The following is a 288,358-nucleotide window of genomic DNA, read 5'->3' as shown; positions in this document are numbered from 1 at the left end:
ACAATCTGCTGGGGATTAGAAGTACAGCCACCTGTAGGAAGTCGCAGTCGAATCGGTTTATGGGGTTTCCCCACAGAATTGAGTTTCCTGGCCAGCATCGGGCCCGGCTTATTAGCACAGGAATAAAATTTGTGTTTGGTCCAGCGCAGGGCCCGTTCTGCCTCCGAAGAGGCAAGTAAGTCCAACTCTGCCGCCAGAGCGTCCCGAGCGCGTTTATGGGCCGCGGATGGAGATGACCTCCAACGCGCATCCGCAGAGGCCAGGAGAGAATGAAGCTCCAAAAGTCGGCGCTCCCGCTCCCGCTTCCGGACCGCCGCCAGCTGTATAACATGACCCCGCACCGTGGCCTTATGCGCCTCCCATAGGGGCACTGCAGAGGAGACCGATCCCGCGTTTTCCGTAAAGTATGTTCGTAAAAAAAATTCTATTTGTTGGCAGGTAGCCTGAGTGGTCAATAAAGAATCATTGATGCGCCAATGAAAAGGGCGCCGTTCTGACCCAGAGAGGGCAAGGAGAAGTACCAAGGGATCGTGATCCGACCAAGGCGAGGAGGGAATAGTTATCCGCCTGACCAAGGGAAGCTGCTGAACCTGCATAAATATATGATCAATTCTACAAAAACTATCATGAGGACTGGAATAGAATGTAAAGTCCCGTTCCGTTGGGTGAAGCTCCCTCCAGACGTCCGCCAGCCCCGCTGTCCGCAGGAGAGAGCGCATACGTTCCTCCAGCGCCAAGTCATGAGAAGGAGCCGCCCCCCGTGCGCAGCGCCTATCCATTGCGGAATCCAAAGTAACATTCGAATCCCCCAAAACAACAAGGAGACCCTTAGAGTGTCGGGAAACAATGGTGCAAAGATGTGAAAAGAATTTATCCTGAAAACGATTAGGCGCGTAGTAAGAGACAAAAGTAACCTCCTGGTCCCAGAGGGTGCCTTGCAGAAGCAGATACCTGCCCGTGGGGTCCGCTATATTCCTAGCACAGACAAAGGGGAGATTGCGTTTAAAAGCGATCAGGACACCCCGACGCTTCTCAGGAGCCGAGGCCGTGTAAAAAGTGGGATAGTGAGGTGAAAGATAACGTGGGGCGCAGGACTGAGAAAACCTGTTCTCTTGTAAACATACCACGTCAATTTGTTGCGATTTGAGGTGATGAAAAACTTTAGCCCGCTTCTGAGGCGAATTGAAGCCTTGAACATTTTGCGAATGAATTTTCAAAAGGGGTGAGGCCATGGCGGCATCAGAGCAACACGCTCAGCAGAACAAACCATAAAGCAGCTAGCAATTTCCGCTCCCAATGGCGATCGGACCGTGGCATCCCGGAACCCTGCAGAAAACAAAAACAAAAAAAAACCAAAGAAGAAAAAAAAACAAAGAAAGAAAGAAGGAAAAGGACACACAAAAAATATACAATAGTGCAATCGTGTCACGCCAATGGTGACGTGCATCCTACAAATGAAGGATACCAGTTAGGGGTGGCTCTACCACCGGACACATGGCTGCAAATGGAAACATCAGAAACATAAGTCCCCAGGGGGCAAAAGGGCAATAAGGCAATAAACACAATAGAACGGGGTACCAAAGCAATAAAACTAAAGGTCCCAGGAGCTAGGCAACCGTGATGACCTCCCCATAGCAACCCAGAGAACCATGGGGCCAACCCCCTCCCACCCAGCCGGGCCTACCAGATCAACCTCCCACCCCGAAACCAGAGGGAGCCCTCACTCCGTGCTACCAACAAAAACTGGAATACCATCTCCCAGGCCCAAAATAGGCTGCAACAGCAGAAAGTCATAATTCTTGAGTCCATGAGGAGACCCCCCCCAACCAGGGAAGGAACCCAAGGGGGCACACTATATCAGTCCCAACCCGTAATGCTGACAAACTGGGGGAGCCCTAAGGGCCAAACTCACGGTCCCGTCAAGGAAGTCCATCGGTGAGATGATACATGGGAAGTCCAAGACACATCTTCAGCCCGGAGAAGAACAGGAAGGACTTGATCGTGAAGGGGTCTGAGGGAGGGCCCTCTTCCTATTGGACGACCGCTCCCAGATGCGGCTCGGAAGAAGCGGCCTTGCCGGGGATCCTGATGAATGTGCCAGGCTCCGATCCGCAGCCTCAGGCGAAAGAAGGTGTAAGGATTCCAGGAGAGAATGGGCCTCCTCCGGCGTAGCCACAGAATGACTGCGGCCCTGGTAGGTGAAGGTGAGGCGAAACGGGAAGCCCCAAGCGTATTTGATACTGTGGTTCACTAGGACCGAAGTGAAGGGCTTCAATTGGCGTCGTTTCTGAAGAGTGGTCTGAGAGAGGTCCGCAAAGAGCTGGTAGCGATGCCCCTGGAAGCTGAGGTCAAGGTTGTTTCTGGCCGCCAAGAGAATAGTTTCCTTAGTGCGGTAATACGTAAATTTGATGATAATGTCCCTCGGGGGCCCATCCGGTCGTCTGGGGCCCAACGCACGATGGATGCGGTCAAATTCAAGCCGGTCAATGGGAATAGCTGGTGTCAGCTCCTGAAACAGAGCTGTAGCAGTGGAAGTAAGATCCGCGACCGTTTCCGGGATACCCCTTAACCGCAGATTGCCACGGCGGGAACGATTCTCGAAATCCTCAAGCCGTAGCAGCGCGTCCGCCAATTCTTTCTTGAGGTCGCACAAATCCTGCTCGTGATTCTCTATGACCGTGACCGCAGCGTCCATCTGATCTTCGAGGTCGTTCGTCCGGTTGCCCAACTCGCGAATCTCCTGCGAAAGACGGTCGGCCAGCTTGGAGGTAGCGGAGGACAACTCCGACTGCAGCATACATTTGAATCGGCGCAGGAGCTCAGCATCCCGCAGAGATGGGATGGGAGACTGCAGGGATGGCTCTGGTGCCAGGTCCTCCACACTGCCAGGGTCCGACCCACCTATGGATGGTGACAGCGGGGGACCCAAAATCGCGGCTGGGGCTCCATCTGAGGTCCCGGGGGAGAGCCGCGAACCCGCGGCCGGGGTCCTGGAAGTCCGCGGCGGCCGGCCCAAAATCGAGGCCCCGGCTTCAGCCGCGATCGCCGGCGGGTAGGCCGCAAACTCCGGAGCAGCCTGCCGGGAGCTGAAGGCACGGGCGGCCAGCGTTTTTTTGCCCATCAGGGCACCGTAGAGACAGGGGGCCAGGGAGGAAATAGAGGGACCCCCCTGAGGAGTGAAAATCGGCCGATGTGTCCGGCGGCCGAGGAGTTAATTTAGGAAGCAACCATCCTGGTTGCTGCTCACGAGCGCCCCCCCTTTGCTTTGTTTTCATGTTGCATCAAATAAATTCTGATCTGACTCTAATGGCAGGAATACATGGCAAGAAAAACGACCGATCGGTCATCTGACGACCGATCGGCATTCGTTCGTTGGTCTAAATCGTGGCCCACATTAATCAATTGAAAAAAAATCCTTTGAGCAATACGTAGTGTTGACGTCTTCCATACAAGTGGAAGTGATGCAGTGTGCATGTGACCTTGTAGCCACGCCCTACCGCCCAGAAGGAGCATTATTCTCTGTGACCGGCATTAGAACATATTAATAGATACTTTGCAGGCTGCGAAGTGGAAGCATCTTCATAAGCCCCTTGTTTCTTCATGAACGTCTGGGTCATCATCTGTTTCCACTCATGCGTGATAGCGTTTGATACATTTTTTTCAGACGACCGTCATACCACTGCATAGAAAATCGGTCATTCGCATGCGTAACGACAACATTTTTCAGTTGTTAAACCAGATTTTTTCCTTCCCAATATAGTTATCGGTTATAATCTATTGCTCATCAATGAAAAGCAAATCTGTCGATCATTTGGTCAACAAAATGTTTTCGTCCAATTTTCTTACCTTGTATACGTGCCAATAGGGCTTTGTACAGCTTCGGAGTGTTGACTTCTATAGGGAAGTCTGTTCATGGAATTGGCGTTCGGTCTGACAGTTGGAAGACTGATGGAAGCAACCAACCATTCTTCAATGTTTCTATTGCTTCCCTGACATTCTCTACATAAAATCAATTTTTTTTTTCTTTTTTTTTTTTCTTTTCAGATAGTTCTAAGAAAAAGGTGTCGGTTGATTCGAAGAATTACTGGGCAGTCTCGAGCCCTCTACACATGGCCCAAATATCAGCCGGTATTGGCCAGTGCAATAGAAACCAGCCGACATTTGGCCTGTGTACACCCGCCTGTCAGACAGACCCCCCCCGTCAGAGTTTGGACCTGTTTGAGCTATCCTGATGGTAAACTATTGGAATGGACAGCCAATCATGTGGCAGGGACATTTTCCACTTCACAGCCATACTGTATGTATACGTGCCCCTTGCATACGTGTAGCTGCAGGGTGGGGGGATGCCTCTGCTGCCTATGATTGGCTTTCCACTTTAACAGCTTTCTGTTGGGATAGCTCAGGTGGGTTTGGACTCTTGATAGCTCATCCCTAATTCGGAGCAGAATGGGACAGGTGACACTTTGTCACATATGTGCTTGTCCAATGTATTTTCAATTTTTGACAGCTGACCTTTTCAGACCCCATGTTCGGTCTATGGGCAGCTGGATGAAAATGGACTTGCATCAGTTTAAATCAGGCTTCCCCAGTAACATAAGGTTTTCGTCCTGAAATATGGAAAAGGATGCAGTTTGTTCGTTTTTTGTTTTTTTTTCTGTGCATAAATACTCGGAGGCAAGCGGATGTAAGTCTATAGATTTACACTGAACTACCGATCAGATAATCTGTAACACTAAAGCTGACCATAGATGAATCAAGTCTCATCAGGTTCATTAGTGACCGTGCGAGATTCCATCCATCTTTGGACGGTCTGGTTGTACTGAAGTCTATCCATCCAACTACTTTAGTACCTGCACTGATAATTTGTGTTCTATCGGCAGGGAAGGCTCCCAACACTCCCTGATGGCAGAAGACCATACTGCTGTGGGAGGGATTCTCCCATCAACATTGACTGTGTTGATGTGGGAATAGAGTGATTTTCTTTCCTTTCATCCGTGATGGAGGAAAAGAAAGTTGTATAATCTATGGCTTGTGTAAGAGTAACTAAAACAGGACAAGAATGCATAGAGACTTATGACTTAGACCTCACATCATGACATGTTTACATTGTGTGCTATTTTACCCAAAATGAAGATTTCATAATACTTGGGATAAGTAGGCATTCTGCTATTGTAAATTTTCTTTTCCGTGTCCAGATGGAAGCAATAATCTCTCCAAGCAACATGGGAAGCAATGATCTCTCCAAGCAACATGGGAAGCCATGATCTCTCCAAGCAACATGGGAAGCCATGATCTCTCCAAGCAACATGGGAAGCCATGATCTCTCCAAGCAACATGGGAAGCCATGATCTCTCCAAGCAACATGGGAAGCCATGATCTCTCCAAGCAACATGGGAAGCCATGATCTCTCCAAGCAACATGGGAAGCCATGATCTCTCCAAGCAACATGGGAAGCCATGATCTCTCCAAGCAACATGGGAAGCCATGATCTCTCCAAGCAACATGGGAAGCCATGATCTCTCCAAGCAACATGGGAAGCTATGATCTCTCCAAGCAACATGGGAAGCCATGAATACACCAATCAAGAAGGAAACCCTTTTCTGCTCCTTTAGTGGATGGTAGGTACCTAATTATAAAACTCTCAGAATGATAGTCCATTACTTGCAAAAAGGTATCGCCAGAGTTATGAGCTTTTATTATAACTCATTGCATGGGTTAGCCACACACTTTTGTGGACCCAAAAATGAATTTACTTGAATGCATTCCTAAGCTGAGTTATGAATGATAGTCTAAAGCTTGCTAAATATCAACAGATTGAGTTATGAGCTTTTATCATAACTCATTACTTGAGTGGCCAAGCCCCGTTGGGTGGGGTAAAACACATCGGAGGGCGTGGCCAGAACAGAGGCTGAGGCCATTCCTCAACGCTGGACTACTGGAGTCTGTGGAGCAGCGTCCATCCCTTTAACTTGTATTGACTGACACTGGAATCGCTCAGACTCAAGCTCCCCTCTTCTCGCTTGCCGTCGGAACAATCCCTTTCCTTCCATCCGTAGCTTGAAACTAGAAGTTCTCTTTCTGCAGAATACAGAGATGAAAGGCTAAACAAGGATTTCCCTCTGATCCCTCTTGGGAAAGTCTACGGATGATAGTCTATTGCTTGCAAAAGGTATTGCCAGAGTTATGAGCTTTTATTATAACTCATGGCATGGGTTAGCCACACACTTTTGTGGACCCAAAAATGAATTTACTTGAATGCATTCCTAAGCTGAGTTATGAATGATAGTCTATAGCTTGCTGAATATCACCAGATTGAGTTATGAGCTTTTATCAAAACTCATGACTTGGGTTAGCCACAAAGTTCTGTGGACCCAAAATTAAATTTACTAAATGTATTGCCAAATAAGTAAAGTCTGTAGCTTGCTGAATATCACCAGAGGTATGAAATGTTATCATAACTCCTGGGATTGGAGAGTCTTTCTGGTTCAGTCTGAAGTCTCTAGCTGAGAAGGAGCTCCTGGGTTGTAGGTTGTCTTTCGTGAGCTTTGGTGGATCAGAGCAACGCAATACTGCTTCATCAGGTGTCCGTTCGTCTCTTCGTTCGTCTCTTTAGCCCACAACTCGTGCTTACCCTGCAGGTTACCGGTTTCAAGGAGTTCTCTTTCAGCAGAATACAGGGATGAAAGGCTAAACAAGGATTTCCCTCTGATCCCTCTTGGGAAAGTCTACGGAGAGTGCCCCCACTCTCTGGAAGTAAAGGGTCTACTGTTGTAAGACATTCTTAACTTTCTGTTGTGAGCTATGGTTGAGCATCTGGACCAATTGCAAAGCTGCTATGTAGCAGCGGGCTTGGAGACTGAGTCAATCTCAGACTTTGCTGGATTGGGAAGGAGTGCCCACTTCTCTGAGAAGGCCGGGGCTGGATATGATTCAGTCTCCTTCCCCACTGCCTCACTGCAGCCTCACAGTTGGTCCAAACGCTCAATTATGGCTTATGATGGAAATGGGAGGATTGTCTTAGAACTGTACATCCTTTCTTCCTGGGAATACAGAGAGTTGATTTTGGAATGGTTCTGAGTTTTTCTTGATTCTAGTATGAGGGCACCATACTAGAGTCAACAAACACTTCGGCCAAGCCAAAATCAACAATCTCTATTCCTGGGTCAGACTTTTGGTACTACGTCAGAATCCTTATCCCCTTGGGGAAAAGGTCAGGCATGTGCCGCTCCCACTTCAAAAAAATAAGTCGTCACACCCCCCCCTCCTCCCCCCCCCCCCCCCCCCCCGTGTTCGTCACAAGACTTTTTTTGTGGTCCCAACAGAGCAGCCGCTCTCAGACACAATACACACAGCCATCTGTTGCTGCTCATTTGGTAGAGCAGAATTTAGTTAAGACCCCCCCCCCCCCCCCCCAAGAACACTATAGCACTATTAGTTTATTTGTCTACAATGCCATTAATTGCCCTTCACTGCTCATTTCTGCCCACCTTGGAGCAGTGTAGAATGCATTGCAAATGATTTCCCGTTGGTTGCAGGCTCTTTGTGGTCCCAACAGAGCAGCATTCAGATGCAATGCACATAGCCATCCCTTGCTGCTCATTTGCTGGAGCAGCATTTAGATAGGACCCCCCAAGCCCACTGTAGCATTGTTTGTATACAATGCTGGTAATTCCCCATTGGCTGCTCATTTCTGCCCACCTTGGAGCAGTGTAGAATGCGATTGCAAATGATTTCCCATTGATTGCAGGCTCTTTGTGGTCCCAACAGAGCAGCGTTCATATGCATCGCACATAGCCATTGTCTCCTTGACTGGAGCAATGATCTGAAATGCTGATGATGTGTTGTGAATTGATGTCCACTTTAGCATTGTCTGTATACAATGCCAGTAATTCCCCTCCACTGCTCATTTATGCCCACCCTGGAGCAGTGTAGAATGCATTGCAAATGATTTCCCTTTGCGCATATGCTCTTTGTGATCCCAACAGAGCACTGTTCATACGCAATGCCCATAGTAATTCACTCATTGACTTGAGTGGGGTTTTCTATCAAATGGAAATGCTGAAATGTTGCGCAAACAAGCCCACTGTAGCATTGTTTGTCTACAATGCCAGTAATTCCCCTTCACTGCTCATTTCTGCCCACCTTGGAGCAGTGTAGAATGCATTGCAAATGATTTCCCGTTGGTTGCAGGCTCTTTGTGGTCCCAACAGAGCAGCATTCAGATGCAATGCACATAGCCATCCCTTGCTGCTCATTTGCTGGAGCAGCATTTAGATAGGACCCCCCAAGCCCACTGTAGCATTGTTTGTATACAATGCTGGTAATTCCCCATTGGCTGCTCATTTCTGCCCACCTTGGAGCAGTGTAGAATGCGATTGCAAATGATTTCCCATTGATTGCAGGCTCTTTGTGGTCCCAACAGAGCAGCGTTCATATGCATCGCACATAGCCATTGTCTCCTTGACTGGAGCAATGATCTGAAATGCTGATGATGTGTTGTGAATTGATGTCCACTTTAGCATTGTCTGTATACAATGCCAGTAATTCCCCTCCACTGCTCATTTATGCCCACCCTGGAGCAGTGTAGAATGCATTGCAAATGATTTCCCTTTGCGCATATGCTCTTTGTGATCCCAACAGAGCACTGTTCATACGCAATGCCCATAGTGATTTACTCATTGACTTGAGTGGGTTTTCTATAAAATGGAAATGATGAAATGTTGCGCAATCAAGCCCACTGTAGCATTGTTTGTCTACAATGCCATTAATTGCCCTTCACTGCTCATTTCTGCCCACCTTGGAGCAGTGTAGAATGCATTGCAAATGATTTCCCGTTGGTTTCAGGCTCTTTGTGGTCCCAACAGAGCAGCATTCAGATGCAATGCACATAGCCATCCCTTGCTGCTCATTTCCTGGAGCAGCATTTAGATAGGACCTCCCAAGCCCACTGTAGCATTGTTTGTATACAATGCTGGTAATTCCCCATTGGCTGCTCATTTCTGCCCACCTTGGAGCAGTGTAGAATGCATTGCAAATGATTTCCCTTTGCGCATATGCTCTTTGTGATCCCAACAGAGCACTGTTCATACGCAATGCCCATAGTGATTCACTCATTGACTTGAGTGGGGTTTTCTCTAAAATGGAAATGATGAAATGTTGCGCAATCAAGCCCACTGTAGCATTGTTTGTCTACAATGCCAGTAATTGCCCTTCACTGCTCATTTCTACCCACCCTGGAGCAGTGTAGAATGCATTGCAAATGATTTCCCTTTGCGCATATGCTCTTTGTATTCCCAACAGAGCACTGTTCATACGCAATGCCCATAGTGATTCACTCATTGACTTGAGTGGGGTTTTCTATAAAATGGAAATGATGAAATGTTGCGCAATCAAGCCCACTGTAGCATTGTTTGTCTACAATGCCAGTAATTGCCCTTCACTGCTCATTTCTGCCCACCTTGGAGCAGTGTAGAATGCATTGCAAATGATTTCCCGTTGGTTGCAGGCTCTTTGTGGTCCCAACAGAGCAGCATTCATATGCATCGCACATAGCCATCCCTTGCTGCTCATTTGCTGGAGCAGCATTTAGATAGGACCCCCCAAGCCCACTGTAGCATTGTTTGTATACAATGCTGGTAATTCCCCATTGGCTGCTGGTAATTCCCCATTGGCTGCTCATTTCTGCCCACCCTGGAGCAGTGTAGAATGCGATTGCAAATGATTTCCCATTGATTGCAGGCTCTTTGTGGTCCCAACAGAGCAGCGTTCATATGCATCGCACATAGCCAATGTCTCCTTGACTGGAGCAATGATCTGAAATGATGATGATGTGTTGTGAATTGATGTCCACTTTAGCATTGTCTGTATACAATGCCAGTAATTCCCCTCCACTGCTCATTTATGCCCACCCTGGAGCAGTGTAGAATGCATTGCAAATGATTTCCCTTTGCGCATATGCTCTTTGTATTCCCAACAGAGCACTGTTCATACGCAATGCCCATAGTGATTCACTCATTGACTTGAGTGGGGTTTTCTCTAAAATGGAAATGATGAAATGTTGCGCAATCAAGCCCACTGTAGCATTGTTTGTCTACAATGCCAGTAATTGCCCTTCACTGCTCATTTCTACCCACCCTGGAGCAGTGTAGAATGCATTGCAAATGATTTCCCGTTGGTTGCAGGCTCTTTGTGGTCCCAACAGAGCAGCATTCAGATGCAATGCACATAGCCATCCCTTGCTGCTCATTTGCTGGAGCAGCATTTAGATAGGACCTCCCAAGCCCACTGTAGCATTGTTTGTATACAATGCTGGTAATTCCCCATTGGCTGCTCATTTCTGCCCACCTTGGAGCAGTGTAGAATGCGATTGCAAATGATTTCCCATTGATTGCAGGCTCTTTGTGGTCCCAACAGAGCAGCGTTCATATGCATCGCACATAGCCATTGTCTCCTTGACTGGAGCAATGATCTGAAATGCCGATGATGTGTTGTGAATTGAAGTCCACTTTAGCATTGTCTGTATACAATGCCAGTAATTCCCCTCCACTGCTCATTTATGCCCACCCTGGAGCAGTGTAGAATGCATTGCAAATGATTTCCCTTTGCGCATATGCTCTGTGTTCCCAACAGAGCACTCTTCATACACAATGCCCATAGTGATTCACTCATTGACCTGAGTGGGGTTTTCTATAAAATGCAAATGATGAAATGTTGCGCAATCAAGCCCACTGTAGCATTGTCTGTATACAATGCTGGTAATTCCCCTTCACTGCTCATTTCTGCGCACCTTGGAGCAGTGTAGAATGCATTGCAAATGATTTCCCATTGATTGCAGGCTCTTTGTGGTCCCAGCAGAGCAGTATTCATGTGCAATGCTCATAATCTGAATGGTTGAGTCTTCTAAAGTAATGTTGTATAAGCTTGGAAAGTATTTTAGGTTATAATATCAACTAAACATTAATAGAAAATTCTGATATTTTATAATTTGTTTTAAAATTTGATAAATTATTGGGACTTAATGCCCCTTGTCATCCTCTTGGGTTTTTTATTTAGTGGAACCTCTATCTTCTTTCAGATAAGTGGATGAGCAGCATGGCCGGGTTCTGGCAAGACACTGCGATTTGATTTAAAACATGGGAAATAGGCAAGTATCTAAATGAAACCTTTTTATTATTGAGATTTCCAGGGATAATGGGATATCATTGATTGGTTCATTACCTTTAATATGTATTTTGACATTTCTGCCTATAAGCTTAAGAAGATGGGCTCTTTTGGTTTAATGTGTAAAGGCTCAAGGGGTTTTATCTTCATGCATCAAGGTAAAAAAACCTTTTCTGTGCAGGATTCCCCCCAATCCAGTGATGCTAACTGGAGTCTATGCTATCCTGGGACTCCCTCTACTCATTGGCTGAGACAGCAGCAGGATCCTTTGGCTCCCACTGCAGTCAATCACAGCCAGTGTGCAAATGAGAAGAGAGGGGGGGGGCAGAGTCCTCCATGTGTGAATGGACACATGGAGAAATGGCTGGGGAGTGCACATGCTCAGGTGCCTCTATAGCAAGCTTCTTTGCTGTGGGGGCACGCAACAGGAGGGAGGGACTAAGCGGGTGTCTTGATTCAAAGGTTAAAAAACATTGGTCTAGAAGCATGAAGCCAATATTCCCTCCATACACTTTGCTTTGTTTTCTATTTCAATGGTTTTTATTAAATTTTTTAAACAGTATAAACAGAGGCAGTAAAACACGCCCACGCAGGGGCTATCAATTGCACAGATAAACAAAATGCCAAATAAAAAAAAAGGGGAAAAACAATGCTCTAATGCCAACAGGGCAAAAGGTACGCCCACGCAGGGGCTATCAAAGGCACATAAGTTACAAAACATTAATGTAACTGATTATAACAACTAAATGCAGCTGTCCTAGTCACACCAAAAACAGAGAGAGAGAGAAAAAGGAAAAGAAAAAAAAAAAAAAAAAAAAAGGGGGGGGGGGCAAAGAGCAGGGATTCAAGAGCGCCAACACCGAACGCCATTACATCCCCAGACTAGCCGGGGAGAGTGAGGGAAGGGCATATTGCAACCACGGCTCCCATATTTTCAAAAATTTACGTTGGGAGTCATTGCGGATACTCGACATCTGTTCATTGAGCATCATAGTGGTCATACGATCCCGCACCCCCTGAAGAGGGACAAACGGACTCCTCCAGGCCTGAGCAATTGTTCTAGTGGCGGATAAAAACAGATAGGAAGCCAACTTCTGCTGGTGAGCCAAGAGGCCCGGTATGGGGCAATGAAGCAAAGCATACCGAACATCCCGGCGTATGGAGAGATGGAACAAAGTGAAAAGGAGGCCAAATACACGAGACCAAAAACGAAACAGTCTCGGGCATGACCACCAGATATGCAATACATCACCACGATGACCACAACCCCGAAAACATCGATCACTACAGGCAGGGTTAGCCCGGGCCAACCGAGCCGGAACCCAGTACCAACGAAACAAAACCTTATAGGCTGCCTCCAGTGTGGTCGTATTAAATGAGCATTTAGCTATGAGTGACCAGGCCTTATTCCAGTCCTCCGGATCCACAGCCACTCCCAGGTCGCGCTCCCACTGAACAACATATGAAAGAGAAGTATGCGATGAGCGTCTGTTCAGAGCTGCATAAAGAAGGGATATAAGGCCCGGACGCTGTTGGCAAAGCTGTTCAAAGGCAGATTTCTGGTACGGGAACGCAGAAGTACCCCGCAGCGAGAGCAGCCAGTGTCGCAATTGAAGATATCGAAAAAATTCCGCTGGGGGGATATTCCGGGATTCCCGAAGGGAGTCCCAGGTGGGAAAGGACCGAAAAATCAAAAAGTGTCGCACCTGCGAAAAACCATTAGTCACCCACCAAGAAAACGCCCCTGGGTGATCCAAACCCGGCGGGAAAAGAGGGTTGTTAATAATAGGTAGCAAAGGCAGAAAAGGTGACATCAGACCACCAGAATAACGTACCGAGTCCCAAACTTGTAGGCCATGAAGTAACATCGGACTCAGTGCCATAGGGCGCAGGGCAGGGGGAAGCCATAGAAGCGTCGACAGTGCGATAGGGGCACAATTAGGTAGTTCCAACAGGACCCAGAGGGGGACGTCGGAAGAGGCGTGCAACATAAACAGCGGGGCAATCTGGCTCGCTTGATAATACTTAGTCACATTAGGCACCCCAAGACCACCCTGAAGTCTATGGGCAAAAAGTGTACTTTTGGATACTCTGGGGTGCTTATCGGCCCAGATAAAACGCATTAACTTCGCCTGAAGCAACCTAAGAAAATGAGGGGGAACCCGCACCGGGAGTGTGCGAACATAATACAACAATTTCGGCAAGATGGTCATTTTCACCGAATTAACCCGTCCTATCCAAGACAGGTGCGGAAATTGCCAAGAATGCATAAGAGAGGATAGAGAGCTAAGCAATGGATAATAATTTGCAGCAAACAAGGAGTCTTAAGTTGGGGTCAAGCGAACGCCTAAGTATTCAAGAGAAGAGGAAGCCCATTTGTAAGGGAAGTGGGATTGTAGGCGCGAAACCAAATCCGAAGCCAAAGTAATATTGAGGGCTATAGTCTTATCCAAGTTGATACGGAGACCCGAAATCAAGGAGAAGCGCTCAAGAACCTGTTGCAAATTAGGAAGCGTCGTCAGGGGGTTAGTAAGAGTCAGGAGGGCATCATCCGCAAAAAGATTCAGTTTGAATTCCTGTCCCGCGTAAGGAACCCCCGATACATTGCAATCGGTCCGAAGCGCTAAAGCCAGCGGCTCAAGCGCCAGGACAAAGAGCGCTGGGGACAGGGGACAACCCTGTCTTGTCCCTCGCCCAATAGGAAAGGGATCTGAAAAATACCCAGCGTATTTGACGGAGGCCGAAGGAGAAGAATACAAGGCCTGGATCCAAGAAAGAATAGAATCCCCAAAACCCCAACGAGACAGCACAAACCGCAGATATTCCCAGGATAGAGAATCAAAAGCTTTATAGATGTCTAAAGACAGTAAGAATCCTGGGATTTTCCGTTGTTGCAGAAAATGTATAAGATGGACCACCTTACGGACGTTATCACCCGCCTGCCTCCCGGGGACGAACCCCACCTGGTCCCTGTGGACCAGGCTACGCAAATATTTATTGATGCGAAAACTAAGGATCATGCCCAGTATCTTCAGGTCTTCATTAAGAAGAGAAATAGGCCGGAAGGCTTGCGGTTCCTGTACATCATCAGTCGTCTTAGGAATCATGGCGATATGCGCTCTAAGCGCATCTGGAGAGGGCGAGGAGCCCTGTCGTAACGCATTAAAATACTCAGCCAAAAAGGGCGCCAACAAGGCTGAGAATTTCTTATAATAAAGACCGGAAAAGCCGTCGGGACCTGGGGCCGCGGTGGACCGTAAAGATTTGATAGCTTGGAGCACTTCTGGTACAGTGACACCGGCGTTGAGTGCCACCTGTGCCGCCTCGGATAACCCAGGAAGTCGGAGATCTTGAAAGAATGCCTCTGCCTGAGCCACGGGGAAGGGATCTGGTTTAGCGTAGAGGCGTGAAAGGAAGTCTGAGAAACGGGAAACAATCTGCTGGGGATTAGAAGTACAGCCACCTGTAGGAAGTCGCAGTCGAATCGGTTTATGGGGTTTCCCCACAGAATTGAGTTTCCTGGCCAGCATCGGGCCCGGCTTATTAGCACAGGAATAAAATTTGTGTTTGGTCCAGCGCAGGGCCCGTTCTGCCTCCGAAGAGGCAAGTAAGTCCAACTCTGCCGCCAGAGCGTCCCGAGCGCGTTTATGGGCCGCGGATGGAGATGACTTCCAACGCGCATCCGCAGAGGCCAGGAGAGAATGAAGCTCCAAAAGTCAGCGCTCCTGCTTCCGGACCGCCGCCAGCTGTATAACATGACCCCGCACCGTGGCCTTATGCGCCTCCCATAGGGGCACTGCAGAGGAGACCGATCCCGCGTTTTCCGTAAAGTATGTTCGTAAAAAAAATTCTATTTGTTGGCAGGTAGCCTGAGTGGTCAATAAAGAATCATTGATGCGCCAATGAAAAGGGCGCCGTTCTGACCCAGAGAGGGCAAGGAGAAGTACCAAGGGATCGTGATCCGACCAAGGCGAGGAGGGAATAGTTATCCGCCTGACCAAGGGAAGCTGCTGAACCTGCATAAATATATGATCAATTCTACAAAAACTATCATGAGGACTGGAATAGAATGTAAAGTCCCGTTCCGTTGGGTGAAGCTCCCTCCAGACGTCCGCCAGCCCCGCTGTCCGCAGGAGAGAGCGCATACGTTCCTCCAGCGCCAAGTCATGAGAAGGAGCCGCCCCCCGTGCGCAGCGCCTATCCATTGCGGAATCCAAAGTAACATTCGAATCCCCCAAAACAACAAGGAGACCCTTAGAGTGTCGGGAAACAATGGTGCAAAGATGTGAAAAGAATTTATCCTGAAAACGATTAGGCGCGTAGTAAGAGACAAAAGTAACCTCCTGGTCCCAGAGGGTGCCTTGCAGAAGCAGATACCTGCCCGTGGGGTCCGCTATATTCCTAGCACAGACAAAGGGGAGATTGCGTTTAAAAGCGATCAGGACACCCCGACGCTTCTCAGGAGCCGAGGCCGTGTAAAAAGTGGGATAGTGAGGTGAAAGATAACGTGGGGCGGAGGACTGAGAAAACCTGTTCTCTTGTAAACATACCACGTCAATTTGTTGCGATTTGAGGTGATGAAAAACTTTAGCCCGCTTCTGAGGCGAATTGAAGCCTTGAACATTTTGCGAATGAATTTTCAAAAGGGGTGAGGCCATGGCGGCATCAGAGCAACACGCTCAGCAGAACAAACCATAAAGCAGCTAGCAATTTCCGCTCCCAATGGCGATCGGACCGTGGCATCCCGGAACCCTGCAGAAAACAAAAACAAAAAAAACCAAAGAAGAAAAAAAAACAAAGAAAGAAAGAAGGAAAAGGACACAAAAAGAATATACAATAGTGCAATCGTGTCACGCCAATGGTGACGTGCATCCTACAAATGAAGGATACCAGTTAGGGGTGGCTCTACCACCGGACACATGGCTGCAAATGGAAACATCAGAAACATAAGTCCCCAGGGGGCAAAAGGGCAATAAGGCAATAAACACAATAGAACGGGGTACCAAAGCAATAAAACTAAAGGTCCCAGGAGCTAGGCAACCGTGATGACCTCCCCATAGCAACCCAGAGAACCATGGGGCCAACCCCCTCCCACCCAGCTGGGCCTACCAGATCAACCTCCCACCCCGAAACCAGAGGGAGCCCTCACTCCGTGCTACCAACAAAAACTGGAATACCATCTCCCAGGCCCAAAATAGGCTGCAACAGCAGAAAGTCATAAATCTTGAGTCCATGAGGAGACCCCCCCCCAACCAGGGAAGGAACCCAAGGGGGCACACTATATCAGTCCCAACCCGTAATGCTGACAAACTGGGGGAGCCCTAAGGGCCAAACTCACGGTCCCGTCAAGGAAGTCCATCGGTGAGATGATACATGGGAAGTCCAAGACACATCTTCAGCCCGGAGAAGAACAGGAAGGACTTGATCGTGAAGGGGTCTGAGGGAGGGCCCTCTTCCTATTGGACGACCGCTCCCAGATGCGGCTCGGAAGAAGCGGCCTTGCCGGGGATCCTGATGAATGTGCCAGGCTCCGATCCGCAGCCTCAGGCGAAAGAAGGTGTAAGGATTCCAGGAGAGAATGGGCCTCCTCCGGCGTAGCCACAGAATGACTGCGGCCCTGGTAGGTGAAGGTGAGGCGAAACGGGAAGCCCCAAGCGTATTTGATACTGTGGTTCACTAGGACCGAAGTGAAGGGCTTCAATTGGCGTCGTTTCTGAAGAGTGGTCTGAGAGAGGTCCGCAAAGAGCTGGTAGCGATGCCCCTGGAAGCTGAGGTCAAGGTTGTTTCTGGCCGCCAAGAGAATAGTTTCCTTAGTGCGGTAATACGTAAATTTGATGATAATGTCCCTCGGGGGCCCATCCGGTCGTCTGGGGCCCAACGCACGATGGATGCGGTCAAATTCAAGCCGGTCAATGGGAATAGCTGGTGTCAGCTCCTGAAACAGAGCTGTAGCAGTGGAAGTAAGATCCGCGACCGTTTCCGGGATACCCCTTAACCGCAGATTGCCACGGCGGGAACGATTCTCGAAATCCTCAAGCCGTAGCAGCGCGTCCGCCAATTCTTTCTTGAGGTCGCACAAATCCTGCTCGTGATTCTCTATGACCGTGACCGCAGCGTCCATCTGATCTTCGAGGTCGTTCGTCCGGTTGCCCAACTCGCGAATCTCCTGCGAAAGACGGTCGGCCAGCTTGGAGGTAGCGGAGGACAACTCCGACTGCAGCATACATTTGAATCGGCGCAGGAGCTCAGCATCCCGCAGAGATGGGATGGGAGACTGCAGGGATGGCTCTGGTGCCAGGTCCTCCACACTGCCAGGGTCCGACCCACCTATGGATGGTGACAGCGGGGGACCCAAAATCGCGGCTGGGGCTCCATCTGAGGTCCCGGGGGAGAGCCGCGAACCCGCGGCCGGGGTCCTGGAAGTCCGCGGCGGCCGGCCCAAAATCGAGGCCCCGGCTTCAGCCGCGATCGCCGGCGGGTAGGCCGCAAACTCCGGAGCAGCCTGCCGGGAGCTGAAGGCACGGGAGGCCAGCGTTTTTTTGCCCATCAGGGCACCGGAGAGACAGGGGGCCAGGGAGGAAATAGAGGGACCCCCCTGAGGAGTGAAAATCGGCCGATGTGTCCGGCGGCCGAGGAGTTAATTTAGGAAGCAACCATCCTGGTTGCTGCTCACGAGCGCCCCCCCTTTGCTTTGTTTTCATGTTGCATCAAATAAATTCTGGTCTGACTCTAATGGCAGGAATACATGGCAAGAAAAACGACCGATCGGTCATCTGACGACCGATCGGCATTCGTTCGTTGGTCTAAATCGTGGCCCACATTAATCAATTGAAAAAAATCCTTTGAGCAATACGTAGTGTTGACGTCTTCCATACAAGTGGAAGTGATGCAGTGTGCGTGTGACCTTGTAGCCACGCCCTCCCGCCCAGAAGGAGCATTATTCTCTGTGACCGGCATTAGAACATATTAATAGATACTTTGCAGGCTGCGAAGTGGAAGCATCTTCATAAGCCCCTTGTTTCTTCATGAACGTCTGGGTCATCATCTGTTTCCACTCATGCGTGATAGCGTTTGATACATTTTTTTCAGACGACCGTCATACCACTGCATAGAAAATCAGTCATTCGCATGCGTAACGACAACATTTTTCAGTTGTTAAACCAGATTTTTTCCTTCCCAATATAGTTATCGGTTATAATCTATTGCTCATCAATGAAAAGCAAATCTGTCGATCATTTGGTCAACAAAATGTTTTCGTCCAATTTTCTTACCTTGTATACGTGCCAATAGGGCTTTGTACAGCTTCGGAGTGTTGACTTCTATAGGGAAGTCTGTTCATGGAATTGGCGTTCGGTCTGACAGTTGGAAGACTGATGGAAGCAACCAACCATTCTTCAATGTTTCTATTGCTTCCCTGACATTCTCTACATGAAATCAATTTTTTTTTTCTTTTCAGATAATTCTAAAAAAAAGAAAAAGGTGTCAAGGTTGATTCTAAGAATTACTGGGCATTCTCGAGCCCTGTACACATGGCCCAAATATCAGCCGCTATTGGCCAGTGCAATAGAAACCAGCCGACATTTGGCCCGTGTACACCCGCCTGTCAGACAGACCCCCCCGTCAGAGTTTGGACCTGTTTGAGCTATCCTGATGGTAAACTATTGGAATGGACAGCCAATCATGTGGCAGGGACATTTTCCACTCCACAGCCATACTGTATGTAGGTGGGTGGGGGGATGCCTCTGCTGCCTATGATTGGCTTTCCACTTTAACTGCTTTCTGTTGGGATAGGTCAGGTGGGTTTGGACTCTTGATAGCTCATCCCTAATTCGGAGCAGAATGGGACAGGTGACACTTTGTCACATATGTGCTTGTCCAATGTATTTTCAATTTTTGACAGCTGACCTTTTCAGACCCCATGTTCGGTCTATGGGCAGCTGGATGAAAATGGACTTGCATCAGTTTAAATCGGGCTTCCCCAGTAACATAAGGTTTTCGTCCTGAAATATGGAAAAGGATGCAGTTTGTTCGTTTTTTGTTTTTTTTTCTGTACATAAATACTCGGAGGCAAGCGGATGTAAGTCTATAGATTTACACTGAACTACCGATCAGATAATCTGTAACACTAAAGCTGACCATAGATGAATCAAGTCTCATCAGGTTCATTAGTGACCGTGCGAGATTCCATCCATCTTTGGACGGTCTGGTTGTACTGAAGTCTATCCATCCAACTACTTTAGTACGTGCTCTGATCATTTGTGTTCTATCGGCAGGGAAGGCTCCCAACACTCCCTGATGGCAGAAGACCATACTGCTGTGGGAGGGATTCTCCCATCAACATTGACTGTGTTGATGTGGGAATGGAGTGATTTTCTTTCCTTTCATCCGTGATGGAGGAAAAGAAAGTTGTATAATCTATGGCTTGTGTAAGAGTAACTAAAACAGGACAAGAATGCATAGAGCCTTATGACTTAGACCTCACATCATGACATGTTTACATTGTGTGCTATTTAACCCAAAATGAAGATTTCATAATACTTGGGATAAGTAGGCATTCTGCTATTGTAAATTTTCTTTTCCGTGTCCAGATGGAAGCAATAATCTCTCCAAGCAACATGGGAAGCAATGATCTCTCCAAGCAACATGGGAAGCAATGATCTCTCCAAGCAACATGGGAAGCCATGATCTCTCCAAGCAACGTGGGAAGCCATGATCTCTCCAAGCAACATGGGAAGCTATGATCTCTCCAAGCAACATGGGAAGCCATGATCTCTCCAAGCAACATGGGAAGCCATGATCTCTCCAAGCAACATGGGAAGCTATGATCTCTCCAAGCAACATGGGAAGCCATGAATACACCAATTAAGAAGGAAACCCTTTTCTGCTCCTGCAGCTTTAGTGGATGGTAGGTACCTAATTATAAAACTCTCAGAATGATAGTCCATTACTTGCAAAAAGGTATCGCCAGAGTTATGAGCTTTTATTATAACTCATTGCATGGGTTAGCCACACACTTTTGTGGACCCAAAAATGAATTTACTTGAATGCATTCCTAAGTTGAGTTATGAATGATAGTCTAAAGCTTGCTAAATATCAACAGATTGAGTTATGAGCTTTTATCATAACTCATTACTTGAGTGGCCAAGCCCCGTTGGGTGGGGTAAAACACATCGGAGGGCGTGGCCAGAACAGAGGCTGAGGCCATTCCTCAACGCTGGACTACTGGAGTCTGTGGAGCAGCGTCCATCCCTTTAACTTGTATTGACTGACACTGGAATCGCTCAGACTCAAGCTCCCCTCTTCTCGCTTGCCGTCGGAACAATCCCTTTCCTTCCATCCATAGCTTGAAACTAGAAGTTCTCTTTCTGCAGAATACAGAGATGAAAGGCTAAACAAGGATTTCCCTCTGATCCCTCTTGGGAAAGTCTACGGATGATCGTCTATTGCTTGCAAAAGGTATTGCCAGAGTTATGAGCTTTTATTATAACTCATGGCATGGGTTAGCCACACACTTTTGTGAACCCAAAAATGAATTTACTTGAATGCATTCCTAAGCTGAGTTATGAATGATAGTCTATAGCTTGCTGAATATCACCAGATTGAGTTATGAGCTTTTATCAAAACTCATGACTTGGGTTAGCCACAAAGTTCTGTGGACCCAAAATTAAATTTACTAAATGTATTGCCAAATAAGTAAAGTCTGTAGCTTGCTGAATATCACCAGAGGTATGAAATGTTATCATAACTCCTGGGATTGGAGAGTCTTTCTGGTTCAGTCTGAAGTCTCTAGCTGAGAAGGAGCTCCTGGGTTGTAGGTTGTCTTTCGTGAGCTTTGATGGATCAGAGCAATGCAATACTGCTTCATCAGGCGCTCCATTCGTCTCTTCGTTCGTCTCTTTAGCCCACAACTCGTGCTTACCCTGCAGGTTACCGGTTTCAAGGAGTTCTCTTTCAGCAGAATACAGAGATGAAAGGCTAAACAAGGATTTCCCTCTGATCCCTCTTGGGAAAGTCTACGGAGAGTGCCCCCACTCTCTGGAAGTAAAGGGTCTACTGTTGTAAGACATTCTTAACTTTCTGTTGTGAGCTATGGTTGAGCATCTGGACCAATTGCAAAGCTGCTATGTAGCAGCGGGCTTGGAGACTGAGTCAATCTCAGACTTTGCTGGATTGGGGAAGGAGTGCCCACTTCTCTGAGAAGGCCGGGGCTGGATATGATTCAGTCTCCTTCCCCACTGCCTCACTGCAGCCTCACAGTTGGTCCAAACGCTCAATTATGGCTTATGATGGAAATGGGAGGATTGTCTTAGAACTGTACATCCTTTCTTCCTGGGAATACAGAGAGTTGATTTTGGAATGGTTCTGAGTTTTTCTTGATTCTAGTATGAGGGCACCATACTAGAGTCAACAAACGCTTCGGCCAAGCCAAAATCAACAATCTCTATTCCTGGGTCAGACTTTTGGTACTACGTCAGAATCCTTATCCCCTTGGGGAAAAGGTCAGGCATGTGCCGCTCCCACTTCAAAAAAATAAGTCGTCACACCCCCCCCTCCTCCCCCGCCCGTGTTCGTCACAAGACTTTTTTTGTGGTCCCAACAGAGCAGCCGCTCTCAGACACAATACACACAGCCATCTGTTACTGCTCATTTGCTAGAGCAGAATTTAGTTAAGCCCCCCCCCCCCCCCAAGAACACTATAGCACTATTAGTTTATTTGTCTACAATGCCAGTAATTGCCCTTCACTGCTCATTTCTGCCCACCTTGGAGCAGTGTAGAATGCATTGCAAATGATTTCCCGTTGGTTGCAGATTCTTAGTGGTCCCAACAGAGCAGCATTCAGATGCAATGCACATAGCCATCCCTTGCTGCTCATTTGCTGGAGCAGCATTTAGATAGGACCTCCCAAGCCCACTGTAGCATTGTTTGTATACAATGCTGGTAATTCCCCATTGGCTGCTCATTTCTGCCCACCTTGGAGCAGTGTAGAATGCGATTGCAAATGATTTCCCATTGATTGCAGGCTCTTTGTGGTCCCAACAGAGCAGCGTTCATATGCATCGCACATAGCCATTGTCTCCTTGACTGGAGCAATGATCTGAAATGCTGATGATGTGTTGTGAATTGATGTCCACTTTAGCATTGTCTGTATACAATGCCAGTAATTCCCCTCCACTGCTCATTTATGCCCACCCTGGAGCAGTGTAGAATGCATTGCAAATGATTTCCCTTTGCGCATATGCTCTTTGTGTTCCCAACAGAGCACTGTTCATACGCAATGCCCATAGTGATTCACTCATTGACTTGAGTGGGGTTTTCTATAAAATGGAAATGATGAAATGTTGCGCAATCAAGCCCACTGTAGCATTGTTTGTCTACAATGCCATTAATTGCCCTTCACTGCTCATTTATACCCACCTTGGAGCAGTGTAGAATGCATTGCAAATGATTTCCCGTTGGTTGCAGGCTCTTTGTGGTCCCAACAGAGCAGCATTCAGATGCAATGCACATAGCCATCCCTTGCTGCTCATTTGCTGGAGCAGCATTTAGATAGGACCTCCCAAGCCCACTGTAACATTGTTTGTATACAATGCTGGTAATTCCCCATTGGCTGCTCATTTCTACCCACCTTGGAGCAGTGTAGAATGCGATTGCAAATGATTTCCCATTGATTGCAGGCTCTTTGTGGTCCCAACAGAGCAGCGTTCATATGCATCGCACATAGCCATTGTCTCCTTGACTGGAGCAATGATCTGAAATGCTGATGATGTGTTGTGAATTGAAGTCCACTTTAGCATTGTCTGTATACAATGCCAGTAATTCCCCTCCACTGCTCATTTATGCCCACCCTGGAGCAGTGTAGAATGCATTGCAAATGATTTCCCTTTGCGCATATGCTCTTTGTGATCCCAACAGAGCACTGTTCATACGCAATGCCCATAGTAATTCACTCATTGACTTGAGTGGGGTTTTCTATCAAATGGAAATGCTGAAATGTTGCGCAAACAAGCCCACTGTAGCATTGTTTGTCTACAATGCCAGTAATTCCCCTTCACTGCTCATTTCTACCCACCTTGGAGCAGTGTAGAATGCGATTGCAAATGATTTCCCATTGATTGCAGGCTCTTTGTGGTCCCAACAGAGCAGCGTTCATATGCATCGCACATAGCCATTGTCTCCTTGACTGGAGCAATGATCTGAAATGCTGATGATGTGTTGTGAATTGATGTCCACTTTAGCATTGTCTGTATACAATGCCAGTAATTCCCCTCCACTGCTCATTTATGCCCACCCTGGAGCAGTGTAGAATTCATTGCAAATGATTTCCCTTTGCGCATATGCTCTTTGTATTCCCAACAGAGCACTGTTCATACGCAATGCCCATAGTGATTCACTCATTGACGTGAGTGGGGTTTTCTATAAAATGGAAATGATGAAATGTTGCGCAATCAAGCCCACTGTAGCATTGTTTGTCTACAATGCCAGTAATTGCCCTTCACTGCTCATTTATACCCACCTTGGAGCAGTGTAGAATGCATTGCAAATGATTTCCCGTTGGTTGCAGGCTCTTTGTGGTCCCAACAGAGCAGCATTCAGATGCAATGCACATAGCCATCCCTTGCTGCTCATTTGCTGGAGCAGCATTTAGATAGGACCCCCCAAGCCCACTGTAGCATTGTTTGTATACAATGCTGGTAATTCCCCATTGGCTGCTCATTTCTGCCCACCTTGGAGCAGTGTAGAATGCGATTGCAAATGATTTCCCATTGATTGCAGGCTCTTTGTGGTCCCAACAGAGCAGCGTTCATATGCATCGCACATAGCCATTGTCTCCTTGACTGGAGCAATGATCTGAAATGATGATGATGTGTTGTGAATTGATGTCCACTTTAGCATTGTCTGTATACAATGCCAGTAATTCCCCTCCACTGCTCATTTATGCCCACCCTGGAGCAGTGTAGAATGCATTGCAAATGATTTCCCTTTGCGCATATGCTCTTTGTGATCCCAACAGAGCACTGTTCATACGCAATGCCCATAGTGATTCACTCATTGACGTGAGTGGGGTTTTCTATAAAATGGAAATGATGAAATGTTGCGCAATCAAGCCCACTGTAGCATTGTTTGTCTACAATGCCATTAATTGCCCTTCACTGCTCATTTCTGCCCACCTTGGAGCAGTGTAGAATGCATTGCAAATGATTTCCCGTTGGTTGCAGGCTCTTTGTGGTCCCAACAGAGCAGCATTCAGATGCAATGCACATAGCCATCCCTTGCTGCTCATTTGCTGGAGCAGCATTTAGATAGGACCTCCCAAGCCCACTGTAGCATTGTTTGTATACAATGCTGGTAATTCCCCATTGGCTGCTCATTTCTGCCCACCTTGGAGCAGTGTAGAATGCGATTGCAAATGATTTCCCATTGATTGCAGGCTCTTTGTGGTCCCAACAGAGCAGCATTCATATGCATCGCACATAGCCATTGTCTCCTTGACTGGAGCAATGATCTGAAATGCTGATGATGTGTTGTGAATTGAAGTCCACTTTAGCATTGTCTGTATACAATGCCAGTAATTCCCCTCCACTGCTCATTTATGCCCACCCTGGAGCAGTGTAGAATGCATTGCAAATGATTTCCCTTTGCGCATATGCTCTTTGTGTTCCCAACAGAGCACTGTTCATACGCAATGCCCATAGTGATTCACTCATTGACTTGAGTGGGGTTTTCTATAAAATGCAAATGATGACATTTTGCGCAATCAAGCCCACTGTAGCATTGTTTGTCTACAATGCCAGTAATTGCCCTTCACTGCTCATTTATACCCACCTTGGAGCAGTGTAGAATGCATTGCACATGATTTCCCATTGATTGCAGGCTCTTTGTGGTCCCAGCAGAGCAGTATTCATGTGCAATGCTCATAATCTGAATGGTTGAGTCTTCTAAAGTAATGTTGTATAAGCTTGGAAAGTATTTTAGGTTATAATATCAACTAAACATTAATAGAAAATTCTGATATTTTATAATTTGTTTTAAAATTTGATAACTTATTGGGGCTTAATGCCCCTTGTCATCCTCTTGGGTTTTTTATTTAGTGGAACCTCTATCTTCTTTCAGATAAGTGGATGAGCAGCATGGCCGGGTTCTGGCAAGACACTGCGATTTGATTTAAAACATGGGAAATAGGCAAGTATCTAAATGAAACCTTTTTATTATTGAGATTTCCAGGGATAATGGGATATCATTGATTGGTTCATTACCTTTAATATGTATTTTGACATTTCTGCCTATAAGCTTAAGAAGATGGGCTCTTTTGGTTTAATGTGTAAAGGCTCAAGGGGTTTTATCTTCATGCATCAAGGTAAAAAAACCTTTTCTGTGCAGGATTCCCCCCAATCCAGTGATGCTAACTGGAGTCTATGCTATCCTGGGACTCCCTCTACTCATTGGCTGAGACAGCAGCAGGATCCTTTGGCTCCCACTGCAGTCAATCACAGCCAGTGTGCAAATGAGAAGAGAGAGGGTGGCAGAGTCCTTCTCCATGTGTGAATGGACACATGGAGAAATGGCTGGGGAGTGCACATGCTCGGGTGTCTCCATAGCAAGCTTCTTTGCTGTGAGGGCACATGACAGGAGGGAGGGACTTGGCGCCGGCAGGGGACCCAAGAAGAGGAGGATCTTGGCTGCTCTGTGCAAAATCCGCACACAGCAGGTGAGTATCACATGTTTTTTATTTTAAGAAAAAATTATGCCTTAGAATAACTTTACCCCCTTCCTGTCCAGGGCAATTTTCAGCTTTCAGCGCTATCACACTTTGAATGACAATTGTGCGGTCATGCAACACTGTACCCATATGAATTTTTTACCATTTTTTATCAGACAGATAAAGCTTTATTTTGTTGGTATTTTGTTGGTATTTATTCACCGCTGGGTTTTTATTTTTTTGCTATCTAAATGAAAGTTCAAAAATTTTGAAAAGTGATTTTCTTATAAAACTTTGCAAATAAATAATTTTTCATCATAAATCTTGGCCGAAATGTATACCGTTACCTTTTTAGTAAAAAAAAAAAAAAAAAAAAAAAAAGCCAACTTAGTTTATAACCAAAAATTATAATTTTTAAACTTTTTTTTTACATTTTTATTTTTTTATATTTATTTTTTTTACATACGGTCACCCTAGCAGTACAGTGTCACCATGGTGACACTATACTACTTGTTGGGGGTGATGAAGATTATTTTCTTTTTTTTTTTACAGTAATTGCTTTTACACCCATATAGGATGTAAAAGCAATCATTTCTCTTTCTCTCTGTGTGCATTCTTGCAGCCATTGAGAAATAATGTGTGAGCTGTGATTGGTCACAGCTTGTCACATGGAACAAGGTTGTTGTGAATAACCTTGTACCATGTGACCTCTGTGATCATTCACAGATTTCACACGTAGTAAGCAATGATGTCACAAGTGACATCTTGCTTACTACTTTGCATGTGATCACTGATTGGCCAATCAGTAATCACATGATCGGGATCTCGTACAGAGGTCCCGTCCGACGAACGGTGTTTCACTGTGAGGACACAGCAGGCACCGGATCGCGGTGCTGCGTGCTCCCCAGGGAGCGCGCACAGCTAGAAATGGCGGGTGCCCTTTGTGAACGGCAAACCGCCCCTGGAGTGCCACCATCCCTGCCGTTTATAAACAGCAGGCGGACGGCAAGTAGTTACAGCATGCAATGCAGTACCTGTGTGTGTTTTTTTTTTTCCCCTTTTTTTTCTTTTTTTTTTCTTCAAATTTGTTTTTAATAAATAAACCTCTTTAAAGCTTTAAGTCCAATAATGGACACTCTGTCTGGAGTTTGCATTGTCTAGAACAGTCTTTCAACCAGAATTCCTTGGCCTTTTTGTTTCACAAGCCTTAGGTTTTCATTTTGTAGTATTACAGCCTTGGACACCTTGAGGGCCAGCTGCTTGCATTCTAACAACCAAGGATGTCATTGGCTGAGAAGGAGGACATCGCACTTCATCCTTGTTTGTGTCTCTCCTTCAGCTCTAGAGTCATGTTTGAGTGATGGAGAGAAACACAGGAATACTAGTCGGTATCAGTGTGCAAAGGTATATCTTTGTAAGAATAAATCTCCTCCACTGTTGGGTGTCCTACGTGTATGGATGTTGCTGCATTAAGAAAAACTATTTGTTTCATTCTTTAAAATTTGGCACATCTTGAGGCAACCTAATCCAAATGTAAAGGGTTTCTTGATTCAAGGGTTAAACATTGGTCTAGAAGCATTCAGCCAATATTCCCACTGTATGCTTTGCTTTGTTTTCATGTTGCATCAAATAAATTCTGGTCTGACTAATGGCAAGAATACACGGTAAGAAAATCGACCGATCGGTCATCAGACGACCGATTGGTGTTTGTTCGTTGGTCGAAATCGTGGCCCACATTAATCAATCGAAAAAATTGTCATGCAATATGTAGTGTTGACTTCTTCCATACAAGTGGAAGTGATGCAGTGTGCATGTGACCTTGTAGCCACGCCCTACCGCCCAGAATGAGCATTAAGTGATGCAGTGTGCATGTGACCTTGTAGCCACGCCCTACCGCCCAGAATGAGCATTAAGTGATGCAGTGTGCATGTGACCTTGTAGCCACGCCCTACCGTCCAGAATGAGCATTAAGTGATGCAGTGTGCATGTGACCTTGTAGCCACGCCCTACCGTCCAGAATGAGCATTAAGTGATGCAGTGTGCATGTGACCTTGTAGCCACGCCCTTCCGCCCAGAATGAGCATTATTCTCTGTGACCGGCATTAGAACATATTATTCATGAATACTTTGCTGGCTCCGTAGTGGAAGCATCTTCGTACGCCCGTTTCTTCATGAACGTCCAGGTCATCTTCTGTTTCTGCTCATGCGTGATGGTGCTTGATTAGATTTTTTTTTCCATACCACCGCATAGAAAATCAGTCCTTCGCATGCGAAATGGCATTTTTCAGTTCAACCGGATTTTATAGTTCACAATATCATTACCAGTTGTAATATCCTACTCATCAACTAAGAGAAAATGGATTGATTATTTGTTCAACAAATTTTTTGTACGATTTTCTTACCGTGTATTCCTGCCATTAGGGCTTTGTAGAGCTTCGGAGTGTTGCCTTTGTAGGAAATCTGTTCATAGAATTAGCATTTGGTCTGACAGTTGAAGAATGGTTGGTTGCTTCCATCAGTCTTCCAACCTTTTTCTATTGCTTCCCTGACATTCTCTGTATGAGTACTTAAAACAATTTCTGCCTTCTTGGATATTTCTAAGAAAAAGGGGTCATGGTTGATTCTACAAATTACTGGACAGTCTCAAGTCCTGTACACATGACCCGAATATCAGCCGGTATTGGCCAGTTCAATAGAAACCGGCTGACGTTTGGTCCATGTGTACACCCGCCTATAAGAATCCAACCAAACAGGCGTGCCAGAGAACTCGGCATCCAATCAGTGCTGGCAGCCAATGGCCAGTGTGTTGTGGCGGGGGGACAGCAGTCCCCCTGTTGGAACACAATGGCTCAGTAGAAGAGCAGCTAATTAGTACAGCAAGCTCCTCCTGAGCGCTTCAGGTTTGTTCAGCAGCTGGGTTGAATGACAGACTGGTGTGTGCCCAGCATCACATAACTCCAGTCCACTTCTAAACATCACAAAAGCAGGGAGAGCATCTAAACATTTCATTATAAAGCACCTGAAAAGGTTTTTCAATTTTTAAATCTGTATTTTAAGTTCTGCTATGTTGATGGGAACATGTAAGGAATAAGAAGTAGGTGTTGTCCCAATTTGGCTGCAAAAGTTGAAATTCACTTTCCGTACTATGCCTGCAAATGTGTCTTCTCTAATCCTATACCGCTTCTCTTTTTAGCTGCTGGACTGGACTTGCAGTGTTGAAGTGTGAGCAAGGTCAAGGTGAACTGCAATCATCCCAAAGACATTCTGCATCAATTTGCCTGATTTCCTTCACAATTTTGTTCTGTGATAAGCATCAAGCCGAAGCCACTTTGTGATCACTTCATGACTGTCCTCTACCATTGTCTGGAATATGAAATACAAATTATTGTACAATAAAATGTTGACATTAATTTTTTTAACTGAAGTAATGTCTTGCCATCTTTTCTTTAATATGTTTTTAAACTAGAGGTAGTGGTCAGTTTGCTTGCATTTGGATGAAATGGTCTCTGAATTCAAGTAGAATAATATAAATAGAGCCTATAGAGATGACTTGGGCTTGTCTGTATGGACTGATGGGCCTACTATTTGACTTGGATTCCGAGGGCCTTCCATGCTACTTATTACACTTATGCCAGAGGGGTATTCATCCTGGTTAGCAAATCCCTGCCCTGTGTGCTTGAGACCATTCATACTGACCCACAAGGGAAATATTTTTGACCCCATAGCGTAAAAACCATCAAAACATATGTGGTCGCTTCGATATATATCCCTCCGCCCTTTTCCTCCACAATGCTATGTACACTTCTGGAGAGGTTTACCCTGCACTGCTAAATTGCTACTCATGGAGCACTTTAATGCCATCTTGGCTCCCGACCTGGATAAACCTACCCCCCCCAAAATATTTTTCTGCTGATCTGGTTAACTGGGCATGGGTTGGAAGAAGTTTGGAGATGGATACATCCTACCACTTGATCTTATTTCTGTTTTCTCCACATCCTATAAAACGTCCTCTCCTATTGACCTGGATTTTGCTAACCCCGCATTTTTGGCGGATGTTCTAACTGCTTCCTACCTACCTAGCGGATTGTCGGACCATTGTCCATTGGCCCTGACGCTCCGCTCTCCCTCTTCTCGTAACGCCTCCCTCTGGCGATTGGGACCCCACTGGATCTCCCACCCAACTGTTGCAAATGCTATTCCACCATTGCTAAGTGAGTTTTGGGATGATAATAATGCTGGGTCATCCTCTCCAGATGTTACATGGGATGCCTTTTAAGGCAAACACAAGAGGACAATACATTTCCTCTATTGCTGCAGTCCGCAAAGCACACACCACTACCACCCACACCTTACAGTAGTCAGTGGAGGAATGTACTACCAAATATACAGCAGATCCCTCTGAACCTAACTTTGACCTCCTCTCCATGGCCAAAAGAGAATTGCACCTTCGCTTAGTTGAAATTACCGGATTGGATCTTCTCAATAGCAAACAATGATTTTTCGAACAAGGTGACCGTAATGGGTGGCTATTAGCAATGCTGGCTCAACACGGTCAGCAACTCACCTTAATTTCCCAGCTTCAGACCTCCTCGGGGGGAATGGTTTCCTCACTGTCAGATATTATAGAAAACTTCTGGCAATTTTACAATACCCTGTACACCTCTAAATTACCCCGCAGATTTCCTGACTCATGACCTGTCAGCTTCACTGGATCAGTTAGTACTGGGATGGCTCTCAGATGCAGAGGGTGAGGCCCATTACTCCAGAGGAGGTCTCTGCTGCTATTCACTCCTTTCCTTATGGGAAAGCCCCTGTCCCTGACGGCCTCCCCATCGAATTCTACAAGACTCCTAGTGATATACTGTACTCACCCTGTTTTTAGCCTCCTGTACACACTAAATTTATCTTTGGGTAAGCTGCCTTCCTCTATGAATCATGCCCATTTGGTGCTAATCTATAAACCCCCAAAGGGCCCCGCCTCCTATAGGCCTATCGCTTTTATCAACACCAATTTATTTATTTATTTTTTTAATTTATAACCAAGCTTCTTACTCTGAGGCTGCAACCGATACTACCTACCATTATTGACCTGGACCAAATGGGGCTCATGGCACATAGAGCCACAGACATATACGCAGACTGTACACAAACATTCATGCTACACATGCCAATGTGGATTCTAAGGGTGGTGGCCTCCCTAGATCTTGAGAAGGCCTTTGATACAATCGAGTAGCCATTTCTCTGGGAGGTACTTCGTGGAATGGGCTTGCCTCTAGTTTTTATTGCATGGCTCAAGGCACTTTATGCCAATCCAACCACTGCAGTCCAATTGGGTGGTGGCCTGTTGGTCCTGTTCTCTGTCCAGAGGCACTCTGCAGGGTTGCCCTCTCTCTGCCTCTTTTTGCCATACCTGTGGAGCCCATAGCTGAGGCCCTACATACCTCCCCTAACATCAGGGGCCTATGCATCAGCTGGCTGAAGGAGAGGGCGGCCCTGTACACTGATGACCTTTTGTTTCTAAATTATGCTGGACTGTCGCTTGCCGGGGCCCCTCCAAATCCTGCACTCATTTGCTCCTGTTACGGGTCTCGGGGTCAAATGGATGAAATCCCTACTGTTCCCCATTGACCCCCGCACTCCTAGCACGGCCCTCCCTTCTGCTCAGCTACAGTGGGTGGAGAGTTTTAGGTATCTGGGAGTCCTGATCTCTCTGTGGGCCTCTGATTTTCTTCCCTTAAATCTTACTCCATGGTGCAAGATCTTCAGCTTAAACTGAAGGCATGGGAGTCCCTACCTTTTATCTGTTCGGTGCATCAAACTTATTAAAATGAAAGTTCTCCCGAAACTCACCTACCTATTCTGACACTCTCCGCAATGGATCCCTAAATCCTTTTTCACTCAACTTGACCGACTATTCTCCTTCATTTGGGGCCCCAACACCCCTAGGCTTAGCTTTTCCTGATTGTTACAAATACTTCTTAGCCACCAGGCGGCTGTAACCAATTGAGTGGCCAAGTCCTGATCCCAACAACTCCTCAACTGATCTGGAAGCTGCGTTTGTTGCGCTCCATGGAGGATCTGAGGTTCCTTTTGTATAGAAGATCCTGGGCTCACTACCCATTGATGCCCTCCATGCTCACCACCCCGCGGGCCTGCTGTGCAGGTTTAATATGCAAACGCTATCCCAAGCTAGCCGTCTCTCTGAATGCCCCATTATGGCTTAATCCCACCTTGCCCCATAGTTTCATGATACCCTCAGGTCTGGACAAAATGTAATCTCCCGAATTGTCACCGATTCTACATTGTCCCCTTTGGCTGCCCTTTCTTCTATGTATAACGTTCCTGCATCCCATCTATTTCAATACTTACAGCTCTCCCATGCTCAATTCCCTCAATCTTCACTATGGCTCATCCAACCAGTTCTGGAAGTGCTGAGGTCTGATTGCACTGTGAAGCCTACCTCCCATCTATATTCCCACTTATTGAGAGTTTCTCTACCTGCTCTGGAGGGCTTGCGCATGCGATGGTCGCGAGGTGTGCCGCAATTAGTGATAACTGGGATGACATTTGGGACCTTCCCTGGTTTCTCTAAGGGACCATCTAGTTCCATTTAAAATGGCACATAGGGCCTATTATACTCCTTATAGACTTCATAAAATGAACCCAACACACTCTCCCAAGTGCTGGCACTGTGGGTGCACTCTGGGGGATTTTACCCATGTGTTTTGGCATTACCCAGCGTTATCGGATTTCTGGAGAGAGGTGATATCCCTATGTAATAAACTGACCTCAGTTCCCCTACAACCTACCATAGCAGTATGTTTATTAGGATTGGTTAGTAATCTCCTACTGTGGCTGAGTGCACCATGGTTAGCCTACTTTTGTTCTATGCTAGAAAAGCTATTGCATTGGAAAAAAAAATCTGCTCCTCCATCTCTTATAAACTGGCAAATTATCATTAATAATCTGCTTCCAGAATGTAAGGACACATATCCACAGAGTATGGTCCAAATGGTTAGCCGAACCTTCCACTGCCTCTGACATTCCGACAACCTGAGTAGCTTATTGTACCTCTAAGACGTCCCCGTATACTCTCCAGTCCCAAGGACGATGTACATTACACAACTTATATTACAACTGGACATTCAGGTAATAGCAGTGACCATCCAGGCATCTATGATCGGTTTATAGATTTTGTATGTTACCTTTTCATTTGCATGTTTTGCTGGATGTGAACTTCTACATTACTCCGCCCCTGCGAGGGTATAATGCATGTCAACCACTGTGGTTGTTTTGTTCCTTTTTATTTTTGTTCATTGTGTGTAAGTCATGTAATATGCTAAGTTTTCAATAAAAAGATTTGGGCTGAATGATGATGGTGTCACTTCTCTGTGCTTGAATGACTGGACACCTCTCGTGTCTACAGGTTCCCACAAGGGCTTGTCACACGGAGCAGCATTTTGTTATGCAAAATCTGGTGCAACTCTGCATAGAAACCAATCGGCTTCCAGGTTTTATTGCCAAAGCTTCATTGAACAGGCTGAAGTTAGAAGCCGATTGACTACCATGCACAGCTGCGCCATATTGGGAGCGTTCCAGTTACAGTATAATAAATGTTATTGGTTCTAGTAATGGAGGCAGATTGATTTTCATTGTATGCTTGTTGTGATTCCATCCCCTGGGGTTGATACATATTGGTTTCAATTCACATCATTTTTAATTTTGGTAAACCTCAAAATGCTTACAAGAACACTAACATCGCTGAAAATGTCCGATACAATGTTCTTGGGCCCCCGGCTGTGCTGCTGTTAACTAGTTGCCGACCTCAGATAGCCAAATGATGGCTGCACTGCGGCCGGCCAGTTCTGAGTGGATGTCATATGACGTCCTCCCAGAACGCGCTCTCCTGCGCGCCCCAGGGGGCGCGCACCCAGCGATCTCCGTGATCGCTGTGTCCTACGGACACAGCTGATCACGTCATGTGGTAAAAGGCCAATCACAGCGGCCTTTTACCATGTGATCAGCGGTGTCCAATGACACGCTGATCAGAGGGAAATGCAAGTGCCGGTTCTCGGCTGCACTTTCCTCACGCTGTCAGATCGTGAGGAAAGTACTGCCGAGAACCGGCAGTTGTCAGAGCGGGGATCGGCACCGATCATCAGGGCACTGATGATCGGTGCCCAGCAGTGCCACCCGCAAGTTCCGCCCCGCTGTGCCCAGCAGTGCGCCCACTAGCTCCGCCCACCTGTGCCCAGCAGATCACTCACCTGTGCCCAGCAGTGCACCCACCTGTGCCCAGCAGATCACTCACCTGTGCCCAGCAGTGCACCCACCTGTGCCCAGCAGTGCACCCACCTGTACCACTCTGCAGTGCCCAGAAGTGCCACCTACCTGTGCCCAGCAGTGCCACCCACCTGTGCCCACCCACCAGTGCTGCCCACCAGTGCCACCCACCAGTGCAGCCCAGCAGTGCTGCCAGTCAGTGCCACCAGTCAGTGCCCAGGGGTTGTGCCAGTCAGTGCTGCCAGTCAGTGCCGTCTATCAGTACCCATCATCAGTGTCACCTATCAGTGCTGCCTATCCGTGCCACCTCATTAGTACTGCCTATCAGTGCCCTTTAGTGCTGCCTATCAGTGCCCATCAGTGCTGCCTCATCAACGCACATCAGTGAAGGAGAAAAAATACCTGTTTGAAAAATTTTATAATAGAAACAAAGAAACTTTTTTTTTTTCTTCAAATTTTTTGCACGTTTTTTTATTTATAGCGCAAAAAGTAAAGCGCCCAGTGGCGATTAAATACCATCAAAAGAAAGCTCTTTGTGAGAAAAAAATTATCAAAATTTCATATGGGTACAATGTTGCATGACCGCGCAATTGTCAAAGTGCGGCAGCGCTGAAAGCTGAAAATTGGCCTGGTAAATAAGGGGGTATAAGTGCCCGGTAGGCAAGTGGTTAATGCAAACCAATGAAAATGGTTTAGAAGAAAGACTGGAGAGGCAACAGGGTGGATTTACTAATGGAAAATACAGTTACTTTGTAAATGTGGTGAAGCTTCACTTTGAAAATATTACCCAATCAGGTGCAGAGAAAATTAAAAAAAAAAAAAATTTTTCTTTTTGCTTGCACATGATTGGATAATAGAAATCCGCAAAGCTTTATGACATTTACTTAATTCTGGGGAAAATTAGTGCAACTGCACTTGAGTGCTGAGTCTATTTGCCTTTTAGTAAATCCACCCCAACATGCTACATGAAATTTCTAGAGATCTCCTCCATTAGAGCCCCTTTATAAATCAATGCTTCCACATTTGTGCTCCCTACAGTCATTTGAAAAAAAATCTTGTGCAAACTCTGTATTAATCTCAGTATAATAAAATATAATCTAATGCAGAGGTAGGAGAGCTACCGGAACAAAACATGAAAGATCAAAGGTAACCGGGTTCAGGGCCTTTTTTTTTTTTTTAAAGAAATGAACTAGCAATACCTAATTAAATAGGAAACTGTAGATAAATATAACAAAACAAATGTCACTGTAAAAGTACAAACTTAGCCTACCTTAAAAGTGGCCGGTGTCGGCTGTTTTTTTACTTTTTACAAATTTGTTTAGGAGCCCTGTTGAAAGGGGTGCACACGGGGGGCTGGACAAAAAAAAGAGCAAGGACAGGAGGGTCAGCGGGAGGTATGTACTAGAACAGACCCCCCAGATCTTCCTCCTGCAGCAGCTGTACATTGGTGTCAGGGAGGAGGAGGAGATGCTGGCTTTCAGCTGATGCAGAAGGAAAATGAAAATGGGTTCATAGGAAGACGGGTATTTTAACCACTTGCTTACTGGGCACTTTTACCCCCCTTCCTGTCCAGGTCAATGTTCAGCGTTCAGCTCTGTGGCACTGAGTACAGTGTTACATGACCGCACAATTGTCATTCAAACAAAATTATTATTATTATTTTTTTTTTTTTAGACCTATAGGTGGGATTTACTCACCACTGGGTTTTTTTTTATTTTTTGCTAAACAAATGAAAATAGACCATAAATTTTGAAAAAAAAAAAAATTCTCGTTTTCTGTTATAACATTTTGTAAATAAGTAGTTTTTTTTTTTTTTTTTTCCTCCTTCACTAATGTGCACTGAAGAGGCTGCATTGATGGTCAGTACCCTGATTATCAGTGTAGTTGTCCCCCTTTGAGGATTGCTGCGCTGTCCGCATGAGGAGAGGACTGCCGATAACCAGCATTCCCTGTTTACACATGACCAGCTGTGATTGGACACTGTTGATCACATGGTAAAGAGCCTACACCATCTGCTGTATTCCATGATCTGTGATCCGCTGTCTCTGAGGGATACAGAGCACCACCGATCGCCAGGGGTTCTGCTGCCTGTAACATGGTTCAGCATGACCATTCTGGTGGTGGGTCAGTGATGGTCTGGGGAGGCATATCCATGGAGGGACGCACAGACCTCTACAGGCTAGACAATGGCACCCTGACTGCCATTAGGTATCGGGATGAAATCCTTGGACCCATTGTCAGACCCTACGCTGGTGCAGTGGGTCCTGGGTTCCTCCTGGTGCAGTGGGTCCTGGGTTCCTCCTGGTGCCTTGGGTCCTGGGTTCCTCCTGGTGCAGTGGGTCCTGGGTTCCTCCTGGTGCAGTGGGTCCTGGGTTCCTCCTGGTCCAGGACAATGCCCGGCCTCATGTGGGGAGAGTATGCAGGCAGTTCCTGGAGGATGAAGGAATTGATACCATTGACTGGCCCCCACACTCAGCTGACCTAAATCCAATAGAACACCTCTGGGATGTCATGTTTCAGTCCAACCGACACCACCAGGTTGCATCTCAGACTGTCCAGGAGCTTAGTGATGGCCTGGTTCAGATCTGGGAGGAAATCCCCCAGGACACCATCCGTGGTCTCATTAGGAGCCTCCCCCGACGTTGTCAGGCATGCATACAAGCACATGGGGGCCATACTGTCAGGGCTCCCGGGTATGACCAGAGGTATGTGAACTGACGCAGGGAAACGCAGGCTTCAGATATGTTATAAACAATATAATTTATTAATACTAACAATACAAACGCAGTGCAATACTAAAACATAACACAGTGCAAACGAACCAAACCAACCCACCCACAGATAACAATACATACAATGCAAGCGTCGTCAGGCAGGCCGGGTCAATAACAATCCGGCAGGTAGGAACAGGAGGAGCAGGCAGAGAGTAGTCAGGTCATGAGCCGGGTACAGCAACTAACGGGCAGGTAGTTACAGGGGATCAGGCAGAGAATGGTCGGGGTCACAAGCCAGGGATCAAACAGGAGAAGTCAGCAAAGGTCCGGATCAGGCAGGGTCGGCAACGAATCAGTCAGACAGGGACAGGGATGCAGGTAAAAGAGACAGGGGCCCATAGAAAAACACACACCAAGGCCCAGACTGCAGGTCTGGCCATCCCTTAAATACACCTGCATAATCAGCTTCAGGTGTTTGGCTGGCTGCAGGGTTGAGTCTCTGATTGCTGGGAGCACCCGCTGGCCAGCCCCGGTACTGCAGCCCACAAGGCAGGTGAGTCCCACCATTACTGGCAAGTCCATTCCTGACACATACAAACTACTGAGGACCATTCTGAGTTGCTGCAATGAAATTTCAGCAAAATGGACTCGCCTGCTGCATCATTTTTTCACTTTGATTTTCCGGGTGTCTTTGATGGAAATTAAAATTATCAACCTACAGAGAACTGAAAGGAACATAGGGACTCCCCATCGTTTGCAAAACACATTACCCAGTCCACATCAGTAGAGATATCCAGCATGAGATTTTTCCCAGTGAGATCTGATGTTTTCAAAGTGTTCCCTTATTTTACTTTTTTTTTTTGGTGGTGGGTCCTGGTAATGACAAGAAATATACAGGTATACATTTTTAAAATTTATTTTACTTTTTTCCCCCTTGTTTTTCTTTGGAAATATTAATGAATATCTCCTGTTTTTTATGATCAATTTTTTTTTTAAATAAAAAGGTATAGTTCAGCGGCATAAAATGACACTAAGTTGTTGCAATGAAATGGTAAAGTTGCTAAACTGTTCAAGCATTAAGGCTTGTTTTTACCTTTCATCATGAAGGCGTTAAAGCAGCTTTTCTCAACTGGCTTTCGGTTGTGGCATCCTTTAAAAGTATGGAAAATCTTGAGGCACCACCCCAGTCTAAATGTAAAGGTTACTTATCAATTCACGTTCAGATACGTACTTACAAACAGCCCCAGATTTGCCAGGACAATCCCACTTTTAACTTTGTTATCCCGCACTAAGTGCGTCCCAAGAAGACAACGTGAGGTGTAAAGCCAGCCATAGATGGTTTGAATCTCGGCTGGTTCAACAGGGACCAGCCGAAATTTGAACCATATATGGGCAGACTGAACGTGCCCAAGATGATCAATCAACTTTGGTACAATCAGCCTGCCGGATTTTACATGCAATTACTGCTGATGGCTATAATAGCAGCTAGCAATAGTCACTGGGTTCTCTTCAGTGGGAGGAATCCTTGCTAACAATGATGGGGCACTATACCTTGCACTGACACCAACAATGCAGCACCATTCCTCCCACTGATACCAATGATGGGGCACTATTCCTCCCACTGATACCAATGATGGGGCACTATTCCTCCCACTGATACCAATGATGGGGCACTATTCCTCCCACTGATACCAATGATGGGACACTATTCCTCCCACTGATACCAATGATGGGGCACTATTCCTCCCACTGATACCAATGATGGGGCACTATTCCTCCCACTGATACCAATGATGGGACACTATTCCTCCCACTGATACCAATGATGGGACACTATTCCTCCCACTGATACCAATGATGGGACACTATTCCTCCCACTGATACCAATGATGGGACACTATTCCTCCCAGTGACGCCAATGATGGGGCACTATTCCTCCCACTGACACCAATGATGGGGCACTATTCCTCCCACTGATACCAATGATGGGACACTATTCCTCCCACTGATACCAATGATGGGGCACTATTCCTCCCACTGACACCAATGATGGGGCACTATTCCTCCCACTGATACCAATGATGGGGCACTATTCCTCCCACTGACACCAATGATGGGGCACTATTCCTCCCACTGATACCAATGATGGGGCACTATTCCTCCCACTGATACCAATGATGGGGCACTATTCCTCCCACTGACACCAATGATGGGGCACTATTCCTCCCACTGATACCAATGATGGGGCACTATTCCTCCCACTGATACCAATGATGGGGCACTATTCCTCTTACTGACACCAATGATGGGGCACTATTCCTCCCACTGACACCAATGATGGGGCACTATTCCTCCCACTGATACCAATGAGGGAGCACTATTCCTCCCACTGATACCAATGATGGGGCACTATTCCTCCCACTGATACCAATGATGGGGCACTATTCCTCCCACTGATACCAATGATGGGGCACTATTCCTCCCACTGACACCAATGATGGGGCACTATTTCTCCCACTGACACCAATGATGGGGCACTATTCCTCCCACTGATACCAATGATGGGGCACTATTCCTCCCACTGACACCAATGATGGGGCACTATTCCTCCCACTGATACCAATGATGGGGCACTATTCCTCCCACTGATACCAATGATGGGGCACTATTCCTCCCACTGACACCAATGATGGGGCACTATTCCTCCCACTGATACCAATGATGGGGCACTATTCCTCCCACTGATACCAATGATGGGGCACTATTCCTCTTACTGACACCAATGATGGGGCACTATTCCTCCCACTGACACCAATGATGGGGCACTATTCCTCCCACTGATACCAATGAGGGAGCACTATTCCTCCCACTGATACCAATGATGGGGCACTATTCCTCCCACTGATACCAATGATGGGGCACTATTCCTCCCACTGATACCAATGATGGGGCACTATTCCTCCCACTGACACCAATGATGGGGCACTATTCCTCCCACTGATACCAATGATGGGGCACTATTCCTCTTACTGATACCAATGATGGGGCACTATTCCTCCCACTGACACCAATGATGGGGCATTATTTCTCCCACTGATACCAATGATGGGGCACTATTCCTCCCACTGATACCAATGATGGGGCACTATTCCTCCCACTGATACCAATGATGGGGCACTATTCCTCCCACTGACACCAATGATGGGGCACTATTCCTCCCACTGATACCAATGATGGGGCACTATTCCTCTTACTGATACCAATGATGGGGTACTATTCCTCCCACTGACACCAATGATGGGGCATTATTTCTCCCACTGATACCAATGATGGGGCACTATTCCTCGCCACTGATACCAATGATGGGGCACTATTCCTCCCACTGACACCAATGATGGGGCATTATTCCTCCCACTGACACCAATGATGGGGCACTATGTGGTGGTTTATGTAAGGATTTCTTCCACTTATAAAGGGCGTGTCCCTTTCCCTTAGATGAACTATTACAGTGCCTCCAGCCGTTAAAATACGGCAAATATTTAGTAAACCAATAATTTGGACACCTTGATAATTTGATCACCACTTATTATTATACCTTGAATTCTTTTAGCCAGTATGATTTCGTACCATACACACAAAATTTGCCTTATAATAGATAAATATAAAAATTTATTTATGTACAAAAATTATATATATATTAACACAAAACGCAAAAGACTGGTGATAAATGAATATTGATACACACAATCAAAGATATACCCTACCAATGTAATACACAATAATAAGGTTTCTAACTAATTACATCAATATAACAATTTTTAAATGATCTGATTAAAATTAAATTTATTAATAACTAATAATTTCGAGTATCTCAAAGGTTATATTCTCACAAACCGTGGCCATAGGATTGAAAGAAGATATTCTCTGATAAAATATACTCTAATTATTAATATTTAATAAATTATGAAATATGAAAAAAATATAATATGGCACCAAACAATTTTTAACAGTAAAACAGGATCTCTCTACATATATATAACTACCCAATATAGTTGTAATACGCTAAGGTAATTCTATGACTCTACACAACAGAGGAAATAGGCAATGCAAAATTAAATTAATAGTCTCACCACACCCGGAATTCAGACTATGAAACTCTCCCGTGGATCAGCTGGCAATGGAACGCCTTTAGAAATGATATTATAGGGCAAGTGATAGAGATTTAGTATGGGAGAATGTAGGAAGTTAGGAGTACAGAGGTTTAGCAATTTAGTAAAGTTTGAAAGGATGGAAGAGGGGTTATAGAGAGGTCTCTTCAGATGTCTTCCGATTTTCTTCCAATGAGGTCTTTCTTCAGTCAGGTTTTTTTTCTTTTGATGAGTTTTTTTTCTTCTTAAAGGTACATGGGCTTTTATATCAACTAATCCATTGTTCTAAGATACCTTCCCACCAGGCTTCTTGATTGGCTAGTTGAGAAATGTGTGTACATAAGCTATTTCTCACCTGCCCGCCAGATGGCAGTCATGTATCATAGAACAATTTGAGTATTTGTGATGACTCATACCTCGGGTGGAATTTTAAGGTAATTTCAGGAATTAAATATACGTCTTTTTCCAGATATATAAGTGATCATACCTATAATATTCTAAATAGGGACCATAGAATATATATGTATATTCAGTTATTCCTTCTTGAAATACCCTCTTGTCTGTTTCCTGATAAGACATACAGCTGAGGCTAACTTACAATATATCTTACTTTTCATCATCTCAATACTCAAGTTAGTGATATATAATTCCCATTGCTGAATATTTGGTGGTGTGTGAAACCTATTCTTTATAACATCTCTAGATACTATGCTTTTGTAGTAATATCTTTGTGGTTAGATACATTCAATTTTTAGTCTTAAATGTCCTGAATTTAACTTCTGTTTCAGAATCAAACATTCCCATAGGTGGGAAAGGCCCTCTGTTTACCTGGCTATTGTGTTGGAGTCAGGGTAAACAGACATGTATACTTTCAACCTTGGTGGACAATAGCATATTGTGATAGTTCGACAGGTTTGTTAGTTTCATTACACTTTGCAAAGTTCCATGTGAGCTCTCAGACAATCAGTTTGGTTCCTCTATTGTCATGTCCAGACCTTGTATATGTTTACCTGCCATCGAAGTCTAAATAATGGTGTTTGACCACCTGTAGAAATTCGAATAGTATATTGTCTCTAGGAGGAAAAAAAAAATCCCTTCACCCATCGTTTACATTTCTCTAGCTGGATGGTCATTCGACTTCTCAACCAAGACAAATTAACCCTTAACGTCCGGCTATGCTGACTTTATGTTATATAGGATTATGTCTTGATAAAATCATGTTTCTGAGGCATAATTTCAAAAGCCCACAACAAATCCCCCTTTTTTTGGGTACAGGCACGTAAAGATGGGTGTCTGTGTCGCAAAACAGGAGTGGGACTTTTGGCTAGGGTGATCGTTCGTCTTCTCCGGTGAAGTGAATGAAATACAAAAAAAAAATTTTTTTAATAATAAAATGGCAGCGGTGATGCTGGTTTGGTCCTCAACTTGACTCGGCGTCTTTAGATGGACACTTCTGATGACGATCCTGGTCTTGTGATGAGGCCGGCCTGGCCTGGCACCTCCACCTTGGGGTCCATGGGTCCTCCGCACGACAGGTCTCTTAGACGGGTCTTTTCCTCTGGACTGGCCCTTGGTGGCCTGGGACATCAGGTTATCGTCTCCGGATCGATCTCTGGCATCTGGTCTTTCCCACAGGACATTATAGCTTCCTTCTAGGGTCTGGTCATTGACGCCTCCGATCGCCGGTCTGGTCATTGTCTGGGCCTTCCTTTCTGAATTATTAAAATGAAGAGTTTAAGTATTGGATATACATAAAATTATATTACTGGATCCTGTAAAGCAAAAGATGAATAATATGTTCAAAGGAAATTTAATAATGATCTCAATATCTCCAGATAGGAACTGGTGGGTTAATCTTCCAACAACTGCAATTGAGACTTCGGATGGCAAGCACGTAACTGGTTGATGTGCACCCATCTATCACTGATTTCACCATACCGGGTAACCTGCAATTTATATGCGACCGGAGAGATTTTATCAATGATAGAGAACGGACCTTTCCAAGATGGAAGGAATTTCCGTTCCTTGATCTGGTCTCTTGCAAAGTTGTATAGATAGACCTTGTCACCAATCTCATATTCCTTCTTGGAGGTTTTGAGATCATAGTATGTCTTCGCACTAGTTGCAGTTCTTTCCAAATTTCGCTGGGCAAAGGCAAAAGCATATTGCAGATGTTTACGTAAATCCTCTATGTACTGGTGTGTGGTAGTGGCATTGATCAAATTTTGATCTGTAGTGCGATACAATAAGTGCTGGGGCAGTACCATCCGTCTACCTGTCATCAGTTCAAAAGATGACATTTTTGTAACTGTATTCGGAGTAGCCCTCAACGCCATCAGGACCAGCGGGAGTTTGACATCCCAATCTTTGCCTGTTTCCTTAACAAATTTTTTAAGGACATTAACGATGGTCTGATTGTATCGTTCTACACCACCACTAGAGGCTGGCCGATAGGCGATATGCAATTTCCTTTTAACCCCCAAAATTTTCCACAATTTTGCCATCACTTCGCTAGTGAAGTGCGATCCTCTATCAGATTCTATCCTCTGTGGGAGACCAAAACGTGAAAATACATGATTTATTAGCAAGGCAGCACATGTCTCGGAGCTATTATTTGGTGCTGGTATACACTCGACATACTTGGTGAATAAACATGTAACTGTTAACATATACCGATTTCCTCGTGAAGATTTTGTTACGGGCCCAATAAAATCCATTTGAAGGTCTGACCAAGGCATACATATCCCCCTTTTCTGGAGAGGTGCTCTGTGAGTTGGCTTGGTAGGTTGAAATTGGGGACATATTAGGCAACCTTGGCAGTACTCCTTCACATCACGTAACATATGAGGCCAGTAGGCATAATCCCGCAGGATCTCATACGTGATCTTCTCTCCGCGATGACCGGAAGTAGGAGCATCATGGGCATGCTGTAGCATCAAACCTCTAAATTTAATTGGGACGACCCATTGTTGTACGCCACCCTTTGAGGTTCGTATCAACAATCCCTGGTATAAAGAGAATTGGGATTTGGATTTCATTAAGATACGTAAATCCTCCTTCCCACTACATACTTCCTTATTTATGGGATTTTGGTTGGGATCTTCTATATGACTATAAAACAAGCCAATTATTGGGTCTTCTTTTTGGGCAGTAATTAAATCCTCACTAGGAGAATCGTGACTCCACTGTATTGCATTTGGATCACCAGCTGTTCTGGCCTGTTGCCTGGTGACAGCTTCAACCTGTACGGTACCTAAAAATTGATCAATGTCTAACAGTTCACTGGTGATTGCCCCTTCCTTGGCTAGAGAATCGGCCAGATCGTTCCCTTCTTTCTCGGCACCGAGAACCTTGGAGTGGCCTTTGGTCTTCTTGAAGTGCAGGGTGAGATCATTGGACCTTACCAGTTCATCGATGTGACAAAAGAGCTTACCATGTTTCACGGGTTTGTGATTACTCTTGTTCATGTTGTTTCGCTTCCACCTAGGGAAATACTCCACAAAACTATTCCTGACATAATTGGAATCGGTTATGATGGCGCACTCTTTAATGTTGAACTCTATAGCCATCTCAACTGCTCTAAGGATTGCAGTAAGTTCAGCAACCTGACTGCTTTTTGGTCCAAGTTTGTATCCCACAGAAATTGGGGTGACACCTTGGGTCCAAACGATTCCAATACCTGCCACTAGTTGGAGCTGTTCCTCATCCTTGTGATGAAAAGCACAACCATCCACATATACACACGGCAGCTGTTTACAGTATTCTTCATCATAAACCTTGTAGGGAGAGAACAGTTGTTCTTCCAGAAAGTCAGTGTCCGGGGCCTCCATAGCAGGCGTAGTTGCGGAACAATCATGGAGCTCGGCTAGGCCCTGGGCGACTGGACTTTCCTTGTTCTGTTTGTACCGAATTTCAAGAGGCCACCCTTGCAAAGACAAAGTCCAAGCAGTGATGCGGCTATTAGACACATTTCCTCCCTTGATACGTTCACTCTTTAAATACTGTAAAGGCTGGTGTGCCGTTTCAACAATGATTCTCTCTCCCTGAATGTAACTGCGAAAATTCTGTAATGCCCACACGGTGGACAATAGAGCTTTTTCACAGTCACTGAACTTTACTTCAACCGGGGACAAAGTTTTACTGGCATAGGCAATCACCTTACTGACATCATCACGTTTCTGGTAAAGAACGGAACTCATACTTACCTGCGTAAACCCTGTCTCTAGATAGAAATTTTTACCCCCTTCGGGATATCCGAGACACGGTGCTTGTGTAAGACGTTCCTTTAACTCCTTCATGGCGTCTTCCTGTTTCTTACCCCACGACCATTCGACATCCTTCTTCAGTAGGTGAAGCAGTGGCTTGCTTATCTCGGCGTAATTATCAATAAACTTACGCGAGTAGTTTACCATACCTAGGAATGATCTCAATTCTTTAAGGTTAGTAGGGACTTTACAGTTCAGAACCGCCTCAACCTTCTTCTTTTGTGGGTTCAAACCTTCAGCAGTACCTTCATGGCCTAGGAAGTTTACCTTCGTGCGACACCACTGGGCTTTTTGTAAGGACAGTTTTACTCCTGCTGCTTTTAATTGGCCCAGAACATGCCGAAGTTCTGTAATGTGTTTGGCCATATCAGTACTTTTGATCAGGATATCGTCCACATATGCCAACGTCCCCCTTTCGAAAGCGTCTGGCATGGCCTTGTGCATGAACACAGCAAATTCATGTCCGGAATTTATGAATCCGAAAGGCATTCTCACCCAACAATATTGTCGATTCCCAAAACTGAAAGCCAGTTTGTATTGGTCTTCCTCACTCACCTTTATGATCCAATACCCCTGTGCACAATCCAAGGCTGTAAAAACTTGGGATCCTTGGAGCTGGGCTAGACATTGGTCTATGTATGGGACAGGCCATCCTGACATGTACACACGTTTGTTCAGCTGACGGAGATCAGCGCACAAACGCCATTGTCCATTGGGTTTTAAAATACCCAGGATCGGGTGGTTATAGGAGCTGTGGATGGGCCTAATTATACCCCTTTCATGTAACTTCCTGATAATCTCAGCTAGAGATTCATAGGAAGCTAATGGTAACCTATACTGTCTTACGAATACTGGTGGGGCATCTGGATCTGTTTGGATCCTAGCGATGTGTAGGTCAGTAGTCCCACAATCGTAAGAATCCTTGGCAAAGATCTCTTGGAATGCAAGGAGAAGCTCTCGGAGCAATTGTCGGTCGAGATCACTGGCACACGCGTCGGCGAGGGCCACCATCTCTTCCACTAACTCCTTGAATCCAGGAAAGCTTTCCGGCTGACCTATCTCATATGCCTCTTCAAGTTTTGTGGTGAGGTCATTGGGTATGTGATGTGTGTGTGTGTTCTCCTGCCATCCAGGTTCTTTGGGGTCTCCCTGTCATTAAGGGGAGCCTGGGGTACTGTATCCCCCCTTTGAGCTTGAGGGTGTTCTTGGCGTGGAGGAAATCTTTGGAAGTCAGAGTTCTTATTGAAATTGGGATTCTTATTGTAATTATGGTTCCTATTGAAATTGGGGTTCCCATAAAAATTCCCATGTTGGTTTTGGCGAGGATAATAGAACCTCCGAGGATACCATTGCCCCCTTTGATTCTCATCACTGTACTGGCCCTTACCATACTTTTTATTCTTCTCACTTCCACTACCGTAGTTCCCTGGCTTTTGTCTATCCTTTCTCACCCACTGGTTTTGGGGTGCAAAGTTATGGACCTCCTTCACTTGCTGGGTTTGAGGTACAAATCTAGGGGAACCATTGGTTTTACCCCCACGGACTACTTCCGCATATGATTTCTTCTCTGCCTGCAAATTTGGATTTGGAGGGGAAACGGTAGTGGTTGCTACTATCTTGGGGCTATTTTTGGGTTCTCTTTTTATCCCGCCCTCACTAGACTGTTGGATTGAGAATAAATAGTCACTCTCTCTCACCAACCAATCAAGAGAGCATCCCTTTCTGTAATCCTTTGCAAGTCCCAATTTTATGTAAGCAGGTAATGCTTCATAGAATAGGGTCTTGAATTCTGGCTGGTTAGGATTGGGATCCTTTTCAGCCAGGAAATAGGCATTTCTGAGGACAGCCAAAAATTCTGCAGGGCTTTGGTGAGGACCACACTTTAAATTGTAGGCCGCAGCCTTGGCAGAGGTGACAGTTTTATAAGGCCCAAATTCCATGTGGCACTTATGTTTAACCTCTCTCCAGGACTGATTGGAATAGGCCCTCAAAGTATCAAAGAATTGCCGGTATTTCTCTTCAAATACCCATGGCAGCAATTCTATCTTGGTGTGGTCATCTCTAATGCCCAGAATTTCTAACGTCTGTTCATATGTTTTCATGTGTTCGGTGATCTCAAGGGACCCTTTCTTAGAAAACATAGGAACAGTGTCCTTCAGGAACTTAATGACCTTTGGGGTGTCATATCTCCTGCATGACCCCTGGGATTTCCCTTCCTGCCTATATGAAACCTCATACTTTTCTTCTGAGTGCTCTGGAGTGTATCTTAGAAGCCTAGGAGGCGACCTATATTCTGACCCTGCCTCACTATCAGATACTTCACTGTGATGCGGGTATCTCCGCTCAACAGCCTCCTGCTCGACTGGGTTGGTCCGGTTTTGGACCCCAGAATTTATTTGGGCCGTCAACCTCATAATCTGCTCCTCCAGAGTTTTCTGCTCAGATTTTATCAATGTAAGTTCTGACTGGTCATGCTTATCCCCTGGGTGAACTTTAATTTTGACAGGAGATAACCTCTCTGATCTGAAGTACTCCACCTCATCTTTTAAGTCCTGATACTTCTCTTGAAGTTGTTTTAATTCCTGAAAATTTCTTTCATACAGGTCCTGAGCACTTCGAAAGTCTCTGACCAATCTATCATAATATTTCTGGGATTCGTCTAAACGAATACCGGCATGACCAAGCTTCCCTTTCAAAGACTCAATGTCCTGATTTCTGCTTTCTAACAAGAAGCGGGCTTCTGACAACTCTTCCCTTAAAGTTATGGTTCGCTGGGCAGCTCCAGCGGTCATGAACCATAACATGGGCCAAGCTTCTAGGACAGTGATGGCGAACCTTTTTGAGCCCGAGTGCCCAAACTGCAACCCAAAACCAACTTATTTCTTTCAAAGTGCCAACACTGCAATGAAACCTGAATATCGAGCTTTTGGTTTAGAAAAAACAACTCGTACAGTAGTGCAAACTAATTAACAGTACAGGGATGACCAGAGACTGCGGACACAGTACAGGAGATGACCAGAGACTGCGGACAGTACAGGGATGACCAGAGACTGCGGACAGTACAGGGATGACCAGAGACTGCGGACACGGTACAGGGATGACCAGAGACTGCGGACACAGTACAGGGATGACCAGAGACTGCGGACACAGTACAGGGATGACCAGAGACTGCGGACACAGTACAGGAGATGACCAGAGACTGCGGACACAGTACAGGGATGCCCAGAGACTGCGGACACAGTACAGGAGATGACCAGAGACTGCGGACACAGTACAGGAGATGACCAGAGACTGCGGACACAGTACAGGAGATGACCAGAGACTGCGGACAGTACAGGGATGACCAGAGACTGCGGACAGTACAGGGATGACCAGAGACTGCGGACACAGTACAGGGATGACCAGAGACTGCAGACACAGTACAGGGATGACCAGAGACTGCGGACAGTACAGGGATGACCAGAGACTGCGGACACAGTACAGGGATGACCAGAGACTGCGGACACAGTACAGGAGATGACCAGAGACTGCGGACGCAGTACAGGAGATGACCAGAGACTGCGGACACAGTACAGGAGATGACCAGAGACTGCGGACACAGTACAGGAGATGACCAGAGACTGCGGACACAGTACAGGAGATGACCAGAGACTGCGGACACAGTACAGGAGATGACCAGAGACTGCGAACAGTACAGGAGATGACCAGAGACTTCCGACAGTACAGGGATGACCAGAGACTGCGGACAGTACAGGGATGACCAGAGACTGCGGACACAGTACAGGGATGACCAGAGACTGCAGACACAGTACAGGGATGACCAGAGACTGCAGACACAGTACAGGGATGACCAGAGACTGCAGACACAGTACAGGGATGACCAGAGACTGCAGACACAGTACAGGGATGACCAGAGACTGCGGACAGTACAGGGATGACCAGAGACTGCGGACAAAGTACAGGGATGACCAGAGACTGCGGACACAGTACAGGAGATGACCAGAGACTGCGGACACAGTACAGGGATGACCAGAGACTGCGGACACAGTACAGGAGATGACCAGAGACTGCGGACACAGTACAGGGATGACCAGAGACTGCGGACACAGTACAGGGATGACCAGAGACTGCGGACAGTACAGGGATGACCAGAGACTGCGGACAGTACAGGAGATGACCAGAGACTGCGGACACAGTACAGGAGATGACCAGAGACTGCGGACACAGTACAGGGATGACCAGAGACTGCGGACAGCACAGGGATGACCAGAGACTGCGGACAGTACAGAGATGACTGCTGACCTTTGGGGAGGGAGGGGGAGCGGGTACCTGAATTTGACAGGTACCCGCTCTTACTTCCGCAGAGTTTTTTTTTTTATCTTACCTGTTCCTTTTTCCAGCCGCGCGCTGTCTTCCCGGCTTCTGTAGTGTGGGCTCTCGTCGGACAGCCGGATGCCCAGTGCGCATGCACGAGAAGCGCTGCGCTTTGTGATTGGTCCGGCGGCTTCTGGGATCTGTCATGTGTCCCAGGTACCGCCTTACCATTCACAAAGAGCACTGCTTCTTGTGCATGCGCACTTGGGACCCGGCTGTCACGCACACTACAGCCGGGAAGACAGCGCGCCGCTGGATTCTCCTGGCGTGCCCACAGATAAGGCTCGGCGTGCCGGCTGTGGCACGCGTGCCACGGGTTCGCCATCACTGTTCTAGGAGAAGTCTGTCACGGCTTTTATCACTCTCTGCTCCAGCAAATGCTATTAAAAACCCAACAACCTGGCCCTTTTGGTTGAACAGGTCCTCAAAGGTGCTCATAGCCTGCCTTTTCTCTTCATCCACGAATTCATTATTGCTATCCCCCAAACCTAATCTCTTGCGGAGATAATCTATTACTCCACATTCAACATACTTCTGCCAAGCACCGGCAGCTTTCCGAGCTGGCTTCGGAGTTTCTTCCTCAATACCTTGAGCCGCCATATTTTCCTCGTTATGCTTGGAAGAGGTGGATCCGTGATTACTGGATGCCATTTTAATACAAAATATATGTTTGACCAAGTGTACAAATATACAATCACCAGTGCGTTTTGTATTATGGTACGATTTCTATGGCTCTCAGCAGTGCCTCCAAATTTATCCTGTGGTGGTTTATGTAAGGATTTCTTCTACTTATAAAGGGCGTGTCCCTTTCCCTTAGATGAACTATTACAGTGCCTCCAGCCGTTAAAATACGGCAAATATTTAGTAAACCAATAATTTGGACACCTTGATAATTTGATCACCACTTATTATTATACCTTGAATTCTTTTAGCCAGTATGATTTCGTACCATACACACAAAATTTGCCTTATAATAGATAAATATAAAAATTTATTTATGTACAAAAATTATATATATATTAACACAAAACGCAAAAGACTGGTGATAAATGAATATTGATACACACAATCAAAGATATACCCTGCCAATGTAATACACAATAATAAGGTTTCTAACTAATTACATCAATATAACAATTTTTAAATGATCTGATTAAAATTAAATTCATTAATAACTAATAATTTCGAGTATCTCAAAGGTTATATTCTCACAAACCGTGGCCATAGGATTGAAAGAAGATATTCTCTGATAAAATATACTCTAATTATTAATATTTAATAAATTATGAAATATGAAAAAAATATAATATGGCACCAAACAATTTTTAACAGTAAAACAGGATCTCTCTACATATATATAACTACCCAATATAGTTGTAATACGCTAAGGTAATTCTATGACTCTACACAACAGAGGAAATAGGCAATGCAAAATTAAATTAATAGTCTCACCACACCCGGAATTCAGACTATGAAACTCTCCCGTGGATCAGCTGGCAATGGAACGCCTTTAGAAATGATATTATAGGGCAAGTGATAGAGATTTAGTATGGGAGAATGTAGGAAGTTAGGAGTACAGAGGTTTAGCAATTTAGTAAAGTTTGGAAGTTTGAAAGGATGGAAGAGGGGTTATAGAGAGGTCTCTTCAGATGTCTTCCGATTTTCTTCCAATGAGGTCTTTCTTCAGTCAGGTTTTTTTTCTTTTGATGAGTTTTTTTTTTCTTAAAGGTAAATGGGCTTTTATATCAACTAATCCATTGTTCTAAGATACCTTCCCACCAGGCTTCTTGATTGGCTAGTTGAGAAATGTGTGTACATAAGCTATTTCTCACCTGCCCGCCAGATGGCAGTCATGTATCATAGAACAATTTGAGTATTTGAGATGACTCATACCTCGGGTGGAATTTTAAGGTAATTTCAGGAATTAAATATACGTCTTTTTCCAGATATATAAGTGATCACACCCATCGAAGTCTAAATAATGGTGTTTGACCACCTGTAGAAATTCGAATAGTATATTGTCTCTAGGAGGAAAAAAAAAATCCCTTCACCCATCGTTTACATTTCTCTAGCTGGATGGTCATTCGACTTCTCAACCAAGACAAATTAACCCTTAACGTCCGGCTATGCTGACTTGATGTTATATAGGATTATGTCTTGATAAAATCATGTTTCTGAGACATAATTTCAAAAGCCCACAACAACTATACCTTGCAATGCAGCACCATTCCTCCCACTGATACCAATGATGGGGCACTATTCCTCCCACTGATACCAATGATGGGGCACTATTCCTCCCACTGACACCAATGATGGGGCACTATTCCTCCCACTGACACCAATGATGGGGCACTATACCTTGCAATGCAGCACCATTCCTCCCACTGACACCAATGATGGGGCACTATTCCTCCCACTGATACCAATGATGGGGCACTATTCCTCCCACTGATACCAATGATGGGGCACTATTCCTCCCACTGACACCAATGATGGGACACTATTCCTCCCACCAGTACCAATGATGGGGCACTATTCCTCCCACCAGTACCAATGATGGGGCACTATTCCTCCCACTGACACCAATGATGGGGCACTATTCCTCCCACTGACACCAATGATGGGGCACTATTCCTTCTCCTACTGACCCCAGGCTATATAATTTTCCTTCAGCCAACGTTTACTCCCACTGGCCACAGTTTGCCCCCCCCCCCCCAAAATCTGAATTTAAGTGGTTTGGCCCTTTGCATAGGAAGTTTGGAGACCCCTGTTGTAGAATGAGTAACTTATTGTGAAATCCGGCTGTAAGAGAGGGTTTATGGCTATGCTGGGAGGTAGATGGAGTTCTCATCCCAACACGTTGTGAGGTGGAGATACGTTGCCTCCTCCCCACCTGTTATACCCCTTAGAAGGCTGACCCACCACACCACACTCTATGCATTGCAGTTGTGGGACGGCCCAATTCACTGCCCGCCACATGCAACACGGAGTATAACTTTTGCTGTTCCCGCTAAGCAAAGCATCATACATGTGTACAACCCTGTCTGGCTGCTGTTGTTCAACCACCTATTTTTACCGCTGCCCATGGAGAAAAAGCCCTAAGGCCCTGTTCATATATTGTGGGGAACGAGCGGCAACCAGTAGGGATGCGAGGTCAGGTGATGAATCAGGTGACGCGTTTCAAAGCTTCCGCTTTTTCTTCAGACCAGAGGTGCAGGAGGTGCCGTGGCTGGGATTTGAACCAACGACCCGAGTACTGTCAGACGGAAGTTCTAACCATTTAGCCACTGTGCTGCCCATAAATATTAATTTATTCTGGTTGTTGGCATGAATGAATGCATCTATCATTTGGGCACATTCGGTGTTTTTTCAACAGTTGGTGGTGCATTTTTTTTTTTGTTTCTGTCTGTAAAAGCTCCTCTTTTAATACTCCTGTAAACGCTTGTGTGTACATGGACATCTAGGCTAACATAGAAGTATGTTTACAGGCAGACAAAAAACACCAAACGTCTGTGTGGATGAGGCCATATTGTTGTTCTGTACTTGAAGAAGACGTACTTCTGCCTGAAAAAAGAAAACTAATGCAGCTGTCACATCTATGAATGTACATTGTTGCAGCTTGCTCTAATAACAAACCATGCGCGATGATCCCAAAGTTTTATTTTTACAGCAATTATAATAAATAAATAGAAGCTATAATCTGTTATAACAAACAAGTTTTTTTTAGTTCTTGCCAGAGACTCAGTAATGTTTGTACAGAAAACTGAGGTGGTTGGCGGCAATCAGACTGAACGACAACCACAGTGGAAGGTGCTGCTCCCAAGGCTGGTGCTGGAGGCCAGCAGGGGCTCATCCCACACACTGGACAAGTCCAAAGAAGAAGAAAGTTGGCTACACTCAGAAGAATTCAAACACTGGCAATCTTTATTGAACTGAACAAAGTGAACAGAGAATCCCCACCTGGGATCACCTCGTTAATGCGCTTCTTCCACAAAGCTAACCCTAATTGTTGACCAGGGCAAAGTGAACCCAAAGACCATTCCTGGTTCCTCCTTCCTGTTTGGACTTGTCCAGTTTATGGGTGAAATGCGTCAAAGAGGACGAAGGACCCAGGAATGGTCTTTCGGTTCACTTTGCCCTGGTCAACAATTAGGGTAACCTTTGTGGAAGAAGCGCATTAAGGTGATCCCAGGTGGGGATTCTCTGTTCACTTTGTCTGGTTCAATAAAGATTGTCAGTGTTTGAATTCTTTGGAGTGTAGCCAACTTCCTTCTTTGGACTTGTCCAGTTTGTGGGTGAAATGCGTCAAAGAAGAAGGAAGTTGGCTACACGCCAAAGGATTCAAACACTGACAATCTTTATTGATCCGGACAAAATGAACAGGGAATCCCCGCCTGGGACCGCCTCGCTGATGAGCTTTTTCCACAAAGTTGGGCTTCATTGTTTACCAGGGCAAAGCGAACAGAGGGACCATGCCTGGGTCCTCCTCCCTCTCAGATGCATTTCACCCACAAACGTGGGCTTAATCATTGATCTGGACAAAGCAAACAGAATCTCCACATGAGGCCGCCTTCACTGGTGCGATTCACTCAAAAACTTGGGCTTAATCATTTACCCAGACAAAAAAAAACAAAGAGCCCGGACCTGAGACCTTCTTTACTGGTGCATTTCACCTACAAACTTGGGCCTAATCAAAAATCCAGACAAAATGAAGAAAATCAGGTGAACGTCTGGATTAGGTCCAAGTATGTGGGAAAAACGTGTTAGTGGAGGAGGTCTCTGGTAGTGACTTTCTGTTCACTTTGTCTGAATCTATGATTTGTCCCAAGTTGTGGGTGAAACAGGTCAGTGGAGGGGGTCCCTGGTGGGGACTCTCGGTTTACTTTGTCTGGATCAATGGTCAGTCCCAAGTTTGTGAGTGAAAGGCATCATTGGATGAGATCCAAGGTGGGGATCTGTCAGTTACTTTGTCCGGGTCAATGATTAGGCCCAAGTTTGTGGATGAAATATGCCAATGGAGGAGGCCCAGGGTGAGGTAGGGGGGCAGTTTGTGGAGAGCGAGGACTCTGTTTGCTTTGTCCTGATCAGCGATTAAGCCCAAGTTTGTGGGTGGAATGCTTCAGTGGAGAAGGTCCCAGGCAGGGATTCTCTGTCCACATCAATGATCAGTCTCAGGTTTTTGGGTGAAATGCACTAGAAGACCCAGGTGAGCACGCTTGGTCCACTTTATACAGATCAATGATTAGGCCCAAGTTTGTGGATGAGACGCATCAGCAGGAGGCTCCAGACAGGGACTCTGTTCACCTTATGCAAAAGAAAAAGAAAAAGAGGGCGCACCGGCCTAATGCATTATCGTTTAAAATATTTATTGAAAGAATAAAAAAAATAGGCATCATACTCACAATGGACATATAAAACACAGGCACATCACAATGAACAAAGGTGTTCAATCCATATAGTCCACAATGATGGAACCCTGGATGACACGTTTCGAGGACTCAGCCTCTTCTTCAGAGCCCTCTGAGGAAGAGGCTGAGTCCTCGACCGGGCTCTGAGGAAGAGGCTGAGTCTTCGAACGGGCTCTGAGGAAGAGGCTGAGTCCTCGAAATGCGTTGGCCAGTTGGTCATCCAGGGTTCCATCATTGTGGACTCAGATGCTATATGGATTGAACACCTTTGTTCATTGTGATGTTCCTGTGTTTTATATGTCCATTGTGAGTATGATACCTACTTTTTTATTCTTTCAATAAATATTTTAAATGATAATGCACTAGGCCCCTCCTTTTTGTTTTTTCTTTTGCATTCAGTGACTTTGTTCTACCCCGGTCCGTTGAGGGCAGCAAGCAGTGCATATTCCAGAACATTTACATTGTCATCCTAGCCTCTGCTGAGTCCATCCCCAGCGCAGGAGGAAAGTATTTGCTGTGTTTACTCTGTTCACTTTGTCTGGAGGAACGATTGGTCCTAAGTTTGTGGGTTAAACGCGTCATTAGAGGTCTCAGGCCGGAACTCTCTGTTCACTTTGTCCGGACCAACAAATCAGTCCCAGGTTTGTTGGTGAAATGCATTAGCTGACCCAGGCAGGCACTCTGTTCACTTTGTACAGCTCAATGATCAGTCCTAAATTTGTGGGTAAATTCATCAGAAGACCTAGGAAGGGCGCTCTCAGTTCGCGTTGGATCATTGATTAAGCCCAAGTCTGTGGGTGAAACAAGGGGCGGACTGACAACTCATGGGGCCCCCAGGGCAATAGGGGATAATGGGGCCCCTGTGTCCTCGCCCACACCCAAAAAAGCCTATGAAAAAGCCAATGATAGGTACCAGGGGCATCTCATGGGGCCCCCTACTGACCCCGGGCCCTGGGGCAGTGCCCGAGTGCTCGAATGGTCAGTCCGCCTCTGGGTAAAACACATAATTGAATGAGACCCCAGGCTCTGCTTGCTTTGTTCAATAAAGATTGTCAGCATTGGAATACCTCGGAATGTAACCAACTTCCTTCTTCTTCTACAGGTCCAACCAGAGCGTGTAAAGCTCAGATGTACAAACACTTGACGTGAGTTTGGCTCCAGTGTACATATGTTTTAGACATGTCCTCTTGTTAGCACCGCTCCTCATACATCAGTGTGCTGTCAGTTTAGAGTCTCTTAGTCTGGATCGGATATTTTGGCTTTTGGTAGACAAAGGAGATTATAACCACTTGATGGATTCTTATATCTCTCAGGGGTTGTTCTGGGGGGATCGCTGCACTTAGTTCCCAGATCTGCACACCAGGAGCTCCCGCTATCTCAGCTGCATTCCCTGTTTAATTTATAGTAGGCACGATGCAATAGGGGAACACCTCAAGGTTGGAGGAGATCGATGTAAAGCAGAACTCGCCATTGAGGGCCACGAGGGTTATACGCGGACAGTGATTATCACGTGACTCTGCCTACAATTAAAATATCTCTTTAAGAGGAAAGGCTCATTCATTGTGGGCAGCTTAGTTCATGAACCAAGAGATGGAAGTGGAGTCATCGATAGTCCATTGGTTTGGAGAGTCGTGTACCACCTGACATCACTGGATAATACCGGCAAATGTATTTATTGGGAGCAGCAGAGATTTTGTCATGTATTTGCTCAGACCGCCATCTTCCTTCCAATCCCCCTGGCCGCGGGACGTCCTTATCTTCTGTAAGCTGTATCCAGGCTCCTGGCAGGGGGTGACCTCAAAGCTGCAAAAAAATAAATAAAACATTTTTTTTAGGTACGTTATTTTAGGAAACTACACTTTTAAGACCAAATTTTAGTTAAATTTTGAGCATGTAAAGAAGGTAATTTTATTACAATATTGGAAGTCTTCATCTGTAAGGATCCCTTCTTTTCTCTCATTAGTTCATTTGCTGCACACAAGGGAGGAGACTGGCAGAGGAACTTTAAATGGAACTACAGCCAAAGCACTTTTCTTGGTGTTGTTAGGAGGCTCGCATATTTACCTCTCTGCCCCTGTTGCCTACTGTCATTGCGTTCCATTTGGCAGGCAACGGGACACGGGTGTTTTCTGCTCCCCAAACCAGCTTGCTTCCCATTTGTTGGGCAAAAGGACACCATGCCGCTCCTCCTCTTGCCAGCTTGTGTCCTGGTTGCTGGACTGATTTCTCCCTATCATTTACTCCTTGCTTCCCTGTACCTTTTCCAGCTCCTTCAACAGTTACTGGGGAACCAGTTTTGGCACACTGACCCTGGGACTGGCCCTTGAACAGTAGGCACCAGGGGCGGACTGACCATTTGGAAACTTGGGCACTGCCCGAGGCCCCGGGGTCAGTAGGGGGCCCCACGAGATGCCCTTGGTACCTTTTTTCATAGGCGTTTTTGAGTTTGGACAAGGACACAGGGGCCCCATGATCCCCTATTGCCCGGGGGCCCCATGAGTTGTCAGTCCGCCCCTGGTAGGCACCTTATATTAACCTCACCAGCCGGTTCCTCTGTTTATGATATGGCTCTTGATGACCAAGACCTCATTCCAAGGAGAAAAAAAAAAGCTGCTTTTTTACCACCCACTGACTGCTCACTGAAAGCCTAACAAGGCAACCAGGATGGTCATATACATGGCACAGCCCATGCTGCAACTGTGAGCCAAATGCTGTACAGCAAAAAAAATCCCAAAAAACAGGCATTCTATGGATTACACAGTACATACTATGTTCTGCTAGAGTTTTGCTTCTTTCTTCAAGAAGTGCATACTAGACTTCCCCAACCTGCTAGGTTGATGTATCGCATGATGGCCTAGAGGACTATGATACCCAAGAGGTCTTTACAATCCAGAAGTGCCCAATGCATCCCCCTCTCCAACTCTATGGATTACGCCTGCTGCCTGTCACTGGTCCTTGCTCCACTGGAATCCCCACCATCTTTGTGCACCTTCATTGCTGCAGGATACATCTTCCCTTTTTATAACTTGAGTCTACTTGTAACATTACAGCCAATGTGTATAGATGAATCAGAGTAACTTGGGAGCCACAGGTGTAATAATTACTAGAGGATCGCAAACATGAAACACATAACTACAACTGTGTTGGAAATATCTACAAATATATGTTGCGCTCCTAAATACTTCTCAATAAATAATAATTAAATTATTACCATTAAATTAATTCAAATTATGATACAAATAACTAATAAAAGTGTATAAATACCAAAAAATATTTAAATAGATAGTTTCAACTAATCAATCTCCTCCAAATAAATATCAAAATAATTCCACATGAAATACTCCTCTAAAAAAATTTTTTACCAAGTGCTCATAAATCATCTATTAGTGACACGATGTACTTACTAATACCCTCAATTTCATTTATATTCATAATACCCTCATTTAATATAATAAAAATAGTAAACCAACTAATAACCCTCAACTAAAACGCATTTAGATGATCCCCCATAAATAAAAATAACCAAATGCTCATAAATAATTAGTAGTGATTAGTATGAATCCAAATATCATCAAAATAATAGTCCCATTGAATAAACAATTGTTTATTTCATGTGGAATTATTTTGATATTTATTTGGAGGAGATTGATTAGTTGAAACTATCTATTTAAATATTTTTTGGTATTTATACACTTTTATTAGTTATTTGTATCATAATTTGAATTAATTTAATGGTAATAATTGAATTATTATTTATTGAGAAGTATTTAGGAGCGCAACATATATTTGTAGATTACAGCCAATGTATGAAGCCTGGGATGTTAGGCCTTGGGGCAACCTAGTGTCAGTAGGCCAACTTGCCTTAAAGGATAGGTTCACTTTTAAAACAAAGATCATTCCCTTTTCTAAAAAAAAAAAAAAAAAAAAAAAAAAAGGTTTTGCCTTTAGTTAACCACTTCAAGTCCGAACACTTTCCCCCCCCTTCCAGTCCAGATGCTTTCCCCCCTTCCAGTCCGGATGCTTTCCCCCCCTTCCAGTCCGGACACTTTCACCCCCTTCCAGTCCGGACGCTTTCCCCCCCTTCCAGTCCGGACACTTTCCCCCCCTTCCAGTCCGGACACTTTCCCCCCCTTCCAGTCCGGACACTTTCACCCCCTTCCAGTCCGGACACTTTCACCCCCTTCCTGTCCGGACACTTTCCCCCCCTTCCAGTCCGGACACTTTCTCCCCCCTTCCAGTCCGGACACTTTCCCCCCCTTCCAGTCCGGACACTTTCACCCCCTTCCTGTCCGGACACTTTCACCCCCTTCCAGTCCGGACACTTTCACCCCCTTCCTGTCCAGGCCAATTTTCAGCTTTCAGCGCTATCACACTTTGAATGACAATTGCGCGGTCATGCAACACTGTACTCATATGAATTTTTTAGCATTTTTTTTGAGACGGTGAATAAATACCACCAAAATAAAACTTTATTTTGGTGGTATTTATTCACCGATGGGATTTTTATTTTTTTTGCTATGTAAATGAAAAAGTCCAAAAATGTTGAAAAAAAATGTTTTTCTGTTTTTTGCAAATAAATAATATTTCATCATAAATCTTGGCCAAAATTTATTCCGTTATCTTTTTAGCAAAAAAAAAAATAACCCAAATTAGTTTATAACCAAAAATTATAATTTTTAAACATTTTTATTTTATTTTTTTATATATTTTTTTTTTTTACACATACTGTCACCCTAGCAGTAGTGTCACCATGGTGACACTGTACTACTTGTGGGGGTAATGAAGATTTTTTTTTTTTTTACACATTGCTTTTACACCCATAAAGGCTGTAAAATCAATCATTTCTCCTTCTCGCTGGCTGCATTCTCGCAGCCATTGAGAACTACTGTGTGAGCTGTGATTGGTCACAGCTTGTCACATGGTACAAGGCTGTTGTGAATAGCCTTGTACCATGTGATCTCTGTGATCATTCACAGATTTCACACATAGTAAGCAATGATGTCAGAAGTGACATCTTGCTTACTACTCTACATGTGATCACTGATTGGCCAATCAGTGATCACATGATCGGGACCTCACACAGAGGTCCCGTACGGCGATCGGTGTTCCACTGTGTCTGGAGGACACAGTGGGCACCAGATCGCAGTGCTGTGCGCTCCCAGGGAGAGCGCACAAGCAGGGGGCGGGGAGGCCGTTTTTAAACGGCCACCTGACCCTGCAATGCCACCGTCCAGCCATTTATATACAACGGCCGGACGGGAGGTGGTTAAACTTTACATTTTTCTTGGGGTGGTTTACTAGCGCTTTTCGGCCTCATGCACACTGGATGCTATAAAAATGGCAGTAGCGTTGTCACGTTAAAAATGCGAGTTTTCCAGCGTTTGCTGCTTTTTTCATTACCGTTTTGCCTCGTTAGCCTCGTTGCTTTTTTTAACTCCCACTTTCCCACAATGCATCCCTAAATAGTCATTGTGTAGTTGTTTAGCCGCCTTTTTCAGAGCAGAGAGAGCACCGTGTTGTTCAGGAGCTATCTTTCTTTTTCTTGCTGCATCCATTATGGATCCTGTAATGCAGAACTGATGAGGCTATGCTACTGATTCTGTTAAGGATGGTGAGGAGACCGAGACAGCTGGAGGTGAGAAGCAGCCGTCCACAACGATTCTGGACCCCTCCTTTGATTTCCTGTCGTGTATCCTCCATATGTCCATAAAAGGAATTTCCTGTTTGCACACAGTTTTACTAACTGAGACAATGTAGCTGCAGAGAACATTGGGAAATGTCCGTAAAAGGAGTTTCCTGTTTGCACACAGTTCAGTCAGCTGAGACAATGAGGCAGAAAAGCACATTGGGAAATGTTCCTGTTTGCACACAGCATAGGTTAGATCAGCAATGGGCAAACTACGGCCCGGCGGACCTTTTAATCCGGCCCGCGGACGTGTCAGGATGTGTGTAGGCGGGGCAGTGTGAAGAACGTGAGGGGAGCTAGGCTCCTCTCACAGTCCGCCCTGAAGACCGGAACGGCGCGGGAACACGGCGAGAGGAACGTGCGGAGCAAAGGTAAGTGAATTGACACAGGGGGGGACTTGGCTTACTACTTGGGGGGGAATAGTACTATGGGGGATGAAATACTGTATGAGGGATGAATTAATATGGGGGATGAATTACTATAGGGGGGATGAATTACTATATGGGGGATGAATTACTATGGGGGATGAATTACTATATGGGGGATGAATTACTATGGGGGATGAATTACTATGGGGGATGAATTACTATATGGGGGATGAATTACTATATGGGGGATGAATTACTATATGGGGGATTAATTACTATGCTTACTATGGGGGAATATTACTATACTTACTATGGATGACACATACACATCATTCATCTACTCTTGGTCCGGCCCCCGGGTCCAATATATGAACCCATTGCGGCCCTCAAGTCAAAACGTTTGCTCACCCCTGGGTTAGATAATGAAAGCAATTGCAGCAAAGCACACTGGGAAATGTAGGAATTTATTGTAGAAAAATGGCAGCGTCCAAAAATGTTGTTTTAAAAAAAGAGTCTCAAAAATGCTCATAAACGCCAGATAGCCGCATTTTTCAGCATTAGAACGTTTTTACAGCTGAAAAACTTCCCTTCAAACGCAGTAGTTGTGGGTTTTTACTTTCCAGCCAGAAAATGCCCCTGCCAAAAAACACTGATAAAAGCCTATGTGTGCATGGACACATAGGATAACATGCTGGGTAGTTTACTGGCTGCAGAAAAAAACGCCTGATGCCAAAAACAGCCAAAAATGTCCAGTGCGCACAAGGCCTAATTATTTTAAATGTAAATTTCACAAATACCATACAATACTCCCATTTTTGAACTCAGTTTTCCGTATCTGTATCAGCCAGCAGCCATTGCTGTGATTAAATGACAGTTGATAACGGCCTGTGTTCATAATATATACGACAAATACGAGGTTCTCATTTTCACAATATTTTCTCTCACCTAGAGACGTTGCTGTAAGTCCTTCGACTGTCCTTGTCCATCTGAAGGCTCAGAGTCCTCAGCTCCAGGCTCCTCATCTGTACGCTGGACGCCTTCAGCCCCTCGCTGTTACCCTGTAATAGAGGACCGTGACATCATGACTTCAGCTGCATGACGTCACCAACCATCACTTTCAGAAAAATTGGCCTCAAGCTGGCCAAATCTGAAAACAAATTTTCCTTATAATCAAAATTCTAAGATTGCCAAATGATGCCACCAGTATGACGACCTTTCATAAATGACCCACATAATCCACAATCTTACAGAGGTTTGCCTTGAGGAATCAGATCTCACTTCCTGCCCTGGACAGAGATCAGATTGTTGTACTCACCCTGATCTCTGACTACTATTTCAGCAGCCAGTGAGGACATTCCCATTGCCAGTCTGATTTTAGCTTGCAGAGGGAAATCAATATGAAAATGGATTATAGCTGTGTGACGGGAGTCACTTTGGGTGGGGGGCCCATGGAACACAGCTCACTTTGGAGAGGTGGGGAGATCCCTGTCTCAGCTCCCCATATCCCTCTGATGTGTAAGTCATCCTGTTCCCGCTAGGGGTACAGGGTGATCTGTCCTAATATTGTGTAGACCTCTTTAGGTGGGGTGGGGGTTGTAGATTGTTTGGTGTTATGTGGTTGCATCCCATTGTTCAATTGTGTGTCTTGCTTGGGAGCAAACTATTATGGAATGTATGTGTTTATGTGTATTGGCTTGGGGGGGGGGGGGTGACATACATGTGACATGAATGTCCAGATTTAAGTAGATAAGATGTGACCTGTAGAGAATATGACAATGTAAATCTTGTTCATTCCTTGTTATTAAAAGAATATTCAGTCATACTGTAGGTACTCAGACTGATGGTCATCAATTAACATCTGAAAAGAGACAGAGCAGCTTCCTCAGGCTGGAAGTGGCACCTGGGTGCTAATAAGATTTTGTCACCTATACATAATCAGACTTGGCCACCTTCCTGAAGCTGAAAAGAGAAACTCAGACATTTCGGCTTCATGACACCAGGGGGTCTCTGATATGTCTGGGGAGCTCTAAAAGAATATACATACATCAAAGGAAATGTGTCATCTCTCAGAAAAGCTAAAATATTAGTTGCAGAGAGATGAAAATACTTCCCTCTGATAGGGCACTCTGTGGGTCACACCGACATATAAAAAACATATTTTCAGCTTAGGTAGAAGGCCAGAAAAATGCAGGAAATGGTTAGGTGGCGCTGGATTGTGACAGTCGAACAGTGATTGGTACTGTCGCGATCGGACTGATGCGTTGGTGTTGGAAATCCAATCCCTGACTTCGTGATTCAAGCCGGTCTTGGTCCGATTGAACTTGGGCAGGTCAGCACCCAGAACATCCTGTGGGTGGGTACAGGAACACCCCCAGGGTCAATTGGCTGAGGACTAATGTCCCGCCTATGTCCACATCCCTGTAAATTGAGTACCCGGACATTGGGACAGGGTAATTCGTATGGAGCCAGTTCTATTTGACTGACGGATTGCGAACTCTCTGACTTGCTCCAGTTGCAGGATAAGTCTTGGTAAAAGTTTTATTCTGTTTTTTTATTCCCTTTTATTTTATAGTGATTAGTCATTTGTGTGTCTTCTTGTAGTTTTTGTATTTCTGTAACTTTTTATATTTTGTACATATTTTATGCACCGCCCACTTTCGGGATATTAAATCTTAAAATTAATTAGTGACTTCTGTGTATTTAAGCTCGGGCTCATATCTCTGGAGAGATTAGATTGGAGAGATTAGATTGTATTGTATGTTAGTGCCTTTAAACGCTCGGTCAAGCTCATTGCCAATCTGTATGCAATTGCACTGCGTGTGGACAGATTGTGTGAAGATTGTAAAAGGTAACAGATCTGCCAGAGGGAGATCTGTGTGTGTGTGTGGTGTCTCAACAGACCGTTTTGCGGATAAACTGTTGGGTGGTGGCAGGCTACCTTTTGTGGTGTGTCTGGTGTGGGGTTGTGTGGACAGTGGAAGAGTGATTAACACCGGGGTTCTAGCTGTAGGATAGCTGGAGGGATCCTAGAAGGGTGTGTGATTACTAAGCTGCTCCTCAACTCTAATCAGTGCACCAGATTGTATGTAAGATTTGTATCTGCCAGTGTGTGTGGTCAGCCATCTGGATTGGAGTGGAGTCTGCTTCCGGTGGTGGGCAAAAAGTAGTGCGGGCTGTGGAAGTACATCACTGCTGGTCTTATATACGGTTTTATATATTCAAAGTTAAGTCCCCTTTATTCCCTCTTACCCCAAGTCACGGCCGCACGTGCACGCCTCGGTTAGCTAGTCCCTGTAGGCGTGGTGTGTGGGTAACCCGTGACAGGGGGTGTCTCCAGCAGCCCTCCCTCCTGATGGGACTGTCTGCTGGTGTGTCTCTCAAACTAGCCTACCTCCTGGTTTACTTCCAGACTGGTGTCGTCTAGTCTTGTATGGTCAGTGGTGGTGTCCGTTGCCGGTATTCGGACGGGGAAGCGGTAGTCTAACGGAAGTACCCAAGCGCAGACTGGGTCGGTTCCATTACAAGGTGATTTAATATAGTTTAGAAATCTTTTAGGGTCAGTTCACACTACAAAAATGCACTTCGGATGCATTCCGGATATGTTTTTCCTTACAGTTCACATCACATGCAGTTCCAATGCAGTTTTGATGCAATTTCCTATGTTCAGTACGGTTCTGTAAAATGCAGCATGTTCTACTTTTCTTTTCTGAACTGGAAACTGACTGCACTGGCGTGATCTAGGGCCATTGGAATACATGGAAAACACTCTGCATGCATTTGTGATGCAGAAAAGAAGCGCACTGAACTGCATCTAGTGTGAAATGGCCCTTAGGCTTTTTGTTTCATAGGTATCGAGTTCCCCATGAATGCAGGGGCATATAAATCAGGGGTCTCCAAACTGTAAAAACAAAGGGCCAGTTTACTGCCCTTCAAATTTTGTGGGGGCCAGATTATTTGGCCCCCGAATGTGGGCAGTGGGAGTAGAAAATGCCATAGACTTGTTGGTCAGTGAGGGTACAAAAATGATATATGACTTGGTAACAGTGGGAGGAATAGTGCCCCATCATTGGTATCAGTGGGAGGAATAGTGTCCCATCATTGGTATCAGTGGGAGGAATAGTGCCCCATCATTGGTGTCAGTGGGAGGAATAGTGCCCCATCATTGGTGTCAGTGGGAGGAATAGTGCCCCATCATTGGTGTCAGTGGGAGGAATAGTGCCCCATCATTGGTGTCAGTGGGAGGAATAGTGCCCCATCATTGGTGTCAGTGGGAGGAATAGTGCCCCATCATTGGTGTCAGTGGGAGAAATAGTGCCCCATCATTGGTGTCAGTGGGAGGAATGGTGCCCCATCATTGGTATCAGTGGGAGGAATAGTGCCCCATCATTGGTATCAGTGGGAGGAATAGTGACCCATCATTGGTTTCAGTGGGAGGAATAGTGCCCCATCGTTGGTGTCAGTGAGAGGAATAGTGCCCCATCGTTGGTATCAGTGGGAGGAATGATGCCCCATCGTTGGTGTCAGTGGAAGGAATAGTGCCCCATCATTGGTGTCAGTGGAAGGAATGGTGCCCCATCATTGGTATCAGTGGGAGGAATGGTGCCCCATCATTGGTGTCAGTGGGAGGAATGGTGCCCCATCATTGGTGTCAGTGGGAGGAATGGTGCCCCATCATTGGTATCAGTGGGAGGAATAGTGCCCCATCATTGGTATCAGTGGCAGGAATAGTGCCCCATCATTGGTGTCAGTGGGAGGAATAGTGCCCCATCATTGGTGTCAGTGAGAGGAATAGTGCCCCATCGTTGGTCTCAGTGGGAGGAATAGTGCCCCATCATTGGTATCAGTGGGAGGAATAGTGCCCCATCATTGGTGTCAGTGGGAGGAATAGTGCCCCATCGTTGGTATCAGTGGGAGGAATGGTGCCCCATCGTTGGTGTCAGTGGAAGGAATAGTGCCCCATCGTTGGTGTCAGTGGAAGGAATAGTGCCCCATCATTGGTGTCAGTGGGAGGAATAGTGCCCCATCATTGGTATCAGTGGGAGGAATAGTGCCCCATCATTGGTGTCAGTGGGAGGAATAGTGCCCCATCATTGGTGTCAGTGAGAGGAATAGTGCCCCATCATTGGTGTCAGTGGGAGGAATCGTGCCCCATCCTTGGTCTCAGTGGGAGGAATAGTGTCCCATCATTGGTATCAGTGGGAGGAATAGTGCCCCATCATTGGTATCAGTGGGAGGAATAGTGCCCCATCATTGGTGTCAGTGGGAGTCATAATGCCCAAAGGGCCAGGTAAAGGCATACAGAGGGCCACATCTGGTCCGCAAGTCGCAGTTCGGAGACCCCTGATCTAAATCCATTTATCATGCTGATTCTTCTAGAATCTCGGTGAGCTTTGTGTATTTCTTCCAGATCTGTGCAGCAATCTAATGTGAGACTTCCTGTCATAAAGACCGCTCACTGCTGCTCTCTCTCCTTGTGCAGGGGGACAGGTCTGGTCTCCCCCCCCTTGTAGTTTTCTGCAGGCAGCCTATAGTGGGTGGAGCCTGCTGGGCCCCTCCCACAGCTCTGCTCTTTGCACAGGCTGTGTCACTGCTACCTTTACAAGGTGATAAAACCCGTGTGACTGTTAAGGAATATATTTAATTGAACGTTTCTGTTCCCGGCGTTCAGCTACAAATCACCTACTTATTATAATAAAAAAAAGGATCCGCCCCTATCTTGGCGTCACACTTACCAAACCTGAACGTCCAGAGAAGGATTTCATTGGCTCATCAGTGCAGATGTTCAGACAAACCAAGTCTGCAAGAAAGAAGCGCTGTTAGCTTGTCTTGCTGTGTTGGGGTTCTGGGTTCAACTGCCCCCAGGCCTCACTACATGGAGTTTGTATGTCCCCAATCACTCAAATGAATTTACATTGAAGACTATCAGACGACATTTTGCATTGAAGTCTATCAGACTCAAGTTTACATTGAAGTCTATGGGACGCGATTTTGCATTGAAGTCACTAGGTGTTATTTTTGCATTGAAGTCACTGGGACTCGATTTTACATTGAAGTCTATGGGATCCAGTGAGAGTTTATATCACCTTTACCTGTCTCCCTGCCATGTGTCTGCATGACTTTGGTAGGAATTAGAGTGTCAGCTCCTGCAGGAACCGATGCAAATAGTCTATATGTGGTCCGGGTGTGGAAGTCATCTCACCTTCAGTGTCTTTATTGGGTATGGCTTTGATAACGGCTCCAGCACTTCTGAGCACCAAAGAGGCATCCCTCCCCCGGTTACTGGCTAAAGCCTGCAACAAAAAACGTTTTACGATCATCAATCCAAGAAACGCACATACACAGATCTGTCATCAAGTTTGACACAATGGTCCTGGCAAACCATCTCCTTGCTATGGGGACCCAACAGCCCTCTAGGGGCCCAGTTTATGGAGAAAACACACCCTGATGTCTTATCTTTTTTTGCAAGATTTGAAAAACATTTGTATTTTTCTTCCTTTCACAATATTTGTAATTTTGTTTGGCATGTCGTATAACTCACTTTATTCCCACAGGGTGACACCAAAAGCTGAAACATTTCCTGTTTCAGCTTTTTACGGCTTCTGGTGTCGCCTGCCTATTCATCAAAGTAGGAATATGTTGAGCTGATAGGCGGGGCTTCTGATCTTGCTGCCCTGTGATTGGATGCGCAATGCTGACACCATTAGGAGCCCCAATTGCTGCCTCCTGATCGTCAGTAGTTGACCACGAGCTGTTGGTGACAGCTCGGACACAGTTGTGGGAGGTGCTGGTAGAGCACGCCCCATAACAAGAAAGCAACACATATTTGCAGCAGCTGAGCATTTAGGCCCGACCACCCTCCTGCCGCATATACTGTATGTGTAACGTTGTCATAAATGACATTAAAGCGTTCCTAAACCCCGGACCCTGCATTCACTATATCCTCTCTCCCCGGACCCCGCATTCACTATATCCGCTCTCCCCGGACCCCGCATTCACTATATCTGGTCTCCCCGGACCCTGCATTCACTATATCCGCTCTCCCCGGACCCCGCATTCACTATATCTGGTCTCCCCGGACCCTGCATTCACTATATCCACTCTCCCCGGACCCCGCATTCACTATATCTGCTCTCCCCAGACCCCGCATTTACTATATCTGGTCTCCCCGGACCCCGCATTTACTATATCTGGTCTCCCCGGACCCCGCATTTACTATATCTGGTCTCCCCGGACCCTGCATTCACTATATCCGCTCTCCCCGGACCCCGCATTCACTATATCTGCTCTCCCCAGACCCCGCATTTACTATATCTGGTCTCCCCGGACCCCGCATTTACTATATCCGCTCTCCCCGGACCCTGCAATCACTATATCCGCTCTCCCCGGACCCCACATTCACTATATCCACTCTCCCCGGACCCCGCATTCACTATATCCGCTCTCCCTGGACCCTGCATTCACTATATCCGCTCTCCCAGGACCCTGCATTCACTATATCCGCTCTCCCCAGACCCTGCATTCACTATATCCGGTCTCCCCAGACCCTGCATTCACTATATCCGGTCTCCCCGGATCCCGTATTCACTATATCTGGTCTCCCCGGACCCCGCATTCACTATATCCGCTCTCCCTGGACCCCGCATTCACTATATCCGGTCTCCCTGGACCCCGCATTCACTGTATCCGCTCTCCCCGGACCCCGCATTCACTATATCTGCTCTCCCCGGACCCTGCATTCACTATATCCGCTCTCCCAGGACCCCGCATTCACTATATCCGCTCTCCCCGGACCCTGCATTCACTATATCTGCTCTCCCCGGACCCGGCATTCACTATATCCGCTCTCCCCGGACCCCGCATTCACTATATCTGCTCTCCCCGGACCCCGCATTCACTATATCCGATCTCCCGACATGGCAGTAATTAGGATCCAGAGGATTATTCCTCCGACAGGACAGACTTCTGACTCTACACTGGCATCTGTCAACCTTTTATCAGTTGCAGCACCCTTTAAAAGTAAATCCTCTAGTTTAAAATTTAAAAAAAGTAAATGCTACTTATCAATGGAAAAACTGAGCCTGAGATGATGAACACAACCATCTTGACGAAATTAACTTCACATCAGCAGTTCCCTCCCCCCGATAACATCAGAGGTCCTCCCTTCATATCAGAGCTGACAATCCCCCTTTATATCAGAGCCCCCCCATCACATTAGAGCCCCCCATCACATTGGAGACCCCCTTCACATCAGAAGCCCCCATCACATCAGAGATCGCCCCATCACATTGGAGCCCCCCTTCACATCAGAGGTGACGGCCCCCTTTCACATCAGGGATCCCACCATCACATCAGAGATCCCCCCCATCACATCAGAGATCCCCTTCATCACATCAGAGATCCCCCCATCACATCAGAGGTCCCCCCATCACATCAGATGTCCCCCATCACATCAGGGATCCCGCCATCACATTGGAGCCCCCGTTCACATCAGAGGGCCCCCCTTCACATTAGACATTCCCTATCACATCCCTTTTCATGGTGGAGGACCTCTCTTCACACCAGAAATCCCCCATCACATCAGAGGTCCCCCTTTACAATAGAGACCCTTCTTCACATCAGATCCTCCCTTTCACATCAGAGGTCCCCCTTTACAATAGAGACCCCTCTTCACATCAGAAATCCTACTATGAGATGTAGACTCTCTGTGGTTTACCTTTTTATAGTGAACCTGGATCCCAGCACCACGAAAATCCACCACCGTCTTCTTCCTGGTTATTGTGTTCACTAAATGAAGAAAACTTTTACTACAACGACAACTCGGACACATTGAAGGAGAAAAAAAAGAAATCAGCAAAGAATATTTTGTCAAAGAGATTCTGTGAGAACAGGAATGTGAGGGAACTCATTGTTGACTTCTTATGTCCACAAAGGAACTAAATCCATATTGTGTGCAACAAGGACCTGGCAAACCCAGATATTATCTTGCCGGGCTTTTTGTTCAGCGGTAAGGCAGTTTGGGCACCTCCAGCACAGAATGCATGTAATGGCAAGGGGCGGTGGAATGTACTGCAGGGTCCATTGATGCCGGCAGCTGGGGGATCTATGGTTCCTGGAGGGGATCTCTTTTTTGTGGAGAAGGTCTATTGATGCTGGGGAGGTCTACTGTTGATGGTGGAGGATCTATTGTTGCTGGGGGTCTTATGTTGCTATGGGGTCAGTTGTTGCTGAGTTGGATCTACTGTTGAAGGAGGGGGTCTATCATTGCTAGCTGTTGCAGAATCTATTGATGGTGGCCGTGGGGAGAGCTGTTGATGCTGCCGGGGGACTATTGGTGTTGGAAGGGTATTTTGTTGCAGGTGGTCCATTGTTGCTGGGGGGGGGGGGGTTCTATTGTTGTTGGCTGCAGGGGATCTATTTTACTGCTTTTCTTGTTATCATTAACAAATTCCATACAAATTGATACTTGGTTCTGTAGTCTCTAAAAGGGCGGTACTGGGAGGTGGGTAAGGGGTGGAATCAGGGGCGGACTGATTACTCATGGGGCCCCCGGGCAATAGGGGATCATGGGGCCCCTGTGTCCTTGCCCAAACTCAAAAAAGCCTATGAAAAAGGTACCAGGGGCATCTCATGGGGCCCCCTACTGACCCCGGGCCCTCAGGCAGTGCCCAAGTTTCCAAATGGTCAGTCCGCCCATGGGTGGAATGAAGGGAAGGTGTGGAACAGAGACGAGACGACTCGGAAAGGGATAGTTTCTGCACCTATTCTCTGAGAAAAAAAAAATTCTGTTGCCTTGTAAAAGCAGTGACATCATCATGGTGCTGTACATAGCCTGTGCACAACGCAGAGATGTGGGAGGGGCCCAGCAGGCTCCACCCACAACAGGCTGTGTGCAAAAAACTACAGGAGGGGGTGAAGACAAGACCAGTCACCCTGCACAAGGACAGAGAACAGAGCTGTGGGAGGGGTCCAGCAGGCTCCACCCACTACAGGCTGCCTGCAGAAAACTACAGGAGGAGGCGGAGACCAGACCAGTCGCCCTGTACAAAGACAGAGAACAGAGCTGTGGGAGGGGCCCAGCAGGCTCCACCCACTACAATCTGCCTGCAAAAAACTACAAGAGAGGGCAGAGACAAGACCAGTCACCCTGCACAAGGACAGAGAACAGAGCTGTGGGAGGGGTCCAGCAGGCTCCACCCACTACAGGCTGCCTGTAGAAAACTACAGGAGAGGGCGGAGACAAGACCGGTCACCCTGCACAAGGACAGAGAACAGCTGTGTGAGGGGCCCAGCAGGCTCCACCCACTACAGGCTGCCTGCAGAAAACTACAGGAGGAGGCGGAGACCAGACCAGTCACTCTTGCATTTAGGCAATATATTTTTACCCGGATTTTAGTGCCAGACAGCACTTTTATAAAGTCCCATTAAGGAGACCCTGTTGCCCCTTTCCTACCGAGCCCCAGCATCTCTTTAATAGGGTCTTGATGCTGGCGGCAGGAAGGGTCGGCCAATCATGTGACCACTGTGACTGGCTGCCACAGTGGTCACATGATCGGAAGCCCGTCCTGCCAGTTACTGCTGATTAGCAGAGACAGAGAACTGTCTTTGACAGCTTGGTGACTGCGCTTTCTGATACACAGACCTAGAACATGTATGCAGATCAGGGGTTCTGATATCACTAGCTGCGTCCAGGTCTATGTAAGTATGAAATCCAGAGGCAGCCAGGAAAATATCATTTTCAGGCGTTGGTTGGGAATGGAATCCTTCATATTTTGTCTACAACCTGTAGTTTCTGGTAGTTAAAAAACCAAACGAGGACAGGCAGATGCTTCAGTCTATGGCCGCTCTCTGTAACCAGCTTTGTCGCAGAGCGTGGCATCACTTACACTTAGTAAAGGCGCAGTCCTGGATCTCCACCTTCAGCTCCGTCAGGAAGACGTCCTCCACTGGCTCCAACGTCAGGTCTCTGAAGTGGATCTGAAAGAACATCGGATCTTAATGGAAACATAAAATCAGCTCCATGCACACATTAAATAGCTTACAATTTTATATCTCTTCCTCCTGTACCTCCAATATGATATAAATTATACCCCCCCCCCCCCAAAAAAAAAAAAATTACAAATATGGTGCAGAGCGTGACATGGTGTGATGTACTAACCTTCACGTTGTATATTTGAAAGTACACCGGCTGCAGCCCAAACCTCAGGTAGTACGAGGCGACGTCCAGGATGAAAGGATCCGATGCGGCGTCTCTGGTCGGACATACAGGCTGCAAAGAACATGTCTGGGATTATTGGGCAGTAAAAACACACCAAAGATGCACCTTACATGGGAATTGGACTAAAACGCACCCAGGGTGCATTTTTAGGTGCATTTTGTGGGTGACATGCCAAAAATCTGTTGGATGTTAAGGAGGGGGCACCCGGCGGCGTCCTTGGCAACCAGTGAATAGCACATCTTAACAATCAGCAGATATGTAATGAGTGCACCCACTCCCTCCTTCCTCTCCCCCCCCCATGGTGGTCACCAGTAGAGCGGGAGTTCCCTGGATATTCGTATGGCCACCCCACTCTCCTCCCCCCACCTTCTGGGATTCAATGCTCCTGGCTGTCCCACTCGCTGTCTTTCTGCCTCCTCCCCCATCTGATGGTAACATTGCTTCTGCACAAGAGGAGCTGGAGCATGCTGACCACCAAGGAAGTACTGGAGGAGGCATTATCACTGGTTGTGAAGGATGCTTTTGGGCTCCGGCTGTTGAATAGCCAGTTGTTAAGGAGCTGGCACCCAACGGTGGCTGTGTGGTGGGGGATCCGGCCTGCGGTGTCCTCCGGGGGGCTGTGTGGGGAGTTCGGGGGAGGGAGGAGTCTTTGCCTGGGAGAGGTGTGCACCAGGGGGCTCTGTCTGGACTCTGTACATGGGGGGGACTCTGGGGGTCCTGGGATATTTGACTGGGCTTCACTCTGTGGGGCAAAGGAGAGGAACCAGCTGAGGACACAGGGTGGGTGTGCATGGGGCAATGTGGGCTGGTGGGGACCCAGACACCAGGATGTGGTTTCTGGTCACCGTGGTAACCTGTCCACTCGGATCTGCCAAGCCCCAATCCTATACTTTGGGGACTTTTAGGTTGCTTTTAGTTCCTCTCTGACGTGCTGCAGAATTTATTGGTCCTGCCTAGGGCAGCCAATATTAGTTTCCATTTTCTAACCTGGGCTTCCAAAATGAGAATTGGAATCTGATTGCCGGTAATGGACACTGGTATGTGCACTAGGGCATGCCGCAATGGGGGAGATTTATTAAAACTGGAGCACTCAGAATCTGGTGGAGCTGTGTATAGTCACCAATCAGCTGCTAACTTCAGCTTGTTCAGTTAAGCTTTGACAATAAAACCTGGAAGCTGATTGGTTTCTATGCAGAGCTGCACCAGATTTTGCACCATGTATTTGTAGTAAATAACCCCCAATTAGTTTGCTGTTCCCAGTCTACTAACCATCATCGCCAGCTTGGAGATCCTGTTGCAGAGAGTGTTGATGTTACGGTCATACCACGGGTCCACCTGACCCAAGTACCTGCTCAGTTCATGCATCTCACTCGGTGATTCCTCCTGAAATGAAGAGCAGACCATCTTTCTGTAAGAAAGGGGCATCGTCATTGCAATGTCATTTAGCAATTGGCACAGCAATTTTGCATTCGATGTGTAGAAAGAACAGAATAGGCAACAATGATGTGCAAACAGGGAGAAGCTAAAGGGAAATAGTCCATTCACTCCGTTTTTGGGATATCTCGGTACCCATTAACAGCAATTATATATTTTTATTGTGTAGAATATGTAATGGTTTAAATGCTGATCAAAAGGAACCCTTCTGTTAGCTACTCCTGTGGTGGGTGGGGGCCGCCAACTATTGGACAGCTTTGGTTTATAAGGCGGAGGTCCAGACGAGACCAGAAGAAGCTCTCCACCCCTTAGTGGCCAGAGGACTTTTTGCCAAGGCTATATGGGCTCATCGACTGGTCGTACCTACGGTTTCCCCGTGACCCCCCGGGCAGTTTGGTTCCGATGGGATTTGTTGCTCCCATAGCTTTGGTAATGTATTACGTCTATGCTGTGACGCAGTCAAATGAGGTGTCTATTTCATGCTGCAATGCTCACACTCTTATTGGTGTGTTATTATACAAATTGTGATGACTATCAGATATATCCTCCGGTGTGTCGTGTGATAATAAAAGTGGAGGTTCTGACAGTGCAAGAACATCGAAGTTGGATTCTGTTATTTCTTGGAGTGCCGAGTGAATGCTATGATGTGCCAGGGCAGGTGTTCATTTGGTGGATGGTCTTTCACATGCGTAGAATATATAATGGTTTAAATGCTGATTAAAAGGTACCTGCATGACTACATGTTGATTGTATGCGTGTATATGACTTGCTTTTAGTTATTGCACCCAGCATCTCTATTACAGCACAGTGGCTAAATGGTTAGCACTTCTGCCTGGCAGTACTAGGGTCGTTGGTTTGAATCCCAACCACGGCACCACCTGCCTGGAGTTTGCATGTTTTCCCTGTGCCTTCGTGGGTTTCCTCCCACACTCCAAAGACATGCTGGTAAGGTGAATTGGCTCCTGTCTAAATTGGCCCTAGTATGTGTATGAATGTGAGTTAGGGACCTTAGATTGTACGCCCCTGGGACTGATGTGAATGTACAATATATATGTAAAGCGCTGCGTACACTGATGGCGCTATATACAGTTGTGTTCAAAATAATAGCAGTGTGTTGAAAAAAGCGAATAAAGCTCAAAATCCTTCTAATAGCTTTTATTTCCATCCACACAAATGCATTGGGAACACGACACATTCTATTCCAAATCAAAACATGAAGAACAATATATCAAATTTGTGTTGTTCCTCTAAAAAAAATGGAAGAAAAGTGAATATTAAAATGAAAAAAAATCGCAGTGTTTGTATTCTTCTTTACAAACTCAAACATTCACTATATAAACTGAAAAATGCTGCGTCACAACATAGAATTAATACATTACCAAAGCTATGGGAGCAACAAATCCCATCGGAACCAAACTGCCCGGGGGGTCCCGGGGAAGCCGTAGGTACGACCAGTCGATGAGCCCATATAGCCTTGGCAAAAATCCCAGTGTCAGGGATGGAGAGGGGCCTTTTAAACCAAAGCTGTCCAATAGTTGGCGGCGCCACACCCACCACAGGAGTAGCTAACAGAAGGGTTCCGCGAGGATAACAGAGTCACATTCAACCACAATATTCATTATCTGAAAAGTCACACTTTTGCTTCTTATCTACCCCAAAACGTCTTCTCATCTACCCCAGACTTAAGTATTTCTAACTTAGACGTCTTTAACCTCTTGCCGACCGCGCATAGCCGAATGACGGCTTCACCGCGGCCGGCCAGTTCTGGGTGGACGTCATATAACGTCCTCCCAGAACGCGCTCTCCTGCGCGCCCCAGGGGGCGCGCACCCGGCGATCTTTGTGATCGCTGTGTCCTACAGACACAGCTGATCACATGATGTGGTAAAAGGCCAATCACAGCGGCCTTTTACCACGTGATCAGCGGTGTCCAATTACACACTGATCACAGGGAAATGCAAGTGCCGGCTCTCGGCTGCACTTTCCTCACGCTGTCAGATCGTGAGGAAAGTACTGCCGAGAACCGGCAGTTGTCAGAGCGGGGATCAGCACCAATCATCAGGGCACTGATGATCAGTGCCCTGATGATCGGTGCCCAGCAGTGACACCTGCAAGTTCCGCCTAGCAGTGCGCCCACTAGCTCCGCCTACCCGTGCCCAGCAGTGCCCCCGCCTGTGCCCAGCAGTGCCCCCACCTGTGCCCAGCAGTGCACCCACCTGTGCCACTCTGCAGTGCCACCTACCTGTGCCCAGAAGTGCCACCTACATGTGCACAGCAGTGCCACCCACCTGTGCCCACCAGTGCCACCCACCTGTGCCCACCCACCAGTGCTGCCCACCAGTGCCACCCACCAGTGCAGCCCAGCAGTGCTGCCAGTCAGTGCCACCAGTCAGTGCCCAGGGGTTGTGCCAGTCAGTGCCGCCAGTCAGTGCCCAGCAGTGATGCCAGTCAGTGCCGTCTATCAGTACCCATCATCAGTGTCGCCTATCAGTGCCGCCTATCAGTGCTGCATATCAGTGCCGCCTATCCGTGACCCCTAATTAGTGCTGTCTATCAGTGCCGCCTATCCGTGCCACCTCATTAGTACTGCCTATCAGTGCCCTTTAGTGCTGCCTATCAGTGCCCATCAGTGCCGCCTATCAGTGCCCATCAGTGCTGCCTCATCAACGCACATCAGTGAAGGAGAAAAAATACCTGTTTGAAAAATTTTATAAAAGAAACAAATAAACTTTTGTTTTTTTTCAAATTTTTTGCACTTTTTTTATTTATAGCGCAAAAAGTAAAGCGCCCAGTGGCGATTAAATACCACCAAAAGAAAGCTCTATTTGTGAGAAAAAAATGATCAAAATTTCATATGGGTATAATGTTGCATGACCGCGCAATTGTCAATCAAAGTGCAGCAGCGCTGAAAGCTGAAAATTGGCCTGGTAAAGAAGGGGGTATAAGTGCCCGGTAGGCAAGGGGTTAAACAGGTTTTTATCTCCTAATGTGAGGTTCATAAACACGTTTCATTCCATAAACAAGTTTTTATCTTGCTCTCAGCAGAATATCTTGTGACTTTGTTCCTTTGACCTAGAGACATGACACATCAGTCACCTCTCATGCCCCTGATATTTGGGCAACAACGCTTTATTATAAAATGACCCAAGAAACAAAGGGTCCAAGGCAGGGGTGGGCTGACAACTCATGGGGCCCCCGGGCAAAAGGAAAAAATGGGGCCCCTGTGTCCTCTCCCCCACTCAAACCACACCCAAAAAAGCCTATGAAAGGTACCAGGGGCATCTCATGGGGCCCCCTACTGACCCCGGGCCCTTGCGCAGTGCCCAAGTGACTAAATGGTCATTACGCCCCTGGTCCAAGGCCAACACATTTCATAGGCATTACATTACCTTTAGCTTCTTCTTAGTCATTTTAGATGATGGGACCCCCTTATGTAGTTGTTAACAATTTTTGAGGCTTGTTATATGATGTACAAACAGGGCTGGGACAAGGGGTGGGCGGGAAGGGCAGCTGCCCTGAGGGCAAAGGTTTACTGTAGGGATGGAGGCGCCTTCCTTCTGTTACAAGGCTGATAGGAAAAGCGATTGCGGCAGGGATTTTGATAAGCGAGTGACTGCTAAGTGACCTTGTCCCGGCACTGTGTACAAAGTATGGTAATTAATAGGAAATGGACTTAGTAAAGGTACAAACAGGGCGATCTTACCATATCAGACAGGGAATCGGACTGTTCTCCATGGACGGGGATACAATAGAACTGAAGATTGGCCTTCAGGGTCCTGTGGGGCCTCCTGGCTTCTCTCTTCCTAAAGAGTAAAAAAAAGAATGAAGATCCTGTTAACCCAATCAAGATTACTGCGATGTGAGAACATTTTTTTTAGGCAACTATTACCCCCCCCCCCCCATTCCAAAGCTCTACTGTACTCTACTCATCTGATTGCAGATTTTTTTCTTAACATTTTATTAAGCCTTTATGCATTAGCAATGCTTGGACACAGAAAAGGGGGGGGGGTGTAAGCCCCCAAAAGCTTATCCTAAAAATCCCAAATCCCAAAAATGATCACCAGAATGCAACTGTGTTGCATTCTGGTACAAAACTGTCTCACGGTGCATTACCATTTCTGAGCACAAGATGGCAACAAATACAAAAAGTTAAAAGAAGTCTTAAAGCAGAGTTCCATCTGAAAAAAAAAAAGTCAGCAACTCCAAAAACTATCTGCTGATGTATAAAATACAGCCACTTACCTGACTAAATACTTTTTTGCCCCACTGTATGTAAAGCGCGGCGTAAATTGACGGCGCTATATAAGTACCGGAAATAAATAAATGAATATTGCTTTCTTTCCTCATATGAATATTGTGGGTCTGGTGTTGCTCAGTCACGCACCCAGGGGCTGACTGACCATTTGGAAACTGGGGCACTGCCCGAGGGCCCGGGGTCAGTAGGAGGCCCCATGAGATGCCCCTGATACCTTTTTTGAGTTTGGGCAAGGACACAGGGGCCCCATGGTCCCCTATTGCCCGGGGGCCCCATGAGTTGTCAGTCCACCCCTGCACACACCTAACCTACAGATGCATGGAAGCTAACCGACATGACTTCTCCCTCTCCTCTGCTTCCCATGATGCTCTGGTGTGTAGAGATGCAGTCATTGCTGCTCCCAGTTTGGGCCTCTCAGCTCTGGTTGGCTCTTCAGGCACTTTTAGGTTTGATCAGGGGTGGACTGGCCATTTGGAAACTCGGGCACTGCCCGAGGGCCCTGGGTCAGTAGGGGGCCCCATGAGATGCCCCTGGTACCTTTATCATATGCTTTTTTGGGTGTGCTTTGATTGTGGGCGAGGACACAGGGGCCCCATGATCCTCTATTGCCCGGGGGCCCCATGAGTTGTCAGTCCGCACCTGGGTTTGATTGATACCTGAAGGAGTAGTAAGCTTTGGCCAGTCTGCCCAGAGCCCTGTCGTCCCCCAGAACGATGACCCGAGCGGTGGGCAGCCTGTCAGGACCAGAGGGGACCTCAGTGCTCTGCCCCGACAGCCTTTGTAGTGTCCCCGTTCGGCTTCCCTTGGGCGCCTTGGTGAGGTTCTGGAGAAGGATGGTGGGGTCCAGGTCTTTCTTCTTGATGCATGGCTTCCTTTGCAGCTTGGTCGGTTCCTTCTCCTCTGATACCGGCAAGTCCCTCTCAATCCCGCTGTCGTTGGACCACACGGAAATACGGTTCTGCTCGCTGCCTTCCGAGTCCATCGCCAGTTCTGGCATCTTGAACGACTCGATCTCAGCGTCCATGACTTGCGTCTCACGGGTGAATAGCATGAGCTCTTTCCCTGAAGATAGATAAACGGATGAAGATATCAGAGTTTAGAAACATTTAAAAAAAAGCACATACATCGTAGCCATCACACTGCGGATCTGTAATATCTGCGTGTAAACCCCCCCCCACTATGAGGGAAAGGAGTAGTGCTCATAATGGGCACAGCAGGTGTACAGACCCGGGAACTCAGCACAGGGATGGTGGGAACCCCTCATAATGGGCACAGCAGGTGTACAGACCCGGGAACTCAGCACAGGGATGGTGGGAACCCCTCATAATGGGCACAGCGGGTGTACAGACCCCGGAACTCAGCACAAGGATGGTGGGAACCCCTCATAATGGGCATAGCAGGTGTACAGACCCGGGAACTCAGCACAGGGATGGTGGGAACCCCTCATAATGGGCACAGCAGGTGTACAGACCCGGGAACTCAACACAGGGATGGTGGGAACCCCTCATAATGGGCATAGCAAGTGTATAGACCTGGGAATTAAGCACAGGGATGGTGGGAACCCCTCATAATGGGCATAGCAGGTGTATAGACCTGGGAACTTAGCACATGGATAGTGGAAACTCCTAATAATGGACACAGCAGATGTACAGACCAGGGAACTGAGCACAGGGATGTTGGGAACCTTTCATAATGGGCACAGCGGGTGTAAAGACCTGGGAACTCTGCACAGGGATGGTGGGAACCCCTCATAATGGGCACAGCAGGTGTACATACCTGGGAACTCAGCACCGGGATGGTGGGAACCCCTCATAATGGGCACAGCGGGTGTACAGACCCGGGAACTCAGCACAGGGATGGTGGGAACCCCTCATAATGGGCATATCAGGTGTACAGACCTGGGAACTCAGCACAGGGATGGTGGGAACCCCTCATAATGGGCACAGCAGGTGTACTGACCTGGGAACTCAGCACAGGGATGGTGGAAACCCCTCACAATGGACACAGCGGGTGTACAGACACAGGAATTCTGCACAGGGATGGTGGGAACCCCTCATAATGAGCACAGCGGGTGTACAGACCCGGGAACTCAGCACAGGTGTATGGATCGGTACTCCCATGTGAATGAGGATTGAAAAAATGACGAGTGGTTGACCAACAGCATATTGCACCCCATCCCCAATAAAATGATACATAAGAAAGTAGTGATGGGATTTTAGAGGTGGGTAACGATGGACCAACTAATTTTTAAAAGTTTTTTTTACCAATTTATTGCAATAGTTACATTAAATCCAGGAAGGTACATATCCCGCCATGTGCGGGGAGGAAATATTCATCAAAAACTTTTACACCTGGAGACACGTTGGATATATAAAATGCGACTTGTTATCCCGGCCTGAACGAATTTTCGAGCTTTACACCATTTCTATAATAATTACCCCGCACTGCAGTACTGCCCCACGTGTGTCAGCCATACAGCGCGGTTCATGTGATCTCATACCTGTACATTCCTGCTGGTTATTGGTGAATAAAAAATGGATGTTGTATAATTGTGGTTATGAGCTGCTTGGTAATAAATTATGACGATCCCCCAGCTTGCGTGTTAACTAATAGATTTACCATGTTTTAAGTATTCTCTATGTATTTTTTTCCTAGGTCCTGAATAGGTGTCCTGAGGTGTGATTGTACGGACCCCCAGGATGCAGTCTCTCAGTTTGAGGACTGCGCCATTTTGTGCACTGCTAGCGGATTGGAGCCTATTGATTCTCTGCTTGGTACCATCATGTGGGGATTTTATCAGCTTTAAGGTACAACAGAGCCTGTTGTGACCTTATTTTTCCACTAGATGACGCGTTATATTTTGTTTGATTTTTCCTAGGTGCTTTGCTGGTTGGTGGCTTTGTTTCAATCTTGGTCACTGCAATTTCACCGTGGGATTTGTTGTGATCCTATTTAGCCACTAGATGGCAGGTTATAGTCTGTTTTGATTTTGTTTATGTGTTGTGTTGGTCTTCCGACCATTGGCGGCGCTGTTGCTGTCGATGTCCCTGCAGTTCTGCAGCCAGTGTGGGATTCCGCGCATACGCCATGATGTCACACGTCGGCCAGCTGGAAGGTATATAAGAGCTGATTAGATTGGGGATGGTCTTTTGGCCACATAAATGATTTCTTAACACTGAGACTGTGTGTGATATTTACACTTCTATGGACCATATTTGTGGGAAGACCGATGCTGGTTGTTTTGCTGAGTTAGTGTTTACTAATGTGACCCTCAAGACTTTTTTTTATAATCCTTGTGAGCAATCCTTTTTTGGCTTAAAGGAAACTTTTTTCTTTTAACTCGGGGAAATAAACTAAAAGGAAACTTTGTTTCCTTTAGCTCCGGAGAAAGTGTCAGCTAATTCTGTGAGCTATAGCGAATAAAAAAAAAGCAGCTAATTACATTTAAAAACCGACACTGACCTATAGTCCTACTCCTCGACCTCTCCCCGGCTTTCGACACGGTTGACCACCCCCTCCTCCTCAAAAAACTACACTCTCTTGGCCCCAGAGACTCCGCTCTCTCCTGGCTCTCCTCCTATCTATCCCAATGCTCCTTCAATGTTACCTATAACGCTGCCACCTCCCCCTCTCTGTTGGGGTCCCTCAAGGTTCTGTCCTCGGGCCCCTTCTCTTCTCCATCTACACCTCCTCCCTTGGCCAACTGATACACTCCCACGGCTTCAACTACCACCTCTACGCTGATGACACGCACATCTACCTCTCTACCCCTTGCCCCACCCCTGCAGTCTCCGCCCGAATCACCTGCCTACTGAACGACATATCGGATTGGATGTCACTCCACTTCCTCAAACTAAACCTTTCCAAAACCTAGTTTTCCCCCCAGCCTGCGCCCCCCCCCCCCGACTTCTCCATCACGTCCAACAATGCCACCATCAGCCCACCCCGCAGGCCAGAGTACTTGGTGTCATCCTAGACTCCAATCTGTCTTTCCAGCCCCAGGTCCAATCACTGACAAATTCATGCAGACTCCACCTCCGCAACATCTCCAGAATCTGCACGTTCCTAACCGCAGAAACCACTAAACAGCTCATCCACTCCCTCATCATATCACGCCTCGACTACTGCAACTCCCTCCTCACTGGCCTGCCTCACCGCAGACTATCCCCGCTTCAGTCTATCCTGAATACTGCGGCCAGACTCATCCACCTTACTAACCGCTCCGTATCCGCCACCCCCCTCTGCCAATCCCTCCACTGGCTTCCGATTGCGCAACGGATCAAATTCAAAATGCTGACATTGACTTAGCTGTTCATAACACTGCCCCAAACTACATCACCGACCTGATATCCAAGTACCACCCAACACCCACTGTCCGCTCCTCACAAGACCTCCTACTCTCTAGCTCCCTGGTCTCCTCCTCCCATGCCCATCTCCAGGACTTCTCCAGGGCTTCCCCCATCCTCTGGAACTCCCTACCCCAATCCATCAGACTATCACCTACCCTCCTCTCCTTCAGGCGCACCCTGAAGACCCATCTCTTCAGGGAAGCCTACCCCACCCCCTGCTAACTTGCCAACCTCCTCCACTCTTCCTACCACCCCATCCCCCACAGCTATCTCCTCCTGTGCCACCATCCCCTACCTACCCTCCTCTCCTTTAGACGCACCCTGAAAACCCACCTCTTCAGGGAAGCCTACCCCGCCCTCAGCTAATTGCCGATCTCCTCCACTCTTCCTACCACTCCATCCCCCACAGCTATTTCCTCCTGTACCACCATCCCCTCCATCCTAGATTGTAAGCTCCAAGGAGCAGGGCCCTCGATCCCCTCGTGTATCACATTGTATTGTTACTGTACTGTCTCGTGTATTGTCTCCCATTGTAGTGTAAAGCACTGAGCAAACCGTTGGCGCTATATAAATACTGTATAATAATAAAATAGTGACAGCCAGTCACAGTGCTCCTCTCTTGCCTTTCGCCACCCCCCCCCCCCCCCTCACATCTGCAGTACACACAGTCCCCTGTATCGGCTACATTTTTCCTATCGGCATTTGCTATTTTCGGCCAATATGTTTCGGTGGCCAAAATTTCGGTGCATCCCTAGTATAACTATGTTGGATTGATTAGTGTCTTTGATATATTTGTGGACTGTACTGTGGATAGTCTGTCTCTTCCCCTGAGGAAGCCCAGGTTGGGCGAAACATGTAAGTTGGTAAAAAAAACGTTTAAAAATGAGTCGGTCCGTCGTTACACACCTCTAAAACCCCATCACTACTTTCTTTTGTACCGCGTGAATGAGGCCTAAATATGTTCTGCGGGAGCCAAAAATACAAACTTTCCTCATCACTGGTGTTTGCGATGCATGGAAAGCGCAAAGTTTAGGAATGGATAAGTGTGTAAAGTTTGCACTGAAAGCTGCGGGAGCGTCGTCAACCGTATGCAGAACATTTCCAGAGATGAATAGAGTTCAGAAAGTGGGGTAGAAAATAACAATTACACAGTTGATCGTCCTCCGTCCAAAGGTGGACACTAATATTCAGGCTGGGGAGGGGGATTCTTTGAAGCTTGAATTCTGGAGCGTCTGGAAAAGAAAAGAGAAGGAACGCGTCAGTGCTGACCAATGATGTATCAGAGAGTGGAGGACAATGAGCCATATTTAATGTGGTCCTAGAGTCAGGTACAGGGGCGGACTGACAACTCATGAGGCCCCCGGGCAATAGGGGATCATGGGGCCCCTATGTCCTTGCCCAAACTCAAAAAAGCCTATGAAAAAGGTACCAGGGTCATGTCATGGGGCCCCCTACTGACCCCGGGCCCTCGGGCAGTGCCCGAGTTTCCAAATGGTCAGTCCGCCCCTGGTATATTTTATCCAATTTAGGTGCAGCATGCTTGGTGTCATTATAATGCTTCCCAGTATTTATTACCTCTCACAGATATCACTCCCCTGACAATGCTTCATCTGTTTTTCTCTCCAGAAAGATGGAGCCATCTTTGTTCTGGCATCATCCAGTGTCAATATATATTTCCTGGGCTGAGATGCGGACTCAGAGATGACACAGGCTTACAAATCCTGGTGCCTTGGCTGTGTTCACAAATGTCTGACACAGATCTGCCTCCTGCTGTAGCTGACTGCACAGCATCACTGATCTAATTAGAGTGGACCTTTAGCCCGGGTTCACATCAATGCGGTGCGGTATATCGCATGTGATTCGCACAGGAACCGCACCGCATTCCTGTGCAAATCACATGCAATTTGTGTGTGATGCGATTGGAGTCGTACATTCTGTATGGCTCTAATCGCACCGCACCTGCACCAAAAACATGCAGGACCCTTTTTTTGGTCTGCACTAGAATTGCATGGGTATTCACCCCTATGCGATCCGATTCTGCATTTTGCGGACCGCTTTCGGGGTGTTAACTTAACATACACACCCGCAGCGGTTCACATGAATGGGGTGCGATTCTGATGTGGTGTGAACCAGGGCTTATTCAGGTCCAGGGGCGGACTGAGCACTCGGGCACTGCCCGAGGGCCCAGGGTCAGTAGAGATGCCCCTAGTACCTTTTTATTGGCTTTTTCATAATTTTTTGGGTGTGGGCGAGGACACAGCAGCCCCATGATCCCCTATTGCCCGGGAGCCCCATGAGTTGTCAGGCCACCCCTGGGCAGGTCATACATGGGTCGAATTCTGAAAAAAATTTCTTTCGAAAATCGGAAATGTGCATTTTATGATCTGATGATGCCACCATTGAATTCAAAATTCGACCAGTCAAGCCTTCAATTTCACCTCCTGTTGCTACAGAAAATAATTTTTGTGGCTGGGAATCTTCTTTTCTCTCCAGGTCACAGCTCATGCTCATTTATTTTTCGATTATATTTCCTGCACAGTTCTCCCATCATTGACTCAAAATTCGTTCATTTAAAAAAAAAAAAAATTTCCAAAATCCAAATTTTCCAAATCACTTAAATTCGATGGCCGCACAAAAATCAGCCAGTATTGGTGCAAAATTCGAACAAAAATTCCTAGTTACGATTTTTGAAAGAAAATTATTTCGAGAAATCGACCAATGTATGGCATGCATTACCTTGTGATCCACTACAAAGTTGCAATGTTGCAGTCTGATCACTCTGGGGGGGAGGGGAGACTGAAGAAATGCTTCCTCCTGCCCAGGGGCGGACTGACCATTTAGGCACTCGGGCACTGCCCGAGGGCCCGGGGTCAATAGGGGGCCCCATGAGATGCCCCTGGTACCTTTCATAGGCTTTTTTGGGTGTGGTTTGAGTGTGGGCGAGGACACAGGGGCCCCATGATTTCCTGTTGCCCGGGGGCTTCATGAGTTGTCAGTCCGCCCCTGCTCCTGCCTGAAGCTTACTGATGACATCATCTCAGTCTAGACCAGTGGTTCTCAACCTTCCTAATGCCGCAACCCTTTAACACCTTTTTTATGTTGTGGTGACCCCCAATCATAAAATTATTTACCCAGTAATTATAATTCATGAAGTGTCGTTTTTACCTCCAATACTGCTGCTTTCAACACAGTAGCTGCTTTCAACACTGTAGCTGCTTTCTACACTGTAGCTGCTTTCAACACAGTAGCTGCTTTTAACAGAGTAGCTGCTTTCAACACTGTAGCTGCTTTCAACACTGTAGCTGCTTTCTACACAGTAGCTGCTTTCTACACAGTAGCTGCTTTCAACACTGTAGCTGCTTTCAACACAGTAGCTGCTTTCAACACAGTAGCTGCTTTCTACACTGTAGCTGCTTTCAACACAGTAGCTGCTTTCAACACTGTAGCTGCTTTCTACACAGTAGCTGCTCTTTACACATCGGAAATATGTGTTTTCCGATGGTCTTAGACGACCCCTGTGAAAAGGTCGTTCGACCCCCAAAGGGGTCGCGACCCACAGGTTGAGAACCACTGGTCTAGACAAAGTCACTGGATTGGGGATCAGAGTCTGTGTTTTTAATGAGAAAAGGTTGAGGTTTTCTGAAAAATGAACCCGTCTCTGTATATTGTGGCAGATCAGGAATCTACTCAGGCTGACTTGTAAAGTTACTGACAGGTCCACTTTACTTCGATCACTAACCCTAGGTTCACATCTGTGCGGGTGGTGGTGCCGCTGCGGATCCGCGCGAAAATCCGTGCCACCCGCACAGAATATTGCGGACCCGCGGGCGGGTGCCATTAGTTCTAATGGCACGCCGCCCTCACTGGAAAACGCAACTGTACAGGGAACCTCGGCTGCGTTTTCCAAAGAAGTGCAGGGACTTCTTTTCCTGCGTGTCAGGGGGCACAGGAGTCCATTCAAATGAATGGGCTCTCGTGCCCGTGCAAAACGCGGGCTGCATAGATTTGTAATGTACAGCGCTGAGCGAACTTTTGGCGCTTTATAAATACTGTATAATAATGTGAAGTGGGGGTCATGGTGTGCAGTCAGCTGCAGGAACCAGATTCTAACATTGTAATATTGTATATTGCCCTTTGTCTTCTCATAGGAGACCTGCAGTACACCGGCAGACCTACAAACTGTGATAAGACTCTCTTGGCATCAGCAGTGTTCAGCTATTACCATTTCCACACATTGACCACTTCCTGAAAACTGCCAGCATCTCCTTCCTTCTCTCAGTACCGGGTGAGCTGCGCTTGATTTCAGTTGCAGAACAATTTCCTCGATGTTTCAAAACAATCTGCAATTACTTCATCCCTACTGGGGTGACTTCCCTGTTCATCTCTAGAAATCATTCAGTTAGAGCTCCATGTACGCGGGGAAAACTCTTCTGAACGATGGAAACTGACTGCTGGAAAACGTAGGTTAAAAAACGTCAGTTTAGCCGCGTTTATGTGCGTTTGCGTTTAGAAGCGTTTTAAAAAGATAAAATGTAAATAATACGAACACCCCCAAAATAAACAATAACCTCAACAGAAAAGATAAAAAAAAAAAAATCGCATTTTCCCTAATCAAAGATGGCCGCACACCTACTTCCGGTCTAGCGTAATTGCGTCATACGTCATGTGTCCCGACGCGTTTCGTCACTTCCTGGACTTTGTCATCAAAGGGATCCCTTTTTTTTTTTTTTTTCACTGCTAGAACACTTTGTGTTGGAGTATGCATGACACATAGTGCACAAATAAATCTTTGTAATAAGATAATACACTATTTGCGATTTATATATTTCTTTGAGGTTTTTTCTACTGGATCATCGTATTTGAAATTTCATGCAAAATATCACAAGGAAAAGCGATTGAAGTGGAGAAAAAGTGATTTGGACTTGTTGTATATAAAAAAGACATTTTTTGGACACTAAGTTTTATTTTATTTTATTTATTTCATTTCATTTAATTTTTGTTGTTTATAGATGTGTATCTGGGGTAATTAGCATTGCACATTTAGGTTTGGATATCTTTATAGATTTATTTAAGAATGGGAATATAGGGGAAATGAAAAGAACATTTTGTTGTTTTTAAAAGATAACCTCAGGAGACCTTCCCAAATGCCCAGAATGCACTGAGAAACAGTAAAAAATTTACTATTTCAGACATTTTGAGAGGAATAGAGAAAGTAGAAGCAGAGAGAGCAGTATGTGTGGAGATGACCTGACTTTTCTGGTTGTATTCACTATGGATCCCATCATGAGTATAATGCGGCGCGTTCTACCATTTTTTTCCTTCACGCCAAACCTGGAACTGACTGCGCTGGTGTACCGGGTCCATTTGAATACATGAAAAACGCTTTGCATGCATTTCTGATGATAAAAAAAAGGCTCCGGACAGCATCTGGATATGGAACAGTTAAAAAACGCTTCTAAACGCAAACGCTTATAAACGCGTTTACAAGCGTTTACAAGCGTTTACACGCATTTGGTTTTTGAAATGCTGGTGAAATCTACTCCTGAACACAAGTTTGGTGCGTTAAAAAAAACGACTGTAAACTCAACTGACTGTAAAGGATGATGTGTACATGGACACATAGGAGAACATTAGGGAGAGTTCAGGGGCTGCTGAAAAAAACGCAGAACAGATCCCGAACGTCAGTTTAGAAGCTGCGGTGTACATGAGCCCTTATACACACACATTATACACTCCTGGGCTTAGCTCTATTATTTAAAGTACTATCACTGTAGTTCCACGAAACTCTGATCCTTCTCAGCTCTGCATCCTGAACAGAAGAGTTGCTGCAGCTGCTATGCCTGCCCCTCCTCCACTCTTGCCCAGTCACAGAAGCCTTTGTATTATGTGAACACATTCACAGAAGCCTTTGTATAATGTGAACACATTCGCAGAAGCCTTTGTATTATGTGAACACATTCGCAGAAGCCTTTGTATTATGTGAACACATTCGCAGAAGCCTTTGTATTATGTGAACACATTCGCAGAAGCCTTTGTATTATGTGAACACATTCGCAGAAGCCTTTGTATTATGTGAACACATTCACAGAAGCCTTTGAAAACAAAGACTTCTGTGAATGGGCAGCAGAGAGGAGGGGCGGGCATAGTTACCGTGTGTTCTTCTCTCCTCTAAGATCTCTCTCCAGCAGAGCAATAAACTTGTCAAATGTAACTAACAGAGATACGCCCAGGAGATGCCATACAGCTCCTTGGACTTAGCTCACAGTGTGCCCTTACTTTTTTCGCAGTGAATTCCTGGAATTCAGCTTGAAATCTGCACTGAGATACTGTAAGCCATTTAATTCCAGCATTTACCTTCCTGCGGCGAGGTGACAATCTTTTCGTAGATCTCCCTGAGCCGCTCACTGTGCCTTCTCCTGTTGCCTCCGCCTTCTTGCTCGCTTCGCTCCACCGCAGACAAAACTTCCTGGAACCAAAGTTCCACTTCCTCTGTGGTTTGTGTCTTTCCAAGTTAAAAAGCAAAAACACAATATAAAAATGAGAAATGAGCACTTAGAAAGTGCAGAGCTGCCATAGGTCGTATGACATGATGGTGGCTTTAGGTCACATGACCAGACCTGCTTCTTACAGCTGACAGATACATGTTCTCACTATGCTGCCCCCCCCCCCCCCCCAAACATCTCTAATGCATCTTTTGCTGCCTAAAGCATATCTAAAGTCGGGTGTTGTGAGTTCCGAGGGACGTCCTATGCAACCATGGGTTCCCCTTGAAGTGGTACTAAATCCAAAAGCAAAAATGTATTATGTTGCTGCTTACCAATTCTTAGATGGCTGCATTAGTTTGTTTTTAGGCTTTCCTTCCTTTATTTTCATCCTGTGATCCTGCTAGTAAGTCTGTTGTTTTTCAATAAAACAATCTTTCCTGCAGGTTTAGCAGTTAGAGGGTTGTGACAAACCATATACCACTGACAGGGGTGCTTACAATGATCAGCTTTTATTTATTGATGTAAAACTCTGCTGTAACTTCTTGCAGTGCAGTGTGAGCTGAAGTTTGGCTTCAATGTGTTAGTGTATCTACATCTGCCAGTACATCTAACCCTCCCCCCAGACTGACAATGCTGCTGTCTAGTGGTGCTCCAAAATGAAAATTCTGGATTGAATCCAAAGATTCAGGATGCACTTGACTGAAAACCGAAACCGATTTTGCATCGAAGGCAACGGGGGCGTTTTTGCATTGAAGTCAATAGGACGTGATTTTGCAATGAAGTCAATGGGACACAATTTTGCATTGAAGTCAATAAGGAATGTTTCTGCATTGAAGTCAATGGGATCCAATTTTGCATTGAAGCCAATAGGGACGCGATTTTGCATTGAAGTCAATTGTGAGCATTTTTGCATTGAATTTAATGGGACGCGATTATGCATTGAAGTCAAGGAGATGCAATTTTGCATTGAAGTCAAGGAGATGCAATTTTGCATTGAAGTCAATAGGGGGCATTTTTGCATTGAAGGCAATGGGACGCAATTTTTAATTGAAGTCAGTAGGGGGTGTTTTTGCATTGAAGTCAGTGGGATGCGATTTTGCATTGAAGCCAATGTGACACAATTTTGCAATGAAGTCAATAAGGGTGTTTTTGCATTGAATTTAATAGGACGCACTTTTGCATTGAAGTCAAGGAGACACGACTTTGCACTGAAGTCAATAGGGGGCATTGTTTCATTGAAGGCAATGGGATGCAATTTTTCATTGAAGTCAGTAGGGGGTGGTTTTGCATTGAAGTCTATGGGATCCAATTTTGCATTGAAGCCAATAGGGACGCGATTTTGCATTGAAGTCAATAGTGAGCATTTTTGCATTGAATTTAATGGGACGCGATTATGCATTGAAGTCAAGGAGATGCAATTTTGCATTGAAGTCAATAGGGGGCATTTTTGCATTGAAGGCAATAGGACGCAATTTTTTATTGAAGTCAGTAAGGGGTGTTTTTGCATTGAAGTCAGTGGGATGCGATTTTGCATTGAAGCCAATGTGACACAATTTTGCATTGAAGTCAATAGGGGTGTTTTTACATTGAATTTAATAGGACACACTTTTGCATTGAAGTCAAGGAGACACGACTTTGCATTGAACTCAATAGGGGGTATTGTTGCATTGAAGGCAATGGGATGCAATTTTTCATTGAAGTTAGTAGGGGGTGTTTTTGCATTGAAGTCAATGGGATGCAATTTTGCATTGAAGCCAATGGGACTCGATTTTGCATTGAAGTCAATAGGTGCCGTTTTTGCATTGAAGGCAATTGGATGTAATTTTTCATTGAAGTCAGTAGGGGGTGTTTTTGCATTGAAGTCAATGGGATGCGATTTTGCATTGAAGCCAACGGGACTCGATTTTGCATTGAAGTCAATAGGGGCGCTTTTGCATTGAAGTCAGTAGGACGTGATTTTGCATTGAGTCAGTTATCATTATCAGCACCTTTTTTTTCTATTGGCAAAGCACCGATAATCCTATTTTCGGCCGATAATTTTCAGCGACCAAAATATATATATCGGTGCATCACTACGGCTGTCCAAAGGTGCCCCCTGTGCGCCTTCCTCCAAAGTGTAAGTGTGTCACTGGCCAGATAACCAGGTGAAAACAAAGCGAAAAAAAAAGATTAAAAAAGACAACTAATGCAGCCACCACATCTAATGATTTTTAATACCACTTTAACTATGGATGTAACATGAAACATGGTCCAAAAGGTGGTCTATGCTTTCAAATTCATTATATCCAGATCCTAAAGCCCACTAGATGTTCTTCTGGTAAATACCAGTACTGGCAGCCAACTGGTCCAAGGCTAAATGCAGCATCTTCACTTACCTCTATCACCCTCTGCAGCAGAGCGATGTCGCAGTCCTTTCCCAGAGCGGTCTGGATGCTGTTGGCGATGACATAGCTCATGCAGGAGACGGAGGTGTGAGACATCTGACCCGCTTGAGTCTCCCGTAGAAGAGTGTTACATACAGCCTCAGAGACCAGGCCGGGGTCCAGAAACAGCAGCACCCTGCAAAAGAACGGCATTCCCTCTTACTGCAACTGTCTTTGGGAATGGACTCAACCCACCGCGAGAGAATTATGTGACCTTGCCTTTCGAAAAATGGAAGTTTCCTAGCTGTCCTATCAGAGCGTTAGGACCTCACGCACATTGGACGTTTGGATATCTCTGCTAGACGCCTTTCCTGCTTGCAGCAGTGTTTTAGACGGAAAAAAAAATTGATGCTTGTAAAACGTGTGTAACACATTTAAGTGCGTCCAGTGCTTGGGCGTTACTTCCATTGGCTGGAGTCATAATTTATTCTGGCTATTGAAATGAATTAACATGCAAGAGCTAAACACACCTAGTGATAACATGTTTTTAGACACGTAAAATGCATTTATTCGCATCACTCATTTTCTCTGCCAAAACGCCGCTGCTCCTGGATTGGCAGTAGGGAATTTTCCTGCCTCTAAACACCCGTGGAGGGGGGATTATGGTGTGGGGTTGTTTCTCGGGGGTTGGGCTTGGCCCCATAGTTCCAGTGAAGAGAACTCTTAAGGCGACATTTTGGACAATTTCATGCTCCCAACTTTGTGGGAAGAGTTTGGGGATGGCCCCTTCCTGTTCCAACATGACTGCGCACCAGTGCACAAAGAAAGGTCCATAAAGACATGGAGGAGCCAGTTTGGGGTGGAGGAACTTGACTGTCCTGCACAGAGTCCTGACCTCAACCCCATAGAACACCTTTGGGATGAATTAGAGCGGAGACTGCGAGCCAGGCCTCCTCCCCCGACATCAGTACCTGACCTGACAAATGTGCTTCTGGAAGAATGGTCCAACCTTCCCATAGACACCCTCCTAAACCTTGTGGACGGCCTTCCCAGAAGAGTTGAAGCAAAGGGCGGGGCCAACTCATTATTGAACCCTACGGACTAAGACTGGGAGGCCATTAAAGTTCATGTGCGTGGAAAGGCCGGCGTTCCAGTACTTTTGGCAGTATAGTGTGAGTTAACATGCAGGGGTGTTTAGAGGCAAAAAAAAATGCCAAACGCCCATAAGAGCGTTGTCATAAATATCCAGTGTGTATGAGGCCTTACTCTTTTCCACACCTGGAACAAGCATAGAAATACAAAATTTCAACACTTTTCTTGCACTCATTTACAACATGCGAGTAATTTCATTAGGAGTCTGATAGCAGACCTATTATTCTGTCATGACTAGATCACCACACCGTTCTACTGAGGTCCACATACAAGTTGTGCAGAATACATTCTTCCCTCTTTACATCTACACCAGACTTTCTTAACCTTTTCAACACAGAGGGATCCTTGAAATAATATTCCGGTCTCAGGGAATCCCTGCTAGAAATTACTATAGCCACATCTTATGGCACATTGGTGATCAGTGGGAAGAATGTCCCTTACATTGGGGGTCAGTGGGAAGAATGTTCCTTACATTGGTGGTCAGTGGGAAGAATGTCCCTTACATTGGGGGTCAGTGGGAAGAATGTTCCTTACATTGGGGTCAGTGGGAAGAATGCCCCTTACATTGGGGATCAGTGGGAAGAATGTCCCTTACATTGGGGGTCAGTGGGAAGAATGTCCCTTACATTGGCAGTCAGTGGGAAGAATGTCCCTTACATTGGGGGTCAGTGGGAAGAATGTTCCTTACATTGGCGGTCAGTGGGAAGAATGTCCCTTACATTGGGGATCAGTGGGAAGAATGTCCCTTACATTGGTGATCAGTGGGAAGAATGTCCCTTACATTGGTGATCAGTGGGAAGAATGTCCCTTACATTGGTGATCAGTGGGAAGAATGTCCCTTACATTGGTGATCAGTGGGAAGAATGTCCCTTACATTGGTGATCAGTGGGAAGAATGTCCCTTACATTGGTGATCAGTGGGAAGAATGTCCCTTACATTGGTGATCAGTGGGAAGAATGTCCCTTACATTGGTGATCAGTGGGAAGAATGCCCCTTACATTGGGGGTCAGTGGGAAGAATGTCCCTTACATTGGGGGTCAGTGGGAAGAATGTCCCTTACATTGGGGGTCAGTGGGAAGAATGCCCCTTACATTGGGGGTCAGTGGGAAGAATGTCCCTTACATTGGTGGTCAGTGGGAAGAATGTCCCTTACATTGGTGATCAGTGGGAAGAATGTCCCTTACATTGGGGGTCAGTGAGAAGAATGTCCCTTACATTGGAGGTCAGTGGGAAGAATGTCCCTTACATTGGTGGTCAGTGGGAAGAATGCTCCCTACATTGGTGATCAGTGGGAAGAATGTCCCTTACATTGGTGATCAGTGGGAAGAATGTCCCTTACATTGGTGGTCATTGGGAAGAATGTCCCTTACATTTATGACGTGAGTTGACACTGATTGAGATTAATTTTTAAACACAGTCTGATATGTTTTACTTTATGTTTTTTAATGTGTTCTATGCAGGTTCTATACAGGCCACATCAGCGGTCAAAAGACTAAGGGCTCATTTACACTTGCTTCAGAATGTGGCCTTGGACTTGCTTTTTTAAAGCACTCTGAATGCCAATCAGAGCCATTAAATAGATTGCTAAGCTTACAGTCCTGTTCATAGGTTGTGTTTGCTTTGCTTCATAAATGGTACCCCATGTCGCTTTCTTGGTGCTTCAAAGTGTCTCCAACGCCTCCATAGACGCCTATGACAAGGCTTGCTAACAGCATCTGCAGCTTTTGAGGGGCTTTTATTCAGAGTTAGCTTTGCTTTGTTTTGGAGAACTTACAGGTATAAGTCATCCCAGGATGCATTGGGAAACCAACAAGCGAATGGGAAAGACATCATTCTCAGTCACTTCCGGTTCATGTGTATATAGTTTGGGAGTGTCTGGTACAGACGTCACATTTGGAGTGCAGCGTGGAGCAGCAGGAAGGTGAGTGGGGCCCGGACCAGAGCAACTAGTGGCGTGCAACATGGGAATGCTATAGCGAAAGGTGAACAGGGTCTGGAGAGAGAGGACTAAGCAACAGAGGATCAGCAGAGCTGGGGGTACTACTGAGTGGGGCATCAGCAGACTTGGAGGTACTACTAAGCAGGTGTTAAGCAGAGATGGGAGTTACTACTGAGTGGGGCATCAGCATAGCTGGGAGTATTACTGAGCAAGGGATCTGCTGAACGAGGATACTAATGAGCTGGGGATCTGCTGAACGAGGATACTAATGAGCTGGGGATCTGCTGAACGAGGATACTAATGAGCTGGGGATCTACTGAAGAAGGGTACTAATGAGCTGGGGATCTACTGAACGAGAATACTAATGAGCTGGGGATCTGTTGAACGAGGATACTAATGAGCTGGGGATCTACTGAACAAGGGTACTAATGAGCTGGGGATCTTCTGAACGAGGATACTAATGAGCTGGGGATCTGTTGAACGAGGATACTAATGAGCTGGGGATCTGCTGAACGAGGATACTAATGAGCTGGGGATCTGTTGAACGAGGATACTAATGAGCTGGGGATCTGCTGAATGAGAGTACCAATGGGCTTGGGATCTGCTGAACGGGGGTACCACTAAGCTGGGGGTTTTCTGAACCCTTGAAAACAAATAAAAAATCAACATACACACACACGGGGCATTTGCCAAGCTTCATCAAAGCTCAAAAAAGCATAAAAAACACATAACAAGTGCATGTTGAAGCAGTAAGCACTTTAATGTGTGTTAAAGTCGAAGCAAGTGGAAATGAGCCCTTACTGATACTGATATGCACAGTGTGTTGCATTGACACATGTACTTAAGACTGTAATATAGAATGCTAACAGGAGCGGACTGACCATTTGGAAACTCAGGCACTGCCCGAGGGCCCAGGGTCAGTAGGGGGCCCCATGAGATGCCCCTGGTACCTTTTTTCATAGGCTTTTTTGAGTTTGGGCAAGGACACAGGGGCCCCATGATCCCCTATTGCCCGGGGGCCCCATGAGTTGTCAGTCCGCCCCTGAATGCTAATATAGAATAAGGTATGACAGCCACTTACTTGTCCTGTTGCTGAGTAACATCTTTTTTCAGATTTTGTTCATAAACAACCATTTTCTGATAGGAAAACCCTGAAAGCAAAAAAAAATAAAAAATGACTAGCAAAGATCCCACTGACTTTTGTTTGTATCAAAACTGCCCATATAATGAGAACCCAATCTAAAAAAAAATGTATAACAAAACACTTTGGCGCAAAAACAACTCATTTTTTGGGTCCATATGCCTTTAAAGTAGTGTCAAACCCTTAAACCAGCAACCGCAGTTTCCCGTCTACATGGAGCCTAAGACATGTACAGATAGAGCCAACTTGTCTCGGGGGAATCGCCTCTCCCTTCTTCAGGGCTGTGTTGGTACGCTCTATTGGAGATGGGTAGGTTCCGCAGGCGTACCTACGTTTCTTGTGAAAGCTGACGACGGCTTGTGAGATACAGAGGCAGTTTTACTAATTCTCAGGACAGCCTCTCCAGCAAAGACTGAGAAAATGAATAGCACCAGGATTCCTTCAGCCATGTCCCAGGCCAGGCAGGCACTAGTATTGATAAGCTCGGGATATCAGCAGCAACAGTCACAAGGATCCTCCATTCAGGTCATATCAGAATTCCTCAGTGGATCTCCCTGACAGATCCTCAGAGAAACCCCTTGCTTAGTTTCAGAGATTTTAGCAGAACAAGCCTCCCAGCTCTGCTACAGGTTGAATTTTTGGGTGCCCCGACGGGCAGTAGCCCTTCAGGCTGGGAACTTCTCCTCCTGGACAAGAATTGGGCTGCCTCCGGCTTCAAACCATTTATGCACTCCCCAGCCACCTTCTGGGCACCTCCCTCAGGGATTGGTTGAAGCTACATAAATACTCAGGATGCTGATCTGCCTTTTCCAACTGTTCTGGAATTCTACAGAAAACAGGGTGTAGCAATCAAACCTGCAACCTGCAGAGCCCAGAACAGCCCAAAGCAATCACAAACTGCTCCATTGACTACAGAGGAGCCAAAAAGAACTAAATTTACCTAGCTTAACCACTTCCAGTCCGGACACTTTTACCCCCTTCCTGACCAGGGCAATTTTCAGCTTTTAGCGCTATCACACTTTGAATGACAATTGCGCGGTCATGCAACACTGTACCCAAATGAATTTTTTACCATTTTTTTGAGATAGATAAAGCTTTATTTTGGTGGTATTTATTCACCGCTGGGATTAGTATTTTTTTTGCTATCTAAATGAAATGTCCAAAAAATTTGAAAAAAAGTGTTTTTTTTTATAAAATTTTGCAAATAAATAATATTTCATCATAAATCTTAGCCAAAATTTATTCCGTTATCTTTTTAGTAAAAAAAAAAAAATCCAAATTAGTTTATAAGCAAAAATTATAATTTTTAAACATTTTTTTTTACATTTTTATATTATTTTTTTTTATTTTTTACATACTGTCACCCTAGCAGTACAGTGTCACCATGGTGACACTGTACTACTTGTGAGGGGTGATGAAGATTTTTTTTTTTTTTTTTTTTTTTACACTGATTGCTTTTACACCCATATAGGATGTAAAAGCAATCATTTCTCTTTCTCTCTGTCTGCATTCTTGCACTCATTGAGAAGTACTGAGTGAGCTGTGATTGGTCAAAGCTTGTCACATGGTACAAGGCTTTTGTGAATAGCCTTGTGCCATGTGACCTCTGTGATCATTCACAGATTTCACACATAGTAAGCAATGATGTCAGAAGTGACATCTTGCTTACTACTTTGCATGTGATCACTGATTGGCCAATCAGTGATCACATGATCGGGACCTCGTACAGAGGTCCCGTCCGATGATCGGTGTTTCACTGTGTCCCGAGGACACAGCGGGCACCGGATCGCGGTGCTGCGCGCTCCCAGGGAGCGCGCACAAGCAGGGTGCGGGGAGGCCATTTATAGACAGCCACCCGACCCTGAAGTGCCACCGTCCGGCCGTTTATATACAACGGCTGGTCGGGAAGTGGTTAAGGAGGGTGCTACAGTCTAAAGTCTAAAACAAGTAAACATAATATACCTTCCTCATTATTTACTAATGCTAGTAGCATAAGGATTGAAAATAGTCAATAATGTTGATTGAGACGTTAGTTCCGCTTTAAAGGATAAGTTCACCTTTTGTAACATGTTACACCCATATTCAGCACCCATATAACACGTTACGATCTGACCGGTTCCCACTCCCCCCCAATTCCCACTGTGACAGCTAATGGGGGTTCTTCTCCCCCCTCGCTAGCTGTCACAATTTAAAAAAAAAATGTGTTGGTGCCATGGCTCCGCCCATCTGGTTGCGTCATTCATGCAGAGCGTTCTGTGAATGGGAAAACTACAAGTCCTTGCAGCCTTTGCAGCTGTCGGCTTTTAGTTTTCTATGGACTACCACGGTGCTCGACAGCGCTGTGGTAGTTCATTGAGCCTTCCTGGTAGTTCATTGAGCCTTAGTATCTGCTTGCTCGTACGGGATGTACAAGCAAGCAGATATACTGACAGGTCAGGACTCAGGAGGAGGTCTGCATGACACCGGCAATCTGCTGATCGCTGGTGCAATGCTTTAGAGGCTCCACAAACAAAAAAAATAATAAATGCACATTTGTTTTACCTGCAAAAAAATGTGCATTTATTATTTTTTGTTAAAAGGTGAACTTATCCTTTAAGTAATAGTAAGTGATATTCACTTCCCTTAGGAGTAGTGGGGATATAGATTACTTTCTATGCATGCTAATGTTCAATCTGCACATCAGCATCCTTTCCCAGCTGCAGAGTCTTGGGCAGGGGTGGGCTTACAACTCATGGGGCCCCCGGGCAATAGGAAATCATGGGGCCCCTGTGTCCTTGCCCACACCCAAAAAAGCCTATGAAAGGTTCCAGGGGCATCTCATGGGGCCCCCCTACTGACCCTGGGCCCTCGGGAAGTGCCCGAGTGCCTAAATGGTCAGTCCGCCCCTTGTCTTGGGTACACCAGAGAACCATAATAATTTGTGGTTTGCCCTGCAGCAGAATTCTGTGGGAGGAGCCTCTGTGAGTGTACCCGCCCCCATCACTGAGAACTATGACAGCTGAGGAGTAACCACACCGCTCCTAATAGGAGTCAATGGGAGGGGCGCTGTGAGTGAGCCCGCCCCCATCACTGAGAACTATGACAGCGGAGGAGTAGGAGGAGTAACCACACAGCTCCTAATAGGAGTCAGTGGGAGGGGTGTTGTGAGTGTACCCGCCCCCATCACTGAGAACTATGACAGCTGAGGAGTAGGAGTAACCACACAGCTCCTAATAGGAGTCAGTGGGAGGGGCACTGTGAGTGAGTCCGCCCCCATCATTAAAATTTATGAAAGCTGAGGAGTAGGAGGAGTAACCGCACAGCTCCTAATAGGAGTCAGTGGGAGGGGCTTTGTGAGTGAGCCCGCCCCCATCACTGAGAACTATGACAACTGAGGAGTAGGAGTAACCACACGGCTCCTAATAGGAGTCAGTGGGAGGGGCGTTGTGAGTGAGCCCGCCCCCATCACTGAGAACTATGACAGCTGAGGAGTAACCACACCGCTCCTAATAGGAATCAGTGGGAGGGGCACTGTGAGTGAGCCCGCCCCCATCACTGAGAACTATGACAGCTGAGGAGTAACCACACCGCTCCTAATAGGAGTCAATGGGAGGGGCGCTGTGAGTGAGCCCGCCCCCATCACTGAGAACTATGACAGCTGAGGAGTAGGAGGAGTAACAACACAGCTCCTAATAGGAGTCAATGGGAGGGGCGCTGTGAGTGAGCCCGCCCCCATCACTGAGAACTATGACAGCTGAGGAGTAGGAGGAGTAACCACACAGCTCCTAATAGGAGTCAATGGGATGGGCACTGTGAGCCCGCCCCCATCACTGAGAACTATGACAGCTGAGGAGTAACCACACCGCTCCTAATAGGAGTCAATGGGAGGGGCACTGTGAGTGAGCCCGCCCCCATCACTGAGAACTATGACAGCTGAGGAGTAGGAGGAGTAACCACACAGCTCCTAATAGGAGTCAATGGGAGGGGCACTGTGAGTGAGCCCGCCCCCATCACTGAGAACTATGACAGCTGAGGAGTAACCACACCGCTCCTAATAGGAGTCAATGGGAGGGGCGCTGTGAGTGAGCCCGCCCCCATCAATGAGAACTATGACAGCTGAGGAGTAGGAGGAGTAACCACACAGCTCCTAATAGGAGTCAATGGGAGGGGCACTGTGAGCCCGCCCCCATCACTGAGAACTATGACAGCTGAGGAGTAACCACACCGCTCCTAATAGGAGTCAATGGGAGGGGCGCTGTGAGTGAGCCCGCCCCCATCACTGAGAACTATGACAGCTGGGGAGTAGGAGGAGTAACCACACAGCTCCTAATAGGAGTCAGTGGGAGGGACACCGTGAGCCCGCCCCCATCACTGAAAACTATGACAGCTGAGGAGTAGGAGGAGTAACCACACAGCTCCTAATATTAGTCAATGGGAGGGGCGCTGTGAGTGAGCCCGCCCCCATCACTGAGAACTATGACAGCTGAGGAGTAGGAGGAGTAACCACACAGCTCCTAATAGGAGTCAGTGAGAGGGGTGCTGTGAGTGAGCCCGCCCCCATCACTGAGGGGGGAGGAGCGATCACACAGCTCCTACTTTTTTTTAATTCTTCCACATGTGTTTGACGCTTGGACACCCCATGAACAGACAGCGGCGTTTCCTTTGGGTCGATGTTATCGGGTTTTGTGGGGAGTGGATTCTGCTGTGAATACCTGGCACTTTCTTCTCAGTTTTGATCCTCTGGGCGTAGTCCAGTCCGATGGTGCAGTACGGTTTGGGAAGAGTCAGAATCTTCTTACAGAACACATAGACCCGTTCATAGAGCTCATCGGAGATGTACGCCGCCTGGAAAAGATATTCATAACAATATGATCACCGACTCCCTGAAAAGTCTCATCATTCACCTTTATAGGACAGGAAACTCCTGTGTGTGCCTCCCTGAAACTAGTTTCCCTTTGGTACCAGGGACTTGATTTCTTTGTAAGTTGGGAGGCGCTCTACCCTTCCTCCATCCAATGAAAGCAGATCAGTGGCTATAGGACATGATGGCGGCTTATTACAGAACAAAGTGGAACTAAATCAGAGGGGTGCACAGAGTAGTGTTTTTTTTTTTAAAGGAGATCATCTTTGGGAACATATTACCGGTTCCACCCGTTTTTAGAGTGGAACACGTAACATGCTGCCCGCTGTCTCCCCTCCCTCTGACAGATAATACAGGGAGAAGTTTACCCGTACTGTCAGACTTGAAAACAGCGCGGCTGTGCGGGGCTCCGCCCACACGGCCGCGTCATTCATTCACGATCTTCCGTTGAATGAATTAACTGAAAGTCCCGACAGCCTTAATGGCCGTGGGCTTGTAGTTTTCAATGAACTACCCCGGGGCTGTGGAACACCATGGTAGTTCATTGAAGCTTTATGTCAGTATATTTGCTGGCTCGTACATCCCGTACATCCCGTACATCCCATACACCCCGCACACCCCGTACATCCCATACACCCCGCACACCCCGTACATCCCATACACCCCGCACACCCCGTACATCCCATACACCCCGCACACCCCGTACATCTCATACACCCTGCACATCCCATACACCCCGCACATGTCGTACATCCCATACACCCCGTACATCCCATACACCCCGTACATCCCATACACCCGTATATCTTGTACATCCCATACACCCCGCACATCTCGTACATCCCATACATCACGTACACCCCATACACCACGTACATCCCATACACCCCGCACATCACATACACCCCGCACACCCCGTACATCTCGTACATCCCGTACATCCCTTACATCCCACACACCCCATACATCCCACACACCCCATACATCCCATACATTCCGTACATCCCTTACATCCCACACACCCCATACATCCCGTACATTCCATACATCCCTTACATCCCACACACCCCATACATTCTGTACATCCCGTACACCCCATACATTCTGTACATCCCATACACCCCATACATTCTGTACATCCCGTACACCCCATACATCCTGTACATGTTGTACATCCCACACACCCCATACATCTCGTACAATCCTTACATTCCGTACACCCCATACATCTCTTACATCCCGTACACCCCATACATCCTGTACACCCCTTACATCCCGCACACCCTGTACATCCCGCACACCCCGTACATTCCTCACACCCCGTACATCCCATACATTCTGTACATCCCGTACACCCCATACATCCTGTACATTCTGCACACCCCATACATCTCTTACATCCCGTACACCCCATACATCCTGTACACCCCTTACATCCCGCACACCCTGTACATCCCGCACACCCCGTACATTCCGCACACCCTGTACATTCCACACACCCCGTACATCCCATACATTCTGTACATCCCGTACACCCCATACATCCTGTACATTCTGCACACCCCATACATCCTGTACATTCTGCACACCCCATACATCCCACACACCCCATACATCCTGTAAATTCCATACATCCCGCACACCCCGTACACCCCATACACCCCATACATCCCGTACACCTTGCACACCCCATACGTCCTGCACTCTGTACATCCCGTACATTCCATACGGCAAGCAGATATTCTGAGAGGCCTGCAAGAGACCTGCATGGTGTCAGCGATATACTAATAGTGCAATGCTTTCCAGGCTCCTGTAGACAAAAATAATAAATGCAGTTTTTTACATGCAAAAAAATGGCAATATTATTTTTTATTATTACGCCCGGGCGAGGGCTGTGTTTACCTGTACGAGGATGCACAGGTGTTCTCTGCATCCACATGCAGGCAGTCCCATTCATGTCAGTTGGAACGCAGCGGCTGCACAGACTGGAATGTAGTGTGACACTCTACACTAAAAATGTCATTAGCATGTTATAAGAGGGGTTCTGAAAAATCAGGGAAAGCAGAACAAACTTCAGCTTTAACGACATGACCTCCGGAAGGTTTTACCCCCTTCGTGACCAAGCCATTTTTTTGCTATCCAGCACATCGTTTCTTTAACTGGAAATTGTGCAGTCATGCCACGCTGTACCCAAATTACATTTATATCATTTGTTTTCACACAAATATTGATTTCTTTTGTTGGTATTTGCTCACCACTGTTGTTTTTATTTTTTGCGATATTAACGAAAAAAGAGTATTTTCTACTTTCTGTTATAAAGCATATCCAATAGAAAAAAAAATTCTTTAATATTTAGGCCAAAATGTGTTCTGCTACACGTCTTTGGTAAATAAAAAATCCCAATATGTGTATATAAATTGTTTTGCGTGAAAGTTATTGTGTCTACAAACTATGGGATATATAATTTACGCAGCTCTAGACGCTATACTGTAATGGCAGTAATCAGTGACTTATAGTGGGACTGTCATAGGGTGGTGGGCAGCCTGGTGCTAGCTGGTGCTGGCTGGGAAGGTCACTAATTGACACTGACATCAATAGTGACACTAATACAGTGATCAGTGCTAATACTGTACATTGTACTAATGACAATGGCTGGGAAGGGGTTGACATCTAGGGGCAACCAAATGGTTAATTGTGTACCTAACAATGTGTAAAGTGTGTCATATATGCGGATTTTACTTTATCATCTGTCTGTTTCTTCTCCCTTCTTCGCAGGGAGAACAAACAGCCAGATTGCTATTCCCTATGCAAAACTGTTTGATTGGCCGTAGCCGATCAGCTGACATCAGCCAAACTCATTGGCTGAAATCAGCTGTCAAACTCGTGCTGTGTTCAGTCACAGCATAGGTCAGGGGGGGGCGTGCGTACGTGTGCCCCAAATCTGGGAAAAGGGCTGTGATGTACATGTACACCACCTGGTCTGGAGCTGCCCCCCCATCCTGCAGTACAATCATGGTGGGCGGGGCGGCAAGAGGTTAACATAAATCTGTCAGGGGTAAAAACATACAAAAACAATACACATTAAGTGCCAATGTCTGTATATACATTTATTGACTCTCTCAGAACCTACCTTTGTGATGGCGTACATCAGCGTGTGCAGTAACGGGATGATATAGTGCAGGTTGTCATTTAGTTCCGCCTGAGGACACAATACAGAAGGACAAACGGTTAGGATGTTTGATATCACAGCAATCAAAGCGGGTACATTTCTATTCAGTTGTTCCTTTCCTGTAGAAGTGGAGGACATAAGCCTCTTCTTGCCCTCTGCCTTTTCTCTGTTTATCTCTCTCTCTCAGCTCCTCTCTCTTTTTATTTTTCTCTCTCTCTCTGTCTTTCTCTTGGCTCCTCTCCACTCTGCCCCTCTCCTTTTTCTCACTACCTTGCTTGGCTCCTCTCTGCTCTGCCCCTCTCCTTTTCTTTTTTTCTCTTCTCTTGCTTTCAGATCCTCTCTGCTCGGCTCCGCTCCCTTTTATTTTTTTCTCTTTCTCGCGGCTCCTCTCTGCTCTGCCCCTCTCCCATTTTCTTTTTCTCTTCTTCTCTTTCTTTTTCTCTTGGCTCCTCTTTGCTCTGCCCATTTCCCTTTTTATTTTTCCCTCTCTCTGTCCCTCTCCTTTTTCTCCCTCTCTTTCTCTTGGCTCCTCTTTGCTCTGCACATTTCCCTTTTTATTTTTCACTCTCTCTGCCCCTCTCCTTTTTCTTTCTCTCTGTCACTTTCTCCCTCTCTCTGCCCCTCTCCTTTTTCTTTCTCTCTGTCACTTTCTCCCTCTCTCTGCCCCTCTCCTTTTTCTTTTTCTCTCTGTCTCTTTCTCCCTCTCTCTGCCCCTCTCCTTTTTCTTTTTCTCTCTGTCTCTTTCTCCCTCTCTTTCTCTCTGCCCCTCTCTGCTCTGCCCCTCTCCCTTTCCTTTTTCTCTCCCTCTCTTTCTCTTGGCTCCTCCTTGCTCTGCCCATCTCTTTTTTTATTTTTCCCTCTCTCTGCCCCTCTTATTTTTCTTTTTCTCTCTGTCTCTTTCTCTGAGTCCCTCTCCCTTTTCATTTATTTGTTCCTTTTCTGTAGGAGTGGAGAACTAAGCCTCTTCTTGCCCTCTTCCTTTTCTTTGTTTATCTCTCTCTCTCTCAGCTCCTTTCAGCTCATCTGTCTTTTATTTTTTTCTCTCTCTTTTTCTCTCAGCTCCTCTCTGCTCTGCCTCTCTCCCTTTTATTTTTTTTCTCTCTTTCTTTCAGCTCCTCTCCACTCTGCCCCTCTCCTTTTTCTCTCTCTTTCGCTTGGCTCTTCTCTGCTCTGCCCCCCTCCCTTTCTTTTTTCTCTTCTCTTTCTCTCAGCTCCTCTCTGCTCGGCCCCTCTCCCTTTTATTTTTTTCTTTCTTTCTCTTGGCTCCTCTCTGCTCGGCCCCCCTCTCTTTTCTTTTTCTCTTCTTCTCTTTCTGTCGGCTCCTCTCTACTCTGCCCCTCTCCCTTTTCTTTTTCTCTTCTTCTCTTTCTCTCAGCTCCTCTCTGCTCGGCCCCTTTCCCTTTACTTTTTAAATCTCTTTCTTTTGGCTCCTCTCTGCTCTGCACCTCTCCCTTTAATTTGTATCTCTCCCTCTCTTTCTCTTGGCTCCTCTTTGCTCTGCCCATCTCCCTTTTTATTTTTCCCTCTCTCTGCCCCTCTCCTTTTTCTCTCTCTTTCTCTCAGTCCCTCTCCCTTTTATTTTTTTTCTCTCTCTCCCCCTCTCTTTCTCTTGACTACTCTTTGCTCTGCCCATCTCCCTTATACTTTTCCCTCTCTCACTGCCCCTCTCCTTTTTCTTTTTCTCTTTTTCTCTGCCCCTCTTCCTTTTCTTTCTCTCGGCTCCTCTCTGCTCTGCCTCTCTCATTTTTATTTCTCTCTCTGTCAGCTCCACTTTGCTGTGCCCCTCTCCCTTTTATTTTTCTCTGTCTCTCGGTTCCTCTCTGCTCTGCCCCTCTCCCTTTTATTTTTTTCTCTCTTTCTCTGTCTGGCGGCTCTCCTCTGCTCTGCCCCTCTCCCTTTTAGTTTTTTCTCTCTTTCTCTGTCTCGCGGCTCTCCTCTGCTCTGCCCCTCTCTTTTTTTTTTTCCTCTCTCTCTCTCGGCTCCTCTCCGCTCTGCTCCTCTCCCTTTTATTTTTTTCTCTCTTTCTCTGTCTCACAGCTCTCCTCTGCTCTGCCCCTCTCCCTTTTATTTTTTTCTCTCTTTCTCTGTCTCGCGGCTCTCCTCTGCTCTGCCCCTCTCTTTTTTTTTCCTCTCTCTCTCTCGGCTCCTCTCCGCTCTGCTCCTCTCCCTTTTATTTTTTCTCTCTCTTTTTCTCTTGGCTCCTCTCCCTTTTATTTTTTTCTCTCTCTCGGCTCCTCTCCCTTTTATTCATCTCTCGCTCTCTCTTGGCTCCTCTCTGCTCGGCTCCTCTCCCTTTTATTCTTCTCTCGCTCTCTCTCGGCTCCTCTCTGCTCAGCTCCTCTCCCTTTTATTCTTCTCTCGCTCTCTCTCGGCTCCTCTCTGCTCAGCTCCTCTCCCTTTTATTCTTCTCTCGCTCTCTCTCGGCTCCTCTCTGCTCGGCTCCTCTCCCTTTTATTCTTCTCTCGCTCTCTCTCGGCTCCTCTCTGCTCAGCTCCTCTCCCTTTTATTCTTCTCTCGCTCTTTCTCTGTCAGATAATAAGTGTTGGTGGTAGCAGAGGAGAGGACTGTATAGAATCTCTTGGCTGCTAGGACACTAGGCTAACATTAATGACCGACCTGCAGACATATTTAGACACAATTCATGCCAAGACGGCGCTCCTTTTTTTTATCATAACACAGAATTCTCATTTCCATGTGCCACGTGCCACCAATTCACATGGAACAGCGAAGAGCCAGGGAAGCCTGAAATGAACTGTTCTGAGGTCAGTGGGGTGCTGTTCACTCCATGTCTGACAATGGAATCACGTTCTGCTGAAAACTTTCCCTGGCTGTTTAATTTCATCTCTGCAGAATATTCCAGCATTATGTGACAACTGTTAGTGACAATTATTTACTAACTAAGCCATGTGATCCCTACATCATAGCAGACATGGTGATCACATAAGTAATGGGGATCTGGAGCTCATAGTGACAGCTGTTTACTGAAAAAGCCATGTGATCCCTACATCATAGCTGACACAGTAATCACACGATCAATAGTGATCAGGAGCAGTCAGTGACAGCATTGTCCAACATCTAGAAGCACGCAGAGCGGCACCCTCCTATCCTATCTGTCAAAATGGAAGGGAGAATAACGTTTCCTTAGCATTGGGCATAGTGCTGAGGAGCAAAAATCTATACATTTTAGGTGTAATTTTAGTAAAAATGTAGAAATCTTTTATACAAAGTAAATCTAAATAGTACAAACATAAATGTTGCTGCGCTGCCTCTAGTAAAAGGATATAACACCCTACTTACATGTGGAGGCCCCACAGATGTGCATATACCTTTTGGTATTCTCATTGGCTTACCTTTACATAAGCTATCCCCCCTCCAGTCTACCATGAATACTGCTGCCAGGCTCATCCACCTTACCAACCACTCAGTGTCTGCTACCCCTCTCTGCCAATCCCTCCACTGGCCTCCACTCAGTGTCCTCCTCCCCTCTCTGCCAATCCCTTCACTGTCCTCCACTCAGTGTCCTCCATCCCTCTCTGCCAATCCCTCCATTGGCTTCCACTCAGTGTCCTCCATCCCTCTCTGCCAATCCCTCCACTGGCCTCCACTCAGTGTCCTCCACCCCTCTCTGCCAATTCCTCCACTGGCCTCCACTCAGTGTCCTCCATCCCTCTCTGCCAATCCCTCCACTGGCCTCCACTCAGTGTCCTCCATCCCTCTCTGCCAATCCCTCCACTGGCCTCTACTCAGTGTCCTCCACCCCTCTCTGCCAATCCCTTCACTGTCCTCCACTCAGTGTCCTCCATCCCTCTCTGCCAATCCCTCCATTGACTTCCACTCAGTGTCCTCCATCCCTCTCTGCCAATCCCTCCATTGACTTCCACTCAGTGTCCTCCACCCCTCTCTGCCAATCCCTCCACTGGCCTCCATTCAGTGGCCTCCACCCCTCTCTGCCAATCCCTCCACTGGCCTCCATTCAGTGTCCTCCATCCCTCTCTGCCAATCCCTCCACTGGCCTCCATTCAGTGTCCTCCACCCCTCTCTGCCAATCCCTCCACTGGCCTCCGCTCAGTGTCCTCCACCCCTCTCTGCCAATCCCTCCACTGGCCTCTACTCAGTGTCCTCCACCCCTCTCTGCCAATCCCTACACTGGCCTCCATTCAGTGTCCTCCACCCCTCTCTGCCAATCCCTACACTAGCCTCCATTCAGTGTCCTCCACCCCTCTCTGCCAATCCCTACACTGGCCTCCACTCATCCAACGAAAAAAATTCAAAATACTAGCAACAACAACTTATAAAGCCATCCACAACTCTTCCCCCAGCTACATCACCAACCTGGTCTCAAAATATCAACCAAACCGCCCTCTTCAATCCTCCCAAGACCTTCTGCTCTCTAGTTTCCCATGTCACTTCCTCCCATGCTCACCTCCAGGACTTCTACCGAGCTTCTCCCATCCTATGGAACTCCCTACCCCAATCTGTCCAGCTGTCTCCTAATCTATCCACCTTTAGAAGATCCCTGAAAACCTTTCTCTTTAAAGAAGCCTATCCTGCTTCTGCTTAGTAAACTGCCATTTATTTCTCCATCAGCTCCTCCCCCACAGCTATTACCTTTTGTATCACTCAACCCTTCCTCCTAGATTGTAAGCTCTAAGGGTTCATGTACACTGCAGATCCTAAAATGATGTTTAGGAGCTGTTCAGTGTTTTTTTCAGCAGCCCCTGAACCTCTCCCTAATTTTTCCTATGTGTCCGTGTACACATCGTCCTTTACAGGCAGTTGAGTTTACAGTTGTTTTTTCGAACGCACCATGTCCAGATGCTGTCCGGAGCCTTTTTTCATCATCAGAAATGCATGCAAAGCGTTTTCCATGTATTCAAATGGACCCGGTACACCAGCACAGTCAGTTCCAGGTTTTGCGTGAAGGAAACAATGGTTGAACGTGCCGCATTATACTCATGATGGGATCCATAGTGAATACAACCAGAAAAGACCGGCCATCTCCACACATACGGCTCTCAATAGACTCCCCCTCTGCAAAAATAGATCTTCTCCAGCAACAATAGATCCCTCAGCAGCTCGCATCTTCAGACTCTCCAGCATACCCCAGTATGCCTTGCCATTGCAAAAATCGAGTGCTGGAGGTGCCGGAACTGTGTTTCCCTGCGTTCCCACTGAAAAAAAGCCCTAGTGTTCTCCAAATCCAAAAATCTTCGGGTCAGTTGTCAGAGTCAGGTCAATATGAGACCATAACTTTGTCCTAAGCCTTTGATCATTCAAATCATTCTAGCAAAAAAAAAAAACCCCCAAAGAACAACCAACGCATTTCAGGGGCCAAAAAAGCCCCCCCATTCACTTGTGTCAGTCTAAATGTCTAATTTTTAACTTTTCCATGTAGCCCCAATGGAGGACTTGCTGGGCCCCCTAAACGCATTAGTTGGTATTTGTTTTCTTGCTGTCATCAGTTGCCTGATTATAGACTCTGAAGGTTTTGGTTTGGCGCTCTTCCTGACCTGACTACACATAGCGAATAATGAACAGACGCTGCCCCTCATCTTGGAAAATACTGGCCATCCCCTGTGACCCTACAAATAATCTCTGGATGAAGTGAAACGCGTTAGTGTCATGGGACACGTGGATCAGCTTGTGCATGGAATACGTCAATTAATATACGCAAGGCTTTTAACCACTTCCAGACCGGACGCTTTCCCCCCCTTCTTGTCCAGGGCAATTTTCAGCTTTCAGCGCTATCACACTTTGAATGACAATTGCGCGGTCATGCAACTCTGTACCCAAATGAATTTTTTACCATTTTTTTGAGACAGATAAAGCTTTATTTTGGTGGTATTTATTCACCACTGGGATTTGTATTTTTTTTTGCTATGTAAATGAAATGTCCAAAAATTTTGAAAAAAAGTGTTTTTTTTATAAAATTTTGCAAATAAATAATATTTCATCATAAATCTTAGCCAAAATTTATTCCGTTATCTTTTTAGTAAAAAAAATCCAAATTAGTTTATAACCAAAAATTATAATTTTTAAACATTTTTTTTTACATTTTTATATTATTTTTTATTTTTTATTTACATACTGTCACCCTACTTGTGGGGGGTGATGAAGATTTTTTTTTTTTTTTTTTTTTTTTTTACACTGATTGCTTTTACACCCATATAGGATGTAAAAGCAATCATTTCTCTTTCTCTCTGTCTGCATTCTTGCACTCATTGAGAAGTACTGAGTGAGCTGTGATTGGTCACAGCTTGTCACATGGTACAAGGCTTTTGTGAATAGCCTTGTACCATGTGACCTCTGTGATCATTCACAGATTTCACACGTAGTAAGCAATGATGTCAGAAGTGACATCTTGCTTACTACTTTGCATGTGATCACTGATTGGGCAATCAGTGATCACATGATCGGGACCTCGTATAGAGGTCCCGTCCGACGATCGGTGTTTCACTGTGTCGGGAGGACACAGCGGGCACCGGATCGAGGTGCTGCGCGCTCCCAGGGAGCGCGCACAAGCAGGGAGCGGGGAGGCCGTTTATAAACGGCCACCCGACCCTGCAGTGCCACCGTCCGGCCGTTTATATGCAATGGCCAGTCGGGAGGTGGTTAACGGAGAGCGACTTCCCTTTGTTCCTGTTGCTTGAGAGTACACTTTATGGAGCACCCAGTGCCTAAGGAGCGAGGGTGGTATACCTGTAGAGCAGTGGTTCTCAACCTTCCTAATGCGGCGACCCTTTAGTACAGTTCCTCATGTTGTGGTGACCCCCAACCATAAATTATTTACCCAGTAATTATAATTCATGAAGTGTCGTTTTACCTCCAATACTGCTGCTTTCTACACAGTAGCTGCTTTCAACACTGTAGCTGCTCTTTACACATCAGAAATACATGTTTCCCGATGGTCTTAGGCGACCCCTGTGAAAGGGACGTTCGACCCACAAAGGGGTCGCGACCCACAGGTTGAGAACCGCTGCTGTAGAGGGACTGGATCCTTTATATCGCACCTCCTGTGATAGTATCAGGAGCAGGGGCGGACTGACCATTTGAGCACTCGGGCACTACCCGAGGGCCCGGGGTCAGTAGGGGGCCCCATGAGATGCCCCTGGTACCTTTCATTGGCTTTTTCATAGGCTTTTTTTGGGTGTGAGCGAGGACACAGGGGCCCCATGAGTTGTCAGTCCGCCCCTGATCAGGAGTGCCGAAGCATGTAAGCTATTGGCAAGGAAGTGGGAGGAAGGCTTGTCTTCTGAAATGTATCTCAATACGGTGACATTCATAAACCACACCCCATGATAGTCCTGGACACCAATAAAGAGACAATAGCCGGCCAATCAAACCTGTATGGATTTTGGATTGTTTTATGACCAGAGTTCTGCTTTAAGATGTTCCTATTGCAACCAGGGGCGGACTGACCATTCGAGCACTCGGGCACTGCCCGAAGGCCAGGGGTCAGTAGGGGGCCCCTTGAAATGCCCCTGGTACCTTTTTATAGGCTTTTTTTTGAGTGTGGGCAAGGAAACAGGGGCCCCATGATCCCCTATTGCCCGGGGCCCCAGTTGTCAGTCCGCCATTAAATTGCAACTTTAAAAAACGCAGATGAATTCTAAATTAACCTAATTTTTCATTTTGATAAAATGACCCAACAAAAAAACGCGAAGACGATTTTTTAAAAAAAAAGAGTGTCTTTCACGAAAGGAATAATTTGAATGGCAGGTCAGGAGTTAAGCGCGATCAGGAATTCAGAGCGCCTGGATGGCTGCGCTTCTCCCTCTTCCTGTTTTTCACTGTCCGTCTTCTTAGCGACAAAGGACTGACCTATATTCCAGTGAATTGGGCTGTAATTTAAGCTTTGCCAAGACTCTTCCTGGCATCGACCCGAGAAAGCACTCGTCAGCCTACGAGAACTCAAAACCCAGCGCACTGTCTGACATGCAAGGTAAGAGCAGCCGCTATGCATGCCAAACACCAAATTTGTTGGTATCTTGTGCTCAAAAAAAGCAGTTTCAAAAAAGCTCGTAAAAAATTAAATTTGGCCAAAATGAGGCCCAAAAATGACATTTTGTTAAATTCTCCCTAATTTGCCACAATTTACCAGCTTTTATGAATCTACCTTGTTTTTTTTTTTAAATTTGGCCAAAATATTGAGAATTTCAGCAAAATTTCATCATTTTTTGGCCTCATTTCGGCCAAATTTTAAAAAAGAAAATAAAAGGTAGTTTCATAAAAGCTGGTAAATTGTGACAAAATATGGAGAATTTCAGCAAAATTTCATCATTTTTTGGCCTCTTTTTTGCCAAATGTAAAAAAATAAAATAAAAGGTAGTTTCATAAAAGCTGATAAATTGTGACAAAATTTGAAAAATTGCAGCAAAATTTCATTATTTTTTGGTCTCATTTTGGCCAAATTTAAAAAAGAAAATAAAAGGTAATTTCATAAAAGTTGGTAAATTGTGACAAAATATGAAGAATTTCAGCAAAATTTCATCATTTTTTGGCCAAATTTAAAAAAAGAAAAAAGGTAGTCTCATAAAAAACTGGAAAATTGTGACAAAACCTGGAGAATTTCAGCAAAATTTCATCATTTTTGTTAAAAAACAAAACAAGGTAGATTCATAAAAGCTGGTGAATCGTGGCAAATTAGGAAGAGTTTTAGCAAAATTTCATTTTTGGGCCTCATTTTGGACGAATTTTAAAAAAGTAAAAAAAAGGTGGTAAATTGTGACAAAATCTGGAGAATTTAAGCAAAATTTCATCTTTTTTTTTTTTTTTTTTTACATTCATTTTTGTTTTTTTGTTTTTTTCAGATAAATAAAAAACAGATTAAAAATAAAGGGAAAAAGGAAAAAAAAAAAAAAAAGTGAAGCAACAGTATGCAGGCCTGTTTTTAAGAAAAAAAAAAAAAAAATTCAGCTACAATTCACGTTGCATTCAGTGAGAAGACTGTGTGAATCCTGGGTGAAAGTTGTGAGAATCTTCTGTAAAAAAATTGTAAATAGACCCCCCCCCCAAAAAAAAGAAAAAAAAAAAAACACAAAATAGCACCATATGAAATAAAAGAAACTACCCTAATTATTATTATTATACAGGATTTATGGCACCAACAGTTTGCTCAGCGCTTTACAGTATAATGGGAGACAGTACAGCAACAATACAGTTCAATACAAGAGGGAAAGGAGGGCCCTGATCCTTGGAGCTTACAATCTAGGGGGGGAGGGGCTGGTGATACAAAAAGGTAGTAACTGTGGGGGATGGACTGGTAGGAGGAGTAGAAGATGCCATTATTAGCTGAGGGCAGGATAGGCTTCCCTGAAGAGAGAGGTTTTCAGAGATCGCCTAAAAGTGAGCAGAGTAGGTGACAGTCTGATAAATTGGGGTAGAGAGTTCCAGAGGATGGGGGAAGCTCTGGAGACGAGCATGGGAGGTGGAGACAAGGGAGCTAGAGAGCAGGAGATCGTGCGAGGAGCAGAGAGTACAGTTTGGGTGATATTTGGAGACAAGATTGGTAATTGGTAAGATTGGCAAGTAATTTGGGGCGGAGTTATAAATGGCTTTATATGTTATTGTTAATGTTTTGAATTTTATCCAATGTCTCCCCCCACCTACACCCCCCTTCCCAAACTGAAGAAAACAAACAGAAAAAGTAATTTTTTTATGTATTTTCTATGAGCGTCGGCTCCAGCTTGTGGTCATAATGCAGTATTTTCCTGATTGCGGTATTGGCCACTAGATGGAGCTGACAATCATAGGAAATACATAGTAATTGACAGGTATAGGTGAATCAGAGTGACTTGGGAGCCACAGGTGTGATAATTACTAGAGGATCGCAAACATGAAACGCATAACTACAACTGTGTTGGAAATATCTGCAAATATATGTTGCGCTCCTAAATACTTCTCAATAAATAATAATAATTAAATTATTAACATTAAATTAATTCAAATTATGATACAAATAACTAATAAAAGTGTATAAATACCAAAGAATATTTAAATAGATAATTTCAGCTAATCAATCTCCTCCCAATAAATATCAAAATAATTCCACATGAAATACTCCTCTAAAAAAAATATTTTGCCAAGTGCTCATAAATCATCTATTAGTGACACGATGTACTTACTAATACCCTCAATTTCATTTGTATTCATAATACCCTCATTTAACCCCTTGCCTACCGGGCACTTATACCCCCTTCCTTACCAGGCCAATTTTCAGCTTTCAGCGCTGCCGCACTTTGATTGACAATTGCGCGGTCATGCAACATTGTACCCATATGAAATTTTGATCATTTTTTTCTCACAAATAGAGCTTTCTTTTGGTGGTATTTAATCGCCACTGGGCGCTTTACTTTTTGCGCTATAAATTAAAAAATGCAAAAAATTTGAAAAAAAAAAAAAAAAGTTTCTTTGTTTCTATTATAAAATTTTTCAAACAGGTATTTTTTCTCCTTCACTTATGTGCGTTGATGAGGCAGCACTGATGGGCACTGATATGCAGCACTAAAGGGCACTGATAGGCAGTACTAATGAGGTGGCACGGATAGGCGGCACTGATAGGCAGCACTAATGAGGTGTCACGGATAGGCGGCACTAATATGCAGCACTGATAGGCGGCACTGATAGGTGACACTGATGATGGGTACAGATAGATGGCACTGACTGGCATCACTGCTGGGCACTGACTGGCGGCACTGACTGGCACAACCGCTGGACACTGACTGGTGGCACTGACTGGCAGCACTGCTGGGCTGTACTGGTGGGTGGCACTGGTGGGCAGCACTGGTGGGTGGGCACAGGTGGGTGGCACTGGTGGGCACAGGTGGGTGGCACTGGTGGGCACAGGTGGGTGGGCACAGGTGGGTGGCACTGCTGGGCACAGGTAGGTGGCACTTCTGGGCACAGGTAGGTGGCACTGCAGAGTGGCACAGGTGGGTGCACTGCTGGGCACAGGTGGGTGCACTGCTGGGCACAGGTGGGCGGAGCTAGTGGGCGCACTGCTGGGCTCAGGTGGGCGGAACTTGTGGGTGGCACTGCTGGGCACCGATCATCAGGGCACTGATCATCAGTGGCCCTGATGATCAGTGCCGATCCCCGCTCTGACAACTGCCGGTTCTCGGCAGTACTTTCCTCACGATCTGACAGCGTGAGGAAAGTGCAGCCGAGAACCGGCACTTGCATTTCCCTGTGATCAGCGTGTCATTGGACACCGCTGATCACGTGGTAAAAGGCCGGCCTTTTACCACATCTCGTGATCAGCTGTGTCCGTAGGACACAGCGATCACGGAGATCGCCGGGTGCGCGCCCCCTGGGGCGCGCAGGAGAGCGCGTTCTGGGGGGACGTCATATGACGTCCACCCAGAACTGGCCGGCCGCAGTGAAGCCGTCATTCGGCTATCTGCGGTCGGCAACAGGTTAATATAATAAAAATAGTGAACCAACTAATAACCCTCAACTAAAACGCATTTAAATGATCCCCCATAAATAAACATAACCAAATGCTCATAAATAATTAGTAGTGATTAGTATGAATCCAAATATCATCAAAATAATAGTCCCATTGAATAAACAATTGTTTGTATGTAGTGACTTGGTGCTTGTTGTTCTTCAATTTGTGACTTTTGTGAATCCTTCAAATAGTGAAGATGTGCGCTCACCTCCCCCGATGCCTGCAATTAGGCTATACACGCTTTCCGTTCACTTTCCCTGGAACCTGCTGGACATATACTTTTGCTGGTAAAATTGGGAGATCCTTCCTTTAGGAGTAATGGATGTATCCTCTGGTGGCTGATTATCCCCTCAGGGATTACACACTCCTTTTGTTATCTCAGACCTCCTAATTATCCTCTCCTTGTATTACTCCGCATACAGGAAGAGATAGGGGACATAGTGCTTTACCTTTTAAAAACTTTTTATTCCCACCATCCAAGTATTAAACTCACATTAGACAGGTTTAAGTAACGCAATATCCCAATGGAAATCCTCCGCTGGCCTCTGAGTACTGAGCGTTTTAGTTGAGGGTTATTAGTTGGTTCACTATTTTTATTATATTAAATGAGGGTATTATGAATATAAATGAAATTGAGGGTATTAGTAAGTACATCGTGTCACTAATAGATGATTTATGAGCACTTGGCAAAATATTTTTTTAGAGGAGTATTTCATGTGGAATTATTTTGATATTTATTGGGAGGAGATTGATTAGCTGAAATTATCTATTTAAATATTCTTTGGTATTTCTACACTTTTATTAGTTATTTGTATCATAATTTGAATTAATTTAATGTTAATAATTTAATTATTATTTATTGAGAAGTATTTAGGAGCGCAACATATATTTGCACATAGTAAATGACATTTCACGCATTTTACAAACCTTGCAGGGATCATTCCTGACCTTTGCACACGTGTCGAGACATTTGCACAGCGATTTATTTTTTATAAAAAGAGTTTTAGGGACAGGTCAAAGCAAAGCATTGCAGCTGCGGCATGTGTGCATCTCTATCCAGCAGCCTAAAGGGGGGGGAGCCTTAAAAATGAGGCTCAACTACACACTATTACTGCCCCCCCCCCCCCCAACCGCAAGTGTAAACTAAGCCTTAAGGTGCATTATCATCCTCTGCACGATGAATCCTGGTGTATTTATTTATTTCAGGTACTTATATAGAGCCGTCAATTTACGCAACACTTTACATATATATTGTAATTCACATCACTCCCCGCCCCCGAGGAGCGTACAATCTAAGGTCCCTAACTCACATTCATACGTACACATACTAGGGAAACTGGAGTACCCGGAAGAAACCCACGCAGGCACAGGGAGAACATGCAAACTCCAGGCAGGAGGTGCCGTGGTTGGGATTCAAACTGACCCCAGTACTGCCAGGCAGAAGTGCTAACCATTTAGCCACTGTGCTGCCCTATGGGTTATATCCTGTAAAATGAGGTCCCAGTTCAGGACGGCCCATTGCCAAGCTCCTACCTTCTCCAGCTCCTTAACGAGGACCCCAACCATTACATTCCCGCTGTAGGGGTTCCGGTCCAAACTCTTGTGTAAGGTCCATCTCAGCATTCCTGTCGGAGAGCATAGAACAACCGTTATTTAGGGGAACACCCCCATTAGTTTCCTTTTATTTAAATCTCAGTGGATCACAGCCTGTTAGGAATACAGCATTCAAAGACTGATTGTTCTGTTGGACTCCTGTACACACAGGGACATTGAACCCGGGCTCACCGCGCTATGAAAGCACCAACACGTGTTTTTTGGAACAAGCTGACTTTTGGGTCACATTCAAGAGATGCTGAGTCTATAACAGTGGTCTCCAAACTGTGGCCCTGGGGATAGATGCAGCCCCTTGCTTTCTTTTATCTGGCCCTAGGGGCATTATTCCATTCACTGACACATACAAAGGGGCATAGTTCCTCCAACTGACCCCAGTAAAGGGGCACAATTATTATCAATGACACCAATGAAGAGGCACATTTCCTCCCAATCACACCAATGATGGGGCACTATTCCCCCCACTGACACCAATGATGGGGCACTATTCCTCCCACTGACACCAGTGATGGGGCACTATTCCTCCCACTGACACCAATGATGGGGCACTATTCTTCCCAATGACACCAATGATGGGGCACTATTCCTCCCACTGATACCAATGATGGGGCACTATTCCTCCCACTGACACCAATGATGGGGCACTATTCCTCCCACTGACACCAATGATGGGGCACTATTCCTCCCACTGACACCAATGATGGGGCACTATTCCTCCCACTGACACCAGTGATGGGGCACTATTCCTCCCACTGACACCAGTGATGGGGCACTATTCCTCCCACTGACACCAATGATGGGGCACTATTCTTCCCAATGACACCAATGATGGGGCACTATTCCTCCCACTGATACCAATGATGGGGTACTATTCCTCCCACTGACACCAATGATGGGGCACTATTCCACCCACTGATACCAATGATGGGGCACTATTCCTCCCACTGATACCAATGATGGGACACAATTCCTTCCACTGACACTAATGATGGGACACAATTCCTCCCAATGACACCCAAGAACAGGGCACTATTCCTCCTACTGATACCAATGATGGGGCACTATTCCTCCCACTGATACCAATGATGGGACACTATTCCTCCCACTGATACCAATGATGGGGCACTATTCCTCCCAATGACACCCAAGAACAGGGCACTATTCCTCCCACTGATACCAATGATGGGGCACTATTCCTCCTACTGACACCAATGATGGGGCACTATTCCTCCCAATGACACCCAAGAACAGGGCACTATTCCTCCTACTGACAGCAATGATGGGTCACATTTCTTCCCACTGACACCAACAATGGGGATTGTTTGCTCCCACATACGCCAGAGCATTTTCTACTTCCACTGACCACAGTCCAGCTCCTCTTAAAGTGATACTAAAGTCTTCTATTTTTTTCTTCTTTTTTTTTTAAATACATGTTATAATTACCTGCTCTGTTTAATGGTTTTGCACAGAGCAGCCCCAATCCTCCTCTTCTCGGATCCCCGCCAGCGCTCCTGGCCCCTCCCTCCTGTCAGGTGCCCCCATAGCAAACAGCTTGCTATGGGGGCACTTGAGCAGGCGCGCCCCCGAGCCACAGCGTTGCGTGTCTATTCACACACAGAGCCATGGCTTGGCCCCGCCCCCTCCCACTCCTGATTGGTGGCTGTGATTGACAGTGATTGCTGCCAATCAGGAGTTAGAGTCCCTGGAGAACTGAGGCACTCATGGACATCGCTGGATCGGAATGGGGCTCAGGTAAGTGTCAGGTGGGGCTGCTATACAAAGAAGGTTTTTTTACCTTCATGCATAGAATGCATTGAGCCTTTAGAACCACTTTAAGTCTGAAGCTTTATTTAACTACTTTACCCCCTTCATGACCGGGCATTTTTTTGTTATTCGGCACTGCGCTACTTTAACTGGCAACTGCACGGTCATGCAACACTGTACACAAATGAAATCTATATAATTTTTTTTCCACGCAAATAGAGCTTTCTTTCTTTTGGTGGTATTGAATCACCACTGGGGTTTTTTATTATATGAATGAAAAAAGACCAAAAATTATGAAAACCCCCCCAATATTTTCTACTTTTTGTTATAATACATATCCAATATAAAAAATCTAATTTCTTCATAAAAAAAATGTAAAAAAAAAAATTCCCAGTAAGTGTAGCGTTTACAAACTATGGAATATATACTGGAATTTATGCAGCTATGACGCTATACTGGTAATGGCGATGATCAGCTACCTATATTGGGACAGTGATAGTGTGGCGGGCAATCTGGCACTGGCTGGGAGGGTCACTAACTGTAACTGACGTCGCTAGTGACAATAATACAGTGATTAGTGATAATACTGTAGACTGACCATTTGGAAACTCGGGCACTGCCCGAGGGCCCGGGGTCAGTATGGGGCCCCATGAGATGCCCCTGGTACCTTTTTCATAGGCTTTTTTGAGCTTGGGCAAGGACACAGGGGCCCATGATCCCCTATTGCCCGGGGGCCCCATGAGTTGTCAGTCTGCCCCTGCTGACAATGTACTAATGACACTGGCTGGGAAGGGGCTAACATCTAGGGGTAATCAAGGGGTTAACTGTGTGCCTAACAATGTCTATTGTGTGCTGCCTTTACTTCACTATCTGGCTGTTTATTCTCCCTGCTTTTCAGGGAGAGGAAACAGCCAGATCGCTGTTCACAGTACAGGACCTGTTCTGTGATAGGACACAGCACCAGTTTGCCAGCTGATTTCAACCAGTGATTTTGGCTGAAGTCAGCTGATTGGCTGTAGCCAATCACACACAGAATTCTGTGTTTACAAAAACACAGAATTCTGTCCAGGAAACAGCAATCTGGGAGAAAAAAAAAAACAGATAGTAAAACAGAAAGTAAAAGCAGCACATATTACACGCATTACACATGTCAGACACACAGCTAACCCTTTCATTGCCCTTAGATGTTAACCCCTTCCTAGCCAGTGTCATTAGTACAGTGGCAGTGTATAGTATTAACACTGATCACTGTATTAGTGTCACTATTGATGTCAGTGTGCCCCCCAGCCAGTGTCTGTTAGCGCCAGATTGCCCGCCACACTATCACAGTCCCACTATAAGTCGCCGATCACCGCCATTATCAGTATTGTGTCTATAGATGCGTAAAACCAAGTAATATACACTTATTGGGATTTTTTTTTTACCAGAGACATGTAGCAAAATACATTTTAGCCTAAATGTATAAAGAAGCTAATGTTTTTTATTGGATATATTTTATAGCAAAAAGTAAAAATAATTTTTTTTTTTTACATTTTCTGACTTTTTTTGTTTCCAGTGGGGTGGCAAGGACTGCCACACACGAGAACAAGCTCACATCCAGAAGGTTGGAATCCTTCTCCTTCCTCCCCATCAAACCTCCCATCCCCCCACCAACCTACCTGGGTCAGACTGCAGTGCTGCATGCTGGCCATCAAGGCCCCGGAGGATGGCTTGCACCTTCTGATGGACCATGTCTGCCTCGGTTGCTGAGAAGCAGAAGAAATATCATTTAGTGTTTGTTATTTATTTATTCATTACAGGTACTTATATATCGCCGTCAATTTACGCCGCGCTTTACATATATATTGTACATTCACATCAGTTCCTAACCCTCAAGGGGCGTACAATCTAAGGTCCCTGACCCTCAAGGGGCGTACAATCTAAGGTCCCTGACCCTCAAGGGGTGTACAATCTAAGGTCCCTAACCCTCAAGGGGCGTACAATCTAAGGTCCCTAACCCTCAAGGGGTGTACAATCTAAGGTCCCTGTCCTCAAGGGGTGCACAATCTAAGGTCCCTAACCCTCAAGGGGCGTACAATCTAAGGTCCCTAACCCTCAAGGGGTGTACAATCTAAGGTCCCTAACCCTCAAGGGGCGTACAACCCAAGGTCCCTAACCCTCAAGGGGCGTACAATCTAAGGTCCCTAACCCTCAAGGGGTGTACAATCTAAGGTCCCTAACCCTCAAGGGGTGTACAATCTAAGGTCCCTAACCCTCAAGGGGCGTACAATCTAAGGTCCCTAACCCTCAAGGGGTGTACAATCTAAGGTCCCTGACCCTCAAGGGGCGTACAATCTAAGGTCCCTAACCCTCAAGGGGCGTACAATCTAAGGTCCCTAACTCACATCCATACATACACATACTAGGGACAATTTAGACAGGAGCCAATTCACCTACCAGCATGTCTTTGGAGTGTGGGAGGAAACCAGAGGAAACCTACGCAGGCACAGGGAGAACATGCAAACTCCAGGCAGGTGGTGCCAGGGTTGGGATTTGAACTGACGACCCGAGTACTGCCAGGTGGAAGTGCTAACCATTTAGCCACTGTGCTGCCCCAGTTCTTTGTGATCCTTTACAGCCGGGGGTCTCCAAACTTTTCAGTACAAGGGCCACATCATACAATGTACATTACACAAATATTCATGGGCTGGAAAAAAAAAATCGGTTTTAAAAATGAATGTATAAAATTTAAATGAATGAATATGTTTTACTTGGAGATGTTTTTAAATGACTTCAGTAAAACAAATCCACTAATAAAAGGTAAAAAAATAAAATCCATCTGCACCTCTCTTATCACATCGGAGACCCCATGGGAGTCACCCCTTTTATCAGGGTCCCATCAGAATCTCACTGACATCAGGGTCCCATCAAATCTACCCCCCCTTACTGTACATTAGGGTCCCCATCAGAGCACCCCTTACATCAGGGCCCCCATCAGAGCCCCCTCTTACATCAGGGCCCCCATCAGAGCCCACTCTTACATCAGGTTCAACCCTTACTTTAGGGTCCCCATCAGAGCGCCCCCCCCTCTTACATCAGAGTCCCCATCAGACTCCCCCCTTACATGAGGAACCCCATCAGAGTCAATCCTTACATCAGGGTCCCCATCAGAGCCCCCCCTTACATCAGAGTCCACTTTACATCAAAGTCCCCCCTTAAATCAGAATCCTCCTTATATTAGAGTCCACGGCAGAGTGCCTCCATACATCAGGGTCAGCCTTTTTATAAGAGTCCACATTAGCTGTGGGTCACAACATATCTGCATCTTTTTCCTCTAATGCATCACACCACATGGCTGACATCTGTGCATTGTGGTGTACTATGTACAGTATATCACAGAAGTGAGTCCCCCCCTAAGTAACAAGGTCCAAATTGGGCCCAAAGTGTCAATATTTTGTGTGGCCGCCATTGTTTTCCAACACTGCCTTAACCCTCTTGGGCATGAAGGTCACCAGAGCTTCACGGGTTGCTACTGGAGTCCTCTTCCACTCCTCCATGATGTCATCACGGAGCTGGTGGATGTTAGAGACCTTGCGCTCCTCCACCTTCCATCTTCTACTCCTCCATGACGTCATCACGGAGCTGGTGGATGTTAGAGACCTTGCGCTCCTCCACCTTCCGTTTGAGGATGCCCCACAGATGCTCAATAGGGTTTAGGTCTGGAGATATGCTTGGCCAGTCCATCACCTTCACCCTCAGCTTCTTTAGCAAGGCAGTGGTGGTCTTGGAGGTGTGTTTGGGGTCGTTATGTTGGAATACTGCCCTGCGGCCCAGTCTCTGAAGGGAGGGGATCATGCTCTGCTTCAGTATGTCACAGTCCATGTTGGCATTCATGGTTCCCTCAATGAACTGTAGCCCCCCAGTGCCGGCAGCACTCATGCAGCCCCAGACCATGACACTCCCACCACCATGGGGCCCCAGACCATGACACTCCCACCACCATGCGGCCCCAGACCATGACACTCCCACCACCATGGGGCCCCAGACCATGACACTCCCACCACCATGCTTGACTGTAGACAAGACACACTTGTTTATGTACTCCTCATCTGGTTGTCGCCACACACGCCTGACACCATCTGAACCCAGTCAGTTGATGTTGGTGTCACCAGACCACAGGAGACGGTTCCAGTACTCCATGTCCTTAGTCTGCTTGTCTTCAGCAAACTGTTTGCGGATTTCTTGGTCATCATCTTTAGAAGAGGCTTCCTTCTGGGACGACAGCCATGCAGACCAATGTGATGCAGTGTGCGGCGTATGGTCTGAGCTCTGACAGGCCGACCCCCCCACCCCTTCTCCCTCTGCAGCAATGCTGGCACCACTGACAGGCTGACCCCCCCACCCCTTCACCCTCTGCAGCAATGCTGGCACCACTGACAGGCTGACCCCCCCACCCCTTCACCCTCTGCAGCAATGCTGGCACCACTGACAGGCCGACCCCCCCACCCCTTCACCCTCTGCAGCAATGCTGGCACCACTGACAGGCTGACCCCCCCACCCCTTCACCCTCTGCAGCAATGCTGGCACCACTGACAGGCTGACCCCCCCACCCCTTCACCCTCTGCAGCAATGCTGGCACCACTGACAGGCTGACCCCCCACCCCTTCACCCTCTGCAGCAATGCTGGCAGCACTCATACGTCTATTTCCCAAAGACAACCTCTGGATATGACGCTGAGCACGTGCACTCAACTTCTGTGGTGGACCATGGCGAGGCCTGTTCTGAGTGGAACCCGTCCTGTTACACCGCTGTATGGTCTTGGCCACCGTGCTGCAGATCAGGTTCAGGGTCTTGGCAATCTTCTTATAGCCTCGGCCATCTTTATGTAGAGCAACAATTCATAATTTCAGATCCTCTGAGAGTTCTTTGCCATGAGGTGCCATGTTGAACTTCCAGTGACCAGTATGAGAGAGTGAGAGCGATCACACCAAGTGTAACCCACTCGCTCCCCATTCACACCTGAGACATTGTAACACTAACGAGTCACATGACCCCGGGGAGGGAAAATGGCCAATTGGGCCCAATTTGGACCTTGTCACTTAGGGGTGGAGTCACTTTTGTTGCCAGCGGTTTAGACATTAATGGCGGTGTGTTGAGTTAGATTGTTATGTTCTCTGTAGATCAGCCTTCCTATATCTCTGGAAGGAAAGGTTTACTTGATGGGTGGGATCAATATAAAGGGAACACTGGGTACAGGGTCAGCCCACACAAAAGTGACAGTTTAGCTGTAGGTGGATCCAGACTTCTTATCTGCTGCGACAACAAGAACTCCCTTCCATAAGTACCGACCCATCTCTGTGCGTTTCATCTCCTCCTATTACATTCTGTATAATGGAGAATAAAAATCCCTCGGGGATGGTGGGAACCCCTCATAATGGGCACAGCAGGTGTACAGACCTGGGAACTCAGCACAGGGATGATGGGAACCCCTCATAATGGGCACAGCGGGTGTACAGACCCGGGAACTCAGCACAGGGATGATGGGGACCCCTCATAATGGGCACAGCGGGTGTAGAGGACAGGGAACTCAGTGCAGGGATGGTGGGAACCCCTCATAATGGGCACAGCGGGTGTACAGACCCAGGAACTCGGCACAGGGATGATGGGAACCCCTCATAATGGGCACAGCGGGTGTACAGACCCAGGAACTCAGCACAGGGATGGTGGGAACCCCTCATAATGGGCACAGCGGGTGTACAGACCCGGGAACTCAGCACAGGGATGATGGGAACCCCTCATAATGGGCACAGCGGGTGTACAGGCCCAGGAAACCAGCACGGGGATGGTGGGAACCCCTCATAATGGGCACAGCGGGTGTACAGACCCAGGAACTCAGCACAGGGATGATGGGAACCCCTCATAATGGGCACAGCGGGTGTACAGACCCAGGAACTCGGCACAGGGATGATGGGAACCCCTCATAATGGGCACAGCTGTTATACAGAACAGGGAACTCAGCGCAGGGATGGTGGGAACCCCTCATAATGGGCACAGCTGGTGTACAGACCCGGGAACTCAGCGCAGGGATGGTGGGAACTCCTCATAATGGGCACAGTGGGTGTACAGAACAGGGAACTCAGCGCAGGGATGGTGGGAACCCCTCATAATGGGCACAGTGGGTGTACAGAACAGGGAACTCAGCGCAGGGATGGTGGGAACCCCTCATAATGGGCACAGTGGGTGTACAGAACAGGGAACTCAGCACAGGGATGGTGGGAACCCCTCATAATGGACACAGCAGGTTTACAGACCTGGGAACTCAGCACAGGGATGGTGGGAACCCCTCATAATGGGTATAGAAGGTGTACAGACCCGGGAACTCAGCGCACGGATGGTGGGAACCCCTCATAATGGGCACAGCGGGTGTACATACCCGGGAACTCAGCGCAGGGATGGTGGGAACCCCTCACAATGGGCACAGCTGGTGTTCAGAACAGGGAACCCAGTGCAGGGATGGTGGGAACCCCTCATAATGGGCACAGAAGGTGTACAGACCCGGGAACTCAGCACAGGGATGGTGGGAACCCCTCATAATGGGCACAGCGGGTGTACAGACCCGGGAACTCAGCACAGGGATGGTGGGAACCCCTCATAATGGGCACAGCGGGCGTACAGACCCGGGAACTCAGCACAGGGATGGTGGGAACCCCTCATAATGGGCACAGAAGGTGTACAGCTGCCTGTCAAAACCCTTAATAAAAATCTAGGAATGACATCTTGAGTGGGATCACCTGAGAGGTCCATAGAGGAGGCATTGATCAGACGGAGGCTGGTGATGGAGGCTCACACACGTGTGTAATCTTCAGCTGAACTCTCCTCCGCAGATCTGCCGGGACACAAGACAGACAACACGTCATTCAGTATTTCCATCGATAGAGAACACTCTTATTTCCTAATCTCATCTGGAAAATGATCTCTGAAAATGGATCAGATGACGATTTCTCCAGAGACTTTGTCATCACTGATATGACTGGATCAGAACCTTCCTCATTCCTATATGCACTCTGCTGATGTTGCTGTGATCTGCACTGTGCTCTCTTCCCAGTTAGAGTCTGGTGCTTACAAACATTTTCTTCTGCATGCCAAACAGATCTTTGCAATCACAGAGATGTATAATGGGGCAGCACAGTGACTATATGGTTACCACCCCCCACCCCCTGACAGTACTCGGGTTGTTGATTCGAATCCCAACCACGGCACCACCTGCCTGGAGCTTGCATGTTCTCCCTGTGCCTGTGTGGGTTTCCAAACTAAATTAATATATTTTTTTTCACACAAATAGAGCTTTCTTTTGGTGGTATTGGATCACCCACCACCGGGTTTTTTATTTTATAAAAGACTGAAATTAAAAAAAAAACAAAAAAATGTATATTTTCTACTTTCTGTGATAAAGAACATATCCACTTAAAAACAAAAAAAACTTCATAAATTTAGGCCAAAAAGTATTCTGCTATGTGTCTTCGATAAAGAAAAATCCCAATAAGTGTATAGTAACTGGTTTGTGTGAAAGTGACCCCATTGTGGTAATGGCTGCGATCAGCGACTTATAGTGGGATTGTGATAGTGTGGTGGACAATCTGGCGCTAACAGGCACTGGCTGGGAGGGACACTAATTGACACTGATGTCTCTAGTGACACTAATACAGTGATCATACTATACTAATGACACTGACTGGGAAGGGATTAACATCAAGGGGCAATCAAGGGGTTAAATGTGTGCCTAACAAGTGGGCAAGCACAGTGGCTAAGTGGTTAGCACTTCCCCCTGGCAGTACTAGGGATCGTTGGTTCTAAACCAGGGCTTAAAATTGCAAGTCCTGAGCTACTAGCCAGGCCTTAGAGTTACACGCCACCAACAAACACACACAAACAGAGACACCTGTACACACACAGACATGTACATACACATGTATACACACACAGGCATGTACAGACTCACATACACACAGAAACATGTGTACACACGCACAGAGACACATGTATACACACACATACAGACACATGTATACACACACAGGCATGTACAGAAACACATACACACAGATACATGTACATACACAGAAATGCACACACACATATACATACACACAGACACATGTACATACATACACACAAACACACACACATACACATGTATACACGAAGACACATGTACAGATACACACATGTACATACACACAGACACATGTACAATTGTACATGCATACACAGACACACAAACACACACATGTACACAGACACACACACACACACCCATACAAAGTTGCAGTACTTCGTTGTTCACTCACAGAGCCGGGTACTGCACTCTAGGGGGAGGCAGAGAGCACAGCACACACTCCTTGCTTTGCTTTCACTGCGCTCAGCTATTGAGCAGTCTGACGGCTCCCAGTGCCACTGACAGATCCGGCCTGAGCTCCGAGCCTGCTCAGCAAGACGGCCCTGGGGACACACTCACCCCCACCATCATTTCCACTCGCCATTGGCGAGCAGGCAAGTGGAAATTTCAAGCCCTGTTCTAAACCCAACCATGGCACCACCTACCTGGAGTTTACATGTTCTCTCTGTGCCTGTGTGGGTTTATTCCGGGTACCTCAGTTTCCTCCCACACTCCAAAGACATGCTGGTAGGTTAATTGGTTCCTGTCTAAATTGTCCCTAGTATGTGTATGTATGAATGTGAGTTAGGGACCTTAGATTGTACACCCCTTGAGGGTTAGGGACCTTAGATTGTACACCCCTTGAGGGTTAGGGACCTTAGATTGTACACCCCTTGAGGGTTAGGGACCTTAGATTGTACGCCCCTTGAGGGTTAAGGACCTTAGATTGTACGCCCCTTGAGGGTTAGGGACCTTAGATTGTACACCCCTTGAGGGTTAGGGACCTTAGATTGTACGCCCCTTGAGGGTTAGTGACCTTAGATTGTACGCCCCTTGAGGGTCAGGGACCTTAGATTGTACGCCCCTTGAGGGTTAGGGACCTTAGATTGTACGCCCCTTGAGGGTTAGTGACCTTAGATTGTACGCCCCTTGAGGGTTAGGGACCTTAGATTGTACGACCCTTGAGGGTTAGGGACCTTAGATTGTACGCCCCTTGAGGGTCAGGGACCTTAGATTGTACACCCCTTGAGGGTCAGGGACCTTAGATTGTACGCCCCTTGAGGGTTAGGGACCTTATATTGTACGCCCCTTGAGGGTTAGGGACCTTAGATTGTACGCCCCTTGAGGGTTAGTGACCTTAGATTGTACGCCCCTTGAGGGTTAGTGACCTTAGATTGTACGCCCCTTGAGGGTCAGGGACCTTAGATTGTACGCCCCTTGAGGGTCAGGGACCTTAGATTGTACACCCCTTGAGGGTCAGGGACCTTAGATTGTACGCCCCTTGAGGGTTAGGGACCTTATGTTGTACGCCCCTTGAGGGTTAGGGACCTTAGATTGTACGCCCCTTGAGGGTTAGGGACCTTAGATTGTATGCCCCTTGAGGGTTAGGGACCTTAGACTGTACGCCCCTTGAGGGTTAGGGACCTTAGATTGTACTCCCCTTGAGGGTTAGGGACCTTAGATTGTACGCCCCTTGAGGGTTAGGGACCTTAGATTGTATGCCCCTTGAGGGTCAAGGACCTTAGATTGTACGCCCCTTGAGGGTTAGGGACCTTAGATTGTACGCCCCTTGAGGGTTAGGGACCTTAGATTGTACTCCCCTTGAGGGTTAGGGACTGATGTGAATGTACAATATATATGTAAAGTGCTGTGTATATTGATGGTGATATATAAGTACCTGGAATAAATCAATAATAAATGTATAAGATATAGTAAGGGCGTCACACCAGCGGTGATCGAGTCCAGAAGGATTATTATATTGTATTGAATAGTCAACAACATGAAAAAAGCCGACACATTTGGGGATTCACACTTCCCTCCATCAGGGCTTAAAAGAGAAGTAGGGATTTTTCCCCACCAGGTATACTTCCCTAGGTGGATGCGGTATGGATCTGATGCTATATCTGTCTTCCGCCAGCTCTAAGTGTGAGAACTGAGCGATCAAATGACTGCTGATCACCGAGTTCTCACAGCCGCTCTGAGCAGATGGAGGTGACTGTCACTGCTGTCTGCTCTGCCCCCCCCCCCCCCCCCACCCAGCTCACTGGAGCTCTGGGCTACCAAGGAGGAGGGAGCGGCTAGCTCAGGCTCTGGGAGGCTTGCTGAGAGGCTGAGTCAGGTGCCACTCCAGACTCTGGGTAGATCCCGGCTTTAAAGTCAGGATCCTTACCCAGCTTGGACTGGGTGAGTGATGTCAGCTGACAGCGGGCTTCATTCCTGATCACAGGTCACAGGATTGCAGAACGAACTGCACTCCTTGTGGTCCCCAGAAGAAGTACATATTTTATAGTAAATACAGTGAAGGAAATGCGTATTTGCTCCCCTGCTGATGCTGAATGTTCGCCCCTCACAAAGAAATGATCGGTCTGAAAATCGAATTTTTCTGTGTTTTGTAACACTGAGAGACAGAATACAACAACAAATTCAGCAGAAATGCGTCTAACAAATGATGACTGATCTGCATGTTCATTAGGGAAATAAGGATTTGATCCCCTATCATTCAGCAGGATTTCTGGCTCCCAGGTGTCTTTCATACAGGTAACAAGCTGAGATTAGAAGCAGTCTCTTAAAGGGAGTGCTACTAATCTCATTGTGTTACCTGTATAAAAGACACCTGTCCACAGGAGCAATCAAACCATCAGATTCCAAACTCTCCACCATGGCAAAGACCAAAGAGCCTTTTCTCAGCAGCAGTATATAGCAGTCTTGCGACTTCTATCAGTGTCCAGCAGAGCACTGGTTAATCTTGTAGGAGGAGTTTTCATTCTCTCCTGATTGTCCTATGAGGCTTCATAACCCCTGACCCTTTGTCTGGACAGTGCTGATTGGTCCTTTGCTGGTCACATGCACTCTCCCAAAAAAACGACTGTAAACTCAACTGCCTGTAAAAGGACGATGTGTTCATGGACACAGAGGGAAACATTAGGGAGAGTTCAGGGCAGGGGCGGACTGACCATTTGGAAACTCAGGCACTGCCCGAGGGCCCGGGGTCAGTAGGGGGCCCCATGAGATGCCCCTGGTACCATTTTCATAGGCTTTTTTGTGTTTGGGCAAGGACACAGGGTCCCCATGATCCCCTATTGCCTATTGCCATGAGTTGTCAGTCCACCCCTGGTTCAGGGGCTGCGGAAAAAAACGCTGAACAGCTCCTAAACGTCAGCTTATCAGCTGCAGTGTACATGGAGCCTTACTCACTGCTTGCTTCAGGACTGAGGACTCTTGAGAGAAGTTTTGAGGCAGGGTGTGATGTTTTCAGAAAGCTATGTACAGCACCCTGCTAGCCCCTCCTACCAGCCATGATCCGCCTACAATGCATAGAGAAGCACAGAGATGTGCTGATGCTACTGGTTCTAAAATAAGGAATATAATGAAAATGGAAAGGTTTTATTTAAAAAATGGAATAACCATGTCGATGTTGGGGGGGGGGGTTAGGGACGTTTTTTGGGTTTTTTTACTTGACTTGTAGAGTTTGGTATTGAAGTTTTCTTTACCGGTCAGCACTTAGGAAAGCTGTGCCTTTGCCGTCAATATCCGCTAGAGATTACATTTACCGCACGCACACCCAAAAAAGGGAAGCAGGGCTCCGGCCTTGTTCACCCTTTCAGCTTTAGATATTTAGACACACTTAGACAAAGAAAATGACGCTTGTTGTAATACATTACAGTACATTCATTGTTTTTTATCACAGTTGCCACTGATCCCAAATCCTGATGACCATTAAAGTGGACCTGTCATCAGATATATTGTTTCTTGTGAGGTACATACATGCTCTGTAATGTGTCAGGTACAGGGGCGGACTGACCATTTGCAAACTCGGGCACTGCCCGAGGGCCCGGGGTCAGTAGGGGGCCCCATGAGATGCCCCTGGTACCTTTTTCATAGGCTTTTTTGAGTTTTGGCAAGGACACAGGGGCCCCATGATCCCCTATTGCCCGGGGGCCCCATGAGTTGTCAGTCCGCCCCTGGTCAGGTATATACACGACCTCTCACAGAGATAACAGGACCCCCCCGACAATGCATTTCTTTCTCTTCTCGGGTCCCCCGCAAGCGCTCCTGGTTCCTCCCCTCCCTGCCCAGTGCCTACCATAGTAAGCTGCTTGCTATGGGGGTACCTGTGTGGGCTTGCTCCCAAGCCGGCTCTGTATGTCCATAAGACACACAGAAGGCGGCTTATCCCCCCCCCCCATCCCTCCTCACTGGCTGTGATTGACAGCAGTGGGAGCCAGAAGGCCCCATTCACACCTAAGCTTGAAGCTCCAAAATACTTTGTCACTCAAATAGGGCAGATTTGCGCATTTGCAAGCATTTTTAATACCATAGAAATGAATGGAAATGGGCGATTTGCATGTTTTGTGCATTTTTGCATGATATTCTGCTCAAATGAAAACATTTAAATAGAAAATAATAATATATGAATAAATAAATATGAAATAAAATATACAAATAAATACAAATCATCAGAAATAAATAATGAATAAAATAAATGAGTAATAGGTAATACAAAATAATTAACCCCTAAACGTAACCCCCTAACCCTAAAATTTATATATATATAAAGAGAGAGAGAGAGAAAATAAATTATCAATAATAATAATATAATAAACACTCCCCCCCCAAAAAAAAAATAAAGTTACAATTAATATTCATTTATCTATTTAGGATTAGGGTAATTATTATTATTGTTATTAATTTTATTTATATATATAAAATTTATATATATATATATATATATATATATATATAAAATTCTTTTTTTTTTTTTTTTTTTTTTGGGGGGAGGTTAAGGTTAGGGGTGAATTATTATTTATTTATTACATTTGATTAATGTATTTTATTTATTGTTTATTTATGATTATTTTTATTTATGTATTTATTTTGTTAATTTATTGTTATTAATATTAACACCCTAAGCCTAACAAAAACAATAATAAATAATAAGAAGACAACAAATAAAATATTAACCCCTACCCAACCCTAATCCCGAATCCTAACCCCAACTCCAACCACAGCCAACAAAACAATAATAATAATAAATGAATAATAATAAAGAAAATCTAATGGAAAAGCTAAAAAAGCTGAAAACCCAGGTAACAAATGATGCAACAGATGATATGTTACTCTATTGACTAATAAAAAAAAATGTTAAAACCACAAAAATGCCTGAAAAATAGTATATGAAAAACATGTGAAAATACGTGAGAAAACGCATTAATTTCCTACACTCAAGTTTGAATGCAGCCTAAGCCAATGAGGAGGGAGAGAGACAGGAGAGCTGCTGCTCTCATGCACAGCGCTGGATCAGGATGGGGCTCAGGTAAGTATTGGGGGGGCTGGAGGGGAGCTGCACACAGAAGGCTATTTTACCTTCATGCATAGCAGGTATGATGGTGAAGAAACTTTAGCCTTTAGACCACATTTAGCCCGGGTTCACACTGATGCGTTGCAAATTCTGCATCATAATCGCACCCCGTTCATGCGAACCATTGCGGGTGTGTATGTTAAGGTAACCTCTTCACGCCGGCTGCATGCAAATGTGCGCCCTCCTGGTGTCTGGGCCTAGAAGCCGAGCGGCCGCACATTTGCATTTTATTAAAAAAGAACATATGTGCCGAGAACGCGCTCCCAGCACACATGTCCGGTACTCACAGAAAGATCCCGATCTCCTCTTTCGATCGGGAGCTTTCTCGATCATGTGACCGCCGTGATGGCGAAACCCCACCCCGCCTCCCGGCTTCTGAAACTCTTAAAGGGCCAGGAGGGGCCGGTGTGAAGGGGTTAACAACACCCTGAAAGCGTGCCGCAAAAAGCGATGTGCAGAATTGGATCACAGAGGTGTGAATACCCGTGCGATCCGATTCTTTTGCGGACCAAAAAAAGGGTCCTGCACCTTTTTGGTGCGGGTGCGATGAGATTAGAGCCATACAAAACGATTGTACCGCACACAAATCGCATGTAATATGCACTGGAATGCGGTGCGGTTCCTGTCTGAATCACATACGATGTACTGCACCGCACATATGTGAACCCGGGCTAAAGGTAGCTTCTTTTTTGGTCTGCTGCTTATGGAAACACACAACATAATTCTCTAAGAGGTGAAACTTGCTAACATTTTTCAGCTGAACCCGATTCACTAAAATGTTCTCACTCTGATGATGTCATCAGCAGATCTTTTGGATTGTGCAACATGGATGATGGACAAGGGGGACCGAAGAAAGAGTCAGCAGGTACAAGCTCAGCAGGAACACTAAGAACATCTTTCCATTGTGATAGGTGAGGGATGGAGTGATGGAAACTGCGTCTTGCGGACAGTGAAGATGGAACATGTGCTGGAGGAATGAGAATATTTATTTTCTATTCAGTACAGCAAATGCCAACGTGTCCACACTGAGATCAATGACTTATCCAGATATTTATCCACAGGGGTGGACTGACCATTTGGAAGCTCAGGCACTGCCCGAGGGCCCGGGGTCAGTAGGGGGCCCCATGAGATGTCCCTGGTACCTTTTTCATAGGCTTTTTTGTGTGGGCAAGGACACAGGGGCCCCATGATCTCCTATTGCCCGGGGGCCCCATGAGTTGTCAGTCCGCCCCTGTGTATCCATATTCTTCTAGCCTATAGAAGCAGCTGGAAAGTTCTCACCATTGTGTATTTCTAAATCCTGGTGATTTGTGTCCATTTCTTCCAGATCTGTGCAGTGATCCAGTGTGAGACTTCCTGTCATAAAGACCGCTCACTGCTGCTCTCTCTGCTTGTGCAGGGGGACTGGTCTTGTCTCCGCCCCCTCCTGTAGTTGTCTGCAGGCAGCCTGTAGTGGGTGGAGCTTGCTGATCCCCCCCCCCCCCCACACACACACACACAGCTCTGCTCTTTCTCCTTGTGCAGGGTGCCTGGCCTTGTCTGCACCCCCTCCTGTAGTTTTCTGCAGGCAGCCTGTAATAGGTGGAGCTTGCTGAGCCCCTCCCACAGCTCTGCTCTTTCTTCTTGTGCAGGGTTCCTGGTCCTGTCTCCGCCCCCTCCTGCAGTTTTCTGCAGGCAGCCTGTAATGGGTGGAGCTTGCTGAGCCCCTCCCACAGATCTCTTCTTGTGCAGGGTTCCAGGTCCTGTCTCCACCCCCTCCTGCAGTTTTCTGAAGGCAGCCTGTAATAGGTGGAGTTTGCCGAACCCCTCCCACAGCTCTGCTCTTTCCTCTTGTGCAGGGTGCCTGGTCCTGTCTCTGCCCCCTCCTGTAGTTTTCCGCAGACAGCCTGTAGTGGGTGGAGCTTTCTGAGCCCCTCCCACAGCTTTGCTCTTTCTACAGAATATATAGACCATAGTGATGCTGTTACTGCTGCTTTACAAGGTAGTATCTGGGTTTGCAAAGGTATTTGATGCATACAAAGTGGATTTATAACCTTTGCAGATATTGAGTAATTAATGTAAATTAAAGTTTTTGTGCTCGGAGTTCAGCTTTACATGTCCTAATTTAAGTGATGTTGTTTTCGTTCTGATCTTATAAGGCGCACCACAGAATGCACATGATCGTTTTTTTCTTGCATAAACCTGAAAAACAAACCATTCTCACCAGCTGGCTAAGCAAAGAAACATTCATGGACCAAGCTGACAGGCATACAAAGAAAACATGAACACTGATCTATATAGAGGAATCAGGACCTCCTTCTTCTTCTGGTGACCCCTCTAGTGATATAAAGATCTACAGTATATAGAGGAATCAGGACCTCCTTCCTCCCACTGGTGATCCCTCTAATGACATGAAGATCTATATAGATGAATCAGGACCTCCTTCCTCCTGCCGGTGACCCCTCTAGTGATATAAAGATCTATATAGAGGAATCAGGACCTCCTTCCTCCCGCTGGTGACCCCTCTAGTGATATAAAGATCTATATAGAGGAATTAGAACCTCCTTCCTCCTGTTTGGAATCCCACTAGTGTATAAAATATGTTTCTACCAGATCCTACAAGACTTGCAGCAACCAGCTTAAGCCAAGCGAGGGAGCCCTCCCAAAAAAGCCAACCAGAAATACGACAAGACCTCCTTCCTCCTGCTGGTGACCCCTCTAGTGACACAAAGATCTATATAGAGGAATCAGGGCCTCCTCCCTTCCACTGATGACCCCTCTAGTGATATAAAGATCTACATAGAGGAATCAGGACCTCCTTCCTCCCGCTGGTGACCCTTCTAGTGATATAAAGATCTATTTAGAGGAATCGGGACCTCCCTCCTCCTGCCGGTGACCCCTCTAGTGATATAATGATCTACATAGAGGGATCAGGACCTCCTTCCTCCTGCTGGTGACCCCTCTAGTGATATGAAGATCTATATAGAGGAATCAGGACCTTCTTCCTCCCGCTGTTGACCCCTCGAATTACATGAAGATCTATATAGAGGAATCGGGACCTCCTTCCTCCTGCTGGTGATCCCTCTAGTGATATGAAGATCTATATAGAGGAATCGGGATCTCCTTCCACCTGCTGGTGACCCCTCTAGTGATATGATGATCTATATAGGGGAATCGGGACCTCCTTCCTCCCGCTGGTGATCCCTCTAGTGATATGAAGATCTATATAGAGGAATCGGGACCTCCTTCCTCCTGCTGGTGATCCCTCTAGTGATATGAAGATCTATATAGAGGAATCAGGACCTCCTTCCTCCCGCTGGTGATCCCTCTAGTGATATGAAGATCTATATAGAGGAATCGGGACCTTCTTCCTCCCGCTGTTGACCCCTCGAATTACATGAAGATCTACATAGAGGAATCGGGACCTCCTTCCTCCCGCTGGTGATCCCTCTAGTGATATGAAGATCTATATAGAGGAATCGGGACCTCCTTCCTCCTGCCGGTGATCCCTCTAGTGATATGATGATCTATATAGAGGGATCAGGACCTCCTTCCTCCTGCTGGTGACCCCTCTAGTGATATAAAGATCTATATAGAGGAATCAGGACCTCCTTCCTCCTGTCGGTGATCCCTCTAGTGATATGATGATCTATATAGAGGAATCAGGACCTCCTCCTCCTGCTGGTGATCCCTTTAGTAATATGAAGATCTATATAGAGTGGAACTGCATTTCCCGCTGCTTTGACCAATGCTGAAACAAGTTCCATGTGACAAATATCAACCCTGTTGCGTCATCAGCAAAAAGACGTACCTTGCCCACCATGCCCTCGGTTATATCGATTACCTTTTAAGGAATGACCTTAATAATTGGTCGTAAATTCCACTTACAAACGGTGTTGCTTGTGCGTATGGACATCATGGAAGCATAGAAAATTTCATCAGCATAGAATTTGTTGTCCATGTGCAATCAATGCCCCATCCTATCTACATATCCCTCAGTAAATCAGGCCCAACGCTTTTTGATCCAACAATAGCTCCTCCCACCTCCACATAGTCCTTTGGATTAGACACAGAGGCTCCTCCCACACCACATCAGTACGGAGTTCTCACCTGCTGGGATCAGTCATCGATCCTTCAGCACAGGGACTTCTGCGTCTCACCGGAGTATAAAAAAAAAATCAAATAAAAAGCAAAGCTAGTGTCTCCGGCATGGGGTTCTCCTCGAAATTATTCCATTCTATCCTTCTGGATCCCCGGAACATCACTTAAAATTGTTCTTCTCCTCCCCAAACGGAATCCCTATTAATAGCCGGCGCTCACAAACAGAAGCGCACCAGGAAGTCGAATATACGTCTCCAGCGTTCTATCAGGAAAGACAATGTTTGATCGGAGGCGGAGGTAGGGGAAGTTTTTCTCTCTGCTGAAAAACAAATCATCAACCAAAGATATTTCAACAAGTAGCCGGGGTTCCTGTTTTTCCTCTAAAAATATACAAACGTCTGTTAAGTCCGGAGCGTGGCGGAACTTGGTGGTTGATGAATTGTAATCGGGGGCGCAGGGCGAGACGATGGCCGGGCGTAGACCGGTCGGGGGGCCAGACGTCTGACCATGCCTGGACAGCTTGAATGGCGCCCGATTCCGCACGTGGCCCATCCGTGGTCAAAGCTTTGTTTTCTGCTCTCCGTGGCAGTCAGCTGCGTAGAGACTTTCCAGCATGCTGGGCAATCTTCATATTATAATGACTGCTATCAAGAAATATTACTGTACCTCTATGTAACTTGGGGGATTTGACTGAATTTGTATTTTGTCAAAGCTGAACTCCAAGTGGACAGCTAAATACAATAATGAAATACATGTAAGGGATCTGTTGTACTCAGTACGACCCCCCCCCCCTTGTCCTTGCCCCCAATTCACATCCAAGCAACGCCCCTTGTCCGTGCCCCCTGCTCTCATCCCAATACACCCCCGAGCAACAATAGACCCCCTCAGCAAAAATAGACCCCACACCAGCAACAATAGATCCTCACCAACAAGAACAGACCCCACCAGCAAAAATAGATTCACCCCATCAACAATAAACTTCTGCCAGCAACAGTAGATCCCCCAGCAGCCAGCATTAATAGACCCTCCCGCAGACCTCACACAAAACAGTAGATCCCCCAGCAGCCAGCATTAATAGACCCTCCCGCAGACCTCACACAAAACAGTAGATCCCCCAGCAGCCAGCATTAATAGACCCTCCCGCAGACCTCACACAAAACAGTAGATCCCCCAGCAGCCAGCATTAATAGACCCTCCCGCAGACCTCACACAAAACAGTAGATCCCCCAGCAGCCAGCATTAATAGACCCTCCCGCAGACCTCACACAAAACAGTAGATCCCCCCCAGCAACAGTAGATGGTATATTCCCCAACAGCAACAATACACCTCCTCAGCAACAACAGATCTCTCGTTAGCCAGCAACAATAGACCCCCCTTGCAACAGTAGATCCCACCTCCAGCAACAATAGACCACTCCCCAGCAACACAAGCCCCCCTCAGCAACAATAGAACCCCCCACAACAGTACACCCCCAAATGACAATAGATCCCCAAGCTGCCGGCCATCATAGGCCCTCAAACATGCCCAAGGACACCAGCCAGCATTAATAGATCCTCACGCAGGCAGCAACAATAGGCCTCACCCCAAAACAAAGTAGATCCCCCCCACAGCAACAATATATTCCCACGCAGCCAGCAACAATATAACCCCCCACAACAGTAAACCCCCACATGACAATAGATCTCCCAGCTGCCCGCATCAATAGGCCCTCAAACATGCCCAGCATTAATAGACCCTCATGCAGGCAGCAACAATAGGCCTCACCCCAAAACAAAGTAGATCCCCCCCCACAGCAACAATATATTCCCACGCAGCCAGCAACAATATAACCCCCCACAACAGTAAACCCCCACATGACAATAGATCTCCCAGCTGCCCGCATCAATAGGCCCTCAAACATGCCCAGCATTAATAGACCCTCACGCAGGCAGCAACAATAGGCCTCACCCCAAAACAAACTGGACCCCCCCACAGCAACAATAGGGCCCCAGCAACAATATATCCCTACGTAGCCCCCCACAACATTAGATCCCACCAGCAGCAATAGACTCCTCCACAGCAACATAAGACCCCCCAGCAATAATAGATCCCGTTCTCCAGCAACACTACACCCTCCAGTGACCCCCCCAATAAGAGGTCAGGAATGTCAGTTGTATTCACGTAAGGTTGTGTAGTTAATGGTCGGTCAACTTTAGAGTGGAACTCCAGAAAAAAATATTTTTGGACATTTTGCTGGGTCCAGCTTAGCCTCCTCTATTCTTGTTATACTGTGTCTGAGGGGTTTCTGGGGATGCTTAACCACTTGACCTCCAGAGGATTTACCCCCTTAATGACCACGCCTCTTTTTGCTACTTGGCGCTGCACTAATTCAACTGATAATTGCGCGGTCATGCTATGCTGCACCCAAATGAATTTTACGTCCTTTTTTTCACATAAATAGAGCTTTCTTTCGGTGGTATTTGATCATCTGTGCGCTTTTTATTTTTCACGCTATAAACATAAAAAGGCCAAAAATTTTGAAGAAAAACAATATTTTTTACTTTCAGCTATAAAAAATATATAGTAAACTCAAAGTTAGTTATAAATTTAGGCCAAAATGTATTCTGCTCCATGTTTTTGGTAAAAAAATCCCAATAAGTGTATATTGATTGCTTTGTGTGAAGTTATAGCGTCTACAAACTATGGTATAGATACTGCAATTTATGCCATTTTTCTGCTATACAGCGCTGCGCTAGTTTAACGGACAATTGCGCAATACGGTACATAAATTAAATTTACATCCTTTTTTTCCCCACAAATTGAGCTTTCTTTCGGTGGTATTTGATCGCCTGTGCGGTTTTTATTTTTTGCGCTATAAAAAAAAATGCTGACAATTTTGAGGAAAAAAAAACAATAATTAGGACTTTTTGCTATAAAACATGTCCAGTAAAAAAAAAATGCAAAAATCAAATTTAGTCATAAATTTCTGCCAAAATGCATTCTGCGACATGTCTTTGCTAAAAAAAAAAAAAACAATACGTGTAAATTAATTGGTTTACGTGAAAGTTATAGTGTCTACAAATGGCGGGAAAGATACTGGGATTTTTAGGGTTTTTTTCGTACTAATAATGGCGGCGATCAGCGAATTATGGCGGCAATCAGGGACTTATGGCGGGACTGCGGCGGACATTCTGACATTGGGGGGTACTGACTTGGGGTCACTGACATCCCCAAAAACACTAATACAGTGATCAGTGCAAAAAAAAAAAAAACTGACACTGTACTAATGGCACTGGGGAGGAAGGGGTTAACTTTATTTAGCAGGGAAGGGTTATAGGAGTGAGGGGAGTGTTTTACTAGGGGGCGGGGTGTGTACTGGGCGGGACAAGGCTGATCGAGAAAGAGAAACTGTTCTTTCTCGATCAGCTCATCCTCGAGCTGACAGGGAAGTGACAGACAGCACAGCTACTGCAGCTGTGCTGTCTGTCACTGTTTGCCGCCGATCGCCGGAACATAGCCGCTAACAAGTGGCTGTGACCCGGCGACTGACATCTGCGGCGGAGATCCGCGGAATAAATAGGGCGGCGACGCACCTCGCGTGTGCCCCCTATTTGTTTACAAAACACACGTTTTAAACGTGGTATTGCCTGTGAGTGCCGCCCTGCCACCGTATATGTACAGTGGCTGGGCGGTATGCGGTTAAAAAAATCTTCATCCCATTATGACACATTCCACTGTTGGCTTTGATCTTCTGGCTCAGCTGTTATGAGTTCCGGAGCCTATACAGTGATAATAGGGAGTCCTTCAAACTTCAACTCCTCCATTCAGAGAATGTCTTGTATTTTTTTCACTGAATACAAGGCTTTCTATGATTGGATAAGGGAAGGGGGGGTGGGAGAATCTCACCTAATCCATTCATAGAAAGGCTTGTATTCATGAATACAATACAAGATGTTTTCTGAATGGAGGAGTTAAAGAGTGAGTGACCCCCTATCATCACTGTATGAGCAACGGAACTCACAGCAGCTGAGCCAGAAGATCAAAATCAGTGGAATGCTGCATAATGCAACTAAGATTTTTAGCATCCGCAGTAATCCTCTGGATGTAGTACAGTGAAGGAAATGCGTATTTGCTCCCCGGCTGATGTTGAATGTTCGCCCCTCACAAAGAAATGATCGGTCTAACAATGGAATGTTCGGTGTAACACTGAGAGACAGAATAGCAACAACAAATTCAGCAGAAATGCATCTAACAAATGATGACTGATCTGCATGTTCATGAGGGAAAGAAGGATTTGCTCCCCTATCATTCAGCAGGATTTCTGGCTACCAGGTGTCTTTCATACATGTAACAAGCTGAGATTAGAAGCAGTCTCTTAAAGGGAGTGCTGCTAATCACATGTTGTTACCTGTATAAAAGACACCTGTCCACAGGAGCAATCAAACCATCAGATTCCAAACTCTCCACCACGGCAAAGACCAAAGAGCTGTCCAAGGATGTCAGGGACAAGATGGTAGACCTACACAAGGCTGGACTGGGCTACCAAACTATGGCCAAGAATTAGGACTGAGCTGACCCCAGCAAAGGTCAAAGAATAGTTTTTTCTGGAGTTCCACAATAAAGAGAATATAAATCCTAAAAATGAACCCAACCCTGAAGCCTGAGGGCCACACATTGCCCTTTTGATGTTTGAAGTGTGGCCCTTGGGCCCCAGCAGTCAGTAGAGGGAGCATTGATTTGTAAATGGCCCCTTAAAGTGGTTGCAAACCCTCACATATGCCCAGTGAAGTGACTGGCCTCAGGAGATACACAGAGATGAAACAAATCCTCCTACATACGTTGTACCTGTCTATCTGCAGTCTTCTCTACATCCATTCACAGTGCTGAATTTATAAAGGTTGTCCGAAAGTTCAGAAAAAATGGGGCAGAGAGCTGAAGAAACACACAGCAGAGCTCAGTGAGGAAAGTTCTGAAAGCCGATTGGAGGGAAGAGACACGCTCCTCTTCACACAGCACGCAAGAACAGAGCTGAGGCTGTCAATCACAGGCTGTGTATTGGAGCTCCCTCCCCTTCACCTTTTCTTTTTCTTGGTGTCAGGGAAACTTGTCAGAAGTGACTCGTGTAGATAGCAGAGGAACAAAGCAGCAAACAGAAATGACACTTAGTCCTTATGCACACGGGACGTTTTTACAGCGGCTGTTTTTGGCTTTTGATGTTTTTTTCTACAGCTAGTAAACCCCCCAGCATGTTATCCTACGTGTCCATCCCCGGCATGTTATCCTACGTGTCCATCCCCGGCATGTTATCCTATGTGTCCATCCCCGGCATGTTATCCTACGTGTCCATCCCCGGCATGTTATCCTATGTGTCCATCCCCGGCGTGTTATCCTTTGTGTCCATCCCCGGCATGTCATCCTATGTGTCCTTCCCCGGCGTGTTATCCTGTGTGTCCATCCCCGGCGTGTTATCCTATGTGTCCATCCCCGGCGTGTTATTCTATGTGTCCATCCCCGGCGTGTTATCCTATGTGTCCATCCCCAGCGTGTTATCCTATGTGTCCATCCCCGGCGTGTTATCCTATGTGTCCATCCCCGGCGTGTTATCCTGTGTGTCCATCCCCGGCGTGTTATCCTATGTGTCCATCCCCGGCGTGTTATCCTATGTGTCCATCCCCAGCGTGTTATCCTACGTGTCCATCCACACACAAACTGGAATCAACAATTTTTTGGCAGGGACGTTTTTTGGCTAGAAAACAACCCAGGACTAGTGAGTTACTAGAGGAGTTTTTTAAGCTGTAAGAATGCACTAACGCTGAAAAATGCTGTAAAATGCAGCAGAACTGCGTTTTTGGAGGTTTTTTTGTCTAAAAAAAAGCAGAAAAACTCAAGTTTTTAACACCGCTAACGTTACCAGCGTTCTCCAAACATCCAGTGTGCATGAGGACTTAGTGCTCTGGATTAAGGCAAGAACACACTATAGAGGGATATGCTTTGTTCATTTTTCATATCTGAAATTTACAACCACTTTAATAGCAGTAGTCTAAGGCTCCATGTACACTGCAGCTGATAAACTGACATTTAGGAGCTTTTCTCCGTTTTTTCCAGCAGCCCCTGAACTCTCCCTAATGTTTTCCTATGTATCCATGTACACATCGTCCTTTACAGTCGTTTACAGGCAGTTGAGTTTAGTCGCTTTTTTGAACGCACCAAACTTGCGTTCAAGAGTAGATTTTATCAGTGTTCCAAACACTTGTAAACGTGGCTAGCCGCGTATATAAGCGTTTGCGGTTGGAATTTTTTTTTTAACTCTTCCATTTCCAGATGCTGTCCAGAGCCTTTTTTCATCATGAATAATGCGTGCAAAGCGTTTTCCCGGTACTCAAATGGACCCGGTACACCATACTTTGAGGTTTCGCATGAAAGAAAATACGTTAGACGCTGCTGTAATAATTTCTGCACAACAATGAGCCGGAACACATGCAAACACCACAAAAAAAAAAAACAGCGAATCTCAACAAATACTGCTCTCTCTGCTTCTGCTCTCTCTATTTCTCTCAAAATGTCTGAAATCTGTAATTTTTGACTGTTTTTCAGTGCATTCTGGTCATTTTGGAAGGTCTCCTGAGGTTATCTTTAAAAAATGCTTCTAAACGCAAATGCGCATAAACGCGGTATGAAAACAGACGTTTTTAACCTACGTTTTCCAGCAGTCAGTTTCCATCGTGTAGTAGTGTTTTCCAAACGTCCCGTGTACATGGAGCCTAACCCTAGGTTCATATCTGTGCGGGTGGTGCCGCTGCGGATCCGCATGAAAATCCGTGCAGCCGCACCACCTGCACAGAGAATTGCGGACCCGCGGGCGGGTGACATTAGTTCTAATGGCACGCTTCCTGCACTGGAAAAAACAACCGTACTGGGAACCTCGGCTGCATTTTCCAAATAAGTGCCGGGACTTCTTCCCCTGCGTGTCACGGGCACGGGAGTCTATTCAAATGAATGGGCTCTCGTGCCCGTGCAAAACGCGGGCCGCATGGCCGCATAGGTGTGAACCGGGGGTAATGGTTTCATGCAACATGACCCTAGTCTCTGACTGTCTCCTATAGCATGACTTCAGTCTCCAACGTCTCCTGTAAAATGGTCTCTGACTGTCTCCTATAGCATGACTTCAGTCTCCAACGTCTCCTGTAAAATGGTCTCTGACAGTCTCCTATAGCATGACTTCAGTCTCCAACGTCTCCTGTAAAATGGTCTCTGACTGTCTCCTATAGCATGACTTCAGTCTCCAACGTCTCCTGTAAAATGGTCTCTGACTGTCTCCTATAGCATGACTTCAGTCTCCAACGTCTCCTGTAAAATGGTCTCTGAATGTCTCCTATAGCATGACTTCAGTCTCCAACGTCTCCTGTAAAATGGTCTCTGACTGTCTCCTATAGCATGACTTCAGTCTCCAACATCTCCTGTAAAATGGTCTCTGACCATTTCATCTAGAACAGTGGTTCTCAACCTTCCTAATGCCGTGACCCTTTAATACAGTTCCTCATGTTGTGGTGACCCCCAACCATAAAATTATTAACCAGTAATTATAATTCATGAAGTGTCGTTTTACCTCCAATACTGCTGCTTTCAACACAGTAGCTGCTTTGAACAGAGTAGCTGCTTTCAACACAGCAGCTGCTTTCTACACAGTAGCTGCTCTTTACACACTGGAAATATGTGTTTTCTGATGGTCTTAGGCGACCCCTGTGAAAGGGTCATTCGACTCCTAAAGGGGTTGCGACCCACAGGTTGAGAACCACTGATCTAGCCAGTCTTCCCTTTGTGGCAGGTTCCTGTAGCATTCCAAGTAATACATACCCTTTGTAGACATTGGGGGCCGCATTTGAGGTTCCCTTTACCTTGAAAGTTGACAAGCACTGCCCTAGGGTGATGGCGCTGCTTCTCAGTAGGTGCCGTGAGTGAGTGTTAGACAAGGGTGGGCATTTTTCACGCGTCTGCTGAGTCACCTTCAGCCGTAGATGACTTAGATTATGAATAGACGGGTGGTTTTACAGTGTATGTAATCCTACCAATGAACTTCTCCTCTTTGCTCCCTTTTGGTTTGTTGAATAGATCATCGCAAGCCCGCATTCACACTGGATCCGCATTTAAAATCCTGCGACGTCACTTTAAGTCGCACCATTTCAAAGTCTTATGTGAGTGCGAATTCAGTTTCAACTTGGAAGACTTCTGCGTGACTTCATGAACAGATGTCTACGCAAGTCGCACCAGAAACCGCAAAAAGTTGCGCAGGAACTACTTTCAAAATTGGTATCGTGTCGCACCGATACAAACGGTTCCGTTGCCAACAATAGGGTGCGACTTGAAACTGTCAAATCTCACAACAAGTCGCACTGGTGTGTGCAAGGGCAGGGGCGGACTGACAACTCATGGGGCCCCCGGGCAATAGGGGATCATGGGGCCCCTGTGTCCTTGCCCAAACTCAAAAAAGCCTATGAAAAAGGTACCAGGGGCATCTCATGGGGCTCCCTACTGACCCCGGGCCCTCGGGCAGTGCCCGAGTTTCCAAATGGTCAGTCCGCCCCTGTGCCAGGAATTCGTGTTATCTTTTCAATATGTGAAAAAAAAAAGAAAAAAAGAAATCTCGTGAGCTGATAAATTCCTGTCCTAGAATGAAGTTATTTTTCTGGAGGTTTTTTAGTGGATATGTTCTTTATCACAGAAAGTAGAAAATATATATTTTTTAATTTCTTTTTTATTTCAGTCTGTTTTGTTTATAAAATAACAAAAAATAAAAACCTGATGGTGATCAAATACCACCAAACGAAAGCTCTATTTGTGTGAAAAAAATGATATTAATTTAGTTTGAATTGCGCGGTCATGCAATGCTGGACCCAAAGAGTGCTCCTCCATTAACCACTTGATCTCTGGAAGATTTTACCCCCTTCATGATCAGGCCATTTATTTCTATTCAGCACCGCACTCTTTTAATTGCTCTTGTAATTCCCCAATCACAGCTGCCCTTTACCATGTGATCAGATGTGTCCGATCACGCTCTGTCTGTTAGGAAAGGAAAGCCGTTTACCGACAAAACTGTCAGTACATGGTTTACACTGATAATCAGGGCTCTGATCATCAGTGCCGCCCTATCACTGCAGTATATCAGTGCCCATCAGTGCAGCCTCATCAGTGCCCTTCAGTGCAGCCCTATCAATGCAGTATATTAGTGCCCATCAGTGCAGCCTTATCAGTGCCCATCAGTGCAGCCTCCTCAGTGCCCATCAGTGCAGCCTCCTCAGTGCCCATCAGTGCAGCCTCATCAGTGTTCATCAGAGCAGCCTCATCAGTGCCCATCAGGACAGCCTATTAGTGTCCATCAGTGCAGCCTCACCTGAGCACATCAGGGAAGAAGAAAAATTACTTATTTGCAAAATTTCTTAACCCCGCACTGCATGGGTTAAAAGCTTGTTTTGTCCAGGGGCTCAGAAAAAAGCTATACTTACCCCATCCTCTGATCCTCCATAAAACAGCGCTCCCCCACGTCCACTGGTGGACTGTTCCTGCCATCCTCATGTTTGGAGCCGGTCTACAGGTGTGATGACATCAGGAACAACCCATTCACAAGACTGCTAGCGTGCGGGGACTATTTCTGCCATCCTCACGTCTTGAGCTGGTCTACAGGCGTGATGACGTCAAGAACAGCCCATTCACAAGACCGCTAGTGTTCAGGGACTGTTCTTGGCGTCCTTATGTCTGGAGCCGGTCTACAGGCGTGATGATGTCAGGAACAACCCATTCACAAGACCGCTAGCATGCGGGGACTGTTCCTGTCGTCCTTATGTCTGGAGCTGGTCTACGGGCATGATGACATCAGGAACAGCCCATTCAAAAGACTGCTAGTGTTCAGGGACTGTTCCTGTTGTCCTTATGTCTGGAGCCGGTCTAAAGGTGTGATGACGTCAGGAACAACCCATTCACAAGACCGCTAGCGTGTGGGGACTGTTCCCGTCTTCCTTATGTCTGGAGCTGGTCTACGGGTGTGATGACATCAGGAACAACCCATTCAAAAGACCGCTATTGTTCAGGGACTGTTCCTGTTGTCCTTATGTCTGGAGCCAGTCTACAGGCGTGATGACGTCAGGAACAACCCATTCACAAGACCGCTAGCGTGTGGGGACTGTTCCTGTCATCCTTATGTCTGGAGCCGGTCTACAGGTGTGATGATGTCAGGAACAACCCATTAACAAGACCGCTAGCGTGTGGGGACTGTTCCTGTCGTCCTTATGTCTGGAGCTGGTCTACAGGCGTGATGACGTCAGGAACAGCCTAGTTACAAGGCCACTAGCGTGCAGGGGGGCAGTAGCGGCGGGGACCGATCTCGTGCTCGGAGGATCCACGGATTAGGTAAGTATATCTAAGCTTTGAGAACCCCTAGACAAAAACAAGCGTTTAACCCATGCAGTACGGGCACAGCCCCACTGCATGGGAAATTTTTTTTTTACCCGGAATTCTTCTTTAAGACTTTAATAAAAGAAGAAGGTGCAATAGTTCTCTGAACTAAGCACACTAGTCCTATGAGAAGGCTGGAGGTTCCTCCGGCAGGTGTCTGGCTACATTAATCATTAAACTGTTTAAATGGAAGTGAAGCGTTTCACACGGATGGTTTTTGAATGCCGCAGAGTTTCCTGTGGACCCGCAGCCCATCCTTTCCCACCCCCTCGTCCCCCGTGAACCCGACCTTGAGTATCCTGGAACTTTATATAGACAAACAAGGACAAGGCTGGATTACAAACTCTTTGTCCATTGTTCCTTACTTTCTCCTGTCCCATGGGCACCCAATAACCTTCCCGATTTACCAGGATTTTCTGGAGGTGCGATTTTAAAAATATCCGCTGAAAAAAAAAAAAGTTCACAAATTCTGATAAAAGCCGCCGAACTGTTCTGTGTGAACGTCGCCTGGGGATGAAGAGAAAACCCCAAATCTGCAGCGGGTTAGCGCTGGTTATCAGCAGAACAACAATTACTGATATTCACAGCAGTCACAAGTTTGTCACAAGCGACAGGCGGCTCAACCGCCACGGGCTGAAAATAACTCACACATACAAAAAAAAGTTAGAAGTTAAAAAAAAAATTTGAACACCTGCAACACTGAGAAGAGGGGAAACCAAGAGGGGGGGTGTATAAATACAGGGGGGGTGCAGGAACCTGCGCTTTTTTTAGATCACTGGATCCGTCGCACATTCACCAGCAACACACATGTGGTGTTTGGTCTGCACTGTACTCACTGGTGAACGCAAAGCCCTTGTTATGGCTCCATTCACAATTTGGAATCGCAGGCAGAATTGCCACATTTCCAAATCAAATGGCAATGTGCGCCGCACGTCATTGTCCGTTAACCTCCCTAGCGGTCTGGTGCAGTTTTTGATCCGTTTCGGTGCATTTTTCCCCACATTTTTCTTTTCAATAAATTTGTAGCCTTCCTAGCGGTCTGATTATGTCCGTATTTCTGTGCTCAAAGCGGTACATTTTTTTGCATGGAAATTTGTTGTTTTTTTATTGTAGGCCTGTAATTCTTAGGAATAACTCACTGAAATCTGTCCGAACAAGAGTCTAGTAAACATCCCGGGTATGATAAAAATTTGAAACACGAAATCATAAATTTTAATATAATAATCATAAAAAATAATAATAAATGTAATTCAATAATATAATCAAACCAAAAACACTGAAATGTGAAATATAGCGCCAAGTTCGCACATCGCTGAGCAAAGTCGCAGAATCGTTTTCAGTGTCTGATGAGGAATTTCCCCCACGAATCATTATCACTCAATTCTGCAAGTGGTTCTGATTTACTATCGCTGTTCTCTAGCCGGTCTAAAACCGCGTCTGACCTAAAGGGGCGCTTTTTGGGCGCCATGGACGTTTCTCAGTTTCCAGGCAGAAAGAACAGTAAAAATGCAGGCAGGGCGCCGGACAAAGCACTCGGGACAAAATGTATGTGAAATGGTTTGATACAGGAATGTTATACTATGTGATTTTAGTGTATTAGTGAATGTCACTTTTAAAATTTCTGAATTTCCCGCCAGTTCCGTCCCCCGTACTTCCCGACGTCACAGGGAACCGAACCCGGAAGATGGATGCCGGCATCAGCCGGAGGACATTACTGGGGACACTGCAGGAGGAACATCGCAGGAGCGCAGGACAAGGTAAGTGCTGGAGGGATCCCAGAGCAACGCTGCAGTGTATTCCCGAGTGTAGCTCGGGGGGGGGTTACCGCTTGTGGTGCTGAAACTTTACCCCGAGCTACACTCGGGAATACCGTCAGGGGGGTTAACCACTTCCTGTCCGGACACTTTTACCCCCTTCCTGACCAGGGCAATTTTCAGCTTTCAGCGCTATCACTCTTTGAATGACAAATGCGCGGTCATGCAACACTGTACCCATATGAATTTTTTACCATTTTTTCAAGACAGATAAAGCTTTATTTTGGTGGTATTTATTCACCGCTGGGATTTTTATTTTTTTACTATGTAAATGAAAAAGTCCAAAAATTTTGAAAAAAAGTGTTTTTTTTAAATAAAATTTTGCAAATAAATAATATTTCATCATAAATCTTGGCCAAAATTTATTCCGTTATTTTTTTAGTAAAAAACAAAAAATCCAAATTAGTTTATAACCAAAAATTATAATTTTTAAACATTTTTTTTTACATTTTTATTTAATTTTTTTATATTATTATTTTTTATTTATTTATTTTTTTTACATACTGTCACCCTAGCAGTACAGTGTCACCATGGTAACACTGTACTACTTGTGGGTTGTGATGAAGATTTTTTTTTTTTTTTTTTTTACACTGATTGCTTTTACACCCATATAGATTGTAAAAGCAATCATTTCTCTTTCTCTCTGTCTGCATTCTTGCAGTCATTGAGAAATACTGAGTGAGCTGTGATTGGTCAGAGCTTGTCACATGGTACAAGGCTGTTGTGAATAGCCCTGTACCATGTGACCTCTGTGATCATTCACAGATTTCACACGTAGTAAGCAATGATGTCACAAGTGACATCTTGCTTACTACTTTGCATGTGATCACTGATTGGCCAATCAGTGATCACATGATCGGGACCTCGTACAGAGGTCCCGTCCGATGATCGGTGTTTCACTGTGTCCGGAGGACACAGCGGGCACCGGATCGCGGTGGTGCGCGCTCCCAGCTAGAAAAGGCGGGTGCCGATTATGAACGGCAACCCGCCCCTGGACTGCCACCATCCCTGCCGTTTATAAACAGCAGGTGGACGGCAAGAGGTTAATGGCATCCCAAACACGATGGGATTCTCGCGGGATTGTTGTGCAAAAGCATACTGTGGCAATACGTGCCTTTAAAAAATCATGCAAAGCTTGGTACCCCCAAATAAAGGAACGGGTGCTTCTTTTTGGGTGACAAACGCAAATATAGGGCAGGCCATTCGCGTAAATGGACTAGCCCTGTGCAACACACAGAGTTGCGTGAGCATCACGCTTTGAAAATCACGTAGCGGGAACGGGGCCTAAAGAAGACTCATTTGATCTGCATACAAAAAGGTTACAAATACATTGTTGACAAAATGATGCCGATACAATGTATTGACAAGCAAATACGGCAACTATGTTTGCAGGGATTCAGCAGCGCTCCTGGTAAAGTGACAATGGAAGGTGCCCCTCCCAAGATGGTGCCTATAGACAGGAGCCTACTGTGCCTTATGGCTGCCTTTTGGCTAAGCTTTAGTGGTATATATACTTTTAGATCGTAAGCTCTGAGGGGCAGGGCCCTCTGATTCCTCCTGCATTCAATTGTATTGTAACTGTACTGTTTGCCCTCATCTTGTAAAGCGCTGCTTACAACTGTTTAAATGGAAGTAAAGCATTTTGCACAGTTGGTCTTAAAATGCTGTAGAGCTTCCTGTGGACCGACAGCCCATCCATGGAAGAGTCATCTGTCTTCTTGAATCTCAGTGAACTTTGTGTATTTCTTCCAGATCTGTGCAGTGATCCTGTGTCAGACGTCCTGTAATGAAGACCGCTCACTGCTGCTCTCTTTCCTTGTGCAGGGGGACTGGTCTGGTCTCCACCCCCTTGTGTTTTTTGTTTTTTTTTAAGCAGCATGTAGTAGGTGGAGCCTGCTGGGCCCCTCCCACAGCTCTGCTTTTTTTCCTTGTGCAGGGCAGCTGGTCTTGTAGTTTTCTAAAGGCTGTAGTGGGTGGAGACTGCTGTGCCCCTCCCACAGCTCTGCTGTGTGCACAGGATATGTACAGCACCAGTGGTCTATTTATGTTTTGTGCTGCCCTAGGCAACACAAAATCCCCCCCAATGGCGAGAGCCTGACATTGACCAACAACACACCTGACCCCCCACCCAAGACAGCCTTCCACTACCATCGCCCCCCATACACCAGCCACTCCCCTCCCAGCGGGAGAGAGAAAGACATTCACCTTCACAGCTCTGGACATTCCCGAGAACGAATCAAGCAGCCCGCAGCCTCTCTCAGATCCCACTTGGTCCCCAAGCTGCCTGTGCCCCTTCTTCCATCCCTTCTTTCAGGCGGGTGGTGCTGCCCCACTGAAAAATGCCGCCCTAGGCAAATGCCTTGTTTGCCTTGTGGTATATACACCCCTGTACAGCACAGTACTGATGTCACTTCCAGCTTTACAAGGTAGCATCAGGATTTGTAGAGGCATTTGAAGCACACAAAGTAGATAGGTCTCCTTTGTGTTTACGGAGGAATTTGGATTATGTACCCAGTTTCGTTGCAAACAGCATTAGGCAGAGTTCCTCTTTAAAACCCTCTCTTAGCTTGACAGTAATAATGAGAGTAATGTGTTCCTGCATGCTTTATTTTATTAGATCAGGACACATGCAAAGGTTTGGTTTGATAAACGTGATTAGTTAATTAGAAAGAGTCTGACTGCTGGGGGACGGAATAGCTGAACTCTGGAAAAAACAAATAGTGTTTAAATACATTTGTTGTGTCTTCTTCTTGAATCTCGGTGATCTTTGTGTATTTCTTTCAGATCTGTGCAGTAATCCAGTGTGGGACTTCCTGTAATAAAGACTGCTCACTGCTGCTCTCTCTCTTTGTGCAGGGGGACTGGTCTGGTTTCCGCCCCCTATAGTTTTCTGCAGGCAGTCTGTAGTGGGTGGTCCTGCTGGGCCCCTCCCACAGCTCTGCTCTCTCTCCTTGTGCAGGGGAACTGGTCTTGTCTCCGCCCCCTATAGTTTTGTGCAGGAGGCCTGTAGTGGGTGGTCCTACAGGGCCCCTCCCAAAGCTCTGCTCCCTGCACAGGTTATGCATGCCACAGTGATGATGTCACCACTACTTTCACAGGGTAAAAACTGGTTTGCAAAGGCATTTGATGGATTTATATTCTTTATGGTGATTAGGGAATGTAATTAAATGAAAGTGTTCATACCTGGAGTTTAGTTTTAGAATCAGGCACCTCCAAAGCAGCTGGGGCTGTGCAACAGCACCCCTTTTCTTTCAATATACCCAGGACCCTGCATTCACTATATCCGCTCTCCCCGGACCCTGCATTCACTATATCCGCTCTCCCTGGACCCTGCATTCACTATATCCGCTCTCCCTGGACCCTGCATTCACTGTATCCGCTCTCCCCGGACCTCGCATTCACTATATCCGCTCTCCCAGGACCCTGCATTCACTATATCCGCTCTCCCCGGACCCTGCATTCACTATATCCGCTCTCCCCGGACCCCGCATTCACTATATCCGCTCTCCCCGGACCCCGCATTCACTATATCCGCTCTCCCCGGACCCCGCATTCACTATATCCGCTCTCCCCGGACCCCTCATTCACTATATCCGCTCTCCCCGGACCCTGCATTCACTATATCCGCTCTCCCCGGACCCTGCATTCACTATATCCGCTCTCCCCGGACCCCGCATTCACTATATCCGCTCTCCCAGGACCCCGCATTCACTATATCCGCTCTCCCCGGACCCCGCATTCACTATATCTGCTCTCCCCGGACCCTGCATTCACTATATCCGCTCTCCCAGGACCCCGCATTCACTATATCCGCTCTCCCAGGACCCCGCATTCACTATATCCGCTCTCCCCGGACCCCGCATTCACTATATCTGCTCTCCCTGGACCCCGCATTTACTATATCCGCTCTCCCCAGACCCCGCATTCACTATATCCGCTCTCTCCGGACCCTGCATTCACTATATCTGCTCTCCCTGGACCCTGCATTCACTATATCCGCTCTCCCCGGACCCTGCATTCACTATATCCGCTCTCCCCGGACCATGCATTCACTATATCCGCTCTCCCCAGACCCCGCATTTACTATATCCGCTCTCCCCGGACCCTGCATTCAAAATTTTCAAAATTGTCGATTTTTTATAGCGCAAAAAATAAAAAATGCACAGGCGATCAAATACTACCGAACGAAAACTCAATTCGTGGGAAAAAAAGGACGTAAATTTCATTTGGGTGCAGCGTTGCATGACCAGTCAATTGTCGGTTAAAGTAATGCAGCACCGTAACGCACAAAATGGCCTGGTCAGGAAGGGGGGGGGGGGAGAACCTCAGGAGGGCAAGTGGTTAATGACGTCTATGATTTTCAGTCCTCGGTGGAAGCCCATCGAATTATGGCTGTAGCCAGGAGTTACACGGTGATGATTCTGAGGATCCAATGGGCTTCTGAAGCCAGGCTGCCAAAGCTGGAGTCTCCACATGTGCATTGCGGATTGAAGCTCAGGTTTCACAACAAGTTGTTCAGTGGTTCAGGTCAGGTTTACATCAGGTTCAGGTCAGGATTTTATCCTGTTCACACGTATGCGGTTCAGGAACTGTTCTCATAGAAGTCAGTAGTCTGTAATCCGCACCTGAACCTGATGGTGCTGCTCAGAATTTGCACAGGACTCTTTTTCAAACCGCACTGATTCCGCACTGCCAGCGCAGCGGACATATGTGAATAGGCATTATAGGAAGCAATTTCACATGTCATGCGGATTGGATGTGGTTCAACCTAAGTGTGCTTGATGGCTTTGCTGAAAACAGGTGGCTGAACAATATAAAGGGGTCTGTAGCCCTGCCGGTCATAGTTGCAGCCACAAGGGCTTTACAACAAATGAACAAAAGATGGAAAACCTGCCTTCAGGGACCTTTCAGTAACATTATAACACTGCATAAACACATTCCTAACATGTCACTACATACAACTATACTATAGAAACTGTGCCTAGGCATGTGTCATCAGTATGCTGCAGGCAGCAGGGAGCATTTCCTTAGTCTCTTCCCCAACTCCCCCCCCCCCCCCCAGGATCAAACTGCAACATTGTACATTTTGGCAATTTATAGTAAATATCAAAAGATGTGTGCTGCACAACATGTTGCCCTATGACTGCTAAGATCATACTGTCAGTATGCATGCTGGGATTTGCAGTTCCTCAATATCTGCAGACCACAGGTTAATATGCATGACCTACCTAGGTCTTGGGGATCAGGTTAACATGCGTGACCTACCTGGGTCTTGGGGCTCAGGTTAACATGCATGACCTACCTGGGTCTTGGGGCTCAGGTTAACATGCATGACCTACCTGGGGCTTGGGGATCAGGTTAACATGCTTGATCTATCTGGGTCTTGGAATCAGGTTAACATGCATGACCTACCCAGGTCTTGGGGATCAGGTTAACATGCATGACCTAAATGGGTCTTGGGGATCAGGTTAACATGCTTGACCTACCTGGGTCTTGGGGATCAGGTTACATGCATGACTTACCTGGATCTTCGGGATCAAGTTAACATGCTTGACCTACCTGAGTCTTGGGGATCAGGTTAACATGCATGACCTACCCGGGTCTTGGGGATCAGGTTAACATGCATGACCTACCCGGGTCTTGGGGATCAGGTTAACATGCATGACCTACCCGGGTCTTGGGGATCAGGTTAACATGCTTGACCTACTTGGGTCTTGGGATCAGGTTAACATGAATGACCTACCCGGGTCTTGGGGATCAGGTTAACATGCATGACCTACCCGGGTCTTGGGGATCAGGTTAACATGCATGACCTACCCGGGTCTTGGGGATCAGGTTAACATGCTTGACCTACTTGGGTCTTGGGATCAGGTTAACATGAATGACCTACCCGGGTCTTGGGGATCAGGTTAACATGCATGACCTACCCGGGTCTTGGGGATCAGGTTAACATGCATGACCTACCCGGGTCTTGGGGATCAGGTTAACATGCTTGACCTACCTGAGTCTTGGGGATCAGGTTAACATGCATGACCTACCCGGGTCTAGGGGATCAGGTTAACATGCTTGACCTACCTGGGTCTAGGAGATCAGGTTAACATGCTTGACCTACCTGGGTCTTGGGGATCAGGTCAACATGCTTGACCTACCTGAGTCTTGGGGATCAGGTTAACATGCATGACCTACCCGGGTCTAGGGGATCAGGTTAACATGCTTGACCTACCTGGGTCTAGGAGATCAGGTTAACATGCATGACCTACCCGGGTCTTGGGGATCAGGTCAACATGCTTGACCTACCCGGGTCTTGGGGATCAGGTTAACATGCTTGACCTACCCGGATCTTGGGGATCAGGTCAACATGCATGACCTACCTGGGTCTTCAGGATCCCAGCACGCAGCTCCCATCCACAATAAAAGCCAAACACCAAGAAGCAGAACAAGAGACGCCGGCACATCTGGGCTCCTATCTGACTCACTACCAGTGGATATAATGAGTGGTTTGTCTCCCACTCCGCTCTTCATAAAGGACTTTTCACAGCCCTAATAAGGGGGATTGTCAGTCCGGGGACAATCTCAAGCTGCGCCGGGCTGTGAAGAAGAGGGAGGGAGTCAAAAAAATCCCTCACACTTCCATATTATATTGCCTGCGCTTAACCCATTCATACCCGGGTCCTGGCGAGGCCGTGCGGCACCCGCTGATGCTGTCACTGCGTAGGGGTTAACATTCCGCAGCAGCTCATGCGGAGATAAAAGTTACCACTTCTAATGGAATATTTAAAGCTTTTCCTGGGATCAATATTCCTGCCCATCAAACATTAATGCCGAAGTTCCAAGTTAACTGGATTTCCCACCAGCTAGCGGAAACATTGAGTATTTACAACCCCGTGGTGACCACTCTGGTGTTACGCAGCAAATCTCGTCATTTTCTAAGACGGTATTGACCAGACGGCTTTTAGCGCCAACATTTGTAGATAATGACACCTCCCTACCCCACTATGGGTCATGTCTTCGCCTATTTACCAAAAAATGTGGATGGCTCTCCATATTTCACATTTTCGTACCCTGTTCAAATACCTACCATGGTCAGCAGAAAAGGAACACTACAAATCACTAGAAGAGGTTCGCACCGAGAAAAAGACACACGCAGCATTTTAGTAACAACATTGTGTGCATTAACCTTTTCGCTGTCAGAGCCATTTTAGGCCTGAAGATTACTCAAAAACCCCCAAACATGATATATTTTCTGAAAGCAGACATCCTAGGCAATAAAATAGTGGTAGTTACAATTTTTTAAGTCACACAATATTACCGCAAAGATCTGAGAAATGCAAAATTTCAGTACAAAACACACTAATGTGAATTTTAGGGCAAAGAAAATGCAATACATTACCCACATTTTTTGGGAAAATATAAAATAGGAGGTTGCACCGAGTAAATAGATACCTAACATGTCGAACCTCAAATTTGTGTGCTCCTGAGGAATGGCGACAAACTTCAGTACCCTATATTTTCTATAGGCGACTCTTCAAAAGCCCCCTACAGGTCATCAGTTTAGTGTTACAGAGGAGGTTTGGTTCTAAAATTATCGCTCTCACTCTGGCGCCTGCGGTGATATGTAACATGTATATCGCAATTGACATTTTGACGCGTAGGTGCCCCCAGCAAATACTTTCACATTCGTATGTGGGTATGTGTGGGGGGCTCAAAATTTTTGGGACGGGATGTTATGTGCTTGGGTGTAACTTTTTTTTTGCAATAAGAAAAAACTTTTTTTTATCACATTGGGGACACAAAGTTCCCTATATGATGATTTTTAGGTGTCAGGTTCTCTTTATCAAGACATGCGGAGTCCTTCGTGCTCCACTGGATTGCATTGCAATACATTCCTCCCCGGCTATTCTAGCTGGGGAAAGTGACAGAAGTGACCCGGAAGTACGCAACAAAGCTTACACGATGCAGAAGGGAGGAGAGCAGATGTGTGTTCTCTCTCCTCCAGGGGCGGACTGACAACTCATGGGGCCCCCGGGCAATAGGGGATCATGGGGCCCCTGTGTCCTTGCCCAAACTCAAAAAAGCCTATGAAAAAGGTACCAGGGGTATCTCATGGGGCCCCCTACTGACCCCGGGCCCTCGGGCAGTGCCCGAATTTCCAAATGGTCAGTCTGCCCCTGCTCTCCTCTGACCCCTCCACCCGCCAGCACCGGGGGGGGGGGGTGCGCTGCTTCTGGGGGGTGTGGAAGCAATCGGGCAACAGCACAGCCACCCGACAGCTTCCACTTGACAGGCAGGAGTCTGCCTGTCAGTATTATACACAATCATGGGATTGTGTGTAACACCCCCCCCCCACCAGACCTCCATGAATTTGAATTCAGTACCCCTGCTCTATAGTGTGTACTCATCTCAGTCTGGAGCATCAAGTGTGATTTCTCTCTGCTGTTTCCCTCCTCTGCTACCTGCATGATTCACTCTCAAGAGGGTATGTGGACACTAGACAATCTCGGGAATCGGCCCTGTCCTCCTCCAGCACACAGCAGGTGACTGATGGCCTCAGCTGTGCATGTTTCCCTATAAGAGTGTGTAGGGGGGGTGTAAATTCCCTCCACTGTGGTCTCAGCTTGCACTCCTCTCTAGTCTGTTCCCTATAAGAGTGTGTAGGGGGGGTGTAAATTCCCTCCACTGTGGTCTCAGCTTGCACTCCTCTCTAGTCTGTGCAGTGTGTGACATCAGATCCTCGCCCCCTGCCTGCTGCAGCTGACAAAAAGCCTTTGACCTGTGTGTTTTATGAGGCTGTAGAGGAAAGGGCTACAGATAGGTACCAGTTTATATTTACTTCATTCAATGTTACTTTATGGTTGAGTGAGAAGTTAAGATAGAAAAGTAGTATAAGGCCAATGTGGGGCCAATATTTAAAAAGGGGTCAAAATCTTTCCCAAGTAATTATAGACCTGTTAGTGTAACTTCTATAGTTGGGAAGATACTGGAGAGTTTAATAAAAGACCACATAGAGGAGTTCTTGCTGGAAAAAAATATTTTAAGCAACAGACAGCATGGATTCATGAAAGACAGAAGTTGTCAAACAAATCTGATTTCTTTTTATGAGGAGGTGAGCAAAACCTTGGACAGAGGGGTGGTGGGCATGGTATACTTGGACAGAGGGGTGGTGGACGTGGTATACTTGGACAGAGGGGTGGTGGTGGGTGTGGTATACTTGGACAGAGGGGTGGTGGGCATGGTATACTTGGACAGAGGGGTGGTTGTGGACGTGGTATACCTGGACAGAGGGGTGGTGGATGTGGTATACTTGGACAGAGGGGTGGTGGGCGTGGTATACTTGGACAGAGGGGTGGCGGTGGACGTGGTATACTTGGACAGAGGGGTGGTGGATGTGGTATACTAGGACAGAGGGGTGGTGGGCGTGGTATACTTGGACAGAGGGGTGGCGGTGGACGTGGTATACTTGGACAGAGGGGTGGTGGATGTGGTATACTTGGACAGAGGGGTGGTGGTTGACACGGTATACTTGGACAGAGGAGTGGCGGTGGACACGGTATATTTGGACAGAGGGGTGGCAGTGGACACGGTATACTTGGACAGAGGGGTGGCGGTGGACGCGGTATATTTGGACAGAGGGGTGGCGGTAGACGCGGTATACTTGGACAGAGGGGTGGCGGTGGACGCGGTATATTTGGACAGAGGGGAGGCGGTGGACGTGGTATACTTGGACAGAGGGGTGGCGGTGGACGTGGTAAACTTGGACAGAGGGGTGGCGGTGGACGTGGTAAACTTGGACAGAGGGGTGGCGGTGGACGCGGTATACTTGGACAGAGGGGTGGCGGTGGACGCGGTATACTTGGACAGAGGGGTGGCAGTGGACGCGGTATACTTGGACAGAGGGGTGGCTGTGGACGCGGTATACTTGGACAGAGGGGTGGCGGTGGACGCGGTATACTTGAACAGAGGGGTGGCAGTGGACGCGGTATACTTGGACAGAATGGTGGCTGTGGACGTGGTATACTTGGACAGAGGGGTGGCTGTGGACGTGATATACTTGGACAGAGGGGTGGCGGTGGACGTGGTATACTTGGAAAGAGGGGTGGCGGTGGACGTGGTATACTTGGACAGAGGGGTGGCGGTGGACGTGGTATACTTGGACAGAGGGGTGGCGGTGGACGTGGTATACTTGGACAGAGGGGCGGCGGTGGACGTGGTATACTTGGACAGAGGGGCGGCGGTGGACGCGGTATACTTGGACAGAGGGGCGGCGGTGGACGTGGTATACTTGGACAGAGGGGTGGCGGTGGATGTGGTATACTTGGACAGAGGGGTGGTGGTGGACGCGGTATACTTGGACAGAGGGGTGGCGGTGGATGTGGTATACTTGGACAGAGGGGTGGCTGTGGACGTGGTATACCTGGACAGAGGGGTGGCGGTGGACGCGGTATACTTGGACAGAGGGGTGGCGGTGGATGTGGTATACTTGGACAGAGGGGTGGCGGTGGACGTGGTATACCTGGACAGAGGGGTGGCGGTGGACGTGGTATACCTGGACAGAGGGGTGGCGGTGGACGCGGTATACTTGGACAGAGGGGTGGCGGTGGACGCGGTATACTTGGACAGAGGGGTGGCGGTGGACGTGGTATATTTGGACAGAGGGGTGGCGGTGGACGTGGTATACTTGGACAGAGGGGTGGCGGTGGACGTGGTATACTTGGACAGAGGGGTGGCTGTGGACGTGGTATACTTGGACAGAGGGGTGGCGGTGGACGTGGTATATTTGGACAGTGGGGAGGCGGTGGACGTGGTATATTTGGACAGTGGGGAGGCGGTGGACGTGGTATACTTGGACAGAGGGGTGGCGGTGGACGTGGTATATTTGGACAGAGGGGTGGCGGTGGACGTGGTAAACTTGGACAGAGGGGTGGCGGTGGACGTGGTATACTTGGACAGAGGGGTGGCGGTGGACGTGGTATATTTGGACAGAGGGGAGGCGGTGGACGTGGTATACTTGGACAGAGGGGTGGCGGTGGACGTGGTATACTTGGACAGAGGGGTGGCGGTGGACGTGGAATACTTGGACAGAGGGGTGGCGGTGGACGTGGTATATATGGACAGAGGGGTGGCGGTGGACTTGGTATACTTGGACAGAGGGGTGGCGGTGGACGTGGTGTACTTGGACAGAGGGGTGGCGGTGGACGTGGTATATTTGGACAGAGGGGTGGCTGTGGACGTGGCATACTTGGACAGAGGGGTGGCGGTGGACGTGGTATACCTGGACAGAGGGGTGGCGGTGGACGCGGTATACTTGGACAGAGGGGTGGCGGTGGACGTGGTATACTTGGACAGAGGGGTGGCGGTGGACGTGGTATATTTGGACAGAGGGGTGGCGGTGGACGTGGTATACTTGGACAGAGGGGTGGCGGTGGACGTGGTATACTTGGACAGAGGGGTGGCGGTGGACGTGGTATATTTGGACAGAGGGGAGGCGGTGGACGTGGTATACTTGGACAGAGGGGTGGCGGTGGACGTGGTATATTTGGACAGAGGGGTGGCGGTGGACGTGGTATACTTGGACAGAGGGGTGGCGGTGGACGTGGTATATATGGACAGAGGGGTGGCGGTGGACTTGGTATACTTGGACAGAGGGGTGGCAGTGGACGTGGTATATTTGGACAGAGGGGTGGCTGTGGACGTGGTATACTTGGACAGAGGGGTGGCGGTGGACGTGGTATACTTGGACAGAGGGGTGGCGGTGGACGTGGTATACATGGACAGAGGGGTGGCGGTGGACTTGGTATACTTGGACAGAGGGGTGGCGGTGGACTTGGTATACTTGGACAGAGGGGTGGCTGTGGACGTGGTATACTTGGACAGAGGGGTGGCGGTGGACGTGGTATATTTGGACAGAGGGGTGGCTGTGGTATACTTGGACAGAGGGGTGGCTGTGGTATACTTGGACAGAGGGGTGGAGGTGGACGTGGTATACTTGGACAGAGGGGTGGCGGTGGACGTGGTATACTTGGACAGAGGGGTGGCGGTGGACGTGGTATATATGGACAGAGGGGTGGCGGTGGACTTGGTATACTTGGACAGAGGGGTGGCGGTGGACGTGGTGTACTTGGACAGAGGGGTGGTGGTGGACGTGGTATATTTGGACAGAGGGGTGGCTGTGGACGTGGCATACTTGGACAGAGGGGTGGCGGTGGACGTGGTATACCTGGACAGAGGGGTGGCGGTGGACGCGGTATACTTGGACAGAGGGGTGGCGGTGGACGTGGTATACTTGGACAGAGGGGTGGCGGTGGACGTGGTATATTTGGACAGAGGGGTGGCGGTGGACGTGGTATACTTGGACAGAGGGGTGGCGGTGGACGTGGTATACTTGGACAGAGGGGTGGCGGTGGACGTGGTATATTTGGACAGAGGGGAGGCGGTGGACGTGGTATACTTGGACAGAGGGGTGGCGGTGGACGTGGTATATTTGGACAGAGGGGTGGCGGTGGACGTGGTATACTTGGACAGAGGGGTGGCGGTGGACGTGGTATACTTGGACAGAGGGGTGGCGGTGGACGTGGTATATATGGACAGAGGGGTGGCGGTGGACTTGGTATACTTGGACAGAGGGGTGGCAGTGGACGTGGTATATTTGGACAGAGGGGTGGCTGTGGACGTGGTATACTTGGACAGAGGGGTGGCGGTGGACGTGGTATACTTGGACAGAGGGGTGGCGGTGGACGTGGTATATATGGACAGAGGGGTGGCGGTGGACTTGGTATACTTGGACAGAGGGGTGGCGGTGGACTTGGTATACTTGGACAGAGGGGTGGCTGTGGATGTGGTATACTTGGACAGAGGGGTGGCGGTGGACGTGGTATATTTGGACAGAGGGGTGGCTGTGGTATACTTGGACAGAGGGGTGGAGGTGGACGTGGTATACTTGGACAGAGGGGTGGCGGTGGACGTGGTATACTTGGACAGAGGGGTGGCGGTGGACGTGGTATACTTGGACAGAGGGGTGGCGGTGGACGTGGTATACTTGGACAGAGGGGTGGCAGTGGATGTGGTATACTTGGACAGAGGGGTGGCGGTGGACGTGGTATACTTGGATTTTGCAAAAGCGTTTGACACAGTTCCCCACCCACAGCTAATGTGTAAGGTAAAGTCTACAGGCTTGGAAAAATCTGTATGTAAATGGATAGAAAACTGGCTAAAAGATGGTATTCAGAGAGTAGTGGTTAATGATTCCTACTCTGAATGGTCTCGGGGTGTCAGTAGTGTACCCCAATGTTCAGTGTTGGGACCCTTACTTTTTAATATAATTTTTAATATAAAATGTGGAATAGACTCCCTCAAGAGTTGGTTGTGGCCAGCTCAGTGGATTGCTGTAGGAAAGTCCTGGATCCTTTCTTGGATACACAGAATATAACTGGATATAACATTTATAGGGAAAGTTGATCCAGGGAATATCCGATTGCCTCTCGGGGGATCAGGAAGGAATTTTGTCCCCTGCAGGAGCAAATTGGATCATGCTTTGCTGGGTTTTTTGCCTTCCTCTGGATCAACTGTGGGTGTAGGATTATAACTTTTTTTTTTTTTTTAATGGTTGAACTGGACGGACTTTTGACTTTTTTCAGCCAGACTAACTATGTAACCATGTAACTAACATAAACAGGTACATCTTATGTAACATAGAGTTTCATCTCTGTGCATCACCTGAGGTCAGTCACAGGCACAGAAACATGGGCCCTGTCCTTGCTGACCTGTCCTGTTGACTGGCTGTTATGCTGACCCTCTGGCTTCAATATTTTGAGTAACTTACCCAGAACGGTTACATGCAGAGGTCAGCTCACCTGATGTGTTCGCTCGGCATACTGGATTTGTTGATATCTTCCTTACCAGATCAGCCAATAAGCAGTTAGTGAAGCCAGCGTTCCCAGCATTATAGTCAGGCAATTAGCATTATCAGGTTTATTTTAGTGATAGGTCACTTTAAGTATTCCGTGTGAATAGAAGTGGTGATGATTGTGCAGGTACGATGTTTGTTATCTGTGAAGCCATTAGGGTGCTCCGGAAACTATCGTGAAAAAAACGCCATTCTTCATTCGCCGCGACAGCATGCGGAGGATTGTTGTGCAGTAGAAGTCACTCCATAGTAAACTATAAAAATGTCACCGAACAATGGCAGGAAGCTGTTGACATTAAACAAGTTGTTTGGTCTGTGTGCAATGTGCAGCAAATAACGTCTCTCTCACTTACATGTATACGCTATATGCAGCGTGAGCCGTGACCTATTGCACTGCCAGTAAACTTCTGATGCACCCATGAAGAATGTTCACCCATACCCTGGAGCTATCAGGAGGTGACCCTGGGGCTGCTCAGCATACCAATGCAGGTGACTCTGGGGGGTGCTCAGCATATGAGTGGAGATGACCCTGGGGCTGCTCAGCATACCAGTGGTGGTGACCCTGGGGCTGCTCAGCATATGAGTGGAGATGACCCTGGGGCTGCTCAGCATACCAGTGGTGGTGACCCTGGGGCTGCTCAGCATATGAGTGGAGATGACCCTGGGGCTGCTCAGCACACCAGTGGAGGTGACCCTGGGGATGCTCATCCTACAAATGGAAATGACCCTGGGGCTGCTCAGCATACCAGTGGAGGTGACCCTGGGGCTGCTCAGCAAACCAGTGGAGGTGACCCTGGGGCTGCTCAGCATACCAGTGGTGGTGACCCTGGGGCTGCTCAGCATGAGTGGAGATGACCCTGGGGCTGCTCAGCACACCAGTGGAGGTGACCCTGGGGATGCTCATCCTACAAATGGAAATGACCCTGAGGCTGCTCAGCATACCAGTGGAGGTGACCCTGGGGCTGCTCAGCAAACCAGTGGAGGTGACCCTGGGGCTGCTCAACATACCAGTGGAGGTGACCCTGGGGCTGCTCAGCATACCAGTGGAGGTGACCTTGGGGCTGCTTAGCATACTAGTGGAGGTGACCCTGGGGCTGCTCAGCATACCAGTGGAGGTGACCCTGGGGCTGCTCAGCATACCAGTGGAGGTGACCCTGGGGATGCTCATCCTACAAATGGAGATGACCCTGGGGATGCTCATCCTACAAATGGAGATGACCCTGGGCTGCTCAGAATACTAGTGGAGGTGACCCTGGGATTCCCAGCATATGAAAAGAGGTGACCATGGGGCTGCTCAGCGGTTGAGAAAAGGTGACACTGGGGCTGCTCAGCAAACAAGTGGGAGTCGACTCTGGGGCTTCTCTACATATGAGTGGAGGCGATCCTGGGGCTGCTCACCAAATGGGTAGAAGTGACCCCTGGGGTACTCAGCATTCTGCTGGAGGTGACCCTGGAGCTGCTCAGCCTACGAGTGGAGGTGACCCTGAGGGTGTGTAACATATGAGTGGAGGTGACCCTGGGTCTAATCAGCATATGAGTGGCCATTGTGATATCACTGCACCCTTTCAGCAGGTCCAGGATATGTTTATGATATAGTCAATCATTGAAATACAGAGAAAATATAAAGCCTGGTAAAGTCTATGAAAATCAATTTATTGATAAAATGCCCTTAGCAAGCCAACATGTTTTGGGGATTGTAGAGGGCCCCCTTCATCAGGGCTTACCAAGCCATATGCTGGAGCTGGAGTTCTCTACAGTTAGTCCTAGTATTCCCATCTGCTAAAAATTTGAAGGCCTGATGATGGTGAGCCCCTACTGAAAGTGGACCTTCAACCTTCCATCCACTTTCTCCCCTCTTGCCCCTGTCCTCTCATACAACTTGATATGTTTGTTTTTTTTTCGGGGGGGGGGGGGGGGGGGGGGGGGGGGGGGGGGGACCTCTTCAAGCATCTCCTTATTTCTTGCCTAGGCAAGAACTACATAACAGCTGCCCACAGCCTCCTGGGATAGCTACTTCACAAATCCTAGAAGGTAGCGGGGTACTCAATAGCATATACTCCACATCATCATAATGGAAGGCTGTGTTTTCATGGCTTTTGCAACTGCCCCCATGAGAATTTGCCATGCTACATGCACATCATCTCCAAGTTGGTCACAAGAAGCCGGAGTAGACAGCTGCCCCCCCCTGAAGAAGATGGCAGTATGGGACCAGGTGTGCTGTGGTGGATTCCCAGAGAACACCACTGGATCACTGAGCATATGAGTATATGACCAGAGGTTGCTAGGGGTTCCTTGAGAAATGAGCAATTTCAGCCTCTCAGATAAGTGCCTACTGACACCATTGATTGTTTTATTTTTCTATTTGATTTTTATATGCTGCACTTGATTGTTCTGCTGATCAATAGTTTTTTTTTTTTGATATATGTCAGATTGACTTTGCACTTTATTTTCACTATAATATAATTCACTTATTTTAGCGCTGCACTTTCTATTTATTTATCCATAAGGAGTTGTTACCTATATCTTGGTGCTAGCTGCTTTATAGTTCTAGCGCTTGCCTACAGTTGATATTTATATAACTTCTATAGCATGTCCACAGTCTCTGGCAATCTCCTTCAGCATGTCTGCTTTCTCTGGTAGTCTCTTTCAGCATGTCCAAAGTCTCTTGCAATCTCCTTGAGCATGTCCACAGTCTCTGGCAGTCTCCTTCAGCATGTCCACAGTCTCTGGCAGTCTCCTTCAGCATGTCCACAGTCTCTGTCAATCTCCTTCAGCATGTCCACAGTCTCTGTCAATCTCCTTCAGCATGTCCACAGTCTCTGGCAGTCTCCTTCAGCATGTCCACAGTCTCTGTAAATCTCCTTCAGCATGTCCACAGTCTCTGGTAGTCTCCTTCAGCATGTCCACAGTCTCTGGTAGTCTCTTTCACCATGTCCACAGTCTCTGGCAATCTCCTTCAGCATGTCCACAGTCTCTGGTAGTCTATTTCAGCATGTCCACAGTCTCTTGCAATCTCCTTCAGCATGTCCACAGTCTCTGTCAATCTCCTTCAGCATGTCCACAGTCTCTGCCTATCTCCTTCAGCATGTCCACAGTCTCTGCCTATCTCCTTCAGCATGTCCACAGTCTCTGCCTATCTCCTTCAGCATGTCCACAGTCTCTGTCAATCTCCTTCAGCATGTCCACAGTCTCTGCCTATCTCCTTCAGCATGTCCACAGTCTCTGTCAATCTCCTTCAGCATGTCCACAGTCTCTGGTAGTCTCTTTCAGCATGTCCACAGTCTCTGGCAATCTCCTTCAGCATGTCCACAGTCTCTGGCAATCTCCTTCAGCATGTCCACAGTCTCTGGCAATCTCCTTCAGCATGTCCACAGTCTCTGACCATCTCTTGTGTCCCATCTGCAGTCTCTGACCATCTCCTGTATTATGTCCACAGTCTCTGACCATCTCTTGTGTCACATCTGCAGTCTCTGACCATCTCCTGTATGATGTCCACAGTCTCTGACCATCTCTTGGGTCACATCTGCAGTCTCCGACCATCTCCTGTATGATGTCCACAGTCTCTGACCATCTCTTGTGTCACATCTGCAATCTCCGACCATCTCCGGTATGATGTCCACAGTCTCTGACCATCTCTTGGGTCACATCTGCAGTCTCTGACCATCTCCTGTATTATGTCCACAGTCTCTGACCATCTCTTGGGTCACATCTGCAGTCTCCGACCATCTCCTGTATTATGTCCACAGTCTCTGACCATCTCTTGTTTCACATCCAGGGGCAGACTGACAACTCATGGCCCCCCGGGGTCACTGTGTCCTTGCCCACACTCAAAAAAGCCTATAAAAAAGGTACCAGGGGCATTTCATGGGGACCCCTACTGACCCCGGGCCCTCGGGCAGTGCCCAAGTGCTCGAATGGTCAGTTTGCCCCTGGTCACATCTGCAGTCTCTGACCATCTCCTGTATGATGTCCACAGTCTCTGACCATCTCTTGTGTCACATCTGCAGTTCTGACCATCTCTTGTATTATGTCCACAGTCTCTGACCATCTCCTGTATTATGTCCACAGTCTCTGTCAATCTCCTTCAGCATGTCCACAGTCTCTGTCAATCTCCTTCAGCATGTCCACAGTCTCTGTCAATCTCCTTCAGCATGTCCACAGTCTCTGGCAGTCTCCTTCAGCATGTCCACAGTCTCTGTAAATCTCCTTCAGCATGTCCACAGTCTCTGGTAGTCTCTTTCACCATGTCCACAGTCTCTGGCAATCTCCTTCAGCATGTCCACAGTCTCTGGTAGTCTATTTCAGCATGTCCACAGTCTCTTGCAATCTCCTTCAGCATGTCCACAGTCTCTGTCAATCTCCTTCAGCATGTCCACAGTCTCTGGTAGTCTATTTCAGCATGTCCACAGTCTCTTGCAATCTCCTTCAGCATGTCCACAGTCTCTGTCAATCTCCTTCAGCATGTCCACAGTCTCTGCCTATCTCCTTCAGCATGTCCACAGTCTCTGCCTATCTCCTTCAGCATGTCCACAGTCTCTGCCTATCTCCTTCAGCATGTCCACAGTCTCTGCCTATCTCCTTCAGCATGTCCACAGTCTCTGTCAATCTCCTTCAGCATGTCCACAGTCTCTGCCTATCTCCTTCAGCATGTCCACAGTCTCTGTCAATCTCCTTCAGCATGTCCACAGTCTCTGGCAATCTCCTTCAGCATGTCCACAGTCTCTGGCAATCTCCTTCAGCATGTCCACAGTCTCTGACCATCTCCTTCAGCATGTCCACAGTCTCTGACCATCTCTTGTGTCCCATCTGCAGTCTCTGACCATCTCCTGTATTATGTCCACAGTCTCTGACCATCTCTTGTGTCACATCTGCAGTCTCTGACCATCTCCTGTATGATGTCCACAGTCTCTGACCATCTCTTGGGTCACATCTGCAGTCTCCGACCATCTCCTGTATGATGTCCACAGTCTCTGACCATCTCTTGTGTCACATCTGCAATCTCCGACCATCTTCGGTATGATGTCCACAGTCTCTGACCATCTCTTGGGTCACATCTGCAGTCTCTGACCATCTCCTGTATTATGTCCACAGTCTCTGACCATCTCTTGGGTCACATCTGCAGTCTCCGACCATCTCCTGTATTATGTCCACAGTCTCTGACCATCTCTTGTTTCACATCCAGGGGCAGACTGACAACTCATAGGGCCCCCCGGGCAATAGGGGATCATGGGGCCCCTGTGTCCTTGCCCACACTCAAAAAATCCTTTAAAAAAGGTACCAGGGGCATTTCATGGGGATCCCTACTGACCCCGGGCCCTCGGGCAGTGCCCGAGTGCTTGAATGGTCAGTCCGCCCCTGGTCACATCTGCAGTCTCTGACCATATCCTGTATTATGTCCACAGTCTCTGACCATCTCCTGTATTATGTCCACAGTCTCTGACCATCTCCTGTATTGTGTCTGCAGTCTCTGACCATCTTCTGTATTATGTCCACAGTCTCTGACCATCTCCTGTATTGTGTCTGCAGTCTCTGACCATCTCCTGTATTATGTCCACAGTCTCTGACCATCTCCTGTATTGTGTCTGCAGTCTCTGACCATCTCCTGTATTATGTCCACAGTCTCTGACCATCTCCTGTATTATGTCCACAGTCTCTGACCATCTCCTGTATTATGTCCACAGTCTCTGACCATCTCCTGTATTATGTCCACAGTCTGTGACCATCTCTTGTGTCACGTCCATGGTCTTTGGCTTTATCCTGTTGAGATCACCAAAGGGATAGAGAACACACAAGGGCTGCACTTAACCCCCCCCCCCCCCCCCCCCCTCATGTCAAGAAAGTCGACCACCACTGATTTATAGTAAGATAGAGAGCAAACTTCCTGAACATGATATCATTTGATCTATTTTTGATACATTTTACCAACTTTTCACTTGTCTACATTCCACTGCTTCAAACAGCTTTCCATGTCAGTGCTTTATACATAGGTGAAGAAACAGCCAGAATGTTATCTAGAGACGTAATAAGAAATGAAACTAGAAGACATTTTTTACCCTCACAACTTTTGTCGCTTTAAGGTGCCCTATTTATAGCAGATTGGACGCAGAGTCACTCACCTGTCACTGTCTGACACATGCCCTGCAGCCCGCTCCTCTCCTGTCTCAGCCCTGGCAATGCCTTTGCAGACCTCCTATGAGCGTCCTGGGACCCGGAGAAGGACTTGAGAGATCCCGGAGTGTATATACGCACCGGCAGCAGATGGAGGGCGACCGGGGGGAATAAACTTCTGTTTGTGAACGTCTGCGAGGGCCCCAGAGGCACAGGAAGGAAGAGGAGGGCAGGACAGCGACCGATCACATGCAGAAATTATAAATATCTCAACCCTGATTCATTAACAAAAAAAAAAAAACTTCTCTGGAAGGGGTGCGATGGATGGCGCGGCTGTCAGCTCCAGCCTGATTTTATGCCATACATTTGACGTCATCCATCTTTCCTGGAATATTATCCCGGTTCAGGACTTTGCTGTGCACTGACAGTACGGAGCAGTATCAGTTCTTCCTCTGGATGTACAGACAGCCAGAATGCTCAAGTCCTGTAGTCACACTCCTCTGTCTGCCCACCGGTTGTCATTCGGGGGGGTTTGTTTATAAACGTCACACATTTATTTGGTGGGAAATAACAAGATATGAGCGGAGTGACTGAACCAAAATTGGTTTTGCTGCAAAATTACTGATAGTCTTACCAAAATTAGCCTCAAATTTTGCCATGAAGATGGTTTATTACAAGCAATTGTCAATCACGTGGCTTTGTTTATAAAAAAATTTTTTAAAAAAAGGGCTACCATTTGGGTTAACCATTTCAATACCGGGCAATTTTACACCTTCCTGCCCAGTTCATTTTTCAGGTTTCAGCGCTCTCACACTTTGAATGACAATTGCGCGGTCATACAACATTGTACCCAAATTAAAATTTTATCATTTTCTTCACACAACTAGAGCTTTCTTTTGGTGGTATTTAATCACCGCCGGGGTTTTTATTTTTTGCTAAATTAACAAAAAAAAGACCAAAAATTTTGAAAAAAAAACACGTTTTTCTTTGTTTCTGTTATAAAAGTTTACAAATAAATAATTGTTCTTCATAAATTTAGGCCGAGATGTATTCTGCTACATGTCTTTGGTGAAAATAACCCAAATTAGGATGTATTATTTAGTTTGTAGGAAAGTTATAGAGTTCACAAACTATGGGATAGATCTGAATATTGATCAATCCTGAAGTACTGACGGCCAATCTCATTTCTTGAGGTCCAAGAATGTCAGAACTGTACAGATATCCCCAAATGTCAGAACAGTACAGATATCCCCCAAATGTCAGAACAGTACAGATATCCCCCAAATGTCAGGACAGTACAGATATCCCCCAAATGTCAGGACAGTACAGATATCCCCCAAATGTCAGGACAGTACAGATATCCCCCAAATGTCAGGACAGTACAGATATCCCCCAAATGTCAGGACAGGACAGATATCCCCCAAATGTCAGAACAGTACAGATACCCCCCAAATGTCAGGACAGTACAGATATCCCCCAAATGTCAGGACAGTACAGATATCCCCAAATGTCAGGACGGTACAGATATCCCCCAAATGGCAGGACAGTACAGATATCCCCCAAATGTCAGGACAGTACAGATACCCCCCAAATGTCAGAACAGTACAGATATCCCCCAAATGTCAGAATAGTACAGAATCCCCCAAATGTCAGGACAGTACAGATATCCCCCAAATGTCAGGACAGTACAGATATCCCCCAAATGTCAGGACAGTACAGATATCCCCCAAATGTCAGAACAGTACAGATATCCCCCAAATGTCAGGACAGTACAGATATCCCCCAAATGTCATGACGGTACAGATATCCCCAAATGACCCCTTTTTGCAGAGTAGACAGTCCGACGTACTTCATAAGAGGAATGGCGAGTTTTTTGAAGTTGTATTTTTTTTGTCATAATTTTTCGGAAAATTAAAAAATTAAAAAAATTATTTTCACTATTTTTTTTGTTACATACTGTCACCAGTGCAGTACAGCGTCATCATATAACTGGCATGGCAGTGAACAGGGATACTGACTGGTGACAGTGTGGAAAAAAAATATATATATACCGTACTTTCCGGCGTATAAGACGACTTTTCAACCCATGAAAATCTTCTGAAAAGTCGGGGGTCGTCTTATACGCCGGTATACGGCGAGCCGGTGTCAGGGCGGCACTTTTTCGAGGGGCAGGGGTGTACAGGGGTGGGCAGAGGAGCTGCTGTACCTTACCTGGCTCCGGTCCCGGTCCCACGACGATCCGGTCCAGGAAGCGCGGCTGCTCCTTCTTTCAGTTCAGCCGCTCGATGGTCGCTCGGCCGCTCGGCTCCACCTCCTCACCGGTGATTGGGCGCCAGCACTGGAAAGGCATACAGGCAACCAATCACCAGCGAGGAGGCGGAGCTGAGCGGCCCCGTGAAAATCGAGCGGCCGAACTTAAAGAAAGAGCAGCCGCTCCTCTCCCCCACTGACACTAACGATGAGGCACTATTCCTCCCCCACTGACACCAACGATGGGGCACTATTCCTCCTCCCCACTGACACCAACGATGGGGCACTATTCTCCCCACTGATACCAATGATGGGGCACTATTCCTCCCACTGACACCAATGATGGGGCGCAATTCCTCCCACTGACACCAATGATGGGGCGCAATTCCTGCCACTGATACCAATGATGGGGCGCAATTCCTCCCACTGACACCAATGATGGGGCAGTATTCCTCCTCCCCACTGATACCAACGATGGGGCACTATTCCTCCCACTGACACCAACGATGGGGCGCAATTCCTCCCACTGACACCAATGATGGGGCGCAATTCCTGCCACTGATACCAATGATGGGGCGCTATTCCTCCCACTGACACCAATGATGGGGTGCTATTCCTCCCACTGACACCAATGATGGAGCACTATTCCTCCCACTGACACTAATGATGGGACACTATTCCTCCCACTGACACCAATGATGGGGCACTATTCCTCCCATTGACACCAATGATGGGGCACTATTCCTCCCACTGATACCAATGATGGGGCACGATTCTTCCCACTGACACCAATGATGGGGCACTATTCCTCCCACTGACTAATGATGGGGCACTATTCCTCCCACTGACTAATGATGGGGCACTATTCCTCCCACTGACTAATGATGGGGCACGATTCCTCCCACTGACACCAATGATGGGGCACTATTCCTCCCACTGACTAATGATGGGACACTATTCCTCACACACTGACACTAATGATGGGGCACCATTGGTGTCAGTGGGAGGAATAGTGTCCCATCATTGGTATCGGTGGGAGGAATAGTGCCCCATCATTGGTGTCAGTGGGAGGAATAGTGCCCCATCATTGGTGTCAGTGGATAAAATAGTGCCCCATCATTGGTGTCAGTGGGAGGAATAGTGCCCCATCATTGGTATCAGTGGGAGGAATAGTGCCCCATCATTGGTGTCAGTGGATAAAATAGTGCCCCATCATTGGTGTCAGTGGGAGGAGTAGTGCCTCATCATTGGTATCAGTGGGAGGAATAGCACCCCATCATTGGAATACCATACTGAAATAGCATACCATATTGAAATCAAATCTGTTGTTTTTTCATTTTTATTTGGTGTGTGTTGGTAGAGGGGTAGTCTTATACGGCGAGTATAGCTCAAACCCTATATTTTAACAGGAAAAGTAGGGGGTCGTCTTATACGCCCAGTCGTCTTATACACCGGAAAATACAGTATATATTTTTTTATTATTTTTAATTTTTTATTACATTTTTTTACATTTTTTTAAGATTTTTTTTTCATATTTTACTATGACCAAAGTAGTACAATGTTACCATAGTAACATTGTACTACTTTGGGGAAGTGATCAGTATTTTGTTTTGTTTTGTTTTTTACACAATTTGCTTATAGCAAGGAATTACTTTGCTATAAGCAAGCATTTACCTGAATGAAATCGATTCATTCAGGTTTTTTTTTTTTTTTTGTGCTTAGCTGTGATTTGGTCACAGCTAATCACATGACATGTGCATGTGATTAGCTGTGACCATTCACAGCTAGACACTAGTATACAATGGATGGCATGAATGAAGCCATCCATTGTATACAACTGTCCTGTGACCTGCTGTGATTGGTCACAGCAGGTCACATGGTACCGGCAATGGGGGCCGGTACTCAGATCTGTCATCGGCCGTGTCTGAGGTACACGGCCGGTGACAGATCGCGCCGCTGCGCGGCTCTGCATTAGCGCAAACTGCGCATGTGCGGGAGGACGCCAAATGGCGTGCACCCGGAATGCCGAAGCACTTTTGAAGCCGTCAAACGGCCATTGGCCGGGCGGCTAATGGTTAAGGAAAAAGTTAAACTCACTCTAGGAATAATTTTTTTTTGTATATCTATGGTCACAATATAAAATTATATCTGCATTTCCACATTGTATGAGGTGTGACAATTTAATTTCCGGAATGCCCGTGGTGTTGCCTTGTGGTGCAATCACACAGCCATTTGCATTCGAGTGTCTCCTGACCTCTCCTAAGGCCTGCCAAACAATATACAATTTTCTTGAGATTTTTGGTTTAGATTTACCAAAATCCATATAATATGAGGTCAAACCTAACAACACTTTCAATTGTATCCAATTAGGCGGGCTCTTGCACTACATGAAGGTAAATCTAAAGGAAATTGGGCAAAAATTGGACAGAAAATTGTATAGTGTATGGCCAGCATAACCTGTACTCACCTTGGTTGCAGACCATCTGACTCAGTTTTAGGCTGGCCATACATTATACAATTTTCTTGAGAATTTTGCTTTAGATTTACCAAAAACCATATAATATGATATAAACAACACTTTCAATTGTATCCAATTAGGCAGATCCTTGCACTACATAGTTGAAGGCAAATCTAAAGTGGCTTTTCATCTGAGGAAGATTCGTTTGTTTATTTACACAGCATTGCATGTAAGAATTGGATTGCTATATATTGCCCAGAGCAAAAAGTGTTTGTTGTTAGTCCAATTATTCGTTCAGTTTTGAGCTCTGGTGAGTGATTTAAGATCATTTTTTTTGGTGGTGGTTCCAACACAGTGTGGACATTATTTGAAAGACTTTTTTGAACATTATTTATGGACACCTTTTCATAATTTTTTATTTTTTTATAATTTTCATATTTATTTTGTATTTATTTAATTAGCTCATTCCTTTTATTTCTTTGTTTAACCTCTTGCCGACCGCGCATAGCCGAATGATGGCTTCACCGCGGCCGGCCAGTTCTGAGTGGACGTCATATGACGTCCTCCCAGAATGCGCTCTCCTGCGCGCCCCAGGGGGCGCGCACCCGGCGATCTCCGTGATCGCTGTGTCCTACGGACACAGCTGATCACGTGATGTGGTGAAAGGCCGATCCCACCGGCCTTTTACCACGTGATCAGCGGTGTCCAATGACACGCTGATCACAGGGAAATGCAAGTGCCGGTTCTCGGCTGCACTTTCCTCACGCTGTCAGATCGTGAGGAAAGTACTGCCGAGAACCGGCAGTTGTCAGAGCGGGGATCGGCACCGATCATCAGGGCACTGATGATCAGTGCCCTGATGATCGGTGCCCAGCAGTGACACCCGCAAGTTCCGCCCAGCAGTGCGCCCACTAGCCCCGCCCACCCGTTCCCAGCAGTGCCCCCACCTGTGCCCAGCAGTGCCCCCATCTGTGCCCAGCAGTGCACCCACCTGTGCCACTCTGCAGTGCCACCTACCTGTGCCCAGAAGTGCCACCTACATGTGCCCAGCAGTGCCACCCACCTGTGCCCACCCACCTGTGCCCACCAGTGCCACCCACCTGTGCCCACCCACCAGTGCTGCCCACCAGTGCCACCCACCAGTGCAGCCCAGCAGTGCTGCCAGTCAGTGCCACCAGTCAGTGCCCAGGGGTTGTGCCAGTCAGTGCCGCCAGTCAGTGCCCAGAAGTGATGCCAGTCAGTGCCGTCTATCAGTACCCATCATCAGTGTCACCTATCAGTGCCGCCTATCAGTGCTGCATATCAGTGCCGCCTATCCGTGACCCCTAATTAGTGCTGTCTATCAGTGCCGCCTATCCGTGCCACCTCATTAGTACTGCCTATCAGTGCCCTTTAGTGCTGCCTATCAGTGCCCATCAGTGCCGCCTATCAGTGCCCATCAGTGCCGCCTCATCAACGCAAATCAGTGAAGGAGAAAAAATACCTGTTTGAAAAATTTTATAAAAGAAACAAATAAACTTTTTTTTTTTTTCAAATTTTTTGCACTTTTTTTAATTTATAGCGCAAAAAGTAAAGCGCCCAGTGGCGATTAAACACCACCAAAAGAAAGCTCTATTTGTGAGAAAAAAATGATCAAAATTTCATATGGGTACAATGTTGCATGACCGCGCAATTGTCAATCAAAGTGCGGCAGCGCTGAAAGCTGAAAATTGGCCTGGTAAGGAAGGGGGTATAAGTGCCCGGTAGGCAAGGGGTTAAGCAAAAAATTAATTTGTGATTTTTTGAGTTGGGAATTTGCTGCTTTGGAGTTTTGGGGTGTGGCGCTTTTCTTAAAACACTCAAATCTAAAGGAAATTGGGAAGAAAATGAACAGAAAATTGTATAGTGTATGGCCAGCCTTAAGCAGCCCATAGACAGGTCAAAAACCGTCCGTTTAAAAAAAAAAAAAAAGAAAAATCGTTAGTTCAATCGGCCGACGTTACCACCAACGGTAAAAAAAAAAAATTGGCCAATTTTTGTCCTGTCTAGAGCCGGAATTTAACACCATAATTACTTCTGTCCCTTGCAGAGACGGGAGCACACAGGGGAGCAATACATAAGAATAATGAGAAGAAGAAAAAGAAGACGAATTCCAGTCCGCTATTATATTTTATATGAAAAGTCTTGCGGTTGCAACAAATGTATCAATTTGTATCCATTTTGGATACAGATGTTTTTATTCAGATACAAATGGATACATTGTTGCAACTGCAAGACTTTTCATATGAAATATTATAGCGGATTGGAATTCTTCTTCTTTTTTTTTTCTCACAGGGAGTACATGCAAACTCTAGGCAGGTGGTGCCAGGGTTGGGATTCAAACCAGCAACACTAGTACTGCCAGGCGGAAGTGCTAACCATTTAGCCACTGTGCTGCAAAGAATGTGTTCACTGGTTCCAGCTGTACCCTTCCTCTTCAAGTGGTACTGAACTGCCCCCCAACCCCCATGTTTTTTCTCCCACTTACCTGTAGTGCATTAATGCTCATCCAAGCACATACTCACCCGCACAACGAATCCAGCATTTTCAAGTGAAGTTGCACGATTTCAAAGGTGGTTTCAGTGTGAACCGGGGCTTATAGCTTTAGGCCCCTTACACACGATGAGGATATCGGACGAACGATCGGCAGGTTTTTGTTCGCCTGCTAGTCTCACTTTGAAAGTGAAAAGGTTACTAAAAATACGAAAATTCTCCTATGAAAGAAAAGAATTTGGAAAGTGATGTCATGTATTACGTTGTATTTGTATTGTATTTTCAGACGACTACTGTACTAATTAAACGAAAATCGTACGATCTGGTATCGTACGAGAAAAATGTATGCGCTTGTCCCTTCGGATATTGTCGTACGAATTGCCGTGATCGGCTCTCGAAAGCTGTGTACTAACGATCCGATTATCGGATGATCGGTCCTTGTATGAAACTTTTCAGACGATTTTCTTTTAGCGTGAACGGGGCATTGGGGTTCAGCTGCACAAACTATACAGACGGGACGCGCCATTAAAACTGAAAACATTTTTTGCATTGTACTGAACTCCTTCCCTTTTTTTTCCTTTTTGTTCCCCTTTAAGACCAACATGCCTGCGAAATATCACAAATATTTTAGATGACATTATAAATCCCGCTAGTATTTACATAGAATTTAACATTATGAAATCCTTGCCTCGCCTAGTTCAATGTTTGAACAAAATCATTTTGCTGCACCGCAGACACTCCCGCTGAAAAATGACTCCAGTGTTTCCACGAGCGACTGAAACAGGAGAGTTTTAACCATTTGCCGCCCGGCCTATAGCCGTTTGGCGGCTGCAAAAATGTTCTAGCTTTCCGGGGTGTATGCCATTTGGCGTCCTCCCGCACATGCGCAGTTCGTGCGGTTGCAGAGCCGCGCAGCGGCGCGATCTGTCACCGGCCGTGTACCTCGGACACGGCCGATGACAGATCTGAGTACCGGCCCCCTTTGCTGGTACCATGTGACCTGCTGTGACCAATCACAGCAGGTCACATGACAGTTGTATACAATGGATGGCTTCATTCATGCCATCCATTGTATACTAGTGTCTAGCTGTGAATGGTCACAGCAGGTCACATGCACATGTCATGTGATTAGCTGTGGCCAAATCACAGCTAAGCACAAAAAAAAAACAAAAAAAACCCTGAATGAATCGGTTTCATTCAGGTAAATGCTTGCTTATAGCAAAGTAATTCTTTGCTATAAGCAATTTGTGTAAAAAAAAAAAAAAAAACTGATCACTTCCCCAAATTAGTACAATGTTACTATGGTAACATTGTACTACTTTGGTCATAGTAAAATATGAAAAAAAAATCTTAAAAAAAAAAAAAAAATAATAAAAAATTAAAAATAATAATAAAAAAAAATATATATAATTTTTTTTTCATACTGTCACCAGTCTGTGTCCCTGATCACCGCCATGACAGTTATATGATGACGCTGTACTGCACTGGTGACAGTATGTAAAAAAAAAAAATAGTGAAAATAATTTTTTTAATTTTTTAATTTTCCGAAAAATTATGACAAAAAAAATACAACTTCAAAAAACTCGCCATTCCTCTTATGAAGTACGTCGGACTGTATACTCTGCAAAAAGGGGTCATTTGGGGGATATCTGTACTCTCCTGACATTTGGGGGATATCTGTACCGTCCTGACATTTGGGGGATATCTGTACTGTCCTGACATTTGGGGGATATCTGTACTGTCCTGACATTTGGGGGATATCTGTACTGTCCAGATATTTGGGGGTTATCTGTACTGTCCTGACATTTGGGGGATATCTGTACTGTCCTGACATTTGGGGGATATCTGTACCGTCCTGACATTTGGGGGATATCTGTACTGTCCTGACATTTGGGGGATATCTGTACTGTCCTGACATTTGGGGGATATCTGTACTGTTCTGACATTCTTGGACCTCAAGAAATTAGATTGGCTGTCAGTACTTCAGGATTGATCAATATTCAGATCTATACCATAGTTTGTGAACTCTATAACTTCCCTACAGACTAAATATTACATCCTAATTTGGGTTATTTTCCCCAAAGACATGTAGCAGAATACATCTCGGCCTAAATTTATGAAGAACAATTATTTATTTGTAAACTTTTATAACAGAAACAAAAAAAACGTGGGTTTTTTTTCAAAATTTTTGGTCTTTTTTTGTTAATTTAGCAAAAAATAAAAACCCCGGCGGTGATTAAATACCACCAAAAGAAAGCTCTAGTTGTGTGAAGAAAATGATAAAATTTTAGTTTGGGTACAATGTTGTATGACCGCGCAATCGTCATTCAAAATGTGAGAGCGCTGAAACGTGAAAAATGGCCTGGGCAGGAAGGGGGAAAATTGCCCGGTATTGAAATGGTTAATGCATAACTCCAGGCTACCGGCTCGTTAACCCAACGTAGTTAGATAAAAAGTCTGTGTGGATGCATTTTTAGTGTGGCTCCAGTGCAATGACTTTAGATGATGTCATGACTGCATGCAGGGGGAAACATTTCCTCAGTCTTTCCTCTCCCCCAGTGATTGGACTGAAACATCATAACTTTGTAACAAGTCAAAAGGTAAGAGGCTGCAGCAGGGGGCTGATCTGTGTCAGACATTTGTGAACACTTCCAGGAACTGCACAGGCACCAGGATTTGGTGTCATGTTTGAGCCAGCATCTTAGAAAGTAGATGTGACCCTGGATTATAACTAAAGTGTGCTGTTCTGATCAATTGCTTGAGGGTTAGGGACCTTAGATTGTACGCCCCTTGAGGGTTAGGGACCTTAGATTGTACGCCCCTTGAGGGTTAGGGACTGATGTGAATGTACAATATATATGTAAAGCGCGGCGTAAATTGACAGCAATATATAAGTACCTGAAATAAATAATAAAAAATCAAATAAATTACTGCTCCAGATGCAGGTCTGTAACAAACAACACCAGGGGTCAGCACCCTGTCGATCGTGGGCAGGGGACAGGTAGATTGTGTCCATTCCTTGCCAACCTGGACAGGAGCGTGGCGACATTTACTGGAATGATCCCTTGTATTTTCCCCCTGCAGCAGCTGAAAGCCAGCTTCTCCTTCTCCCCTGAGGCCAGCATTCAGATGCTGTTGCTAATGCCCTTCTGACACCAACCTCTGCTCTACTGACTGACACCGTCCATTGCCCATCTGACACCATCCACTGCCCTACTGACACCATCCACTGCCCTACTGACACCGTCCACTGCCCTACTGACACCGTCCACTGCCCTACTGACACCGTCCACTGCCCTACTGACACCATCCACTGCCCTACTGACACCATCCACTGCCCTACTCACATCGTTCACTGCCCTACTGACACCGTCCATTGCCCTACTGACACCGTCCACTGCCCTACTGACACCGTCCACTGCCCTACTGACACCATCCACTGCCCTACTCACAACGTCCACTGTCCTATCGACACCAACCTCTGCTCTACTGACACCGTCCTCTGCCCTACTGACATCATCCACTTCCCCACTGACACCGTCCTCTGCCCTACTGACATCATCCACTTCCCCACTGACACCGTCCTCTGCCCTACTGACATCATCCACTTCCCCACTGACACCGTCCTCTGCCCTACTGACATCATGCCCTACTGACACTGTCCACTATTCTACTGACACCGTCTACTGCCCTACTAACACTGTCCTCTGCCCTACTGACATTATCCACTGCCCTACTGACACCGTCGACTGCCCTACTGACATCATTCACTGCCCTACTGACACCGTCCACTGCCCTACTGACACCGTCCACTGCCCTACTGACACCGTCCACTGCCCTACTGACACTGTCCACTGCCCTACTGACACTGTCCACTGCCCTACTGACACTGTCCACTGCCCTATTGACACCAGCCTCTGCTCTACTGACACTGTCCACTACTCTACTGACACCGTCCTCTGCCCTACTGACACCAACCTCTGCTCTACTGACACCGTCCTCTGCTCTACTGACAAAATCCATGCCCTACTGACATCATCCACTGCTCCACTCACACCGTCCACTGCCCTACTGACATCATGCGCTTCCCTACTGACAACATCCACTGCTCTACTTGACACTGTCCACTGCTCTACTGAGATCGTCCACTACTGTACTGACACCATCCGCTGCCCTACTGACATTATCCACTGCTATACTTACACTGTCCACTACTCTACTGACACCACCCCCTGCCCTACTGACAACATCCACTGCCCTATTGACACCAACCTCTGCTCTACTGACACTGTCCACTGCTCTGCTGACATCCACTGCTCTACTGACACTGTCCACTGCCCTACTGACACCGTCCACTGCTCTACTGACACCGTCCACTGCCCTACTGACACCGTCCACTGCCCTACTGACACCGTCCACTGCCCTACTGACACCGTCCACTGCTCTACTGACACCGTCCACTGCCCTACTGACACCGTCCACTGCCCTACTGACATCGTCCACTGTCCTACTGACACCATCCACTGCCCTACTGACACCATCCAGCATTGTTTTATTATATTTTTATAAGTTTTTCTTACTATTTAGTTAAGCCTTGTTAGTCAATTTGGTAATTAAAAAAGGGCGCTGAACCCCAGTAATCTTTGATCTCTTTCATGTTGTTCAGGTAGATCTCCACCTCTCAAAAGCTGCTTACCCCTGGTCTGTACCTATCAGTGTCCAACTCCCTCCCTGGAACATGCACATCTAAAGGGCGCCCAGGGAAGTGTTCTTTAACTTGTGCAAACAGCAACAAGCTGATGTATCACTTCACCTGCTGGCTGTTATGAAAACCAGAAATACTAAAAAACAGGAGCTGCAGCTACATGGATGGGAATGGAGGATTTGCATACATTTATAAAGTAAGGGAAAATATTTCCTCATTCCTTTACCTCAACAGTCCTGAAAGTCCCTGTGTGCCACCATTATTCCAGTACAATGTATCCAGTATCTGCGTATTCTTCCAGTAATTCAGTCGGGGCAGCCGGCCCGTAAGTGAGCCGGAGCAAATATCAGGTCTTGAAAGAAGCCAGATCTTATTAAAGGAACAATGCCCCAAAAATGTACCCCCCCCCCCCCCCCCCCACAGAGATATTAAAGCCGGCCATTATGGAGAGAAATTCAAGTCAGTAGACTGAATGTATCGTTTACATTGTTTACATCAACAATCAATTTTCGTTTTGACCACTTGCCCTCCTGAGGATTCCCCCCCCCCCTTCCTGACCAGGCCATTTTTTGCATTGCAGCGCTGCGTTATGTTAACTGACAATTGCGCAGTCATGCAACGCTGCGCCCAAATGAAGTTTACATCCTTTTTTTCCCACGAATTGAACTTTCTTTTGGTGGTATTTGATCGCCTGTGCGGTTTTTATTTTTTGCGCTATAAAAAAAAGACCGACAATTTTGAGAAAAAAAAAACCAATATTTTTGACTTTTTGCTTTTAAACATGTCCAGTAAAAAAATGTAAAAAATCTAATTTCATCATAAATTTAGGCCAAAATGTATTCTGCGACATGTCTTGGCTAAAAAAAAAATCCCAATACCTGTAAATTCATTGGTTTACTTGAAAGTTATAGCGTCTACAAATGGCGGTATAGATACTGGGATTTTTTTTTTTTTAATTTTTACTAGTTATGGCGGCGATCAGCGACTTATAGCGGGACTGTGGTGGGCATTCTGACACTGAGGGGAACTGACTTGGTGTCACTGACATCCCCAGTGACACCAATACAGTGATCAGTGCTAAACAAAAAGCACTGACACTGTACTAATGGCACTGGGCAGGAAGGGGTTAACATGAGGGGCGATCAAAGGGTTAACTGTGTGCTGTTTTTCTTGTGTCTTTGCTTCACTGTAATCACACTTTTTAAGCTTAGGTTCACACTATGAATGACATGTGAATCGCACAGGAGTCGCACCACATGGCTGTTCAGTTCACATGCGATGCAATCTGAGCAGGGGCGGACTGACAACTCATGGGGCCCCCGGGCAATAGGGGATCATGGGGCCCCTGTGTCCTTGCCCAAACTCAAAAAAGCCTATGAAAAAGGTACCAGGGGCATCTCATTGGGCCCCCTACTGACCCCGGGCCCTCGGGCAGTGCCCGAGTTTCCAAATGGTCAGTCCGCCCCTGGATCTGAGCCCGTTCATTTTGAATGTCTCAAATTGCACTGCATCTGCACCAAAAAAGTGCAGGAACCTTTTTTTTGGTTTGTTTTTTAGCCACATTGGAAACAGATCGCATGGTTGTTCATACCCATGTGATCCGCACTGCGTTTGAGTCCTGCTGTAGGGGCGTCATTACCTTCAATTGACACCCGCAGCAGAACACAGTGCAGTTGTGATACGCAGTGCAGGAAATTCAAATTCAAAATGAACGAACTCAAATCGCATCGCGCAAAAGTGCATGCGAATTGAACAGGAATGGGGTGCGATTTTTGCGAGTAGAACATGCAGTTCATAGTGTGATCATAGGCTTACTCTGATTCCACTGCATACTGTGAGCCGCTCGCACTATGCATTTGAAGCTGCAGAACGTCACATCGAGCTCCGCCTCATTTCCTGGCAGGGGGACGTCCAGCGTTATCTAGATCAGGGGTGTCAAACTCCGTTTCCTCGCGGGCCGTATCAGCATTATGGTTGCCCTCAAAGGGCCGGTTGTATCTGTAAAACTAGATATCCAGAGCACCCCCCCCCCCCCATTACATCAGATGTCAAGAATCCCGCACCCTCCTTAACATAAGCGTGCACCCCCTTTGGGGGCAGAGCTGGAAAACAGAAAGTGAAGGGTCTGGAGGAGGACCAGAGGAGGAGTGACGTGCAGGATCTGGAGGAGGACCAGAGGAGGAGTGAAGTGCAGGGTCTGGAGGAGGACCAGAGGAGGAGTGGAGTCAGTTACCAGAGTCCGCTGAATGCTGAGACCAGGGGAGGCGGAGATGAGGGGGTGCTGCAGCTGCACTGAGAGGTGCAGGATTTGGCAGAGGAGTTCTTTTCACCTCTCTGCTGCCGACTGCTGAGGCAGGGTGGGGGCGGAGACAAGGGGGTACCTGCAGAAGAGGTGCAAGGGCCACATGAAATGGCCTGGAGGGCCGGATTTGGACCGTGGGCCTTGTGTTTGACACCTGTGATCTAGAGCTTTCCTCCGCAGCCTGACAGTCTCTGGCCCCCTGGATTTCAGTTCTTTCAATCATGGAGGCTCAGCATCACATGTAGGGCTGGACCAGGGACGGACTGACCATTCAGGGACTCAGGCGTTGCCAGAGGGCCCGGGGTCAGTAGGGGGCCCCATGAATACCTTTCATAGGCTTTCTTGGGTGTGGTTTGAGTGTGGGCGAGGACGCAGGGGCCCCATGATCGCCTATTACCCTGGGGCCCCAAGAGTTGTCAGTTCACCTCCGCGCTGGGCGCTGCACCTGCTCTCCGCAGGCGCTCTAAAATCACTGAGATTGGATTGGGCCGAACCGCTCATGTGCAAGAAGCTGAACCATCTGCTCATTCACTCTGTGTGTTGGGGCTGCTGATCCTTTAAACTGTTCAAACTTCTGTTATCTGGGCGGAACGTGGAGCTTAGCGCTGCCAAGGGAGACCTAGACACCCGGATACGGTAACCGAGGACGCCGTTCGTTGTGGTGATGGAGCCGCTCCTCGCTGCCTCAGTCTTGACAAGAGCGTTTCCTTTCCTGACGTCAATCAGATACATAGCAGCACTTTTCTGCTTCACTACACTGAAGATTTTTTCCAAATAACTTTTTCTTCCGCTTTATGAGAATTTGTTTAGTTTCACTTCTCCTTTTCTCATGTGGGAACTCAGCGATTGATTCCAAGTGGTCGTAAAAGGGACATTTTTGTATTCTTTAAAAAGGACAAGCCTGTTGTATTTAGAGCCGCTCTGTGTAATGATTATGCACAGAGCAGCCCCGATCCTCCTCTTCTCGGGTCCTCCCCCTCGCTGAGTGCCTCCATAGCAAGCCGCTTACGTACTGGGGGCGATTGTGCATGCTCGCCTTCAGAACCAATTTAACCGCCTCCCACCCGCCATATAAGGAAATGACGGGCGGGAGGCGGTTCTCTCATTCTGCATTGTGACATCTTCTCACTCTACCTGCGCATGCGCACCGCTGGGGGCGCACGGCGATCGGTGGTGCGCTGTGTCCCTGGGACACGGCGGATCACCAATCGCAGTACAGAGCTCTATCACGTAGGCTCTATCATGTGATCAGCTGCATCCAATCACAGCTGATCGCATGTAAATAGGAAACGCTGGTTATCGGCAATTCTCTCCTCACGCTGACAGCACATGAGGAGAAGAGAGTTGGTGAGCAGCTTTCCTCAGAGGGGACATCTACACTGATCATCAGTACCCTGATTATCAGCATAGCCTCCTGTCAGTGCCCATCAATGCCACATATCAGTGCCCATCAGTGCACATCAATACCACATATCAGTGCCCATCAATGCCACATATCAGTGTCCATCAATACCACATATCAGTGCACATCAATGCCACATATCAGTGCCCATCAATGCCACATATCAGTGTCCATCAATACCACATATCAGTGCACATCAATGCCACATATCAGTGTCCATCAATACCACATATCAGTGCACATGAATGCCACATATCAGTGCACATCAATGCCACATATCAGTGCACATCAATGCCACATATCAGTGCACATCAATGCCACATACCAGTGCCCATCAGTGCCCACCAATGCCAAATATCAGTGCCCATCAATGCCACATACCAGTGACCATCAATGCCACATACCAGTAACCATCAATGCCACATATCAGTGCACATCAATGCCACATACCAGTGCCCATCAGTGCACATCAATACCACATATCAGTGCACATCAGTCCACGTCAATGCCACATATCAGTGCACATCAATACCACATATCAGTGCACATCAATGCCACATATCAGTGCACATCAATACCACATATCAGTGCCCATCAATGCCACATACCAGTGCCCATCAATGCCACATATCAGTGCCCATCAATGCCACATACCAGTGCCCGTCAGTGCCCATCAATGCCACATATCAGTGCCCATCAATGCCACATACCAGTGCTCATCAGTCCACATCAATGCCACATATGAGTGCCCATCAATGCCACATATCAGTGACCATCAATGCCACATATCAGTGCACATCAATGCCACATATCAGTGCACATCAATGCCACATACCAGTGCCCATCAGTGCACATCAATACCACATTTCAGTGCACATCAGTCCACGTCAATGCCACATATCAGTGCACATCAATGCCACATATCAGTGCACATCAATACCACATATCAGTGCACATCAATACCACATATCAGTGCACATCAATGCCACATATCAGTGCCCATCAATGCCACATACCAGTGCCCGTCAGTGCACATCAATGCCACATATCAGTGCCCATCAATGCCACATACCAGTGCCCATCAATGCCACATACCAGTGCTCATCAGTCCACATCAATGCCACATATGAGTGCCCATCAATGCCACATATCAGTGCCCATCAATGCCACATATCAGTGCACATCAGAGCTGCCTTTTAGTGCTGCCTATCAATGCTAGTCAGTGCAGCCTATCAGTGCCAGTCAATGATGCCTGTAAATGCCCATCAGTGCCGCCTAACAGTTCCAATCAGTGCCACCTATCAGTGCCATATATGAATGCTGCCTAGTGCCCATCAGTGATGCCTGTCAGTGCCCACCAGTGATGCCTGTCAATGCCCATCACTGCAGACTCATTAGCGCACATCAGTGAAGGAGAAAAATTACTTGTTTACAAAATTTTATAACTGAAACTAAGAAAAAAACTTTTTTTTTTTTTTAATTTTCTGTCTTTTTTTGTTTGTTTAGCAAAAAATAAAAAAAAAACCCCAGTGGTGATTAAATAACACCAAAGGAAAGCTCTGTCTCAAAAAAATTATAAAAATGTTGTTTGGGTAGAGTGTTGCATGACGGCGCAATTGTCATTCAAAGTGCGACATTGTTGAAAGCTGAAAATTGGCCTGGAAGGAAGGAGGTAAAAGTGCTCTGTAGGCAAGAGGTTAAAGTGAACCTATTCAGGGCCAGCGGTCGTCTTTGGCGATAAAGTGAACCTGTTACTTTGCTTTGACTGCAACGAGCTAAACTCTCCAACAGCACGAACTAATATTACCCTGTGATGGCCACAGGTACCTGTGATTGGTTCAAGTCAGAATTTGTGGGAGGAGCCTGGATCAGGACCCTGACTTTATACCAAGTCAAGACTTTTCAACCCAAAGCACTTTTTTTCATTTTTTGCACACATTTAAACTTTCTTTTTTGCTAGAAAATGACTTGAACCCCTCCTCCCCCTAATAATAAAATATGTTCTGAAAGCAGAAGCCATATAGCATAAAATAATGGCAGTTGCAATTTTTTATGTTGCACAATATTTCTGCAACTGCTTATCAAATATGTCTGTTAAGGAAAAAATAGAATAAAGTGAATTTTAGTGCTCAGCAACACAACAGAATACTTCAGTTTTTGTACAATATAAAACATTGGTCTTCAAACTGCGGCGTTTTGGTTTCCTTCATCTGGCCCTTGGGGCACTATTCCTCCTAATACCAATGATGGGGCACTATTCCTCCCACTGATACCAATGATGGGGCACTATTCCTCCCACTGATACCAATGATGGGGCACTATTCCTCCCACTGATACCAATGATGGGGCACTATTCCTCCCACTGATACCAATGATGGGGCACTATTCCTCCCACTGATACCAATGATGGGGCACTATTCCTCCCACTGATACCAATGATGGGGCACTATTCCTCCCACTGATACCAATGATGGGGCACTATTCCTCCCACTGATACCAATGATGGGGCAATATTCCTCCCACTGACACCAATGATGGAGCACTATTCCTCCCACTGATACCAATGATGGGACGCTATTCCTCCCACTGACACCAATGATGGAGCACTATTCCTCCCACTGATACCAATGATGGGAACTATTCCTCCCACTGATACCAATGATGGGGCACTATTCCTCCCACTGACACCAATGATGGAGCACTATTCCTCCCACTGATACCAATGATGGGACGCTATTCCTCCCACTGATGCCAATGATGGGGCACTATTCCTCCCACTGACACCAATGATGGGGCACTATTCCTCCCACTGACACCAATGATGGGGCACTATTCCTCCCACTGACACCAATGAGGGGGCACTATTCCTCCTAATACCAATGATGGGGCACTATTCCTCCTAATACCAATGATGGGACACTATTCCTCCCACTGACACCAATGATGGGGCACTATTCCTCCCACTGATACCAATGATGGGGCACTATTCCTCCCACTGATACCAATGATGGGGCACTATTCCTCCCACTGATACCAATGATGGGGCACTATTCCTCCCACTGATACCAATGATGGGGCACTATTCCTCCCACTGATACCAATGATGGGGCACTATTCCTCCCACTGATACCAATGATGGGGCAATATTCCTCCCACTGACACCAATGATGGAGCACTATTCCTCCCACTGATACCAATGATGGGACGCTATTCCTCCCACTGACACCAATGATGGAGCACTATTCCTCCCACTGATACCAATGATGGGAACTATTCCTCCCACTGATACCAATGATGGGGCACTATTCCTCCCACTGACACCAATGATGGAGCACTATTCCTCCCACTGATACCAATGATGGGACGCTATTCCTCCCACTGATGCCAATGATGGGGCACTATTCCTCCCACTGACACCAATGATGGGGCACTATTCCTCCCACTGACACCAATGATGGGGCACTATTCCTCCCACTGACACCAATGAGGGGGCACTATTCCTCCTAATACCAATGATGGGAACTATTCCTCCCACTGATACCAATGATGGGGCACTATTCCTCCCACTGATACCAATGATGGGGCACTATTCCTCCCACTAATACCAATGATGGGGCACTATTCCTCCTAATACCAATGATGGGGCACTATTCCTCCCACTGATACCAATGATGGGGTACTATTCCTCCCACTGATACCAATGATGGGGTACTATTCCTCCCACTGATACCAATGATGGGGCACTGTTCCTCCCACTGACACCAATGATGGGGCACTATTCCTCCCACTGATACCAATGATGGGGCACTATTCCTCCCACCGATACCAATGATGGGGCACTATTCCTCCTAATACCAATGATGGGGCACTATTCCTCCCACTAATACCAATGATGGGAACTATTCCTCCCACTGATACCAATGATGGGGCACTATTCCTCCCACCAATACCAATGATGGGAACTATTCCCCCCACTGACACCAATGATGGGGCACTATTCCTCCCACTGATACCAATGATGGGGCACTATTCCTCCCACTGATACCAATGATGGGGCACTATTCCTCCCACTGATACCAATGATGGGGCACTATTCCTCCCACTGACACCATTGATGGGAACTATTCCTCCCACTGATCCAATGATGGGGCACTATTCCTCCCACTAATACCAACGATGGGGCACTATTCCTCCCACTAATACCAACGATGGGGCACTATTCCTCCCACTAATACCAATGATGGGGCACTATTCCTCCCACTGATACCAATGATGGGGCACTATTCCTCCCACTGATCCAATGATGGGAACTATTCCTCCCACTGATACCAATGATGGGGCACTATTCCTCCCACTGATCTAATGATGAGGCACTTTTCCTCCCACTGACACCAATGATGGGTCACTATTCCTCCCACTGACACCCATGAAGGGGCACTATTCCTCCCACTAATATCAATGATGGGAACTATTCCTCCCTCTAATACCAATGATGGGGAACTATTCCTCCCACTGACACCCATGAAGGGGCACTATTCCTCCCACTAATACCAATGATGGGGCACTATTCCTCCCACTGACACCAATGATGGGGCACTATTCCTCCCATTGATACCAATGATGGGGCACTATTCCTCCCACTGACACCAATGATGGGACACTATTCCTCCCACTGATACCAATGATGGGGTGCTATTCTTCCCACTGAAACCAATGATGCACTTGACCCCAAAAAAAGAGGCAAAAAAAAGCACCTGTAACTCATTAAGAATGCACTGGACCCCAAAAAAAGAGGCAAAAAAAAGCACCTGGAACGCATCAAAAACGCACTGGACCCCAAATGACCCCAAAAAAGGAGGAAAAAAAAGCATCTGTAACTCATTAAGAATGCACTGGACCCCAAAAAAAGAGGCAAAAAAAAGCACCTGGAACGCATCAAAAACACACTGGACCCCAAATGACCCCAAAAAAGGAGGAAAAAAAAGCATCTGGAACTCATTAAGAATGCCCTGGACCCCAAAAAAAGAGGCAAAAAAAGCACCTGGAACGCATCAAAAACACACTGGACCCCAAATGACCCCCCAAAAAAAGAAATAAAAAAAGCATCTGGAATGCATTAAAAATGCACTGGACCCCAAATGACTAAAAAAAAAAAGCATATAGAATGCATCAAAAACGCTATAAAAACACAGTGAACACGTCAAAATGCGCATGCAGAAACGCATCTAGACTGCGTTTCTATGGTGTGAACCCGTCCATATGGTTTCCGATGGCATCGTTTACACAAGTGCAGTCAGTTCCAGTGCATTCAGTTACAGAAATTGGATCCCCATCCGTCCCTTTTTGGCGGATCGGATTGGATATCAGCAGGTATAAACGGACACGTATCCGTTTATACCTGCCGCTCCATAGAGGAGAATGAAAGTTCAGATTGGGTCCGCCTGCAAAAATGGGCGGGCGGACCCGATCGGAACGTCCGTGTGAAAGAGCCCAAAAACGTGATTGAACTGATGAAAAGAACGGAACGCCCGTGTGAAAGGGCTGCACACGTTGGAGGACTACCTTCTGAACACCTTCTGTTCTATGTTCTAGAGCAGTGGTTCTCAACCTGTGGGTCGTGACCCCTTTGGGGGTCGAACGACCCTTTCACAGGGGTCCCCTAAGACCATCGGACAACACATATTTCCGATGTGTAAAGAGCAGCTACTGTGTAGAAAGCAGCTGCTGTGTTGAAAGCAGCTACTCTGTTAAAAGCAGCTACAGTGTAGAAAGCAGCAGTATTGGAGGTAAAACGACACTCATGAATTATAATTACTGGGTAAATCATTTTATGGTTGGGGGTCACCACAACATGAGGAACTGTATTAAAGGGTCGCGGCATTAGGAAGGTTGAGAACCACTGATCTAGACAAATACAATGTAAATAACAATAAACACAATGTAACAGGTTGGACTCACCTAAGCTGCAGGTGACTGTCCCCGGGGCTGAGCTTAGCGAGTGTGTGACACGGAGTGTGAACGCGGTTTCCTGTCCCCGTGGTGTCACCTCCCCCAGCAAACACTGTCACACCTGTATGGAGGAGAAGCCGGCCCGTGTTTTCTGCACAAGTCTGACAGCTGTGCCTCAGCTCAAGGTCCACCTTCCAAAAATAACATGTTTATCAGCAGAAAAAAAAAGCTTGAAACTTTTGCAAACTGTGCAGAAGGTTTGCGCTCCGTGACTCGGGGAGATGCCGCGGGGGGGAGTCGTCAGAGGGCTGATTCAGGCACCAGTCCAGAGCAACTCACACTGTGACTGATGGAGGAATGATTCCGAGCGAGCGGAAAAACAGGATCTACACCGAGCAGCTGGAAAACCACTAAAGACGACCGATTCCCAAATGTCCTTCTATTCCTTGAAAAGGGGAGGAAACTGATCTACAGCGATGGACCCGACACCATAGAAGGTGTTATGGCTGCGCTCGCCCCTTTATAGAGTCCAACTCCAGCCATTTATTTTTGTTTCATATAGTTTAACCCCCGGTTCACATATCCGCAGGGGCGGACTGACAACTCATGGGGCCCCCCGGGCAATAGGGGATCATGGGGCCCCTGTGTCCTTGCCCAAACTCAAAAAAGCCTATGAAAAAGGTACCAGGGGCATCTCATGGGGCCCCCTACTGACCCCGGGCCCTCGGGCAGTGCCTGAGTTTCCAAATGGTCAGTCCGCCCCTGCCCCCGGTTCACATCTCCGCGTTCCTGCGGGCTCGTTTTGCACGGGCACAAGACCCAATTCATTTGAATGGACTCCCGTGCCCCGGGACACGCAGGGAAGAAGTCCCTGCACTTCTTCTGAAAACGCAGCCGAGGTTCCCAATACAGTCACGATTTCCAGTGCGGGCGGCGTGGCATTAGAATTAATGGCACCCACCCGCAGGTCCGCATTCCTCTGTGTGGGTGGTGGATTTTCAGATCCGCAGCGGCACCACCCACACATATGTGAACCTAGCCTTAAGGAGAACTCCGGACTCCCCTCCAGTCTTGCACAGTTGTACCGGCTCCTCTCCTGGACTGAAACGGCTTTCTCTGATTTCAGTGAACACTGTGAGCTCCTCACAATGTGCATTAGAAGCTGCAGCAAGTCAGATAGAGCTCCGCTTCATTTCCTGGCTGGAGGACGCCCAGCATCACCTAGGACTTTCCTCCCCAGCCTGAATGTCCCTGGTCCCGCCCCTTTCATTATTTGGATTTCCGTTCTTTCAATCATGGAGGCTCAGCATCACAAGTGGGTGTTACCCTGCATTCTAATGTAGTCTGCTTAGGAACACCTATTCCTCCAGACCGTGAGCCACCCAAGGGCTAAGAGCTCTTAAAGCGGAATTCTGGCCCTCCCCCCCCCCCCCCCCCCAAAAAAAAAGAATTAAAAGTTAGCAGCTAAAATTCTGTAGCTGCTGACTTGTAATATTAAAGCACTTACCTGTCCAGAGATCCATAGGTGTCCTCATCCAGAGCCGATTCTTCAGTTGGCTGTTGGGTGCCGGCACCGCCATCTTGACTAAGAGAAACCGGCGATGAAGTCTTGTGACTTCACCGCCGGTTTCCTACTGCACACATGCGAAGTACGCTGTGCTTTGTGAATGGGCCGCAGTCCTCTGGGACCTGTGAAGTGTCCCAGAGGGCTGCGGGGGGGGGCCCAACTACCCACTCAGTTTGCTGCGGCAAACTGAGCCGCAAGTGGGATCGGGTACGTGTCAAAACCAGGTACCCGCTCCCCCCAAAAGGTGCCAAATGTGGCAGCAGAGGTGGATAGGAGGCAGATGAGCAGAGCTTCCATTTTTGGGTGGAACTCCGCTTTAAGTCAGGGTGCAGTGATGTTTTCACAAAGTACAGCCCCTCCCACCAGCTATGATCTGCCTGCATTGCATAGAAAAGCATAGAGATAAAGTGATGACATCACTGGGTATAAAATAAGGTATATAATGGAAACAGAAAGCTTTTATTTAAAAATGTATTAGCATCCTGATGAGGAGAGAGGGCTGTGGAACCAGGGAAAGCAAAATACATGCAGATTAACCACTTTGCGGCAAAAGTACACAAATATGCACCCTCTCAACAGGTGGTCTTTGGCGCCGAGAGGACATATATTTGCGTACCCAAATGTAAACAAACCAACGCTCCCAGCGTGGTTGCTGGTGCCTAGCGGAAAGCTCTCTGATCATATGATCGCTGAGAGCCAATCTCTGTGGTCACATGATCATAACACCCACCCTGCCTCCCAGCATAAGAAACCCCTTAAAGGGCCAGAAGTCGCAGCATTAAGGGGTTAAACTTCAGCTTTAAAAATTCTGTCATGTTTTTGTTACTCTCTGGGATCCCACTTACTTCCTGACCCTGTTACACCCATGCAAAAACAGGGAAGGTGGTGTGCACAGGATGTCAAGGACAGGATGACCAAGACAGCAATAAAAATATTGCCAGAGGTTTTGACCACTCTCTCCTGAATCACACAGTTGTTTTTGTCTGAGACCCTGGAGAGATTTCCTGCCAAGATAGGAAGGTAGAGAAAATTTGTTCTATAGGGACGCAGACAGCAATACAATCCTGGCAGAGGCTCTAACCCAATCCACGAGATTTTGGAGGATGCCTGTTGGGATTTGTGCCCATTTATGATGTCAGCTACTGATGTTGGAGGAGAAGACCTAGCTCAATATTGGCAATTTATTTCACCCCAAAGGTTTTCAGAGTTGAGGTCAGGTACTGATGTTGGAGGAGAAGACCTGGTTCACCATTGGAGTTCCAATTTATCCAAAAGCTGTTCGGTAGGTTTGAGGTCAGGAAGTGATATCTGATGAGCAGACCTGGATCACCATCAACCTTCCAATTTATCCAAAAGCTGTGCGGTAGGGTTGAGCTCATGAAGTGATATCTGATGAGAAGACCTGGATCGCCATCAACCTTCCAATTCAACCCAAAGTATTCAGTAGGGTTGAGGTCAGGAAGTGATATCTGATGAGAAGACCTGGCTCACCATTGGAGTTCCAATTTATCCAAAAGCTGTTTGGTAGGATTGAGGTCAGGAAGTGATATCTGATGAGAAGACCGGGATCACCATCAACCTTCCAATTCAACCCAAAGTATTCAGTAGGGTTGAGGTCAGGAAGTGATATCTGATGAGAAGACCTGGATCACCATTGGAGTTCCAATTTATCCAAAAGCTGTTCGGTAGGGTTGAGGTCAGGAAGTGATATCTGATGAGAAGACCTGGATCACCATCAACCTTCCAGTTCAACCCAAAGTATTCAGTAAGGTTGAGGTCAGGAAGTGATATGTGATGAGAAGACCTGGATCACCATCAACCTTCCAATTCAACCCAAAGTATTCAGTAGGGTTGAGGTCAGGAAGTGATATCTGATGAGAAGACCGGGATCACCATCAACCTTCCAATTCAACCCAAAGTATTCAGTAGGGTTGAGGTCAGGAAGTGATATCTGATGAGAAGACCTGGATCACCATCAACCTTCCAGTTCAACCCAAAGTATTCAGTAAGGTTGAGGTCAGGAAGTGATATGTGATGAGAAGACCTGGATCACCATCAGCCTTCCAATTTATCCAAAAGCTGTGCGGTAGGGTTGAGGTCATGAAGTGATATGTGATGAGAAGACCTGGATCACCATCAACCTTCCAGTTCAACCCAAAGTATTCAGTAAGGTTGAGGTCAGGAAGTGATATGTGATGAGAAGACCTGGATCACCATCAACCTTCCAATTCAACCCAAAGATGTTCAGTAGGGTTGAGGTCAAGAAGTGATATCTGATGAGGAGACACACCGTACCACTGGTTCACATCACATGCAGTCCAGTGCATTTTTCTTCTGCATTAAAAACACATGGATAGTAGATTATATGATTTTCGATGGCATAGTTCACACCAGTTCACGGTCAGTTCCAGTGCATTTGAGTTCCAGAAAAAAAGTAGAACATGATACATTATTTGTGCACTGAATTGTACTGGAACGCGGTAAAACACATAAAAAAACGCACCTAAATGCACCAAAAATGCATGAAGAACACACATGAAGAAAATAGAAGGGAAAGATATAGCGGAACACAAATACACCTAAATGTGCCAAAAATGCTCAGGAATGCACATGAAGAAAAAAAGAGGGGAAAAACGCACCAGAAAACATCAAAAATGCACCTGAATGCACCAAAAAGCATAAAAGATGCTCAGAAACGCAGATGAATAAAAAAGAGAGAAAAGAGGAACCAAAAAAATGCATTGGAATGCACCTAAAAGCACCAAAAATGCTCAGGAATGCACATGAAGAAAAAAAAGGGGGAAAATGCACTGGAATGCATCAAAAGACACTGGAATGCACCTAAATGCACCAAAAGTGCTCAGGAATGCACATGAAGAAAAAAGAGGGGAAGGGGGAGCTGTTGAGCAGCCGAGTGAGATGGCGACTCCTTACCCCCCTCCTTCACCCCCCAGGCACATTTCAACCTTTATCTTGGCCAGAGACGAGCCCAGTCACCGAGGTCCTCCTCCCTATCCCCTCTAGAAACCTCTGGGACTGGCTAGACTGAGTAGGGGGCAGCGATCACGGAGCTACCCGCTACAGTCCCTGAGGGAGCTGTGCCATTCAGGCCTCATAGAGAAGCGGCAGCCGCCATCTTCCAGCGGCCAGTGCCCTCCCCCTCAGCCCAGAGCTTGGCTGAACACATAGGCCCCGACATCTGGCCTCACCGAATTAGGCTCTTGCTGCCGCCCACTGCGATCAGCTAGATCCCCGCTGACAGCCCCTGTTTCACCTGCCGGACATGTGCCCTGCTCTAGCTCCAGGCCTCCCGGGGGCCGGGTAGGCCGCACAAGAACCTGGGCCTGGCGGGGAAGACTGCGCCCTACAGCCGGATCCTGCCGCAGTCGGGGGCAGAGGTAGGGGTACGTGGTCCTCCCTGAACCCCTAATTGGCCTTGTTCCTATTACTGGGCCACTGTGGTGACACCGAGCATTCTCCAGATCCCTGTAATACCGCCATTAGGGGGCAGTATACCCTCCACCTCCATTACCTACAGCAGGGGTAGGCAACCTGCGGCTCTCCAGCTGTTGCACGACTACAAGTTCCATCATGCCTCTGCAAGTCATAGCTGTAACTGACAGTTTTGTAATGTTGCAATGCCTCATGGGAAATGTAGTTCCACAACAGCTAGAGAGCTGCAGGTTGCCTACCCCTGACCTACAGTATATATATATATATATATATATATATACACACATACACACACACATTATATATGTAATTCAGATACAGTATATTATTTCCTGGTATATATATATACACACACACACACCCTGCGGTCAAATTCTTCTATATACTACAATACATTTACTATATATGGTGATACATGTACATAAAATAGGATGTTATCAATAACATAGATCGGTCAGCCAGTTAGATTGCTCCATTGGCGAATCGCAGACCCCGGATTGGCCGAAATACGTCTGATGTAAGCGACGGCGAATTTTGTGACTTCCCGGCGGTGGCGCAATTTTCATGGATAAAAAAAGAAATTTGCGATTATTACCCCATGTCTCTTTCAGACATGGAGTAATAACTGACGCATTTTTTTTTTCGCTCACCTACATGACAGGTTCGTACAAATTGTCGCCATTGCAAATTTTTTTTCCTTTTTTTGAAGGAGTAATGCTCTTGGCAAACAGCGCCAAGTGCGTCATGCTCTAAAAGAAAGTTTGCAAGAGCAACGTTGTGTGCAGAGCTAAGCGACCGCCATGTAGGTGGGCGGTTGAAACGCGTCGGTTATTACTGCATGTCTGAAAGAGGAATAATGCCAACGCAACAAATCTTTTTTTATCCATGAAAATTTAGTCGGTGGTGGGAAGCCACAGAATTCGCCATCGCTTACATTGGACGGGTCTGCGGTGGGCGGTCTAAATGCGTCAGTTATTATCTCATGTCTGAAAGAGAAATAATGCCAATGCTACAAATCTCCTTTTTTATCCATGAAAATTTAGTTGACGGCGTGAAGCCACAGAATTCGCCATCGCTTACATTGGCCGGGTCTGCGGAGGGCGGTCGAAATGCGTCAGTTATTACCACATGTCTGAAAGAGGAATAATGCCAATGTCAGGGACTTGCAGCGGCGCACAGGTCTGCACATACGCAGATTGCCTAGGTGCACTAATGTGCAGGCACTAGGACCTGGCCGCCGGCAATTGCACCAATGACGGTGCAGGGCGCACTATTTAAACTGGCCAGGCGGTGATCAGGTTGCCGCAAGGTCTAGTTCCTGTACCCGTGTTCTGAAATGTGTTCCTGTTGCCAATCCTGCTTGTCCTGATTTGTGTTGACCTTCTCCTGCTCTGACCCCCGGCTCGTCCCTGACTACTCTCCTGCCTGTTGTTATATTACTATTGGACCTCCCGTTGCTGAACCTTGGCTCGTGTCCCGGCTGCTGTCTGTCTACTGTTTAGTACCTACCTGCCTCCACCGTTACCGACCCGACTAGTCTGACTACGCTCATTCCTGACTGTCATCCATCCATCCTGCTCGGGACTTGGACTTGTCAGCCTCTTCACAGCAGGCTAACCCCCCGGCACTACCCTCAGCGGGACCCCTCTACCACAGTTGGGTGCACTCAGGGGTCGCGACCTGGTTTCAGTCTTGCACCAAATCCATCCCCACCATCAGGGGCTCTGGTGAAAAGGCAGACTGGGACTTAGACTCCGCGTCCTGGGGAATCCCGTTCTGTGGATCACTAGAGATCCCGCCGGGCGGTGCCTGACAGTGGAGACACAAAGACCTTCTGATCCATAGACAGCCCATCCCATTGGCTGAGGAAGGCAAACTGAAATGCCCTAATGTGGCGGTTGGCCCAAGGCACCACTGGAATGGCCATTGGCAAGATCCGAATGAGGACAATGCAATACCTTACTGACACAAATGCTGTCTCCATGATTCTTTGTATGCAAATTTTCATTTCAGAAATTTTGCAGTTTTGAAATACCACTTGACTTCTTTGGATATCAAATACTATTCCAAGATACTTCAATTGAGAAGGGGTTAACTGCCTTTGCGGTTTGTTCACTAGCCAACTGAACTTGGAAAGAACTTCAAAGACAAGGCTGTGACGGTCCCCGCTTGAGCATGGAACAATTAATATGTCGTCTAAATAGTGGAAGAGCCTTATCCCCAAAAGATGTATTACTGCCACCACTGCCAACAAGATCTTTGAAAAGATTCTTACTGCTGTGTCAATCAAAAAAAATGGCAGACACCTGAACTGGAAGGGACATTTGGCCATCACAATTGTGGTGATTCTCAGATTTCCCTGGTGCTCTGCACAGATCAGTACATGGAAGTAAGTCGACTGACACTAACAAGTCTTTTCGCTGAACTATCGCCATGATTGTCTGCAAGGACACCATCTTGAACCTCTTGATGTGTATGTACTCAATTTAGTCAAAGCAAGACAGGTTGGAAAACTCCTGATGCCTTCGGTACTATTAAAAATTTGGAGAAAACCCCCAAATTCTGTTCTTCCAGTGACATAGGCACTATGGCCTTGTTGCACCATAATTCTTATACAGGTGAAACTCCAAAAATTAGAATATCGTGCAAAAGTTCATTTATTTCAGTGCAGCAACTTAAAAGGTGAAACTAATATATGAGATAGACTCATTACATGCAAAGCAAGATAGTTCAAGCCGTGATTTGTCATCATTGTGATGATTATGGCTTACAGCTCATGAAAACCCCAAATCCACAATCTCAGAAAATGAGAATATTGTGAAAAGGTGGAATAATCTCGGCTCAAAGTGTCCCACTCTAATCAGATCATTCAGCCATAACACCTGCAAAGGGTTCCTGAGCCTTTAAATGGTCTCTCAGTCTGGTTCAGTAGGAATCACAATCATGGGAAAGACTGCTGACCTGACACCATCACTGACACCCTCCATAAGGAGGGAAAGCCTCAAAAGGTAATTGCGAAAGAAGTTGGAAGTTCCCAAAGTGCTGTATCAAAGCACATTAATAGAAAGTTGTGTGGAAGGGAAAAACGTGGAAGAAAAAGGTGCACAAGCAGCAGGGATGACCGCAGCCTGGAGAGGATTGTCAGGAAAAGGCCATTCAAAAGTGTTGGGGACTTTCACAAGGAGTGGACTGAGGCTGGAGTCAGTGCATCAAGAGCCACCACACACAGACGGATCCTGGACATGGGCTTCAAATGTCGTATTCCTCTTGTCAAGCCGCTCCTGAACAACAAACAACGTCAGAAGCGTCTTACCTGGGCTAAAGAAAAACAGACCTGGTCTGTTGCTCAGTGGTCCAAAGTCCTCTTTTCTGATGAGAGCAACTTTTGCATCTCATTTGGAAACCAAGGACTCCGAGTATGGAAGAAGAATGGAGAGGCCCAAGGACCCCGAGTATGGAGGAAGAATGGAGAGGCCCAAGGACCCCGAGTATGGAGGAAGAATGGAGAGGCCCAAGGACTCCGAGTATGGAGGAAGAATGGAGAGGCCCAAGGACCCCGAATATGGAGGAAGAATGGAGAGGCCCAAGGACCCCGAGTATGGAGGAAGAATGGAGAGGCCCAAGGACCCCGAGTATGGAGGAAGAAAGGAGAGGCCCAAGGACCCCGAGTATGGAGGAAGAAAGGAGAGGCACACACTGCAAGATGCTTGAAGTCCAGTGTGAAGTTTCCACAGTCTGTGTTGATTTTGGGAGCCATGTCATCTGCTGGTGTTGGTCCACCATACCATGTTACCATAGTAACACTGTACTACTTTGGGGAAGTGATCAGTATTTTTTTTTTTACACAATTTGCTTATAGCAAAGAATTACTTTGTTATAAGCAAGCATTTACCTGAATGAAATCGATTCATTCAGGTTTTTTTTTTTTTTGTGCTTAGCTGTGATTTGGCCACAGCTAATCACATGACATGTGCATGTGATTGCTGTGACCATTCACAGCTAGGCACTAGTATACAATGGATGGCATGAATGAAGCCATCCACTGTATACAACTGTCATGTGACCTGCTGTGATTGGTCACAGCAGGTCACATGGTACCGGCAACGGGGGTCGGTACTCAGATCTGTCATCGGCCGTGTCTGAGGTACACGGCCGGTGACAGATTGCGCAGCTGCGCGGCTCTGCAACTGCGCGAACTGCGCATGTGCAGGAGCACACCAAATGGCGTGCACCCGGAAAGCTGAAGCATTTTTGCCGCCGCCAAATGCCTTCATCAACTTCAGAGGTATCAGCAAGGTGAGCTTGGGCAGCCTTTCCAGAAGCACACACAGAATCTGAGACAAAACGAATCAAATCTCCAGGAGCGCACAGCACAACAGGGAAGCAACAAGTCTACCTCACCAGCAAAAACTGGCAGGACTGAGAGAGAGAGAGAAGCCAAATCCTCTGTTGACTTCTAAGACTGTTTACGCCATTCCTTGGTGGCTGGAGGTCACTATCCCATATCTCCCCATCATCCACAACCGCCATTAGACTGAACATAAAGCCAGGAGAGCAGTGCGGCACACGCTTAGGTTTGCCACCTCATTCCTTTCCAACCGAACACATTAATTACACGGGTTCTGAGCCATATTTATTGCAGATAAGGCACCAAGTGAGTTTAATTACCACCTTAATCAGCCACATAACCTGTGTAATCAATATGTGTTCAATGTTAAAGGGATGAGGTGACAACCCAACACACACTGTCTAAACAAGACAGGAAAGACCCAAAAGGGAGACCAATGGTGACATTGCAGAGCTTACTAATACCACACCTGTACAATACAAGGCTGGCCATACATTATATCATTTTCCTGAGATTTTTGCTTTAGATTTACCAAAAACCATATAATATGAGGTCAAACCTAAACACTTTCAATTGTATCTAATCAGGCAGACCCTTGTACTACATAGTGGAAGGTAAATCTAAAGGAAATTGGACAGAAATTGGACAGAAAACTGTAAGAAAATGGTATAGTGTATGGCCAACCTAAGCAATGTTGCTCACACCCCAACACCCAGAAGGTTTACTTGCAAGTATCTGGGTCTTAAACCACCAGGAGAGGCTGAAGGTGTAAGTGCAGGTTTGTTTGTTTGTTTTTTTTGGGTGGGGGGACTAGATATACTTGAAGCAACCAAAGTACTTATCGCCTGGAGCATGACCACAAAAGAACAGTTCAGTTTGTGAGGTGCTGACTATTATTGGGGTAATAAGAGGTGGTCCTGTGGGTTCCAGAGGAGGAGTTAACCCATTGTGTGCTGACATGAGGTAAGCCAGGAAAAATAATGTGCTCCAAAATACACAATCCCTCCCGCTAAATAGACAAATTCATACAAAACTAATAAATCACATAAATTGATAACAATTTGTCAATAGACGAATATTCTATAATTACTGGTGACCACACAGGTACTATTATTACACAAGGGGGTTTTGATAATATTTATGAGTAATACAGTTCATATAAAGTGCAAACACCGTGGTCTAAAAGTCACTTCTGACTAGTGTCTTCATCTTATCTCTAAACTCATCCACCTCACTAACCGTTACGTATCCGCCACCCCTCTCTGCCAATCCCTCCACTGACCTCCACTCAGTGTCCGCCACCCCTCTCTGCCAATCCCTCCACTGACCTCCACTCAGTGTCCGCCACCCCTCTCTGCCAATCCCTCCACTGACCTCCACTCAGTGTCCGCCACCCCTCTCTGCCAATCCCTCCACTGACCTCCACTCAGTGTCCTCCACCCCTCTCTGCCAATCCCTCCACTGACCTCCACTCAGTGTCCGCCACCCCTCTCTGCCAATCCCTCCACTGACCTCCACTCAGTGTCCGCCACCCCTCTCTGCCAATCCCTCCACTGGCCTCCACTCAGTGTCCGCCACCCCTCTCTGCTAATCCCTCCACTGACCTCCACTCAGTGTCCTCCACCCCTCTCTGCCAATCCCTCCACTGACCTCCACCCCTCTCTGCCAATCCCTCCACTGACCTCCACTCAGTGTCCGCCACCCCTCTCTGCCAATCCCTCCACTGACCTCCACTCAGTGTCCTCCACCCCTCTCTGCCAATCCCTCCACTGACCTCCACTCAGTGTCCACCACCCCTCTCTGCCAATCCCTCCACTGACCTCCACTCAGTGTCCGCCACCCCTCTCTGCCAATCCCTCCACTGGCCTCCACTCAGTGTCCACCACCCCTCTCTGCCAATCCCTCCACTGACCTCCACTCAGTGTCCTCCACCCCTCTCTGCCAATCCCTCCACTGACCTCCACCCCTCTCTGCCAATCCCTCCACTGACCTCCACTCGGTGTCCGCCACCCCTCTCTGCCGATCCCTCCACTGGCCTCCACTCAGTGTCCTCCATCCCTCTCTGCCAATCCCTCCACTGGCCTCCACTCAGTGTCCTCCACCCCTCTCTGCCAATCCCTCCAATGGCTCCCAATTGGCCAACGGATAAAATTCAAAACTCTGACAATGACATATAAAGCCATCCACAACACTGCCCCAACTTACATAACCGATCTTATCTCTAAATATCACCCAAACCGTACACTCCGCTCCTCGCAAGACCTCTTACTCTCTAGCTCCCTTATCTCCTCCTCCCATGCTCGTCTCCAAGACTTCTCCAGGGCGTCACCCATCCTCTGGAACTCCCTACCCCAATCTATCAGATTATCACCTACTCTACTTGCCTTTCGGCGATCACTGAAAATATTTCTCTTCAGGGGAGCCTATCCCGCCCTCTGCTAATTCTGGTATCCTCTACTCTTCCAACCACTCCATCCCCCACAGTGACTACCTACTGTACCACTCACCCCGCCCTCCTAGATTGTAAGCTCCAAGGAGCAGGGCCCTCAAATCCCTCTTGTATTGTTACTGTATTGTCTCCCACTATAATGTAAAGCGCTGAGCAAACCGTTGTCGCCATATAAGTCCTGTATAATAAAAGTGCAATCCTCCTCCTACTGCATAGGAGCCTCTTCCACCAATTGTGTCTTTTGGGTGTGCGCTCACCTGGGATAAATTACTGAAGGCCACAGCAGCCCTACTTCACACCCCAGATCGAATCCTCTGTCCTCTCCCCTTAGGCTACTTTTTTGGAGCATTTTTGCGTTAAAAAAGTGCATGAAAAGCTTGAGAAAACTGCTTCCCTGTGTATGTGAATGTATATCTATGTATGTTCAGGCATTGCCGTGTAAAAACTGCTTCCCTGTGTATGTATATCTATGTATGTTCAGGCATTGCCGTGTAAAAACTGCTTCCCTGTGTATGTGAATGTATATCTATGTATGTTCAGGCACTGCGGTGTAAAAACTGCTTGCAGCATCTCAGGGGAGTTTAAAAAAAAAAAAAACCCAAAACACCTCTTCCCATTGAAATCAAAGGAAAACACCTGAAAAGCGCCTGAAAAACCTCTAAAAAAAATGCTTCTGAGAAGTGGTTTTGGTGCAGTTTTGTAAGTCATGTGTCCTTTGAAAAACGCCCAGAAAGTGCGGTAAAAACCACCTATGCGTTTTTCTGTGCTTTTGCGGCGGATCAGTGTGAAAGTAGCCTTAGGGATTTATCCAGGTCAGATCTTCAAATCTGCCTGCAGGTGTTCACATACAAAGTGCATAGCTCTGAGCCCGGGTTCACATATATGCAGTGCAGTACATCGCATGTGATTCGCACAGGAACCGCACCACATTCCTGTGCAAATCACATGCGCTTTGTGTACGGTGCGATCGGATTCCTACATTTTGTATGGCTCTATTTGCACCAAAAACGTACAGGACCTTTTTTTTGGTCCGCACTAGAATCAGATTGCATGGATATTCACACCTATGTGATCCGATTCTGCACATCGCACCGTCTTTTGTGGACCGATTTCGGGGTGTTGTTAATTTAACATACACACCCGCAGTGGTTTGCATGAATGGGGTGCGATTCTGATGTGGTGCGGAAATGGCATAGAAAACAGTGCGAGTTCAGGACCGCATCAGTGTGAACCCAGGCTAACGTTTCTCAGCCGGTAATCATCTAAACTGAAAACTTTCCCAGCTGTCTCCTACCAATTAGGCTACTTTCTAAGCCTATCATCAAAAACGCAGATTTCCAGCATTGTGTTAAATTTAACGCTATGCGTTTGATACTTTTTGATGCGTTTTCCCCATATCAATTTCCACTATTCTAATGCAATTTTTTTTTTATTGGATTTCCAGTTCTACTATTGATGGGACTTTAGAAATCCTCAAGCCTGGGATCACAGAATTGCATGACAAAGAAAATCACATTATATTCCAACTTCAGGGCGATTTCAGCCCCATAGACTTCTATCTTATCTCATAGAAGTCACATTAGTATAGATAAGAAACATTCCTATGCGTCTTTTATGGATCCATGTTTTTTATAACCTAGGTTCACACTGAAGCTATTTTGATCCTTCCTTCGAAAAATCAATTGATCCTTCCATCAATCAATCAATCAATCAATCCTTCCTTCCTTCAATCAATCAATCGATCTTTCCTTCTATCAATCAATCGATCTTTCCTTTGATCAATCAATCGATTTTTCCTTCAATGTTCAATGGCAAATGCCAATCGAGCTCTATGGTACCGGGCAGTGAGCACAGGGCCCACTAGAGGACATCGGGCCCTCAGGCCACCCTCATGAAGTCTGTTTCTGATTGTTTGGTCAGAGACATTCACACCAGTGGCCTGCTGGAGGTCATTTTGTAGGGCTCTGGCAGGGCTCATCCTGTTCCTCCTTGCACAAAGGAGCAGATACCGGTTCTGCCGATGGGTTAAGGAGCTTCTACAGCCCTGTCCAGCTCTCCTAGAGTAACTGCCTGTCTCCTGGAATCTCCTCCATGCTCTTGAGACTGTGCTGGGAAACACAGCAAACCTTCTGGCAATGGCATGTCTTGATTTGCCATCCTGGAGCAGCTGGAATGACTGTGCAACCTCTGTAGGGTCCAAGTATAACCTCATGCTACCAGTAGGGACACTGACCCTAGCCAAATGCAAAACTAGTGAAAAACAGTCAGAAAAGATGAGAAGGAAAAAAAAATGTCAGTGGCCTCCACCTGTAAAACCATTCCTGTCTTTGTGGTCACCTCATTGTTGCCCATCAAATGCACCTGTTGTTAATTTCATTAACACCAAAGCAGCTAAAACTGATCAACACCCTCTGCTACTTAACTGACCAGATCAATATTCCAGGAGTTCATTGACTTGATGCTAGACTCTGATTAAAAAGTGTTCCTTTAATTTTTTTGAGCAGTGTTTTTCACTTGCATCAATGATATGGGGACACCAACAAAAGGATTTATAGGGGGGCCGGATTGTGACCAGTGGGGGTAGAAAATGTCCCAGGCCCATCATCCGTGAGAATAAACATGACCAACAGGGTTGGTGTTCAGTAGGAGGAGTAGTAGTGCCCCACCATTGGTATCAGTGGAAGAATGGTGTCCCAATGTTGGTGTCAGATGGAGGAATAGTACCCTATCATTGATACTAGTGGGAGGAATAGTGCCCCATAATTAGTGTTAGTGGCAGGAATTATGCCCCATTGATGGGGTCAGTGATCAGGAATTATGCCCCATCACTGGTATCAGTGATTAGGAATTATGCCCCACTGTTGGTATCAGTGGAAGAAGAGTTCCCCACTGTTGGTGTCAGTAGGAGGAATAGTGCCCGATCATTGATACAAGTGGGAGGAATAGTGCCCCATAATTAGTGTCAGTGGCAGTGGGGAGTTCCCCACTGTTGGTGTCAGTGTGAGGATTACATGAGAAAAACCCTACCTGAGCAGAGTACCTACTATCTTAAGGAATGGGATGAACTCAAAATCATTGATGGACTTTTCTATAGGGTACATTTGTTCCATGATCATCCTGGAAGGAGACAGCTAGTGCTCCCTCAAATCTACAGAAAATCTGTTTTGAGAAGTTTGCATGACCAACATGGGCATCTAGGAGTTGAAAAAACATATGGATTAATCCGAGACCGTTTCTTTTGGCCACGAATAAGGGAAGCTGTTGTGGACTATTGCCGCCGTTGTGTGAGGTGTCTGCAATGGAAAACTCTGCCTACTCAGGCTGCTCCTATGGAACACTTGAAAAGTTCTGGTCCAATAGATTTAGTGTGCATGGACTTTTTGTGTATTGATAATGACAGCAGTGGTGTGGGAAATGTTTTGATTGTGACTGATCATTACACTCGATACGCTCAAGCCTATCCCACCAAAGATCAAAAAGCAGTAACTGTGGCCAAAGTGTTGTGGGAGAAGTTTTTTTGTTCATTATGGACTACCAAATCAACTTCACTCTGACCAGGGACGGGACTTTGAAAGTCACCTAATTAAAGACCTGTTAACATTGCTTAACATGGACAAGAGCCGAACCACACATTATCATTCAGAGGGTGATGCTCTCCCTGAGCGTTTCAATTGTACCTTGTTGAATATGTTGGGTACTCTCCCTAATGGGGCTAAACAAACCTGGAGCTGACATGTTGGAGCTATGGTACATGCCTAGAATTGTACCAGACCTGAGTCAACTGGTTTCTCTCCTTATTTTCTCATGTTTTGGAGAGAAGCCCATCTGCCTATTGACATTCAGTTGCATGTGTCTACTGATGGAGTGAACCATAGAAATCACTACCAGTATGTGGCACAACTCAAACATAGTTTACAAGAGGCCTATCGAATGGCTGTAACGAACTTTGGCATCAAAGCGTCTTTTATGGGCAGCATTTATTTTTGCAGCATTTTCCTCAAAGACTTGCAACCTGGTGATAAAGTGCTTCTTCGCAATTTGGGACCCTCAACCAAACATAAGTTAGCTAATCGCTGGAGAAATGAGTTGTCTGAAGTTATAGAAAAACTGCCTAGAATTCCAGTCTACCGGATTTGAGGACCTGAAGGTCGGATCAAAGCCTGGCATAGGAATCACTTGCTTCCAGTACAAGTTGCTACTGCAGATGAGGAGCCACAACCTGATATTGCTACAGATTCTAATGATGTGCCTTGTGCAGACACTGAACAGTGTGATGACAATGACTGGTTTACACCTCCACCAGAGTCTCCTGTACAGGCTCCTTCACCTATTACTAATGGGGGTCTTCCTCAGAGGGGAGGTCTGAACCCAACTACTCCTGCTTTTGAACCAACAGCCCAAAACTTTGTGCCTACAGTTCCAGGCATGATTGGAGCACCAAGTTTTCCCACTAGTACGATCCTAGATTTATCTGGACTAATGCCTGAGGGCTTGAGGAGAGGAGATCCTGTTCAAGGACCTCCACCAATCTTTACTTATGACACCTTGGGAAGACCCTGCTATGCTGTACAACCTCGTGTTCTGATGGACATGATTACAGCCCATTCTAAACTGGTTAGCATGATGCCTATTTGTTACTAACCATGTTTTCTGTGCAGCTAATCTCTGTAATAGATTGCTTCTGGAGAAGTGGTCTGCAGAAGGCGACAACGATATTAACTTGCTATGTTTTGTTGTTTTATGTGTATATCCTTGCTGGGTCGGAAGGATTTTCAGCAGGGGGAGAATGTAGTGATGTGATCATTTCTTTGCCCGTATTCCAGTGTTTTCTTCTATTATGCAGTGCTGGTTTTGCCTTTTTCCAATATGGCTGCTATGCTCTCTGGGCACTGATGAGGTCATGAGGGAGAGACTTGTGAAAAAGAGGGAAGTGTGGATTTCCTGAGAGAGAACTCAGACTGGAAGTATTGCAGCCTCCCCTCCCTGGAGTAACAGTATTTTCCATTAGTAAATCCACCCTGTTGCCTCTCCAGTCTCTTCTAAACCATTTTCATTGGTTTGCATTAACAGCAGCACAGCCGGGGGCCCAAGAACATTGTATCGGACATTTTCAGCGATGTTCGTGTTCTTGTAAGCATTTTGAGGTTTACCAAAATTAAAAATGATGTGAATTGAAACCAATATGTATCAACCCCAGGGGATGGAATCACAAGAAGCATACAATGAAAATCAATCTGCCTCCATTACTAGAACCAATAACATTTATTATACTGTAACTGGAACACTCCAAATATGGTCCAGCTGTGCATGGTAGTCAATCGGCTTCTAACTTCAGCCTGTTCAATGAAGCTTTGGCAATAAAACATGGAAGCCGATTGGTTTCTATGCAGAGTTGCACCAAATTTTGCATAACAAAAATGCTGCTCAGTGTGACAAGCCCTTGTGGGAACCTGTAGACACGAGGTGTCCAGTCATTCAAGCACAATCAGAGAAGTGACACCATCATCATTCAGCCCAAATCTTTTTATTGAAAACTTAGCATATTACATGACTTACACACAATGAACGAAAATAAAAAGGAACAAAACAACCACAGTGGTTGACATGCATTATACCCTCGCAGGGGCAGAGTAACGTAGAAGTTCACATCCAGCAAAACATACAAATGAAAAGGTAACATACAAAATCTATCTATAAACCGATCATAGATGCCTGGATGGTCACTGCTATTACCTGAATGTCCAGTTGTAATATAAGTTGTGTAATGTACATCGTCCTTGGGACTGGAGAGTATACGGGGACGTCTTAGAGGTACAATAAGCTACTCAGGTTGTCGGAATGTCAGAGGCAGTGGAAGGTTCGGCTAACCATTTGGACCATACTCTGTGGATATGTGTCCTTACATTCTGGAAGCGGATTATTAATGATAATTTGCCAGTTTATAAGAGATGGAGGAGCAGATTTTTTTTCCAATGCAATAGCTTTTCTAGCATAGAACAAAAGTAGGCTAACCATGGTGCACTCAGCCACAGTAGGTAGGAGATTACTAACCAATCCTAATAAACATACTGCTATGGTAGGTTGTAGGGGAACTGAGGTCAGTTTATTACATAGGGATATCACCTCTCTCCAGAAATCCAATAACGCTGGGTAATGCCAAAACACATGGGTAAAATCCCCCAGAGTGCACCCACAGCGCCAGCACTTGGGAGCGTGTGTTGGGTTAATTTTATGAAGTCTATGAGTATAATAGGCCCTATGTGCCATTTTAAATGGAACTAGATGGTCCCTTAGAGAAACCAGGGAACGGAAGGGAAGGTCCCAAATGTCATCCCAGTTATCACCAATTGCGGCACACCTCGCGACCATCGCACGCGCAAGCCCTCCAGAGCAGGTAGAGAAACTCTCAATAAGTGGGAATATAGATGGGAGGTAGGCTTCACAGTGCAATCAGACCTCAGCACTTTGAGAACTGGTTGGATGAGCCATAGTGAAGACTGAGGGAATTGAGCATGGAAGGCATGGGAGAGCTGTAAGTATTGAAATAGATGGGATGCAGGAACATTATACATAGAAGAAAGGGCAGCCAAAGGGGACAATGTAGAATCTGTGACAATTCGGGAGATTACATTTTGTCCAGACCTGAAGGTATCATGAAACTATGGGGCAAGGTGGGATTAAGCCATAATGGGGCATTCAGAGAGACGGCTAGCTTGGGATAGCGTTTGCATATTAAACCTGCACAGCAGGCCCGCGGGGTGGTGAGCATGGAGGGCATCAATGGGTAGTGAGCCCGGGATCTTCTATACAAAAGGAACCTCAGAACCTCCATGGAGCGCAACAACGCAGCTTCCAGATCAGTTGAGGAGTTGTTGGGATCAGGACTTGCCCACTCAATTGGTTACAGCCGCCTGGTGGCTAAGAAGTATTTGTAACAATCAGGAAAAGCTAAGCCTAGGGGTGTTGGGGCCCCAAATGAAGGAGAATAGTCGGTCAAGTTGAGTGAAAGGATTTAGGGATCCATTGCGGAGAGTGTCGGAATAGGTAGGTGAGTTTCGGGAGAACTTTCATTTTAATAAGGTTGATGCACCCAAGAACAGATAAAAGGTAGGGACTCCCATGCCTTCAGTTTAAGCCCAAGATCTTGCACCATGGAGTAAGATTTAAGGGAAGAAAATCAGAGGCCCACAGAGAGATCAGGACTCCCAGATACCCAATACTCTCCACCCACTGTAGCTGAGCAGAAGGGAGGGCCGTGCTAGGAGTGTGGGGGTCAATGGGGAACAGTAGGGATTTCGTCCAGTTGACCCCGAGACCCGTAACAGGAGCAAATGAGTGCAGGATTTGGAGGGGCCCCGGCAAGCGATGGTCCAGCATCATTTAGAAACAAAAGGTCATCAGTGTACAGGGCCACCCTCTCCTTCAGCCAGCTGATGCGTAGGCCCCTGATGTTAGGGGAGGTATGTAGGGCCTCAGCTATGGGCTCCACAGGTATGGCAAAAAGAGCCAGAGAGGGCAACCCTGCAGAGCGCCTCTGGACAGAGAACAGGACCAACAGGCCACCACCCAATTGGACTGCAGCGGTTGGATTGGCATAAAGTGTCTTGAGCCATGAAATGAAAACTAGAGGGAAGCCCATTCTACGAAGTACCTCCCAGAGAAATGGCTACTCGATGGTATCAAAGGCCTTCTTAAGATCTAGGGAGGCCACCACCCTTAGAATCCACATTGGCATGTGTAGCATGAATGTTTGTGTACAGTCTGCGTATATGTATGTCTGTGGCTCTATGTGCCATGAGCCCCATTTGGTCCAGGTCAATAATGGTAGGTAGTATCAGTTGCAGCCTCAGAGTAAGAAGCTTGGTTAGAATTTAAAAATCGGTGTTGATAAAAGCGATAGGCCTATAGGAGGCGGGATCCTTTGGGGGTTTATAGATTAGCACCAAATGGGCATGATTCATAGAGGAAGGCAGCTTACCCAAAGATAAATTTAGTGTGTACAGGAGGCTAAAAACAGGGTGAGTACAGTATATCACTACGAGTCTTGTAGAATTCGATGGGGAGGCCGTCAGGGACAGGGGCTTTCCCATAAGGAAAGGAGTGAATAGTGGCAGAGACCTCCTCTGGAGTAATGGGCCTCACCCTCTGCATCTGAGAGCCATCCCAGTGCTAACTGATCCAGTAAAGCTGACAGGTCATGAGTCAGGAAATCTGTGGGGTAATTTAGAGGTGTACAGGGTATTGTAAAATTGCCAGGAGTTTTCTATAATATCTGACAGTGAGGAAACCATTCCCCCCGAGGAGGTCTGAAGCTGGGAAATTAAGGCGAGTTGCTGACCGTGTTGAGCCAGCATTGCTAATAGCCACCCATTACGGTCAACTTGTTCGAAAAATCATTGTTTGCTATTGAGAAGATCCAATCTGATAATTTCAACTAAGTGAAGGTGCAATTCTTTTTTGGCCATGGAGAGGAGGTCAAAGTTAGGTTCAGAGGGATCTGCTGCATATTTGGTAGTACATTCCTCCACTGACTACTGTAAGGTGTGTGTGGTAGTGGTGTGTGCTTTGCGGATTGCAGCAATAGAGGAAATGTATTGTCCTCTTGTGTTTGCCTTAAAAGGCATCCCATGTAACATCTGGAGAGGATGACCCAGCATTATTATCATCCCAAAACTCACTTGGCAATGGTGGAATAGCATTTGCAACAGTTGGGTGGGAAATCCAGTGGGGTCCCAATCGCCAGAGGGAGGCGTTACGAGAAGAGGGAGAGCGGAGCGTCAGGGCCAATGGACAATGGTCCGACAATCCGCTAGGTAGGTAGGAAGCAGTTAGAACATCCGCCAAAAATGCGGGGTTAGCAAAATCCAGGTCAATAGGAGAGGACGTTTTATAGGATGTGGAGAAAACAGAAATAAGATCAAGTGGTAGGATGTATCCATCTCCAAACTTCTTCCAAACCATGCCCAGTTAACCAGATCAGCAGAAAAATATTTTGGGGGGTAGGTTTATCCAGGTCGGGAGCCAAGATGGCATTAAAGTGCTCCATGAGTAGCAATTTAGCAGTGCAGGGTAAACCTCTCCAGAAGTATACATAGCATTGTGGAGAAGGGCGGAGGGATATATAATCGAAGCAACCACATATTTTTGACCCCATAGTGTGAAAACCATCAAAACATATTTCCCTTGTGGGTCAGTATGAATGGTCTCAAGCACACAGGGCAGGGATTTGCTAACCAGGATGAATACCCCTCTGGCATAAGTGTAATAAGTAGCATGGAAGGCCCTCTGAATCCAAGTCAAATAGTAGGCCCATCAGTCCATACAGACAAGCCCAAGTCATCTCTATAGGCTCTATTTATATTATTCTACTTGAATTCAGAGACCATTTAATCCAAATGCAAGCAAACTGACCACTACCTCTAGTTTAAAAACATATTAAAGAAAAGATGGCAAGACATTATTTCGGTTAAAAAAAAATTAATGTCAACATTTTATTGTAGAATAACTTGTATTTCATATTTGAGACAATGGTAGAGGACAGTCATGAAGTGATCACAAAGTGGCTTCGGCTTGATGCTTATCACAGAACAAAATTGTGACGGAAATCAGGCAAATTGATGCAGAATGTCTTTGGGATGATTGCAGTTCACCTTGACCTTGCTCACACTTCAACACTGCAAGTCCAGTCCAGCAGCTAAAAAGAGAAGCGGTATAGGATTAGAGAAGACATTTGCAGGCATAGTACGGAAAGTGAATTTCAACTTTTGCAGCCAAATTGGGACAACACCTACTTCTTATTCCTTACATGTTCCCATCAACATAGCAGAACTTAAAATACAGATTTAAAAATTGAAAAACCTTTTCAGGTGCTTTATAATTAAATGTTTAGATGCTCTCCCTGCTTTTGTGATGTTTAGAAGAGGACTGTGGAGTTATGTGATGCTGGGCACACACCAGTCTGTCATTCAACCCAGCTGCTAAACAAAAACCTGAAGCGCTCAGGAGGAGCTTGCTGTACTAATTAGCTGCTCTTCTACTGAGCTATTGTGTTCCAACAGGGGGACTGCTGTCCTCCCCCGCCACAACACACTGGCCATTGACTGATTGGATGCAGAGTTCTCTGGCACGCCTGTTTGGTTGGATTCTCATAGGCGGGTGTACACATGGACCAAACGTCAGCCGGTTTCTATTGAACTGGCCAATACCGGCTGATATTCGGGTCATGTGTACAGGACTTGAGACTGTCCAGTAATTTTTAGGATCAACCATGACCCCTTTTTCTTAGAAATATCCAAGAAGGCAGAAATTGTACTCGTATAGAGAATGTCAGGGAAGCAATAGAAAAAGGTTGGAAGACTGATGGAAGCAACCAACCATTCTTCAACTGTCAGACCAAATACTAATTCTATGAACAGATTTCCTATAAAGGCAACACTCCGAAGCTCTACAAAGCCCTGATGGCAGGAATACACGGTAAGAAAATCGTACAAAAGAATTTGTTGAACAAATGATCAATCCATTTTCTCTTAGTTGATGAGTAGGATATTACAACTGGTAATGATATTGTGAACTATAAAATCCAGTTGAACTGAAAAATGTTGTCATTTCGCATGCAAAGGACTGATTTTCTATGGGGTGGTATGGAAAAGGAAAAAAAAAATCGAATCAAGCACCAGCACGCATGAGCGGAAACAGAAGATGACTTGGACGTTCATGAAGAAACGGGCGTACGAAGATGCTTCCACTTAGGAGCCAGCAAAGTATCTATGAATAATATGTTCTAATGCCGGTCACAAAGAATAATGCTCATTCTGGCTGGAAGGGCGTGGCTACAAGGTCACATGCACACTGCATCACTTCCACTTGTACGGAAGAAGTCAACACTACATATTGCTGGACAATTTTGATTGATTAATGTGGGCCACGATTTCGACCAACGAACAAACACCACTCGGTCGTCTGATGACCGATCGGTCGATTTTCTTACCGTGTATTCTTGTCATTAAAATAATCTTCATCACCCCCCACAAGCAGTACAGTGTCACCATGGTGACACTGTACTGCTAGGGTGACAGTATGTAAAAAAAAATAAAATAAAAATGTAAAAAAAAAAAAAGTTTAAAAATTATAATTTTTGGTTATAAACAAAGTTGGCTTTTTTTTTTTTTTTTTTTTTTACTAAAAAGGTAACGGAATACATTTCGGTTAAGATTTATGATGAAAAATTATTTATTTGCAAAATTTTATAAGAAAAACTTTTCAAAATTTTTGGACTTTCATTAACATAGCAAAAAAATAAAAACCCAGCGGCGAATAAATACCACTAAAATAAAGCTTTATCTGTCTGGAAAAAAATTCATATGGGTACAGTGTTGCATGACCGCGCAATTGTCATTCAAAGTGTGATAGCGCTGAAAGCTGAAAATTGCCCTGGACAGGAAGGGGGTAAAGTTATTCTAAGGCATAATTTTTTCTTAAAATAACAAATGTGATACTTACCTGCTGTGTGCGGATTTTGCACAGAGCAGCCAAGATCCTCCTCTTCTTTGGTCCCCTGCCGGCGCCAAGTCCCTCCCTCCTGTCATGTGCCCTCACAGCAAAGAAGCTTGCTATGGAGGCACCCGAGCATGTGCACTCCCCAGCCATTTCTCCATTCACACATGGAGAAGGACTCTGCCCCCCCCTCTCTTCTCATTTGCACACTGGCTGTGATTGACTGCAGTGGGAGCCAAAGGATCCTGCTGCTGTCTCAGCCAATGAGTAGAGGGAGTCCCAGGATAGCATAGACTCCAGTTAGCATCACTGGATTGGGGGGAATCCTGCACAGAAAAGGTTTTTTTACCTTGATGCATGAAGATAAACCCCTTGAGCCTTTACACATTAAACCAAAAGAGCCCATCTTCTTAAGCTTATAGGCAGAAATGTCAAAATACATATTAAAGGTAATGAACCAATCAATGATATCCCATTATCCCTGGAAATCTCAATAATAAAAAGGTTTCATTTAGATACTTGCCTATTTCCCATGTTTTAAATCAAATTGCAGTGTCTTGCCAGAACCCGGCCATGCTGCTCATCCACTTATCTGAAAGAAGATAGAGGTTCCACTAAATAAAAAAAAACCCAAGAGGATGACAAGGGGCATTAAGCCCCAATAATTTATCAAATTTTAAAAACAAATTATATCAGCTAAACATTAGACAATTCTGATATTTTATAACCTTAAAATACTTTCCAAGTTTATACAACATTACTTTAGAAGACAACCATTCAAATGATGAGCATGGCACATGAATACTGCTCTGTTGGGGCCACAAAGCCTGCAATCAATGGGAAATCATTTGCAATCGCATTCTACACTGCCCCAAGGTGGGCAGAAATGAGCAGCCAATGGGGAATTACCAGCATTGTATACAAACAATGCTACAGTGGGCTTGGGAGGTCCTATCTAAATGCTGCTCCAGCAAATGAGCAGCAAGGGATGGCTATGTGCATTGCATCTGAATGCTGCTCTGTCGGGACCACAAAGAGCCTGCAACCAACGGGAAATCATTTGCAATGCATTCTACACTGCTCCAAGGTGGGTATAAATGAGCAGTGAAGGGCAATTACTGGCATTGTAGACAAATAAACGAATAGTGCTATAGTGTTCTTGGGGGGGCTTAACTAAATTCTGCTCTAGCAAATGAGCAGCAACAGATAACAGATGGCTGTGTGTATTGTGTCTGAAAGCTGCTGCTGTTGGTACCACAAAAGTCTTGTGACGAACATGGAGGGGGGGGGGGGGGGGAGAGAGAGTAACAACTTATTTTTTTGAAGTGGGAGCGGCACATGCCTGACCTTTTCCCCAAGGGGATAAGGATTCTGACGTAGTACCAAAAGTCTGACCCAGGAATAGAGATTGTTGATTTTGGCTTGGCCGAAGCGTTTGTTGACTCTAGTATGGTGCCCTCATACTAGAATCAAGAAAAACTCAGAACCATTCCAAAATCAACTCTCTGTATTCCCAGGAAGAAAGGATGTACAGTTCTAAGACAATCCTCCCATTTCCATCATAAGCCATAATTGAGCGTTTGGACCAACTGTGAGGCTGCAGTGAGGCAGTGGGGAAGGAGACTGAATCATATCCAGCCCCGGCCTTCTCAGAGAAGTGGGCACTCCTTCCCCAATCCAGCAAAGTCTGAGATTGACTCAGTCTCCAAGCCCGCTGCTACATAGCAGCTTTGCAATTGGTCCAGATGCTCAACCATAGCTCACAACAGAAAGTTAAGAATGTCTTACAACAGTAGACCCTTTACTTCCAGAGAGTGGGGGCACTCTCCGTAGACTTTCCCAAGAGGGATCAGAGGGAAATGCTTGTTTAGCCTTTCATCCCTGTATTCTGCTGAAAGAGAACTTCTAGTTTCAAGCTATGGATGGAAAGAAAGGGATTGTTCCGACGGGAAGCGAGAAGAGGGGAGCTTGAGTCTGAGCGATTCCAGTGTCAGTCAATACAAGTTAAAGGGATGGACGCTGCTCCACAGACTCCAGTAGTCCAGCGTTGAGGAATGGCCTCAGCCTCTGTTCTGGCCACGCCCTCCGATGGGACAACAGAGAGCCTGCAATCAATGGGAAATCATTTGCAATCGCATTCTACACTGCTCCAAGGTGGGTAGAAATGAGCAGCCAATGGGGAATTACCAGCATTGTATACAAACAATGCTACAGTGGGCTTGGGAGGTCCTATCTAAATGCTGCTCCAGCAAATGAGCAGCAAGGGATGGCTATGTGCATTGCATCTGAATGCTGCTCTGTTGGGACCACAAAGAGCCTGCAACCAACGGGAAATCATTTGCAATGCATTCTACACTGCTCCAGGGTGGGTATAAATGAGCAGTGAAGGGCAATTAATGGCATTGTAGACAAACTAATAGTGCTATAGTGTTTTTTTGGGGGTCTTAACTAAATTATGCTCTAGCAAATGAGCAGCAGCAGATGGCTGTGTGTATTGTGTCTGAAAGCTGCTGCTCTGTTGGGACCACAAAAGTCTTGTGACGAACACGGGGGGGGGTGTGACTACTTATTTTTTTGAAGTGGGAGCGGCACATGCCTGACCTTTTCCCCAAGGGGATAAGAATTCTGACGTAGTACCAAAAGTCTGACCCAGGAATAGAGATTGTTGATTTTGGCTTGGCCGAAGCGTTTGTTGACTCTAGTATGGTGCCCTCATACTAGAATCAAGAAAAACTCAGAACCATTCCAAAATCAACTCTCTGTATTCCCAGGAAGAAAGGATGTACAGTTCTAAGACAATCCTCCCATTTCCATCATAAGCCATAATTGAGCGTTTGGACCAACTGTGAGGCTGCAGTGAGGCAGTGGGAAAGGAGACTGAATCATATCCAGCCCCGGCCTTCTCAGAGAAGTGGGCACTCCTTCCCCAATCCAGCAAAGTCTGAGATTGACTCAGTCTCCAAGCCCGCTGCTACATAGCAGCTTTGCAATTGGTCCAGATGCTCAACCATAGCTCACAACAGAAAGTTAAGAATGTCTTACAACAGTAGACCCTTTACTTCCAGAGAGTGGGGGCACTCTCCGTAGACTTTCCCAAGAGGGATCAGAGGGAAATCCTTGTTTAGCCTTTCATCTCTGTATTCTGCTGAAATAGAACTTCTAGTATCAACCTATGGATGGAAGGAAAGGGATTGTTCCGACGGCAAGCGAGAAGAGGGGAGTTTGAGTCTGAGCGATTCCAGCGTCAGTCAATACAAGTTAAAGGGATGAACACTGCTCCACAGACTCCAGTAGTCCAGCGTTGAGGAATGGCCTCAGCCTCTGTTCTGGCCACGCCCTCTGATGTGTTTTACCCCGCCCAACAGGGCTTGGTCACTCAAGTAATGAGTTTTGATAAAAGCTCATAACTCAGTCTGGTGATATTTAGCAAGCTATAGACTATCATTCATAACTCAGCTTAGGAATGCATTCAAGTAAATTCATTTTTGGGTCCACAAAAGTGTGTGGCTAACCCATGCCATGAGTTAAAATAAAAGCTCATAACTCTGGTGATACCTTTTTGCAAGTAATAGACTATCATTCTGAGAGTTTTATAATTGGGTACCTACCATCCACTAAAGCTGCAGGAGCAGAAAAGGGTTTCCTTCTTGATTGGCGTATTCATGGCTTCCCATGTTGCTTGGAGAGATTATTGCTTCCATCTGGACACGGAAAAGAAAATTTACAATAGCATAATGCCGACTTATCCCAAGTATAATGAAATCTTCATTTTGGGTTAAATAGCACACAATGTAAACATGTCATGATGTGAGGTCTAAGTCATAAGTCTCTATGCATACTTGTCCTGGTTTAGTTACTCTTACACAAGCCATAGATTATACAACTTTCTTTTCCTCCATCACGGATGAAAGGAAAGAAAATCACTCTATTCCCACATCAACACAGTCAATGTTGATGGGAGAATCCCTCCCACAGCAGGATGGTCTTCTGCCATCAGGGAGTGTTGGGAGCCTTCCCTGCCGATAGAACACAAATTATCAGTGCAGGTACTAAAGTAGTTGGATGGATAGACTTCAGTACAACCAGACCGTCCAAAGATGGATGGAATCTCGCACGGTCACTAATGAACCTGATGAGACTTGATTCATCTATGGTCAGCTTTAGTGTTACAGATTATCTGATCGGTAGTTCAGTGTAAATCTATAGACTTACATCCGCTTCCCTCCGAGTATTTATGCACAGAAAAAAAAACGAACTGCATCCTTTTCCATATTTCAGGACGAAAACCTTATGTTACTGGGGAAGCCTGATTTAAACTGATGCAAATCCATTTTCATCCAGCTGCCCATAGACCGAACATGGGGTCTGAAAAGGTCAGCTGTCAAAAATTGAAAATACATTGGACAAGCACATATGTGACAAAGTGTCACCTGTCCCATTCTGCTCCGAATTGGGGATGAGCTATCAAGAGTCCGAACCCACCTGAGCTATCCCAACAGAAAGCAGTTAAAGTGGAAAGCCAATCATAGGCAGCAGAGGCATCCCCCCACCCTGCAGCTACACGTATGCAAGGGGCATGTATACATACAGTATGGCTGTGGAGTGGAAAATGTCCCTGCCACATGATTGGTTGTCCATTCCAATAGTTTACCATTAGGATAGCTCAAACAGGTCCAAACTCTGACGGGGGGGGGTGTCTGACAGGCGGGTGTACACGGGCCAAATGTCGGCTGGTTTCTATTGCACTGGCCAATACCGGCTGATATTTGGGCCATGTGTACAGGGCTCGAGACTGCCCAGTAATTCTTAGAATCAACCGACACCTTTTTCTTAGAATTATCTTAAAAAAAAAAAAAAGTAGAAATTTTTTTATATACTCAGGTGAAACCTTTAGAGTATCACATTTCCAAGTTCCAAAAAAAAAAAAAAAAATTTGATTTCATGAAGAGAATGTCAGGGAAGCATTAGAAACATTGAAGAATGGTTGGTTGCTTCCATCAGTCTTCCAACTGTCAGACCGAACGCCAATTCCATGAACAGACTTCCCTATAGAAGTCAACACTCCGAAGCTGTACAAAGCCCTATTGGCACGTATACAAGGTAAGAAAATTGGACGAAAACATTTTGTTGACCAAAATGATCGACAGATTTGCTTTTCATTGATGAGCAATAGATTATAACCGATAACGATATTGGGAATGAAAAAATCTGGTTTAACAACTGAAAAATGTTGTCGTTACGCATGCGAATGACCGATTTTCTATGCAGTGGTATGACGGTCGTCTGAAAAAAATGTATCAAACGCTATCACGCATGAGTGGAAACAGATGATGGCCCAGACGTTCATGAAGAAACAAGGGGCTTATGAAGATGCTTCCACTTCGCAGCCTGCAAAGTATTAATATGTTCTAATGCCGGTCACAGAGAATAATGCTCCTTCTGGGCGGGAGGGCGTGGCTACAAGGTCACACGCACACTGCATCACTTCCACTTGTATGGAAGACGTCAACACTACGTATTGCTCAAAGGATTTATTCAATTGATTAATTTGGGCCACGATTTAGACCAACGAACGAATGCCGATCAGTCGTCAGATGACTGATCGGTCGTTTCTTGCCATGTATTCCTGCCATTAGAGTTTGATGCAACATGAAAACAAAGCAAAGTGTATGGTGGGAATATTGGCTTAATGCTTCTAGACCAATGTTTTTTAGCCCTTGAATCAAGACATCTGCTTAGTCCCTCCCTCCTGTTGTGTGCCCCCACAGCAAAGAAGCTTGCTATAGAGGCACCTGAGCATGTGCACTCCCCAGCCATTTCTCCATGTGTCCATTCACACATGGAGAAGGACTCTGCCCCCCCCCTCTCTTCTCATTTGCACACTGGCTGTGATTGACTGCAGTGTGAGCCAAAGGCTTCTGCTGCTGTCTCAGCCAATGAGTAGAGGGAGTCCCAGGATAGCATAGACTCCAGTTAGCATCACTGGATTGGGGGGAATCCTGCACAGAAAAGGTTTTTTTACCTTGATGCATGAAGATAAACCCCTTGAGCCTTTACACATTAAACCAAAAGAGCCCATCTTCTTAAGCTTATAGGCAGAAATGTCAAAATACATATTAAAGGTAATGAACCAATCAATGATATCCCATTATCCCTGGAAATCTCAATAAAAAGGTTTCATTTAGATACTTGCCTATTTCCCATGTTTTAAATCAAATTGCAATGTCTTGCCAGAACCCGGCCATGCTGCTCATCCACTTATCTGAAAGAAGATAGAGGTTCCACTAAATAAAAAAAAACCCAAGAGGATGACAAGGGGCATTAAGCCCCAATAAGTTATCAAATTTTAAAACAAATTATATCAACTAAACAGACAATTCTGATATTTTATAACCTTAAAATACTTTCCAAGCTTATACAACATTACTTTAGAAGAGTCAACCATTCAGATTATGAGCATTGCACATGAATGCTGCTCTGCTGGGACCACAAAGAGTCTGCAATCAATGGGAAATCATTTGCAATGCATTCTACACTGCTCCAAGGTGGGCAGAAATGAGCAGTTAAGGGGAATTATTGGCATTGTATACAAACAATGCTACAGTGGACTTGATTGCGCAACATATTTCCATTTTATAGAAAACACCACTCAAGTCAATAAGTGAATCACTATGGGCATTGCGTATGAACAGTGCTCTGTTGGGAACACAAAGAGCATATGCGCAAAGGGAAATCATTTGCAATGCATTTTTCACTGCTCCAGGGTGGGCATAAATGAGCAGTGGAGGGGAATTACTGGCACTGTAGACAAAAACTAATAGTGCTATAGTGCTCTTGGGGGGGGGGGGTCTTAAAATTCTGCTCTAGCAAATGAGCAGCAGCAGATGGCTGTGTGTATTGTGTCTGAAATCCGCTGCTCTGTTGGGACCACAGTAGTCTTGTGACGAACACGGGGGGGGGGGGGCAGTGTGACTACTTTTTTTTTTTAAGTGGGAGTGGCACATGTCTGACCTTTCCCCAAGGGGATAAGGATTCTGACGTAGTACCAAAAGTCTGACCCAGGAATAGAGATTGTTGATTTTGGCTTGGCCGAAGCGTTTGTTGACTCTAGTATGGTGCCCTCATACTCTAATCAAGAAAAACTCAGAACCATTCCAAAATCAACTCTCTGTATTCCCAGGAAGAAAGGATGTACAGTTCTAAGACAATCCTCCCATTTCCATCATAAGCCATAATTGAGCGTTTGGACCAACTGTGAGGCTGCAGTGAGGCAGTGGGGAAGGAGACTGAATCATATCCAGCCCCGGCCTTCTCAGAGAAGTGGGCACTCCTTCCCCAATCCAGCAAAGTCTGAGATTGACTCAGTCTCCAAGCCCGCTGCTACATAGCGGCTTTGCAATTGGTCCAGATGTTCAACCATAGCTCACAACAGAAAGTTAAGAATGTCTTACAACAGTAGACCCTTTACTTCCAGAGAGTGGGGGCACTCTCCGTAGACTTTCCCAAGAGGGATCAGAGGGAAATCCTTGTTTAGCCTTTCATCCCTGTATTCTGCTGAAAGAGAACTCCTTGAAACCGGTAACCTGCAGGGTAAGCACGAGTTGTGGGCTGAAGAGACGAACGGAGCGCCTGATGAAGCAGTATTGCGTTGCTCTGATCCACCAAAGCTCAGGAAAGACAACCTACAACCCAGGAGCTCCTTCTCAGCTAGAGACTTCAGACTGAACCAGAAAGACTCTCCAATCCCAGGAGTTAAAGAGTTTGGATAACATTTCATACCTCTGGTGATATTCAGCAAGCTACAGACTATACTTATTTGGCAATACATTTAGTAAATTTCATTTTGGATCCACAGAACTTTGTGGCTAACCCAAGTCATGAGTTTTGATAAAAGAAGAGGGGAGCTTGAGTCTGAGCGATTCCAGTGTCAGTCAATACAAGTTAAAGGGATGGACGCTGCTCCACAGACTCCAGTGGTCCAGCGTTGAGGAATGGCCTCAGCCTGTGTTCTGGCCACGCCCTCCGATGTGTTTTACCCCGCCCAACGGGGCTTGGTCACTCAAGTAATGAGTTTTGATAAAAGCTCATAACTCAGTCTGGTGATATTTTGCAAGCTATAGACTATCATTCATAACTCAGCTTAGGAATGCATTCAAGTAAATTCATTTTTGGGTCCACAAAAGTGTGTGGCTAACCCATGCCATGAGTTATAATAAAAGCTCATAACTCTGGCAATACCTTTGGCAAGTAATAGACTATCATTCTGAGCATTTTAGATTAGGTACCTACCATCCACCAATGCTGCAGGAGCAGAAAAGCGTTTCCATCTTCATCGGTGTATTCATGGTTTCCCATGTTGCTTGGAGAGAGATCATGGTTTCCCATGTTGCTTGGAGAGAGATCATGGCTTCCCATGTTGCTTGGAGAGAGATCATGGCTTCCCATGTTGCTTGGAGAGAGATCATGGCTTCCCATGTTGCTTGGAGAGAGATCATGGCTTCCCATGTTGCTTGGAGAGATCATGGCTTCCCATGTTGCTTGGAGAGATCATGGCTTCCCATGTTGCTTGGAGAGATCATGGCTTCCCATGTTGCTTGGAGAGATCATGGCTTCCCATGTTGCTTGGAGAGATCATGGCTTCCCATGTTGCTTGGAGAGATCATGGCTTCCCATGTTGCTTGGAGAGATCATGGCTTCCCATGTTGCTTGGAGAGATCATGGCTTCCCATGTTGCTTGGAGAGATCATGGCTTCCCATGTTGCTTGGAGAGATCATGGCTTCCCATGTTGCTTGGAGAGATCATGGCTTCCCATGTTGCTTGGAGAGATCATGGCTTCCCATGTTGCTTGGAGAGATCATGGCTTCCCATGTTGCTTGGAGAGATCATGGCTTCCCATGTTGCTTGGAGAGATCATGGCTTCCCATGTTGCTTGGAGAGATCATGGCTTCCCATGTTGCTTGGAGAGATCATGGCTTCCCATGTTGCTTGGAGAGATCATGGCTTCCCATGTTGCTTGGAGAGATCATGGCTTCCCATGTTGCTTGGAGAGATCATGGCTTCCCATGTTGCTTGGAGAGATCATGGCTTCCCATGTTGCTTGGAGAGATCATGGCTTCCCATGTTGCTTGGAGAGATCATGGCTTCCGTCTGGACACAGAAAAGAAAATTTACAATAACATAATGCCTACTTATCCAAAGTGTAATGAAATCTTAATTTTAGGTTAAATAACACACAATGTAAACATGTCATGATGTAGAGGTTCTCATTGCCAACATAAAATGCTGCTGTCTGGCTATTATTCCTACCCCTGGTTTAAGTGTGTTCCAGGTCACGTACCTCTGAAGAGGCAGATTTATGAAGGTCCAAGTTACAAGGCTCTATGCATTCTTGTCCTGGTTTAGTTCCTCTTACACAAGCCATAGATTATACAAATTTCTATTCCTCCACCATGGATGAAAGGAAAAAAAATCACTCTATTCCCACATCAACACAGTCAATGTTGATGGGAGAATCCCTCCCACAGCAGTATGGTCCCATCAGGGAGTGTTGGGAGCCTTCCCTGCCGAAAGAACACAAATGATCACTGTGGGTGGCTACAGCTACCAGCAGTGCTCTCATGAGAAAAATCTGACAGGCTGGTTGTACTAAAGTAGTTTGGTGGATCGATTTCAGTACAACCAGGCCATCCAAAGATGGATCGAATCTCGCACGGTCCCTACTGAACCTGATGAAACTGGATTCATCTATGGTCAGCTTTAGTGTTACAGATTATCAGCAAGACAGGCAGACAATTAATATTTTTATTAGGAGAAAACCTTAAGGAAAGCTTCCATTGCTTCTTATATTTACATCAGTGCCACCCAACAGTGCCAGGGCAGGGCATCAGGGGCAGGGCATCAGGGGCAGGGCATCAGGGGCAGGGCATCAGTGCCAGTCAGGGCATCAGTGCCCCCCCATCAGTGCCCCCCCATCAGTGCCCCCCCATCAGTGCCCCCCCATCAGTGCAGCCTCATTAGCACACATCAGTGAAGGAGAAAAATCACTTACTTACTAAATTTTATAACAAAATCTAAGAAAAAAATTTTTTTTCAAAATCTTCAGTGGTTTTTGGTTTAAGAAAAAATAAAAAAACCCTGAAGTGATTAAATACCACCAAAATAAAGCTCTGTCACAAAATGAAAAAAAAAAAAAAGATTAAGATGTCATATGGGTACAGTGTTGCATGACCGCGCAATTGTCATTCAAAGTGTGACAGCGCTGAAAGCTGGAACTTGGCCTGGAAAGGAAGGGGGTAGAAGCGCCCGGGAGGCGGGAAGGGGGTAGAAGCGCCCGGGAGGCGGGAAGGGGGTAGAAGCGCCCGGGAGGCGGGAAGGGGGTAGAAGCGCCCGGGAGGCGGGAAGGGGGTAGAAGCGCCCGGGAGGCGGGGGGGTAAGGAACGGTTTCAATCAGTATGAAGGTTTAGAAGACCGGCTTTGCAGTATTAATCACGTACAGAAGATAAATGAACAGACGAGACATTTGTAAACGTTATTCGTGATCCTTGTGTTTCCTGTAAAGTGTTGAGAAATGTTCTTCAAAATATCCTGATATCACGATTTGCTACTTGAGCGTCATACAATGGAAAAACATTTCATGCAAATCTTCCACAATTCCAGCATTTATAGATTCAATGTCATACATGGCTGTAATTTCTCCCTCCTAGACCTCAGAACCCGGGACCACTAAATGGGGCGGTAAAACCAAAGCCTGGGAGTGATGAGAAAAGCTCATTCCTCAGTTTGGCGATGTGTTAGGGAGGTTGAACTCGGGCCCACAAGAATCTGAGGCCAAACCCAAACCAGGAGTTACGACAAAAGCTTAGAAGTCGCTCTTCATGTGTTTGTTTGGAAACCTACAATTTATGGAAGATGCCGGCCATGTTGCTTAATGGCATCAATCCCACTGAACTCCAATAGTTCTGGTTAGAAGAACCGAGTGAGAGGAGACATGGTTTATGGTATGAATGACCCGGGGCGGACTGACAACTCATGGGGCCCCCAGGTAATAGGGGATCATGGGGCCCGTGTCCTTACCTACACTCAAAGCACACCCAAAAAAGCCTATAAAAAGGTACCAGGGGCATTTCATGGGGCCCCCTACTGACCCCGGGCCCTCGGGAAGTACCCAATTGCTCTAATGGTCAGTCCCCCCTGTGAATGACCATTCAGTATGAATTTGGGTTCAGAAATAAAAAGGTCATATAGGAAAGAGCAATAACCAGCGAGCCAAATAGCAACTGACCTGTTCTGTTGTAAACCCATCATGTGATTGTTTGCTATCTTAGTCTACATTCACACCTATGCAGGTTGCGTTTTAGGCAATTCTCATTGCGTTGTGTGTTTTTGCACTCGCCTTTGACGCTTTTTTCTCTTGTTTCTAGGCAGATTTTAAATGCAAAACGCAGCAAAAACGCAATACATGCTTTTCTGCTGCATTCCCATTGAAGTCTATAGAACCAAAAATGTAACATTCTGCATTCAAAAAAGTCCCTGACCCTCGCCAAAAAATGCACCAGGAGAAAACGCCGAGATGGGAACCTGACCCTGACCACTGAGCTATTAATGCAACAATCCTACACTTAAAAAGACATTCCCATTGATCAGTAATGAAAAGGAGGTTGCATGCTTCCCCATCTCCCACCAATTATAAGGGGGGGGCAGCCTTCCCCATCACAACTGATGGGGGGAGCCAGGTTTCCCCATCACCACTGTTAGGGAGGGTGGGGGGGGGTGGCCTTCTCCCCATCAGCAATAAGGGGGGGGCAGGCTTCCCCATCAGCAATAAGGGGGGGGCAGGCTTCCCCATCAGCAATAAGGGGGGGGCAGGCTTCCCCATCAGCAATAAGGGGGGGGCAGGCTTCCCCATCAGCAATAAGGGGGGCAGGCTTCCCCATCAGCAATAAGGGGGGCAGGCTTCCCCATCAGCAATAAGGGGGGCAGGCTTCCCCATCAGCAATAAGGGGGGCAGGCTTCCCCATCAGCAATAAGGGGGGCAGGCTTCCCCATCAGCAATAAGGGGGGCAGGCTTCCCCATCAGCAATAAGGGGGGCAGGCTTCCCCATCAGCAATAAGGGGGGCAGGCTTCCCCATCAGCAATATTACACATTGTACTCTCCATGGAATAAGCCCCACTTATCACTGCACTAAAATGCAACAATTATCCACTAAACAATTCCCCATTGATGATCAATAGAGGGGGGGGGGGCATGCGTCCCATTTATCACTGTTATGGGGGAGGGCAGGCGTCCCATTTGACAAACTTCCCATCACCAATGAAAAGGGAGTGGCAGGGACATGCTTCCCATCAGAAATAAAAGGGGGGAGGGGGAGATGCTGTCCATCAACATTTAAAAAAAAAAAAAAAAAAAAAAAAAAAAAAAAAAAAAGAAGTGGGGGGGGTGTTACTTCCCATTGATCATCAGTACTTGCTTGCTTGCATAAAATTATAGGTAGCCCCCCCCAATAACAGAGGTGATAGTAATCCTGACTGAACAGGTATATTAGGAGCATTGGGGGGGGGGGGGGGTTACTAGAACTGCAGGGGGCAAAATCTGGTGCAGCTCTGCATAGGAACCAATCAGCTTCCAGGTTTTATGATCAAAGCCTAACTGAACAAGCTGAGAGTAGACTCTGATTGGCTGCCATGCTCAGCTGCACCACATTCTGCACTCCCCAGTATCAGTACACCGACCTCAGGAACAGATTTGTTACATTTAAACAAAAGTGCAGCAAAAAAGCTTAAAATGTACCAAACAAACAAATCCAAACTCCACTCACCAACCATGTGGCTCATCAGACCATGTGCTAGGCAAAATGGCTGCCACTTGCACTGCTATTTATATGGTCAGCTCCTTTTTTTTTTTTCTCACTCAACTTTATTTGCATCAGTGACAAACAGACAAACTCTCAAAAAGGTTAAAAAACACAGTTTTCTTTTGAAATCAGCGCCTAGATGCCTCATTTTCCTGGATATCTGCAGAGAAGGGGAAAAAAAACTAAAATAGAGTAAAAAGAAATAAAAAAACAAACAAAAAATAGCCGGGGAACTCAGAACTGGTCAGCTGACACCTCCAGCCACTCCTCTCCAACTGTAACCCCTCACTGCCCAGATCCAGTGTTGCTTCTTTGCATTGCAGTGCTAGAACTTGCCTGACATTCGGCTCACACCTCAGCATTTTCCGGAACGTTTTGCAGAAACTCTCTACAGTCCATTTAGCATGATTTCCTATGGGACATGTTTTCACCCGCTGCGTTTTTTTGGAAAGGGTCAGGGACTTTTTTGAGCGCAAAAAGTTGCGTTTTTGGTTCTATAGGCTTCAGTGGAAATGCTGCAGAAAAACATTTATTGCGTTTTAGACCTTTTTTTTCTGCATTTTAAATCTGCCTAGCAACAAGAAAAAAAAAAAAAAACACCCACAACACACATCAAAAACGCAGCAAAACACAAGTGAAAAAACGCAAAATGCATTGCAGAAAGGGCACAAACGCAACCTGCATAGGTGTGAACCTAGTCTAACGCAGGCCGTAGACGGGTCGAACATCAGGCGATTTTTCAAACGATAAACGAAAAATCGGTCGTTCGATCGGCTGACATTACCACCAACGATGAATAAAAAAAAAAAAAAAATTGGCCGACTAAATCATAAAGTTCACCCCATAACTTCTGTCCCTTGCAGGTCACGGCTCATGCGCAGATTTTTTTGATCATTAAAACGATCGGCCGATTTGACCATCCTTGCCGGGAAAATGGGCCGATCGTCCAAATCGGCCGCAAATTTTCCAACATGCCCGATAATCTCAAAGTGCTAAAAACCTGAAAAACGGCCGACCAATTAACCCACTAACAGTGCGAAAATCGATCGATTTTTTTTTCGGCCGAAAAATCGGCCGACTTTTGAACCGTCTATGGCCGGCATTAGGCTCGGTTCACACCTATGCAGTTTGCATTTCATCCATTTCTGAAGTGCTTTTTACAGGGCATTTTGTTTTTTGTGCGCAAAAATGATTAAAATGCAAAACGCATCAAATGCGCAGCAGAAACGCGCTACATGCCGACCCTTTCCAACAAACGCACCGAGTGAAAACGCACAGATGTCAACGCGTCCCATAGGCAATCATGCTAAATGGACTCGCTGTGCGTTTCTGCAAAACGCTGCGGAAAACGCTGAGGTGGGAACCCAGACTAAGGTTTCTTACACAAGAAAAAAAAAGTTTGTGTCTTTTTTGGTGAAATTCAGATACTAAATGATACAAATGATAAATGTAATAATGTAAAGTGCAGTAAGTCCTACGGAGGTCTCCATAGTAACCTGTAATTTGATTGGTTGCTACGGGTTACTACATGGTTACCAAGTGTCCCGGACCAGGAGGGAAAGACCAGGGATGGCGGACATTGTTCAGCTCTGCGTCCTGCGAGGTGTCCCATGATATGCAGGGTGGCAGTGAGGCGACGGGAGCTGGAACACAAAGCAGCCGCCATTGTAGTCGCGGTATAATTGCGGCTTCAACAAAGAGGAACGTGCGATTAGGAAAACAACCGCTGACACCAATGTTTATTTCTGCTCTCACTGACACCAATGTTTTTTTTTTCTGCTCTCACTGACACCAATGATATGGGGCTTATAGATGTCACTGACACCGACTTACCACTTAGCCCTGGTTCACACTGATGTGGTGCAGAAATCGCACCGGTTTCTGTGCGATTTTCTGCACTGCATCATCAATCGCACCTCGCTCATGCAAACCGCTGCGGGTTTGTATTTGAACCTCTTCACGCCGGCTGCACACAAATGTGTGTCTGGGCCTAGACTTAGACTTGGGCCTTGCGTTCAATTATAAAAAAAACATATGTGCTGAGATCGCGCGCCCTGCGCACTCCCAGCACACATGTCCGGTACTCACGGAAAGGTCCCGGCAGGGGCGGACTGACAACTCATGGGGCCCCCCCGGGCAATAGGGGATCATGGGGCCCCTGTGTCCTTGCCCAAACTCAAAGCACACCCAAAAAAGCCTATAAAAAGGTACCAGGGGCATTTCACGGGGCCCCCTACTGACCCCGGGCCCTCGGGCAATACCCGGGCAAACTCAAAAAAGCCTTTGAAAAAGGTACCTTTTTGCTCAGGTATCTAATACATGACAAAATCTCTGCTGCTCCCAATAAATACATTTGCCGGCATTATCCAGTGATGTCAGGTGGTACACGACTCTCCAAACCAATGGACTATCGATGACTCCACTTCCATCTCTTGGTTCATGAACTAAGCTGCCCACAATGAATGAGCCTTTCCTCTTAAAGAGATATTTTAATTGTAGGCAGAGTCCAGTGTTAATCGCTGTCCGCATATAACCCTCACGGCCCTCAATGGCGAGTTCTGCTTTACATCGATCTCCTCCAACCTTGAGGTGTTCCCCTATTGCAGTGGTCGGCAAGCCGCGGCTCGCGAGCCACATGCGGCTCTTTACAGACTTTAATGCGGCTGTTCTGTGTGCCGGGCGCCCGCTCCCCTCCCTCCTCTCGGGCGGCCGCCCCAAAAGTCAGGACTCTGCAGCTAGCCCAGCAATGGGCAAACTACGGCCCGGCGGACCTTTTAATCCGGCCCGCGGAGCGTGGCAAACATTGGCTGTCAGGATGTAGGCGGGGCAGCGTGACGAACTCCTCTCCTCTCACAGTCCGCCCTGAAGACCGGAACGGCGCGGGAACACGGCGAGAGAAACGCACGGAACAAAGGTAAGTGAATTGACACAATATGGGGAATTAATTACTATATGGGGGATGAATTACTATAGGAGGGATGAATTACTATGGGGAATTAATTACTATATGGGGAATGAATTACTATAGGGGGGATGAATTACTATAAGGGGGATGAATTACTATAAGGGGGATGAATTACTATAAGGGGGATGAATTACTATGGGGGATGAATTACTATATGGGGGATGAATTACTATAAGGGGGATGAATTACTATGGGGGATGAATTACTATATGGGGGATGAATTACTATAGGGGGGATGAATTACTATAGGGGGGATGAATTACTATATGGGGGATGAATTACTATGGGGGATGAATTACTATATGGGGGATGAATTACTATGGGGGATGAATTACTATGGGGGATGAATTACTATATGGGGGATGAATTACTATGGGGGATGAATTACTATGGGGGATGAATTACTATATGGGGGATGAATTACTATGGGGATGAATTACTATATGGGGGATGAATTACTATATGGGTTAAGAATTACTATATGGGGGATGAATTACTATATGGGGGATGAATTACTATATGGGGGATGACCTACTATGGGGGGGATGAATTACTATGGGGGGGGGTGAATTACTATATGGGGGATGAATTACTATATGGGTTATGAATTACTATATGGGGGATGAATTACTATATGGCGGATGAATTACTATATGGGTTATGAATTACTATATGGGGGATGAATTACTATGGGGGATGAATTACTATAGGGGATGAATTACTATGGGGGATGAATTACTATATGGGGGGTGAATTACTATGGGGATGAATTACTATATGGGGGATGAATTACTATATGGGTTATGAATTACTATATGGGGGATGAATTACTATGGGGGATGAATTACTATGGGGGATGAATTACTATGGGGGGATGAATTACTATATGGGGGATGAATTACTATATGGGGGATGAATTACTATATGGGGGATGAATTACTATGGGGGATGAATTACTATAGGGGGGATGAATTACTATATGGGGGATGAATTACTATGGGGATGAATTACTATATGGGGGATGAATTACTATATGGGGGATGAATTACTATGGGGATGAATTACTATATGGGGGATGAATTACTATATGGGTTATGAATTACTATATGGGGGATGAATTACTATGGGGGATGAATTACTATGGGGGATGAATTACTATGGGGGGATGAATTACTATATGGGGGATGAATTACTATGGGGTATGAATTACTATATGGGGGATGAATTACTATGGGGGATGAATTACTATAGGGGGGATGAATTACTATGGGGGATGAATTACTATATAGGGGATGAATTACTATATGGGGGATGAATTACTATGGGGGATGAATTACTATGGGGGATGAATTACTATAGGGGGGATGAATTACTATGGGGGATGAATTACTATATGGGGGATGAATTACTATATGGGGGATGAATTACTATATGGGGGATGAATTACAATATGGGGGATGTATTTTCAGTTTTAAAAATGTGGCTCTCAAAATAAATTTCAATCGTGGTTTTGGCGAGATTTGGCTCAGTTGAAAAAAAAGGTTGCCCACCACTGACCTATTGCATCGTGCCTACTATAAATTAACCTCTTGCCGTCCACCTGCTGTTGATAAACGGCAGGACGGTGGCACTCCAGGGGCGGGTTGCCATTCATAAACGGCACCTGCCTTTTCTAGCTTTTCTAGCATCACGATCCGGTGCCCGCTGTGTCCTCCGGACACAGTGAAACACCGATCATCAGACGGGACCTCTGTACGAGGTCCCGATCATGTGATCACTGATTGGCCAATCAGTGATCACATGCAAAGTAGTAAGCAAGATGTCACTTGTGACATCATTGCTTACTATGTGTGAAATCTGTGAATGATCACAGAGGTCACATGGTACAAGGCTATTCACAACAGCCTTGTACCATGTGACAAGCTGTGACCAATCACAGCTCACACAGTACTTCTCAATGACTGCAAGAATGCAGACAGAGAGAAAGAGAAATTATTGCTTTTACATCCTATATGGGTGTAAAAGCAATCAGTGTAAAAAAAAAAAAAATCTTCATCACCCCCCACAAGTAGTACAGTGTCACCATGGTGACACTGTACTGCTAGGGTGACAGTATGTAAAAAAAATAAATAAATAAAAAAGAATAATATAAAAAAAATAAAATAAAAATGTAAAAAAAAATTTTAAAAATTATAATTTTTGGTGATAAACTAATTTGGATTTTTTTTTGTACTAAAAAAATGATGGAATAAATTTTGGCCAAAATTTATGATGAAATATTATTTATTTGCAAAATTTTATTAAAAAAAACACTTTTTTTCAAAATTTTTGGACTTTTTCATTTACATAGTAAAAAAAATAAAAATCCCAGCGGTGAATAAATACCACCAAAATAAAGCTTTATCTGTCTCAAAAAAATGGTAAAAAATTCATATGGATACAGCATTGCATAACCGCGCAATTGTCATTCAAAGTGTGATAGCACTTAAAGCTGAAAATTGCCCTGGACAGGAAGGGGGTAAAAGTGTCCGGACTGGAAGTGGTTAAGCAGGGAATGCAGCTGAGATAGCGGGAGCGCCTGGTGTGCAGATCTGGGAACTGAGTGCAGCGATCCCGCCAGAGCAACCCCTGAGAGATAAAAGAATCCATCAAGTGGTTATAATCTCCTTTGTCTACCAAAAGCCCAAATATCCGATCCAGACTAAGAGACTCTTTAAACTGACAGCACACTGATGTATGAGGAGCGGTGCTAACAAGAGGACATGTCTAAAACATATGTACACTGGAGCCAAACTCACGTCAAGTGTTTGTACATCTGAGCTTTACACACTCTGGTTGGACCTGTAGAAGAAGAAGGAAGTTGGCTACATTCCAAAATACTCCAATGCTGACAATCTTTATTGAACAAAGCAAGCAGAGCCTGGGGTCTCATGCAATTATGTGTTTTACCCAGGGGCGGACTGACCATTCGAGCACTCAGGCACTGCCCGAGGGCCCGGGGTCAGTAGGGGGCCCCATGAGATGCCCCTGGTACCTATCATTGGCTTTTTCGAAGGCTTTTTTGGGTGTGGGCGAGGACACAGGGGCCCCATTATCCTCTATTGCCCTGGGGGCCCCATGAGTTGTCAGTCCGCCCCTGGTTTCACCCACAGACTTGGGCTTAATCAATGATCCAACATGAACTGAGAGCGCCCTTCCTAGGTCTTCTGATGAATTTACCCACAAATTTAGGACTGATCGTTGAGCTGTACAAAGTGAACAGAGTGCCTGCCTGGGTCAGCTAATGCATTTCACCAACAAACCTGGGACTGATTTGTTGGTCCGGACAAAGTGAACAGAGAGTTCCCGCCTGAGACCTCTAATGACGCGTTTAACCCACAAACTTAGGACCGATCGTTCCTCCAGACAAAGTGAACAGAGTAAACGCAGCAAATACTTTCCTCCTGCGCTGGGGATGGACTCAGCAGAGGCTAGGATGACAATGTAAATGTTCTGGAATATGCACTGCTTGCTGCCCTCAAAGGACCGGGGTAGAACAAAGTCACTGAATGCAAAAGAAAAACAAAAAGAGGGGCCTAGTGCATTATCATTTCAAATATTTATTGAAAGAATAAAAAAGTAGGTATCATACTCACAATGGACATATAAAACACAGGCACATCACAATGAACAAAGGTGTCCAATCCATATAGCATCTGAGTCCACAATGATGGAACCCTGGATGACCAACTGGCCAACACGTTTTGAGGACTCAGCCTCTTCCTCAGAGCCCGTTCGAGGACTCAGCCTCTTCCTCACAATGATGGAACCCTGGATGACCAACTGGCCAACACATTTCGAGGACTCAGCCTCTTCCTCAGAGCCCGTTCGAGGACTCAGCCTCTTCCTCACAATGATGGAACCCTGGATGACCAACTGGCCAACACATTTCGAGGACTCAGCCTCTTCCTCAGAGCCCGTTCGAGGACTCAGCCTCTTCCTCAGAGCCCATTCGAGGACTCAGCCTCTTCCTCAGAGCCCGTTAGAGGACTCAGCCTCTTCCTCACAATGATGGAACCCTGGATGATCAACTGGCCAACGCATTTCGAGGACTCAGCCTCTTCCTCAGAGCCCGTTCGAGGACTCAGCCTCTTCCTCAGAGCCCGTTCGAGGACTCAGCCTCTTCCTCAGAGCCCGTTCAAGGACTCAGCCTTTTCCTCAGAGCCCATTCGAGGACTCAGCCTCTTCCTCACAATGATGGAACCCTGGATGACCAACTGGCCAACGCATTTCAAGGACTCAGCCTCTTCCTCAGAGCCCGTTCGAGGACTCAGCCTCTTCCTCAGAGCCCGTTCGAGGACTCAGCCTCTTCCTCAGAGCCCGTTCAAGGACTCAGCCTCTTCCTCAGAGCCCGTTCGAGGACTCAGCCTCTTCCTCAGAGCCCATTCGAGGACTCAGCCTCTTCCTCAGAGCCCATTCGAGGACTCAGCCTCATCCTCACAATGATGGAACCCTGGATGACCAACTGGCCAACGCATTTCGAGGACTCAGCCTCTTCCTCAGAGCCCGTTCGAGGACTCAGCCTCTTCCTCAGAGCCCGTTCGAGGACTCAGCCTCTTCCTCAGAGCCCGTTCGAGGACTCAGCCTCTTCCTCAGAGCCCGTTCGAGGACTCAGCCTCTTCCTCAGAGCCCGTTCGAGGACTCAGCCTCTTCCTCAGAGGGCTCTGAGGAAGAGGCTGAGTCTTCAAAATGCATCATCCAGTTGGTCATCCAGGGTTCCATCGTTGTGGACGCTATATGGATTGACCACCTTTGTTCATTGTGATGTTCCTGTGTTTTATATGTCCATTGTGAGTATGATACCTACTTTTTTATTCTTTCAATAAATATTTTAAACGATAATGCATTAGGCCGGTGCGCCCTCTTTTTGTTTTTCTTTCATAAAGTGAACAGAGTCCCTGTCTGGAGCCTCCTGCTGATGCGTCTCATCCACAAACTTGGGCCTAATCATTGATCTGTATAAAGTGGACCAAGCGTGCTCACCTGGGTCTTCTAGTGCATTTCACCCACAAACTTAGGACTGATCATTGATGTGGACAGAGAATCCCTGCCTGGGACCTTCTCCACTGAAGCATTCCACCCACAAACTTGGGCTTAATCGCTGATCAGGACAAAGCAAACAGAGTCCTTGCTCTCCCCAAACTGCCCCCCTACCTCACCCTGGGCCTCCTCCATTGGCATGTTTCATCCACAAACTTGGGCCTAATCATTGACCCAGACAAAGTAACTGACAGATCCCCACCTTGGATCTCATCCAGTGATGCCTTTCACTCACAAACTCGGGACTAGTCATTGATCCAGACAAAGAAAACCGAGAGTCCCCACCAGGGACCCCCTCCACTGACCTGTTTCACCCACAACTTGGGACAAATCATAGATTCAGACAAAGTGAACAGAAAGTCACTACCAGAGACCTCCTCCACTAACTCGTTTTACCCACATACTTGGACCTAATCCAGACGTTCACCTGATTTTGTTCATTTTGTCTGGATTTTTGATTAGGCCCAAGTTTGTAGGTGAAATGCACCAGTAAAGAAGGTCTCAGGTCCGGGCTCTTTGTTTTTTTTTTGTCTGGGTAAATGATTAAGCCCAGGTTTTTGAGTGAATCGCACCAGTGAAGGCGGTCTGATGTGGAGATTCTGTTTGCTTTGTCCAGATCAATGATTAAGCCCACGTTTGTGGGTGAAATGCATCAGTGAGGGAGGAGGACCCAGGCATGGTCCCTCTGTTCGCTTTGCTCTGGTAAACAATTAAGCCCAACTTAAAAAAGCTCATCAGCGAGGCGGTCCCAGGCGGGGATTCCCTGTTCATTTTGTCTGGATCAATAAAGATAGTCAGTGTTTGAATCCTTTGGCCTGTAGCCAACTTCCTTCTTCTTTGACGCATTTCACCCACAAACTGGACAAGTCCAAAGAAGAAGGAAGTTGGCTACACTCCAAAGAATTCAAACACTGACAATCTTTATTGAACCAGACAAAGTAAACAGAGAATCCCCACCTGGGATCACCTAATTGTTGACCAGGACAAAGTGAACCCAAAGACCATTCCTGGGTCCTTCGTCCTCTTTGACGCATTTCACCCATAAACTGGACAAGTCCAAACAGGAAGGAGGAACCAGGAATGGTCTTTGGGTTCACTTTGCCCTGGTCAACAATTAGGGTTACCTTTGTGGAAGAAGCGCATTAACGAGGTGATCCCAGGTGGGGATTCTCTGTTCACTTTGTCTGGTTCAATAAAGATTGCCAATGTTTGAATTCTTCAGAGTGTAGCCAACTTTCTTCTTCTTTGGACTTGTCCAGTGTGTGGGATGAGCCCCTGCTGGCCTCCAGCACCAGGCTTGGGAGCAGCACCTTCCACTGTGATTGGACCTGGCTGACGTTCAGTCTGATTGCCGCCAACCACCTCACTTTTCTGGACAAACATTACTGAGTCTCTGGCAAGAACTAAAAAAAACTTGTTTGTTATAACAGATTATAGCTTCTATTTATTTATTATAATTGCTGTAAAAATAAAACTTTGGGAGCATCGCGCATGGTTTGTTATTGGAGCAAGCTGAAACAATGTACATTCTTAGATGTGACAGCTGCATTAGTTTTCTTTTTTCAGGCAGAAGTACGTCTTCTTCAAGTACAGAACAATAATATGGCCTCATCCACACAGACGTTTGGTGTTTTTTGTCTGCCTGTAAACACACTTCTATGTTAGCCTAGATGTCCATGTACACACAAGCGTTTACAGGAGTATTAAAAGAGGAGCTTTTACAGACAGAAACAAAAAAAAAAAACGCACCACCAACGTGTTGAAAAAACGCCAAATGTGCCCAAATGATAGATGCATTCATTCATGCCAACAACCAGAATAAATTAATATTTATGGGCAGCACAGTGGCTAAATGGTTAGAACTTCCGCCTGTCAGTACTCGGGTCTTTGGTTCAAATCCCAGCCACGGCACCTCCTGCCTGGAGTTTGCATGCTCTCCCTGTGCCTGTGTGGGTTTCCTCCGGGTGCTCTGGTTTCCTTCCACGCTCCAAAAGACATGCTGGTAGGTTAATCGTCTCCTGTCTAAATTGGCCCTAGTGTATGAATGTAGGTTAGGGACCTTAGATTGTACGCCCCTTGAGGGTTAGGGACCTTAGATTGTACTCCCCTTGAGGGTTAGGGACCTTAGATTGTACGCCCCTTGAGGGTTAGGGACCTTAGACTGTACGCCCCTTGAGGGTTAGGGATCTTAGATTGTACGCCCCTTGAGGGTTAGGGACCTTAGACTGTACTCCCCTTGAGGGTTAGGGACCTTAGATTGTACGCCCCTTGAGGGTTAGGGACCTTAGATTGTATGCCCCTTGAGGGTCAGGGACCTTAGATTGTACGCCCCTTGAGGGTTAGGGACCTTAGATTGTACGCCCCTTGAGGGTCAGGGACCTTAGATTGTACGCCCCTTGAGGGTTAGGGACCTTAGATTTTACGCCCCTTGAGGGTCAGGGACCTTAGATTGTACACCCCTTGAGGGTTAGGGACCTTAGATTGTACGCCCCTTGAGGGTCAGGGACCTTAGATTGTACGCCCCTTGAGGGTTAGGGACCTTAGATTGTACGCCCCTTGAGGGTTAGGGACCTTAGATTGTACGCCCCTTGAGGGTTAGGGACTGATGTGAATGTACAATATATATGTAAAGTGCTGCGTAAATTGACAGCAATATATAAGTACCTGAAATAAATAAATATTATAGTCCATAAACGCTCAAGTGCTTAATCCATCTAAAAGCACCTAAACACATGTGCAAGACGCGGCTTTAGGCGCGTTTGTTAAAGCAGCTTTTCTCCTGGGCGTCCAGGGGAGCTGAGCAAATGCTCAGTGTGCAGAAGGCCTATAGAAGAAATTTACTCCCCCCTTTTTTTTTAAACTCCCCCCCCTTTATCTGTTCGGTTGGATTGTTCTTGATTTACATACTCACCTGCTGTGCGAATTCAGTGTTATCCTGCTGCAAAGCCATAGTTCAGATCCCATGCCACCATATTCTCTGACACCACAGAAGATAAACACAAGGGGGCGCCAACCTAAGTGCAGTAAATGTAAGACGTTTATTGATAAAATGGCCAAATAGCTACTCACAAGGAAGATATGAAATAAGGCGTTGAAAACATGTCCTCAGGGGGGGCCAGTACAGGGACCAATGGTGTCCAGTGCTGCCCGGGTCCCAGGAGTGGGATGTACGGTAAACTGTCAGCAGTGGATGCTGTGACAGGCGCCGTAAGCAGCGTGGAACGCACAGAAGTCCGGAACCGGAGGGCAACCAATAGGGAGGCAAGGACGGGTCAGGTGATGAGTGACATGTTTCAAAGCTTTCGCTTTTTCTTCAGACCTCTGATCTGAAAAAAAGCGGAAGCTTTGAAACGCGTCACCTGACTCATCACCTGACCTCGCATCCCTATTGGTTGCAGGGCCTTAGGGCTTTTTCTCCATGGGCAGCGGTAAAAATAGGTGGTTGAACAACAGCAGCCAGACAGGGTTGTACACGTGTATGATGCTTTGCTTAGCGGGAACAGCAAAAGTTATACTTCGTGCTGCATGTGGCGGGCAGTGAATTGGGCCGTCCCACAACTGCAATGCATAGAGGTGTGGTGTGGTGGGTCAGCCTTAAGGGTTAACACAGGTGGTGAGGAGGCAACGTATCGCCACCCCACAACGTGTTGGGATGAGAACTCCATCTACCTCCCAGCATAGCCATAAACCCTCTCTTACAGCCGGATTTCACAATAAGTTACTCATTCTACAACAGGGGTCTCCAAACTTCCTATGCAAAGGGCCAAACCACTTTCATTCAGATTTTGGGGGGGGCAAACTGTGGCCAGTGGGAGTAAACGTTGGCTGTCAGTGGGTGAAGGAAAATTATATAGCCTGGGGTCAGTAGGAGAAGGAATAGTGTCCCATCATTGGTATTAATGGAAGAATAGTGCCCCATAACTGGCGTCAGTGGGAGGAATAGTGCCCTATCATTGGTACTGGTGGGAGGAATAGTGTCCTATCATTGGTGTCAGTGGGAGGAATGGTGCTGCATTGTTGGTGTCAGTGCAAGGTATAGTGCCCCATCATTGTTATCAGTGGGAGGAATAGTGCACCATCATTGGTGTCAGTGGGAGGAATGGTGCTGCATCGTTGGTGTCAGTGGGAGGAATAGTGCCCCATCATTGGTATCAGTGGGAGGAATAGTGCCCCATCATTGGTATCAGTGGGAGGAATGGTGCTGCATTGTTGGTGTCAGTGCAAGGTATAGTGCCCCATCATTGGTATCAGTGGGAGGAATAGTGCCCCATCTTTGGTGTCAGTGGGAGGAATAGTGCCCCATCATTGGTATCAGTGGGAGGAATGGTGCAGCATCGTTGGTGTCAGTGGAAGCAATAGTGCCCCATTGTTGCAATCTTCTTTTTGGACAGCAATGGCTTCCTCCGTGGTGTCCTCCCATGTACTCCATTCTTGTTTAATGTTTTCCTTATTGTAGATGTGTCAACAAAAATGTTAGCATGTGCCAGAGATTTCTGTAGGTCTTTAGCTGACACTCTGGGATTCTTCTTTACCTCATGCAGCTGTGCTCTTGCAGTCATTTTTACAGGACGACCACGCCTAGGGAGAGTAGCAACAGTGCTAAACTTTCTCCATTTGTAGACAGTCTGTCTTACCGTGGACACATGAACATCAAGGCTTTTGGAGATACTTTTGTAACCCTTTCCAGCTTCATGCAAGTCAACAATTCTTGATCGTAGGTCTTCTGAGAGCTCTTTTCTGCGAGGCATGGTTCACATCAGACAGTGCTTCTTGAAACCAGTAAACCCAAAACAGGTGTGTGTTTTTTAAGGGTAGGACAGCTGTCAGCAACACATCCAATATCATCACACTGATTGGAGTTGAGGTTGGCTCACTCCTGGCTCCAATTAGTTCTGGGAGAAGTCATTAAGCTAGGGCCTCACATACTTTTTCCTCCCTGCACTGTGAATGTTTACATGTTATGTGGAATAAAACCATGGCAACATCTAATGTTTGTGTAGTATTATGTTCAGCAGACTGTGTTCTTCTATTGTTGTGACTTAGATGACGTCCAGAGCACATTTTATGCCCAATTCATGCAAAACTCCACGTAATCCCAAGGGGTTCACATGCTTTTTCTTGCAACTGTATGTATTATGTTTTAGAAAAATGGGGTTTCCCGCCTACTTTCATATCCTGGGTACAGGCTCTCTACCATGGACCCTCTGCCACAGTCCGCTACCTCTCCAGACAATCCACCCCCTTTCCTATCCAAAGAAGAACACGTCAGGGATGTCCTCTCTCCTCAATACTTTTTGTTTTGGCTCTGGAGTCCCTGCTTAGCCTCATCAGAACCAACCCAGATGTGAAAGAAGTCACATTCGCCCAACAATCGTTTAAAGTTGGCGCATTTGCAGATGACCTAATTTTGCCACGGACTCAACTGTACACCTCACTACTCTTTTCCATCTTAACTAAATTTTCTTCCATATCGGGTTTAAAAGTAAATGAAGGCAAATCTTCAGCACTCAATGTTTCCCTCACTGCAGTTGACCTGAATTTGTTGAAACAAAACTACAATTTTGCCTGGCCCTCTAAACATGTGGAATATTTGGGGATTAATCTCACAAACATCTATGAGGCCAATTATATCCCAGTTTTTATTGCCAGCAGTCAATTTAAATTTAATATATGTGTTTTAATTCACTTTGGATCTTTCGAATGTAGTGATACTCTTTCAACACAAGATGGCGAGATGGAGACTCTTTGGTATGCAATTAGTGCACCATATAAGGCAAAGGATTGAAGTCCCCTCCCAGTTCTGACGAAGTCTGCGGTGATTGGCGGACGAAACGCGTCAACGTAATGACGTCACTACGCTCGGCGTCTTCATAGGGTGCGGCGCCCACGAGGTGGGATGGAACGGCGGTGTCACAGCTCCTTGCTTGATAGTAAAATATGAAAAAAAAACTTAAAAAAAAATAAAAAAATGTAATAAAAAATTAAAAATAATAATAAAAAAAAAATATATATATATTTTTTTTCATACTGTCACCAGTCTGTGTCCCTGATCACCGCCATGACAGTTATATGATGACGCTGTACTGCACTGGTGACAGTATGTAAAAAAAAAAAATAGTGAAAATAATTTTTTTAATTTTTTAATTTTCCGAAAAATTATGACAAAAAAAATACAACTTCAAAAAACTCGCCATTCCTCTTATGAAGTACGTCGGACTGTCTACTCTGCAAAAAGGGGTCATTTGGGGGATATCTGTACCGTCCTGACATTTGGGGGATATCTGTACTGTCCTGACATTTGGGGGATATCTGTACTGTCCTGACATTTGGGGGATATCTGTACCGTCCTGACATTTGGGGGATATCTGTACTGTCCTGACATTTGGGGGTTATCTGTACTGTCCTGACATTTGGGGGATATCTGTACTGTTTTGACATTTGGGGGATATCTGTACTGTCCTGACATTTGGGGGATATCTGTACCGTCCTGACATTTGGGGGATATCTGTACTCTCCTGACATTTGGGGGATATCTGTACTGTCCTGACATTTGGGGGATATCTGTACCGTCCTGACATTTGGGGGATATCTGTACTGTCCTGACATTTGGGGGTTATCTGTACTGTCCTGACATTTGGGGGATATCTGTACTGTCCTGACATTTGGGGGATATCTGTACCGTCCTGACATTTGGGGGATATCTGTACTGTCCTGACATTTGGGGGATATCTGTACTGTCCTGACATTTGGGGGTTATCTGTACTGTTCTGACATTTGGGGGATATCTGTACAGTCCTGACATTTGGGGGGATATCTGTACTGTTCTGACATTTGGGGGATATCTGTACTGTTCTGACATTCTTGGACCTCAAGAAATTAGATTGGCTGTCAGTACTTCAGGATTGATCAATATTCAGATCTATACCATAGTTTGTGAACTCTATAACTTTCCTACAGACTAAATAATACATCCTAATTTGGGTTATTTTCACCAAAGACATGTAGCAGAATACATCTCGGCCTAAATTTATGAAGAACAATTATTTATTTGTAAACTTTTATAACAGAAACAAAGAAAAACGTGAGTTTTTTTTCAAAATTTTTGGTCTTTTTTTGTTGGGTCACTAAGGATGGGGCACTATTCCTCCCACCGATACCAATGATGGGGCACTATTCCTCCCACTAATACCAATGATGGGAACTATTCCCCCCACTGACACCAATGATGGGGCACTATTCCTCCCACTGATACCAATGATGGGGCACTATTCCTCCCACTGATACCAATGATGGGGCACTATTCCTCCCACTGACACCATTGATGGGAACTATTCCTCCCACTGATCCAATGATGGGGCACTATTCCTCCCACTGACACCAATGAAGGGGCACTATTCCTCCCACTAATACCAACGATGGGGCACTATTCCTCCCACTAATACCAACAATGGGGCACTATTCCTCCCACTAATACCAATGATGGGGCACTATTCCTCCCACTGATACCAATGATGGGGCACTATTCCTCCCACTGATCCAATGATGGGGCACTATTCCTCCCACTGATCTAATGATGAGGCACTTTTCCTCCCACTGACACCAATGATGGGTCACTATTCCTCCCACTGACACCCATGAAGGGGCACTATTCCTCCCACTAATATCAATGATGGGAACTATTCCTCCCTCTAATACCAATGATGGGAACTATTCCTCCCACTGATACCAATGATGGGGCACTATTCCTCCCACCAATACCAATGATGGGAACTATTCCCCCCACTGACACCAATGATGGGGCACTATTCCTCCCACTGATACCAATGATGGGGCACTATTCCTCCCACTGATACCAATGATGGGGCACTATTCCTCCCACTGATACCAATGATGGGGCACTATTCCTCCCACTGACACCATTGATGGGAACTATTCCTCCCACTAATACCAAGGATGGGGCACTATTCCTCCCACCGATACCAATGATGGGGCACTATTCCTCCCACTAATACCAATGATGGGAACTATTCCTCCCACTGATACCAATGATGGGGCACTATTCCTCCCACTAATACCAATGATGGGAACTATTCCTCCCACTGATACCAATGATGGGGCACTATTCCTCCCACTAATACCAATGATGGGAACTATTCCTCCCACTGATACCAATGATGGGGCTCTATTCCCCCCACTGACACCAATGATGGGGCACTATTCCTCCCACTGATACCAATGATGGGGCACTATTCCTCCCACTGACACCATTGATGGGAACTATTCCTCCCACTGATCCAATGATGGGGCACTATTCCTCCCACTGATACCAACGATGGGGCACTATTCCTCCCACTAATACCAACGATGGGGCACTATTCCTCCCACTAATACCAATGATGGGGCACTATTCCTCCCACTGATACCAATGATGGGGCACTATTCCTCCCACTGATCCAATGATGGGGCACTATTCCTCCCACTGATCTAACGATGAGGCACTTTTCCTCCCACTGACACCAATGATGGGTCACTATTCCTCCCACTGACACCCATGAAGGGGCACTATTCCTCCCACTAATATCAATGATGGGAACTATTCCTCCCTCTAATACCAATGATGGGGAACTATTCCTCCCACTGACACCCATGAAGGGGCACTATTCCTCCCACTAATACCAATGATGGGGCACTATTCCTCCCACTGGCACCAATGATGGGGCACTATTCCTCCCACTGACACCAATGATGGGGCACTATTCCTCCCACTGATACCAATGATGGGGTGCTATTCTTCCCACTGATACCAATGATGCACTTGACCCCAAAAAAAGAGGCAAAAAAAAGCACCTGGAACGCATCAAAAACGCACTGGACCCCAAATGACCCCAAAAAAGGAGGAAAAAAAAAGCATCTGGAACTCATTAAGAATGCACTGGACCCCAAAAAAAGAGGCAAAAAAAAGCACCTGGAACGCATCAAAAACACACTGGACCCCAAATGACCCCAAAAAAGGAGGAAAAAAAAGCATCTGGAACTCATTAAGAATGCCCTGGACCCCAAAAAAAGAGGCAAAAAAAGCACCTGGAACGCATCAAAAACACACTGGACCCCAAATGACCCCAAAAAAGGAGGAAAAAAAAGCATCTGGAACTCATTAAGAATGCCCTGGACCCCAAAAAAAGAGGCAAAAAAAGCACCTGGAACGCATCAAAAACACACTGGACCCCAAATGACCCCCCAAAAAAAGAAATAAAAAAAGCATCTGGAATGCATTAAAAATGCACTGGACCCCAACTGACTAAAAAAAAAAAGCATATAGAATGCATCAAAAACGCTATAAAAACACAGTGAACGCGTCAAAATGCGCATGCAGAAACGCATCTAGACTGCGTTTCTATGGTGTGAACCCGTCCATATGGTTTCCGATGGCATCGTTTACACAAGTGCAGTCAGTTCCAGTGCATTCAGTTACAGAAATTGGATCCCCATCCGTCCCTTTTTGGCGGATCGGATTGGATATCAGCAGGTATAAACGGACACATATCCGTTTATACCTGCCGCTCCATAGAGGAGAATGAAAGTTCAGATTGGGTCCGCCTGCAAAAATGGGCGGGCGGACCCGATCGGAACGTCCGTGTGAAAGAGCCCAAAAACGTGATTGAACTGATGAAAAGAACGGAACGCCCGTGTGAAAGGGCTGCACACGTTGGAGGACTACCTTCTGAACACCTTCTGTTCTATGTTCTAGAGCAGTGGTTCTCAACCTGTGGGTCGTGACCCCTTTGGGGGTCGAACGACCCTTTCACAGGGGTCCCCTAAGACCATCGGACAACAAATATTTCCGATGTGTAAAGAGCAGCTACTGTGTAGAAAGCAGCTGCTGTGTTGAAAGCAGCTACTCTGTTAAAAGCAGCTACAGTGTAGAAAGCAGCAGTATTGGAGGTAAAACGACACTCATGAATTATAATTACTGGGTAAATCATTTTATGGTTGGGGGTCACCACAACATGAGGAACTGTATTAAAGGGTCGCGGCATTAGGAAGGTTGAGAACCACTGATCTAGACAAATACAATGTAAATAACAATAAACACAATGTAACAGGTTGGACTCACCTAAGCTGCAGGTGACTGTCCCCGGGGCTGAGCTTAGCGAGTGTGTGACACGGAGTGTGAACGCGGTTTCCTGTCCCCGTGGTGTCACCTCCCCCAGCAAACACTGTCACACCTGTATGGAGGAGAAGCCGGCCCGTGTTTTCTGCACAAGTCTGACAGCTGTGCCTCAGCTCAAGGTCCACCTTCCAAAAATAACATGTTTATCAGCAGAAAAAAAAAGCTTGAAACTTTTGCAAACTGTGCAGAAGGTTTGCGCTCCGTGACTCGGGGAGATGCCGTGGGGGGGAGTCGTCAGAGGGCTGATTCAGGCACCAGTCCAGAGCAACTCACACTGTGACTGATGGAGGAATGATTCCGAGCGAGCGGAAAAACAGGATCTACACCGAGCAGCTGGAAAACCACTAAAGACGACCGATTCCCAAATGTCCTTCTATTCCTTGAAAAGGGGAGGAAACTGATCTACAGCGATGGACCCGACACCATAGAAGGTGTAATGGCTGCGCTCGCCCCTTTATAGAGTCCAACTCCAGCCATTTATTTTTGTTTCATATAGTTTAACCCCCGGTTCACATATCCGCAGGGGCGGACTGACAACTCATGGGGCCCCCCGGGCAATAGGGGATCATGGGGCCCCTGTGTCCTTGCCCAAACTCAAAAAAGCCTATGAAAAAGGTACCAGGGGCATCTCATGGGGCCCCCTACTGACCCCGGGCCCTCGGGCAGTGCCTGAGTTTCCAAATGGTCAGTCCGCCCCTGCCCCCGGTTCACATCTCCGCGTTCCTGCGGGCTCGTTTTGCGCGGGCACAAGACCCAATTCATTTGAATGGAATCCCGTGCCCCGGGACACGCAGGGAAGAAGTCCCTGCACTTCTTCTGAAAACGCAGCCGAGGTTCCCAATACAGTCACGATTTCCAGTGCGGGCGGCGTGGCATTAGAATTAATGGCACCCACCCGCAGGTCCGCATTCCTCTGTATGGGTGGTGGATTTTCAGATCCGCAGCGGCACCACCCACACATATGTGAACCTAGCCTTAAGGAGAACTCCGGACTCCCCTCCAGTCTTGCACAGTTGTACCGGCTCCTCTCCTGGACTGAAACGGCTTTCTCTGATTTCAGTGAACACTGTGAGCTCCTCACAATGTGCATTAGAAGCTGCAGCAAGTCAGATAGAGCTCCGCTTCATTTCCTGGCTGGAGGACGCCCAGCATCACCTAGGACTTTCCTCCCCAGCCTGAATGTCCCTGGTCCCGCCCCTTTCATTATTTGGATTTCCGTTCTTTCAATCATGGAGGCTCAGCATCACAAGTGGGTGTTACCCTGCATTCTAATGTAGTCTGCTTAGGAACACCTATTCCTCCAGACCGTGAGCCACCCAAGGGCTAAGAGCTCTTAAAGCGGAATTCTGGCCCTCGCCCCCCCCCCCCAAAAAAAAAGAATTAAAAGTTAGCAGCTAAAATTCTGTAGCTGCTGACTTGTAATATTAAAGCACTTACCTGTCCAGAGATCCATAGGTGTCCTCACCCAGAGCCGATTCTTCAGTTGGCTGTTGGGTGCCGGCACCGCCATCTTGACTAAGGGAAACCGGCGATGAAGTCTTGTGACTTCACCGCCGGTTTCCTACTGCACACATGCGAAGTACGCTGTGCTTTGTGAATGGGCCGCAGTCCTCTGGGACCTGTGAAGTGTCCCAGAGGGCTGCGGGGGGGGGCCCAACTTCCCACTCAGTTTGCTGCGGCAAACTGAGCCGCAAGTGGGATCGGGTACGTGTCAAAACCAGGTACCCGCTCCCCCCAAAAGGTGCCAAATGTGGCAGCAGAGGTGGATAGGAGGCAGATGAGCAGAGCTTCCATTTTTGGGTGGAACTCCGCTTTAAGTCAGGGTGCAGTGATGTTTTCACAAAGTACAGCCCCTCCCACCAGCTATGATCTGCCTGCATTGCATAGAAAAGCACATAGATAAAGTGATGACATCACTGGGTATAAAATAAGGTATATAATGGAAACAGAAAGCTTTTATTTAAAAATGTATTAGCATCCTGATGAGGAGAGAGGGCTGTGGAACCAGGGAAAGCAAAATATATGCAGATTAACCCCTTTGCGGCAAAAGTACACAAATATGCACCCTCTCAACAGGTGGTCTTTGGCGCCGAGAGGACATATATTTGCGTACCCAAATGTAAACAAACCAACGCTCCCAGTGTGGTTGCTGGTGCCTAGCGGAAAGCTCTCTGATCATATGACCGCTGAGAGCCAATCTCTGTGGTCACATGATCATAACACCCACCCTGCCTCCCAGCATAAGAAACCCCTTAAAGGGCCAGAAGTCGCAGCATTAAGGGGTTAAACTTCAGCTTTAAAAATTCTGTCATGTTTTTGTTACTCTCTGGGACCCCACTTACTTCCTGACCCTGTTACACCCATGCAAAAACAGGGAAGGTGGTGTGCACAGGATGTCAAGGACAGGATGACCAAGACAGCAATAAAAATATTGCCAGAGGTTTTGACCACTCTCTCCTGAATCACACAGTTGTTTTTGTCTGAGACCCTGGAGAGATTTCCTGCCAAGATAGGAAGGTAGAGAAAATTTGTTCTATAGGGACGCAGACAGCAATACAATCCTGGCAGAGGCTCTAACCCAATCCACGAGATTTTGGAGGATGCCTGTTGGGATTTGTGCCCATTTATGATGTCAGCTACTGATGTTGGAGGAGAAGACCTAGCTCAATATTGGCAATTTATTTCACCCCAAAGGTTTTCAGAGTTGAGGTCAGGTACTGATGTTGGAGGAGAAGACCTGGTTCACCATTGGAGTTCCAATTTATCCAAAAGCTGTTCGGTAGGTTTGAGGTCAGGAAGTGATAGCTGATGAGCAGACCTGGATCACCATCAACCTTCCAATTTATCCAAAAGCTGTGCGGTAGGGTTGAGCTCATGAAGTGATATCTGATGAGAAGACCTGGATCACCATCAACCTTCCAATTCAACCCAAAGTATTCAGTAGGGTTGAGGTCAGGAAGTGATATCTGATGAGAAGACCTGGATCACCATTGGAGTTCCAATTTATCCAAAAGCTGTTCGGTAGGGTTGAGGTCAGGAAGTGATATCTGATGAGAAGACCTGGATCACCATCAACCTTCCAGTTCAACCCAAAGTATTCAGTAAGGTTGAGGTCAGGAAGTGATATGTGATGAGAAGACCTGGATCACCATCAGCCTTCCAGTTCATCCCAAAGTATTCAGTAAGTTTGAGGTCAGGAAGTGATATGTGATGAGAAGACCTGGATCACCATCAACCTTCCAGTTCAACCCAAAGTATTCAGTAAGGTTGAGGTCAGGAAGTGATATGTGATGAGAAGACCTGGATCACCATCAACATTCCAATTCAACCCAAAGTATTCAGTAGGGTTGAGGTCAGGAAGTGATATCTGATGAGAAGACCGGGATCACCATCAACCTTCCAATTCAACCCAAAGTATTCAGTAGGGTTGAGGTCAGGAAGTGATATCTGATGAGAAGACCTGGATCACCATTGGAGTTCCAATTTATCCAAAAGCTGTTCGGTAGGGTTGAGGTCAGGAAGTGATATCTGATGAGAAGACCTGGATCACCATCAACCTTCCAGTTCAACCCAAAGTATTCAGTAAGGTTGAGGTCAGGAAGTGATATGTGATGAGAAGACCTGGATCACCATCAACCTTCCAATTCAACCCAAAGATGTTCAGTAGGGTTGAGGTCAAGAAGTGATATCTGATGAGGAGACACACCGTACCACTGGTTCACATCACATGCAGTCCAGTGCATTTTTCTTCTGCATTAAAAACACATGGATAGTAGATTATATGATTTTCGATGGCATAGTTCACACCAGTTCACGGTCAGTTCCAGTGCATTTGAGTTCCAGAAAAAAAGTAGAACATGATACATTATTTGTGCACTGAATTGTACTGGAACGCGGTAAAACACATAAAAAACGCACCTAAATGCACCAAAAATGCATGAAGAACACACATGAAGAAAATAGAAGGGAAAGATATAGCGGAACACAAATACACCTAAATGTGCCAAAAATGCTCAGGAATGCACATGAAGAAAAAAAGAGGGGAAAAACGCACCAGAAAACATCAAAAATGCACCTGAATGCACCAAAAAGCATAAAAGATGCTCAGAAACGCAGATGAATAAAAAAGAGAGAAAAGAGGAACCAAAAAAATTGCATTGGAATGCACCTAAAAGCACCAAAAATGCTCAGGAATGCACATGAAGAAAAAAAAGGGGGAAAATGCACTGGAATGCATCAAAAGACACTGGAATGCACCTAAATGCACCAAAAGTGCTCAGGAATGCACATGAAGAAAAAAGAGGGGAAGGGGGAGCTGTTGAGCAGCCGAGTGAGATGGCGTCTCCTTACCCCCCTCCTTCACCCCCCTCCTTCACCCCCCAGGCACATTTCAACCTTTATCTTGGCCAGAGACGAGCCCAGTCACCGAGGTCCTCCTCCCTATCCCCTCTAGAAACCTCTGGGACTGGCTAGACTGAGTAGGGGGCAGCGATCACGGAGCTACCCGCTACAGTCCCTGAGGGAGCTGTGCCATTCAGGCCTCATAGAGAAGCGGCAGCCGCCATCTTCCAGCGGCCAGTGCCCTCCCCCTCAGCCCAGAGCTTGGCTGAACACATAGGCCCCGACATCTGGCCTCACCGAATTAGGCTCTTGCTGCCGCCCACTGCGATCAGCTAGATCCCCGCTGACAGCCCCTGTTTCACCTGCCGGACATGTGCCCTGCTCTAGCTCCAGGCCTCCCGGGGGCCGGGTAGGCCGCACAAGAACATGGGCCTGGCGGGGAAGACTGCGCCCTACAGCCGGATCCTGCCGCAGTCGGGGGCAGAGGTAGGGGTACGTGGTCCTCCCTGAACCCCTAATTGGCCTTGTTCCTATTACTGGGCCACTGTGGCGAGCATTCTCCAGATCCCTGTAATACCGCCATTAGGGGGCAGTATACCCTCCACCTCCATTACCTACAGTATATATATATATATATATATATATATACACACACACATTATATATGTAATTCAGATACAGTATATTATTTCCTGGTATATATATATACACACACACACACCCTGCGGTCAAATTCTTCTATATACTACAATACATTTACTATATATGGTGATACATGTACATAAAATAGGATGTTATCAATAACATAGATAAGTCAGCCAGTTAGATTGCTCCATTGGCGAATCGCAGGCCCCGGATTGGCCGAAATACGTCCGATGTAAGCGACGGCAAATTTTGTGACTTCCCAGCGGTGGCGCAATTTTCATGGATAAAAAAAGAAATTTGCTGCGTTTGCATTATTCCTCTTTCAGACGTGGGGTAATAACTGACGCATTTTTTTTTTCGCTCACCTACATGACAGGTTCGTACAAATTGTCGCCATTGCAAATTTTTTTTTTCTTTTTTTGAAGGCGTAATGCTCTTGGCAAACAGCGCCAAGTGCGTCATGCTGTAAAAGAAAGTTTGCAAGAGCAACGTTGCGTGCAGAGCTAAGCGACCGCCATGTAGGTGGGCGGTCGAAACGCGTCGGTTATTACTGCATTTCTGAAAGAGGAATAATGCCAACGCAACAAATCTTTTTTTATCCATGAAAATTTAGTCGGTGGCGGGAAGCCACAGAATTCGCCATCGCTTACATTGGACGGGTCTGCGGTGGGCGGTCTAAATGCGTCGGTTATTATCGCATGTCTGAAAGAGGAATAATGCCAATGCTACAAATCTCCTTTTTTATCCATGAAAATTTAATCGCCAGCGGGAAGCCACAGAATTCGCCATCGCTTACATTGGACGGGTCTGCGGAGGGCGGTCGAAATGCGTCAGTTATTACCGCATGTCTGAAAGAGGAATAATGCCAATGTCAGGGACTCGCAGCGGCGCACAGGTCTGCACATATGCAGATTGCCTAGGTGCACTAATGTGCAGGCACTAGGACCTGGGCGCCGGCAATTGCACCAATGACGGTGCAGGGCGCACTATTTAAACTGGCCAGGCGGTGATCAGGTTGCCGCAAGGTCTAGTTCCTGTACCCGTGTTCTGAAATGTGTTCCTGTTGCCAATCCTGCTTGTCCTGATTTGTGTTGACCTTCTCCTGCTCTGACCCCCGGCTCGTCCCTGACTACTCTCCTGCCTGTTGTTATATTACCATTGGACCTCCCGTTGCTGAACCTTGGCTCGTGTCCCGGCTGCTGTCTGTCTACTGTTTAGTACCTACCTGCCTCCACCGTTACCGACCCGACTAGTCTGACTACGCTCATTCCTGACTGTCATCCATCCATCCCGCTCGGGACTTGGACTTGTCAGCCTCTTCACAGCAGGCTAACCCCCCGGCACTACCCTCAGCGGGACCCCTCTACCACAGTTGGGTGCACTCAGGGGTCGCGACCTGGTTTCATTCTTGCACCAAGTCCATCCCCACCATCAGAGGCTCCGGTGAAAAGGCAGACTGGGACTTAGACTCCGCGTCCTGGGGAATCCCGTTCTGTGGATCACTAGAGATCCCGCGGGGCGGTGCCTGACAGTGGAGACACAAAGACCTTCTGATCCATAGACAGCCCATCCCATTGGCTGAGGAAGGCAAACTGAAATGCCCTAATGTGGCGGTTGGCCCAAGGCACCACTGGAATGGCCATTGGCAAGATCCGAATGAGGACAATGCAATACCTTACTGACACAAATGCTGTCTCCATGATTCTTTGTATGCAAATTTTCATTTCAGAAATTTTGCAGTTTTGAAATACCACTTGACTTCTTTGGATATCAAATACTATTCCAAGATACTTCAATTGAGAAGGGGTTAACTGCCTTTGCGGTTTGTTCACTAGCCAACTGAACTTGGAAAGAACTTCAAAGACAAGGCTGTGACGGTCCCCGCTTGAGCATGGAACAATTAATATGTCGTCTAAATAGTGGAAGAGCCTTATCCCCAAAAGATGTATTACTGCCACCACTGCCAACAAGATCTTTGAAAAGATTCTTGCTGCTGTGTCAATCAAAAAAAATGGCAGACACCTGAACTGGAAGGGACATTTGACCATCACAATTGTGGTGATTCTCAGATTTCCCTGGTGCTCTGCACAGATCAGTACATGGAAGTAAGTCGACTGACACTAACAAGTCTTTTCGCTGAACTATCGCCATGATTGTCTGCAAGGACACCATCTTGAACCTCTTGATGTGTATGTACTCAATTTAGTCAAAGCAAGACAGGTTGGAAAACTCCTGATGCCTTCGGTACTATTAAAAATTTGGAGAAAACCCCCAAATTCTGTTCTTCCAGTGACATAGGCACTATGGCCTTGTTGCACCATAATTCTTATACAGGTGAAACTCCAAAAATTAGAATATCGTGCAAAAGTTCATTTATTTCAGTGCAGCAACTTAAAAGGTGAAACTAATATATGAGATAGACTCATTACATGCAAAGCAAGATAGTTCAAGCCGTGATTTGTCATCATTGTGATGATTATGGCTTACAGCTCATGAAAACCCCAAATCCACAATCTCAGAAAATGAGAATATTGTGAAAAGGTGGAATAATCTCGGCTCAAAGTGTCCCACTCGAATCAGATCATTCAGCCATAACACCTGCAAAGGGTTCCTGAGCCTTTAAATGGTCTCTCAGTCTGGTTCAGTAGGAATCACAATCATGGGAAAGACTGCTGACCTGACACCATCACTGACACCCTCCATAAGGAGGGAAAGCCTCAAAAGGTAATTGCAAAAGAAGTTGGATGTTCCCAAAGTGCTGTATCAAAGCACATTAATAGAAAGTTGTGTGGAAGGGAAAAACGTGGAAGAAAAAGGTGCACAAGCAGCAGGGATGACCGCAGCCTGGAGAGGATTGTCAGGAAAAGGCCATTCAAAAGTGTTGGGGACTTTCACAAGGAGTGGACTGAGGCTGGAGTCAGTGCATCAAGAGCCACCACACACAGACGGATCCTGGACATGGGCTTCAAATGTCGTATTCCTCTTGTCAAGCCGCTCCTGAACAACAAACAACGTCAGAAGCGTCTTACCTGGGCTAAAGAAAAACAGACCTGGTCTGTTGCTCAGTGGTCCAAAGTCCTCTTTTCTGATGAGAGCAACTTTTGCATCTCATTTGGAAACCAAGGACTCCGAGTATGGAAGAAGAATGGAGAGGCCCAAGGACCCCGAGTATGGAGGAAGAATGGAGAGGCCCAAGGACCCCGAGTATGGAGGAATAATGGAGAGGCCCAAGGACTCCGAGTATGGAGGAAGAATGGAGAGGCCCAAGGACCCCGAATATGGAGGAAGAATGGAGAGGCCCAAGGACCCCGAGTATGGAGGAAGAATGGAGAGGCCCAAGGACCCCGAGTATGGAGGAAGAAAGGAGAGGCACACACTGCAAGATGCTTGAAGTCCAGTGTGAAGTTTCCACAGTCTGTGTTGATTTTGGGAGCCATGTCATCTGCTGGTGTTGGTCCACCATACCATGTTACCATAGTAACATTGTACTACTTTGGGGAAGTGATCAGTATTTTTTTTTTTTACACAATTTGCTTATAGCAAAGAATTACTTTGTTATAAGCAAGCATTTACCTGAATGAAATCGATTCATTCAGGTTTTTTTTTTTTTTTGTGCTTAGCTGTGATTTGGCCACAGCTAATCACATGACATGTGCATGTGATTGCTGTGACCATTCACAGCTAGACACTAGTATACAATGGATGGCATGAATGAAGCCATCCACCGTATACAACTGTCATGTGACCTGCTGTGATTGGTCACAGCAGGTCACATGGTACCGGCAACGGGGGCCGGTACTCAGATCTGTCATCGACCGTGTCTGAGGTACACGGCCGGTGACAGATTGCGCAGCTGCGCGTCTCTGCAACTGCGCGAACTGCGCATGTGCAGGAGCACACCAAATGGCGTGCACCCGGAAAGCTGAAGCATTTTTGCCGCCGCCAAATGCCTTCATCAACTTCAGAGGTATCAGCAAGGTGAGCTTGGGCAGCCTTTCCAGAAGCACACACAGAATCTGAGACAAAACAAATCAAATCTCCAGGAGCGCACAGCACAACAGGGAAGCAACAAGTCTACCTCACCAGCAAAAACTGGCAGGACTGAGAGAGAGAGAGAAGCCAAATCCTCTGTCGACTTCTAAGACTGTTTACGCCATTCCTTGGTGGCTGGAGGTCACTATCCCATATCTCCCCATCATCCACAACCGCCATTAGACTGAACATAAAGCCAGGAGAGCAGTGCGGCACACGCTTAGGTTTGCCACCTCATTCCTTTCCAACCGAACACATTAATTACACGGGTTCTGAGCCATATTTATTGCAGATAAGGCACCAAGTGAGTTTAATTACCACCTTAATCAGCCACATAACCTGTGTAATCAATATGTGTTCAATGTTAAAGGGATGAGGTGACAACCCAACACACACTCTCTAAACAAGACAGGAAAGACCCAAAAGGGAGACCAATGGTGACATTGCAGAGCTTACTAATACCACACCTGTACAATAAAAGGCTGGCCATACATTATATCATTTTCCTGAGATTTTTGCTTTAGATTTACCAAAAACCATATAATATGAGGTCAAACCTAAACACTTTCAATTGTATCTAATCAGGCAGACCCTTGTACTACATAGTGGAAGGTAAATCTAAAGGAAATTGGACAGAAATTGGACAGAAAACTGTAAGAAAATGGTATAGTGTATGGCCAACCTAAGCGACGTTGCTCACACCCCAACACCCAGAAGGTTTACTTGCAAGTATCTGGGTCTTAAACCACCAGGAGAGGCTGAAGGTGTAAGTGCAGGTTTGTTTGTTTGTTTTTTTTGGGTGGGGGGACTAGATATACTTGAAGCAACCAAAGTACTTATCGCCTGGAGCATGACCACAAAAGAACAGTTCAGTTTGTGAGGTGCTGACTATTATTGGGGTAATAAGAGGTGGTCCTGTGGGTTCCAGAGGAGGAGTTAACCCATTGTGTGCTGACATGAGGTAAGCCAGGAAAAATAATGTGCTCCAAAATACACAATCCCTCCCGCTAAATAGACAAATTCATACAAAACTAATAAATCACATAAATTGATAACAATTTGTCAATAGACGAATATTCTATAATTACTGGTGACCACACAGGTACTATTATTACACAAGGGGGTTTTGATAATATTTATGAGTAATACAGTTCATATAAAGTGCAAACACCGTGGTCTAAAAGTCACTTCTGACTAGTGTCTTCATCTTATCTCTAAACTCATCCACCTCACTAACCGTTACGTATCCGCCACCCCTCTCTGCCAATCCCTCCACTGACCTCCACTCAGTGTCCGCCACCCCTCTCTGCCAATCCCTCCACTGACCTCCACTCAGTGTCCTCCACCCCTCTCTGCCAATCCCTCCACTGACCTCCACTCAGTGTCCGCCACCCCTCTCTGCCAATCCCTCCACTGACCTCCACCCCTCTCTGCCAATCCCTCCACTGACCTCCACTCAGTGTCCGCCACCCCTCTCTGCCAATCCCTCCACTGGCCTCCACTCAGTGTCCGCCACCCCTCTCTGCTAATCCCTCCACTGACCTCCACTCAGTGTCCTCCACCCCTCTCTGCCAATCCCTCCACTGACCTCCACCCCTCTCTGCCAATCCCTCCACTCAGTGTCTGCCACCCCTCTCTGCCAATCCCTCCACTGACCTCCACTCAGTGTCCTCCACCCCTCTCTGCCAATCCCTCCACTGACCTCCACTCAGTGTCCGCCACCCCTCTCTGCCAATCCCTCCACTGGCCTCCACTCAGTGTCCGCCACCCCTCTCTGCCGATCCCTCCACTGGCCTCCACTCAGTGTCCGCCACCCCTCTCTGCCAATCCCTCCACTGACCTCCACTCAGTGTCCTCCACCCCTCTCTGCCAATCCCTCCACTGACCTCCACTCAGTGTCCGCCACCCCTCTCTGCCAATCCCTCCACTGGCCTCCACTCAGTGTCCGCCACCCCTCTCTGCTAATCCCTCCACTGACCTCCACTCAGTGTCCTCCACCCCTCTCTGCCAATCCCTCCACTGACCTCCACCCCTCTCTGCCAATCCCTCCACTGACCTCCACTCAGTGTCCGCCACCCCTCTCTGCCAATCCCTCCACTGACCTCCACTCAGTGTCCTCCACCCCTCTCTGCCAATCCCTCCACTGACCTCCACTCAGTGTCCGCCACCCCTCTCTGCTAATCCCTCCACTGACCTCCACTCACTGTCCTCCACCCCTCTCTGCCAATCCCTCCACTGACCTCCACCCCTCTTTGCCAATCCCTCCACTGACCTCCACTCAGTGTCCGCCACCCCTCTCTGCCAATCCCTCCACTGACCTCCACTCAGTGTCCTCCACCCCTCTCTGCCAATCCCTCCACTGACCTCCACTCAGTGTCCGCCACCCCTCTCTGCCAATCCCTCCACTGGCCTCCACTCAGTGTCCGCCACCCCTCTCTGCCAATCCCTCCACTGACCTCCACCCATCTCTGCCAATCCCTCCACTGACCTCCACTGACCTCCACTCAGTGTCCGCCACCCTTCTCTGCCAATCCCTCCACTGGCCTCCATTCAGTGTCCTCCATCCCTCTCTGCCAATCCCTCCACTGGCCTCCACTCAGTGTCCGCCACCCCTCTCTGCCAATCCCTCCACTGGCCTCCACTCAGTGTCCTCCACCCCTCTCTGCCAATCCCTCCAATGGCTCCCAATTGGCCAACGGATAAAATTCAAAACTCTGACAATGACATATAAAGCCATCCACAACACTGCCCCAACTTACATAACCGATCTTATCTCTAAATATCACCCAAACCGTACACTCCGCTCCTCGCAAGACCTCTTACTCTCTAGGTCCCTTATCTCCTCCTCCCATGCTCGTCTCCAAGACTTCTCCAGGGCGTCACCCATCCTCTGGAACTCCCTACCCCAATCTATCAGATTATCACCTACTCTACTTGCCTTTCGGCGATCACTGAAAATCTTTCTCTTCAGGGGAGCCTATCCCGCCCTCTGCTAATTCTGGTATCCTCTACTCTTCCAACCAGTCCATCCCCCACAGTGACTACCTACTGTACCACTCACCCCGCCCTCCTAGATTGTAAGCTCCAAGGAGCAGGGCCCTCAAATCCCTCTTGTATTGTTACTGTATTGTCTCCCACTATAATGTAAAGCGCTGAGCAAACCGTTGTCACCATATAAGTCCTGTATAATAAAAGTGCAATCCTCCTCCTACTGCATAGGAGCCTCTTCCACCAATTGTGTCTTTTGGGTGTGCGCTCACCTGGGATAAATTACTGAAGGCCACAGCAGCCCTACTTCACACCCCAGATCGAATCCTCTGTCCTCTCTCCTTAGGCTACTTTTTTGGAGCATTTTTGCGTTAAAAAAGTGCATGAAAAGCTTGAGAAAACTGCTTCCCTGTGTATGTGAATGTATATCTATGTATGTTCAGGCATTGCCGTGTAAAAACTGCTTCCCTGTGTATGTGAATGTATATCTATGTATGTTCAGGCACTGCGGTGTAAAAACTGCTTGCAGCATCTCTGGGGAGTTTAAAAAAAAAAAAAAAACCCCAAAACACCTCTTCCCATTGAAATCAAAAGAAAACACCTGAAAAGCGCCTGAAAAACCTCTAAAAAAGATGCTTCTGAGAAGTGGTTTTGGTGCAGTTTTGTAAGTCATGTGTCCTTTGAAAAACGCCCAGAAAGTGCGGTAAAAACCACCTATGCGTTTTTCTGTGCTTTTGCGGCGGATCAGTGTGAAAGTAGCCTTAGGGATTTATCCAGGTCAGATCTCCAAATCTGCCTGCAGGTGTTCACATACAAAGTGCATAGCTCTGAGCCCGGGTTCACATATATGCAGTGCAGTATATCGCATGTGATTCGCACAGGAACCGCACCACATTCCTGTGCAAATCACATGCGCTTTGTGTGCGGTGCGATCGGATTCCTACATTTTGTATGGCTCTATTTGCACCAAAAACGTACAGGACCTTTTTTTTGGTCCGCACTAGAATCAGATTGCATGGATATTCACACCTATGTGATCCGATTCTGCACATCGCACCGTCTTTTGCGGACCGATTTCGGGGTGTTGTTAATTTAACATACACACCCGCAGTGATTTGCATGAATGGGGTGCGATTCTGATGTGGTGCGGAAATGGCATAGAAAACAGTGCGAGTTCAGGACCGCATCAGTGTGAACCCAGGCTAACGTTTCTCAGCCGGTAATCATCTAAACTGAAAACTTTCCCAGCTGTCTCCTAACAATTAGGCTACTTTCTAAGCCTATCATCAAAAACGCAGATTTCCAGCATTGTGTTAAATTTAACGCTATGCGTTTGATACTTTTTGATGCGTTTTCCCCATATCAATTTCCACTATTCTAATGCAATTTTTTTGTTTATTGGATTTCCAGTTCTACTATTGATGGGACTTTAGAAATCCTCAAGCCTGGGATCACAGAATTGCATGACAAAGAAAATCACATTATATTCCAACTTCAGGGCGATTTCAGCCCCATAGACTTCTATCTTATCTCATAGAAGTCACATTAGTATAGATAAGAAACATTCCTATGCGCCTTTTATGGATCCATGTTTTTTATAACCTAGGTTCACACTGAAGCTATTTTGATCCTTCCTTCGAAAAATCAATTGATCCTTCCATCAATCAATCAATCAATCAATCCTTCCTTCAATCAATCAATCGATCCTTCCTTCAGTCAATCAATCGATCCTTCCTTCTATCAATCAATCCTTCCTTCTATCAATCAATCGATCCTTCCTTTGATCAATCAATCGATCTTTCCTTCGATCAATCCTTCGATCAATCAATCGATCTTTCCTTCGATCAATCAATTGATCCTTCCTTCGATCAATCAATCGATTTTTCCTTCAATGTTCAATGGCAAATGCCAATCGAGCTCTATGGTACCGGGCAGTGAGCACAGGGCCCACTAGAGGACATCGGCCCTCAGGTCACCCTCATGAAGTCTGTTTCTGATTGTTTGGTCAGAGACATTCACACCAGTGGCCTGCTGGAGGTCATTTTGTATGGCTCTGGCAGGGCTCATCCTGTTCCTCCTTGCACAAAGGAGCAGATACCGGTTCTGCCGATGGGTTAAGGAGCTTCTACAGCCCTGTCCAGCTCTCCTAGAGTAACTGCCTGTCTCCTGGAATCTCCTCCATGCTCTTGAGACTGTGCTGGGAAACACAGCAAACCTTCTGGCAATGCCATGTCTTGATTTGCCATCCTGGAGCAGCTGGAATGCCTGTGCAACCTCTGTAGGGTCCAAGTATAACCTCATGCTACCAGTAGGGACACTGACCCTAGCCAAATGCAAAACTAGTGAAAAACAGTCAGAAAAGATGAGAAGGAAAAAAAAAATGTCAGTGGCCTCCACCTGTAAAACCATTCCTGTCTTTGTGGTCACCTCATTGTTGCCCATCAAATGCACCTGTTGTTAATTTCATTAACACCAAAGCAGCTAAAACTGATCAACACCCTCTGCTACTTACCTGACCAGATCAATATTCCAGGAGTTCATTGACTTGATGCTAGACTCTGATTAAAAAGTGTTCCTTTAATTTTTTTGAGCAGTGTTTTTCACTTGCATCAATGATATGGGGACACCAACAAAAGGATTTATAGGGGGGCCGGATTGTGACCAGTGGGGGTAGAAAATGTCCCAGGCCCATCATCCGTGAGAATAAACATGACCAACAGGGTTGGTGTTCAGTAGGAGGAGTAGTAGTGCCCCACCATTGGTATCAGTGGAAGAATGGTGTCCCAATGTTGGTGTCAGATGGAGGAATAGTACCCTATCATTGATACTAGTGGGAGGAATAGTGCCCCATAATTAGTGTTAGTGGCAGGAATTATGCCCCATTGATGGGGTCAGTGATCAGGAATTATGCCCCATCACTGGTATCAGTGATTAGGAATTATGCCCCACTGTTGGTATCAGTGGAAGAAGAGTTCCCCACTGTTGGTGTCAGTAGGAGGAATAGTGCCCGATCATTGATACAAGTGGGAGGAATAGTGCCCCATAATTAGTGTCAGTGGCAGGAATTATGACCCACTGTTGGTGTCAGTGTGAGGATTACATGAGAAAAACCCTACCTGAGCAGAGTACCTACTATCTTAAGGAATGGGATGAACTCAAAATCATTGATGGACTTTTCTATAGGGTACATTTGTTCCATGATCATCCTGAAAGGAGACAGCTAGTGCTCCCTCAAATCTACAGAAAATCTGTTTTGAGAAGTTTGCATGACCAACAGGGGCATCTAGGAGTTGAAAAAACATATGGATTAATCCGAGACCGTTTCTTTTGGCCACGAATAAGGGAAGCTGTTGTGGACTATTGCCGCCGTTGTGTGAGGTGTCTGCAATGGAAAACTCTGCCTACTCGAGCTGCTCCTATGGAACACTTGAAAAGTTCTGGTCCAATAGACTTAGTGTGCATGGACTTTTTGTGTATTGATAATGACAGCAGTGGTGTGGGAAATGTTTTGATTGTGACTGATCATTACACTCGATACGCTCAAGCCTATCCCACCAAAGATCAAAAAGCAGTAACTGTGGCCAAAGTGTTGTGGGAGAAGTTTTTTTGTTCATTATGGACTACCAAATCAACTTCACTCTGACCAGGGACGGGACTTTGAAAGTCACCTAATTAAAGACCTGTTAACATTGCTTAACATGGACAAGAGCCGAACCACACCTTATCATTCAGAGGGTGATGCTCTCCCTGAGCGTTTCAATTGTACCTTGTTGAATATGTTGGGTACCCTCCCTAATGGGGCTAAACAAACCTGGAGCCGACATGTTGGAGCTATGGTACATGCCGAGAATTGTACCAAACCTGAGTCAACTGGTTTCTCTCCTTATTTTCTCATGTTTTGGAGAGAAGCCCATCTGCCTATTGACATTCAGTTGCATGTGTCTACTGATGGAGTGAACCATAGAAATCACTACCAGTATGTGGCACAACTCAAACATAGTTTACAAGAGGCCTATCGAATGGCTGAGGAAAATGCTGCAAAAATAAATGCTGCCCATAATAGACGCTTTGATGCCAAAGTTCGTTACAAAGACTTGCAACCTGGTGATAAAGTGCTTCTTCGCAATTTGGGACCCTCAACCAAACATAAGTTAGCTAATCGCTGGAGAAATGAGTTGTCTGAAGTTATAGAAAAACTGCCTAGAATTCCAGTCTACCGGATTTGAGGACCTGAAGGTCGGATCAAAGCCTGGCATAGGAATCACTTGCTTCCAGTACAAGTTGCTACTGCAGATGAGGAGCCACAACCTGATATTGCTACAGATTCTAATGATGTGCCTTGTGCAGACACTGAACAGTGTGATGACAATGACTGGTTTACACCTCCACCAGAGTCTCCTGTACAGGCTCCTTCACCTATTACTAATGGGGGTCTTCCTCAGAGGGGAGGTCTGAACCCAACTACTCCTGCTTTTGAACCAACAGCCCAAAACTTTGTGCCTACAGTTCCAGGCATGATTGGAGCACCAAGTTTTCCCACTAGTACAATCCTAGATTTATCTGGACTAATGCCTGAGGGCTTGAGGAGAGGAGATCCTGTTCAAGGACCTCCACCAATCTTTACTTATGACACCTTGGGAAGACCCTGCTATGCTGTACAACCTCGTGTTCTGATGGACATGATTACAGCCCATTCTAAACTGGTTAGCATGATGCCTATTTGTTACTAACCATGTTTTCTGTGCAGCTAATCTCTGTAATAGATTGCTTCTGGAGAAGTGGTCTGCAGAAGGCGACAACGATATTAACTTGCTATGTTTTGTTGTTTTATGTGTATATCCTTGCTGGGTCGGAAGGATTTTCAGCAGGGGGAGAATGTAGTGATGTGATCATTTCTTTGCCCGTATTCCAGTGTTTTCTTCTATTATGCAGTGCTGGTTTTGCCTTTTTCCAATATGGCTGCTATGCTCTCTGGGTACTGATGAGGTCATGAGGGAGAGACTTGTGAAAAAGAGGGAAGTGTGGATTTCCTGAGAGAGAACTCAGACTGGAAGTATTGCAGCCTCCCCTCCCTGGAGTAACAGTATTTTCCATTAGTAAATCCACCCTGTTGCCTCTCCAGTCTCTTCTAAACCATTTTCATTGGTTTGCATTAACAGCAGCACAGCCGGGGGCCCAAGAACATTGTATCGGACATTTTCAGCGATGTTCGTGTTCTTGTAAGCATTTTGAGGTTTACCAAAATTAAAAATGATGTGAATTGAAACCAATATGTATCAACCCCAGGGGATGGAATCACAAGAAGCATACAATGAAAATCAATCTGCCTCCATTACTAGAACCAATAACATTTATTATACTGTAACTGGAACACTCCAAATATGGCCCAGCTGTGCATGGTAGTCAATCGGCTTCTAACTTCAGCCTGTTCAATGAAGCTTTGGCAATAAAACATGGAAGCCGATTGGTTTCTATGCAGAGTTGCACCAAATTTTGCATAACAAAAATGCTGCTCAGTGTGACAAGCCCTTGTGGGAACCTGTAGACACGAGGTGTCCAGTCATTCAAGCACAATCAGAGAAGTGACACCATCATCATTCAGCCCAAATCTTTTTATTGAAAACTTAGCATATTACATGACTTACACACAATGAACAAAAATAAAAAGGAACAAAACAACCACAGTGGTTGACATGCATTATACCCTCGCAGGGGCGGAGTAACGTAGAAGTTCACATCCAGCAAAACATACAAATGAAAAGGTAACATACAAAATCTATCTATAAACCGATCATAGATGCCTGGATGGTCACTGCTATTACCTGAATGTCCAGTTGTAATATAAGTTGTGTAATGTACATCGTCCTTGGGACTGGAGAGTATACGGGGACGTCTTAGAGGTACAATAAGCTACTCAGGTTGTCAGAATGTTAGAGGCAGTGGAAGGTTCGGCTAACCATTTGGACCATACTCTGTGGATGTGTGTCCTTACATTCTGGAAGCGGATTATTAATGATAATTTGCCAGTTTATAAGAGATGGAGGAGCAGATTTTTTTTCCAATGCAATAGCTTTTCTAGCATAGAACAAAAGTAGGCTAACCATGGTGCACTCAGCCACAGTAGGTAGGAGATTACTAACCAATCCTAATAAACATACTGCTATGGTAGGTTGTAGGGGAACTGAGGTCAGTTTATTACATAGGGATATCACCTCTCTCCAGAAATCCAATAACGCTGGGTAATGCCAAAACACATGGGTAAAATCCCCCAGAGTGCACCCACAGTGCCAGCGCTTGGGAGCGTGTGTTGGGTTAATTTTATGAAGTCTATGAGTATAATAGGCCCTATGTGCCATTTTAAATGGAACTAGATGGTCCCTTAGAGAAACCAGGGAACGGAAGGGAAGGTCCCAAATGTCATCCCAGTTATCACTAATTGCGGCACACCTCGCGACCATCGCATGCGCAAGCCCTCCAGAGCAGGTAGAGAAACTCTCAATAAGTGGGAATATAGATGGGAGGTAGGCTTCACAGTGCAATCAGACCTCAGCACTTCGAGAACTGGTTGGATGAGCCATAGTGAAGACTGAGGGAATTGAGCATGGAAGGCATGGGAGAGCTGTAAGTATTGAAATAGATGGGATGCAGGAACATTATACATAGAAGGGCAGCCAAAGGGGACAATGTATAATCGGTGACAATTCGGGAGATTACATTTTGTCCAGACCTGAAGGTATCATGAAACTATGGGGCAAGGTGGGATTAAGCCATAATGGGGCATTCAGAGAGACGGCTAGCTTGGGATAGCGTTTGCATATTAAACCTGCACAGCAGGCCCGCGGGGTGGTGAGCATGGAGGGCATCAATGGGTAGTGAGCCCGGGATCTTCTATACAAAAGGAACCTCAGAACCTCCATGGAGCGCAACAACGCAGCTTCCAGATCAGTTGAGGAGTTGTTGGGATCAGGACTTGCCCACTCAATTGGTTACAGCCGCCTGGTGGCTAAGAAGTATTTGTAACAATCAGGAAAAGCTAAGCCTAGGGGTGTTGCGGCCCCAAATGAAGGAGAATAGTCGGTCAAGTTGAGTGAAAGGATTTAGGGATCCATTGCGGAGAGTGTCGGAATAGGTAGGTGAGTTTCGGGAGAACTTTCATTTTAATAAGGTTGATGCACCCAAGAACAGATAAAAGGTAGGGACTCCCATGCCTTCAGTTTAAGCCCAAGATCTTGCACCATGGAGTAAGATTTAAGGGAAGAAAATCAGAGGCCCACAGAGAGATCAGGACTCCCAGATACCCAATACTCTCCACCCACTGTAGCTGAGCAGAAGGGAGGGCTGTGCTAGGAGTGCGGGGGTCAATGGGGAACAGTAGGGATTTCGTCCAGTTGACCCCGAGACCCGTAACAGGAGCAAATGAGTGCAGGATTTGGAGGGGCCCCGGCAAGCGACGGTCCAGCATCATTTAGAAACAAAAGGTCATCAGTGTACAGGGCCACCCTCTCCTTCAGCCAGCTGATGCGTAGGCCCCTGATGTTAGGGGAGGTATGTAGGGCCTCAGCTATGGGCTCCACAGGTATGGCAAAAAGAGCCAGAGAGGGCAACCCTGCAGAGCGCCTCTGGACAGAGAACAGGACCAACAGGCCACCACCCAATTGGACTGCAGCGGTTGGATTGGCATAAAGTGTCTTGAGCCATGAAATGAAAACTAGAGGGAAGCCCATTCTACGAAGTACCTCCCAGAGAAATGGCTACTCGATGGTATTAAAGGCCTTCTTAAGATCTAGGGAGGCCACCACCCTTAGAATCCACATTGGCATGTGTAGCATGAATGTTTGTGTACAGTCTGCGTATATGTATGTCTGTGGCTCTATGTGCCGTGAGCCCCATTTGGTCCAGGTCAATAATGGTAGGTAGTATCAGTTGCAGCCTCAGAGTAAGAAGCTTGGTTAGAATTTAAAAAAATCGGTGTTGATAAAAGCGATAGGCCTATAGGAGGCGGGATCCTTTGGGGGTTTATAGATTAGCACCAAATGGGCATGATTCATAGAGGAAGGCAGCTTACCCAAAGATAAATTTAGTGTGTACAGGAGGCTAAAAACAGGGTGAGTACAGTATATCACTACGAGTCTTGTAGAATTCGATGGGGAGGCCGTCAGGGACAGGGGCTTTCCCATAAGGAAAGGAGTGAATAGCGGCAGAGACCTCCTCTGGAGTAATGGGCCTCACCCTCTGCATCTGAGAGCCATCCCAGTGCTAACTGATCCAGTAAAGCTGACAGGTCATGAGCCAGGAAATCTGCGGGGTAATTTAGAGGTGTACAGGGTATTGTAAAATTGCCAGAAGTTTTCTATAATATCTGACAGTGAGGAAACCATTCCCCCCGAGGAGGTCTGAAGCTGGGAAATTAAGGCGAGTTGCTGACCGTGTTGAGCCAGCATTGCTAATAGCCACCCATTACGGTCACCTTGTTCGAAAAATCATTGTTTGCTATTGAGAAGATCCAATCTGGTAATTTCAACTAAGTGAAGGTGCAATTCTTTTTTGGCCATGGAGAGGAGGTCAAAATTAGGTTCAGAGGGATCTGCTGCATATTTGGTAGTACATTCCTCCACTGACTACTGTAAGGTGTGTGTGGTAGTGGTGTGTGCTTTGCGGACTGCAGCAATAGAGGAAATGTATTGTCCTCTTGTGTTTGCCTTAAAAGGCATCCCATGTAACATCTGGAGAGGATGACCCAGCATTATTATCATCCCAAAACTCACTTAGCAATGGTGGAATAGCATTTGCAACAGTTGGGTGGGAAATCCAGTGGGGTCCCAATCGCCAGAGGGAGGCGTTACGAGAAGAGGGAGAGCGGAGCGTCAGGGCCAATGGACAATGGTCCGACAATCCGCTAGGTAGGTAGGAAGCAGTTAGAACATCCGCCAAAAATGCGGGGTTAGCAAAATCCATCCAGCAAATAGCAATTTAGCAGTGCAGGGTAAACCTCTCCAGAAGTATACATAGCATTGTGGAGAAGGGCGGAGGGATATATAATCGAAGCAACCACATATTTTTGACCCCATAGTGTGAAAACCATCAAAACATATTTCCCTTGTGGGTCAGTATGAATGGTCTCAAGCACACAGGGCAGGGATTTGCTAACCAGGATGAATACCCCTCTGGCATAAGTGTAATAAGTAGCATGGAAGGCCCTCTGAATCCAAGTCAAATAGTAGGCCCATCAGTCCATACAGACAAGCCCAAGTCATCTCTATAGGCTCTATTTAGATTATTCTACTTGAATTCAGAGACCATTTAATCCAAATGCAAGCAAACTGACCACTACCTCTAGTTTAAAAACATATTAAAGAAAAGATGGCAAGACATTATTTCGGTTAAAAAAAAATTAATGTCAACATTTTATTGTAGAATAACTTGTATTTCATATTTGAGACAATGGTAGAGGACAGTCATGAAGTGATCACAAAGTGGCTTCGGCTTGATGCTTATCACAGAACAAAATTGTGAAGGAAATCAGGCAAATTGATGCAGAATGTCTTTGGGATGATTGCAGTTCACCTTGACCTTGCTCACACTTCAACACTGCAAGTCCAGTCCAGCAGCTAAAAAGAGAAGCGGTATAGGATTAGAGAAGACATTTGCAGGCATAGTACGGAAAGTGAATTTCAACTTTTGCAGCCAAATTGGGACAACACCTACTTCTTATTCCTTACATGTTCCCATCAACATAGCAGAACTTAAAATACAGATTTAAAAATTGAAAAACCTTTTCAGGTGCTTTATAATGAAATGTTTAGATGCTCTCCCTGCTTTTGTGATGTTTAGAAGAGGACTGGAGTTATGTGATGCTGGGCACACACCAGTCTGTCATTCAACCCAGCTGCTGAACAAAACTGAAGCGCTCAGGAGGAGCTTGCTGTACTAATTAGCTGCTCTTCTACTGAGCTATTGTGTTCCAACAGGGGGACTGCTGTCCCCCCCGCCACAACACACTGGCCATTAACTGATTGGATGCAGAGTTCTCTGGCACGCCTGTTTGGTTGGATTCTCATAGGCGGGTGTACACATGGACCAAACGTCAGCCGGTTTCTATTGAACTGGCCAATACCGGCTGATATTCGGGTCATGTGTACAGGACTTGAGACTGTCCAGTAATTTTTAGGATCAACCATGACCCCTTTTTCTTAGAAATATCCAAGAAGGCAGAAATTGTACTCGTATAGAGAATGTCAGGGAAGCAATAGAAAAAGGTTGGAAGACTGATGGAAGCAACCAACCATTCTTCAACTGTCAGACCAAATACTAATTCTATGAACAGATTTCCTATAAAGGCAACACTCCGAAGCTATACAAAGCCCTAATGGCAGGAATACACGGTAAGAAAATCGTACAAAAGAATTTGTTGAACAAATGATCAATCCATTTTCTCTTAGTTGATGAGTAGGATATTACAACTGGTAATGATATTGTGAACTATAAAATCCAGTTGAACTGAAAAATGTTGTCATTTCGCATGCAAAGGACTGATTTTCTATGCGGTGGTATGGAAAAGGAAAAAAAAAATCTAATCAAGCACCAGCACGCATGAGCGGAAACAGAAGATGACTTGGACGTTCATGAAGAAACGGGCGTACGAAGATGCTTCCACTTAGGAGCCAGCAAAGTATCTATGAATAATATGTTCTAATGCCGGTCACAAAGAATAATGCTCATTCTGGATGGAAGGGCGTGGCTACAAGGTCACATGCACACTGCATCACTTCCACTTGTACGGAAGAAGTCAACACTACATATTGCTGGACAATTTTGATTGATTAATGTGGGCCACGATTTCGACCAACGAACAAACACCACTCGGTCGTCTGATGACCGATCGGTCGATTTTCTTACCGTGTATTCTTGCCATTAAAATAATCTTCATCACCCCCCACAAGCAGTACAGTGTCACCATGGTGACACTGTACTGCTAGGGTGACAGTATGTAAAAAAAATAAAATAAAAATGTAAAAAAAAAAAAAAGTTTAAAAATTATAATTTTTGGTTATAAACAAAGTTGGCTTTTTTTTTTTTTTTTACACTAAAAAGGTAACGGAATACATTTCGGTTAAGATTTATGATGAAAAATTATTTATTTGCAAAATTTTATAAGAAAAACTTTTCAAAATTTTTGGACTTTCATTAACATACCAAAAAAATAAAAACCCAGAGGCGAATAAATACCACTAAAATAAAGCTTTATCTGTCTGGAAAAAAATTCATATGGGTACAGTGTTGCATGACCGCGCAATTGTCATTCAAAGTGTGATAGCGCTGAAAGCTGAAAATTGCCCTGGACAGGAAGGGGGTAAAGTTATTCTAAGGCATAATTTTTTCTTAAAATAACAAATGTGATACTTACCTGCTGTGTGCGGATTTTGCACAGAGCAGCCAAGATCCTCCTCTTCTTTGGTCCCCTGCCGGCGCCAAGTCCCTCCCTCCTGTCATGTGCCCTCACAGCAAAGAAGCTTGCTATGGAGGCACCCGAGCATGTGCACTCCCCAGCCATTTCTCCATGTGTCCATTCACACATGAAGGACTCTGCCCCACCCCCTCTCTTCTCATTTGCACACTGGCTGTGATTGACTGCAGTGGGAGCCAAAGACTCCTGCTGCTGTCTCAGCCAATGAGTAGAGGGAGTCCCAGGATAGCATAGACTCCAGTTAGCATCACTGGATTGGGGGGAATCCTGCACAGAAAAGGTTTTTTTACCTTGATGCATGAAGATAAAACCCCTTGAGCCTTTACACATTAAACCAAAAGAGCCCATCTTCTTAAGCTTATAGGCAGAAATGTCAAAATACATATTAAAGGTAATGAACCAATCAATGATATCCCATTATCCCTGGAAATCTCAATAATAAAAAGGTTTCATTTAGATACTTGCCTATTTCCCATGTTTTAAATCAAATCGCAGTGTCTTGCCAGAACCCGGCCATGCTGCTCATCCACTTATCTGAAAGAGGATAGAGGTTCCACTAAATAAAAAAAAAACCCAAGAGGATGACAAGGGGCATTAAGCCCCAATAATTTATCAAATTTTAAAACAAATTATATCAACTAAACATTAATAGACAATTCTGATATTTTATAACCTTAAAATACTTTCCAAGCTTATACAACATTACTTTAGAAGACAACCATTCAAATGATGAGCATGGCACATGAATACTGCTCTGTTGGGGCCACAAAGAGCCTGCAATCAATGGGAAATCATTTGCAATCGCATTCTACACTGCCCCAAGGTGGGCAGAAATGAGCAGCCAATGGGGAATTACCAGCATTGTATACAAACAATGCTACAGTGGGCTTGGGAGGTCCTATCTAAATGCTGCTCCAGCAAATGAGCAGCAAGGGATGGCTATGTGCATTGCATCTGAATGCTGCTCTGTTGGGACCACAAAGAGCCTGCAACCAACGGGAAATCATTTGCAATGCATTCTACACTGCTCCAAGGTGGGTATAAATGAGCAGTGAAGGGCAATTACTGGCATTGTAGACAAATAAACAAATAGTGCTATAGTGTTCTTGGGGGGGGGGGGGGGCTTAACTAAATTCTGCTCTAGCAAATGAGCAGCAACAGATGGCTGTGTGTATTGTGTCTGAAAGCTGCTGCTCTGTTGGGACCACAAAAGTCTTGTGACGAACACGGGGGGGTGGAGTAACTACTTATTTTTTTGAAGTGGGAGCGGCACATGCCTGACCTTTTCCCCAAGGGGATAAGGATTCTGACGTAGTACCAAAAGTCTGACCCAGGAATAGAGATTGTTGATTTTGGCTTGGCCGAAGCGTTTGTTGACTCTAGTATGGTGCCCTCATACTAGAATCAAGAAAAACTCAGAACCATTCCAAAATCAACTCTCTGTATTCCCAGGAAGAAAGGATGTACAGTTCTAAGACAATCCTCCCATTTCCATCATAAGCCATAATTGAGCGTTTGGACCAACTGTGAGGCTGCAGTGAGGCAGTGGGGAAGGAGACTGAATCATATCCAGCCCCGGCCTTCTCAGAGAAGTGGGCACTCCTTCCCCAATCCAGCAAAGTCTGAGATTGACTCAGTCTCCAAGCCCACTGCTACATAGCAGCTTTGCAGTTGGTCCAGATGCTCAACCATAGCTCACAACAGAAAGTTAAGAATGTCTTACAACAGTAGACCCTTTACTTCCAGAGAGTGGGGGCACTCTCCGTAGACTTTCCCAAGAGGGATCAGAGGGAAATCCTTGTTTAGCCTTTCATCCTTGTATTCTGCTGAAAGAGAACTTCTACTTTCAAGCTATGGATGGAAGGAAAGGGATTGTTCCGACGGCAAGCGAGAAGAGGGGAGCTTGAGTCTGAGCGATTCCAGTGTCAGTCAATACAAGTTAAAGGGATGAACTCTGCTCCACAGACTCCAGTATTCCAGCGTTGAGGAATGGCCTCAGAATCCTGCACAGAAAAGGCTTTTTACCTTGATGCATGAAGATAAAACCCCTTGAGCCTTTACACATTAAACCAAAAGAGCCCATCTTCTTAAGCTTATAGGCAGAAATGTCAAAATACATATTAAAGGTAATGAACCAATCAATGATATCCCATTATCCCTGGAAATCTCAATAATAAAAAGGTTTCATTTAGATACTTGCCTATTTCCCATGTTTTAAATCAAATCGCAGTGTCTTGCCAGAACCCGGCCATGCTGCTCATCCACTTATCTGAAAGAAGATAGAGGTTCACCTAAATAGAAAAAAAACCCAAGAGGATGACAAGGGGCATTAACCTCCCTGGCGGTATGATTATTTCCGATTTTTGGTGCTGAAAGCGGTACCATTTTTTTGCATGGAACTGTTTTTTTTTTATTGTAGGACTGTAATTTTTAGGAATAACTCACTGAAATCTGTCTGAACAAGAGTCTAGTAAACATCCCGGGGATGATAAAATTTGAAACACAAAATCATAAATTATAATTTAATAAATAATCATAAAAATAATAATAAATTTAATATAATCAAACAAAAAACACTGAAATTTGAAATTTTACACCAAGTTCGCACATCGCTGAGCAAAGTCGCAAAATCGTTTTCACGGTTTGATGACGAATTTGCCCACAAATCATTATCACTCAATTCTGGAAGTGGTTCTGATTTACTATCGCTGTTCTCTAGCCGGTCTAAAACCGCTTTTGACCTAAAGTGACGCTTTATGGACGCCATGGACGTTTCTCAGTTTCCAGGCAATAAGAACAGTACAAATGCAGGCAGGGCGCCGGACAAAGTACTAGGGACAAAATGTATGTGAAATGGTTTGATACAGGAATGTTATACTATGTGATTTTAGTGATTTTAGTGAATGTCACTTTTTGTCATTTTTGAATTTCCCACCGTTCCGTCCCCCATACGTCCCGACGCTCACAGGGGACGGAACCCAGATGACAGATGCCGGCATCCGCCGGATTACATTGCCGGGGACACTGCAGGAGGGACATCGTGGGAGCGAAGGACAAGGTAAGTGATGGAGGGATCGTGGAGCAGCGCTGCAAGGTATTCCCGAGTGTAGCTCGGGGTTACCGCTTGTGGTACTGAAACCTTACCCCGAGCTACAATCGGGAATACCGCCAGGGAGGTTAAGCCCCAATAATTTATCAAATTTTAAAACAAATTATAATATCAACTAAACATTAGACAATTCTGATATTTTATAACCTTAAAATACTTTCCAAGCTTATACATTACTTTACAAGACTCAACCATTCAAATTATGAGCATGGCACATGAATGCTGCTCTGTTGGGACCACAAAGAGCCTGCAATCAATGGGAAATCATTTGCAATCGCATTCTACACTGCTCCAGGGTGGGCAGAAATGAGCAGCCAATGGGGAATTACCAGCATTGTATACTAACAATGCTACAGTGGGCTTGGGGGGTCCTATCTAAATGCTGCTCCAGCAAATGAGCAGCAAGGGATGGCTATGTGCATTGCATCTGAATGCTGCTCTGTTGGGACCACAAAGAGCCTGCAACCAACGGGAAATCATTTGCAATGCATTCTACACTGCTCCAAGGTGGGTAGAAATGAGCAGTGAAGGGGGATTAATGGCATTGTAGACAAACAATGCTACAGTGGGCTTGATTGCGCAACATTTCATTTTCATTTTATAGAAAACCCCACTCAAGTCAATGAGTGAATCACTATGGGCATTGCTTATGAACAGTGCTCTGTTGGGAACACAAAGAGCATATGCGCAAAGGGAAATCATTTGCAATGCATTCTACACTGCTCCAGGGTGGGCATAAATGAGCAGTGAAGGGGAATTACTGGCACTGTAAACAAATAAACTAATAGTGCTATAGTGTTCTTGGGGGAGGGGGGGGTCTTAACTAAATTCTGCTCTAGCAAATGAGCAGCAACAGATAACAGATGGCTGTGTGTATTGTGTCTGAAAGCTGCTGCTGTTGGGACCAAAAAAGTCTTGTGACGAACATGGAGGGGGGGGGGGGGGGGAGAGAGTAACAACTTATTTTTTTGAAGTGGGAGCGGCACATGCCTGACCTTTTCCCCAAGGGGATAAGGATTCTGACATAGTACCAAAAGTCTGACCCAGGAATAGAGATTGTTGATTTTGGCTTGGCCGAAGCGTTTGTTGACTCTAGTATGGTGCCCTCATACTAGAATCAAGAAAAACTCAGAACCATTCCAAAATCAACTCTCTGTATTCCCAGGAAGAAAGGATGTACAGTTCTAAGACAATCCTCCCATTTCCATCATAAGCCATAATTGAGCGTTTGGACCAACTGTGAGGCTGCAGTGAGGCAGTGGGGAAGGAGACTGAATCATATCCAGCCCGGGCCTTCTCAGAGAAGTGGGCACTCCTTCCCCAATCCAGCAAAGTCTGAGATTGACTCAGTCTCCAAGCCCGCTGCTACATAGCAGCTTTGCAATTGGTCCAGATGCTCAACCATAGCTCACAACAGAAAGTTAAGAATGTCTTACAACAGTAGACCCTTTACTTTCAGAGAGTGGGGGCACTCTCCGTAGACTTTCCCAAGAGGGATCAGAGGGAAATGCTTGTTTAGCCTTTCATCTCTGTATTCTGCTGAAAGAGAACTTCTAGTTTCAAGCTATGGATGGAAAGAAAGGGATTGTTCCGACGGCAAGCGAGAAGAGAGGAGCTTGAGTCTGAGCGATTCCAGTGTCAGTCAATACAAGTTAAAGGGATGAACTCTGCTCCACAGACTCCAGTAGTCCAGCGTTGAGGAATGGCCTCAGCCTCTGTTCTGGCCACGCCCTCTGATGGGACAACAGAGAGCCTGCAATCAATGGGAAATCATTTGCAATCGCATTCTACACTGCTCCAAGGTGGGTAGAAATGAGCAGCCAATGGGGAATTACCAGCATTGTATACAAACAATGCTACAGTGGGCTTGGGAGGTCCTATCTAAATGCTGCTCCAGCAAATGAGCAGCAAGGGATGGCTATGTGCATTGCATCTGAATGCTGCTCTGTTGGGACCACAAAGAGCCTGCAACCAACGGGAAATCATTTGCAATGCATTCTACACTGCTCCAAGGTGGGTATAAATGAGCAGTGAAGGGCAATTAATGGCATTGTAGACAAACAATGCTACAGTGGGCTTGATTGCGCAACATTTCATCATTTGCATTTTATAGAAAACCCCACTCAAGTCAATGAGTGAATCACTATGGGCATTGCGTATGAACAGTGCTCTGTTGGGAACACAGAGCATATGCGCAAAGGGAAATCATTAGCAATGCATTTTTCACTGCTCCAGGGTGGGCATAAATGAGCAGTGGAGGGGAATTACTGGCATTGTATACAGACAATGCTAAAGTGGACTTCAATTCACAACACATCATCAGCATTTCAGATCATTGCTCCAGTCAAGGAGACAATGGCTATGTGCGATGCATATGAACGCTGCTCTGTTGGGACCACAAAGAGCCTGCAATCAATGGGAAATCATTTGCAAACGCATTCTACACTGCTCCAAGGTGGGCAGAAATGAGCAGCCAATGGGGAATTACCAGCATTGTATACAAACAATGCTACAGTGGGCTTGGGAGGTCCTATCTAAATGCTGCTCCAGCAAATGAGCAGCAAGGGATGGCTATGTGCGATGCATCTGAATGCTGCTCTGTTGGGACCACAAAGAGCCTGCAACCAACGGGAAATCATTTGCAATGCATTCTACACTGCTCCAAGGTGGGCAGAAATGAGCAGTGAAGGGCAATTACTGGCATTGTAGACAAACTAATAGTGCTATAGTGTTTTTTTGGGGGTCTTAACTAAATTATGCTCTAGCAAATGAGCAGCAGCAGATGGCTGTGTGTATTGTGTTTGAAAGCTGCTGCTCTGTTGGGACCACAAAAGTCTTGTGACGAACACGGGGGGGGGGTGTGACTACTTATTTTTTTGAAGTGGGAGCGGCACATGCCTGACCTTTTCCCCAAGGGGATAAGGATTCTGACATAGTACCAAAAGTCTGACCCAGGAATAGAGATTGTTGATTTTGGCTTGGCCGAAGCGTTTGTTGACTCTAGTATGGTGCCCTCATACTAGAATCAAGAAAAACTCAGAACCATTCCAAAATCAACTCTCTGTATTCCCAGGAAGAAAGGATGTACAGTTCTAAGACAATCCTCCCATTTCCATCATAAGCCATAATTGAGCGTTTGGACCAACTGTGAGGCTGCAGTGAGGCAGTGGGAAAGGAGACTGAATCATATCCAGCCCCGGCCTTCTCAGAGAAGTGGGCACTCCTTCCCCAATCCAGCAAAGTCTGAGATTGACTCAGTCTCCAAGCCCGCTGCTACATAGCAGCTTTGCAATTGGTCCAGATGCTCAACCATAGCTCACAACAGAAAGTTAAGAATGTCTTACAACAGTAGACCCTTTACTTCCAGAGAGTGGGGGCACTCTCCGTAGACTTTCCCAAGAGGGATCAGAGTAAAATCCTTGTTTAGCCTTTCATCTCTGTATTCTGCTGAAATAGAACTTCTAGTATCAACCTATGGATGGAAGGAAAGGGATTGTTCCGACGGCAAGCGAGAAGAGGGGAGTTTGAGTCTGAGCGATTCCAGTGTCAGTCAATACAAGTTAAAGGGATGGACGCTGCTCCACAGACTCCAGCAGTCCAGCGTTGAGGAATGGCCTCAGCCTCTGTTCTGGCCACGCCCTCTGATGTGTTTTACCCCGCCCAACGGGGCTTGGTCACTCAAGTAATGAGATATGATAAAAGCTCATAACTCAATCTGCTGATATTTAGCAAGCTTTAGACTATCATTCATAACTTAGCTTAGGAATGCATTCAAGTAAATTCATTTTTGGGTCCACAAAAGTGTGTGGCTAACCCATGCCATGAGTTATAATAAAAGCTCATAACTCTGGTGATACCTTTTTGCAAGTAATAGACTATCATTCTGAGATTTTTATAATTGGGTACCTACCATCCACTAAAGCTGCAGGAGCAGAAAAGGGTTTCCTTCTTGATTGGCGTATTCATGGCTTCCCATGTTGCTTGGAGAGATCATTGCTTCCCATGTTGCTTGGAGAGATCATAGCTTCCATCTGGACACGGAAAAGAAAATTTACAATAGCAGAATGCCTACTTATCCCAAGTATTATGAAATCTTCATTTTGGGTTAAATAGCACACAATGTAAACATGTCATGATGTGAGGTCTACGTCATAAGTCTCTATGCATACTTGTCCTGGTTTAGTTACTCTTACACAAGCCATAGATTATACAATTTTCTTTTCCTCCATCACGGATGAAAGGAAAGAAAATCACTCTATTCCCACATCAACAGTCAATGTTGATGGGAGAATCCCTCCCACAGCAGGATGGTCTTCTGCCATCAGGGAGTGTTGGGAGCCTTCCCTGCCGATAGAACACAAATTATCAGTGCAGGTACTAAAGTAGTTGGATGGATAGACTTCAGTACAACCAGACCGTCCAAAGATGGATGGAATCTCGCACGGTCACTAATGAACCTGATGAGACTTGATTCATCTATGGTCAGCTTTAGTGTTACAGATTATCTGATCGGTAGTTCAGTGTAAATCTATAGACTTACATCCGCTTCCCTCCGAGTATTTATGCACAGAAAAAAAAAACGAACTGCATCCTTTTCTATATTTCAGGACGAAAACCTTATGTTACTGGGGAAGCCTGATTTAAACTGATGCAAATCCATTTTCATCCAGCTGCCCATAGACCGAACATGGGGTCTGAAAAGGTCAGCTGTCAAAAATTGAAAATACATTGGACAAGCACATATGTGACAAAGTGTCACCTGTCCCATTCTGCTCCGAATTAGGGATGAGCTATCAAGAGTCCAAACCCACCTGAGCTATCCCACCAGAAAGCTGTTAAAGTGGAAAGCCAATCATAGGCAGCAGAGGCATCCCCCCACCCTGCAGCTACACGTATGCAAGGGGCACGTATACATACAGTATGGCTGTGGAGTGGAAAATGTCCCTGCCACATGATTGGCTGTCCATTCCAATAGTTTACCATTAGGATAGCTCAAACAGGTCCAAACTCTGACACGGGGGGGGTGTCTGTCTGACAGGCGGGTGTACACGGGCCAAATGTCGGCTGGTTTCTATTGCACTGGCCAATACCGGCTGATATTTGGGCCATGTGTACAGGGCTCGAGACTGCCCAGTAATTCTTAGAATCAACCTCGACACCTTTTTCTTAGAATTATCTAAAAAAAAAAAAAAGTAGAAATTTTTTTATATACTCAGGTGAAACCTTTAGAGTATCACATTTCCAAGTTCCAAAAAAAAAAATAAATAAATTTGATTTCATGAAGAGAATGTCAGGGAAGCAATAGAAACATTGAAGAATGGTTGGTTGCTTCCATCAGTCTTCCAACTGTCAGACCGAACGCCAATTCCATGAACAGACTTCCCTATAGAAGTCAACACTCCGAAGCTGTACAAAGCCCTATTGGCACGTATACAAGGTAAGAAAATTGGACGAAAACATTTTGTTGACCAAAATGATCGACAGATTTGCTTTTCATTGATGAGCAATAGATTATAACCGATAACGATATTGGGAAGGAAAAAATCTGGATTAACAACTGAAAAATGTTGTTGTTACGCATGCGAATGACCGATTTTCTATGCGGTGGTATGACGGTCGTCTGAAAAAAATGTATCAAACGCTATCACGCATGAGTGGAAACAGATGATGACCCAGACGTTCATGAAGAAACAAGGGGCTTATGAAGATGCTTCCACTTCGCAGCCTGCAAAGTATTAATATGTTCTAATGCCGGTCACAGAGAATAATGCTCCTTCTGGGCGGTAGGGCGTGGCTACAAGGTCACATGCACACTGCATCACTTCCACTTGTATGGAAGACGTCAACACTACGTATTGCTCAAAGGATTTATTCAATTGATTAATTTGGGCCACGATTTAGACCAACGAACGAATGCCGATCGGTCGTTAGATGACTGATCGGTCGTTTCTTGCCATGTATTCCTGCCATTAGAGTCAGACCAGAATTTATTTGATGCAACATGAAAACAAAGCAAAGTGTATGGAGGGAATATTGGCTTCATGCTTCTAGACCAATGTTTTTTAGCCCTTGAATCAAGACATCCGCTTAGTCCCTCCCTCCTGTTGCGTGCCCCCACAGCAAAGAAGCTTGCTATAGAGGCACCTGAGCATGTGCACTCCCCAGCCATTGCTGCATGTGTCCATTCACACATGGAGAAGGACTCTGCCCCACCCTCTCTTTCTTCTCATTTGCACACTGGCTGTGATTGACTGCAGTGTGAGCCAAAGGCTTCTGCTGCTGTCTCAGCCAATGAGTAGAGGGAGTCCCAGGATAGCATAGACTCCAGTTAGCATCACTGGATTGGGGGGAATCCTGCACAGAAAAGGTTTTTTTACCTTGATGCATGAAGATAAAACCCCTTGAGCCTTTACACAAACCAAAAGAGCCCATCTTCAGTTTATAGGCAGAAATGTCAAAATACATATTAAAGGTAATAACCAATCAATGATATCCCATTATCCCTGGAAATCTCAATAAAAAGGTTTCATTTAGATACTTGCCTATTTCCCATGTTTTAAATCAAATCGCAGTGTCTTGCCAGAACCCGGCCATGCTGCTCATCCACTTATCTGAAAGAAGATAGAGGTTCCACTAAACAAAAAAATACCCAAGAGGATGACAAGGGGCATTAAGCCCCAATAAGTTATCAAATTTTAAAACAAATTATATCAACTAAACATTAATAGACAATTCTGATATTTTATAACCTTAAAATACTTTCCAAGCTTATACAACATTACTTTAGAAGACTCAACCATTCAGATTATGAGCATGGCACATGAATACTGCTCTGTTGGGACCACAAAGAGTCTGCAATCAATGGGAAATCATTTGCAATGCATTCTACACTGCTCCAAGGTGGGCAGAAATGAGCAGTTAAGGGGAATTATTGGCATTGTATACAAACAATGCTACAGTGGACTTGATTGCGCAACATATTTCCATTTTATAGAAAACACCACTCAAGTCAATGAGTGAATCACTATGGGCATTGCGTATGAACAGTGCTCTGTTGGGAACACAAAGAGCATATGCGCAAAGGGAAATCATTTGCAATGCATTCTACACTGCTCCAGGGTGGGCATAAATGAGCAGTGAAGGGGAATTACTGGCACTGTAGACAAAAACTAATAGTGCTATAGTGCTCTTGGGGGGGGGGGGGGGTCTTAAAATTCTGCTCTAGCAAATGAGCAGCAGCAGATGGCTGTGTGTATTGTGTCTGAAAGCCGCTGCTCTGTTGGGACCACAAAAGTCTTGTGACGAACACGGGGGGGGGGGGGGGGGGGGGCAGTGTGACTACTTTTTTTTTTAAGTGGGAGTGGCACATGTCTGATCTTTTCCCCAAGGGGATAAGGATTCTGACGTAGTACCAAAAGTCTGACCCAGGAATAGAGATTGTTGATTTTGGCTTGGCCGAAGCGTTTGTTGACTCTAGTATGGTGCCCTCATACTCCAATCAAGAAAAACTCAGAACCATTCCAAAATCAACTCTCTGTATTCCCAGGAAGAAAGGATGTACAGTTCTAAGACAATCCTCCCATTTCCATCATAAGCCATAATTGAGCGTTTGGACCAACTGTGAGGCTGCAGTGAGGCAGTGGGAAAGGAGACTGAATCATATCCAGCCCCGGCCTTCTCAGAGAAGTGGGCACTCCTTCCCCAATCCAGCAAAGTCTGAGATTGACTCAGTCTCCAAGCCCGCTGCTACATAGCGGCTTTGCAATTGGTCCAGATGTTCAACCATAGCTCACAACAGAAAGTTAAGAATGTCTTACAACAGTAGACCCTTTACTTCCAGAGAGTGGGGGCACTCTCCGTAGACTTTCCCAAGAGGGATCAGAGGGAAATCCTTGTTTAGCCTTTCATCCCTGTATTCTGCTGAAAGAGAACTCCTTGAAACCGGTAACCTGCAGGGTAAGCACGAGTTGTGGGCTGAAGAGACGAACGGAGCGCCTGATGAAGCAGTATTGCGTTGCTCTGATCCACCAAAGCTCAGGAAAGACAACCTACAACCCAGGAGCTCCTTCTCAGCTAGAGACTTCAGACTGAACCAGAAAGACTCTCCAATCCCAGGAGTTAAAGAGTTATAACATTTCATACCTCTGGTGATATTCAGCAAGCTACAGACTATACTTATTTGGCAATACATTTAGTAAATTTCATTTTGGATCCACAGAACTTTGTGGCTAACCCAAGTCATGAGTTTTGATAAAAGAAGAGGGGAGCTTGAGTCTGAGCGATTCCAGTGTCAGTCAATACAAGTTAAAGGGATGGACGCTGCTCCACAGACTCCAGTAGTCCAGCGTTGAGGAATGGCCTCAGCCTCTGTTCTGGCCACGCCCTCTGATGTGTTTTACCCCGCCCAACAGGGCTTGGTCACTCAAGTAATGAGTTATGATAAAAGCTCATAACTCAGTCTGGTGATATTTAGCAAGCTTTAGACTATCATTCATAACTCAGCTTAGGAATGCATTCAAGTAAATTCATTTTTGGGTCCACAAAAGTGTGTGGCTAACCCATGCCATGAGTTATAATAAAAGCTCATAACTCTGGCAATACCTTTGGCAAGTAATAGACTATCATTCTGAGCATTTTAGATTAGGTACCTACCATCCACCAATGCTGCAGGAGCAGAAAAGCATTTCCATCTTCATCGGTGTATTCATGGCTTCCCATGTTGCTTGGAGAGATCATGGCTTCCCATGTTGCTTGGAGAGATCATGCCTTCCGTCTGGACACAGAAAAGAAAATTTACAATAACATAATGCCTACTTATCCAAAGTGTAATGAAATCTTAATTTTAGGTTAAATAACACACAATGTAGACATGTCATGATGTAGAGGTTCTCATTGCCAACATAAAATGCTGCTGTCTGGCTATTATTCCTACCCCTGGTTTAAGTGTGTTCCAGGTCACGTACCTCTGAAGAGGCAGATTTATGAAGGTCCAAGTTACAAGGCTCTATGCATACTTGTCCTGGTTTAGTTCCTCTTACACAAGCCATAGATTATACAAATTTCTCTTCCTCCACCATGGATGAAAGGAAAAAAAATCACTCTATTCCCACATCAACACAGTCAATGTTGATGGGAGAATCCCTCCCACAGCAGTATGGTCCCATCAGGGAGTGTTGGGAGCCTTCCCTGCCGAAAGAACACAAATGATCACTGTGGGTGGCTACAGCTACCAGCAGTGCTCTCGAGAAAAATCTGACAGGCTGGTTGTACTAAAGTAGTTTGGTGGATCGATTTCAGTACAACCAGGCCATCCAAAGATGGATCGAATCTCGCACGGTCCCTACTGAACCTGATGAAACTTAATTCATCTATGGTCAGCTTTAGTGTTACAGATTATCAGCAAGACAACCAGACAATTAATATTTTTATTAGGAGAAAACCTTAAGGAAAGCTTCCATTGCTTCTTATATTTACATCAGTGCCACCTAACAGTGCCAGTCAGGGCGGCCCATCAGGGCCGCCCATCAGTGCCAGTCAGGGCGGCCCATCAGGGCCGCCCATCAGTGCCAGTCAGGGCGGCCCAGTCAGGGCCGCCCATCAGTGCCAGTCAGGGCGGCCCAGTCAGGGCCGCCCATCAGTGCCAGTCAGGGCGGCCCAGTCAGGGCCGCCCATCAGTGCCAGTCAGGGCGGCCCATCAGTGCCAGTCAGGGCGGCCCATCAGTGCCAGTCAGGGCGGCCCATCAGTGCCAGTCAGGGCGGCCCATCAGTGCCAGTCAGGGCGGCCCATCAGTGCCAGTCAGGGCGGCCCATCAGTGCCAGTCAGGGCGGCCCATCAGTGCCAGTCAGGGCGGCCCATCAGTGCCAGTCAGGGCGGCCCATCAGTGCCAGTCAGGGCGGCCCATCAGTGCCAGTCAGGGCGGCCCATCAGTGCCAGTCAGGGCGGCCCATCAGTGCCAGTCAGGGCGGCCCATCAGTGCCAGTCAGGGCGGCCCATCAGTGCCAGTCAGGGCGGCCCATCAGTGCCAGTCAGGGCGGCCCATCAGTGCCAGTCAGGGCGGCCCATCAGTGCCAGTCAGGGCGGCCCATCAGTGCGGCCCATCAGTGCCACCTAACAGTGCCAGTCAGGGCGGCCCATCAGTGCCACCTAACAGTGCCAGTCAGGGCGGCCCATCAGTGCCACCTAACAGTGCCAGTCAGGGCGGCCCATCAGTGCCACCTAACAGTGCCAGTCAGGGCGGCCCATCAGTGCCACCTAACAGTGCCAGTCAGGGCGGCCCATCAGTGCCACCTAACAGTGCCAGTCAGGGCGGCCCATCAGTGCCACCTAACAGTGCCAGTCAGGGCGGCCTAACAGTGCCAGTCAGGGCGGCCTATCAGTGCCAGTCAGGGCGGCCTATCAGTGCCAGTCAGTGCCACCCATCAGTTCAGTGCCCCCCCATCAGTGCCCCCCCATCAGCGCAGCCTCATTAGCGCACATCAGTGAAGGAGAAAAATCACTTACTTACTAAATTTTATAACAAAATCTAAGAAAAAATTTTTTTTTCAAAATCTTCAGTGGTTTTTGGTTTAAGAAAAAATAAAAAAACCCTGAAGTGATTAAATACCACCAAAATAAAGCTCTGTCACAAAATGAAAAAAAAAAAAAGATTAAGATGTCATATGGGTACAGTGTTGCATGACCGCGCAATTGTCATTCAAAGTGTGACAGCGCTGAAAGCTGGAACTTGGCCTGGAAAGGAAGGGGGTAGAAGCGCCCGGGAGGCGGAAAGGGGGTAGAAGCGCCCGGGAGGCGGAAAGGGGGTAGAAGCGCCCGGGAGGCGGAAAGGGGGTAGAAGCGCCCGGGAGGCGGGAAGGGGGTAGAAGCGCCCGGGAGGCGGGAAGGGGGTAGAAGCGCCCGGGAGGCGGGAAGGGGGTAGAAGCGCCCGGGAGGCGGGAAGGGGGTAAGGAACGGTTTCAATCAGTATGAAGGTTTAGAAGACCGGCTTTGCAGTATTAATCACGTACAGAAGATAAATGAACAGACGAGACATTTGTAAACGTTATTCGTGATCCTTGTGTTTCCTGTAAAGTGTTGAGAAATGTTCTTCAAAATATCCTGATATCACGATTTGCTACTTGAGCGTCATACAATGGAAAAACATTTCATGCAAATCTTCCACAATTCCAGCATTTATAGATTCAATGTCATACATGGCTGTAATTTCTCCCTCCTGGACCTCAGAACCCGGGACCACTAAATGGGGCGGTAAAACCAAAGCCTGGGAGTGATGAGAAAAGCTCATTCCTCAGTTTGGCGATGTGTTAGGGAGGTTGAACTCGGGCCCACAAGAATCTGAGGCCAAACCCAAACCAGGAGTTACGACAAAAGCTTAGAAGTCGCTCTTCATGTGTTTGGGAACCTACAATTTATGGAAGATGCCGGCCATGTTGCTTAATGGCATCAATCCCACTGAACTCCAATAGTTCTGGTTAGAAGAACCGAGCGAGATGAAACCTGGCTTATGGTATGAATGACCCGGGGCGGACTGACAACTCATGGGGCCCCCAGGTAATAGGGGATCATGGGGCCCGTGTCCTTACCCACACTCAAAGCACACCCAAAAAAGCCTATAAAAAGGTACCAGGGGCATTTCATGGGGCCCCCTACTGACCCCGGGCCCTCGGGAAGTACCCAATTGCTCTAATGGTCAGTCCCCCCTGTGAATGACCATTCAGTATGAATTTGGGTTCAGAAATAAAAAGGTCATATAGGAAAGAGCAATAACCAGCGAGCCAAATAGCAACTGACCTGTTCTGTTGTAAACCCATCATGTGATTGTTTGCTATCTTAGTCTACATTCACACCTATGCAGGTTGCGTTTTAGGCAATTCTCATTGTGTTGTGTGTTTTTGCACTCGCCTTTGACGCTTTTTTCTCTTGTTTCTAGGCAGATTTTAAATGCAAAACGCAGCAAAAACGCAATACATGCTTTTCTGCTGCATTCCCATTGAAGTCTATAGAACCAAAAATGTAACATTCTGCATTCAAAAAAGTCCCTGACCCTCGCCAAAAAATGCACCAGGAGAAAACGCCGAGATGGGAACCTGACCCTGACCACTGAGCTATTAATGCAGCAATCCTACACTTAAAAAGACATTCCCATTGATCAGTAATGAAAAGGAGGTTGCATGCTTCCCCATCTCCCACCAATTATAAGGGGGGGCAGCCTTCCCCATCACAACTGATGGGGGGAGCCAGGTTTCCCCATCACCACTGTTAGGGAGGGTGGGGGGGGGGGTGGCCTTCTCCCCATCAGCAATAAGGGGGGGCAGGCTTCCCCATCAGCAATAAGGGGGGGGCAGGCTTCCCCATCAGCAATAAGGGGGGGGCAGGCTTCCCCATCAGCAATAAGGGGGGCAGGCTTCCCCATCAGCAATAAGGGGGGCAGGCTTCCCCATCAGCAATAAGGGGGGCAGGCTTCCCCATCAGCAATAAGGGGGGCAGGCTTCCCCATCAGCAATAAGGGGGGCAGGCTTCCCCATCAGCAATAAGGGGGGCAGGCTTCCCCATCAGCAATAAGGGGGGCAGGCTTCCCCATCAGCAATAAGGGGGGCAGGCTTCCCCATCAGCAATAAGGGGGGCAGGCTTCCCCATCAGCAATAAGGGGGGCAGGCTTCCCCATCAGCAATAAGGGGGGCAGGCTTCCCCATCAGCAATAAGGGGGGCAGGCTTCCCCATCAGCAATAAGGGGGGCAGGCTTCCCCATCAGCAATATTACACATTGTACTCTCCATGGAATAAGCCCCACTTATCACTGCACTAAAATGCAACAATTATCCACTAAACAATTCCCCATTGATGATCAATAGAGGGGGGGGGGGCATGCGTCCCATTTATCACTGTTATGGGGGAGGGCAGGCGTCCCATTTGACAAACTTCCCATCACCAATGAAAAGGGAGTGGCAGGGACATGCTTCCCATCAGAAATAAAAGGGGGGAGGGGGAGATGCTGTCCATCAACATTTAAAAAAAAAAAAAAAAAAAAAAAAAAAAAAAAAAAAGAAGTGGGGGGGTGTTACTTCCCATTGATCATCAGTACTTGCTTGCTTGCATAAAATTATAGGTAGCCCCCCCCAATAACAGAGGTGATAGTAATCCTGACTGAACAGGTATATTAGGAGCATTGGGGGGGGGGGTTACTAGAACTGCAGGGGGCAAAATCTGGTGCAGCTCTGCATAGGAACCAATCAGCTTCCAGGTTTTATTATCAAAGCCTAATTGAACAAGCTGAGAGTAGACTCTGATTGGCTGCCATGCTCAGCTGCATCACATTCTGCACTCTCCAGTATTAGTACACCGACCTCAGGAACAGATTTGTTACATTTACACAAAAGTGCAGCAAAAAAGCTTAAAATGTACCAAACAAACACAGCAAATAACAAACCAATCCAACCTCCACTCACCAACCATGTGGCTCATCAGACCATGTGCTAGGCAAAATGGCTGCCACTTGCACTGCTATTTATATGGTCAGCTCCTTTTTTTTTTTTCTCACTCAACTTTATTTGCATCAGTGACAAACAGACAAACTCTCAAAAAGGTTAAAAAACACAGTTTTCTTTTGAAATCAGCGCCTAGATGCCTCATTTTCCTGGATATCTGCAGAGAAGGGGAAAAAAAACTAAAATAGAGTAAAAAGAAATAAAAAAACAAACAAAAAATAGCCGGGGAACTCAGAACTGGTCAGCTGACACTTCCAGCCACTCCTCTCCAACTGTAACCCCTCACTGCCCAGATCCAGTGTTGCTTCTTTGCATTGCACTGCTAGAACATGCCTGACATTCGGCTCACACCTCAGCATTTTCCGGAACGTTTTGCAGAAACTCTCTACAGTCCATTTAGCATGATTTCCTATGGGACATGTTCTCACCTGTGCGTTTTTTTGGAAAGGGTCAGGGACTTTTTTGAGCGCAAAAAGTTGCGTTTTTGGTTCTATAGGCTTCAGTGGAAATGCTGCAGAAAAACATTTATTGCGTTTTAGACCTTTTTTTTCTGCATTTTAAATCTGCCTAGCAACAAGAAAAAAAAAAAAAAAACACCCACAACACACATCAAAAACGCAGCAAAACACAAGTGAAAAAACGCAAAATGCATTGCAGAAAGGGCACAAACGCAACCTGCATAGGTGTGAACCTAGTCTAACGCAGGCCGTAGACGGGTCGAACATCAGGCGATTTTCAAACGATAAACGAAAAATCGGTCGTTCGATCGGCTGACATTACCACCAACGATGAATAAAAAAAAAAAAAAATTGGCCGACTAAATCATAAAGTTCACCCCATAACTTCTGTCCCTTGCAGGTCACGGCTCATGCGCAGATTTTTTTGATCATTAAAACGATCAGCCGATTTGACCATCCTTGCCGGGAAAATTGGCCGATCGTCCAAAGAAAAAAAAAGTTTGTGTCTTTTTTGGTGAAATTCAGATACTAAATGATACAAATGATAAATGTAATAATGTAAAGTGCAGTAATTCCTACGGAGGTCTCCATAGTAACCTGTAATTTGATTGGTTGCTACGGGTTACTACATGGTTACCAAGTGTCCCGGACCAGGAGGGAAAGACCAGGGATGGCGGACATTGTTCAGCTCTGCGTCCTGCGAGGTGTCCCATGATATGCAGGGTGGCAGTGAGGCGACGGGAGCTGGAACACAAAGCAGCCGCCATTGTAGTCGCGGTATAATTGCGGCTTCAACAAAGAGGAACATGCGATTAGGAAAACAACCGCTGACACCAATGTTTATTTCTGCTCTCACTGACACCAATGTTTATTTCTGCTCTCACTGACACCAATGTTTATTTCTGCTCTCACTGACACCAATGTTTATTTCTGCTCTCACTGACACCAATGTTTATTTCTGCTCTCACTGACACCAATGTTTTTTTTTTCTGCTCTCACTGACACCAATGTTTATTTCTGCTCTCACTGACACCAATGTTTTTTTTTTCTGCTCTCACTGACACCAATGATATGGGGCTTATAGATGTCACTGACACCGACTTACCACTTAGCCCTGGTTCACACTGATGTGGTGCAGAAATCGCACCGGTTTCTGTGCGATTTTCTGCACCGCATCATCAATCGCACCTCGCTCATGCAAACCGCTGCGGGTTTGTATTTGAACCTCTTCACGCCGGCTGCACACAAATGTGTGTCTGGGCCTAGACTTAGACTTGGGCCTTGCGTTCAATTATAAAAAAAACATATGTGCTGAGATCGCGCGCCCTGCGCACTCCCAGCACGCATGTCCGGTACTCACGGAAAGGTCCCGGCAGGGGCGGACTGACAACTCATGGGGCCCCCCCGGGCAATAGGGGATCATGGGGCCCCTGTGTCCTTGCCCAAACTCAAAGCACACCCAAAAAAGCCTATAAAAAGGTACCAGGGGCATTTCACGAGGCCCCCTACTGACCCCGGGCCCTCGGGCAATACCCGGGCAAACTCAAAAAAGCCTTTGAAAAAGGTACCTTTTTGCTCAGGTATCTAATACATGACAAAATCTCTGCTGCTCCCAATAAATACATTTGCCGGCATTATCCAGTGATGTCAGGTGGTACAGACTCTCCAAACCAATGGACTATCGATGACTCCACTTCCATCTCTTGGTTCATGAACTAAGCTGCCCACAATGAATGAGCCTTTCCTCTTAAAGAGATATTTTAATTGTAGGCAGAGTCACGTGATAATCGCTGTCCGCATATAACCCTCGCGGCCCTCAATGGCGAGTTCTGCTTTACATCGATCTCCTCCAACCTTGAGGTGTTCCCCTATTGCAGTGGTCGGCAAGCCGCGGCTCGCGAGCCACATGCGGCTCTTTACAGACTTTAATGCGGCTCTCCTGTGTGCCGGGCGCCCGCTCCCCTCCCTCCTCTCGGGCGGCTGCCCCAAAAGTCAGGACTCTGCAGCTAGCCCAGCAATGGGCAAACTACGGCCCGGCGGACCTTTTAATCCGGCCCGCGGAGCGTGGCAAACATTGGCTGTCAGGATGTAGGCGGGGCAGCGTGACGAACTCCTCTCCTCTCACAGTCCGCCCTGAAGACCGGAACAGCGCGGGAACACGGTGAGAGGAACGCACGGAGCAAAGGTAAGTGAATTGACACAATATGGGGAATTAATTACTATATGGGGGGATGAATTACTATGGGGGATGAATTACTATGGGGGATGAATTACTATATGGGGGATGAATTACTATGGGGGATGAATTACTATATGGGGGATGAATTACTATGGGGGATGAATTACTATATGGGGGATGAATTACTATATGGGGGATGAATTACTATGGGGGATGAATTACTATATGGGGGATGAATTACTATGGGGGATGAATTACTATATGGGGGATGAATTACTATGGGGGATGAATTACTATATGGGGGATGAATTACTATGGGGATGAATTACTATGGGGATGAATTACTATATGGGGGATGAATTACTATATGGGTTAAGAATTACTATATGGGGGATGAATTACTATATGGGGGATGAATTACTATATGGGGGATGACCTACTATGGGGGGATGAATTACTATGGGGGGGATGAATTACTATATGGGGGATGAATTACTATATGGGTTATGAATTACTATATGGGGGATGAATTACTATATGGGTTATGAATTACTATATGGGGGATGAATTACTATGGGGGATGAATTACTATAGGGGATGAATTACTATATGGGGGGTGAATTACTATGGGGCATGAATTACTATATGGGGGATGAATTACTATATGCGGGATGAATTACTATGGGGATGAATTACTATATGGGGGATGAATTACTATATGGGTTATGAATTACTATATGGGGGATGAATTACTATATGGGGGATGAATTACTATGGGGGATGAATTACTATGGGGGGATGAATTACTATATGGGGGATGAATTACTATATGGGGGATGAATTACTATGGGGATGAATTACTATATGGGGGATGAATTACTATATGGGTTATGAATTACTATGGGGGGATGAATTACTATATGGGGGATGAATTACTATGGGGGATGAATTACTATATTGGGGATGAATTACTATGGGGGATGAATTACTATAGGGGGGATGAATTACTATGGGGGATGAATTACTATATGGGGGATGAATTACTATATGGGGGATGAATTACTATGGGGGATGAATTACTATGGGGGATGAATTACTATAGGGGGGATGAATTACTATGGGGGATGAATTACTATATGGGGGATGAATTACTATATGGGGGATGAATTACTATATGGGGGATGAATTACTATATGGGGGATGAATTACAATATGGGGGATGTATTTTCAGTTTTAAAAATGTGGCTCTCAAAATAAATTTCAATCGTGGTTTTGGCGAGATTTGGCTCAGTTGAAAAAAAAGGTTGCCCACCACTGACCTATTGTATCGTGCCTACTATAAATTAACCTCTTGCCGTCCACCTGCTGTTGATAAACGGCAGGACGGTGGCACTCCAGGGGCGGGTTGCCGTTCATAAACGGCACCCGCCTTTTCTAGCTTTTCTAGCATCACGATCCGGTGCCCGCTGTGTCCTCCGGACACAGTGAAACACCGATCATCAGACGGGACCTCTGTACGAGGTCCCGATCATGTGATCACTGATTGGCCAATCAGTGATCACATGCAAAGTAGTAAGCAAGATGTCACTTGTGACATCATTGCTTACTATGTGT

General features: G+C 46.4%; 1 protein-coding gene and 2 long non-coding RNA genes across 7 annotated transcripts; 1 reads left to right on the top strand and 2 right to left on the bottom strand.

Moving 5' to 3' along the window:
• Positions 1-19,752: 19,752 nt before the first annotated feature.
• Positions 19,753-33,229, top strand: LOC149435417 (uncharacterized). Its single transcript, XR_016308494.1, has 3 exons — positions 19,753-20,065; positions 25,274-25,342; positions 29,053-33,229. It is a non-coding gene; the product is annotated as an uncharacterized LOC149435417 (long non-coding RNA).
• Positions 33,230-55,397: 22,168 nt separating this feature from the next.
• PIK3R6 (phosphoinositide-3-kinase regulatory subunit 6) lies at positions 55,398-189,868 on the bottom strand. Of its 5 annotated transcripts, none has more exons than XM_089662677.1 (21): positions 168,100-168,369; positions 161,931-162,269; positions 125,041-125,135; positions 119,929-120,015; positions 116,429-116,520; positions 103,408-103,476; positions 100,129-100,261; positions 95,378-95,447; positions 91,218-91,401; positions 88,712-88,859; positions 83,506-83,589; positions 78,665-79,070; positions 77,457-77,556; positions 73,590-73,703; positions 72,261-72,371; positions 71,989-72,079; positions 69,819-69,889; positions 67,305-67,395; positions 66,838-66,902; positions 62,051-62,163; positions 55,398-56,854 (listed from the first exon to the last, which is right to left on the bottom strand). In XM_089662677.1, exons 3-21 carry the CDS (start codon positions 125,051-125,053, stop codon positions 56,698-56,700), a joined length of 2,199 nt encoding a protein of 732 aa, XP_089518803.1. In that variant the 5' UTR covers positions 125,054-125,135; positions 161,931-162,269; positions 168,100-168,369; the 3' UTR covers positions 55,398-56,697. The 5 variants fall into 5 exon arrangements, with proteins under 5 accessions (XP_089518803.1, XP_089518802.1, XP_089518801.1 ...); XM_089662676.1 differs by lacking the exons at positions 161,931-162,269; positions 168,100-168,369 and adding exons at positions 154,196-154,232; positions 154,418-154,547; XM_089662675.1 differs by lacking the exons at positions 161,931-162,269; positions 168,100-168,369 and adding an exon at positions 189,678-189,868.
• Positions 189,869-265,423: 75,555 nt separating this feature from the next.
• On the bottom strand, positions 265,424-274,648 carry LOC149435415 (uncharacterized). Its single transcript, XR_016308492.1, has 3 exons — positions 274,536-274,648; positions 267,982-268,050; positions 265,424-265,660 (listed from the first exon to the last, which is right to left on the bottom strand). It is a non-coding gene; the product is annotated as an uncharacterized LOC149435415 (long non-coding RNA).
• Between the last annotated feature and the right edge of the window lie 13,710 nt (positions 274,649-288,358).

This window comes from Staurois parvus, unplaced genomic scaffold (genome assembly GCF_062004578.1).
Source record: "Staurois parvus isolate SC_StPar_1 unplaced genomic scaffold, SC_StPar_1.0 ptg001519l, whole genome shotgun sequence".
In the NCBI taxonomy this organism is placed as follows: Eukaryota; Metazoa; Chordata; class Amphibia; order Anura; family Ranidae; genus Staurois; species Staurois parvus.
The sequence above is the reverse complement of the archived record's forward strand: the minus strand, read 5'-3'. Positions and strand labels throughout refer to the sequence as shown.

Bases quoted from the DNA above. Each gene is read 5' to 3' on its own strand.
- PIK3R6 (XM_089662675.1), bottom strand. The intron at 116,521-119,928 runs GTAGGTTGGTGG...GCTCTCCGACAG, and splicing joins AGCACTGCAGTCTGACCCAG to GAATGCTGAGATGGACCTTA. The intron at 66,903-67,304 runs GTGAGATGACTT...TCTTTCTTGCAG, and splicing joins ACCCAATAAAGACACTGAAG to ACTTGGTTTGTCTGAACATC.